Below are 288,358 nucleotides of genomic sequence, written 5' to 3' on the forward strand. Positions count from 1 at the left end.
AATTATAGTTTTGAAAACATAACTGGCTAATTGATACTTTAATGTTTCCTTGGCTCAACCCTCCCTCTTCCCACTTCCAAGTAACATGATCTAAGAAATGTTGAAATATGGTTAAATAGTGACAGTAACAGAAGTTACTGTTAGAAACAGGGGTTTCAGTAACAGTTTATTTGCAGAGAACAGAAACCACTCTAGGCACTTTAGGTGATAATAAAAATTGTGATAATAACAATAATTGCATTTTTTTAATGTGGATGGTCATTTACAACATGACCAGCAAGGTAAGAACTAGAGGGTTAGCAAGTGTACTTCCAGCCCCAGAATCACACATCCCTTCCTGTGATGCAAGCAGCTGCCAGCAGTGCCTCAGGTAAGGGTGGCTGCAAAACCATGCTTCCTCCGTGCTGTCCAAATCAATGCCTTCCACCTTCTCTTTCTCCTTATTTGACTCAATTTCTAATTTAAGGATCATGAGGACATCTGAAAAACAGCATATGAATCACTCCCCACCCCCACCCTGAACACTCACTGCCAGGGGAATGTAATTTTTAGTTTTCCAGACTCTACAGTCCATAAGGCAGACTGGAAGGAAATTAGAAAAAAAAAATGTGTCAAAAAGCTACGCAAAATTATTTTTCCTCCAATGTATTTGTGGAGAAGGAAGCAGTGTAGACATTCTTTACATTCATCTCATAGCCATACAGAGACAACTAGGTTGGGTTAATTTTCTGTTATAGTGAGAATTGATATTATCTCTAATACCATTAGAAGGAACCCAGGAAAGGGTGGCTGAGAAGTTATTGATTTTAACAAGTACGTAGCTCTTTAGTAAGCGACTCCTTAAGGACTGGCATTTATTGTTTAACGACAACGTGACAACTTTTAGGCAGATAATTCCACATGAAATACAAGGTTGTTTTATTTAATTGGTTTTAACAAAATTGAGTATTTTCCATTTGTTGAAGGGGGTCAGCCTTCAGAGAGTCCTATTATTATAATGACAGGACGCTCTTCAATTTCTTGAGTGTTTTATGATTATAGTCAGGCATCTTCTGTGCAATTTCTCATTTAGTTTTAATAGTATAGAAATGTGGGCACCTGGGTGGCTCAGTTGGTTAAGCATCCGACTCTTGATTTCGGCTCAGGTCATGATCTCAGCGCCAAAGATTGGGCCCCACATGGAGCTCTGCACCGGGAGTGGAGCCTGCTTGAGATTCTCTCTCTCTCTCCTCCCCTTTTGCCCTCCCACCCCAGGAAAATCCTTAAAAAAAAAAAAAGTATAGAAATACATTTTTTCAAGTTTTCACCAGCTTTTATTTTCCTATAATGGACATGTGACCTCTCCTTACAATGAGGGACACTTATGAGCCAGTGAGTCATTCATCTCATTCATGCAGACCTTACTGTCTGTCTTTATGACTTTTCATGGGCCACTATTTCTTAACAGTGGTGACTATGGAGAAGTTTTCTCTAATTCACAGGACTAGTTTACACAGTATTTCTAGAGATAATTCAAAAGAAATAGAGAAGTAGCAGAATCCCAAGTTAACCCATTTACAGAGTGAAAACAAAGAAGGAACTGAATAAATGATATTGGTTTAATAAAACAGAACTCATCAGAGGCTTAATTTTAAGGTGCCATTCTATTTGTTCTGTATTTTAATTTTTGTTACTAAAGCTTATATTCGACAATATTGCATATGAGTCTCTCTCTTAGAAGGAGGGCATTGAGGAAAACAGGATACGTTTTAATAGAATTCATGATTTGAACGCTCTCTCTTTCTCATATCTATCGCTCCTGAACTTGGAATACATGGGTGTTTTGTTTATCATTTACTAAATATATTAGCTGATCATAAACCAAAAGTGCAGTAACAGGCAAAACCACTGTTTCACATTTTAAAGTTTAAAAATATTATTACAGTCATTTTGTATGGATATCATTCTTCAACATCATGACAAATTTGAATTTTAGACAAAAACAACATTTTTTTTTCCTAAACAGCCGGAAAATATACTACTCTATGATACACTGTTTGACAGCACGACTGCTATTTGTATCCAATTCTGTTATCTCTTTCTCTAATAGTATCGATGACCTTAGTTGGGTGAATGGCTTTCCAGAATAAATACTACGTTACCAAGTCTCTCTTACAACTAATTTGTGGCCAAGTATCTCATTTCCGGCCAATGAAATCAAATGTAAGGGAACATCCTTTGCTTCTTCATTTTATTTCTCTTTCTAGAAAGCAGAGGTAGGGGTGACCTCTCTTGGATCACACATACGAGTTCAACTCTTTCAGAATATTTGAGCACGAAGACAGAAGAAGCCTGAGTTTCTGGTAACTACACAGACCCCACCGCAATGATATCAACTCAGAAATTTATATAAGAGAAAAAACTTCTATCTTGTTAGGATGCTGTTGTTTAGGAACACATCATCACATCATGCATTTTGGGGAATAAAACAGCATTTCACATCTGATCTCAGCCTTTGGTTATTTTTTAAATCGGACCCATTTAAATGAAATCCAAACAAGTCCTCACATCATGCAGCCATTCAGTCTGAAACTAGCAACGATGTGCAAAATATTCAGTCTAATAAGAGGCCATCATGTGTGTGCACACCAGTCCTCCTGCACTTAATTAAACACTGTGTAACATATACAGGGCATGAGATTCTATACTTTCTCTTGACAACCAACCTTAATATGTCAATGGCAGTAGTATATTGAACACACAAGCATATTAATGTATATTAACAAGTGTGTTGCAGGAAAAAACTGGAATGTTTGCTTGTTTATGTATTTTACCTGACTCTAAAGGCACTCTGATAAAAGACCAAAACAAACAAACAAACAAAACAAAACAAAACAAAAACAACAACCAACCAAACAAACAAACAACAAAAAAAGAAACAAAAACAAAAAACCTAAAAACTTACGGGTGAGCAATCTGGAAATGAGTTTAAGAATTCTAGCTCTATTATCACATACGTTACAATTTTCCAGATTTTCAAGCCCTCATCTGTGAAGTCAAGAGTTTCAAAAAGTCTCTTTCCACTCTATCATTTTGTTGAGCCAAAATATTTGGCATTGTGAAATATAAAAGTAATTAGGAACATGGGTCATATAATAACATTTGGTATGGTAAAACTGTTTTGAAATCTAATTTAACATCTCTCTCCCCCGCCCTCCTCCCCCGTACTGAGTTTCTTTCCTTCCTCATTCTGCCGACTGTAGAAAGGAGCTACTGGTGTTGCAATGATCAACTCTGTACCTAGGAGGTGGCACGACATCTAGAAACAGTAGGAAAGTGGGATTCTAAAGATGCGTAAATACATGTTCTCTGTTGATATAAACATGTTTTTATCAATATGAAATATCAACTCATTGTCATTTTAACCCTATCACTGGTTAGCCCTGTCACCTTAGGCAAGTCATTTAACATTTCTGAGTAGTATTATCCATCCTTAGAAAAGTCATTGCTAGACAAGATCACCTTCATCCTCCCTCCTCCAGGTTTAAAACTATTTTGTAGTATCTTGCTATTTCAGAGCACATATTAAAATTTTAATTACCCTAAAGATAATCCTACACTTAGCCAGAGAAATATAAAGGTGTGCATTATTTTGTGGAGCTATACTGACATCCTTTGGTAAGGTTCTGATCGAATAGAACTCCATGCAGAGATAGATAAATAGAGAGATGGACAGTTAGATGGTTGAGAAAGAAACAGAAGCACCCAGATGGATTTACCTCTGTCCCCACACCCACTGGGCATGAGACTCAAATTTCTGAGAAACAAACCAACCCAAAAAGATAAAAGAAAAAAAAAAAAAAGAAGAAGAAGGAGATGGTGGCCAGTCCGAAGTCTGACTACCTTAACAGCACTAATTAATCGCATAGTTAAATCATGAATAAAATACTCGATCTATAGACTATCAGAAGGCACAGCACGTAAGATTGAGGAGCAAGACTGGCTCAGGGGCATTGCAGAAACCATCCGGAGGGTATGTCCCCGCTAGGGCAAGAAGTCAGAAAACTAAGCTATTCGGACAACCGAAGGAAAAAAGAAAAAAAAAAAAAAAAAAAAGGAAGTTCACGGAAAGCAAAAAATAAATTAAAAAAAAATCATGAACGTCCCAGTGACATCGCTGTGGCAAGGCATCATCAGCTCGGGGTGCAAGGCGACCTGGCCCTGGAGGGGGGGGGAGGGCTTGGGTTCAGCAGCCTGGGGCGGGGGGAGGGGGAGGTAGACGCTGCAGAAAGCTGGACCGTCAGAAGAGGTGCGCATCGGGCAGGAAGGGCCAGCAGCAGGCGGGCGCCGGGCTTGCGTTAGGGACCAGCTGGGCACCTGAGCCCGGGGCACCGAGCCTGCCACCTGGGCCTGGGAGGCCTGGCCGCGGCGCGGGGCTGCGGGGCGACCCCGGGGCTGCAGGGCGACCCCGGGGCTGCAGGGCGCCCCCGCTGCTCCCCGCCCCCGCTGCTCCCCGGCCCCGCCCCCTGCGCCTCGGCCCCGCCCCCCCGCGCTCCGGCCACGCCCCCCGCTGCCCCTGGCCCCGCCCCCTGCGCCCCGACCCCCTGGCCCCGCGGCTTCCACGGCCCCGCCCCCTGCGGCCCGGCCCCGCCCCCGCTGCTCGCCCCGCCCCGCCCCCTGCCCCTGCCCCTCCCCCGCCCCCCGCCCGCGCTCGCCGGGTCTCTAACCTCCCGGGCGAGCGCGGCCGCTCGGCTCCCGCCGCAGAACCTTTCTCTCCGCGGGAGGAAGGGCTCCTTCCCTCCCCTCCCCTCCCCTCCTCTCCTCTCCTCTCCTCTCCTCTCCTCTCCTCTCCTCTCCTCTCCTCTCTCTCTTTTTTTTCCTCCCCTTAATCAGAAAGCACTGAATGAAAGCCAATCAGCGAGAGCTCGCCCCCGTTCTCCGCGGCTCCCTGCCGTCCAGAGTTGAAAGTGATGCTGAGCGAGAGCTGGAGTTAGATTGAAGTAGCCTCGGTGATAGGGAAATAACAGCCGAAAACAAACAAAAAAGGGGGACACGGTGACAATCTCTCCGGGGTGATTTTGGCTGCAGCCAACTTCCGTCATCCAGAAGCTGATAAAAAAGGTAGGAAGACTTCATGCTCTCCTCCTCCTCCTCCTCCTCCTCCTCCTCCTCTTTTTTTTTTTTTTTTTTTCCCCCCCCAAGCCCCCTTAAGGCTTTCATTTTCTTTCCCTGGGGAGATGGGAGGGGAGGGAATGTTTGTTGTTAAGTTGCATTGAGCAATTATTTCCAAATAATTATCTTTAACACCTGAGATTAATAAGCATGAAACTCCGCACATCAGATTCTAGAAACCACCTCTTCGAATTTCTATAGGAGATAATGGAAAACTAGATCAATTATGTATTAGGCTCAACAGCGGGTCATGATAGGAGAGTTTGTGAATCCGTGCGCCCTGGACAAATGCTAAAAATATGTCGTGGAGGGCAGTCTGTCATGCTCCTACTTGTTCGTCTGTGTCTTAAAAATCAGTTGCGGAGATAACCTTGTTGCTGTGAACTCTAACATCATCTAACATTACTTTGCATTCCGTGTGAATGGATTCACTCTGCACTTGTTCACAGTCATAGTTCATTGTCCGTCCAATATAAAGAGAAATGACAAGCAGAAGACAGGTTCCTTGAAACTGTCAATGGTCACTAAGCATCTACATAAATAAAATAGATTGACATTCCTCCGAAATAGAAGAGGCATCGTCCCTGCGTTCACATTTCGTATCTGAGCCAGAAGTGAGGGGAGAGAGGAAGAAGGGAGACTAAATGCATGTAGTCAGCAGTTGCAGCATTTATTGTCTCTGCTGCAATAAAATCCATATTTTATGTGGTGTTAAATTAATGCAGCGCATTGCAAGTCTAAATGCATGCCCCCAACAAGTAACTACTGATAGCACCGTAAGTGTGGGCAAAAGCAGTAGTCCGAAAGTGTTTTTATGTCACCACAATAGAAACCTACCATCTCCTTATCATTAAAAAAAGGGGAGGGGGGTCTACAGGTGCAATCAAAGACAAACATCATTTTAAAACTGCCCTATCATCTTTTGCTTAAAAAAAAGAAAAAAAAAAAAACAAGCACAGAAATCTCTTTCCTATAATATGGTTCTTCATTCCAGCAAAAGCTTCTCTTATCCAAAACTGCACATCCATTACTCTCAGCTCTTCGGAGATGCATGATTTCTCCTTTTCTCTTAAAGGATCTATATTAAAAATCTTCTGTCCCTCCGATGCTGACAACTGTTCTACTTCAATGCATATGTTAGTAGACTTTCTCCCTCCACACCATCCCCCTCCCTCTATCCTTCTTTAAAATGTAGCTACAAGAGCTTCTCTGTGGTGAATAACACTTGGCAAGAGTGTGCTCATTTTTTAGGTCTGGTATGGTGAGGATTTTTAATTAGTAGAACTTTCATGAAAACATTATGTCATTGACAAGAGCTCGAGGTTCAGTTTTAGTTAAAGTGAGGAAGAAGAAAGGCAGAGGCTGTGTCATAGAGAAATAGGGAGATAAGTTGCATAGACCATCTACCTTGTCCCCATTCCCTGCGGTGTAGGGAAGGTGGCACGTATGTGTTCAGTGTGTAATGCATAAGGAAAGAGTAGTTTATGGGGTGTGTGTGTGGGGGTGGGAGTACACAAATATAAGCACAATATATCTGTGTCTTAGGGACCCATCAAATACAAATCCATTCTGACGATAAAAATATAAAGAAATGCTTCTTTCATTTGCCTTCACTTTTTTTCAGCTGCTATGAAAGTAGGAGTCAATGTCTGTTTTCATGAAATCAGATACTTTCTTGGTTTCGGATACTTGCTGCTTAACAAACTGACTTCCCCGGAGAATGCATATACCTTCCCTGACTCCAATCAAATAATAGAATTCCATACACTTATATGGCTTGGGTTGGGGTGGGGGGAGCCAGGGAAATAGGAAAGCAGCGTATAATGTGTGTGGCATCCACATACATATGCATGTATGTGAGGTGAGTGGCTAAATTCCTGGTACCTGTTCAGTGCTTCAGGTGATATTCCTAGATGTTGATAAACACTAGCTATTTGGTGATACCAGCACGAGACAGGTATGCAATTTAACATCACAGTGTCAGATTTTTACTACACTGAGATTTTCTTTAAAAAGGAAAAAAAAAAAAAGAAAAGAGGGGTAGAAAATTGATTTTCTATCTGGGGTGATATACATTTCTGGCACGTTATTAAGAAAGTAGTGTAATCTAAAAGAGGTGTGATTTTATTTTTTTTTCTGGTTGAAAAGAGTATATTTGAAATGAAAAGGTTAATTCCAAAATATGTGAACCCTGTTTCGACTCTAGGATTTAAATCACGATCTTCACTTAATTTCCCATATCAACAACTAACTGAGACACAACACACATTATCTAAGGGATTTCTGGACATATGACTTATTTCCTATGTTTCTTAACCTACTTTGCAGCGAGTGTTAACACTGTGTCCTCCTGGAATATGTCATTTTTATACCAAATCATTCCGCTAGGCTGCAGCACAGCCTAATGTGCTCCAATGCTGCTGATTCAGCAGCAAAGTGAACCATATTTTTGTTAAGTGTTATTATCAGGAAGAGTGTTGCATAGTAAGCAATTAATACAAATCATGGGTATAAACCCAACTGTCTCTGGTCTAGCCCTTGGATTTTAAAAAAGTATTAGCCATAATATATTGTTATTTCTACTATGCAAAATGCATTCTAATGCTGTTGCCACATTAGAAGTGCTTGTAAAATAGTGAAATAAAGTGACAAAATATAAGCAGAGAAATAGAAACATATTTTATGCCAACCCTAAGTAGTTCCATGCAGGTATTTGACTTCCAAATTTCAAGGCTATGCTTGAAAACTCTACTTTTGATTAACCTGAAGGGTCTCAGAAAAGTCACTTTACTAACCATATTATATTTAGCAGTCTTGTTCTCAAATAGGCTGAAGTTAAAAACCAAGTGGCAGGAATGGTGCCCTCATTCTTGTTAGGCTTATACTGAGCAATGGTGAGACCGATGAAGCATTATGCTAAGTATATATGGTCCCTATTATGAATATTTTGAAAAAAAAAAAAAAAAGCAGAGCCCAAGGAATGTCATCATGAACACATATTTGAGGAATGAAAGCAAACATAGGAAAAATATATTTTCCCTTTCTTGCCACTTCATTCAGACCAGTGAGTTCACTGAGAAAATTGTATTTTGTCATAATTAAACTAATTCAGAATATGCAGGTAGAAAGAAATGTCCTAAAAATAAACATTTTAGATTCTGCCGCCTTTTTCTTTTTTTTTTTTTTTCCTAGCTAAAGCATTTGGATTATGTCCACAGAGCCCTAGTATAGCATTCCCTGCTTTTATCTCTAATAAGTTCAACACTCAAAATTACAGATTTTTTTCACGCAGAAGAACGAGAGAAAATTTCAATCAACAAGGAGTGCCTGTTTTCTAAGATAACAATATCAGCTCAGGGTCACCTCTCTTCTTCCTTTCTTGCTCTACAGCAGCCTCACTTCACTTGACATTTTAGTATGAGACTTGGAGCCCTTTCAAACACAGTTGTGTTGTCTTTCGCAAGGAGAGCTAAAACATGAGGCCATTTTTGCCTTTGCTGTATCTCCTTTGTCACTGCTCAGTTCAACTAACTCAAGAGGCAAACGTTGTAAGAAAGCATCCATCCCATTAAAGTTGTAGGTTGCTGGGAATGCATTATCCTTAATGTCATGCTAACATTGATCAGTTAAATAATCTGGCAGTTTCCTAAAAATTGTTTCAACATAACTTTCACTTAACTCTTTATTACCAGTGCAACTTCTTGCCCCCCAAAAAAAGTAACTTGATTTTTTTTTTTTAAGGAATAAAGGGGCTTTGTTTTCACAAATATCTTTACAGTTTTATCCAGATTCTCTCTTTTGCAGTGTATGTGATGGTCTCTCCTCTCTATTATGAAGAGGCATTTGTTAAACATCACGACGCTGGTGGGGGATTTAAAGAAAGGGAAAACTGGAAATTGAATAAGAATGAATACAGTGAAATTTCCTTTTACCTCATTTTAAGAAATCAAATGTAGCATTCCTTGGAAATAATGACTGCCTCTGGGAGTTGAAATGCCTTCATATAACAATCCCTTGTAGTAGAGGGATGTCGTAGAGAGTTTGACAGTGACATTATAAAGCACTTTATCAAACCATGTGATCTCTATATGCTCCCACCTCCTTTTAGAAAGCGGCCTTGATTCTCCATACTCTACACGATGCACAAATAAATAAAGTTAAGTAACACTTTGATTTCAGGACAGAATTAGGCAATAGGCTATAAGGTGGAGCCTTGCTTCACAACAAGGAATTCAGCATTAAATGACATGTCTAAACACTTCAGAGCCCTGCTGATACTCAGAAATTTTGCAGTGCACATTCTCTCTCATCCTCCCTCCTCCCTTTGTTCCCCTCGCTGTCCCTCTCCCCCCTTCCCTCATCCCCTCCTTCATTTATGGCAATTACAAAGGTCCTTGGTTGAGCATTCCATGTGCCTTTTAAAAATACTACTCTAGGTGAAATAATATTTCTGTAAATCCTGTGAATCTTATAGCCAGTGTTCTATCATCTGCCACATTATACATTTGACTTATCACATTATTCTTTGCATCATAGCATAAAGTGTATGACAGTTCAGTTGGCTGGTTCACGTCCTTTAAAATGAAAGCAATTCTTTTAGATAGTGTAACACCTAGGCTTTTAAGGAATTGGAATTGGCACCAATGTAGTTTACTGCACTAGCAAGCAAAGTATGGGAAACGCTGCATTTATTAATGAAATGACTTCTCCAAAGTATCAGAATGTAGAATGCATAGACATGAGTTATTATCCTCAGTACATCGGTTTATTGATTGGGAATCTTTGTTGATTTACTGTAACAGAGGATATTGAAGTAGTTTGACAGTCCTGGTTTTAAAAATAAATTAAACATAAATTGCACTTTCCAGGAAGCAGCCTTTCATTAGACATGTTGATTCTTCTTTGTTGCATGATACAGATATTACCAGTTTCTGAGATAAGAATGCAAACTGACAAATCATGAGCAAATGTCCATCGTAGCCACTGTGAAGAACTATCATTGCTCCTTCTCATTTTCAGTGGAAAATTTGGGAAACATAAACTGTCACCATAATCAAGTTAAGCAGAATGTATGGGAAATTAATCAATAAACTGAATAAAGTAAATGTTTAACTTGGGTTACTCTGATAATTCTCTGCAATGTTCACGCAGGACTTATAAATACAAGAATCAAAGCTGAAAATTGGCATAATTATATGAATAGAGGAAAGGCAATCAATTTATTTGCCTAGGTTATTGAGTACTTTTTTTGCATAATGCTAATATAAATTTTAAAAATGACGGATTTTTCCTTTTGTATGTAACTCTACTCCCAATAAAATCAAGTTAAATCAACTCCACTTGAAAACCATGGCAACTTCTGGGATATCTAAAAGTAATAAATGTTTCCATAATTCTTGAATCAGACTTCAAATTTAGATGAAGCACATAATATTTCTAGATAATTTGACTTACAAGCATTGATTTTAAATAATAGTCTTTTATTTAGGTTGACTTGACAAAATTTGTACTATCTGAGGGGCTGATTTTGGTGTTTAACATGCACATCTTCTAAATGTAGACTCTTATTTTATTTAAAAACTTTGCTTTAAAGAAACTAAACTATTAAAAATTCGCTACCTCGAACTCATTGGTTTAATTCTATTGCTGATAAAATAAATGATATGAATTACATAAACTTTTATCTATACCAACAGCACAGTATTTATCTGCTTTAGCAATTACATAAAGCAAAGAAACCATTGGAGTAAAATGACATAGGTCGACTCCTTTAATCAAATAAGCAAAAACTGGGCACGCAGTGATTACTAATTAGCCTTGTCAAGTATAAAATTTTCTTCTTTTCTTTCTTTCTTTGTTTCTTTTGGGGCTTCTTCCCAAATCATGGTAAGTGCTCAGTCATCCTAAGCAGTCACAAGAGTGACTTTTTGATGGTTAGTCTCTGGAGAGTGAAAACCACCAAGATGCTTTCCACAGCTTTCAGTTACCCAGAGTCAACTGTCATCTGAGGGCAGAAGAACCTGCTTCTGACGTATCCTCACAAGGTCAATAGCAGCCTAATGCTATGTCGCAGTGTCCGCATCCTTCACTTCATTTCATCGCATCCCATAAGCATTTTATCACCTCACAGTATCCTAAGAAGAAGGTATGAGTACAGACATTTCGAGAGTGGGAGAGAGATCACATTCTTGCAGCTTTTATTATAGTCTGTTGTTATAATTGTCCTATTTTATTATTTAGTGTTAATCTCTTGAAGTGCCTATATAAATTGAACTCATCACAAATATGTATGTGTTGGGGAAAAAGCTTAGTGTTATTTCGGGTTTGGTACTGTCTGCAGTTTCAGGCATCCACTAGGGGTCTTAGATAAAGGGGGAGTGCTCCAAAAGCCTTTGCCTATAAGTAAAAACCTATGGAGAAAATCTTTATTTCCTGATCAATTCCTTCACCAAGTTTCAGCTATTCTTTTGGAGATGTGTTCAACATTGCATCCTAAACACAGGCATGCACCTAGAGGCACTCTTCCCTCTTTCTCCTCAACTTTTTCTTCCTGTGTATATGATATATATATATATATATATATATATATATATATATATATATATTCCTGCTGAAGTGAAGAAGTGAAAAGTGGAGATTTTCTATAGAATTTATCTGTGAAACAAAAGTGGATTTTTTTTTTTTAATGATACAGGAAATCTCTATCCACCTTTTTGGATGGATGAAAGTAAGAAAATGAGAATTCTCCACACTAAGAATCTCTTCTGTTCTAGCTATTATGTCTTTTTAAATATATGCCATATATGCCCAAATTTTCCACATTTATCACCTAGGTAATTCTACATTTTGAAAATTAATTTGTAAAACTTCACTATCTTGTGAATAGACACAAATATTCTTTTCAATACAAAAAAATAAATGCTGGAAATGAAGTGGGCCTCAAATCTAAGTTACAATAAATAATTTCTTCATTAAACTCTTTTTTCTTAAAATTGGATTAGTGTCCAACATCATATGACATCTTAACTATGTGGGGCGAAAACATGTTTTCTTTTTTAGGACAAAGCCATGTGATTGTTAGGTGTACAACTTCTACTGGGCATCCAGCCCAGTGGAGATGTGAAGTTAGAGAAATAACAACTATTATCTTGATTTCAGAGCAAAGACTATGCACTTCATCTTATAGGTAAGGTTTGGATCAAACCCATTTTGGGTTAGGCCAAGGTTAAAAAAAAAAAAAAAAAGACAAGAGTGGATGAGAAGAGCCTTGTCCTTTGTAGCAGCAAACTAAGATGTTCCATATAAACCATTGTCCTTAAAAAGTTCTTATGGACATCATCAATTTTTCATAGTGGCATCAGGTTGAGATCTATGATGATGTAAAATTCACAATCATTAATTTAACTGTCTTGGGTTGTGGGCTATCATGTTCTTGGGATGTTATGTTTTTCATTTACTTTATACATTTAAATAATTTCTTGGAATCTAAACAATAAGAATTTTCCCTCAGCTTCTAATTGATTTTATTCATTTTGGAGGAAGTTTCTATGAGCCAATCCCTTAATACCACATTCAGAGAAATAAAGATGAATCAATCCAATGTAAATTTTGGTTTTAATGTAAGATACTCACAATAAATATGTTTGCAGTAAATCTTACGTGAATAATAGAAATATTAGGCAGTTATGTTTTAAATGTTTCAATTTTCATAGAATAGCGGTGAACTAGGTACCAGAATGTCATTTAGACAGCCACCTGTTTCTCCACCTAACACAAAATCTTCAGTTTTGATTTTCTATTTTTTTAAAGGACACAAGAAGCCTCTCAGTATCTTGTTTTAATTCATTCATTCTTTCATTGCCCCATTTGGCGTACATTCTTATGTGCCTACCATACACCAGACAGTGAAAAAGCATACATATATATAACCAAACCTCTGGAACAGTGAGGCATGAAATGGGCATTGACATGATTTATTATTATTCCCCAGTTTTGATAAGAAGGTCGAGTACTGCATACTTGTAAAATGAATGATATGGGGCTCTGATTCACCTCTTTTTTAACAATTGTATTCAAAACCGCATGGCATCTTCCAAGAAAATGTCATAATGCATTAGATTAGTTCCAGATACATTTTTGTGTACCCTCAGGTTCATTCAGTGGACTCCTGCAAGTGGATCCTGAATCAGTGCTTCAATTAGGAGCCACCATCTTAATTGGTTGTCTACATGTCACATTTATAGTAGCCAATTGTCCTCTTGCAGCAAGGATTCAAATTTGAGACTAATATGCCCATTCCAGACAAGAAGCCTAAACAAAATGTATGTTTCTGAAGACTAAGTAGATCCCCAAACTCTATTGCTAAAAATTGCTAACAGAAGCTCTCACATTCCTACAAGTAATTAAAATACTCACTGACATAGAAGCTGTTGAGTTTGAAACTTGGCCACTCTTTGAACAAGTTGATATGATAATGATACCCTTTTTTTATGAGGATACCTGATGAAGGTCGTATTTAATAGGAAGACTACATAGTAATAAGGCTATATGCCAGAAGCACTGAGATTGCCTTTCTTGGAATGGTAAGATTGGCAAGAATGCCTGTCCTAGAATTTCTTTGATGGATAAAAGCATGGACCATGGCACCAAGCTGTCTGGCTTCAAAACCTATGTCACTTACTCTATATTTAATATTTAATATTCCTGATAGTTTTTCATCTGTAGAATGAGATAATTGTCCTTCCACAATAGTAGAATTTTTAATGAGTTTTTAAAATCATAAATGTAAAATACAATACCTGACAATAGGTGTTCTAGTGCTACATATTATTGTTACCTATTTTTTTGGTATTATTATTACTATATATAAATTCATGTGATCTATGCCTTTTTTGAAAAAAATATTTTATTTATTTATTTCTTTGAGAGAGATGAGGGGGAGATAGAGCACAATTTGAGAAGAGGAGGGGCAGAAGGACAGGGAGAAGCAGACACTCCCACTGAGCAGGGAGCCCAACTCAGAGCTCAATCCCAGGACCCTGGGATCATGACCTGAGCTGAAGGCAGACGCTTCTCTACCTGATTGAACCACCCAAGCTCCCCTGATCTATGCGTTTTAAAATTAATATTGAATGTACTTTATTTTAAAGCACTTAGGCTACCACTTTTTCAAAATTTTTGAAAATTTTAACTTCCATAATAATAATTTTGTGCTTGAGTTGAAATGAAAATCCTCGCTGTTTTAAGTCAGATTCTATCACTAATTCTACTGATAGCATCATAATTTCTTTATTCCAAATTTTTGTTTGTTTGTGAAATGGAAATTTAAATCATATAGTTTCCAAAGACACAGTGTACCTATTGTTATAATTAGAAAGGGCTCATGCGATCTACTATGGTAACTGGCAAGGGCTCAGTATATAACTGCTATGTTCATTCCCTAATGATTGTGAAAATGTCCGTTGCCTAAAGAGAGAATGTAGCCTGGAAACTTAAATTGCATTCTCAGAATCACATTTGGTAATTGCATGAACTAGGGAATTAATGGATATGAATTTTGAAAACGATGTAAAGGACCCAGAAAGGGGACAGAGGAGGGAGAAAGCATTAGAAAGATAGAGACTTACAGTTGTGAGTTCCATAAGCCACATAAACTCATTCAGGTGAAACATGAACCATTTCTGAATACACTGCAGTAATGGTTCTTTTCACAGATTCTCCTTCTTGAGGTCAGAGTAATGAGAATTAGAACAAGAATGATGAACAGAGGCAGTGCATTACAGAAATAATCCCATTAAAGTTTGGATACCCATAAATCTCAAGAATAATTCTGCAGTCTATATTACATGCTGAAAGGTCAGTGGACTACTGCTTTCTTAGACTAGTTTCCAGAAACTGTCTGATGAAGACTGATTCTGCTACAAAACGTGAAAATTTTAACAGATTTTATTTAGATAATTCTTTCTTTTCATCCTTCGCATTTAAGGTGATATGAAGATCATTTTAAAATCACTTCTCTTCTTCCTGCCTTGGGGCTCTATATGGTGATTTTAAAAGCATCTGAAATGAATTCCATGGGTGACAAAAACAAATCAGAACATTAGGGTCATAAAATATACATTTTCGTGAGTCCATAAATATCTTTCACTTCAAAATTTTGTTTTTAAAATCCAGAATTATATCACAGTTTTCATTTTCTTTTAGTTTTATTTATAACCTGGGACTAATTAATATACTTATTTTAGAAGTTCACATATTGAAAGAATATACTTAGTACCTTATTATCCATCCACATATGAAGGAGAGGTGAGTCATCATAGAGACTACAAAAACCTAGCTAACAGATGTAATTTTTTGAACATAATAAAGATAATCTTCATTTTTTCTCATAGCTATATGTTTATATTTATTATATATATTTTTATTATTCATTTAATCAAATTCACTGTCTTATGCCCTCTTTATTAAATATTGCAATTATTTTATAACACTCATTTTTTCCCCCTCACTTCATTATAATATTTGGCCAAGTGATTTAATTTTATGGCTGATTGGGATGTCTAATTTAAAGTATGTTAATACTATATATTTTAGTTTACCAGATTTTCTCAAAGTATGTGCTTTTAGAATTAACCCTTCCAAAGATTAAAAATTAGACAAGCTTTCTCTTGAGTTTTAAAGTTCTTTATGCTAGAGAAAAAGTTCATTAAGTTGCAGTTATTTTCATTTTTTTGGTAATCAAGTGAGAATCAAATTGTGCAAAATTAGAAGAGAAATTAATTATAAAAACCTAAACAAAGGAGATGTTGAATAATTAATTATGCAAGCTAAATAATCATTTCCCTTCAAAATCCTTCAAATTCTTCAAAGTTTTCAATCATTTGATATGTTGTCTTGAATAATTGCATTTTAAAAATACTATAAATTACACCTCAAAACTTAATTAGAAGGTTGAAATGACTTTATATTTCTGAAGTATTGTCCCATTTATAGGGTAAATTATAGCTAGTATTTCTGGTAAAAAATCCATTCCCCTCTTAAGAAGTATAATAATATATTTAGGTCTTTGGAGCCACCTTGTGGCCATATCATAGTATATTAGAGAATGTTCTGGTTTCAGATTCTTTCCCAACTAAACCTTGCACTTGGAAGCATTGAAACTAATGTGAACTGAAGGGTTATATAATAGCATTGAACAGGGACCATTTTTAGATTAATTGCGTTTAATTTTTGCATGTCCATGTGAGGTTATAAAATACTGTTTTTCAAGAATCTAAGCAAAATATTTTAAACATCACTTTTGAAGCAAGATACCATTTTTAACCTAAAATATATTTTGTGGTGTAGTTGCAAGTCAACTCGAATTTCTCCTTAAATATTTAACTTTCTCAAGCAAAATTTCTTTCAACATCTTCTGGTGTGCAGCACGAAGAGAGCAGGGGCTGTGTTATGGTAGACGTTAAGTGTAAACACATAGCCTGCCTGAGAAGCACACAAATACTGTTGCTGGATGTGCTTTTCAGTTGAGCTCATTGGAAGTTTAGGAAGATAAATTTGTTTGCTCTCATTTTTCCATAAATACTAGAATAATTTGTACTGTGGGTGGCCTAACATAGCCTCCAAATAGCCACCTTTTTACGGTTTCTCTTTCTAATAACCTAATAAAACACTTGCATGAGAACAGGACCCATAATTACTAACCTTCATATTTACAAGGAAATACTTACACGTGAAAAACAAAACAACAGTTATTTTCCGAGACTGGAAATAAGCACTACTAGATTTTAAACTCTAGAGCAGTCATTGCTTATATGGTCTTACTCTTCATTGTTTATACACTACAGATAAAAATAAATAAATTTGATCAGGTAAGTTTTCTTCACACATTGCCTATAGGAAGCAAAAGATAAGAAAAACTTTTTTCCTGTTTTCCTTTGATTTATTTCTGTATCTAGAGCTATATCTATAGCTATCTCTGTCTATTTGTCTGTCTCTGTGGGCATATTTATGTTACCATCCTAAAGTAACACTGTTGTTGTTGTTGTTGTTGTTGTTGTTGTTGTTGTTGTTGTTCTTCTTCTTCTTCTTCTTCTTCTTCTTCTTCTTCTTCTTCTTCTTCTTCTTCTTCTTCTTTCTTCTTCTTTCTTCTTCTTCTTTCTTCTTCATCACCATCACCATCACCATCACCATCATCACCTAAGATTTCAATTCCAATATTGGACCTAGGATAGCTTAGTCACAAGTACAGCCCACAATGTGAACAGCTCCAGGATCTCTTTGGGTCACTGGGATGCTTAACTTTAATTAAATGAATAGAGCTCAATGGGAATTGAAGACAAACTCATAAAATTACACACAAAGAAAATCTTATGAAGGTTATCTCTGTGTTACGTGTTAAAGCCATAAGGTGTCCATCTTTAAAAGGAAATAATTTTCTGTCTCTATTTTGAACACGCCTTTTAATGTAAAACAAGTGGTCAGAGCATGCATTTCTCATGCACAGCCCAATAGTCTGATTGAAAACAAAGATTACTCTGCTTCCCATTAAGCTATGTTCCCTCTGTCAACAAAAGTGCTTCTATTCTAAGAGATATTACTATTGATTTGTTTTTATTCTCAAAAGACTGCTAGGGTTTTTTTTTTCTTTTTTTCTGTGCAATGCTGCACACTGTATTATTTCAAGTAAACATAAAGTGTTTATTCGAACTCCAAAAGGGAACATAAATTGAAATGTTGCTTTAAGAGTTTAGAAATGTTTGAAACTTAGATGAAATCCTATGATGATGTCATATTCACATTTAGTGCTATTGCTTTGGGCAAAGTTTTTTTGCAGAGTGGCTAGCAAACGAAAATCATAAGTATGGAGAGAAACTTATAAAAAACACCTGTCCTGGTGAGTAGACACCAAAAAACAGCCCAAAACACTTTTAGTTTAAAAGTGCTAGTTTTGGGGCACCTGGGTGGCTCAGCAGTTGAGTGTCTGCCTTTGGCTCAGGTTGTGATCCCGGGGTCCTGAGATCGAGTCCTGTGTCAGGCTCCCTGCGCCTGCTTCTCCCTCTGCCTGTGTCTTTGCCAGTTTCTGTGTGTCTTTCATGAATAAATAAAATCTTTATTTTTTTTTTAATTCTAGTTCCTGGTCAATTTTAGTCTAGATCATAACATACCTACATACTCCCGATAATGTAGCCTCAAGTGATAAGACAGATGGTCCATCATTAACTATCATTCCAAAGACCATTCTTGAACAATTTATCATTTTTACTTAGGACTAAAATACATTGTTTGTCAATCTTAACCCTCCCCCTTATAAGATTATTTGATGAACCATTTTAAACTCTAATTTATAAAAATCATAAAATTAGTTCTTTTTCTGATTCCAACTCAATACCTACAGATCTAGGTTCAGATTACATCTTTCCTTCTCAACCATTTCTTTTTTAGAGTTTTTCATATGTTTTATGGAGTTTGCCAGGAACTTGGGAAAGTTATAATTTCGTCCTTTCCTCAATGAAATGAAAATATAGTAGGAAAAAGCAACTTTTAAAGGTAAATACAGGGGTGCCTGGGTGGCACAGCTGGTTAAACATCTGACTCTTGGTTTCAGCTCAGGTTATAATTTCAGGGTCATGGGATTCAGCTCGGTGTTGGGCTCCTCACTCAGCACAAAGTCGGCTTAAGATTCTCTCTGTCCAGCTCCCTCCCCCCCCCCAAAAATAAATAAATAAATAAATAAATCTTTAAAAAAATTAAGGTAAATACAATTGTAATTATTTAGTAATTTGCTTGTAGGATAAATGAGGTTTTAGGGGAATGAAGATGAGGGGACATGGCAATTTAATCATAGAGGAGATGAAGGGAAATTTGAAAGGTGTTATTTCATTATACTTTTCATTATTTAATTGGTTATTAAAGGTGAAACTAATGAAACAAGAGACATGAGTATGTGCAAATCCGAAGCCTCCTAGGAGATTTCTCGCTCCCTGCTGTAATCATTCCTAAAATATATTTTCCTTAATTCATTTTCATATAATTACTCAGTTACTATTACTTATTTATTTTTCATTATGAACAAGTCAATATATTAACTATCAAAGTATGATGGAAAATAAGCAATATTCAAGCTTTCTAACCTCAAATGCCTTCCGATATTTTCCTGGATGCAATCAAAATAGAAATTACCATATAGTCTGATAATTGCAAGGATCGGTACAAGCACAGGGTACCATGAAGTTAAAGAGGAGGGCATATGCTAATGTAAGATTCTTTTTTTTTTTTTCTTTTTAAAGATTTTATTTATTTACTCTTGAGAGGTACAGAGAGAGAGGCAGAGGGAGAAGCAGGCTCCATGCAGGGAGCCCTATGTGGAACTCGATCCCAGGTCTCCAGGATCATGCCCTGGGCCAAAGGCAGGCACCCACAGCTGAGCCACCCAGGCGTCCCACCAACATGAGATTCTAAGAAAGGCTCCCTTCAGAGATGAGATTAAAGCTAACCCTGTAAATTTGTGTCGCTAATTAGCTCAAAAATTTTCCTGCACGTCCCCTTTTTGACAGATACCCCTACAGAGTGGTAAGTTATTCTCACTCCAGAGTTGAGGGTTCTGACTCCATAGTTTGACCTCTGCCCTCAAGGACCATGGGAATGTTTGCCAAGCTAGCTAGTTATTTATTTATTTATTTATTTATTTATTTATTTATTTATTTATTATAAATTCATTTTTTATTGGTGTTCAATTTGCCAACATATAGAAAAACACCCAATGCTCATCCCATCAAGTGCCCCCCTCAGTGCCCGTCACCCAGTCACCCCCATCCCCCGCCCACCTCCCCTTTCACCACCCCTAGTTCATTTCCCAGAGTTAGGAGTCTCTCATGTTCTGTCTCCCTTTCTGATATTTCTCACTCATTTTTTCTCCTTTCCCCTTTATTCCCTTTCACTATTTTTTATATTTCCCAAAAGAATGAGACCATATAATGTTTGTCCTTCTCCGATTGACTTATTTCACTCAGCATAATACCCTCCAGGTCCCTCCACGTCGAAGCAAATGGTGGGTATTTGTCATTTCTAATGGCTGAGGAATATTCCATTGTATACATAAACCACATCTTCTTTATCCATCATCTTTCGATGGACACCGAGGCTCCTTCCACAGTGTGGCTATTGTGGACATTGCTGCTGTGAACATTGGGGTGCAGGTGTCCCGGCGTTTCACTGCATCTGCATCTTTGGGGTAAATCCCCAGCAGGGCAATTGCTGGGTCGTAGGGCAGGTCTATTTTTACTCTTTGAGGAACCTCCACACAGTTTTCCAGAGTGGCTGCACCAGTTCACATTCCCACCAACAGTGCAGGAGGGTTCCCCTGCCTTTAAGCTCTTTAATCCAGATACAGCTCAGTTTCCTGGTCTGGAAGATGGGGTAATGGTGGCTACTTCTTAGGCCTACTGAAGGGATTACATGACGCTGTACGTATAAAGCACTGAGAGTTTCATTTGACAATTATGAATGTCTAATAAATATTACAGCATTATTAATGCTCACAGGGTAAAATCAAATTTTTTTAACCTAATCTGATCTATTTCTTTCTTCTTCTTTTAAATCTTTGTAGGTCCTTCTGCATGCCCTCACCCTGCCCCCACCTAAAATTTTGTTGCATTAATACAGACAAATCAACCAGCTCTCAGTTCTAGAATTCTCCTTGTCCTGTATGTTATTTAGTTATTATTTTTCATCACTCTAGCTTTGTTTGTATTGGTCACTCTCCCCCAAGATTCTGCTGACTAAAACTCTTACCATTCAGGTAGGCTTCAAATGTTACTTTTTCCTTGAGATGCTCCTTGAGTTCTCCTGCTAGAAAGGCTCTAGCTTTAGAAAAGTTTTAACTCTTCATTTACACTTCTCTTTTACCCATGGGTCATCTGCCTTGAGTTATTTTTTTGTATATTCCTTCTTTCTTTCTTTTTTTTTTTAAATCTAATTACTTTCTTAAAACCAGGATCATTTTGATTTTGACATATAACACCAGCACTTAACTCAATAACTTCCACATAGTAGCAAATGTATGGTAAGGAAATTCATGCATCAGATAAGTAGGACATATAGTATGGATCATAATTTAAACATAAATATGCTACCATAGAGTACCTAAGACACTAACTCATTGAAGACACAAAAGATGTTTTCTTTTCCAGTGGGCAGTATTTATTATATTCACTTTTTAAACCAAAGGCAATTTTCGCTTTTAGAAGCACAAACTATAAAGCAGTTTTCTCAAACTGATTAATTATTCAGTTACTATGCACAATTGACCCCATCCTAGACCTACAGCATCAGATTTTTTGGACTTATGGTATGACCTTTCATATTTTAAAATTCTTACCGGATGATTTGAATGTGCACACCAGATAAATAATTGCAGCTAGAAGATACGGTGATGTTTTTATGTCTGAGCCCATAAGCTGATTACAAAATCAGTTTTAAAATGGAAAGTTTCTTAAATACGTTGAAAATAACACATATTTTTTCTTGAAAGTAACTCCATTGAAGGAGACATTACTCATTTAGAAATATACAAAATTTTATTTGATTCTTTTTTAATTGATTCTTGCTTTATAGCCATTTCTTGTTTTAAGCACCTATTATGTACAGAGCCTTGTGTTTTACACTGAGATAAATATAACAGAAAAAATAAAAAAAAAAAAGAAAAAATAAGAGACATGGTATATTATTAAGAAACAAAGTGGCACGGTCACTTACCACCTGGGTAGCTCCGTTGGTTAGGCCTCTGCCTTTGGCTCAGGTCATGATGTCAGAGTCCTGGGATCAAGTCCCATGTCCCATGTCCCTGAGCAGGGAGCCTGCTTCTCTCTCTTCCTCTGCCCCTCCTCCCTGTTTGTGTTCTCTCTCTCTCTCTTTCTCAAATAAATAAGTAAAATCTATTAAAAAAAATCAAAGTGGCACAGGTAATACTTGGTGGTATATAATTATATATATGCCTTGGTTTTCTCATTTGAAAAATGAAAATAGTATTGTTCACCTCTCTTATACGCTAAAATGACTCTAAACCACGAAGTATTAGGAACATTAGTATAATTTTGAACGATGAAGTAATGAGGGAGATGGACTTGTTATTTGACCTTTGCTTGGAGGATGTATAGAATGTATGCAAAGGGCAGTCATTTCACGGTTTTTATCACTAGGAGCAAAAACAGGAATGAATATGGAAGATTGGTTGGTTGCTAAGGAACAAAGCTGGGTTTATGCTGAGAATACTGTATGTATGAAGAAACTTGCAAACAAGTTCAGAAATGATTTTAAAAGTTCACGAAAGATGCCCTGTTTTCAATCTCTTTTTTTTTTTTAAGGGTGTTATTTTATCCTGAATTATTAAGACAAATAAGGTTAAAAAAATAATCAAGTATTATTCTTGGCTTTTTGAATGCCTCCAGTGGTAGCGTTAATAGAAATCAAGTGCTTCAGAGTCACCCAGAAAGTGTTTCCCTGAGGTAAGCCAACCAGAGAGCACCAATGGGATCACGCTAGTAAAAAGGATGTCTGAATCCACTGCCCATTCTCCACCGTGAGCAGTTTTCTTGCAGGTGCTCCCAAGCACATGCATACCCTGAGTTACCACATGATGTCTGCAACTTTCCTCTACTCCGAACATAGCTCTTATGGCTTGATCACTGTTTAGCATCTTCTATTGCTAATGGAAATCCAAGTTTCTCTAGTCTGAGTTTGCTGATGGGATCTGGAGTTCCAGAGCTATTAAAACCACTGATGGTGATGGTAATGAGTTAACATCTTTGAGGTGTCAGATGGCTTTTTAAAACCCTACTTCAGTTGAGGCCCATTTGTGTGTTACGGGTACATGCTTTTCTTACAAAAACAACTTCTTCTTAATCTCATAGCCAAATACAAAATGGCAAAATACAAATTAGAGTTTATGTCTTAAAAAAATCCCCATCCCTGTGTTCTTTCTGCCATGCTATAAAAGTATATAAGGATTTCCCTCACTATAAAATGGAAATTCAAACACTAAAAATTTCACATGCTTATATTTTTTATGGTTAACTGAGGTAATCCATGTAATATGCTAGAATTACGTGGCACACACTAATATTCTTTATAGAATAATTAAAGTATCATTGTGCTTTCACTAACACTGATTTTTTGTAGTAATGTTTAGTAACATTAGATCTGTTATTAAAAAGTTTTAAAGCGAAGGACTGAATCTGTATAATAATAACTGTCAGTTATTTGAGCATTTTCTAAGTGTCAGACATTGTTCACAGTGATTTACATCTAGGATGTTTCTTAATCATCATTAAAGAGGTGAACAATATTATTTTCATTTTTCAAATGAGAAAACCAAGGCATAGAGAGGTTAGATGACTTTCACAAATCCCAAAGCTAGTATGTGAGAGAGCCAGAATGCAGACTCTAGGATGGTCTTTGGCCCTCTACTCTTACCATCTACCCCATGTTCACATATATGCATTGTTGAAAAGGAAATATATAATCTATTCTTTTCTGCTCCTATCTTCTTTTTTGTAAAATTTCTATTTGTCCATGACTGTTTTTATTTTTTATTTATTTATTTATTTATTTATTTATTTATTTATTTATTTATTTCAGTGAAAGAAAATTGGCCTAAAAATAAGTGGAGTTTGGGATATCTGGGTGGCTCAGTGGTTGGGCATCTGCCTTCGGCTCAGAGCCTGATCCCAGGGTCAGGGAAAGAGTCCCACATCGGGCTCCTTGCAGGGAGCCTGCTTCTCCCTCTGCCTGTGTCTCTGTATCTCTCTCTGTGTCTCTCATGAATAAATAAATAAGATCTTTAAAATATTAAAGAAATAAGTGGGGTTTAGCATGTAAAAGGACAACAAATGTGCCATATTTTCAGCGCTGCTTTATTAGTATATACAATTGAATGATCAAAATTTATAAATGATGAAGAGAAGGAAAAGTAGATAAGGAAAGTTTTGCTAAAACATCTAACCTAAAAGTAGCTATAAATTCCTCATGGATGTCATGTCATTCTCTTAATATACTATCATAGTTTATTGTTTTTAGTGCCTCCAACTGTAGAAATAAGGCATATGCTAATGTTTTTTAACATATGTAGAATATTTTTGAAGTAGACAGAAAAATCGCCACAATGATTACCTCTAGATATGGGGTAAGGGATACATGTGTCGACAGTTAGAGAACCATCTTCATTGTACACTAATTAATACCTGGTACTACATTTTATTAGAAAGTGTTATGAGGGGTGCCTGGGTGGCTCAGCAGTTGAGTGTCTGCCTTGGCTCAAGTCATGATCCTGGGGTCTGGGATCATCAAGTTCCCTGCATGGAGCCTGCTTCTCCCTCTGCCTGTGTCTCCATCTCTCTCTCTGTATCTCTCAGGAATAAATAAATAAAATCTTAAAAAAAAGAAAGTGTTATGAATATAAGTTAATTTTTCAAAACAATATTTAAAAAGCACGTCAATCATCATGAAGCTTTTTGAGTTTAAGTGAATTGAAAGATTCCATCCATACTCTGAAACTCATCTTTATAACATAAATTGACTCACTGTCTCTTTAAATAAAGAAAACAGAACCTAATAAGTGAATGTACATACAAACACTACTTACTGTGCTTTAGTAAACTGAATAGTTGTCACCAGGAAAATACTCAATAACATTGTCTTTTCCCATGTGGCTCTTACCATAAGAGGAATTTTATATTTTTAGAGAAATCAATCATTAAAAAACCATGTTGAGATTGTGACATAAACCAATGTTTGTTTCTCAAGCCTGATTCAGGTTATGTGAATTTTGAAAACTATGATTTTTCATGTGATAATGTGGATATATTTAAGTTAATCATATATTTAAGGTGAATAACTATCTTTTAACAAATTACCCTTAGGTTATTCCAGGACCCACTACTCCACTATGATCATTGTCATTTTCATACTTCTTTTAAGTTTCTCAAAATAAAAAAAAAAGTGGAAATATTATATATATTATGGGTGTCGCCAAGTGAGCTTTATGTGCTATTGTGATGAATAACATGAATTATTTGAAAGTTTTGCGACGCAGAGAAAAGTGAACCAAGAGTTTACTTTGTTCTATATGTATTACTCTCTAAACAATTTCCATTTTAATTCTCAGTGCCATATTCATACTCAACCAATTAGTTTTTGTGAACCGAAATAATTTGTAACATAAAATTAGTATTAATTTGAATGCTATTAATTTTGTCATTTTGGCTTGCAATTGCTGCTTTTTGTGTTGTATTATAAGTACAAGTGTTTGTCATTTCATACACACACAAAAGCTCTTATGCTTAGATTATACATGTTTCAGTAACATTATTCTACAAGTCATTCACATCAATGTAGCAGCAGGAATTATGATAAGAGAACACAGTTCAACATAAAAGCCCATGATAAATCCAGATTTATCTCTCCATATTTAGTAGTTGGAAATCATAATTGCTGAGAGTAATGTATAATGGTGATTTTTTTTTTATTCTGCAGCTAAGATTAACATTTTAAAATGTGATAGACCTCATGACACTAGAGAAATGTATAGATGTCTAACACCAAGGGACTAAGATGTTTCAAAATAGAGCTTCCTGTGTACCAAAATCTAGAGTGCATTTTTGGTAGAAAGATAGTCTTTGATACGTGCTGATGTTTGTGAATTTGTGAATATATGTGTATATATATTCCAGACCAGAGAGATCTTCCTCCCACATGTAGAGATTTAATTCAAACGTTCAGAGAGAATGCACTCTCAGAGAGAGTTCAGGATATCTAATCACGTTTTTATAACGGTCATTTGGAAACTTTATCTTGACTACAGGAAATTAATTCAGTCAACAGTTAGCTATTGAGTAGTTATGTGTAGAGCACTGCACCACACCGACTCTTGCTATCTAGCCCTGGTTACCAAGACACCGGATTCCTTAATTTCAGTGTGAAAATGTTCAAGCTTGATCACTTCCAATATAGCTAAAGAGCAAGAAGAGCCCTGTACTTTGATGGAAATAAAAGCGGTTTTAATGGTATATTGGGCCACTTCCCTTAAATAGTCTACGATTGATTTATTGTATGTTTTTTATCTAAACCTTTTATGAACCTATTATATTTTCAGCCTGTGTTACTTCCATAAGCACTCTATCTAATAAATAAAGTAGTATGGCACTTCCCATTATTTGTCCTAAATTTATCTCTTTTAAACTTCAAAGGATGCCCTTAGACCTTGTATAATTGAAGTTTGTGGATAGCTTGGCTTTCACACTATCAACCTTTTCCATGATTTAATAGATGTCAGAGTATCCAGATTGAAGATTCTAATCTTTAAGCTCTTCCTATACAAAGCTGCTCCGTTTCTTTAACAATAGCTTAGTTGTCTTTCTGTGAGAATCTTCTGGCTTGACTCTATTTCTTGGAGGCAATGCAGTCAGTATTGCGTGAGAATATTCAGGCAAGTGGGCCATAGAAGTTCGTAAAAAAAGACTGAGCATTTCAGAATATGAGTTCCTATCTTGCCCTTTCCACCGATTAAGAGATCTTTAACACATGCCTTTATACCTGTTGGGTTTAGTTTGCTTTCACCCAAAATTGGGCATTGAGAAGAGTTGACCTCTAATTTCTTATCTGAATTTAGAATCTCAGAAATGAAATTACAAAATTAGTTTTAAAAAAGAAAAAAAAATAATCTTGGATGTGGTTAATGAGGCAAGGAATACCAGGAAAGGATTTAGATTTCACCTTTGTGTGATGATTAATATGGAATTAGCCACATCATTGTATATACTTACGTAGAAACTTTCTCATTCCGCCAAAACCACCATTCCTGGTCTCATGTCACCTCGTTATAGCTTTCTTTAAATGTCTCAGAAAGAATGTTTTCCTCCCTCTTCACTTAACATTATTTCCCCACAATTTGAATAAATAATTTTCAGTACTATTTGGTAACTTTGTATTGATTCATTTATATATTGGTTGAAGCAGTGGGACAAAAGTCGACATATACAAATCTGTGACCTCATGGAATTTACATTCCAGGATGGAGATCAAACCTTAAAAACCTAAAAACAAAAAATATAATTAATATGCGACCGTAGTAAGTGTGGAGGAAACTGCGCAGAGGAGGGGGTGTTTTTGGTCTAAAAGTGGTTCCTTCCTCACTACAGGATACTGCTGCTTTGATGGCTGGATTTTTGTCACTACCGTACCTTGGAGCACCTAGCGAGCTCTCTGAAAAACAGTTGCTGTCTGGGTATCTGGCTATGTCCTGTTTTCCTCTTCAACCTGCTGTTACACTGTGATCGTGAAGAAATGTTATAGAACTGTATTTCACAGGGGAAAAAAAAAAAAAAAGAGAACTTTCATTTCTCACTAGATAAGGTACAGTTCCGAAAATGCAAAAAGTAGTTTTGAGTGATACATTTTTCATTTTCATCACTGATATAGTTGACAGTTATGTGAAGGGAAACACACACACACACACACACATACACACACACACATGCTGTGAGACAAATCCCTAAAAACATATTTGCGGTTGTTTAAAAGTACAGCTCACCCTGCAATTGCATTTGGAATTCAGCATTGCCTTCTGCTTGCCTTGTTTTTGATGGCTTTCCTTTTCTGCAAGGTAAGAGATACTCTGGCCGGAGGGTTGTTTGATTTCATAAATATTTTTGTTCACATGATGCTTAAATGCTATTGAAAAACCCCTGCTGGACCTGCAAATCTCTGTTTGGGGTTTTCTTATTTCCCTATTGCTATCTTTGCATCATTTTCCTTTCACGTCGCCTCCAGGTATCTGAAAGGAGAAATTCTCTGATTGTTTAAATTATTTCTGATTTGAAAGAAATACTCTACCATAAGAATGCACACTGCAGTGACATTCTCTTTTAAAATTTGTTATGTGATCTACATGTTGTGGGCTGTCACTGCACGCTTGTTCTCTTATATATTGTTATTACCTTTTATCCTCATCACATGTCACATTTTATATGCAGTCATCAGACACTTTCATGCTCAAGTGGTCATTAGCTGTGTGCTCTCCAGCTGTTCAAGACTGTTAAATAAAACTAGTCCCCCCATCGGGAGGGTGCCTGACTGGCTTCCCTGCATCTGCAGGAACCGCTGGCGTGGCATTGGCTGTGAATGGACACAACGGGGCTGCCCTGATCCAGTGGCTTCATTTCCCCCAATCCTGTATCTTCTTCCTGGGTGACACAAAGGAAAAGTGAAATAGTTCTCGTTTCTGGCAGAGCCATACCGTTTTTCTTCTTTTCCACATACTTGACGTTATAAGTACAGCACTCTTTGAAGCTGCCTCATATTTTTATTTGTCCTAGAAAGTGCCAGAACTAAGGTCAGATACGCAAGTTGCAAAGCTTGATTTGGTCTCCTCAGAGTCCAGAAATGAAAGAATTGAATTAGATAATTTCTATCTTTTTAAATTCTGAGTTTTATAAGATGGAATGATTCTTTTAGAAATATATATTTATTTATTCAAGAGAGACACACAGAGAGGGAGGCAGAGACCTAGGAAGAGGGAGAAGCGGGCTCCCCGTGGGGAGCCTGATGCAGGCCTTAATCCCTGGACTCCGGGGTCATGCCCTGAGCCGAAGGCACTCAACCATTGAATCACCCATGCGTCCCCGAATAGAATGATTCTAAATAAAGATTTATTTTAAAAAATATGTTGATGTGGGTAAAATATAAATGTGACATTAGAAGATTTTCCCCTTCTTGCTGCCTGTATTTTTCCTTGTAATTAAACTACATGAAGTAATGGTTGGTGTCTCATAAATACCGAAACCCGCCACACTACCACCACCCATAAATGCCTCCTCTATCCCAGAAATTGTAAGTACTGGGGACCTGAAGAAGAGTAAGGCACCCTGTGTACCCGAAAGTTTATATTAACAGACCTCAAATGCGTCATGATCATCACTGTCACAACTATTGGGATTAAGAATGGTGATCCATTTTCTCAGTAGAAGTAAGAGTGATTTGGCTAAATCACAGGATCTGATTCTGCACATTGCCTTCCATCCTAATGCATTCCACATTTTGCAGCCTACCAGAACAGATCTTTTCATACCAGCAGAGCTCGTGAACCTGAGAGGGCTGGCTAGGAGAATGCCCCTTCTTCCCCCGTGCTCTCCTCCTCTTCCTCCTTGCAAATTCCCGCAGCTCACATATGAGGAATATATTCTTTCTCCACCGTGTGTATTCTTGCCCACAACATTCAAAAGCTGAAAAAGATTTTGCCACATTAAATGAGTATGTTTTGTCAAGAGTCAGCTGTTTCTTGTGAATTTGTTTATACTGACATTTTTCTGGAATCTTCACTCTAACTGAAGTGAGTAGCCTTCAGAAGGTTCTCCTTGTTTCCAGGCTTGCCCCAACCTATTCTCAGCCCCAGGGGGCGAGTTCATGTCCCTCCTTTGTGCCAATGCCTCATTTGGCCTAAAAGCCAAAGACTTTGTAGGAACTGGAGAGGCACCTCTAATGGTCTAGTTCCCAATCTCTTTCCAAGCACCTCTCCTTCTTCCCCAGGGCCGATCACCACCTCTTCCATTTGGGTTTCTGGCTGAGCATGTAACGTTCTATTATGCCCAGGCTTTGAGTGGAGCTTTCGTATTTTTATGTCCCTTCTGCATGGAAAGATTTTCATATATATATACATATACACACAAAACCTATCTATTTACACGTATATTTTTTACACATTTATATATATTATATGTATGTATGTATGTATCTGTGCATATACCAAGCCAGGCTCACTCACCCTCCTTTCCTTCCTTTGGGTCTTTACTCAAACGTGACCCCTTCGGAAAGGCTTCCCTGATATCCCTAGTTTAAGTAGAAATCCTTCTATGCTGCCTATGCCCTTTATCCAATTTCAGAGTTTCCTAAGCATTTCTTACATCTAGCATCCTATATATTTACTTATTCCGTTTGTTTTTTATTGGTATCCTCCCAATGAAATCAAGCCTCTTTGATGACAGTGAATTCACTTGTTTTGTTTCTGCTGTATTATTTATTGTGGGGTTTGCTTGTTTGTTTGTTTGAATCCTTCCAATAAAAATGTAAGCTCACTGCTGGCTGAGGATGTTGTTTGATTTGTTCAGCTCTGTGTCTTCTCAGTTCACATGCATGGGTGAATGTTGAAATAATGAATGGATCTGGGGAATCTGTAGGGTCTCTGGGTGGTGACTAATCCTGGAGATTGCAAGGATTCTGGATCACTTCTCTGGTTTTCGTTCTCTGTTCTCCGCACTGATGCTGTGACATCCCTCAGGATTGTGGGCAAGGAGTGAGAGGCAAAGGCACTTCTAGGCTCCCCTGACCCCGTAGTCTGCCCTTGGGGAGACAGCTGATGGAGGAGGTTCCTCCTGGATTAAACTGCATCAGAGCTACCAGTACTTGCTCATGTTAGCAGATATATAATGGCTTCAGCTTCAAAATATGAAGTCAGATGCTGATAGGCTCAAATGTCTGGTATATTATGCTGACAGCTAGACCTTGACAATAAGATGAAACTAAAAAGAATTTTCCATAAACCTTCAAAAGTTAAAACAAACTGTCCAGAACTCGTCAGTCAGCTAAATTGATTGCTGTTTTCTGGAATTTGTATATTTTGTCTGCGCCTCTTCTGTCAACATTCTTTATGTCTAATATGAATACTGACTGGTACATGCACCACTTACAAAACTGGCAATGAGAGGGGGGGAAAAAAACCCGCTTTGCCCCGTAACTGTGGCCATATATAACTGGCATATTCAGAGTTGACTGCCTAGGGTAATTCTAAACAATATATAAAGGTCAGAAAAGTACAACTTTGACAGGTATATGTCCTGTCCTCACCACCCGCCTAGAAAAATAGTTGGATTTATATGATTTTAAATCAAATGCAGTATTAATGTGCTGCTTCATTTTTAGAGGCCTTCATTTATTCACAGGCCAGATTCTTGAGAACAAAGAGCACTCAATCACACTGTATATGTCTTATACAAGTTTTTTTTTCTTATCTTAATTGATTCCTGATGAAAGCTTGTTAATTCTACACAAAATGAAGAACTTTGCTTCTAATACTACTCTTTCTCAGTGTATTTGGAGGCCTAAATACGAAGGAAGGTTATGTACATCTTAAAGACAACATGGAATCTTAATGTATATAATTTTGTCAAAATGTAGTGAGTATAAATAAATTGACTATTTTTGAGCTGTCCGACAAAAGGACAATAGGGAAACATCTAAGTTCAGGAATATTTAAAAAACTATTGTTATGGTCACTGTGATAAGAAAAAATTGAATGTGTTAACATCTGTGAGACATTATAGCTTTATGTCTGAGTTCAGTAAGGTAAATTGGAAAAGGAAAGAACTTACAGGTTTTTCAGAGAAGTGTCTAGGCCAATACATACGAATATACCACATTCATTTTAGTTATTTTTGGATACATAAATTTTGGCAAGAGTAGAAAAAATATGCGTCAAAAGATACACGCTAATTTTTATGACAGTGTTACATTTGTAGAGGGAAAAGAGCCAGGATGATACTTATTCTTATTTTATTTTATTTTATTTTATTTTATTTTATTTATTTATTTTTTAAAGATTTTATTTATTTTTTCATGAGAGATACACACAGAGAGAGAGAGAGGCAGAGACACAGGCAGAGGGCGAAGCAGGCTCCATGCAGGGAGGCCGGTGTGACACTCGATCCCGGGAGCCCGGGATCATGACCTGAGCCAAAGGCAGACGTTCAACCAACTGAGCGACCCAGGCCTCTCTTATTTTCATTTTCATTTTTTTTTTAAAGATTTTATTTATTTATTCATGATAGACACAGAGAGAGAGAGGCAGAGACACAGGCAGAGAGAGAAGCAGGCTCCATGCACCGGGAGCCTGACGTGGGATTCGATCCCGGGTCTCCAGGATCACGCCCTGGGTCAAAGGCAGGCGCTAAACCGCTGCGCCACCCAGGGATCCCACTTATTTTCATTTTTAAAAGAGAGACATCTGAAGCATTTGTGATGCTTATTGGCATGTCCAGAATCTGATTTTTGGTTATTTGAATTTCTCTTGCAATAAGTATTATATTTTTACTTATTGCAAATGACATATCAGATAAAGGGCTACTATCCAAGATCTATAAAGAACTTATTAAACTCAACACCAAAGAAACAAACAATCCAATCATGAAATGGGCAAAAGACATGAAGAGAAATCTCACAGAGGAAGACATAGACATGGCCAACATGCATATGAGAAAATGCTCTGCATCACTTGCCATCAGGGAAATACAAATCAAAACCACAATGAGATACCACCTCACACCGGTGAGAATGGGGCAAATTAACAAGGCAGGAAACCACAAATGTTGGAGAGGATGCGGAGAAAAGGGAACCCTCTTACACTGTTGGTGGGAATGTGAACTGGTGCAGCCACTCTGGAAAACTGTGTGGAGGTTCCTCAAAGAGTAAAAATAGACCTGCCCTACGACCCAGCAATTGCACTGCTGGGGATTTACCCCAAAGATGCAGATGCAATGAAACGCCGCGACACCTGCACCCCGATGTTTCTAGCAGCGATGTCCACAATAGCCAAACTGTGGAAGGAGCCTCAGTGTCCATCGGAAGATGAATGGATAAAGAAGCTGTGGTCTATGTATACAATGGAATATTCCTCAGCCATTAGAAATGACAAATACCCACCATTTGCTTCAACGTGGATGGAACTGGAGGGTATTATGCTGAGTGAAGTAAGTCAGTCGGAGAAGGACAAACATTATATGTTCTCATTCATTTGGGGAATATAAATAATAGTGAAAGGGAAAATAAGGGAAGGGAGAAGAAATGGGTGGGAAATATCAGAAAGGGAGACAGAACGTAAAGACTGCTAACTCTGGGAAACGAACTAGGGGTGGTAGAAGGGGAGGAGGGCGGGGGGTGGGAGTGATTGGGTGACGGGCACTGGGGGTTATGCTGTATGTTGGTAAATTGAACACCAATAAAAAAAAAAATATATATATATATATTTTAAATACAGTCATTAATGAAAACATATTAAAATGCATGGAGATATAGTATCAAATTGCATTTGTAGAACTTATTTAAAATTTTTGAACTATTTTCGAACATTTTGGCTTGCACTTAATTTTCTCTTCATGCATACTATTGAGATGAAACAAAATGATAACTTCACCTCTTCCCAAAGTACTTATGGTTCCATATTAAATAAATTATAAAATTTTTTATCAACATGAAACATGATATAATTTTCTTTCTAGATACCAATGCAAATCCCATATTTCAATATACATTTTTATCAGTATGTACATCTATATTCTGAGACTTTATAATAATATCACTTTTTTTCCTATTAAAGACATATAAAGGGAGAAATATTTCCAATTTTTAACGCTCTAGAAAATTTTTGTTTAGGAAGAATTACTGATCCTTAAAAATATCAATCATTTTGGTGAATACATTTTTGGGGGGGTTAAGGGTTAAAATGATTGATAATGGAAGATTATACCCTTTGTATTTAGTGAAATTTAAAATGCTCAGTGTTTTCTCTTTGGATGTGGGAGGAAGGAAAAACATCATTTGCTGTGAGTATGTGTGAAAACTTCTCCAAGATGCTGTATACTACACTCTTTTTTGTTTTTGTTTTCTTCGTTAGTTGTGGTGAGGAGTAGGATGGAGGTGGATAAAAAGATCAATAAGAAACTACAATGAATTTATAAATAAGAGAAATATTTAAAAACATATGCATATAAAATTATCTATAAAAGTGTAATTGATTGGGTACCAAAGTATAACTTAGACCACAGGTAGACTTAGGACTTTTTGAGGAGATGCATTAGGATATGACATTATTTCATCACCATCGATATACCTACAAAACTAATTAGTCATCTTTAGATGGATTTTTGGTCATAGATCTATACAGTTTTAGAATTATAGGGATCTCCTATAGGACACCTGGATGGCTCAGTTGGTTAAGCATCTGCCTTTGGCTCAGGTCATGATCTAGGGTCTTGGGATCTAGCCTTGGTTCTTGCTCCCAGCTCAGTGGGGAGCCTGCTTCTCTCTCTCCCACTCCCCCTGTTTGTGTTCTCTCTCTCTGTCAAGTAAAAAAATAAAATGTTAAGTAAATAAATAAGAGATCTGCTATAGGCTGAGGTTTGTATCCTATCAGAATTTTTGTTGAAACCTAATCCTCAACATGAGGGTATTTGCAGGTGGGCCTTTGAGAGGTGATTAGAAGAGGAAGGCATAGCCCTATGAATGGGATTTGTGACCTTATGAGAGAGACCCCAGAGACCTCCCTTACCCACCCCCACCTCCCGCCATGTGAGAACACAGCAAGAAAATGGTGGCCTATGAAACAGGAAGTGGATTCCAGCAGACATGGAATCTCCCGGCACCTTGGTCTTGGACTTCCCAGTGTCCACAACTATGAAAAATAAATGTTTGTTATTTAAGTCATCAAGTCAATGGTATTTTTATGCCATAGCAGTCCAAAGAGACTAAGACAGGATCTTAGCAATCAATCTGTCTCCAGCCCCATTTTATAATACCATTGTCAAAAATGTTCTGTGCTTCTTCTGTGTCTCCTGCAACTCCTAAAAGTGTAGATTACACCCTCCAATTACCTGGGTCCAACCCCAATGTGTGTTGGTAAGAGGGCATGCCCCTCCTCATCCATTTATATGTAGACCACGAGGTGATTTGTCATCTGTTCATTCAGGAGCCCATCTCAGAGAAAATGAACTCTTAGTAAAAGCATACATTTGGATGATATTGGATTACAATATTTTGACGCGGGCATGATGGCAGTAATCTTTTGGTCTGTGGAAACCACACACTTTGGAATGTTACTGAAGGCTGATTAGTTATGAAGCATAAGTCCAAACCAGTTAAGGAGACAACTGTGGTTGAACATGCAGATTCTGTAAAGTTGGTTACTGGGTGCATTATTACCAATTATGTTGTATGTATTTTCATTTAACATAATATTTACTTAATTTAAATGTCACTATTAAGATTCATACAATTATACTACTTTTATGCACAAACATTAAGTGGGCAAGCATGAAGCCCTTTTTTTCTTTTTTGAACTTTGTATTTTTATTAAAGTTCTAAATTTGAACTAGCTACATCTTTTAAGCTCTGGCCTTCATTTTATTCTGACATAGTGTTTCAAGGAAGTGCTGGTTCTATCTGAGAATCATTTAACTGTTTAAATAGGTGGTCCATTAATTGATGTTGACCACTTTACAGAATGATAGATGGAAAGAAAGTTATATTGTATAATTATCTAAGTGATGATTGAATATTGTAACAGTTTAATCAAATGTTTATTCATGATCATGAAATTCAGTATCTACAGGAACATGTTATTTTCTTTAATTAGACTTCTCTTTCCTTTGTAGAGGTTATTTTATACTGAAATTAAATGTTATATTAAGCATCCAGAGGCGTTGTATAGAGTCGCTAATAAATGTCCTATATTCTTAATCATCCTCAATATGTATTTAAAACTTTTTCTTGATTTTTAAATTTTCAATTATTTGCAAGTTTCAAGAGCCTCTGTCAAAATTTTAACTCTTATGTTTTTCTTTATTGTTTTAGTGTGTTCTGTAGAATTGTTCAGTAATCTACTAAAACAGTCAAGCTTAAAAATAAGTCAAAATATGAGTTTATTTTTGAATCGGTAAGAGTATATATGCAATAGTGATGTGAATCTCCTAATCCTTATATATTTATACAAGTGTCAACTTTTATCTGTAAATTGAGAGGACAAGAACACCGAAAGAATGACGCTAAGTACCCATCTACATGTTTCCAGAAGATGTAAATTAGATTTTTTCCTATAGAATTGAACATAAATGATATGTGGTGAGCATCTCAATTTTAGGAAGAAAATATAGGTAAATTATTTAACTTAAAACACCTGACATGGTATACTAGATTTATGAATTATATTAATGAAGTTATAGGTTTTAAACTATTAACTGGTTAAATTTGTGGTTTAGACTTAAGATTCAAGTATTCAAAGTTTCAAATCCTTACTTATGTCTTTTTAAAAACTATTTTTAAAACCTCATAATAACATAAAATCTATGATACAATATTAATAAGTAAGTTCACTGATAAATTTTAAATCCCTTATGAAATGTCTTAGTGGCTCTAATGACTAAGATGTTACCTGTAACAAAACACACCCTTAGGGAGTCAAAAGGCAGATTCTCAGGAAGTATAAATTCTCCTGAAGTGATCATTAAACGTCTTAACTGGAAATTTATCTAGAAATAGCTCACATTTGCCAAGTGAGTAATGGTATCATGATTTTTTTTTTTTCACATTTAATGTTAACAATGGCTAGAATTCTTCTTGTTCAATAAAAAAATTGCTTTCTCATCAATAAAAATTAAACACCTGGGCTAGAAAAAAATTTCATAAATAGTGTAATTATAATATGTTGTCCTGTATATAGAGTCAAAACAACAAATGCCATTTTATTTCCAGTTATGCATCCACAACTGGTCTCAGGAAGTTAGGATGATTTTGTTTGCAAATTTTAGTGAACTTCCAGTTAGTGAATCTAGTTCCATCTCTAAAATAATTTATTGGTTCAGTTAACTAGAAGGCCACAGATGGATCAACCCTGCAGTTGTCCAATATGGGGAGTCTATGCTGTTTGAGAACCAGGTTTCTTCCAGCTGTATTCTCTTTCATTCACAGTTTTGAATTATTCCAGTGATAAGGCCCCTATGGTTGTAAAAAGCATCCAATGGCAACCTAGGTTACATGCTTTCTTCTTAATGACTAGCAGGCAGGAAAAAGAGAAAGAGAATGAGACAGATCTAGCATAAGAATAACTGAAGAAATCCTCTCAGAATTCTCTCCTTGAAGCAGTCAAGAACAAGGGGCCTGGGATTGCTGGAATTATAAAATTGGATGTGGTTAGATCTTTCCTTTAGGAATATGAGCTGACGAAGTATGAGTAGAGTATAAACATCTGAATATGAAATTAAATATTTAAAAAAGAGGAAAAAGGAATGGATGCTAGTTAGCTATTGGGGATTCTCTTCCAGTTTCTGAGCATGTTCATTTCAAAATATGCCTAGAAGCTGTACATTGCTATTGAATGGGTTTGAGGCTTCACTGAGCTGATCATGAGATGAAACTAGATCTAAAATCCATTTTAACAGTCATTTGTCCTCATTCTGGGTAGTGGATCAGAAAATCTTTTAGGTCCCTAAGTATTTTCATAAGCTTGAGAATTTTATCAAAGTTCTCAAAATGTCTAGCTACTTTTGTGCTCCTAGTTCACAGTTAACCCAGAAAACCTCATCTGGAAAAGCTAGGTAGGTGGTATTCCTGCTGTTATCGTAGTTATTACCCGGGTGGGGTCAAATACTTAATCATTCACTGGTCTCCGAGTCTCTTAAGTGAGGCAGTTCTGGAGTTTGGCTGAAGAGACAAATCTGTTGTAGTTGGAGCATCATTTTTCTACCTGACCAATCTAAAGGATTTTCAGTTATATAATTCTTGCAGACCTTAGAGTGCTATACATCTGTTTAAGTCCTAGAGACTATATCAGTTAGTCACTGAAAAATGCTCTTTTGAACCACTGTTAATTACAGAAATTTCATCTTGCATCTGATGGTCCACTGGTATTGTTTGCTATCAAATACTCTCAAATTTGCTCTCAAATACCAATGGTCAAGGGTTTCATCGTGCCCATGGAAATAGGGAAGCATTTTTGACTGCATAATCTCCTAGCAGCATAGCATCCTAGCTAAAAGGGAAAATCCTATTCAATACTTTTTGAAGATGCTGACATGCCATCATATATGCATTTCTTTTTTAAGATTTTTAAAATTTATTTGATAGAGAAAGTACAAGCAAGGGGAGTGGCAGGCAGAAGGAAAGGGAGAAACAGGCTCCCCGTGAAGCAGGGGGCCTGATGTGGGACTCGACACCAGGACCCTGGGATCAGGACCCCAGCTGAAGGCAGACATTTAACCCACTGAGCCACCCAGGCACCCTATGCATTTCTTAATATACAGCTTATAAGTCATTTTTATCCTCTTTTAAGTTATATAAGGAATAAATTGAGTGAATTACATATGATGAAACTAATCTGCATTCTCATTTCTTTAATTAAATGAATCCTTTTTATACACAAAATAGCAAAGAGTATTGGGCATCTCGGAGTCTTCATTAAGTCCATATTTCAATTAGCTAATAAAGCAACAAAGCAAACCTTATTATCATGTGCTGAGGTTAGCACAATAATTCTAAAGTTTATAGGAAGGATGACCATATTAATACATGCTGCATTATAAAATTATGTTCTGCAATCGTGGATTTATTACTTTCAAAATGTAATACTATATGTATTTTCTAGATTTTTGCTGATACAAATCCAAAACATCTCGCAGTGTTTTTATGCTTAATCATGTCTTCTAGAATCTGAATTTGTAATTGTTTCCCTTGAGCACATTGGTTTCTGATTCTAATTTAGATCAGGAGGTAATTAGAAATGGTGGAAGATGGACATAATAAGAATAGTTTTCCCTTGTCACGTAACTCTCTCAAATGAGATCCTTATGGGATTCTAAGCAAAAGCAAAAAGGGCCTTATTGCACTTGGAAGGAAGGGTTACTTTTGCTAATAGTGAAGAATCAGAGATATTTGGGATTTGGGGGGACACTGAGCCATCTGGTTCCTACCATATTTCCTTACTCCGATATTCAGAATCTTACTTGTTCTAAAATAGCTCACTAGTTTTCATGCTGTGGTAGTAATGAGACTGTGTATGCAACCGACTTAACATTTCATAATTGGCAGGATCAAATTCTTGAGTTTAGTGCTCTTAGGTTTACAGTTGTAGATGATACAAGATTATTTTATTAGTCACAAAATTCCTATGGTTTCTCTCTGTACCCTGAGCCAAGATTTAGGCTTTGAGCTTGTTATTCTTCTTTAAGCTGTCAGTACAATTTGAAACAACCAACTCTTTCACAATTCACACATTCCTCACGCCTTTTACATTGTTCTCTTGGAACAGCCACCTGATTCCTCAAAGCCCTCTGCTCAGTGAGCATTTTACTCTAGGTGACCATAGGTCATAATTTAATTAGCTCTTTTGCTACTGCAGACCATGAGATGATAAAATTTCATTTTTAATTTCAGCTGGATTTTTTTTTTTTGAGCCATCGGCTATACCAGGCCTGATAATAAAGCCAACATGTCTTTTATAGCCCTGAGGTTCTGGGCCTGCAAACACTTTTACCAATTTATGTATCATTCCAATTTGTCATGCATCAAGTTTGTGCAGCCAAATTCTCATGTGATTTTCCTAATTGCAAAGGAGGCTGAGAAATCTATTCTTTGTAATTCTTTCTTGGGATTCAGGAATTAAAAGGCAGGTCTTTTAATCAATACTGAAAAAGTATTTGAAATGGACTTGTCAGCAAAAATAATGACACATATATAGTATAATGATTCTTATGTTTTTTAAGGCATTGCCTATTCATCTTTTTACTCATTTTTTTTATTGTGGTTCTCATTTTTTATTAACTCATTCAAGTACTTTCTACCTTAGAGATATTGAATCTTCTATCATACATGTTGCATATTTTTTCCAATTATGAATGTTGTCCTTAAAAATGCGTACGTTTGTTATTATTACAACTTTTACATTGGCTGTATTTCTACCTTATAGAAAGATATAATGTATTCTATTTTTTTTCCTTAAAAGGTCATGTCTATAATGGTGGTATGATGGTTTTATAATTAACTTCCTATACATTTTGATTTAGATTCCATCAGAATCCTAAGTTGTGGGTTTTTTCCCCTCCAATTGTTTCTCAAAAAGTATTCAAATTATCTTTTTCCTAAGGATATGAAATCAATGCATATTTAGAAATATTGTCAAAGGTTATATTTGTCAGCTATTTCTTTGATGTTCCTGTGTAAACAAAACAAAGTCTTAGTAGTCCTCTTGCTCCTGGGGCTGCTAGTCATTAGCCTAACCAAGTTACATGGCCAACATGAAAGGGAGTGGAGTAGAGCTACAGGGGTCATTCACTCACCAAGGAGACTCTTCTCTTTGGAGATGCGTGGCAAAATGTACGGATATATAAACCTAACAGAAAGAGCAAGTGAAGACTTAGAAGTGGTTGTTTAATAATTCCTTTGCAGCATCTTCTGTTAATTTGTGGCTGGATATTTCTCTAGTCTTCTGCTTTTCCTTCTAAGATCTGAAAAATATTAAATGATAACTTTGCTTTTACATTTCCTCTGTAAGTCATTTGGAATTTATGTTGACATGCCTAGGCTATGAGAATCCAGTTGTATTTCAAATAATCAATACTTTCATCAGTAAATTATGGCTGAATATGTTTTTTCCCCTGAATATGTTTTTTAAGTTAGTGCAACTGTAAACATCTGCCCAATGCTTTACCTCTTTTCAGGACTTTAATCCTGAAGCCTCTAACTTCAGCCCTTAGTCTTCCTTTCTCTCTAAACTTCCCTTCAGTTTCCTTTAATCTTATGCAATTTATTTAGGGTTTGCTAATAATAATAGTGCTTAATTAAGTTATCCATCTAAATGTGAATATTATAGGTGATGTTTCAAATGTGTGGTTCTTAGTTGGGGACAGTTTTGCTTCTACTTCCCCAGAGAACATTTGGGAATACCTGGAAACATTTTTGTCTGTCACAATTGAGCAGGGTGTCACTGCTCCTGGCAGGGGGTGAATAAAGGCCAGGGATGCTGCTAAACACCCTACCTTGCACAAGATACCCTATCGCCACCACAATGAAGACTTTTCTCATCCAAAATATCAATAGTGCCACTGTCAGAAAACTGACATAGATTCACTAGGAATGCAACTTGCTGCATTTGCAAGAGGCTGGATTTGTCATTCCTTTGCAGTGATAACCATGCAAAGATTTTTGAACAAAGGATACATGTGTTAAAATGATGAGATATTAAAACCAATGGAATCAAAATAATGAGAAATTTGTATTTTTCTAAAATAACTATCTTGCTTAGATCTTCTTGAAAAAGAAGAAGACACATTTATAAAATAGGTATTAGAGGAAAAATAACACATGCACTCTGAAGACCAGTGTAATCTATGGTCATGCCACAGAGCGAATTTAGCAGACATGCAAATTGATAAACACAAGACTTCGGCCTTAGTCCAGTGGTTTAAGAGATATGCATTTGATACTCCTGCTTTTCTAGAATCAATGAAAACATCTGAATGCCTACTAAACCACATTGGGGAATAAATGTCATCTTGTTCCTCATCTAAATTTTCTCAAAATGGGAACAATTGATTCCATAATACTTTTTTACATATAGAGAGAATTAGTTATGTTCAGGGTTTCCAAAATAATTGCAATCTAGTAATAGCTCCTACTTTGTACTAACTCGATTCACATTTATCAATGTTATTATTTTTTTACACCTATTTATTTTTTGCTCTCTTCTCTTTTTCTGTCTTTTGGCTTTAAGAAATCCCCAAGTGTAGAATCCTTGTCAATGTTCTTCCCTAAAAATGCAAGAAAACTTGAAAACCGTAATGCTAATTACAATCTGAATTTATTGTTTAAAAAAATTCCTAATTCTCATTAGCTTTCAGAAACGCACACACAAAAATCATTCTCTCTTTATGACTTACGTAGTGAACATTTAAATATCACATGGTTTTTGCAGCTGAAAAACAAACTGAAGTCTGTTGCTGTTGTTTTTTTTAACAAATCTGGATACCTCTAGAAAATTATTACATGTAGGCCCTCTTCTTCTTTTTAACCTGCCTAAAAGAACTAAACCCATGCAATGTGATAAAATATATATATATTTTCTTTCAAAAATGCATAAGATAAAATAATTATAGGTAACATTGCATGCATAGAGTAATTTAAAGTAACAGAAGGCATGCTGGCTTGACAATGTGGAAAGATAAATTACAAATGCCAGAGTCAAAATCATAACCTCTAATTGCCAAGAGATTTGGATAGTGAACATCTGCTATGGCTAATCACAGTAAGGACCACTTCATACCTCAAGGCACAATTTCCAAAAGACATGCCTTGATCACTTTGTGGAATCACATATATGAATTAATTTATGGCATCATCAGTATAATAAAAGCCAGTCTGATGGATAGGCTTGAAGATGAGAACCTAAATTGTACCTGGAAGTAAAGTGAAAGTTAGAGAGGTATGTCTATACTATTTGGAGCTTTATATTCACCAGAAGAAGCACAATCCATCATAGATAATAGGCTTTAGAGAAGTTCCCTAGTCTTAGAAAGGACTTAAGTTATTCATTCTTTGTTTCATTTGATTTGTTACCAACAGAATATTGTTCTACAATGTGCTCAGCACTGTTCTGTGTTTGTGGATGCAACAAAAAATGATAAATATTAGGTCCTTGTATTCATGTAGAATGTATTTTAAGAATAGATGACTGTTAAGCAATAGATTAAAATAGCACTAATTGGGTCGCCTGGGTGGCTCAGTCGGTTGAGCATATGCCTTCGGCTCAGGTTATGATTCCAGGAGTCCCGTGTTCGACTCCCTGCTCAGCAGGGAGCCTGCTTCTCCCTCTGCTGCTCCCCTTGCCTGTGCGCTCTCTCTCTCTCTGTCTCTTAAATAAATAAATAAATATTTAAGAAAAATAGCGCTAATATCACTGTGTGATACAATCTACAAAAGAAATGAATGTGGTGAAGTGAGCAAGAATGTCTTTGAGGCCTATCTTCAAGTAAGATAGTCAGAAATTTCTGAGGAGGTGATATTTGAGTTGAGCCTTGAAAAATATGAACTATGCAAAATGTAAGCAAAGAGCTTTCCACACAGGAGGAGCAGCAGGTGCAAAGATGCTGATGCAGAAATATTCTTGATGTATTGGTGAATATAAATGGAGATAGAAGAAAGCCAACTGAGAGAAAAGATGAGAGATGGCATTAGAAAAGTAGACAGAGACAGGGTATGATGCATTATGAGGAACTTGGGCGATTGAGAAGATGTGGCAAGGAGGGAATGGGGAGTTGGCATTCAATGGATAGGAGGTCGCAGTTACAGGAGATGAATAAGTTCTGCTGTGTGACATGGAGCCTATGGTTAAGAACACCGTGCTGTGCATTTAAAAATTTAAAAGGATAGATCTCATGCTCAGTGTTTTTAACACACACACACACACACACACACACACACAAAGGCAAGGGATGCACAAAACCTTTTGGAGGTGATGGACGTGTTTATTACCTTGTTTGTGTTGTTGATGTCACAGGTGTGTGCATATATCCGAACTCATCAAATTGCATAGATCACATAGGTGAGTTTTGTATATAAAGTATACCTAAATTTAATTTAAAAAGAAGCAAAAGCATAATTAAGAATGTATGTAAATGGCCTGAGGTGGTGGCCACACTCACTGGAGACATCAGAATGTGTGAGCGCCTCCAGGTGCCAAACTCCTGCAGTGGAAGATGGCATTTTGGTTGAAGCCAAAGCCTGCACATCTTCATCACCTACTATTCTAGGCAAAGAAAAGCACCGGGGTGGGGGGGGTGGGGACTATATTTAAAAATAAGTCCTGTTCTCTTGGATGCAGCTGGTAAACAATGAGCAAGCAGGTGGCAAAACGGAGAATGAAAGCCGAGATAAATATGGATCTTGTGCTCTGCCTCAATTTAAAAAGTGCCCGGGTTCATTCTCAAATATCAGTCTGGTTGGCAGAGAGAATTACTGCAGGCCTCAGTAGCCACCTAATTGTGCCTGGACCTCCACTTACCTTATCTGAAAAAACACAACAAAACTGGCTTCAGCAGATGGTGGCCCCAGCAACGAGAAGGTTGTCAAAGGCAATGACAGAAAAAACCTCCTGTGACTGAATCCTCACCCATTTCATCCGCGATGCCATGCTGGCTCCTCTGCCAAATACTTACCAGCCCTCTGTTATTTCAAGTTTTAAAAATTAGTGGGCCCCTCCTTGATTACAGTGAGATCAGCAAATACAGTTCCCCGATTCTTACTCTTTCTGTTCCACATTTATATTGTCTAAGTTCTCTGTCTTCCGATCAGGAGGAAGGGTGGCTGCCGTTGAGAGGGAGCAAGCTTGCATTAATTTCATGGCAGTAAAAGATATTTTTCTATTTCTTTCTGGTTTTGGAAAGGGAATACATTGAATGTTGTGTTGTGCCAGGCCTCAGTATTTGAATGTGCCTTTTCCATACTTTACATTTTCCTACTTCATGAGTTATCAGGGCAATGATATGGTCTATCCTTAGATCTCACAATATTTGCCCCATCAAGAGTGAGTACTTATTTTTTTTCAACACTTTCAGATCCACTGTGTTTGCCATATACTAACATCAGTCATACAAAGAACCAGAAAACACCCTATCAAAATAGTAAGACTATGTTCTTTAGCTGTCTGATCTGACTTTAGTCATACTCTTCTAGAACGCGTTTTGTTTTCTTTTGTTTTTTTCTCTCAAGACTATCTGTTAGTTTTGGTGTTTAGGGATTCCTACAAATAGATAATTCCTCATATTTCAGGTTGCATTTATAATTTTTTCATTAAATACTTCATTCAACATACCTCTACTTACCTAATCGTTGAGTCAAGGTGTTTTCAGTAGGGATGGGAGAGCAGGAGAAGCCCAGCTCAAAAAGGCTTTTCTGTTACAAGTCTTTCTACTCAAACAATAATGAGAAAATTTCATCTGTACTGCGTATTGTATCTTTGCAAGAGACCGGTTCTTTAATGACCAATAAATTATGTGCCCCCAAATTAGTTCATGTATAGCTGGAGACACTTGCCAGAATGTTCTGTGTTGCAACACGGTCCCAATTCCTCCTTACTGAGAATGTCTTCACAAGCTGCCTCATGTACTTCCAAGGACTTCTTTTCATTTTTATAATAAATGAAAGCTATATTTCTTTTTTTTCCAGTAAGAAGAGGCTTGCAAGCCAAAGAATAGGGCAAAGAATGCAATGAAAACAATGAACAAAATTTGAAAACTGCTATACAGGAAAGTAAGAGGATATGTAGAAAATAAAGATGATTTAATCTCTTTTTTGGCTAGGAAGACTATAAAAGTGAATCATACTGCTGTAAAAATGAGTCTTATCAACCAGCCAGTTATTTGTACTTGCTCATAGATATATTTACAGCAGAAAGCATGAATGCATTGTTTTTCCAGAGTTTTTATTTTTAAGGTACTTTTGCTCACCAGAGCTATAGTCATATATGGAATAATAACAGTTCAATGCTGATATCTAGGCCACTTTTCACACGTTGTTTCGATTTTAAGAAGCAGACACCTCCAGTAAAGGTAGAATGAAAACTATTGCATTGCACTCTTTTACTTTTTTTCTATATGAAAGTGTGCAAGGATCATCCTAGATCACAATGCTATTCCTGAAGTTTGTCTCAAAAACAGGAGATGTGACTTATATCTCTGAAGATTGTGTCTTCATGCTATACAAATAAGGTGCTGCACAATCCAGATTCAAAAATTCAGTCATCCTTTTAAAAAAGACTAAAAAATATAATAGTAATAGTCAATCAGAGGCTGTCATAACCACGTACACTTTTGATGAGTTAAAAAAACTACCCTGCATTTCCAAAGTTCAATTAATGTCATACCAATTTCACTATACCAATTAAAAGGAACCACAGCAAAAAATGTAAACAAATGAAAAAAATTACTCTTTAAACTACCATTAGAAATATGTGTATAAATTTGAGGGCTGTGTATTTTTTTAGGTGACCTCTGGATTTCTAGAACCTCGATTTTTATTCCAATATTACAGATCAAACAAACAAAAAAAGAATATCAAAGTTTTATATCATTAACACATTTATAGATTATTTTGGTTTATCAGTTGTATGAGCATTATTGTTTTATGTCGATAAGAGAACAAACTTCTTTCAATTCAACTATGCCACTAATTGAATGATGTTTTCTACGTTCTGCATATGTGGTAAAATATGAAAAAAACAATGTATCTTTGAATTGATGAGTTCAGGTCATAAGAAATGGGGGACATCCAAAACATTTTTTAGCTTTTAAAAATTTTTCTTTTTGATGTACCTTATTGTGGTTGGAATCACATAAAGTGTGGCATTTATTGTAGTTCAAGTAACTGTTCTTAACTTCCAATGGGCCTTTAGGATACTTTGTCCCTTTACTACCTATATTGCATGGTTATAAGCAACTGATACTTTTTTCTAGAATATACGATCCTTTTAAAAAATTAATTTCTTAAAATGTTATCATATTAGTGTTGTATTAGTATGTAACAAATTATCAGAAAACGTAGCTGCTTAAAACAACATACTTATATTCTATTACAGCGGCGGTGGGTCATGAATACGGGCGTAACTTGGCTGGGTCTGCTGCTTTAGGATCTCTTTCACATGTTGTAGTCAAAGGGGCCAAGAGAGGGACTGAATAGATGGTTGTTGGCCAAATTCAGTTCCTCACAGGGTGTTGGACAGAGGGCCTCAGTTCTTTGATGGCTCTTGGCCGCAGGCCAGTCATCCCTTGTCACATGATCCTCTCTAACATGGCAGCTTGTCAGGCAAGCATGAACCAAAGACAACAATAGAGAGAGTCTGCTAGCAAGATTTAAGTCACAATTTTTGGAGTTAATATATCTTCACATTTCCAGAATTCTGTTGGTTAGAAGCAAGTCGCTAGGCCAGCCCAACATTCAAGAGGAAGGCATTACACATGATTGTGAACACCAGGAGGAAGGGATCACTGGGGACCATGTTAGACATATACCTATCAGAATTAATAAAAATCTATGCTGAAAAATAGGAGACAGGAATTTTTAAACATTTTTAGTGGTCCTGTTTATTGCTGTTTTACATGTTATGAATAGTCTATAGGTAGAAGATGATATAATAAAGACAAATGAAAGGGACTGTTGTAAAATCTTAGTTTAGCCACTTACTAGCTATGTTCATGAACCATGTTACATAATTCCTCAGACTTGCATGATTTATCAAGTAAGTGGTATTAATAGTTTCTGTGATCTAGTTGTGGGTATCCTATCAAGGAAAAAATTATATGTTGCTTTCCAGTAATTTATTGAGTGACTATATATACCAGGATCTATACTAGGTCCTAGGGATAAAAAACAAAGTAATAAATAGTCCTATCCCAAGGCACCTGGTGGCTCAGTTGGTCAAGTGACCAACTCTTGATTTCAGCTCAGGTCACGACCTCTGGGTTGTGAGATCAAGCCTCCAGGCTGGGCTCCACACTCAGTGGGGAATCATCTGGAGATTCTCTCCTTCTCCTACTACTCCTCCTCCTGCTCTCACACACACACACACACAAACACAATCTCTCTCTCTCAAATAAATAAATAAAATTTAAAAAATTCTCTCCCAGAGCAGTAAATAATCTAAAAAGGGAAACAGTATTTATACTATATAGAAATATGTTTAACTTATGTTACTGAACCAATGTTAACCCTTCAGAGGCTTTTTGTTCTTTTTTTTTTTAATTGTCTTTTAATAGGTATTGATTGTTGATCCTTCAGGGACAGCCAAGGGGGGAGTTATCCTCTCAAGGGGCTCAGTAAAAGGGACAACATCCCTATTTTGTTCAGCACTTTCACCTGTTTACACTTTTTTACCCCTTTATCATGTCCCATATTTTTTGTGCCCCCAAATGCACATAAGTACAAACACTTAAAATGCTTTGAGAATTTGGACTAAGGAAAATAAAATTAAGGATTAGAATGTGGCTAGAAAGTATTTATTGATGTTAGTATGAAGATTTCACCAGAAATAAATTAAATCAATATAGAATCTCTATATTCAGGGATCATAATTCCATTTGGTAGAGGTATTTAGCATTGCCATTCAGAGAAAATTTAATGTTTTATTCATGAGTGTTTTTTTTAAATGGAGGCCAAACATTCATATTTATAACATGAAAAAATATTAATATTTAAATATCTGTCTTTAAATTTAATCAACTACAATTAGCATAGTGGAAATAAAAAAAATATATATATGACCTTAGTCAATGCAACTTTTAAATGGACTATAAAACTACCGCTATTGAAATTAAGATTAAAGAATTCAATTTATATTTAAGAAGTTATTTAATATGATGTTATTTTCTATATCCCAACACATGCATCTGAAGTATTTTTGCCTTATTTTTCTCAATTATTTAATTAGAAATCCAATTCACAGTATTTTGAGAATTAACAGCATTTGTAAGAGTACTTTGTTCAGTGGTTGGAATATAATAATTGGTCATATATAAAAGATGATTTTCTGGAACTGTTTCAAGCTAGACTTAGACTCTACAAAAAAAAAAAAAAAGGATCAGCTAGCTAAAAATGTCCGGTGTATGTGTACCAATGTGGAATATTTCCAAGTCCAGGACCCCCTTAAAATATGCCAGTAACTTTTAATAGATTTTCGCTTCTGCTCTGCATCACTGTGTCGCCTTACAGTGCTTATCAGGGTTATCGCCTGAATTTTGGACTGGCAGGGGAAGAGATGGACGGACATCTGACAGCTGGCAGCATGATTGGTAACTCTGATGGGTGTCTGATTATGGAGGCAAAGCCAGATGACCAGGGGAATTAGGGGATGGCCAGCAGAGGTGACGATGACTCCAGCCAGGCTGAGAAATGTGTATGTGAGGAGAAGCCTAATAGGGAAGAGCGGAAAGCAGAGCATTGCAGGGAAGCTCTCATAGTCTTGTGCTGGTGGTAGTGCCTGTCTCTTGGATATCTGTTGGTCTCTCTTGCCAAGTAGCTCACCCTTGAAAACTACGCTGTAATCATTTCAGGGGTGATCATTTGGGTAGATAACCCTAGAGTCGTACAGGCCTCTGATGTGGTACGGTTGGCTTCATGTTTTCTGGTAGTGTCCTGTTGTGTGGCCTGAAGTCTGTGATCTCACCTCCTTGTCTATTCCTCTCTCCCTTCTAATGTTGGCTCTGGTTCACGAGTTGATTCTTCAGAACACGAGTGATTGTATGGCCTCTGTCAGGCTGCCCTCCGAATCACCACCTGGACACATTCATCAGCCATTTCTATCTACTCCCCAGGTTGTGCTTCTAACTCTTCCTTCCCCCCCCCACCCCCCCAGCCAAGCCTTGAGGAAGCTGACTGGAGGCCCAGAAGAGGAAGACTTTGTCAGGAGCCAGGAGATTCACCCTCTTTGACCACTTGCCATTCCGTTTGTTTACCTGAAAGCCCTTCTTTCAGAATTGAGAGTTGTTTCCTCCTTTCTGGTGGAATGAGAATTCTTTGTTTTTTTTCCTTAATTTTTTCCATACTGAAGTTTTTTTTTTTTTTCTTTAAAGATTTTATTTATTTATTCATGAGAGACACTGAGAGAGAGGGAGAGAGAGAGAGAGACAGGCAGAGGGAGAAGCAGGCTCCATGCAGGGAGCCCGATGTGGGACTTGATCCCGGGACTCCAGGATCACACCCTGGGCCAAAGGCAGGCGCTAAACCACTGAGCCACCCAGGGATCCCAATACTGAGGTTCTTAGGAAAGCTTTACAAATTCAACAATTACTGCCTTTCTACAGATATACTTAAAGAAAATACAATTTGAAACTCAGTGCTAAATAATCACCATTTCCGTCTATCCAAACCCTTGGAGCCAAACCCCCAAAATCTCCAGCCCGAAGAATGGTGTTAAATTAATCGGGGTGTAGCAATTAGCAACATGTGTCATGAGAAGTTTTTTTAAATGTATAAATCTAATGCTGTACATTCAGTTTATATTGTTAATACCTCTTTTTCCCTGTTGAATACTAACTTTGTTTAAAAGAGTCTTGTACTTTTAAATCTGGTACCTGGTTCATACAAAGTATTGAATAATTGTTCATTGAATGGATTGATCAAGTGACGGGATAATAAAACTTTTAATTTTCTTCATAAATATTGAAACAATGCAATTTGTGTTAATGCTTTATGTTTTGAAAGCTTTTGGTAAAATATTCAGAACACAAGTAAGTCAGACCATTCAAGAATAACACATATTGTGTTGATAGGTAAAGTAAGAGAAGTCAAGAAAAAATGGCTCATTTTGCTAACAGAATCCATTACTATTCCATATCTTTTTTCATCGTTGCTGGTTTAAAATGGGATATTTCTATTTGCAATATCTTTATTTTGTAAGAATATGTCTATGTTATTACTAAAAATACAAAATACTGTGTCACGGGATCCCTGGGTGGCACAGCGGTTTGGCGCCTGCCTTTGGCCCAGGGCACGATCCTGGAGACCCGGGATCGAATCCCATGTCGGGCTCCCTGCATGGAGCCTGCTTCTCCCTCTGCCTGTGTCTCTGCCTCTCTGTCTCTCTCTGTGTGACTATCATGAATAAATAAATAAAATCTTTAAAAAAAAATACTGTGTCACATACACTGTTCAGTGTACTTCTTCCTAATACTAACATTTCTTGTCAAGAATATTTCAGTAGCAAACTAAGGATTCAGTTTGTCAGGCAGCTAAGATGTCCAGGTTGATGTTATCAAATTAAAAAAGCAGAGGGGGGAGGGCTTGCTTATATATAATTACCTTTACAATAACACTGAGTCGATAATTTTTTATCACAAGGTAATCTTTAATACTTAGGCTAGACTAAGAGATAAAATATTTAAAGTATTAAATAAAACACTTTTATGAAAATCATCACAAGATATTTGCTTCTGCTTCAATATTAACAAAACTTCCATTTGTATGATCTCAGATGAAAAATCCTTCCTAGCTCTGTGAACGATACATTATTCAACTCCTTTTGAGAAATCATTAATTTGACTTTTTCAGAAACAATTTGAGAGGTATAGTTAATAGGCATCCCCAGACAGTAAGGTGTAAAATACAACATATAGAATTCTAACTCACGGATCTCCAATTTCTCTGGGATTTACAAAAGATTGTTAGAAATTTTAGCATGTAAGTCATAAAAATATTATTCCTTATTTATAATTCATGTTAGAAATTTGTGTGTGAATAAAGTGGGAATAGGGGAAGCTTGGTGGTGTCTTTCATAACTTTTGTTCTCATTTATAATGCATTTCTGTTGAGTTTGTTTCCGTAGCTGACTTTCCCTAAAGGGTGCCCTTCCCTATTTTTGTTCTGTTCCATCAGATACTTGTAAATCTAAACCCCTTTGGGAATAACTTTCCCACCTTTTGCATCTGATTCCAAGGGAAAATGTAATCTTAACTTCAGTCATCTAATTAGCAGCAGGAGTCTCTGTGCTATAGGCTTGACATCAACACAAGTGTGATGAGCCAGTGCGCTGACATCAGTGAACACTTTATTAAATTACACACTCCCAGAAGCAGGCATGGGCTTTCAGAACCCTGATATTTTATGCACTATTGCACTGACTCCCCTGTTTTCGGAAACTCTGAGTGTCAGGCCAAACTCAGGTTATAAAGTCTTGATGAGATTATGGAGATTTAAAAAAAAAGATAGTTGGCACACTGTTGGGTGTTAGGTTTAGTCTGTTGTTTTGACAACCAATAACTAGCTAGAATGAAAGAATAACAGGAAGCGAGATGGAGCACATAGTTTAGGGCATCTTTTTCTTTGGACCACCAATATCTCAGAGTAGAATAAAGGATCCACTGATCTGAATAAAATTTCAAAATAATGGACCTTTCCTGGATACTGCCTATTTAGATTTATAAACAGTATGTAGTGGTTCATTCTCTGGATGATTTATAGAAGTGCACCTTCTTAAATGCTTTTAAAACTATAGTATTTGATAAAGGTAAGTACAGCGAAGCTATATATCCTTTTTGAAAAAATGGTATTTATCATTATCCTTCTATAGAATAACCATCCTGACAGGTGTGAGGTGAGATTTCACTGTTGTTTTGAAGGTTAGTGATTTTGGGCATCTCTTCATTACCTATTAGCCGTCTGTATGAAGGTTTAATTTACATAGAGTAAATTCATCCTTTTTTAGTGTAAATTTCTATGACTTTTGACAGATGTATACAGTTTCATAACCATCACCACAGAAAAGGTAGAGAGCATTTCCGTGTCCCCCAAAAGTTCCCTCATGTCACTTTGTGGTACTTAGGTGCCTTGCAACTACTCATCTTTTATGGTTTGGTTTATATTTTCTACTTTTTCAAGAATGCATATAAATGGAGTTAAATACACTGTATATGATATTTAAGTCTGGTTTCTTTAATGCCTTTGATATTCATCCGTGTTGCTGTATCAGTAGTTCACATGCTGGTACTGACAGGAACATGTCAGGGTACAGTTGTACCACAGCTCCTGTGCCCATCACCCATTGGAGGACATTCGGGTGGCTTCCAGTTTTTTTTTTTTTTTAATTTTATTTATTTATTCATGAGAGACCACAGACAGAGAGAGAGATTGAGAGAGAGAGGCAGAGACACAGGCAGAGGGAGAAGCAGGCTCCATGCAAGGAGCCCGATGTGGGACTCAATCCTGGGTCTCCAGGATCATGCCCTGGGCCAAAGGCAGGAGCTAAACTGCTGAGCCACCCAGGGGTCCCCAGGCTTCCAGTTTTTGATGGTAATGAAGAGAGAATAATGTGGGTATAATCATTGACATATACTGTGGTTTCATGGGAACAAATGGTTTTATTTTTCCTGAACAAATACCTCGAGTGAGAAAGTTGTAGCCAATGGTAAGTGCATGTGTAACATTTTAAGAAACCTCAATTTGTTTTCTAAAGTAGCTATAATAAAAAAATAAAATAAAAAAATAAAGTAGCTATAATATTTTGCTTTTCCACTTACAAAGTATAGGAGTTTCATTTGCTTTGCATCCTTCTCACACTTGTTAATGTCTTTTTAAATTTTATTTTAGCTATTAAATGTACGGTAGTGGTAAACATTGTGGTTTTACTTTTCAAGTTTTTATGAATGGTGAATGATGTCGAGCATCTCTTTATGAGATTATTTGGCATAGTTTATTACGTATTTTGTTGTTATTGTTGAGATGTCTGTTCAAGCCTGTGCTCATTTTTAATTGGGTTGTTTAATTATTGACTTTGATGTTTTTAATGTAACATGGATAAATGCGTGTTTGCAATTATTTTCCCCAGGTTTATGACTTATTTTTTCATTTTACTATGATTCTTTTTTTTACTATGTTTCTTATAAAAGAAATAATATATGTAATATGCCATTTTCTGTATTAAATATACATATTTATTATATATATACGTATGCCTTTGTCTCCTCGATTTAAGGTTAATTCTTCTCTTAATAGTCTATTTAACAAAGCTTCGATAATTGATTGGACATGTTTCTCTTTACTGAAGTTGGTATTTGATGCTATAAATTTCCCTCTAAGCATCTCTTTAACTATACCCTACAAATTTTGAAATACATCATTTTTAAAAATTTTGTTCAATTTAAAATCAACAACACAGAAAACAACAGTTCTTGGTGAGGATGTGGGTAAAGGGGAACGTTGTTGCACTCTTGGTGGGAATGCAAAGTGGTATAGCCACTCCAGAAAACAGTATGGAGGTTTTATTTTTATTTTTTTTTAATATTTTTTTCTTTGTTTATTTATAATAGTCACAGAGAGAGAGAGAGAGAGAGGCAGAGACACAGGCAGAGGGAGAAGCAGGCTCCGTGCACCGGGAGCCCGACGTGGGACTCGATCCCGGGTCTCCAGGATCGCGCCCTGGGTCAAAGGCAGGCGCCAAACCACTGCGCCACCCAGGGATCCCCAGTATGGAGGTTTTAAAAAAAAAAAATAAAAATAGAACTACTCTATGATTCAGCAATTATACTATTGGTATTTACCAAAAGAATACAAAAATACTAATTCAAAGGGATACATGTACCCCAATATTTATACCACCATTATCTACAATAGCCAACTGATTGATGGAAATAGTCCAAGTGTCCATCAACTGATGAATGGATAAAGAATAATGAAATATACCTCAACTATAAAAAAGAATGAAATCTTGCCATTTGTAATAATGTGGATATACACACTAAAACTACTTTTGATTAGCCCCCAAATTAATTTTTTCCAGTTGCACAATTTCTTTTCAACTGTGATTTTATAAACACACTTTGTGATTGCAAACTTAGGATGCACCTTTCGCACTACACATCAGACATATCCAGTATTCGGGGGGATGGAACCAGAAAGGACCACTACAAGCTTTATGATTTTTTTTAAGCTTTATGATCTTAAATGATATATTGTTTTTTGTGTGTCTTGTCATATCATTTTATTAGCCATTTCCCAATGCTATAGATTCTCATTCTTTAGAGCTTTAAAGTAAATTCAGTGATAGATGTATGCGTCCACTGTTTTGTGTGTGCGTGTGTGTTTGTGTGTGTGTGTGTGTGTGTGTGTGTGTGTCCTGCTTGGTTTGCCTTAGAATCCATAGACCAAGAGTACAAGTTGAACTGAATGGTCTTTATAGCTAAATCTTAGGAGGGCAGAAACTGATCCCACTACTTATGCAAAATTCTATGCTTCCTACCACTGTTCTCTCTTTCTAGTTCCCACAGTGATTGTGACTGAATACGGGTCAAGTGTATAATTGTTTCAGGGACGGGTTGTTTCCTTTAATATATGAAAGCTTATAAATTTCGTTGTCTTCAGAAGTGTAGATTTTTGTTATAGTGACTTTGTATTACACTGCATTTAGGCACTAAATGATGAGTAAAGCCGACTTACAAACTGTAATACTTTTGAATGGTTAAAAATGACAGCCAGGTGATGATTCCCCCCCACCCCCATTGGTCTTTGCCCTGAAAAAAAAAAAAGTCAAATACACATACATGGAAACCAAACTTTTTAGAATAAGTGGTCATACAACATATCACATGAAAAACTGAGAGCTGTATTTCAGGTGGAATTCCAAGAGGCAAAGCTAGGAATTGACTGATGCTGATGAGGCCAGGATCAGGGTTGTAAGGGACAGACACTACTACATGTAGCCATGCTTTTTAAAGAAAAATTTTAATTCTTTTTTTTTTTAGCTAAATTGCGATCTTAATTCCAGCTTTTCTTCTAAAGACACAGTTCTTTGAAAAGAAAGATTGCTACTGAACTGCTGTTCTCAGAGGGACTTGGAATAGCAAATTTATACTTAGAATTCAACATATCAAACATATGCATTTTTTTGTTTGTTTTTTCGATTTTATTTGTTTACCTTGGTGGGGGTGGGTATAAAAAATAAAATAAAAACTAAAACTAATATAATCTGCATAATTACATGTCCAAACACATTTTCATTAACATTTTTAATAGATATTCTTTATCCAGAATCTGACTATATGTGTCCAAATCCTATCAGGGTCTATAGTTCAACACTTCTAGAGGGTCAGATCTCCCACTTCCATGGGTTTATATTTTCTGTGCCCAGCAAACTGGAAGCCAGCCAGGATGTCTTCTCGATAACAGTATTTAAGTGTAAGTTTTAATCATGATCACATCTATTCATTATTAAATTATGTAAGACATTTCAGAACCATACAAGGGAAATCTGGTGACCTGAGTCATATTTCTGGTTATGACACTAACTCTTTGAGACTGAGCACATCATAAAGCATTACTCTTGAAACCATTTCCATATCTGTCAGATTAAATTGGGGTGGATGGAGTTTATTTCTGAAGCTCAGTTCAAAAGTACATGATCATGTATATGTTTGCTGCTAAGATCAGAGCAAATTTCTCCATTAGGCAAAATAGGCACAGAGCTTAGGGCCCCCTGTACTTTTGGGGAGGAAGGGCTATGAAAGTGGTTTTATTTCTTTTAAAATCAGGGGTAAAAATTGAACTTTTAGGTCAAAGATAGTGCTTTAATATGTCATATTAATATATATGTCTTTATATGAATGTAGTTGTAAAATATTTTTCCAAAAATATATTTTTGCTATTATTATCTTACCGAGGAAAGGGCCCACAAAGGTAAACCATGAAGGGTCCATGCAAGACATCATGAAGTGGGAAAGTGAGGTTCTTGACAAGAGAAAGCTCCCCAGAGTGAGAGGGCTCCCTACCAGGTTGCCAACCTGTGTCTCCACCGACAGTCTTTTATTTAAGGGAGCTCATGGTCTCAACAAACTTAGATCATCTTGGTTTGAGTTAAGACTGCTGGTAACATCTTTGATGGCTTGCTTCTTTTTTTGGAGTTGGGCACAAGTGACTTATAACAAGATCCCAGCTCTGACGCCGGGGCAGGGTGGTCTAGTTTGTTCCCTCATCTCTGATTTCCTTATACCTCCACATTTTGGGGATTTCTGGGAACCTGATCCCTTAGACCCTTACCAATCTCTCCCTACCTAGCCCTGGCTATCCCTCACTCAAGGAGACCCTTCAGATATATATCGATGGGTCATACACTTTGGGGGAAGATTGTCAACATGTTTCTTGAGATGAGGAGGTAGAGAGAAAAAAGTTTCCAAAAGAATTTTTACATGTTAAAGTAGACTTACAGGATCCTGGGGGTCGGGCTAAGGTTGACTTCTGCTTTTAGAGAACTGTCAACATCCAGGCAGTTAAGGCCTTAGCGGAATGCCACTCTGCCTACTTCAAGGACTCGTCAGTGGGCTATAGGGTTATAAGGATATTTTATTTTATTTACATTCCCTTCTACCTTTGTTTCCTACATCCCTATGGATGGGTGGGTGATATTAGGGCTCCAGGAAATTGAGTCTGTGGGTCTTTGGAAGTTAGGCTATTGGTAAGATTTTTTTTTTTTTTTTTTTTTTTTTTTTACTTACTTGTAAATCACTGAGACATTTGTAAACTGAGGTAGACTCCTGTCTTGCAGGACTGTGATCTCTGTAAATTAACCATTTGTTTTTCCTTCCCTAAGCTTTAGCTCAGGCAGGAGCGCCTGAGGAATATCACACGTATTCATATTTTACCTGGAATTGGGCGGGGGGTGGGGGGGGTGGGGGTGGGTGTCAGCTTGTGCTTTGTCCTCAGCCTGCCTTCTGCTTCTCCTCAATAACACAGGCCTGACTGAGATAGAGAAAACTGTGGCTGAAGAATCAAATGACTTGGACTCTGCATTATAACAGGCCTCGACCTGAATTGAGGTTTGAGCTTAGGCATCGTAGGAATTGTGTCCTACAATCAAAGTGAAGTGATTCCATTTTGTCAATGCATACCCTCCTTTTTTGCCCTGAGCTTTGCACATCCTTTTCCCTGTTTGTGATCCATTACATATTCATGACTCATTATTCCAATTCACAGAGCACAATGCCATCCCACTGGGTTGCCAGAACTCAGTTTAACTACTACGCTTGTTTGCATACAACAGGCTCACATGTACACTTTCTCTCCTGACACTCTCTCCTCTTCCCTGGGTGTCATTTAGGATATGATCTCCTGCGGAAAGATTTCTCAGACCATCAATGTTTGGATTGGGTGCTCTTTTTCACCCATCAACACTGTGAGTTCTTAGACGGTGAGAATTGTTTTGGCTTTGTTCACAGTTGACAGCTTCCATATAGCAAAATGTGTGGCACCCAGAATATGCTCCATAAACATTGCTGAGAGAACAATTCTGAATGTCAGGGACCCCATCTACATAGAGAAAATTCTGAACACACTCCATTGAGATTGTGAAAAAGAAAAAGAAATGCCACATCCACATACAACTATTGATACAGCTAGTACATTGGGGTGCTCGTGGTAATATAGCCTAATACTTCAAGTATCTACAAAACTCAGACTATGTTTTAAAGTCTAGAGTCTATACTTAAGCATTGATATCTTTAAGACTTAAAAACATGAATGAGTATTAGGAAAGAAATATACAAACCTTGTATTGTCTTTTTTAGTTCAGTTGAAAACCACAATGAAAATGCCATTTAACATTGAGCCACGCATTATGAAAAATAGAAAATAAATTACAATCTAGTGCTTTCTGCCCTCAAGAAGATGAAATTTAACGCAATGCTATTCCAATTTTATATTTCAGCTACAGATGCATTATTTCAGAGTTAATCCTTTTTTATGTAATGGGCCTCCACATAGAGATAAGATAGGCTATCTGCAAATGGGCTTTTTAGTATTGTCCAAATATTTAAGCATAATTAGAATTAAAAATTAGTGCTGATAAAATTGTCTGCTTCTTTTATTTAAGCCTGACCGTCCCATAAATGCATGCCGAAAAGATTTGTCTTATGATTGCTCTGCTTATCCATGTGTAATAACTATATTTATAAGTTAAGTAGAGTTTTTATGACAGATAGTATATCTCCACGCTTGTAGCTTTGACTAACTTCACAAATTAATGTCACGTCTCCTTGCACATTTAGGTTTAACAGCAAGAATGCAGTTTGCTCTATGGTTAATCCCAACTTGGTGCCTATGCTACACATTCACATAGTAGGACACGCTGAAATGTGTAGTGATTGTTTAAATACTAGTTACTAGTACATGCATAGGTCTTCACATAAGTAACTTTAGGAGGAAATTATCTTTAAGGTTTTTTTTTTTTTCTTCTAGCTATGGAAATTTTTTCTTGATGTTCTACTGAGAATGCACAAAATGAGGAATGATATCCTATCTTGGAAAGGAATTCCTAATAAAACTCTCAAGCTTTCTCTCCCTATCTCTTCATTCATTGCTTTTCAGAAGCAGTTCAAGTCCTGAATCAAAGAAAATTGGGTACCAGATGGCTTTTATCCTAACATCTTTAAGTTACCCTGAGAGCATTCTTGCTACCAATTTCCACAAAGTGAAATAAATCCTAGCTACAGTAGAATGAGACTTCCAGGAAGCAGCAGGTGTAATGTCACAGCTGTATTAGCACTGCTAACTTGATCGAGGATCACGTTACATCTGGGACTGTCACTTGCTACTGAAGCTAAAAAGGCTGCTGAGAGCGAAGCAAGAACTCTTGGGTGCTGTTCTTTAGCTTGTTAGTGGGAACCTTCGAGAAAATAGCCACACCAACTTATGTGTCTCACTCACCAATGCTCTCTGTTTACTCCCGCCACATGCTTTAACCACCCACTGCCCCCAATTTATATGTGTTATATCTGGTTTTGCTAATTGTCATTTTAAAATGCTAGCACATAGTGTAGCTGGCGAAGTGCCTTACTGGTTTGTGTGCGGGTCACATTCCTGGAGAATAAAATTAATTTCAAATGGTTTTGCTTGAAGGGGAATTTTAAGCTGAGAAGAATAGCAAGGATCAGAGCTTCTTGGAATTCTGTATGCGTTGGTAACAATCCTTGCGTTGTTTGAGAACTTATCTGATACTAGCAGACCTCTGTGTTACGCATTTCATTCAAAGATAATATACTAAAAAAAAGATAATATACTGATTTCCTATTTGACTAATGTTTTGTATGAGTTCTGTGATGTAATACAGAAATAGGATATGAGCATAAAATGCTATAAATGGCCCTTGACACGTTGTTGTGCTTTGTTTAGAAAAAGTTTCCCTCTCATCGAAACGTTTTTGAAAGAATAATAATATTCAATCCAATTCCAAAACCATGCAATACGTTATGCGATCTCTTTATTTTAACGTTTGATTCAAGATACAAGACCCTGCTTCACATTTACAGTCTAAACAGAGATACATATGCAGATGCATACTTAAGATAGAATGATAAATATTCAACTTAGAATTATATATATCCTATGACATTCAAGCACAGTAGGTAATATGTAATGAACTCTTGGAAAATATGATGAAGCATATGGACTCATATTATTTGAGTCCTTAGTGTAGTGCTTTGATTCAATTATCTCACGTAGTGCTTTATACTAGACGCATAAAATGGTATCAGCTGCATAAAAAGGAAGTATTTAGTATGCGCCGGCTCATTTAAATTGTATAAACACACCTGAAAAATGTTCCTTTATTTCTCAATGTTGAAAATTCATTAGGCTGTATTGGTGCTATGAAACTCTAAAAGGATTAAAATTGTTCATCCATAGAGGCTTGGATTTGGTCTTAATAATCTTTAGGATTTTCTATTGTGATTATAAATGGTAAAATTAAAGAAAGTTTTAAAAGCTGGTACATTAAGATCTTAATCAACATAATCAACTGACTGAAGAATGACTAATTCCTTTTATTAGCCAAGGATGGATTACAGCTTAATTGATCATCTGTGATGTGTGGAGACCTAATTAATAATTGAGATGTGTCAAATGTCTACTACAGTATAGCCTATGACCTGCGATTCTTGGCTTACGTATCTGTAAAAAATTAACATGTTTTAGAGAAAATAATGGTTTTGATAAATATTTCAGAATAATAATGAAAACTCTATGGTTGTAAAAATGAAATAAACTTCAGATAAACATTTGAAAATGTGCATATAAAGGGAAATACAGTTTGTAGTATGAGCAGATGAACTGCTGTAGTGTGCTGACTTGAATCAAACAGGTTCTTCTGATGAAAAAAAAATCTGGAAAAAATGATTATTTGGAAATAATAATGGTCTTCCTGCAGTAGTCACCTTCTATTTTACTTTCCCATCAGTGTAATAGGCCACATACCTAGGCTGTGAATCATTAAACAGGAAAAGAATCATAAACACATTCTGAAGATAATTTAGGTTTAGAGAGGTCTTCGATTTTTCTATTTTCAAAGTGTGTGGTCCAGCTTCATTGGCCTTAAAGGGGAGCTTGTTAGAAATGCAAAATCTTGGACCCCACCCAGACTTGCTGAAGGAGGATACTGACATCTAACAAGAGCCCCAGGAGATATGAATTTACATTAAATTCTGCCAAACGCTGATCTAAAGGAATTATAGGGCTGCAGGATGTTACAGGATGGCTCAATAATATTTAAACTTCATGTGATACTCATATTAAGTTATTTTTGAGATTAGAATAAGGTACTGTGGTTTTCAAAGGATTTCTTGAAAATACATTTATGAACTGGAAATGACATTATAGAATTTCATTAATTTTTAGCATTTTCATATCAGGAAGTAGTTTAATTGTGGTCTCAATCCACTTAATTCCTTCTAATTATAATTCCGTCTGCAACTTCAAACAAGTGTATCTCCCTTATATGATATTTTCATATTCTAAAATTTAGGATTTTTGTCACTGTAAATAATCCAACCTGAATTATTCAAAAGGACTCTTTTATAATATATTTATTACTTAGTTCAAAATATATTTACTTATGCACCTATATATCCATAACAATTCACTAGTGAGGGAGGTTCAATAAAGTGTAAACACCTACACGTGATTTGAAATCATGTATCAGTGAGGGAATGGTTTATATATGTAAAAATTACACTTCAGGCTTGAAATTAAATAATTAAAGAATGGGAAATAATGTAATGTATCTATTTTATTTATTTATTTATTTATTTATTTATTTATGTATTTATTTATTTATTTATTTATTTTTGTATACATTTTTAAAAAGATCACCTGGCTCCAGACATTGCAATGAACTGTAAGGTTCAGTTGTTATCTTCCTGGTAGTCAGATATGTTTAAAATTTTTAATTGATTTGGGTGGTGGTGAAGTGGGTTTCGGAAAATTAATTTAGCTAACACCCTGTAGGATATATTTTAAAGTAAAAAAGATGAAGTTTAAAGAAATCTGTTAATTAGATAGTGGACACTTGTTGCATGAAATGATGATTTAAATAGTATATTGGCAAATAGAATACAGTGAGTGGTGGGGGCGGGAAGTGGGGGGGGCGTGGGCGGGGCTGAGAGCCATGAAGAAAAAAACAAAAGCAAGGGTATATATGGACAGACCATGTTGGAGATGTACTTGATGTAATGGAAGTGTCAAAGATGTTCTGTATTTTGAGTCAGGCTAGTGGAAGAGTGATTATTTGTGGTATTTGTAATAAAGGAGCAATATTTTGGAAAGGCTAATAACTGGGCTTCTCGCTACCTAAAACATACCTCGGGAGCATTAACATAGGGCAAATTAACTGTTGGTTTGTTTCATATACTTTCCTATTTTTTTTTATTTTGAGTGTGTGTTTATGAATTGTTCATTTTTTTTACAGCATCTTTAGGTTTTTAAGAAATTTAAGAGGAAGGTACAGAGTTTTTGCTTATACCCACCACCCCTGTACGTTCATAGTTCTTCCCATTATCAATATCCTTTACCAGAACGGTATATTTTTTACCAAGGAGCGACCTACACTGACAATCATTATTGCTCCATGTCCATGGTTTACCTTAGAGTTCACTCTCAGTGTTACCCACTCTATGGGTTTGGACAAATATGCAAGGATGAATGTGTAAAGTTCATGGGGATTCTCCTGCTATATCCTCTTGATCAGAGATTCTTTTCTTAGCCACGTCCAATCTACTAGTGAGCATATCAAAAGCCTTTTTCATTTATGTTACAGTGTTTTTTTAATCTCTCACATTTCTTTTTAGTTCTTTCTTAGGAGTCCCATCTCTGCTTTGTTGCCCATCTATTCTTGTATGCTACCTACTTTATTTATCAGAACACTTAACATATTAATCAGTTCCTTTAAATTCCAACTCTGATAATTACAACATCCCTGCCATGTCTGAGTCTAATGCTTGCTGTGTCTCTTCAGTTTGTGCTCCTTTGCCTTTTGGTATGCCTTGTAATTTTTTTTTTCTTTTCTTTCTTTTTGTTTTTTTTTCATTTTTTTAAATATCCGTATAAAAACAGAAGGATGAAACTGCTGTAAATCGCCCTATAGTCATATGATGGGTTAAGAGTAGAGCCAGGGGAAGCATTCTATAGCCTATGATGAATACTCTAATTTAGTGAGCCAGTGCCCTTGGATTGTGAACTTCACAAACATTTCTCAGTTTTTGTCCTTCTGTGGGTGGAATATGATGGCTAGATCAAAATGAGTCATATGTTTCCCTTCCCCCAGGCCAATTAGGCTTTGATAAAACTCCAGTAAGTTAGGCTCTGGTTAACTGGTTTCCCCTGAGGGCAGACCTTGTTAGGAACCGAGTGATCTGGGAATTTCAAAATATTTTCTACTCCCCCTGCTGGAAGCAGAGGGGGGTTTTCTTATATTTTACAATAGAAACCTGGTCAAGCTCCAGCAGGTAAATCTCACAATATCAAGGACTCCGTCTCCCCCACCATCATGGGATGCCCCTGGGGTTTTTAATTTTCAGAGTGGTGTGCACTAAGCCTCCAGTAATTTGTCAGTTATGGTTCATAACTGACAAACCATAATAGTGTGGTTTCCTACACACTATTGGTTCCAAAATGGTTTCTGCTTTTGAATCTCTGCTTATAAGTCTGGTTTCCTTCTCTCTGTCCCTCCAATCTCAGGAGCACTAGTTTGCCCAGAATCCTTCTTGTGGAACTTTTGGATCTAGAAGAGTTGCTAATTTTTTCAGTCTGTTCAGCTTTGTGTTGTTAGATTGTAGTGGTAACTTCAAGCTCCTTACTTGTGGAACACACACACACAAAAAGATCATTCTTTTTTATTGCTTAGTAATATTCTGTTGTACAGATATACTATAATTTGTTTCTCCATTTACTAGTAATATTTGGTTTGTTTCCAGGTTTTTTGCTATTATACACAAATTTCTATAAACATTCATATCCAAGATTTTAAAATTTTACTTATGTATTTATTTGGCAGGGAGGGGCAGAGGGAGAGAATCTTCAAGGAGACTCCCCCATGAGTTTGGAGCCCAACCTCGGGAGAGGGAGCCTCAATCTCACAACTCATGAGATCATGACCTGAGCCAAAACCTAAAGTCTGAAACTCAAATGACTTGAGCCCCACCTCCCCCAGGTTTTAGATGAGTATATGCTTTCATTTCTATTTTTTAAATACCTGGGAGCAGGGACACCTGGGTGGCTCAGCGGTTGAGCATCTGCCTTTGGCTCAGGGCTCCCAGGATCCAGTCCCACATTGGGCTCCCTGCATGGATTGCTTCTTCCTCTGCCTATGCCTCTGTGTCTCTCATGAATAAATAAATAAAATTGTAAAAAAAAAAAAATACCTTGGAGCAGAAGACTAGATTATACTGTAGATGTATATTTACTATTTTAAGCATCTGCCAGTCGCTGTGCTGCTTTAATGATTTACCACAAACTGAGTGGCTTAATACAACATAGATTTCTCTATTGGATATCTAGATCTCAAAAGTCTAAAATTAATTTGTCCATGGTGCTGTATTCCATCCAGTGGCTCTAGAGAAGAATCCACTGCTTTCCTTTTTTAGTTTCTAGGCTTCCTGTGTTTCAGCTGCTGCCCTCTTCCTGAGGGCACTTTGACCTTTTCTTTTATCTTATCTTGTACTGTTGACTCCTATCCTCCTGCCTTCCTCTTAAAAGGATCCTTGTGATGACAATGATCCCACCTAAATAATCCAGGGCACTCTCCTGAATCTCTGCAATCTTGCAAATAATAACCTCTGCAAAGTCCCTTTTAGGTTATAAAGTAATATATTCATAGGTTACAGATTCCAGGGATTAGAATCTTTGAGGGGCCATTATATAACCTACCAAGGAAATTATACATGGTCTTCCAAGGAAAGCATATTTTATATTTCCTTCAGTAGTGTAAAATGGTTCTACTTCCTGCACATCTTCACTAACACTTAGTCGTAGTTAATAGTTAATAGACATTTTAATTTACATTTTTCAAATAAAGATAGATGTTGAATGCTTTTATGTACTTTTTTATTTTCTATATTTTTAGGTAAAGTGTCAGTTCAACTGTTTTCCCCATTCATTTGTTGGGCTTTGGGCTTTTTTTATTTTTGGATTTTGAGCATTCTTTGTGTATTCTAGATATATGTCCATTATCAATATGATTTGTAATCTGTTATTAAATATTTCTAGCTTGTCTATTTTTTCTTAAAATATATTTCAAACATATTTTAATGATCTTAAATGAGCACTAAATGATGTATTTTACAATGTTCAAATTCATCAAGTTGTATACGTTAAACATGTACAACTTTTTGTATCTCAATCATACCTGAATAAAGTGGTTTAAAAATGAACATAATATAACAACAGAAAAATGAATGTATTAGGGTTATATTTCACAGAAAGTGAACAATATCTGTATATCAAAGTCTATACAACATTACTGAGATGAACTCATCAACACAGAGATATACAGAGTGTACAGGTCAGAAGAATCAATGTTGCTATGATACCCATTTTCCCCAGTTCTTCTAAAGAATCAATGTAATTGTAATCAAAATCCTCATAGCCTTTTAAACATGAAATTTCAGGGTAATTATAATTTTTTAAAAGATTTTATTTATTTTATTTATTTGAGAGAAATGAGGAGAGGGAGTGAAAAAGAAAGCACAAGTTGGGGCAGTGGCAAAAGGAGAAAGGAGGAGACTCCCAGTGACCAGAGAGCCCTATGCAGGGCTCAATCCTAAGACCTCAAGATCATGACCTGAACCAAAGGCAGGCACTTAACCATCTGAGCCACCCATGCACCCTGAGGTAATTATAATTTTTTAATATATTTAAATATAAAAAATGAAACACCTAAAATAACGCAAAAAAATTAAAAACAAAAAAAAATAAAAGAAGAGCAGAGCTGAAGGACTAACAATACCTGATTTCAAGACATAAGTTTCAGTAATTGGGGTGCCTGTGAGGTCATGATCATGGGGTCCTGGGATCAAGTCCCACATTGAATTCCTTGCTCAATGGGGAACCTGTTTATCCTCTCTCCCTCTCAAATAAGTAAATAAAATCTTTTAAAATATAATAAATAAATCAAGACAATGGGCTTATTGGTAGAAATATGAACAAATAGATGAATGTAATAAACTAAAGATCCTAAAAATAGACCCACACATACGTAGACAAATGGATTTTTGACAAAAGCACAAAGGCGATTCACTAGAAAGAATGAACTTTTCAACAAATGGCATTTGGGCAACTGGATATTCATAAGCAAAAAAAGAACTTCAACTCATATTTCACACCATATACAAAACTTGATTCAAGTTGGATTATAGACCTAAGTGTAACAACTAAGACTATAAAACTTTGAAAAGAAAACATAAAAGAGGAGTATTTTTGACTGTAAGTTAGGGAAAGATTTTTAGGTATGGTACCAAAAGCTCAATCAATAAAGAAAGAAAAAATCATAAATCAAAATAATAAAAATTTAAAACTTTTGCTTTTAAATTTTTACTTAATCTTGTCATTGTTTGAAATGGTTTTATTCAACAAACCATTATTATTATCCAATAATATTTATATAAAATATATTAAATACTGATATTAAATCAGTACTAAGTAATGTATTTTATTATAGACCCTTCAGGAAACTTATTATTAAATAATAGATTTTAGAGTGATTATGGAAAAAAAGATTCCATGCACATGTGAAGCTCCAGTTATTTGCTAACAACTTTTATTGGATGCAATCTTCACCTACTTCTTCCCCAAATATTGATGCTTAGGCTTTTAAAATTATAGATAATGTTATAATTGCATTAAAAATAATCACCAATATATTATATTTCAACAACTGTCGAAATATATTTTTAAAATGAAGAAATAGATGAGAATGACTGTTGTTTCAATAAGTTTTAAAGCTTTTACAGAAAAGAGCAGATACTCTGAATTACACACTTTCCTCTCTTAGAACTGTGTATGTTTATGGAGAATATCATCTATCATGCCCTGTTATGTAAGAAGACAAACATTGTTTTGGTAAATGTTCCTATTACTTAGAATCCAATCAATTTAAGTTTCTGTAAAGTCAGTGCTTTGTAATGTAAAATCATTTTATGTATCAGATAATTTCTCGACTCAAAGTATAGCATTACATGATGTTTTCTTAATACAGTTTACATCTGTCATGTTGAATGCTTCACATGCTGTAGAGAGCTCTACTGTCATTTAATACACTCAAGGGAAATTCTGCTTCACCATTAATCTTATTTGTAAAGCATGTTTGCATTAACCTTTAAATCTTCTTAATAAAATAAAACCAAGAAAAAAAGCAGTAAGCAGACTGCTTACAGATCACTGTAGATGGAAGCACAAATGTCAGTGTCAATGCTGGAGTGCTTCGAATGCATTGCTATCTTAGAGAAGAGGAACTCAATCCTTTTGGTCCCCAAACCAGTTTTTGGATAACAAACATTCTATCCTATTTTGGAATAAAATTCATACCTAGCAGAAAACAAACAGGCAAAAAACAATCTGCAAAGAAGATTTTAAAATAAAAATGATATTGTTAGGATTCACAATAATATAAATGAAGAATAAAATAATTATGATTTCAAAATATGTATTTCCATGCATAATGTTGAGGCATAACTATATAGAAACGGGGAAGGTCCAGATTTTCAAATCAATTTACGGTGTATTCATTTACTCAATTAAAATGTTTATTGATCATTTACTGTGTGTAAGTGTCTGTTGTAGACACTGTGAATACAGCAGCGAAATAATCCATGGAATTATAGCAAGGGGACAGAATATAACCCCCCAATAAATAAATGAAGTACTCGTAGTAATTTGGTGTATATGGAATACGAAGAAAGATTTTAAGACAGACCTGAAGGAGACAGGAAACCGAGAAACACAGTAGGAAAAAAAAACAGATATAAGCACAAGCCCCAGCCCCACCTCTTCCACTCTCTCCCACCACCCCTTATCTGAATAAATTAATTAATTAATAATAAATAAACATTTAAATGTCATTGCTTTGCCAACAGATGTGTTTTCTATAGTGTGTTTGAATCACTATTTTGTTTTCAATGTTTCAATTTATGTTAAATTACTCTGAAAAACTTGACATGCAGAATTAACTACATTTTCATTTTATATAGGGATAATAATTCTTGAAACCTGTTGTAATGACAAAAGAAAAAAATAGATAAAAGCATAATATGCCCCTTCCTTAGAACTATTTGAAAGAAATTATTTCCCATGGTCTTTTCATAAATTTAGACATGTTACTAGACAGGTATGTTTCCCAAGGCTAATCATTATTTTATATAAAAGAGAGAAAGTAAACATTTTAGTTGCTATTAGTTAATTTCTATCACTTTAAGTTTAAAGTGACAGGTAACATTCATAATGTTGTCCACTGACTTTTTTTATTTGTTTGTTTGTTTGAAGTTTTTGGAGACATGTCCAAGGCGTTGATGAGATGTTGGAAACCAGTTGAGACACAGTAAAATTCAACCCAATAAAATAAGACTGCTTTCTCTTCATCCACGTTGGAAATTTTCAAGAAGTGAACTATGACAATATATCAATTTTTGGTACTATTTCTACTCTGGGTATGCCTGCCACATTTCTGTTCTCCAGAGATAATGTTCAGAAGGACTCCTGTGCCCCAGAAGAGAACTTTAGGTACACGTGTACCTAGGAGTGATGGCAAAATTCTGCATCGTCAAAAACGTGGGTGGATGTGGAATCAATTTTTCTTACTGGAGGAATATACAGGATCTGATTATCAATACGTGGGCAAGGTAAGTCTGCACTGAAATGTCAAATATTTACATTCTTTCTTTACATGTCTTAGTAAGGAAAATTTGAAGGTTTCTAATAAATTTGATTCTCTAAATATCCCTAAAGCAATTATTGTTTATGGAATACACATTGTAATTTGAAAAACTATGGAATATGTAAATACAGCATGAATATGTAAATACAGCATGGTAGAAGTTCATTTGCTAGAATTAACTCTGCCCATTTCCTTATGGATTAAATAAGTACTAAAAATTGCACTTTTAGGATTCATAGTGATAGTGAGAAAACTATGTCAAGATAGCTGCTTAAAATGACATATTGCTCTTGAATTCAGTAGGAAGAAAAGACATTTAAAAGTTGTTTAAAAAAATAATAATAAAAGTTGTTTAATATTCTACAGAATGAGAGGGCAAATGTCATTAAAAATATGACCTAAGGACAAAAATCAGCTTTTTGATAAGAAAATGTATTCCAGATATGAGTCTTATTTATTTTCCTTTTATCTCATACTATGGGCACATTTGTATAAAGGAAAAATAAATAGAAGAGAAGCAGGTAGAAGTAGTTTACTTGTGATATGTGCACAGAAACAAGTTTTCATTCTATTCAATAATAAAAGTTAGTGAGGAAAAATAGTTATGGTTGAGAATGAAATGAAAAGTAATGATGAATGTTTTTATATACTACATTGTATTCATTTTCAGTGTTCTTTTTTGGCACTATCTGAATGTGCTAGAAGTTAGATAATGTCTTAAGGAAGTTCATTTTAATAGCCTTGGTTATTTTTATGGACAGCATAAAATATATCAAAGAAAACAGAAATACACTAGTAAAATAAAACCAAATATAATCACATGCTAATCCATCATTTGTTAACACTGTAAAATTAGGTCACATACTCCTATACAAATTATGATACCATGATGGAGAATTTTGTATTAACCTAAACTTTAATAGCTTTGTTCAAATAATTAAAATTGTACTAGAAGTTTTTATCCTCTAAGAAAAACTATTTTTAAACTATTTTTTAAAACTATTTTTGAAAGAATTTTTTCATTGATTTTAAAACACTTGGCTATGTTTGTTCATGTTCCAATTATTTCAGTCCTTTTTAAATGTCTGGCAAAATGACAAAGATGAAATTAAAGGTTAAATGTTGTATTGACTAGAAGAAGGAGGAAAAGTAACAGCAATCAGAGTAATCTTACCAGAAAGCACATAGTAGCAGACATCGCAGGTCGCACCTGATTGGATGCCTAAGATCAGAGGGTTGAGGTAAATGTTATAGTTGTTGTGATAGACAACTTTTAGTTCATGAAAGCAATCACATGAAAATGAAATAAAAGAAATCTAGACCCAAGAAACTATAAAGTAGTTCCCCTTTGGTTCTTCCTAAACATAGCACTTATTTGGTTTATTTGCAAGTGTTTTCCATCATCTAGTACATTTTAATGAGGATTTAATGTGTTGAAAAATTACTATTACATTATATACTCTCTTATGATAGTCCAGTGACTTAAGTACTTTCATTTGTTGTCTCTCAGGAGAATGTCAGCACTTTGAGATCAAGACCTTTACTGTAGAGTTCACTTGGTCTCTATTGCTGAGTAGAGCTTAAGATTTAGTTGATTGAATTAGTTGCAGTGAACTGAATTCCCAGAATCATCTGATACTACTTGGCTCTTTAATGGGGAAAACAAGTCGAGAATTTACATTCCTAAGGGCAATTGAAACTGGCAAATACTTACAATGTACGCATCTTGATATATACAACCCAAATATTTTTTTTTTATTTTTTTATTTTTTTATTGGTGTTCAATTTACTAACATACAGAATAACACCCAGTGCCCGTCACCCATTCACTCCCACCCCCCGCCCTCCTCCCCTTCTACCACCCCTAGTTTGTTTCCCAGAGTTAGCAGTCTTTACGTTCTGTCTCCCTTTCTGATATTTCCCACACATTTCTTCCCCCTTCCCTTCTTTTCCCTTTCACTATTATTTATATTCCCCAAATGAATGAGAACATATAATGTTTGTCCTTCTCCGACTGACTTACTTCACTCAGCATAATACCCTCCAGTTCCATCCACGTTGAAGCAAATGGTGGGTATTTGTCATTTCTAATAGCTGAGTAACAACCCAAATATTATTCTTCCTTTTCTGTGTGATAGAAGCAAATTAGAAACCTTTTTCAGTTGTAAATGTACACATCTGCATATGTCAAAAAGGCAATGTGCAATATAGAATATTTTAATAAACATAAATTAAAATGAAGGTAAAAAATTTCAAATCCCCTAAGTATTCTTTCCGACAGTACTTACGATAAATGTATTATATATTCATCCTTTCTTTCAGAAACTTCACTTCCAGTTTTTACTACCCTTAACATAAGAGTTAATACTGATGCTAAGTGATTCGATGCCTCTAGGTTAGCTTAGAGGTAGTGGTAGTGTTCTACTTATTGACATATGGGAAGATGATAGACACTCCATTGGAATGGGGGAATATTTGGGGAACTGAGAATAAGAACAACGGAGAGAATTATACTGATGGAGTGAGGACAAGCCTGAACCACATATGCAAAGAAGGAAAACATTTTTTTTTTTAAATAACAATCTGCCAACCACATCCTATAAAGAATGGACGGCATGTAATTTCTACATAAAAAACCCATTACTACTTAGGGAGTTAAAACAGGGAAAAACCAATTGCTTCTCATTGGGTAAGAGCTTAGGAAAAGACTGTAACCAACCATCAGTGGAACTAGGATGTAACCTTGTTTCTACCACTATTTTTCTCACAGTTATTAAAAAAAAAAAAAAAAAAAAAAAACAAGCCAACTGAAAATGAACTCAAAGCATTTCTTTGTTCAGCTCTCAATGATCAAAAATTTCCTCTACGTCATGCAATCAAATACATTCTAAACCAAAATGTTTGTTGTAAGTTATTTTTTTTCTTTTCAGTGAGATAATCACAAAATTGACTTTACCTTCCATTCCAAGGGGTGTAAAACTTGAACTCCAAGTGATCCATTTCTGTACTACGCTGCTTTCATATTGCAACCTTCTACAGCTGTATTATAGTTTTCTAATTTGAAAAACATTGTGATTATAAACTACTTTTGTTGATTTAAGCATAACTCTTAATCACAGTTTCTCACTGCCTGATTCAGTTGCCGTGGACAAATAATTTTGAATCTCTAGCTTCCAAATATTCAATAGAATAAATAATGACATTGAACTAGATACTCTTGAATTTACTTTTAGTATAATAGATACAGAGTTCTAAGAGAAATACTCATTTTATTTACTGCAAAAATTTTGTCTGCATTTTATATAATTATTCTCAACTGGAGAAGAGTATGTTAAAATTAGATTTTTAATCAAAACCAGATACTGAGAAGAATCCCCAAACACCAAAAATTTAATAACGTACTTGGGTAACAATACGACTGATTCTGAGTCAGCATAGTAAGACAATTCACCCCAGGCAGTGAAAACACAATAATACTTTAAAAATAATTAGGGTAACTATCTACATTTCTCGATATAATGAAAACAACCAGGTGAGGGGGTTGCTACTGGCGTCTAGTTGCCAGGACCCAAGGATATTGCTAAAAATCCTACAATGCACAGGACAAACCTCCATAGAATTTTCTAGTTCAAAGCATAAGTAGTGCCAAGACAGAGAAACCCTGTCCTAGTTTGCCTGTCGTTTACATTTTCCTAAACAGCTCAATCTTTATTTTAGTTCTTTCTGGGTTCTTACTTCCGAAACTGCTCTCAGTTATAATTTTATTTCTTCCTTCCAGAGTTGCCATGAGTATTTGGTTTTTGAAACCTAGATTTCTTTCAAGGTCTCCTCTCCTTCATGTCCTATCTAATCCTTAGGGCATGCATTTAGCTCCAGCCTCTCGATCATCCTTCTCTGTAGACTTGTGGGCTCCGCAAGCCTACTAGGAATGAAGTATGCATTTATTCTTTCAATAAATATCTACATGTACCAATCAGGTACTACTATTGCATTAAGTGTACAGTGGCAAAAATATAGTTTCTCTGCTCACAAAATATCTGCTTTTAAGAGAAGGAGAAAATAATAAGTAGAGCTAACAGCAGGTTAATCTCTGATGGAGCACAGAACCCAAAAGCCAAGAAGAGAAAAATAAATGCCAAATAATCCCCATGTTCTATCTCTGAAGTACTGTAAATAAAGTGGAAATATTCCTCAGCCATTAGAAATGACAAATACCCACCATTTGCTTCAACATGGATGGAACTGGAGGGTATTATGCTGAGTGAAATGAGTCAATCAGAGGACAAACATTATATGTTCTCATTCATTTCGGGAATATAAATAATAGTGAAAGGGAATATAAGGGAAGGGAGAAGAAATGGGTGGGAAATATCAGAAAGGGAGACAGAACATAAAGACTCCTAACTCTGGGAAATGAACTACGGGTGATGGAAGGGGAGGAGGGCGGGGGGTGGGGGTGAATGGGTGACGGGCACTGAGGGGGCACTTGACGGGATGAGCACTGGGTGTTATTCTGTATGTTGGCAAATTGAACACCAATAAAAAATAAATTTATTATTAAAAAATAAAAAATAAAACGGTTTTGGATTGGCATTGCATAGATCAATAACATTGAAAGTTAGAATGGACAGTCGAGGTATATCTTTTTATTTTTTATTTATCTGTTGATATTTCTTTGGAGGTATTTGGATGTACAAAACTTCATAAAAGGTGATTGTTGAAAATTTCTAGAAGGATTTTCCAAAAATTGAATAAAACATGATCCGTGAAAGAATGACCCAGTTTTAAACAGGATACCATAAATACCAACTGTGTCCATCTTATTAGACCATGTTCCTTTTGCCATTAAAAATATGAGTGCAGGGGCAGCCCGGGTGGCTCAGCGGTTTAGCGCTGCCTTCAGCCCAGGGCCTGATCCTGGAGACCCAGGATCGAGTCCCACGTCGGGCTCCCGGTGCATGGAGCCTGCTTCTCCCTCTGCCTGTGTCTCTGCCTCTCTCTCTCTCTCTCTCTCTCTCTCTCTCTGTCTCTCATGAATAAATAAATAAAATCTTTAAAAAAAAGTGAGTGCAATCCAGTCAAACCTGTTTACAGTGGAGCAGTGGAGAAAGAATAGTTGGAACTTGGATAGAGATAAGAAACTGCCCCAACCTCTCCATTACCGTCTTCCTGGGGTGAACAGATCTGAATCGAATACGTGGAGAAACTTATGCTACATATGAGTTCAGAGAACTGCAAACATTTTAATGGACACTGAATATTCTCTTCAGAGAATTGGATAGTTTAATAACTGTCATGATATTGTTCTCGAAGCTAAAAATCCGGATGACTTTTTTTTTAGTCCAAATATGACCAAAAAGACCTACATTAAAAACCAAGTAATAACAGCAGGAAACTCCTCAACTGCTCAATATATATCAGCCTGATTTTAGTGGTGGGATGGGGCCAGGCAGAGTGTCGGTATTTCTTTTCTATTTGGACCTTATTAATTGCAGCCATTAAAAGAATTGAGGCATGAAACAACACAGTAGGTAATTTTAAATAGAAGAAGTCCTGGGAAAAAAAGTAAATCAGGATGATTTGATAGATGTTGGTAGAAACTCCTTTAGACAGATGGTTATAGACCTTCCTGATGAGGGGACATTTGGACTTTTTGGATGAATAAAGACATTCTTCCCTGATATATAAAGAGCACAAAATAAAGTGAATATGAATTAGAGTTTTTAAGACCTTTTTACACTAATCCTCAAGCAAGAGGAAATTAAAGCATTTTTAAAAAGAGGCATGCCCTGCAGAACATTGATAATGTTTCCAGGCAGACCACCTCTTGGTTTTTAATTCTCAAAGTGCATACAATATTTATATCTCTCAATACAATGATATTTCAGCCTGGCAGTTATATAGGGAAAATATGCTTACATTCTCAAAGCTCACTATAATAATTTAACAAAGCAATCTTTAGAAAGGTATTGAATTGCATTGCAGATACGCTTCCATTGAAAATAAAACTTTAAAACCACACATAGATGGTTTGAAGACAACAAACACTGTCAGAAAGCATGTGAGCAATATTTATAAACACACAGAGAAGCCATGTAAATTCATATTAACCTTCAGGTAACATGGGTTTAGGCATTTTACATATTAACATTATAGCACGTTATTCATAGTATATAGGTTTTACTGTACTTTGGTTGCTTTTGAGGACATTGGTTTTGAGTTTAGGTACAATGTGAGAGCATTATATATTTTTTTTTTCCCATTTAAGATAATAGGAGATAGTCTCCCTTTTAGCCTTTTCAAAAAACAGAAAAATAGCAAACTGTCAAGTGTTGAATGTTAAAAAAAAGTGAATGAGATAAATAGAATTAAGTGTGGGGTGCTCCTATGTGAACAACCACCACAATCATTCTTTTATAAGTCCTTATAAGTAGTAGCGATAACATACGTTTACTGCAGCCTTCCATGAAGTTATTGACATGACATGTTACCAAAATCAAGAGGACTCATGTATACGTGTGATGACTTTATTTTACAAACTTCATGAAACAACACACACAGACACACACAAAACCCAACTAAACGCATTTGTCACACTCCCCTGCCCATTCTGTCCTTCCCGGGATTTATGGGAAGTTTTTTTTCACCCATTCTTTATTTTTCCCCCTTGAGTTCCTAACCCAGAAATGCTACTAATGTGATCGTTTCTTTCCCACGACAGCCTTCCTTCTGCATATTCCTGTCTCATGTTCCCCATTTTACTAACCCCTATCCACAGAAGCTTCTTCTTCTCTTTCCCTGTGTCTTCGGTTAGTCACATAGCATCTTTTAAAATCTACCTCCCTATGTTATAACCCTTGAACTTATTTTTACTAGAACATATTTTAGATAGAATACAATTATGGATTTACTTTCTAAAGAATTTTGCTCTGTGATGTTAGGACAGTGAATTCACAAAGGCTAGTAATAGTTGGAAGTAGATAGAAGAGCTTTCATATAATAATAGACTGATAATACAGGATGACTCAAATTTTTTCTGTGCCAAATACATTTTGAAAAACTTTACCTGGTATGTAAAAATAGTTCAATTTAAATGTATAATTTAACCCATCATTTTTCAAATATAAACTTTTAGGAAACATAATTATTTTATAATGGAGATGATGTGAAAATTAAGTCAATTACCCTTAGCAAAAACTTGAGAGAAATCTCTGTGGATGAAAAATGTATTAAATCTCATGTAAATTTGCTCAGCAGAAAGTGTCTCAAGGTAATTTATCAGTAACAGGTGCATGTGTAATGGTCATGAAGCATGGGAAATTATTATTATGGTATTATGAATTTCTACCAAAGCCTTCTCATTTTCATTTTTGGAGACAATCCATAATTATATATCCAATTAAATTTTGTCCCCATTGTACTAAGAATAATACTCTCTTTAGTAAAGAAAATGAAAAAGTGGGAGGGTATGTTATTGTGTTTGCTCATCAATGTCTCTTACTCTGTATATGTCCATATATTCAAATTCTCAGTTGCTTCTTATGAAAGCATGAAAAGGAGGGAATTCTATAACAAATTCTCTGAAGCGAGCTCTTAAATTTTTACATAATATAGTTAAATTTTTACATTCGCTTTATTAAAGAATATTATTTAACCTTAATATTTTATTTTATTATCATTGCTATTACTATTGTTTTTATGACTATTGTGATGTTGAGTAACTGTTCTATGGCTTCTCATAATTGTAACTAAAAGCTGAAATAAAGAACAGTACGAACGTATAAGTTTCCATGTAGAGGAACTAAATTTAGAAAAGGGAGCAGGGACACCTGGGTGGCTCAGTGGGTAGGGGATTTGACTGGATTTCAACTCAGGTTATGAACTTGAGGTCTTGGGATTGAACGCAGAGATGGGACTCCTGCTCAGCTGGGGTGGCTTCTCTCCCCTGCCCTCTGCACACTCCCCCCGCTCTTCTCTTGCCCTCTCTGACTCTCATAAATAAATCTTAAAAAAAAAAAAAAAGAGCAGTAATTTTGCTGGGATATAATATACACACCTTTGGTTCTCTCCTTAGAACTCTAATCTGCAATAAGCAAAGGGTATTTTATGTAAATTTCAGATTTCCTCTTTAGGTAAAAAATTTTTCACTAACTTCACATTTTAAACCATACTTTATGTGTTTATGGATTATATAAAACTATTAAATTTAGAATTTTAAATTAAGATGCCAACTCTCAGCCCAGTACTAAAATTATTTTACCAAGTAGGAAATTTTACCAAGTAAGAGCATGTACTATTATAGACATTTTTCTAAAGGAACATTTCCTATTTTGGCTGTTGTTTAGCTTAAATTCCATCAGTGAACTTTTCAGTTCTGTGTTGTGTCTTCCAAATATCCCCCCCCCACAAAAAAAACACTCTGAAACCACTGAGTTTTTCAATTTTCCTTGACACCAATTTTGTCACAAACCTGCCTCAAATCTAGCACCAAATTTAGTTTGTACGTATGTGTTTGACTATTCTAAGTCTAGCAGAGCAGACGGAGAGAGTTGTGAATCATGAACGGACCAGGCTTCTGGATCTGTGATGGCTGAGTTTCTGAAGGAAAACAATTACGAGATAAAGCAAAGATCAAGGACATGACTTTGGATTAAAAGTCAAATAACATAGAGGTAGAGGCACAGAAGGAGAAGTGGGGTGGTGGGGAAGAGGGACAAGGCTAGGATTATTATAGAGGTCAAAAGAGAGAGAAAAAAAAAAAGCCCGAAGAATAGGTAACTAAGCTTGGGTAATGCAAACGCAACCCAAAGACAAGTGTAGCCACTTACAAATCAGTGTGGACAAAGGAGAGAGTTACTCTAATAAACTGTGGCGAATGGCAGTCAGACAGCTTTGGTTTAGACAGAAGGCAACACACCAGAAGGTTCTCACAGGCATATTACCAATGAGACAAAATGAGTGAAGAGTGAGAGGTATTTTGAAATGATGAAGAGCTAGACATAGGATAGTATGATGTGGACAGAAAGAGAGGCTGTGCATGTGCACAACAAATTTGTTCACTTTCCTTATTAAAAATTAGAATTGAAAATATCTATTCAACCGACAGCCAACATCACACATGATCATAATCACCAAACAAAAAGAGTATTCTCATTTAAATTACTGACAGAAGTAAAACAATAAAGAAAAAAGGACACCTTTCTTGGCAATACCTATTTAACACACTTCTGGAAACCACCCCCCAAACAATAGTGTAAATATTATTACATACAGTATAATGTGAGAAATAAGATATAATTTATAATAATCTGAAGCATTCTAATATATCCTGATAATGATAACTCTAAAAAGTATTTAATTTATTATTAATATTCCAATAATCACATAAGGTAGTTTTTTTTTAATTATCTCTCATTCACAAGTGAGAAAAATATGTCCTTATTGTCTAAATAAGTTGTCTAAGGCCACCAGTCATGTAACTTGTAGAGCTGGGGTTCTAACCCAGAAAATACGACTCCAGACTATATACTAACCCACAGTACACCTCATTACACCATTTTTAATAATATTCTTATTCTTATTAATATTAGGTGTGTTACTTCACCAAAAATTATATTCTTATGTAAGCAGTACAATGATAAGTCTTGTTAGCCAAGTTTTCTGAACGACATCAACAGAGAACTAAAATTGTATAAGTAACAGATATTTATGCTACATCATGGAGATGTCAAATTTACTTTGTTACGTGTTTATTATTTAATTTATATCTGGGATTGTATAAAATTTGAAGGGCAAAATAGAGTATTCATCTAAAACTAAGATTCCCACCATGATCCTCAGAAATCCATATTCTCTTCCTAGGAAACAATTGCATCTACCAGGTGTTTTGGGGCAGTGAGTATATTTCAAGAGATGGTATAGAACCATGTGAACACACATGTATAATTTGTTTTTACATAACTTGGTATATACTTTATGCAATCTTATATAATCTTATATAATCTTATATAATCTTTTAACTCAAAAATATAATTTAAGAAGTCTCAGTTTCAGTTCATAAATCTATATTTCATTTTTTAAAAAAGTAGTCGTTGCATAGTATTCTTTCCTGTGGATGTATCATAATTTGTTTTATTGTTTTCCATTTGACAAGCATTTGGTTATTTTAAAAAATCATTTAGAAATACTATGAACTGTTATTTCACACATTCCTGGTACATCTCTAGGAATATGACAAGAAGTGGAGACACTAAAGCAAAGTCTTGAGAAATTTTAAACTTTCATAATTATTGCAGAATTACTCTCCAGTGATGTTTCAACTTATCATGCCAAGAGCAATGGATGAAATTAACTATTTCTCCACAATTGTATCAAATCTATTATCATCATTTTGAATTTTTTCCAGTCTTATGAATGAAAACATTTCTCTTTAAATAGGATGAGTATTTCTTCCTGTGTTTAAAGCATTTTCCATTTATTTAAATGAGTGCTTATATCTTTTACCAATTTTTCTACTGACTAGATAGGATTTTTTATCCATAAATTCTTTTTATTAACGGACCTTTTTTTTTTTTATTAACACACTTTTAAAAAAATTCCAATGTAATCCATACAGAGGTTGAATAACACATGTATCTACACTTTAATGAATAAATATAAATCAATGGAAGTGGAAAATTGCTTATGAAACTCTCTCTATGGATCTATTAACAACATCATTTCTCCTTTAAGGAAGTATCAATAAGCTTCATTTTGTGTTAATAATGCCTTGCTTTTCTTTACAATTTGAACTTCTATGTAGCCCTTCCTACACAAAATAACAGAGTTTTAAATATTTCTGAAACTGAGTATAATCATCATTCATATATTCTTCTGTGTCTTTCTTCTTTTTTTTATTTCTTTATGTGTCTTTCTTCTTTTGCTCAAATAGGTTTATGAAATTAACCCATATTTCTATGCAGAGGGTCTCTTTTTATATTTATATCATATTTGGATTTAGTGATACACTATTACTAATGGATCCGGGGATGGCTGAGTGGCTCAGTGGTTGAGCATCTGCCTTGGGCTCAGGGTGTAATCCCGGGATCCTGGGATCAAGTCCCACATGGGACTCCCCTCAGGGAGCCTATTTCTCCCTCTGCCTGTACCTCTGCTTCTATGTGTGTCTTTCATTAATAAATAAATAAAATCCTAAAAACAAAAAATGGATCTATAATGCTGCTCCTCTCCCTAGCTTTGCCTGTTCCTAGCAATGCTGCTTTGAACATCTGAACAAGCATCCTGACATGTATGTATATTGAATAAATTTAGAGTATATAATTAGGAGTAAAACTACTGACCTATATAGTGTGTGTCTAGCTTCAGTTTTTCCAGATGGTGCCATATTAATTTCTTAAATTTTAACCCATGCATATTCCCAGTGGCAGAGTATGAGAGTTTCCGTTACTCTAGACAGACAAGCTTATTTTAAAAATTTCAAGAGCCTCTCAGGAGTCATCCACATATAGGAGATATTTAAAAGCATGGGATGTATGATATCAAGAAATTGAGTGTAATGAGAGAAGAGAACATTGGGCTGTGTTCATGGCAAACCCACATTGAGATACATGTGAGATAGAGGAGGACACGTGGGGAGAGAAGAAAAACCAACAAATGCAATGGACAGTGAACATCCGTTGAACTGCTAGGAACACTAGGAGCCTGGGGTGTCCTAGAATACAGGTGAAGAAAATGTGTGGAGAAGAGAATGTATTAACTATGTCAAAGGCTACTAGAAAGTCAAGTGTGTTGAGAGTTTCGAATTGAACACTAACTCTGGAGATTATAGATGAACTTGTGTTATGGTTTTGATGATATTATCATCCACAATTCTTATCGCAGTGGATTTAAAAAGGAATGAAGAGAGAAAAATTGGAGTAAGTATATGCCAGCATCTTTAGGGAGTCTTGCTACAGAGAGGAGCAGTGTATGCAGCAGGAGCTAGAAAGAGACAATGTTAGTGGGATCAAGAAAAAAACAACTTTTTTTGTTTTTTTTTACTTTCTGCACTGAAGAAAATCCTAATGCAGTACTGAATAAATGATAGGATGGAGGCATCTTCATTTTGTTCATGATTTTATTAAAGTGTTCGGCATTTTACTATTAATTGTGAAGTTTCATGGGGTTGCTTTTAAAAATATGTTTATTATACTAAAGATTGCTTTTGAATCCTAGCATGCTATGTTTTTAAGTCATAAATGAATATGAAATGTTATCAGTTATATTTATGGGTCTATTTAATTGTTTATTTCTCCATTAATAAATTAATCTGAGAGATTAACTTAAATGATTTTTCTTATTTGATCTAGTAGATTTGAAAAAAAATCACATTTGGTAATGATATAATAGCTTTCCATTATTGTATTCCATTTGCTCTTATTTTGTTTAAAATTTGACTGTTATAAAATCATGTATTTTTATACAAGATCTCACCCTGTGAAATTTCTTTAGGTCTATTCCTACCATATTTAGATATCAAAGTTATGATAATCACGTAAAATGAAATAGGAAATGCTACCACTTTTTTTGTTACCTTAAATAATTTGTGTGTGATTGAATTAATGTTTCATGAATGCTAACTAGGACTCACTAAAAATACCCTATGATAAGTATTGTAAAGAAACCCGGACTCTTATTTTCCTTACCCCTCATAGGTTTCTACTCAGTTTCTCTTTCCTTCCCAGTTTCTGTAAATCGCATTTTTGTCATCTGTTAAATGTTTTTTTTTTTTTTAAAGGAACAGAACAATAATGCAAAAAAGAGTCCCAAAAAGACTTTTAAAAATATATTGTTTTATTTAAAAAGTATTTAAGTTTTACAGAAGAGCTGCAAAAGTGTAGAGTTTCTATTAATGCACACACAGATTCCCCTATTATTAAGATTTTATATAGCTGTAGTACATTTGTCACAGGTAAGGAACAATATGTCTACATTATTATTAACGACACTCCGTATTTCACTAGGATTTCATTCTATCTTTCCTGATGACCATTTTCTCTTCCAGAACCCTAATAGGAGACCATATTGCATTTAGCTGTCGTGTATTCTTATGCTCCTCTGGACCGTGGGAGTTTCTCATGTTTCTTTTGCTTTTATGACCTTGACATTTTTGAGGTGTACTAATCAGGTATTTTGTAGAATGTCAATCAGCTGGGTTCTCTTGATATTTTCCTCAAGAGTAGACTGTGGTTATGAGCTTTGGGGATCCTGAAGACCACAGAGGTTAAATGTCATTCAGCATCATATCACGACCTGGGCACATGCTTTTGATATTATTTATCCCTGATCATGTTAATGTTGATTTGACACCTGGCTAAAGTCTCCATTATAACATCACTTCCCATATTGTACTCTGGAAACTGGTCACTAAAGCATAGTCCATAGTCAAGGGGCAGACACTTACCGTTCCAAAGAGTTGAGAAGTAAAATCTACAAAATCATTCTAAATTCATCTGTGTGAGACATGTGCCTCTTCTTTCCTGTTCATTTATTTAATAGTTCATCTATATTCATTCAGACATTTGGGTACTATTTTTGTATGTTGGATTACGAGCTAGTGTCACTTACTTTAATTTGTTGCTCAAACTGATCCACATTTGGCCGTTAGGAGCTCTTTCTGTCTGGCTCCTGTATACCCCATCATTTTGTTTTTTGAACATACCCCATCATTTTGTTTTTTGAGCACTTTTTTATTTTCTAGCACCATAAGATGTCCGAGGTTAATCTGGTATATATATCGGTGCGAAAACAAGATACTGTTCAAAGGGGACTTTTTTTTTTAGTAGAAAACCAATGAAGAGATTTACTCTTCCAGAGCTTGTCACATAATGTCATCATCCTACAAAGTACATGGTTCTGACGACAACAACAACAAATCAATGAATTAAAAGACATGTTCTAAAAGGTGAGAGAAACCTTTCTAAGAAAATTACATGTAATACACATCATTAGCAACTCGGTAATAGAAAAATCATCCTCTCTGTAATTGCTATTGGAGCTCCTGGATAACAATACAGGGACTTTAAATTCAATTACAGCTGATATAATTGAAGACAAAGAAAAGTGCAAACTGTCATTAGAAAGATGAGAGAAATAACATCTTCAAAATAAAGTTGAAACAGTAAGTGCAAATGATGTTGGCAGGTAAATAAGGAACCATAGCTCAGTTATTTGCTTTAAATGATCAGGAGTCAATATTTTAGACAATATGTAAGAAACTATAAGTTTTCATATCTTCAACCCAACAATTCCAGTTTGTACAATTTAGGAAATATTAATTCCAAAAAGAAACAAAAATGTTTACAGAAATACTATTTATAAAACAACAGATGGGAGCCTATCTAAACTACCAACAACAGGATAATGACGAAGCAATTAAGATGTGTTAACACAATGTAAAACTTGCACGAGTCTTAACAAATATACAGACTGTGAAAGCGCATGGAAATGTGGCTGGGAAACAATATTTCCATTATGCGAGATAATGATATGAAATAGAAGGTATGCACTATTTACAATTAAGTGAATATAAGTGTCTGTTGCTCATAACGTTTATTCAGTCATTTAACAAACAGGTATTTTGAGGCACTGGGGGGCTCAGTTGGTTGAGCATCTACCTTTGGCTCAGGTCATGGTTCCAGGGTCCTGGGATCGAGTCCCACGTGGGGCTCCCTGCTCAGTGGGGAGTCTGCTTCTCCCTCTGCTCTCTCTGCATGTGCACTCTCTCTCTCCCAAATAAATAAATACTTAAAACACACACACACACACACACACACATATTTCTTTGAGCACCTACAGCACACTAGAAGCTAAGGATCTAGCATAATCAGATGTAGTTCTGACCTTCCTAAAGTTTACATTTTGACACAACACAAAACATTTTTCCCCCAGCTTTATTGAGGTATAATTAGCATATAACTGAGTTATTTCTTGAAAGTCACATTGCCCCTGAGGGCTATTGCTTTATCTATTTTACATTTAGATTTTTTCTTTTTTTTTTTTTTATTGGAGTTCAATTTATCAACATATAGCATAATACCCAGTGCTCATCCCACCAAGTGCCCCCCTAACACAAAACATTTTAAAAGAATGCAAATAGAGCCAAATGTTTGTCAATTTTTAGACAAACTAAATTAATTCTTAGAAAGATGGAGCATAGACCACTCCAAAATTTCAGACAGAGGATGTGGGATATAGTGAGGGCAAAGTTTACCTTTTTGTCTCAGATCAGTGTGAATAACTATTAGAAGTTTGCTTGAAAACAGTGGTTTTTTTTTTCCAATTCCTCTTCATTCTAATGGAGAGACTTTCCCAGTAAAAGTTAAAAGTGATTAATTTCATTCCTAAGCTATATATTGATGTATTCAGATGATTTACATTGAATATGATTATTGATATATTTAGGTTTGTGCCTTTCATCCTATTTGTTTTCTATTTGTACCATCTGGTTCTGTTACTGTTTTTCTCTTTTTATACGTCTTTTTGAATAAATTGATTTTTTTAATAATCCTGTATTATTACTTTTTGTTGCTCCTTATCAGCTGTAACTCTTCATTTTGTTATCTTAGTATCTTGGTAAGCTAATTAGGCTTGGTGGCCTAATTCCAGATGGTAGTCTTTTAGCTCATGACTTAAGTAAATATAATTTGTACATTTTTTTAAGGTTGGCCCCCCCCCCAAAAAAAAATAGGAAGATTATGGTGTAGAGACTATATGTGGTTTTCTAAGTTGAAAATATTTATTATCTGCTCCTTAGCATGTACACAAAATGTACATTGACCCTGTGTTCACGGTTTGTTTAGGATAATAATACAGGAAGTTATGTTTTTGCATGGTAGTATGGAACCATAAAAACGTCTATGCAAGCCAAAACCATGTAGCATGTTCTTAATATCACTGAGTGAAATTACAATTGTTCTATTACTTTAGAATTGCTTTATTTTTATCAAAACTTTAAAAAAGAAACCCTTCTAATATTTGCTATAAATTTATAGGACGTGAAAAAATATAAAACTAATATTACTAAGTCTGCTATAATTTAAAGATCAGAAATATGAAGAATGAAAGTGTTTTATTTATCTTAAGAAAGCTCGACTAGTTTGAACAGTGCTTACGTTCTTATCATCATATACGTGCTACTGAGCGAGCATCTTTTTATGCGTTGACAAGTTCTCACACTCATTGGGTTTTCTTTGTAAAATATCTTTTAGAGTTTCTTTAATCTGTAAAGTGAGCTAGAGGCTGGATTGCACGAGTATCACAGAATACGCCAGTGCTTCGTCTCCAGCCTGAATTATACTATCATTGTCTTTTATGTTCTTTCTTTGAGTTAGATTTACATATTTGAATTCTCTTCACTGTTTCTTCTTAGAGCTCAGACATTCATTTAGGAATCAGTTGCCCTAATATTTTTTTTCCTAATATTTATTAATACGTATACCGATGACAATATCTTCAGCTCTGTTTATCTGATCACCCTTCTGGCCTTGTGCTAACAAGTTAATTTTTGTGGGTATAGAATTTGGGAATGGCAACCACTTCAGGTGGCATTTTCTGTCTCCTGCATTATTCATGAATTGCTGCTACTGGGAAATCATCCGACAGTCAGCTTCCCCTTTGAAGATAACTAGACTTTTTTTGTGTGACTGCTTTTCAAGATTTTATCTCAGAGTTCTCTGGTTTTACTTGCCCCTCTTTATTTGATTTTTTAAAAAGATTTTATTTATTTATGCATGAGAGACACAGAGAAAGGCATGGACATAAGCAAAAGGAGAAGCAGGCTGCCTATGGGGAGCCTGATGTGGGACTCGATCCCAGGACCCCGGGATCATGACCTAAGCCAAAGGCAGATGCTCAACCACTGGGCCACCCAGATGCCCTTACTTGCCACTTCTTAATCTGGCCCAAGATATTGGTGAGGGCCTGTGGTCAGAGCTTCTTATGGTCAGTTGTTTTTTCTTCACCTTTATTATTTATGCAGGAGCTTCCTTTATTCTTCAATCTTAAGGTAATTTTTTTTCCAGTTCCGTAGCGTGAGCAGCTATTTGTAGCTGTTTAATTTTGCATGTTGAATCGATATTTTTGACCTTGAATGGGGTACCTGCTACCCAAGGGGGCCCACAAAATAGAAATGTGAGTTTTCCTATATAAACATATTCTCACGGAAAATTCAGCTTTGTGATCTGCTGTTCTACTAACTGGTCTAGGTTTTGACTTTCCATTAGGTTTTGTTGCTGCATCTTGTCTTTCCTACTTTTATGGAACTATTGTGTACATTCTCTCTAGGATTTTTTTTAAGATTTTATTTATTTATTCATGAGAGACAGAGAGAGAGAGAGACAGAGACAGAGACATAGGCAGAGGGAGAAGCAGGCTCCATGCAGGGAGCCCGATGTGGGACTCAATACTGGGACTCCAGGATCACATGCTTAGTAGAAGGCAGACACTTAACCACTGAGCCACCCAGGCATCCCCTCTCTCTAGCATTTTAAATTGTTTCCAACATAGGTTTTTGTAACAAAATCTCTACTGTGTTTGAAAACATAAGTCTCTAAGAGTTTTATTATGAGTTTCAAATATATTTTTACCAGTGTATATTGTATTTAGCCATTTGAGTATGTATTCCTACACAGGCAATTTGGTTATTTTTTATGAAGTTATTTATTTGTTTTGTTATCTGGATTTTTCTCCCTGATTCTCTTCTTGGAAACAATTTCTTCTTTCGTTCTTCTTTTTTCTATTCTTTCTTTTTTTACTCTCTCAAAATCTTTCCATTCCACATCCAAAAAGTTTAGCAATTATTTTCTTCAAATAGAGGCATTCTCTTACACAATTTGGGATTAACACTAATGCATTATAAACATCTATTTCAGGCTCATTCAGATTTTGTCAGTTGTCCAAGGAACATCCTTTATAACGAAATGGTGCATCTCGATTATACATTGCATTTAGTTGTCATGTTTCTTTGGTTTCCTTCTGTCTTCTGAGATAGCTCTCAATCTTTCTTGGACCTCATGACCTTGACACCTTTGAAGAATAAAGGCCAATTACTTTGTAAAATGTCCTCCAACGTGGGTTTGCCTGGTATTTTCTCCTGGTTAGATTTAGATTAGGCATCTTTGGCAGGAGATCACAGAAGTGACGCTGCTCTCACTGTATCCTGTCAGGTGGTACAAGATTTCAATTTCAACCAGTCCCATTACTGGTGATAACTGATAACTATGATGATTGGATTTAAAATGCCATCTCCTCTCTGAAGTTATTCTTGTTATTTATTCCCTTACACATTTCAATTTATTTTTTAAGACTTCATTTTTAAGAGCAATTTTAGGTTCACAGCAAAATTGAGAAGTACAGTCATTTCTCATAAACACATGCACATTATCAGGATGGTATGTTTGTTACAATTGATGAACCTATATCAACACATCATAATAATTCAAAGTTCATAGTTTACCCTATAGTTTACTCTTTATATTGTACATTCTGTGGGTTTGAACAATGTATAATGACATGTATTCACCATTATGGAATCATAGGTGCTATGTCACTGCCCTAAAAATCTCTGGTGTTCCAATCTGTTGATCTCTCCCCATCCCCTAACACTAGTAACCAATGATATTTATTTTTTGCCATTATTTTACCTATTCCAAAATGCTATATGGGTGGAATTAAATAATATGTAGTCTTTTCAGATTCACTTCTTTTATTTTGTAATATGCATTTTTTAAGGTTTCACACTGTCTTTTCATACCTTTGTAGTTCATTTCTTTTCAGCACTGAATGCTATGTTATTGTCTGAGTGCACCACAGTTTATTTACCCATTCATCTATGGAAGGGCATCTTGGTTGATTCCAAGCTTTGGCAATTATAAACAACGCTGCTTTAAACATCTGTTTAGTGGGTGGACATAAGTTTTCAACTCCTTTGGGTGAATACCAAAGAACACAATTACTGGATGATCACATTAAGAATCTGTTGTAAAAAAAAACCCACTAGGGGGACTTGGTGGCTCAGTGGTTGTCTGCTTTTGGCTCAGGTTGTGATCCTGGGGTCCTGGGATCGAGTCCTGTATGGGGCTGCCCACAGAGAGCCTCCTTCTCCCTCAGCCTATGTCTCTGTCTCTTTCTGACTGTGTCTCTCATGAATGAATAAATAAATAAAATATGAAAAAAAACCCACAAAACACCAAATTGTCTTCCAAATGGTATAAATTTTGCATTCCCACCAACATGTATGACAGTTCCTGCTGCTTCACATTATCACCAATATTGGATGTTGTCAGGTTCCAATTTTGGTCATTCTAATAGCTGTGTGGTGGTAATTTATTGCTGTTTTAATTTGCACTTCCCTGATGACATATGATGTAGAAAATGCTTTCAAATGCTTCTTTGCCATCTGTATCTTTTAAGGTCTTTGGCATATTTTTTATTTAGGTTGTTTGCTTTCTTATTGTTGAGTGGTCATAGTTCTTTGCGTATTTTGGATATCCCACCTTTATTTGATGAGTTTATCTGATCTTTCTAATTCACTTTGTTTGCTTTTGTCTAGACTTCTCTTTTGTTTACTGTTTATAGGAAGTTCTACTGCCTCTTTTGTTTCCACCGTTGCCTTCCCTTTTTCCATTTATTTTCTCATTTTTTTTCCTAAATTATGTTTATATTTTAAACCTATTCTGTGTTTTTGGAATATCTTCTATCAGCTCTTACGTAAATACTTTGCACTTTTTTATAGAGAAACACATTTTCTCATTACAATTTTTAACAATCCATGCTTGTTATCATGCATGTTGTGTTTATCATCATTATATGGCTTAAAAAAACACACTTACTACGTTAGTACCTGTATGGTATTTTGTAATTCCATATAAGTTGTGTTATACTATAAAAAATCATGCCTGTTTCATCATAGTTTTCTGATGATCTTTTTTTTTCTCCTTTTCTTTTGTCTTATTCTAATATAATTATACAGATTCTGAGTTGATCTTCTTTAACTCATCACTAAATAAATTTTTTTTTCTTGTCTGGTTATTGATATGAAATGAATGAAGCAGAGGCAAGAGTGCAAGGAAATCTCTGATTTTATGGATATGATGGGAGCTAGACATGAATGTGGTGTGAATAAGACACAAGATTTTTGTTAGATTTTACTTCTTTGAAGCCATCAAGTTGGTAGTTCTAGAACTGTTCAAACTACAGATTTCTCTTATCTTTTAGTCTCATACTATCATAACTTCCTGGAAATATGACTCTTCTGTTTGATTCATTTTACCTTGCCATGCATGTGTCAAAACAGAGCATCTTTACTCTTGCCATCAATCCACATAACCATTCCTTTTTTTCTATATAAGAAGATGCTGATTTTTTTTCCTTGTCGTGTAATATCAAATATTTTGTCAAATAGAATTCTACTAATGTTCTTTAGCTCCTCAGCTCCAGTCATCCTCTCTTGATGTTTTTTTCTCCTGCCATTTACAATCCATTGCATTTGACTAGCCTCGGTGTATCACTTAGTTTCTTCAAAGATGGAGCTGGTGTTTTTCCATCTAGATCTCCTAAATTCCTTTAGGTGTTTTGAATAAGAGGAAAAGGAAAATTTTTCTATAAATTGTTATTTTTTAACTGGAGTTGTAAAACAAGTTTCCAGAACTCCATTCTGGATATGCAGAGAAGATGGACTTCATTCCTCTGGCTCCCCCACTTGGGTGCTCTTAAGCTTCAAATTAATTTTAAGTTCTGGCCCAGCCAGGGCTCTGGAATAGTACTGACTCCTCCATAGGGGAGAAACAAGATTTCTTGTTTTTCCTTAAGTCGGGTTTAGTAAAAATATCATGACTTTTGAACCAGAAAAGTTTATATAAATTTGAGTCTACCCTATCCCGGATTTATTATTTGTATTAGTGTCTTTGTTTTTAGATTCTACATAACAGCATGGTGTAATGAGCCAGCTCATGTCATGCCTGCTTGTAAGAGCCCCTTGTTAATTTTTCAGGATGTTTACATGTCAGTTGATACCACGGTGATAGTTTTTTTTTTTAAGATTTTATTAATTTATTTATTCATGAGAGAGAGAGAGAGGCAGAGACAGGCAGAGGGAGAAGCAGGCTCCATGCAGGGAGCTGGATGTGGGATTCGATCCCTGGTCTCCAGGATCAGGCCCTGAGTAGAAGGTGGTGCTAAACCGCTGAGCCACCTGGGCTGCCCAAAATTAAGTATAATGTAGTATTTACACAACAAAAAATGGCAGACACTACCAATCTGGCCTCCTGCCACTGGAGAGCTAGTTTTTAAAGATTTGCCAATTCACCACTATATAGCAGCATTTTTTTTTTCCCCAGGAAGATATCACTAGAACTGAATGTAATAATTTATGGAATAATTAAGTATGTTTTCTAGTATATTGTAAATACTCAGTAGATGTTAGTAATCTCTTTCCCTTCTTGCCTTCCTGCTGCTTTACTCAAACCAGTTATCTTTAGTTCTCATGGATTTCTTAATTCTTTTTTTATTCTTATACTAATCTCAACTCAGAACTGAATGATAATGCTTTCCTGGCCTCTGACTTAAATTAATTTCTTTTCCTGTCACATAATTCCTTACTTATTCCTTTCTCTGAGGCGTTTTCTTTCTGCTGACCCCTGCAGCTTTTAGCATTAATAAATCTTTCTTAGATTGTTTATTCTTTTAGTTGAATTGAAGGTGTTATTATTTCTTACTTCTTGGGTTTTTTTGTTTGTTTGTTTGGTTGGTTTTGGTTTTTTTGTAACTTCTTAACATTTCCCCTTTGTCTCTATAATCTTCAAGGCTCATCATGAATCTCACTATTAAAATGCACCAAAGAATATATATCATTAATACATTTACCCTCTATTTAATATCCACGACTGACTAACTGCCAAAAATGCTGATTTTGGTGGATGCCAATAAAGAGAGAGAGAACTTGTTCTCCCTAAAAACTCTTAAATTGGATTTTTACTGATGCAAAATTCCATTCTGAGTAACACTCAATGACCAAAAGAAGGAATGAATTAATGGACACCTTTTCTTTTCTTTCTTCACATTAAGTTTTGAGAAAAGCCATAAGGAACAAATATTTATTAAAATAGTTAATAAGCCAGCAGCTACTAACACACTCCTCATCTCATGTGGCCATGAGCCTAGCCAGGACACAACTTTGTTTGGAAAAACTAAAATGATCTCAAAGCATTCACAAAAGTAAGCTTGTAAAATTGGTAACAATTTAAATGGTTCAAAGCAAATTAAGTAAAAAAATGTGAAGCATAAATGTAGTATAAGCAGAATGTTCTAGATTTCTTTAAAGACAGTTTTAAATCTTGAGGTCTGATGAGATAGAAATGCAGAGCATTTTCCTACCATAAATCCTTTGAAGGAGCAGATACCAAGCGACCAGCATGATTTGTTTGGTTTGATTTGGTTTTGTTGTTTTGATTCAGGTCAGGATAGCTCTATAGCTTTTGTATGTTTGTTTCAAGTTTTTATTTAAATTCTAGTTAATTAACATATAGTGTAATGTTGGTTTCGGGAAAAGAATTTAGTGATTCTTCATTTACATATAATACCCAGTGCTCATCACAAGTGTCAAGTAGGATGCATTTTGAGTGATGTGTGATGGAGCCTTTCAGAATATGTATTAGCGAGTACCTTGGCTTAACCATCTGTGAAGGGAATGGTTCAGAATTAAAACTGAACAAAGAATTAGTTAGTGATGCAGGCCTTACAGCCTCCGCTCACCTCCTTGGTGTCTGGAGCTTAAATATCCTATCAGAATCTTCTTTCATTGAATGGAAATGATCATATCCTTATATTTTTACCTCTATCAGATTCTGGATGTGGGTTTTCCCTCAGAAATGGGGACCTAGGTTGGGTAACCCCCTGAAGTTGAGACTATCCACGAAGGAGATTCCACACAGCTGAAAGCACATTCTGTCCTTCAAGGCAGAACAGGGCATGGCAACTCCACACGCGGACCACAAAGAAAAGTATTACTCTTACTATTTTCAGTTAAAATAATAATTGAATAGAAATATTTTAGCACTGCTAAAATCATATGTAGAAGTTTCTACACATTAATATCTCTAAGAAAATAGCACTTCCTCATAATAACAGAATATTGGAACATTTTCAGAAAATTTTCTCAGGAAAGCACAAACTTGCTCGTACAAACACACACAGAGATGACATTATTTTCCCAATGCAGGATAAAGATTTGAAAGAAGCAACTATATATATTTGAAATAAATTTGCTAGACCTACCAAAATTTTCTAAAAACACCAAATGGTGTAAACTAGGAGAAAGTATAGAGTCGTTTTAAATATAAATTGTGCACAAATTACTTGAGAAATTACATTAACGGTTCTCAGGAACAACTATTTTTTGACAATGGAAATTATTTTGAATGTTCTGAGTGAGTCTTCAGAGGCATGGATTTATTGCATTTCTTTTAGCATATGTATAAAAATCATTACACATCATGTATATTCAAATTAGTATGCTGATAAATTTCCTAAAATTATTTATATTATACTTTCCCCCCAGCAATGCAAAAATGTTAGTTTTTTCCAGATCTTTGCCAAAACTTTACTTTTATTTCTGTTTTTTAACAGGCATCCTAATGGGATCTCATTGTGGTTTTGATTTGTATGTCTCTCAAGACGAGTGATAGTGAACATCTTTTCTTGGGCTTATTGGCCATCTGTATATCTTTAATGAAGAAATGTCTATCAAGTGCTTTGCTCGTTTATTAATTCGGATGTTTATTTAAAATTCTTTCATTTTAAATGATTTTTAAACTGTGAATTAAGAATACATTCTCTGTACCTGATATTCATTTACAGAGGTAACATGTTGTATACATTAATGTTTTTTCCTTGATTTCTATTCTACATATATTTCTTTTTATAACAAGCTCATACAAAAAAAAATGTTTGAAATTCCTTTTACTTAAATCTAAAACTAAAAATACATAGTTAAGGCAAATATGCTTGTAGATATCTTTCCTGGAGAGTGGATCACAGCCTACGTATTGAATACCATGCTCTGCCTCTAATTCTGTTTATGACTACGGGCAAACATGTACTACTTCGGGTTTCTGATTTGACTATCACTAAAAGAGGAGTATTTGGGTGAGATCGACTTTGAGATACCATCACATTTTATAATTCTATATTAACATAGCTGATAAAATAAAAAGCAAAGAAAAAATACACACATAGTTACAGAATTAGAGAAAGAGGAGATATTATTTGTTGGCATATTTAAACTTTCTCAATAAATCCCTTCAAGAAAAACATTTTTGAATTTTTGTACTTTAATTTACTTGTAGCAAAACATAATGATCTTAGGTAGAGCCTAATGTGTTTTGAAAAAATGCATATGCCTCTGCAATCACATAAAGCATAGAACATTTCCATCACCTTAGAACGTTCCTGTGTCCCTTCTCAGTCAACCCATTATCCCCAACAGCAACCACTGTTCTCATTTCTTCCAACAGCAATTAGTTTCCCCACTTAGAATGTCATACAAATGAACTTATAGCAGCTACTCTTTTGTGTGTGGTTTCTTTTTCTCAGAATATTTTTTTTGAGGATTTTATGTGCTCTTGTATTCATCAGTGGATCATTCTTAGTTATTGGTGAGTGGTGTTTTGTTGGATTAGTATACCACAATCTGTTTATCCAGTTTCCTATTGATGAGTATTTGGGACCTTTTGTGTACATATATTTTTTTCTCTTCTTTCTTTCTTTCTTTCTTTCTTTCTTTCTTTCTTTCTTCTTTCTTCTTTCTTTCTTTCTCTTTCTTCTTCTTTCTTTCTTTTCTTTCTTTCTTTCTTTCTTTCTTTCTTTCTTTCTTTCTTTCTTTCTTTCTTTCTTCTTCTCCTTCCTTCCTTCCTTCCTTCCTTCCTTCCTTCCTTCCTTCCTTCCTTCCTTCCTTTCTTTCTCTTTCTTTCTCTTTCTCTTTCTCTTTCTCTTTCTCTTTCTCTTTCTCTTTCTCTGTAAATGCATAGAAGTGAAATTTCTGGGTCATGAGCTAGGTACATAATTTAATTTAACGAAGAAATTCTACTTTTCTGAAGTAGTTACATATACCGTTTGACACTTAGTACTAATATATGAGAGCTCCTGGTTGGTTGTTCACCATTGTGAATAACATTGGTGACTAGTGTTTTAAAAACTGAGCCATTCTGTAGAGTGCATAGTAGTATCACAATGATTTGTATTTCCCTGATGAATAATGGCATTGAGTATATTTAATATGACTTAAATGACTAATGGCCATTTGTAGATATATCTTATGCAGTGTCTTTTTGAAATTCGCCTAATATTTTATTGGGTTTCAGGGCTTCTATAATTAAGCCATAGGAGTTTTTTTTTATATATATTTTGGATAGAAATTCTTTATCCAGATATATAATTACTGTGAATTATTTTTTCTTCAATCTCTGGTTGACTTATTTATTTTCTTTATGTTGAAGAAAAAGTTTTAATTTTAATAAAGTCATATATATATGGTCTTATTTTTTCCTTTTATAGTGCTTACTAAGTCTTGTCTAACAAATTTTTCTATTTGGATTTGCATACATTTTTGTGTATAGTGTATAGTGTAATATAAGAATAGAGGTTTCATTGTTGTCATTGCTGCTCTTGTTCTTCCATATAGAGAATCAGTTGTTATATTTCAATTTGTGAAAGCATTTTCTTGTTCTCATTGAAATGCTATCATTCCTTAGTCAAACATCAATTGACCCTGTCTGTCATTATAGTCTAATTATGAATGATCAATTTGTTCCATTGATCTTCTTGTATATTATTATGCCATTTTGATGTTATCTTGCTTACTATAGCTTCGAAGTAGGTTTTGAAATCAAGTAAGTGCATCAGCTTTGATTTTATTTCAAGTATTTTTTTTCTGAGTGGGGAGCAGAGGGGGAGAGGGAGGGAGAGAGATTCTCAAGCAGACTCTACACCCAAAAGAGCCAACTCAGGGCTGTATCTCATGACCCTGAAATCATGATTTGAGCCAAAACTAAGAGGAAGAAGCTTAATGGATTGAGCCACCCACACAGTCCTATTTCAAGTATTTTTGATAATTGCATGGCACTTGCATTTTCATAAATACTTTAACTTCACCAAACATATATTTAATATATACTGAGTATTATTTGGATTTGGATTTATAAATCAAGTTGTATAGAATTAACACCTTACATTAATCTACTTGGGCTGCCATAACAAAATAGCATAGATTGTTAGCTTAGACAACAGAAATTTATTTTCTCACCATTCTGGAGGGTAATGGTCCCAAATCAAGGTTCAGCAGATTCGGTTTCTGTTGAAAGCTCTCTCTTCCTGGCTTGCAGGTAAATGCTTTCTCACTATGTCCCCACATGGCCATTTTTCAGGGTGTGTGCTCAAATGGGGCAAAAAGAGAGTTAGTTCTTTATGTCTCTTATAAAGACACTAATTTTATAGGATCAGAGCCTCACACTTATGACTTTATTTAAGCTTAATTACTACTTAGAGGCCCCATTGCCAAGTATAGCTAAACTGGGGAATAAAGCTTCAACATACGAATTTGAGGTAGACATAAATATTCAGTCCATTACACATCTAACATCGAGTCTTCCACTCTATTAGCATGTTAAATTTTTCCATCTATTTAGGGGTTTTAAAATTATATCAGAACTGTTTTACATATTTAAGTGTAGAGATCTTACATATATCTGTTACAGTTTTCTCTAAGTGTTGTATGTTTAAGAACATGCTATTATAAAAGATATTTTAGAGCCAATTTTCCAGGATATATTTTCTTAGTATGTAGAAATACAATATTTTGTATTTGACCCTTTGTACTCTGGCCTTGATTAATCTATTTAACAGATCTGGCATTTTGAAAAATAGATTGCTTAGGATTTCCTACACAGTTAGGTCGTCTGAGTAAAGATCACTTTATACACCCTTACTTTTCTCTTTCTCTTTCCCTTCCCTTCCATTCCCTTTCTGGACAATTTATTTGTATCTGTTTGGGACAGAACAAACTAGACATTCACTTCCAGGACTGAAAAGGCATTAGTTGCACAGAATGAGGTTTCAGAACCAAATCAGGGTAAGCAAGCATTCTTAGAGATGGCAGCCAAAGTAGAGACTGCAAGATAGGGGGACTTGTATAGGGAATTGATCTGATTTTGGCAGTGAGAGTCAGAGAAGGATGAAGTGGGCATATACACATAGAGTGGCCCAAGGTACAAACCAGAGTATAAGCAGAGTGAGGAGGTGTTCTGTGTATAGAAGGGACCAGTATGAGGTATGGGAGCCTGGACAAGGAGATGCGTTCTCCTGAGAGAGGTGATGGTGGCAGATATAGGAGATTTATTATAAATAGGTCTTATAAAATAAGAATAAATATTAAAGATTGCAGTGAGTCTATATATCAAGCTGGGAGGAATTAACATATTAACAATATTAAATTCTCCTGCCTATGAACATGGACAGATCTTACATATTTTATACTAGATTTATGCCTAATTATTATTTTTTGGGAGGTGCCAATGTAAATGGTATTATGTTTTTAATTACTAATTCCACTTATTTATTGTTGTTACATAGGAAAGTGATCAACTTTTATATATTAACCTTATATCCTGTTACTTTACAATTATTAGTTCCAATTTTTTGTTGATTCTTTCAGGTTTTCTATGTAGATAGTCACGTTGTCTGTGAATAAAGACAGTTCTTTCCTTTCTAATCTGTATACCTCTTTATTTCTTTTTCCATTTCTTGTGTATTGATTTAGCTAGAGATTCCAGTATGGTGTTGAAAAGCAATGATGAATGAGGATATCCTTTCTAGTAGGGGAGCTTGGGCAGCCCAGGTGGTTCAGCAGTTTAGCACCGCCTTCAGCCCAGGGCCTGATCCTAGGAACCTGGGATGGAGTCCCACATCAGGCTCCCTGCATAGAGCCTGCTTCTCCCTCCGCCTGTGTCTCTGCCTCTCTGCCTCTCTGTTTCTCATGAGTAAATAAATAAAATCTTAAAAAAAAAAGGGGGGGGGAAAGCTTTGAGTTTCATATGATAAATAAAGTGTGTGATTACCTGTAGTTCTTTGTAGATATTATTTAGTGAGGGGAAAAGATTTCCTCTACTTGTTTATTGAGTTCTTTTTAACAGATGTTGGGTTTGTCAAATGCTTTTTGTCTGTTGATATAATTATGTGACTGTTTTAGCCTGTCGATGAGGTTTATTATTTAATTAAATTTTTGAATGTTGGATCAGCCCTGCAAACCTACATAAATAAATCCCAGTTGGATGTGGTGTCTAATTCTTTTTATTCATTGATTTGGTTCATAATATTTTGTTGAGAGATCTTACATCTATGTTTTTCAGATATTGATTTGCAGTTTTTTATGATGCCTTTGTCTAGTTTGAGTATTAAGGTGATGCTGGCTTCATAAATGAGTTACAGAGTATCCCCTCTTCTTCTATATTCTGAAAGAGATTATAGAGAATTGGTGAAATATCTACTTTAAATGTTTGGTAGAATTTACTGGTGATGGCAACAATGATGCTTTCTGCTTATAAGGTGATTAATTATTCAATTTCAAATGTGTGTGTGTGTGTGTGTGTGTGTGTGTGCATATGCCTGCTGGTATATATATGCCACATATATATGGCTACTGAGATTGTCTTCTGCATGTACAAGATTTGAGAGATAGTGTCTCTCAAGGAATTGATCCATTACATCTAGCTTATCAAACTTTTAAGCATAGAATTATTCACAGTATTCTCTATCACATGGAATCTGTATGATGTCCCCTCTTTTGTTTATGATATTAGTTATATCATTATGATATTAGTAATTTGTGTCCTCTGTTTTTCTCTTCCTTTAGTTAGCCTAACTAGGAGCTTATCAATTTTATTGATTTTTTCCATAAAACCAACTTTTTGCATTTATTTCTCTATTGACTTCCTGTTTTCAATATCCTTGACTTCTGTTCTTTTTACTCTTCTTCTGCTTAAGTCAAAAATAGTTTGCTTGCTCTTCTTTTTTTAAGTTCCTAATGTAGAAAGTTAGACAATTGATTTTATATGTTTTTTTTTTACTATATTTCAATGCTGTAAATTTCTAAACATTACTTTCACTGCATCCCACTCATTTCGATAAATTGTGTTTTCATCTTCATTTAGTTAAAATACTTTTTTAATTTATCATAATATTCTTATATACGTGTGTTATTTAGAAATAGGTTGTTTAAACTCCACTTATTAGGGAATATTCCAGTAACATTTCTGTTATTGTTTGCTAGTTTAAAATCTTAAAAAAATAATTTCAGTGAGTTCTGAGAGCAGACATTGTGATTCTATTCTATTAAAAATGTTAAATGGTTTTTTTTTATGGCCCAGATTGTGGTTTATTTTGATGACTATTCCATGTTAGTCTACGGAGAATGTGTATTCTGCTGTTGTTGGATCAAGTAGTCCATAAATTTCAGTTATATCCAGTGGATTGATTGTGTTGTTGAGTTCACTACATCTTTATTGATTTTTCTGCCTGCTGATCCTGTCTATTTCTGATAGAGGGTTTTGAAGTCTCTCTGACAGTGGATTCATCCATTTCTCCTTGTAACTCTATCAGTTTTTGCCTTTTCTAGGCTGATGCTTAGGTATATTCACATTATGAATTGTTCTGTCCTCGGGGAGAACTACCCCTTTTATCATGTAATGTCCTATTTTATCCCTGATAACTTCTCTTGCTTTGAAGTCCACTTTGTCTGAAATTAATATAGCTATTCCTTTCTAAAAAACTAAAACTATAAAACAAAACTAAACTAAACTAAACTAAAACTTTCATTTGATTACTCTTAGCATAGTATTTTTTTCTACATTTTTACTTGTAATCTATATGTGTCTTTACATTTAAAATAAGTTTCTTGTAGACAACATATACCTAGGTTTTGTTTTTTGATATACTCTGGCAGTCTCTATCTTTTAAGTGGTGTATTTAGACCATTTATGTTCAGAGTGATTATTGATATATATGGATTAATATCTACCATAATAGTTACTGTTTTCTATATGCTGCCATTGTTTTTTGTCCATATTTTATTAATCTTTCACTCTTATTTTGCTTTTTCTGGTTTTAACTGAGCACTTTATATGATTGCATTTCCTCTCTTTTCCTAACATTCTTATCTTTTTTTTAATTTTGATTTTTTTTTCTTAGTGGTTACCCTAAAGTTTGCAATATACATTTACAACTAACCTAAATTAAATTTCAAATTATACTCTATTACTTTCCAAATAGTACGAGAACCTTATAATGACAAAATAATTCTCATTTCTCTCATGCTTCTTTTGTATAATTGCTGTCATCATTTTATTTCTATAGAAGTACACATTAGCATTTATATGATACATGTATAACCATACACAATCAAATATATTGTTGGTATTATTATTTTGGAAAAAAAAAAGGTTATCTATCAGATTAAGAATAATAAAAACAAAAAGTTTTTATTTTACCATCATTTATTCCTTCTCATGCTATTTACTTTATATAGATCTGAGTTTCTCACTTATAGTATTGTCCTTCTTTCTAAAGACAGTCTCTTAAAATTTCTTGCAAGGCAAGTCTACTGATGACCAATTCCCTCAATTTTCATTTGAGAATGTCTTTATTTCTCCTTCACTTTTGAAGGATAATTTCACAGAATACAGAACTAGGTTAGTGGGGTTTTTATTCTGTCAACATATTAAATGTTTCCTTCCACTACCTTCTTCCTTGCATAATTTCTTTCTTTCTTTTTAATTTTTCTTTTCTTTCTTTCTTTTCTTTTTTCTTTTCTTTTCTTTTCTTTTCTTTTCTTTTCTTTTCTTTTCTTTTCTTTTCTTTTCTTTTTTTTTTTTTAAGTAATCTCCATACCCAGCATGGAGTCCAATACAGGGCTCAAAACATGACCCTGAGATCAAGACCTGAGCTGAAATCAAGAGTCAAATGCTTAACTGACTGAGCCACCCAAGCACTCCTTCCTTTCATAGTTTCTGAGGAGAAGCCAATATAAGACTTATCTTTATTCCTCTATAGATCAGACTCTTTTTTTTTTTCAGTTTTCTAATTAAGATATGCTACACATTTTGTAGTTGCCTCACAGTCCTTGAATATTTTATTCTGTTCATTCCAATATTTCTGTCTTTGCTTTCTAGTTTTTGAGGATTCTGTTCATATGTAATCTGGCTCAGAGATTTTCTCCTCAGCCATGTGCAGTCTGCTAATCAGCCTACCAAACATATTCTTCAGTTTTGTGACAATTTTTTGTTGTTCTTATCTCTAATATTTCTTTTTGTTTTTTTTTTCCTTGGGATTTCCATCTGTCTGCTTACATTTCACATCTGTTCTTGCATGCTGTCTACTTTCTCCATCGAAACCCTTAGTATATTAATCATAGTTGTTCTAAATCCCCATTTTAATGAGTCTAACATCTCTTATATGTCTGGTTCTGATGCCTGCTCTGTCTCTTCAAATTGTGGTTTTGTTCATTTTTTTGTTCTTTTATTGTTTGTTTGTTTTTGTTTTTGTTTTTGCCTTTTAGTATGCCTTGTATTTTGTTTTTTTTTTTTCCTTGAAAGCTGGACCTGACTTACTGGATAAAAAATCCTTTGTTAATATGATTATGAGGTGTGAGGAGAAGAGAAGTGTTCTATAAGTGATCCTGTAACTCTGGACTGTGACCCTTACAAATGTTTCTCAATTTTTTCTCCCCCACGTAGTTGAGTCAGAATGACTGGAGGATACTGGAGTTGAGTGATATTAAACTCTGCCAAGTGGAAGGTTAGAGTGGCCTGGAGTCAGGTATTTCCCTTTCCTAAAACAGTTAGGTTCTGTTAATATGCCAGCAGATTAGGCTCTTGTTAACTAGATTCCCCTGAGAGGAGGTCTGGTTAAGAAGAATACAGTTCTCTGACATATTTCAAAATGATTACTTTTCCTCTCCTCTGCTGGGAGCCAGAGGGAATTTTTCTCAGATACTTACTGTGGAATCCTTTTTAAACTCCTAGAGGTAAATCTCACAATAGTGTGAGAAACACTCTATAACTGAGTTCTCTTGGTGTTTTTAACTCAGCAGTTTTCACTGAATTCCATCAATTCATAATAACAGTTTAGGTGTCCCAACCTGGCACAGATTCCTGTGTTGGTTTCAAGTCATGAGTCTGATTTGCTAAGCTGGTACCCTGTGATTGCTTTTCTGCCTCTAATTTTGATGGCAGTAGTTTGCCCTGTGTCTTTCCCTCTCCTAGGCACCCAAGAGCTGTTGATCCTTCAATCTGTACATGTTTTTACTTCTAGTTAAGATGGAGGGAACTTCTAAGATTTTCATAGGCTGAACTGGAAACCAGAGTCTTATTTATTTATTTATTTATTTATGTTAAAAATATTTTTGATTATGAAATAAATGCAAATTTATACCAAACACCTATTTATGAAATAAATAGCAAATAGTATGACATTTATGTTAAACTCCCTGACCTTTTCACTCTCAAATTCATACATATTCTGTTGCATTCATATATTTTACTTTATACAAGTTTATACATTAAATAAAAGTAATGCTAATTACTATGTACTGGCGACATAGTGTGTGCTAGATATTGCTGGGCACTTTAAATGCTATAATTTACACAAAACTTTGCAGCACAAGGAATACTATTTCTACTTTACCAAGCAGAAACTGAAGCTTAGAGAAGGTAAGTATTAAAGCTACTTATTTAGCTAGTAAATTATATAGCAAGGATTCAAATGTAGTACTATATTACCAGGAAATGGATTATTTAACTATAGTGTATTAGCATATTAGTAAATTATGTAAAACATCACAGAAGAAAATTATTTTATTTTTGTGGATAGGGTTTTTATTGAAAATATAAGTTTATAAGCATTAAATTTTCCACTTGAAACTGCTTTACACTGAAAATACTGACATTTATAGACAAAAAACTCTGAGTTTTAACTTCAGTGCACATTAGCCTCCAAGAGTCCCTGAAAACGTGATCTAATCTTTTAGAGTGTAGTTTTCATATTTTTAAAGGAAATAATAACATCTGTTTGTGCAAATTGTAATTTTGAAAATCAAAATTAGATAATGAATATGCAAACTTCTAAAAATCGATCAAGCCCCATCCAAATGTCCAGCATTATTACAATTTAGGGCACACATTACTGAATAAAAACACAAGAGCTTACTTAATCAATGCAAGTTTATATAAATGAAAAGAAGAATCTAAAGGAATATTGAGAAATGGAATGGCAATGTAAGTAAATTACATGTTGGTCATGTGCTATGTTGGTGGCAGGGCTTCTTTCCCAACTGGCCTATTTAATATGCCAGAAACATGTAAGCCAAAGGAACTATGGAGAACGTTACACATAGATACACACACATAAACACACAGAAGTGGAAATGTTTCCAAAGGAAACCTCATTACCTTATCTTAATTTAATCACCAAAGTAAAGAAAATCTTGCTCTTCTTTTATTTTTTTTCGAAGATTTTATTTTTAGGTAATCTCTACACCCAATGTGGGGATCAACCTCACACCAATATCAAGAGTTGCATGCTCCACTGACTGAGCTAGCCAGGCATTCTTCAGAAATCTTGCTTTTAGCTGAGCAGCTGGAATCATGGATTGCTAAAGTAAAATCATCAAAATATGTTAAATTAAAGAAACAAATAGTTAGATGTTCACAATTTGGAGATTTATTAATGAAAACTAGTGAGTCATTTAAGAGCAATCATATGAAAGTAGCAAAATATTTAAAAATCATACTTTATCATGAGACGTATAACCACTCATTTATTCTCTGACCAGAAATAATATTACAACTGAAATCTTGTCTATTAAATAAACAGATTTTTTCCCATTTTAATCAGTTAAATAGTTCTAAAGGAAAATTTTCAATCTTTGTTTGTTGAATAGTGTTGTTAAACTGTATTGCAACATTTTTCTCTTAGGAAATTGGACTTTGTTCGCAAAGGGTCATTTTACAACTAGTATTTTTCTTCTTCTTCAAAACCTATCAATTACTGTTGTAACTTGTTTCATTGTCAGATATCCATTTTTAGTCATATTTTCACCACAGATTTTCCTGCATTAGAACAGACTGTTTTTCTCTACCTTACCCATGATATGTTTTCAGTCGACTAGAAATTTTGAATTTTCTCTTCCAATAAATATATCTCAAGATAGAACACTGCAGTGTAAATCTGTCCAACAGTGAAATGCTTAAAGGAAGTGTTCTTGATTGGATATTGACCTAGGTTCAGTTTATTCATATTGTAACTATGCATTTGTTGGTTAAAAAAATAATTCCTTAAGAATGGCTCTTTTATGTGTCTAGATATACATTTGTATACACATATTCATAGCTAAAAAGTGTCAAACCAAATAACAAATTTCAACAGTGTCTGTTCATTACTAAAATTGGCTCTGAAGTGCGGCTTGGCTAAAATGATTTTGTAGGATGATCTGCTCAAAGAGTAGAGTAACCACAGCCTATTTTCTTTATCTGTTTATTTCTACTAAACAGGGGCTGAATAACTGAATAATTCTTTTGATAGCTATTTCCTAACACTATGTTTATTTGTGTACACTGATAAAACAAAATAAGAAATCAAATGATTGTTTTTATGGGAATAACTCTCCTACAAAAGAGATCAGTTAAAACAAATAATTCAAAAAAATAAAAATAAAAAAAATAAAGTAAATAAAATAAATAATTCATATTATGCAGAACTCCCTTCCCCCCTTGTCCATCCCACTCGGCCACCCTAAGCAAAATGTTTATTTTAGAGGATAAGATACCCACCCCCCAAAATAATAAATAAATAAATAAGATTCCAAAAATCTAAAAATAAATAAATAAATAGATAATAAATAAATAAATAAATAAATAAATAAATAAATAAATAAATAAAAATAAATAAATAAAACCTGGACAGTGAATAAGGTAGGATTAGGTACATGCAAAAGGACACCAGATCTTAAAACACATTAATGTAAAATACTTCAATAACAACTATGATGTATTACATTTCATATACAGGTCACAGCAGGGTAAAAACAGACTTCTCCAATACTGAACCCCAGATTCTAATATAGTGTGCACACTTATAAGTGTATATTGAACCAAACTGACCTAAATTATAATAATCTGGATACCCCTTCTTACAATATTTCTTTGATTTTTTCTTTTCTGTTCCTTTTTCTCTTTATATTTTTATGCTGACATCTTCATTTCTTGACTTCAACTATTTTCTTTGTTAAATCTCAAAAGCACACTTTGAGAAGGGTCATGAATTTTAATATCTCTTAAAATATATACTTACTCCATTTGAGGACTGAATACATTTTCAATATAAAGTGTGGTTATCTAAAATAAAAATGTAGTTTTATAAATTAGTTCTCCAGACTAATTAGGATTTTTAAAATTCATCCCAATAGATTTTATTACTTTACTTATTTTCTTCTTCTTATTTTGTCATAGTGACCTTGCTTGCTAAACATAAGTAATAGTTTGGAGAAATATTTGAAACTATGTACATTTCAGAAAATTCAGAATCCTAATTATAGCTTATAATGAGCGACTAAATAATTATAGTTATCTAAATTCTATATGTAATTTCTGTATAACCAAATGTTCTGAGATGATGAAATATACTACCATTGTATTAAGTAAGCAAATTCAGTTACAGGAAATTTGCCCAAAAGCATAGTAATTCTCAACATTACTTACTGAAAGTCTTAGAGATTTTCAAGATATAAATAATTTTTGTTTTAAAATATCTTTATTTTATTACTATCAATTTAAAGAATACACTTTGCCTTTTTGTCCTATGCTTGTTTAATATTACATAAAGTTATAAAAGGCACAAAAATGTTCTTATACTTTGAATCTTATTTCAAAAAACTTGAATTTGGGGGGTGATAAATATTTTAAGCAAAATATAAAATTTCTGTCATGATTTCTCAAAGGAGTTAAAAACAAATTCAGTTCTTGCGCTTGAGAAAACTGATATGCATCATTAGTTATATCTTCAATCCATTCCATTCACCTTATTTTGTTTCGTGACTATGCCAATTTTGAAGGTATTGTTAGATCCAGGAGACAGTTTTGTTGGAACATCATCAGTTGCTACAGAAGCCAAAGTAGTTATGTTCTTGTGGCCAGAGATACCTATTGGCAACCTCAGGCCTTCTTCGTCTTTTTTTTTTTTGTTTGTTTGTTTGTTTAACTGACTGGAAGTTTATTTCATTTTCTTTGTCCTTGACTAATGACTAAAGGATACAGGGAAATAACTTAGTTTTAAAAAAGGAATTAAGCTATGAAATAATAATAGTGTGTTATCTTTATTTTTATGTGGAGAGGATCACAATTGAAATTAAGCATGAAATTATATGGAATATATTGAACACTATTTTCCAACCAGCAACGGTTCTATTTTACTAAAAAAAGAAGAGCTACAAATAAAACACACACACACAGTGGGGAATAAGAATGATTATCCGAGGGTATTAAAATAGTAGAAAAAGTATCAAGATTTTCAGTTGGCAATAAAATCAAAATATAAGTAATGCAAAAAAAGCAGAAAATCTCAACCTAAAAAAAATTGTCAAGAAGCTATGAGGACTAAATAGAGAGCATCTACACTGAAATGTAGAGAAGTGGTCTAAGCAAAATTGAAAATGAGAATAACTTAATATATAATTTATAGCTTTCATTTATATAAAAAATGAAAAAATTAAGATTAAAACTTAATTTGGTTTTCAGTCATTTCAAATATGTGAGAATATATGTAAAAATATTTTTGTGAACAACTCGAACACAGTGGATGTGTCAAGGTCATCAATGTGTAATAGTAATAAGAATAAATTATGCTTAATTTATTTCCACTATTATAGGCTATCATGTATACATTGGTCTCTATTATAGACCAGTGGGTTGCTTTTTAATAGAGATGCATTAAATATTTTATTAAATTTTATTAATATTTTAAATATTTTTTTAGTTTTCTAGTCATTAAATGTAAAAAGTCATCCAAGAGATTACTATTTAATGGTTAGTTCAATAAAAACTTTTGTGTAAATTATTAGAAATAAAAGAACCTTGAATAGATTTTTCAGTAAGGATACAGTTTAGACATAGTGATTTTTTTTAAATTTTTTTTTTAGACTTAGTGATTTTAATTAAACTTTATGAAGAAGTCCTGCTGAACTAACTAATCCTAGAAAATAACCACATTTTATAGACTTTATTTTTTAAAGTTTTTATTTTAATCTGGTTAGTTAACTTATGGTGTTATATCAGTTTCAAGCATACAATATAGAAATTCAATACTTCCATAATCACCCTGTGCTCATTAAAGTGCACTCCTTAATCCCCATCCGCTATTTAACCCATCCCTACACCCACTTTCCCTCTGGTAATAAGTTTGTTCTCTATAATTAATAATTTATTTCTTGGTTCCCTACTCCTTTACACTACCAGATATTTACCCAAAGAATACAAATACTAAGTTAAAGGGATATATGTACCCCAGTATTTGTAGCAGTGCTATATACAATAGCCAAACTATAGAAACAGCCCAATTGTCCATCAACTGATGAAAAATCAAGAAATGGTATATACACAAGGAACTATAACTCAGGCATGAAAAAGAATGAAATCTTGCCTTTTGCAATAACATAGATAGAGCTAGAGAGTATTATGCTAAGTGAAATAAGTCAAAGAAAGACAAATACTATATGATTTAATTCATATGTGGAATTTAGGAAACAAAACAAATGAGTAAAGGAATACATTTTATAGATTTTAAATATACTAGAAATCTAGATATTCTACAACAAAAAAATAAAATTTAAACAACCTTCACGACCTACTATATTTTATTTATTATATTATATTATATTATATATTGTATTATATTATTTTAATAAATTTATTATATTTTATTGAATAATGCAATTTAACAATACTTATTTATAGAGCAATGAGAGCCTACAGTTTCAATTTGACCCAATACAATTGCACGGTATCTATTTTTTTAATAGTTCAACGTGATATCATTTGGAGAAATAGTTTTTTTTTTGATAGTTCAACATGGTATCATTTAACATTGTAACCTACTCACTCTTGGTTATTTCCTTTCCCGCCTAAAAAAAGAAGAAAATGAAAAGATATGTAGAGATTAGAAACAGAGGGTATAGATGAGACTTTAGGTGAACAAAATCATGAAGACTTTATGGGCAACTTAAAGTACAAAGGGTCACACTGATAGCTACACCAATCACCAGAGCAGAAGTAAATATTTCATGAGAGTGGTAGAAAAATAAGGTGAGATGGAAGTATTATTTTCGACTTTATTTTGGACTCATTGGTTATTTAGTTTGGAGTCATTGGTTATTTAGTTTAATTCCTCAACAGTGATATATACACACACACACACACACACACACACATACACATATATATGTATATATATTTTAAGATTTTATTTATTCATAAGAGACACACAGAGAGAGGCAGAGACATAGGTGGAGAGAGAAGCAGGCTCCCTGCATGAGGAGCCAGATGCAGGACTCAATCCCAGGACCCCAGGATCATGACCTCAGCCAAAGGCAGATGCTCAACCACGGAGCCACCCAGGTGCCCCAATAGTGAGATATATTAATTGGCTTTTACTTCCTACTGCCCCTCCTCCTACTTCTATTAACCTCATAAGCAAAACATTCAATCAGATATCTTCCTAGAAGTGATTATGGCTTTCAAAGTGGGTATTACTAACTTTGAAATGTTCAAAGTGTGCATGGTAGTGGAGGTGGGAGCTTCACTTCATGTTTCCATATGCACAGTTTATTTCAAAGTTCTCATTCCTGATAGACTTATTTTATTGTTGTTGGAAGACAATTTTTTCATAAATCTCTTACATTTCTTCTACTTCTAGGTATTAACAGTCAATTTGTTTAGATTGATTTACATTATAGTACAAATAGAGAAAAATCTCAATCCTCAAGGGTATATCAGAATAGTAGATAAAAAAAAAATATATCTTTCTTTCTTCCCAGTAAAGATTTGCTGGAATATTCCAGAGAAATAATGGGAAAGCTAGGAATTCTTTGGGGATTTCCTGGGCTTGGTGTCTTTCCGCTATGATACAGACCCACTGTGTGATACTGCATCACCCCTTTAGGAATTAAGGAGCAAGGGAAATGAGTACAGACATGAAGTTTAGGCAGCCTGCTCCACTTAGAGTAATAAATTGTCTAAATCTGTTGGGCTCAGTTTGTCTTTTGCAGCAAAATCTGTGGAAGCATGGCAAGCCAACCCAGCAGCTGCTACCAAGCACTGCTTAGGAACTGCTTGGCTGCTTGATGATCTTATTTGGACATCATGTTGTCCTCATGATCATTTAATGGTCAGGCTTGTAAGAAAGGAGAAAAGTCACTTAAGTCTGTAATGAACCTTTGACACAAATGTAAAAGAATAACAAAATGTCACACTTCAGGAAATCCTGTAGCACAAAAAAAGAAGTACCTCATTTAATAAATAGAACATCACTCTCTTGGGAGCAAGAAATAAGTCAGAAAACAGTTAAGAACTTTAGAATACTTAAATTATATTTTCTAAGAGAGTGGAAACAATGTGGGACATTTTAATAAAAATAATCGTTTGAAACTAATTTTATTTCAAATAATAAAGCAAATGTTAAAAGGAGGTGATATGGATAAAACTGTCAAGGATAAATCCAGAAAACCTAATAAGCTATCACAAACCTAGAAAAACAAGAAGAGACAAGGAGAGAAAGAGAGAGAAAAAAAGAAAGAAAAAAAGTGTGAGAGTGAATGAAAATAAAGATGAGAAAATGCAGAGATAATCAAATATTAAACAGCATATTTTTCCCCCAAAGCTGAGGTCAGACATCAATGATTAAATGGAAAGGACTACATAAAGGATTAAAAAATGAAGGTACTTAATTTCCAGAACTATTATTATGAGGCTTTAAAACCATAACGACAAGAACTTTGGATTAAATATACCCAGAATATATTTTTTTTTCTTATTCTAATCAAATAAAAATCAGATTCTGATGATAGACTTTCCAACAGCCAAAATGGGTGTTAGATTAAAATGGCACAATTTCTAAAATTTTCTGAGGAAAAAAATTATTTGGAACATAAAATTATATATCTATCAATCAAGACATTTGAAGAAAGCTGTTCTTATAAATCATAATGAAAAAATACAAAAAGGAACTTGAAGGAATTAGAGAATATGTACAGAAAAACCCATAAAAACAACTTCTATGGGGATATAAGAGTAACACATCTTGATATATAATATACACATCATGCAATGTTAATGCGTATAAATGCATAAGTGTTACACTCAAAAACTGAAAGATTACTGTCTGGTTGCCGCCTACCACCACAAAATGTCATGATGTGTCATAGTAATAATCTTATTTGCCTTGGTTCCCCTCTCTATCCATTCATCTGTCTGTCTGTCTGTGTCTATCCTCCCTGTGGTTTCTCCAGGTGTAGTTGGGATTCCTTAGAGCCTAATAATAGCTTCACAAAGACTGGATTGTTTACACCATGGCTCAAGGCCATAGTCCAAGTGTTGTATCTCAGAGGGCAGTAGGTTTTTTCACATTTTTCCCCCTATGTTTTCTGACCATAGCCTAGAAGATCATGCTCCATTACCTTAGCTACATCTTGTTCATGACAGGAGATTCAAGGGGAAAGGAATTAGACTCTCCCTCCTGGGGGTAGGGGTGGAGGTCCCAAAGAGGAGAATGGAGCTATTGTTCTTGACTAGGCAGGGGCAAGTTATCAGAAGGGGACATAGGGTAGAAATATTGCAACTAGGGGTCGAAAATGTTTTGTGTTACATGTATGTAATTTTTAAAAGTGAATTCATGTAGAAAAAAGTTGTCTTTGGATTATAAAGATATCGTATCAAATATAAAAATCTTGGTAGATGGCGTGGAGAATGACAGTAGGAACATAACCTAGGAAGTGAAGCACAAGACTTTGAGTTGGAAAATCAGAGCTAAGTGACAATAAAATGAAAAGGAAAAACAATGTGGACTGCTATCTGAAGAATGGGAGTTCCAGAACAGGGAAATGGAGGAGGGGAGATATCAGTGGAAAATGAATTAGAATGTCCCAGAACAGAGATACCAGAATGAAAGAATTCAGTGAGAAATCCTACAATTTGGATAGAAATACACAAACACCAAAGAACGGTACCAAACATTTTCAGAAATCTAGACAAACAAAAGATAAGTTTCCAGAGAAAAATAAACCCCTAGGCCTTATACAAAGATCAGTCATCAGGAAGACCAGATTTCTTAACAGCAATACTACCATTACAAAGATGATGGAATTTCGTAGTCTCAAGAAAAATAATCTATAGCTTTGACTTCTCTGCCCAACAAGAAAATACATGTACATCCGGTACTTGTCTGTCATCTCAAAATCAAATAGCAAGAACAACCCAAAAGAGGGAAACATCCTGGAGATTGGAGAGGCAAAGGATTCTGGTGAAGAAAGAGCAGAGGGTAACAGCTGGAAGGAAAGTGAATCTCAAATGGCCCCTTATGGGGCATGGCAGGGGATCTGGGAGATTGTCTTCAGGAAGATGAAAACTGTTCTAGCCTCATAGGCTTGAGAGGAAATTCACACAGTTGGGGAAGAGTGTGGTTGAGTTAAAGGAAAACATACACACACAGAAAACGAAGGATTTAATTGTCTTCTCTATTTGTGAGGAAAGGGAAAGTGTGAGTAGTAACAAACATAATTGTTGGAAAGTAAAATTAATCATCGTGGGGCTGGAGGAAAAGACCCTAAATCAACTCTGTGTTTTAAGAGTTGACCTTAATTATATCAACAAAGAAAGTTTGAAACTAATGCATGAAAAAACACTAACAAGAGAAAAGAATGGTTGGCAAAATGATAATAGACAAAAAGATTTGCTAAAGAGACAGTGAGATGAGCAATCAGATTCTAGGAAAAACAAGAAAATTATGAAATAAGGTTTAGTGGAAAACTTATTGTATTGATTATAGTTGATATTGACCTGTGTATATAATGAATTTCTTCAAATTACTGTAATTCAAAATAATGGTTTTGTACAGAAGAGATCACATGAATTTAAAAAGTACTTGAAATGATCCCACTTGATAGAACAGTCTCTGGAAACCTAGTAAGTCTCATGAATTCAGATCATAAAAATGAAATAAGTGTCAACACAAAATGGAAAATTATACCAAAGGGCATTAAGATATGGAGATAAAAACAATATTTGAGAATAAGAAGTGTTCTTATGTTTAAGATTATATTCTCCCCAATTTAACCTACAAATTGCAATTCCAATAGAATATTTAGCAGTTGGGACTCCTGGGTGACTCAGTGATTGAGCCTCTGCCTTCAGCTCAGGGCCTGATCCTGCAGTCCTGGGATCGAGTCCCACATCGGGCTCCCTATGAGAGCCTGCTTCTCCCTCTGCCTGTGTCTCTGCCTCTCTCTGTGTCTCTCATGAATAAATAAATTCTTTAAAAACTAAACAAAACAAAAACACAAAACTGCTTAATATTCTTTTTGTTATTATTTTTAAAAGATTTTATTTATTTATTCATGAGATACAAAGAGAGAAAGAGGCAGAGACATAGGCAGAGGGAGAAGTAGGCTCATCCCCAAAGCCTGCTGCAGGACTCGATCCCAGGACCCTGGGATCATGACCTGAGCTGAAGGCAGACACTCAACCACAGTGCCACCCAGGTGCCCTTTTGTTTTGTATTTTTAATAGAAAGGAATGTGCTAATGTAAAAAATGTAAAAAAAAAAAAAAATACATGCAGTGAAGACCAAGAATCCCAAGACAATTTTTTTAAAAAGTGGATAATAAAGGGTCCTAATTTAAACAGATTTCAATTATTATAAAGCTTTGGAAATCGAGTGTGTTAAGTACTCATGTCATAGTGGTGCCAAGAAACAAATGGAACAAAATACCTATGATTATCTAGAAATAAGACATCTTTTGAAAAAAAAACATTAGCTTTATTGGTCATTTGTGCTTAGAAAACTGTGGACTTGGAAATCTGAGGAAGGTGCTGAGGCCCTTCCCAGTCACTGCTGGTAGAGGGCCCCAAAGAAGCCAGCCAGCTCTCCTTCATGATGTTCAAGAGCAGGGGTGAGGCGCCAACTAGCAACCACAGTAGGGGACACTCCCCAGCTCTGCCTCTTGGGCCTCACACTATGGTCTAAGAGAAGAGGAAGCCAAGGACTCCATTAGACCCCGCACTGACCAGGGTGGCTTGTGTCCAGCTGGGCCTGTTCAGTGGGATTGTTGAGGTTGTACTTCTCCATAAAGGTGAGCAACAGACTCCTGGCCAGGAGCTGGAGAAGACCGCCCATGGGTGAAGAAGTGGAAGCCGAGACTTTCTGCTGGAAGGCAGTGGCCCTCCCAGCAGCTTGATGTCCACCAAACCCTCGGTGGTGCTCTTTCTTTTTGGAGCAATGCTAAAAATAAATACATAAATAACAAAACATACGTGTTCCGTAGAATGACCTATAGGTGATAGAGTTGAAATGAAAATCAATGGTTTAATGATATCTACCATAAATCCTTATTAGAGAAAAATAGGTCTGTTGCTGACACTTGGCATGTGCACACCCACACCCCCCACACACACACCATCACTACCCCAACTCCACACACACAGCATTCCAATGGTAAAAGTGAGCTAAATGTCTAAAGGAAAGCTTTAAAAATATTAAAAGGGAAGAGACCGTATGAGGCCATATATATGACTTTAGGTTAGGAAAATATTTGGGGGGTAAGATACAAAAAGAAATTACCATAGAAGGAATGACTGAGAAATTTGATTACATTAAAATTATGTGTTTTCCAAGACTAAAGGCCCTATTACCAATGTTAAAAGAAACAGACTAGAAGAAGACATTTGTGATGGCTTAAGAACGAATTACGAATGTTCACCTAAGTAAAGAATTTCATACAAATTGAGAAGAATACGATTCACAGAGCAAGAGACACAAGGAAAAAAAAGAAAGAATGGACAAGAGATAAACTGAATGGCCTATAAAACTTAAGTGATGAAGTGTGTCCCATTCAAAGCAAACAGCAAGTGCAAAGGCCTGTGGTAGAAATAAACTTCACATGTTCAAGAAACAGGAAGGTCCATATGAGTTCAGGTGGTTAAAGGGAAAATAAAAAGAGATGAGATCAACCTGACAGGTGTGGGCATCATTAGGAATCTGTGAATGAGGGTGAGGTGTTTAGAGTCCTAAATGGGGAGGGAAGCCATTGCTGAATTCTGAGTGGAGTAATGTGCACGTCAGTGTGCATTTTCCAATAATCACTGGCTAGTGTGTGGAGAGTGGTAACTCTTCACCAAAGGATGGAACTAGAGGTGGGAGACTGTATGGAAGCATCGTGACAGATTAAGGTGATTTTTTTTTTAATAAAATGGCAGCTGAGAAGTCAGTGAGAAGCAATAGGAGATAGAATTTGAAGTCTAAAGGATTTGCTAATGGAATAAATGAGTAGAGTTGGGCGGAAAATGAAGGACCCCTAGGTTCTCAGTTTGAACAACTGGCTTGATAATTATGCAGTTCAGGAAAATGAGAAGAGTTGATTTGTGGGGAGGTGGAAATGAAGCATTCTGTTTAGGACAAGCGCTATTACTTAAAATGTAAACATAAAATATGGAAGAAAAAGATTTTTCAAGGTGGTGGCATGTGTGAGGATATGAAGAAAGGAGCAAAGGACAGAGAAAGCTTCAATTATTCGAATTACAGTTTAATATAATTTTTTTTTTTGCTTAAAGCAAAAGGAGCTTACATAAATTTGGCAAAATATTGACATTTATGGAATCTTAGCACTCATTTGTTTGGTTTATTAATCTCTATGCTCTTCTTTATATCCCATTATGGTGGCATCCGTTTTCTTTGGGAATTAGAGCCAGATTTGCAAGCGTGGAGTCAATGGTGCATGAAGGGGTCAGATGGAAGGTGGAAAGACATCAAAATAAGCTATGCTAACTTTCTACTGATGTATAATAATCATGCAGAAAAATGTGCATATCAAAGCTCCATAATTTAATATATTGTCACGAACCAGTTTAAATTTAGAATTTCTAAACTTCGACCCCTTCTACTTCATTTCTATTAAGTTATTGTCATGTACTTCATTTATACATCCAAAGACATTACTATTATTACTCTGTAAATTCAATAATCATTATATTTACCACATAATTACAGTTCTGGTGTTTTCATTCCTTTTAGAAATTTTATTTGAGGTCATTTTCTTCCATCTTGAAAACTTTGGTTTCATATTCCTTTCGCTGAATGCCCATAGGGATAAATACCCTTAGTTTTTTTTTTTTTTTATCTGAAAACATACTTATTTTACTTTCCTTTGTGAAGCCTGTTTTTGCACAGTGCAGAATTTTGGGTTGCTAGGTATTTTGTTACTGCTTTAAGATGTCATTCCATTGTGTTTCGGCTTCCATCATTTCTATTGAGAAACCAGCAGTCAGAATTAAAACTTGCTACTTTGAAGTTAATGCATTTTTTTTCCTGAATACTTTTGCAGTTTCTCTATATGTTTTCATTTAAAAATGTGACTCTAATGGGATTAATTTGCTTTTACTTTTATTTGTGTCTTTAGAGTTTCTCAGATCTCATTGTACTTGTTGGTTGATGTCTTATACCAGTTTTAATTTTTTTCCCCATTTTCCCTTCAAATACAATTTGTGCTCCACTCTCTCTCCTCTCTCTCTTTCTGGGAATCCAATTTCATGTGTGTTGCAACTTTTGATTTGTTTTCACAAGCATCCAATGATCTTATCTATTTTTTTCATATATTTTCTCTCTGCAATTCAGTTCCTATATACCGAACTCCAGATTGTCCACCCCATTTTACCCTCTAAAAGACTGATCTTGTGTTCTATGATACCCAATCTGTTGTAAAAAAAAAACCTCTCTATTGGTTTATGAAAACCAGATATTGTATTTTTCCATTTAGAATGCTCTTTTGATTCTTTTTCATTTACATTTTTCACTGGTTTTTCAATCTTTTTCTTTCATTTTCGAATGTACATAATTATCTTTGGCAAAATGAAGGTCCCCAAAGGGCTTCCTATAAGACGTTTGTTGAATTATGAATCAGTAGATGGCTAAAGATCCAGGCTGAAAGCCTCTGAAAGCCAGAATATAATTGTCCACATTCCTAGAGACTTGAGGTTCTTGAATAGGTGAAATTTGAAAGTCTCCCAGGGAATGTCAGATTGAACCCGAGGAAATGCAGGGATTTTTCATTTAGGGGCACACAGTAATTCTCAGTGTCTCTGCGGGCTACAAGTACAGTCTTGATTCCTTGACAAACAGGGAGAAAACAAAGCAGGACGTGTATTGTTTTTCATGCAGAGCTTAAGTGACAAACATAGCTTACTTTCCTGGAGATTTCTGTCAATTGTTGAAGCAGCTTCAAGCAAATGACTAATTTGTCAAGGGTAGAACTGTGGAATTTTGTGGTCGAGGGGGAGATAGGAACCACTCTTACTTGATGGGTTCACTCTCTCAGAAAAGGAATAAATCGTAGAAGTCATAGTCTTACCAAATGGCTCTTCTAGCTTGATTTATTTCACTCCCTGAGTGAATTGTGGTAATGTATTAGTATTAGTTAGGGTTCTCCAAAAAACAGAACCAATAGGTGATGTGTATCTATAAATATCTTTCTTTACATCTGTCTATCCAGGGAGAGAATGATAAGGAATTGGCTCATCAGAATGTCAAAGCTAGAAAGTCTAAAATCGGTAGGGAAGGATAGAAATCTCAAAATTTAGGTAAGAGTTGATGTTCTAATCTTCAGTAGGCTAGAAACTCAGGCAAGTTTTCTATGTTATAGTTTTAAGTTTCTTTTAAAAGTTTCAATTTTCACTTTTAAGGCCTTCAGCTGATTGAATGAGGCCTGCCCGTGTTATGGAGAATAATTTGATTTAATTATAGTTTGTTGATTATAGAGGTTAATCACATAAAAAACTTGCTTTCCTAGAAATGTCTAGACTAATGTTTGACCAAACAACTGAGCCTCATATTTTGGTCAAGTTGATATATAAAATTAGTGATCATAGCTGATAACCAAATAATCCAATACATTTAGAAGATTTTCCAGTGAAAAATAACCCATTCTGGAGGCTTTAAATTCTTTATACATAATATATAATAAGAATAAAAAATTACATGCAAAAAGGCAAGATTATGGGACTTAAGCAAGACCAAAAACAGAATAGGAAGAAACTACAAATAATTAACATATTATATTTAGCAGACAAAATTGAAAGAATAGAAACTTGGTTCTTATCCTCAAAGCAAATATATCTATAGTATATTTAGCTCCATAAAGACTTATAAAAATAATAGTTCAATATTTCTACAGATATTATGAAATTTTACACACACACACATAAAATACACGTATACACACACATATATATGTAATACATATATTTACACATTCATATAAATACACACAAATTATAACTGGAGCACAAAGGAATAAGAGATTAATGTAGCCTTACAAAGGAGTTTGAAATGGCTATGAATTTTCAGGGTGGATAAATCAAAGAAGCAGAGGAGACAAATTTTAGAGGCATGATATTGTCTGGGAACCAGGTTTCCTCATTTGATGAAGATATAATGGTCTCTGCGACAAATGAGCATTCCCCTTTCCTGAAGATAATGTCTATCCTGATTTCTCAATTCCTTTTTCTGTGTGTAGAAAAACATAGAAAGTTGACCTAGATTAGGAATTTTTAACTTAGTGGCCTGTGGGCATATTTCAGAGGATATTTGTACTCTTTGATACCACACATAACATTGTTTTCTATTTTACACACACACACACACACACATTTATGTAATTTCCTTTATAAGAGAGCATTCATAGCCCTTTTTGGATTCCCATTTAAGCTAGTGCTTCAAAAAAATCCAATGCATGTAAAGATCCAAACCCCTTTTCATTTTTCTTGACCGTAGCCCCTAGAGACAGCAGGCAGCTGCCTGGTCCTTCTCCTTTGGGCATCCGATCATGTACTTGTTACTCTATAGCTTTCAAGATGAAAGCACCTTTACAAGTCTTAGAAACCCAACAGCTTCAAATACTGCCTCCGTAGCAAAATCTCCAAAACTTCTAAGTCCTAAAATATCACACTTCGAATTCTCATCACTTCCTTCAATTTACATTAGTTCAATCCAGTTCAAGAAACACTTATTTAAATGTCTTCAATGCATAGCTATCCCGAGCCCTATCCTTCCTTTTACAGCTCCTATTTTCAGCCCTTTGTTGGTGAAAAGAAAGAAGGGTTCTCAGCTGCACGTGGCCCACAGAAAAGAAGTGATTGTCCTTTATTAATTCTTCTCAAATTTCTTTTGACCCTATTGATTGAAAATGAAAATCTCTTAGTGTTAATTATTTTGCACTTCCTTCACAACTATTTAGACATGTATTTACATATATTTCTATATTACAAATCCAAGATGCTTAAGAAGACTTTTCCAAGTTTTGGGGAGAAATGAGGTGTAAAATATTTATGTCATTTTTCACACCACAGGGGATACTTTGCATAATTTAGTGATTTTCAAAATTATAAGAAGGCAGATGCTAAGCTCCTAAAAGAATATGAACCTCCTTTAAAATATTTCCCCCATAACTCTCTTCAGAAAGAATAAACTAATACATCAGAAAGAATGTGACTCCTGTGTATTATATATATCATTTAAAGTCTTGAAGCAGATAATGCCCCGTAAAACTATGTCTATGGAAAACTTAAATAAATCCCTTCAGTGTAATCTTGGTATCTTTGCAGGACTAGCAGAGCGATACATTCAAGTTGAGACACTTCGAGATGTGAGTTAGCAGTTCTCACTGATGTCTTCTTGAATTTTACAACACTCTCTGTAAAGAAACCTGATCTGTTGCAGGGTCTCGAGTAATTTCCAATGGCTTCAAAGAGTGCCCCAACACTCTAGGACCGATCCCAGATTACACTCACCAGTCAGGGTGGTGCATAAACAAAAACAACAAAACAACAACAAAAACAGGCTGTACTCTTGGAAGACCAAATGAAGAAAGAAATCCCTAGTTATTGAAGCTAGACCTCAATGGGGATTTTCCTCTTGGAAGACATTCTCTGGAGAACCCTCTCAAATGTGGAAAATAAACCATTTATATATATATAAATATATAATATATAATATTTACATAATAGAAAATATAATTTATATTTATTATAATATAGATAATTTATAATTATCTTTAAATTATCTATAAATTATAGATTTATATCTATCTATATATTTCTCTTTTTTTAAAGATTTTATTTACTTATTGAGACACACAGAGAGAGAGAGAGAGAGGCAGAGACACAGGCAGAAGGAGAGGCAGGCACCATGCAGAAAGCCTGACGTGGGACTCGATCCAGGGTCTCCAGGATCTCGCCCTGAGCTGCAGGCGGCACTAAACCGCTGTGCCACGCGGGCTGCCCTCTATCTATATATTTCTATATCTATAATAATTATAATAACATATAATTATATTATATATTTATAATAATTATTTAAATTATCTAAAACATAGATTTATATATCTATATAAATTATTATTTAAAATAATCTTAAATTATATTATAAATTTATAATTTATATTTATTATAATATAAAATACAATTTATATTTATTATTTAAAATAATCTTAAATTATATTATAAATTTATAATTTATATTTATTATAATATAAAATACACTTTATATTTATTATAATTTATATATGGTAAATAATAAATGAATGAATAAATAAATAAATATATGTATTTAAAAATATATTTTACCAGACTCTAAGCTAAGCAGATATCATTATCCATCTATCATTTAATCCTCTATTCTTGCCTCTGGTCCCAGAATAAGATTGTACAGAAAAGCATTTACAATCTTTTTTTTTTTTTAACATTTACAACCTAAATCATATATTTGGGGTATTTTTAAGTTATCATAATTGGTTTTACAATCCATTTCATTGATTAGCTTTAATTTCTCCTGTCCATTTCTATTTTTGAAGGAAAAATGTTTTCATTGGGATTCATACAAATTGGCTAGATTTTCCACATCCTTAATATTAAAATAAGGTCCAGTTTTACTTTGTAAGCTTCACATACTCCAATTCAAGATTTGCCACTCCTCTTCCCTTTTCTTACCCATTCTCAACATAATGAGTAACTACGTATTTATTTCTGACCAGACTGTGTTTACTTGTTTTAACATGCTTTCAGCCGCTTTCTGATGCTAGCCCATCTTTACTACTATTTTTTTTTATTGGATGCAAATTTGAAGTATTTGATTCAATGTCTTATTTTCTATTTGATATTATATTACCCACAAGAGCAATTAGAGCAAAATGCTAATGATGACGGTACCAGAATAGCACAGCATATTTGCCACAGTCTGGATCTTTTTAAAACAAATATAGAGTATATTGGCTGTTTGAAAGAGCAACAGGCATTAAGTTATCACTGTACATTAGAAAATCTACTGAGCAATTTCTAATATTTTTACGTTTAATGCACACACATGAAAAGTTATTAAACTCAGCGAATGTTGTAGTATTTGTGATTTAATGTTTATCAAAATTTACCCTTCAAAGAACTAGTCTAAGGGCACCAGTGGGGCTCAGTCGGTTAAGCTTTAGCTCAGGTCATGATCCTGGGGTCCTGGGATGGAGCTGCACTCTGGGCTCCCTGCTCAGCGGGGAGTGTGGGTCTCCCGCTCCCTCTGTCCCTCTCCCTGCTAATGCTCTCTCTCTCTCTCTCTCTCAAATGAATAAATAAAATCTTAAAAAAAAGACCTGGTCTAACTGTTATGAAATAATATATAATATAATATATAATATATAATTTTATAAACATAATTCAAATTTTCTCTGTCTCCTTCCAGTTTTTGGAATGGAACTAAATATGAACAATTACCAATATCCAAAAACGCATCAATATTCTGAAGGAGACAGAATCTCACACAGAAATATAGATTCCTCTGAAGTGATAGTAATCATAGAGTTTTCCTGGCAGTATTGACAGTATGGTTTTTCTCTTCCTAAAACTTGGTCTTCATTTTCTTCCAGCCAAGCATGAAAATATAAGGCAAAATCTCTTATCAATTATTCTTTTGGTAACAAATTATTTAAATTCCCTGTAACTTTATAGATAGATACTTTGATTATTTTTTTGATTATTTTTAATAATATTTCTTTACTTAATGTGAGGAACTGAAAAATAAAAATGAACTGATATATAGAAATAAAGATTTCACCAACATAGCAGCTATCCTGAAGTGTGATTTTGATTTAACTTCTATCATAAAAAAAGAACCCAACAACTGATCACATGTCAGTTTCTTCCTCTTTAAAAAAAAAAAAGGTGGCCTTAAATTAGATAAGCTACAAGACCCCTTTTAACTTACAAACTTTGTTTTAAAAACAAATACCCTAAGATGACACTTACAGACTTTAATTAGATAATTTGTAGTTAAAGTATTTCTTTAAAATCAATGGATTGTTTAGTCTTAATTATTAAGCTACTCAATACAAGCAAATGTGTTATATAATTAACCACATCTAAATAGAAAAGTTAAACAATAGGAAAATGACTTTTAAATGTGCAGCACAGTACCAGTTGTTCTATTTTCATTAATTGTCATGTATCTTGCCATGTCCTTTATCTGCTTGTGAATTTACAAGGAACACAGCAGGTTGTGAATTTTTAATAGGCTTTCCTCAAGGAAAGAAAAGGTCAGTATTAACATAAAATTCTTCTTAAAGATTTGTGGCGCAAATGTTTCACACAGGAGAACAGGTGTTACTGAGGAACTAAAGCCACAATAATCTGACATTTTTTTCTATGTTTAAAGAAAACTTAATGTCTCACATAATAAAATAGCACAAGGTCAAATCAATACAAAAGGTATTTCACAGTGGATGCTTTAAGTTACTTGGCACGTGATCCGTAACGGTACTTTTCAGTAACATAAACTAACTGATTTTGTTCAATTAAATATTTAATAAATCCAAGTATTGATACCTAACATCCTAATAAAAAAGAGAGGAGTAATGAGAAAGCTATCGTTGTAAGGACTAACTAGCCCTGGTCTGATCTTTACTTAGTAAATGAGTTGGAATGTGAATTACATTTTATCACACACATGAGGAATGAGGACCAGAGACATGATATCAGGGTAAGGGTGGGAAAAATATGCAGAAGAAGAGATAATTAAAATAATAGAGAAACTTGAAGAGAGGACAGTTTAGGGGGAGATTATAATTCAAAAATGCTGTCCATTGGTCTCTTTCTGTAACTGTTAAGAAATCCTTAATCTGGGATCCCTGGATGGCTCAGCGGTTCAGTGCCTGCCCAGGGCATCATCCTGGAGACCTGGGATCAAGTCCCACATCAGGCTCCCTGCGTGGAGCCTGCTACTCCCTCTGCCTCTGTCTCTGCCAATCTCTCTCTCTCTCTCTCTCTCTCTCTCTCTCTCTGTGTCTCTTGTGTCTCTTATGAATAAATAAATAAAATCTTAAAAAAAAATCAGTACTCTCAGACCTGCTAGGAATTAGCTCTTGTAAGAGTTTCAACCATGGTTTCAACTCCCCAGGTCTCAAGGAGTCTAGGAATGCATCTGTCTGCCTCATAGTAAATATCTGGTCTAGTTTCCTTACTTGTCCGGTTCCCAAACATGTTTATTTAAATCATAGTTTGATAAACACAGGCCAGTGGTAAGCCCCCAAATGTGGTCATTTGGGCCCTTTATTCTAATATTGGTATTTTGTAAGAAAAGAAGATACTTTTTAAAAAAAATTATGCAAGCTCTAATAGTTTAATAAAAATGTATTATGTCTGGTTTCTTAAGACCAAAACTTATAAATGCATAGATCTAATTTGTTTCTGTTAATTATGAGGAAATAGAAATCTACTCATTTCTGATTCCCCAAATCACAGTCTAGCTTCTCACCCTCATCTCTCTGATTTCATTCTACCGTGTTCAATTTTCTAATCCAACGGAAACTTCCACAGTATGGGGTCCAATTACAAGACGTAATGTTCTCTTTCTGTAGTATAAATGGAGGTAAAAATCCTGCTGCGATTCATATTCCAAAACTGAACTTTATAATAATTAGGATCTTCCCATTCTTGCAATTTTTGTGCATGTCTGATTAAAACAGCAGAACTGGTCTTAATGTTTTCCATCTTGCTGTACCTCCTATCCCCACTCCAAATCTGTATTCTGTTCTGTATTCGTCTAGTGTTCCTTACAATTTGTAAAGTGCAAAAAATTTCCCGAGTTTAAAACTCTACTCATTCTTTATTGGGTAGTTTAAGTGTTATATGCTGTAGGAAAGCCTCACATACTGCTGTGGGCTAGTTTTAGAGATGTCCTGTGAATTTCTATTACACACAGCATTTGAATTTTTCATAGCACTAGAGTGAAATTGTTGATTTACTTTTAGAAGTACTTGATTCTTATGAGAGTCAACACATATTTCTCAATTAAAATTGTTGAATTAATAGACAATAAAAGTCATAACTGTTTACTACCCACCACAGTTATCTGATCAAATGATTGATAATGCCAATAATCTTTTCTTGAATTATTTTGATTCCTAGACAGAATAAGAAATATGCAATACTTATATCTGCCATTTGGAAAATTGCCACTATTTCACATTCATGTAATTGGAAAGTTTCCTGGCAACTATGTGTATTTTCAATTACTAAAAAGCATCAATCTTGTGACTTTTTGAGAGTGGTTCCCTGGACAACACAGTCATATGTTACTTCTGAGAGCTTTTTAGCTAAAAGCAGATAGTTCCCAAGTTTCTCAAACTTACCATGTTGTTTACGAATAGCTAAAAATGCAGTCAAAAGCTGTTTGTTACCTGACTTCTCTTTTTCTTTAAAGTACATATCCATTTGGGTTTTTTTTTTTTTCATTATATCTGTGATAATGAGTTTTGTCCAGAAATCGGAAAAACTGAGTTTGATCCAATTTTGATGGCTTAATGCTAATTACTAAAAACTATTAACTGAAGAGTAGACTGCTTTTATAGATCCAACAATAACCAGTAATCCAATATATTAGCCATATGTGTGTTCTTAATACGTTTATTTTAAACAGTTTCATGTTCATGTAAGTTTGTTTTTGCAGCCAAGTTCACTGACATAAGCTCCAAAACAGAAAAAAAAAAAACCCACAAACTTCCAAATAAAGAAATAAAATTCTACTTTAAATAGAAAGTAATCAGTTTACTATTTCTATATGCAATGAGATGAAAATGTTTGTTGATGTAAATAATCTAAAGTAAAATATCAAACCTTATTTAGATAAATATCCAACTTTCTAAATTTTTGCATAATTGAGGGATATTGTCTCTAATTTTTAACTTTCTGCATTATACATCAGTGTGCCTATTCTGATTTATGACTACATTTTACATGAATTTGTAAATTAAAAAAAACATGTTTGTGAGGATGTCTAAGTTATAATAAATACTTATGGAAGTTTAGAAAATCTACATATTGTGTTCATGATATGATAAAAACAAAATTAAAAATTAAAAAAATAATCTTATTGTAAATAATCAAACTATGATCCCAGCCTAGAAAATGTTTATTGGTTGGGTGGTACAATTAAAGAAAAACTTATAATCCTTGTATTTTACAAAGCCATGCTGTGTCCCTCCTACACCTAAGCCCCACCACTCAGGGTAAGAACTCTATGCAGAGCAGGGGCTATTCATACCTGGAACCTACACATCAATTTCCAGAACATACTCAAGGTACTTGAAACTATTATTCCCTGCCTAAACATCCCTGGGCTTGCTTCTAAGTCCAGGGAGATTCTTTTCTTCAGGTCAACACCCAAAGGCCAGACGTATCCACTGTTATATTTGTCCTTAACTCTGGGGGCAGTCCTAGTGGGCATCTGTTAAAATACAGCATTGATGGAATTTACCCATGAAACCATGGAATCCTGGATAGCATTTGCACTGGGATGCGTGGCACACTGGCCTGAGAAGTCCTCATGAATTCCTGCAAAGCTCTTTGACGTGATTAGTGAATTCTAAAAGATGAGTGTTGTGGGCATAAGCAAAGGGCAAGAAACAGACTTGCTTTGCATTGTCTTTTTCCTGCACAAAACTTGTTTGAGGTTATGAAGAAACTAGATTTGACAAGGTAGGAGCCTACAGAGAAGCATAATTTATTGTAGAATTTATTAACTTGATTTATAATTTTAAAACATAGACATCGATTTGTACTCTTTCCCTGAGTTCCAAACCTACCTGTGGGGCAGTTGTTTGTGTGTGTGTGAACCAAAAAATAATACATAGTGTTTCTAACATAGGAGCTATATCTCATACAACTTAGCCTGTCTTACAGAATATCACTAATTCTCCAATGGAAATGCAATAACAAATAACAAGTTTATAAGCATTTCCTCAATAATATGAGAGTAAAAGAATTCTCCACTCACAGAAAGAGATGAGAGAAGTAATGTTTACACAGCATGTCAAGACTGATGACATATGTCTTTGTCAGGAGTTAATTGCCTATGAAAATGGTTATTTGCCAAGCAAAGCAAAGAGGGGAACTGTGTTTGGTTTATTTTTATTACTTTTATCCACTTAGAGTAAAAATCACACAGATATGTGAAAAGCTAGTCTTATTGTTTAAGATATATAGATGAGTGTGTTCATACTTATTCAACTTTCATTTCAAGAACTAAGATAACTGACCCCATTATTCTGTGTTGGGACGTGAGAGACTTTGAATTCTTTCAGCATTATGTACCTTTAGACATTATCATGGATATGCTCTTTTTTATTTCCCCCAGCTTCATTCAGACCAAGATAAAGGAGATGGATCACTCAAATATATTTTATCTGGAGATGGAGCAGGTACTCTTTTTATTATTGATGAAAAAACAGGTGACATTCATGCCACAAGAAGAATTGATAGGGAAGAAAAGGCCTTTTATACACTGCGTGCACAAGCTATTAACAGAAGAACTTTGAGACCAGTAGAACCAGAGTCTGAGTTTGTGATCAAAATCCATGATATCAATGACAATGAGCCAACGTTCCCAGAAGAAATTTATACAGCTAGTGTTCCAGAAATGTCCGTCGTAGGTAAGTTCATTTATAAGAATTATCATGGTATGCAGAAAGTATAAGAAATTATTATCAAGAAATTTTTAAAATACTGTGATCAGTTAACTGACATCTTCTTTGATTCCCTCCTAAGAGTACTTATTTAATTTCCTCAAGTAGAAAATGAGTGAGAAAAAAAAGATTAATCATTTTTTTACATGCTATGGATTTGTAAATCTTTACAAATAAGGAGATACACCCCTCAAAAACCCAAGAAAATACCACTGAACTTCAGTAGAAAACTATGAAAATATAGCATCTTTGTCACATAGCTTTGTATAATAGCTGTGTAAAATTCTGACCTCAAATATATTATAAGCACGTTCAGAACATTGTAGATGTAGAGTCTTTGCATACATACTCTAGTTATAATTTGTCTAAAGAATTTGTCTGGGTTATCTAGATAATACAAAAGGTGGCATTGATTACATTACCTGATTCATATTATTTCAAAACATCTTTTAATTATAATCATTAAATATAAAACTCTGCTGATATAAATCTGTTATTCAAATAAACCAGTTGAAATTCCATAATCACATACTGATACAGAATTTAAAATTTAGGTTGTAGGATCTATAAGACAGAGGACATGAAAAAGCTATAAGTATAACATTCAAGATAACAGCATTTTCTTTTTCACTGGAAATAAATGAAAATTGTATTTGTAAGCAGAGAAGTCAAGACTTCTTTTTTGTTAAGTGGAGAATGACAAAAATACATATTAGGAAACAATGATAACATTTTTTAGAGATACATGTTTAGACTTAATAGAAAAGATTTATTTCTCAAATGTGAGAGAAGTCATATAAACCGATGAAATAATTCTGATACTTTTAACAGTTATAACAGCACATTTTTAACTCTGCATTTCTCAAAAGCATTGTTCTGGGATTCTTATTTAATATTTACTTCCCTAAATCCCAAGGACTTTGGCAATTGCTTTATTATAAAGCCCCTTTATATTTCTTGAACTTTATTAAATTGCTTTTAATAGTTCATGGAACTTGGGATCATCTTGGATTGTTTCTAAATCTGGAATTTAATCTATTCATAAAATTGTATTCTAGAGCAGATGTTAATTATTTTTATAGTTAATTAGTGGAGAGGAGGAAAGAGAAGAACACCTACTCCTTTGTGATCAGATATGCCCTTTACACGCAACAAATCTATTATGTGAAAATGAATTTAAATATCAAACCTGAGCACTTGTAAAGTAACTGCATTTATTATCATCTGACACATTGTGGTCTTCTCTGTGCATGCATAAAAATATACCTGTTGGCTAAATAAATATACAGCTGAATTCACAATTTTCCTGTAATAACACTGTGTGTATGATTTTCATGTCAGTTATACATGAATATTTCTTTAAGAGGTCATTATAAAAGCCAAAAATCATTCAAGTCTTCCATGAAAACCAGTGCTTTTGCTCCTCCTTCTGGTACTGTGCAGAACTAAGCTGAATTTGGATACTTCAGGTACTTCTGTGGTGCAAGTCACAGCTACAGATGCCGATGACCCTTCCTACGGGAACAGCGCCAGAGTTATTTACAGCATACTCCAAGGGCAGCCATATTTCTCTGTGGAGCCTGAAACAGGTCAGGAATCATGAATCAGTGTTTATTAATTTAAGTCTTTATGGTCTTTAAAGTAGAAAAAAGGTGGGAAACGAAGAACAAAACATTAACAGTCATACTTACACGAGAGTGATGATGCCACACTTGACAATTTAAGAGTTCAAAGTTGAATGATTGAGTGAACTGTTGGAAATAAACCTGTTTTTATGGTTTTTCCCATATGGGTTTGGGTCTCTATATGGCTCATATGGCCTTCTGTAGGTAATAGGAAAACAAACAAATTGTAAAATATTTACATTGATTCACCGTTACAGTTTCTGGACAATAACAATTAATAGCAAAAACATGCTTTGTCTTTCAAAAATCTCTAGATATATCATTTGTGTTCTTAGTTGACTAACAGTGGAGATTTTTAACAAGGGTTAACAAAAGTTTTTATACTTTCTTCAAGGTATCATCAGGACTGCTTTACCAAACATGAACAGAGAAAACAGGGAGCAATATCAAGTGGTAATCCAGGCCAAAGATATGGGCGGCCAGATGGGAGGCTTATCTGGGACCACCACGGTGAACATCACGCTGACAGATGTAAATGACAATCCACCTCGCTTCCCCCAGAGTAAGCTGCCTTTCATGGTCTTCCACAGGGCAAAAGCTTTAAGTAAAGGAAAAAGCAATTGTCAATCGTTTAATTTCAAAAAATATTGAAAATGTGCTGCAAAAGTGAAAACAAGGTGCGGATGCTGATGAACTCACTGTTACTAAAATATAAAAGTTAAATATTTCAGTCATATTTCATGGGGATCTATGATCGCAAAACCTGCATCTACCACTGTAATCCAAGAACTGTTTCTTTTAGTTAGCGAAAGGAAATAATGTTTTATTGGAAAACAAAGTCATACTTCTACAATGAATGTGTTTATTTTCACTTAGAATTTAATAAGGTGGATCCTCACTGGAGGGTAACATTTTTCAATAAAATATCTAATTTGTCGTATTACAAGGACTTAGCCAGAAAGGGCTACACAGGCCAGAAAGAACCTAACAAACTAATCGCACTTTAATATCACTGTGTCAGACTTGTAGGTATTATATCTGTTTAGAATGGTAATCATACTAAAACAGTTTTTTTAAACTAAAACATTTTGTATTCTTGACCTATTTAGTTATAAAACACTAAATCTATTCAGTGTTACTGTTATCTAATTAGATCTGTTATTTTGTTATTAAATTAATCCTTCAAAGTCTCAAAAAAGATGAAGAATAGGTTAAGAATCATTAGCTTCTGATCATATAATACATGATTTATTCCTCCTTTTTTTTAATTTTTTTTAATTTATTTATGATAGTCACACAGAGGGAGAGAGAGAGGCAGAGACATAGGCAGAGGGAGAAGCAGGCTCCATGCACCGGGAGCCCGATGTGGGATTCGATCCCGGGTCTCCAGGATCGCGCCCTGGGCCAAAGGCAGGCGCTAAACCGCTGCGCCACCCAGGGATCCCTATTCCCCCTTTTTATACAAATTTGGAGGACATGCAATTAGAGAGGGTGATGTTAGATCTCAATGGACACTCCTAAGAATCAGACAATTTCCTACTAATCTGAAAGATCCTATGCTTTAAGATGGAATTTTCTGTTATTAGAAATGCAGCCTAATGTACAGGCTATAGTATGATCTATGTCTTTGAATTTTAGCATTTGCGGTGTATTAACTTCTAAATTGATCCCCAATTTTAGTTTGGTTTTTGGCATAAATACTTTTTTGATATTGTACTGAAATGTAGCTTTTTGTGATATTTATATTTTTACATAAAAGACTACAATGCAGAAGGAATCGAGGTCTCAGAATTCCTTGTATTATTGTGACAGTTTAAAAGCATTTTACTTCTTTTCTGTGCTTTATCTAACTTTGATCATTAGTAATAGTGCGTGATTTGAATTATTTAAAATCATATGTGTAGAAAATTATAAAATTCACACAGAATTTTTTTGAGCAGACTAGTCAGTTTCTTATTACTTGTGATGGTTCTTTTGTTAGATACTAAGTTATATGCCCATTAGGTCTGCTATTGTGGTGTTTGGCCAAAACACAGAGAAAAGAGTATTTGTTTATGCTCTTTTCAAATAATCAGATTGCAGCTCCAGATTACCTGTAGCATGGGCAGGAAAAAGAAGACCAGTAATAATCCCTAATAGTTCTTTTAGAATATATATAAAGGCATGCCTCACTGCATTAAAATTTAAATTTCACATTTTGTATGTATTTCTTACTACCTCTTAGCATGAACTTGTTACCAGGAGAATGAACACGTAAATCTAGTAGAATAAACCATAACTGAATTATTTCATTATCCACAATAAGGAAAAGTATTCCTCAAAAAAGTATTTTGTCAATAATAAATGACCATTAGGAAGAATATTATATTTTAAATGCTCAGGAACATATGTACACAAGTGTCAAAATGCAATTCATCTAAAAATGATGCTTCCAATTAAGCAAATTAATATATTCTAATTAAAGGACAAGTATTAAATATTTGAAAAATTATAATGTTCAATGAAATTCACTTTACTATTTTTCATCTACTATAACACCTTTATTAATTCATTCGATAATTTTTACCTTTCCTTTTGTGAAGTCAGAATTTATGATTGGTATTTGATAGGCACATTACACAAGCCCTGACATAATTATAAAAGCCATAGCCCTGGTAATACTACTACTACTACTACTACTACTACTACTACTAAAATATAATAATAATAATAATAGTAATAATAACAATGATGAAAATAAAAAGAAGCAGCAACATACCCTATTTTCCAAACCCTATTTTTTTTTGGGGGGGGGGCCCTGTACCAAGTTATTTATTGGTCTACTCCATTTAGTTGCAATAACTCATTCAGCTCAATGTCATGACCTCCATTTTACAAATGAGAAAAGGAAGATCGTAGATGTTAAGGCCAAACTACAAGTAATGACGGAACAGGGGTGGGTTGAAATCCATGTCCAATGCCTGATGTACAACACAATGGCTTTAGAGGAATTTTTAGAACACCTTGTCTCTTATTTCATTATTTTTTAGTTATAGGTAGAAACATAATTTGTGGATTTTTATTTTCTCAATTATCTTTTCTGCTATGAATATTTGCAACTATATCTTACTATTGGGAACACTCAGTCATGGCAATTAAAATGTTACTTGATCTCCTAAGTCATCTAACACACAGAAAACTAGTTTTTATATCCAATATCATTTCATTAAATAGCCAAGTTTTGGAGAGAGTTCCACAGTTTATGAAGACCATACGCAATATAACATCGAGAATTCAGAACTAACCTATACAGACCCCTTGTTACTATTATTGTAATACCCAGTGTATGGAAACTTACTCAGATATTTTATATTCTGTCCCCATAATTCTTTGAGATAACCACTGGCTTCAAGTATTTTCCAGTTGTCAGGTCTCAATTCAGACTCACCTCATTTCCAGTCAATAGCTGCTTGAAGGTGAGTGGCTTAGCTAGTGGCTGCCACATGGGACGGCTCAGGAGCAGACTGTGGAGTCATTCTGCACGAGTCCCAGTGCTGTCTTCTTCATTTAGTAGCTTTTTAAACTGACCCCTCTGTTTTTCAGTACAATTCAGTAAAACTGGATAGAAGTGCATACTCCATGAAATAATGTGAGACTAAATAATTTGATGTCTCTGAAGCACTTGGCTCAGTGGCTGCCACTATCCTATTTACGTGTTCGGTAATGTTGATTTGTGCAAGTGCTGCTCTATTACTATTATTAGTCAATGTTATAAAACTAGCTGAGGCTAGTTTTAACTTAAACTTCCACGTAGGTTAGCTGATCCAACTTCAACATTTTCCAGTACACTACATCGGTGGATGATAAAAATCTCAATCATTCGGAAGGGACAGGGAGAGGTGAAGACTCAGATGTCCTGCTTCATTTTTTACCTTATTTTATTGTGTGAATCTATAATAGTCATTCTCAGTCAGGGACAGTTTTGCCACCCAGAGAACATTTAACAATGTCTGAGACAGTTTTGTTCTTCCTCAACTGGTAGCTACTTCTGGCATCTACTGAGTAGAAGACAGGAACGCTGTTAAAGATGCCTACAATTCACATGACAAAGAATAACTTGGCCCAAAATGTCAACAGTAACAATGCTGTGGTTAGGAAACTTTGATATGTTATATGAGGATCTGTTCAAGTGAAATCATAAATTCCTTTACCTAAAAATATTATTGAAACCATGATTGGACCAAACACTATTATTATAGAAATGAGATATATGAATTTTGTCCAAAAAAAAAAAAAAAGTCATGGTTTTTGTCACTATGACCTTTCATTACAGTAAAGGAAGCAGGTCAGACATAAGTAAAACCATGATATCCCTCCAGAGTATTGGCTCAGTCGTGGATAAAAGGAGGAATATGTGTGTGCCAAGGGGAAGGTATAAGGGGGAGATTTCATTCAAGAGGTGATATTTTATTCAAACATGGCAAGATGAAATAGACCCACCCATACAGAGAAGTGGGGAAATCCACCAAGCAGAGGTAGTGGCATGTGAGAGGAGGTTGGTGGGAGATTAGATCAAAGTTCTACACTCACAAGAACACGGACCCCCTGCCCCCCCAAAAAGACCACCAAACCCATAATAGTAAATTTTTATTGGTATTAACAAAAATCATGGTCTTGTGCCTTTAGGGGTATGGGTAGGTGAACATTAATATAACATGGGTGCCTACCTCTAGTATGATTCTAAGAGTGAGGCAATGGGTTACAGTGTTACAGGGCACCTGAAAACTGAGTTCCAAAAGTATTTTCTGCTATTTTGCTCTAGATACTAACTTGTATTTTTCATTCTCAAAAAGATACCTCTGCTTTGTTGAAGCTTTTTCATAGTCCTGGGTTAGTTCAAGTGACATAAGTTAATTTTTAGAACAAGTAAGAACAAAAATCTACTGCTTACCTTTCACTGCCAAGGACTGTGTTTGCACCTAAACACATGAAGATTAATGTCTTGATTCCTGATTCCGAGTGGCTTATTGTCTAGCAGATTAGAGAATATTTCAATAGGAAATCATGTGTGATCAAGGAAGTATGCACGGAATGTAACAGGCAACCAGAAAAGCAAATTTATCCAAATAGAGGGCCAAGGATATGAGTATATCACTTAAAGGGGAAGCTTTTGGAAAACTTGTTTATTTTCTTTTTTTAAAGTTTATTTCAGAGAGAGAGAGAGAGAGAGAGAGAGCATGAATGGGGGGAGGGGCAGAGGGAGAGAAAGAACCTCAAGCAGACTCCACACTGAGTGTGGAGCCTGACATGGGGCTTGATCCCAGGATCCCAAGATCATGACCTGAGCCAAAACCAGGAGTGAGAGGCTTAACCAACTGTGCCACATTGGAGCCCTTGGAGAACTTATGTCTTGATCTGAGTTATCTTAACACTACTACTTGACACTACTATATACCATAAAGATAGAAAAAGAAGGGTTCAGCAAGTTGGAAATTGGCAAAGTTTCTAATTTATGCAAACGCATATTCTGTACAGGAAAGATGATAAAGGACATGCTTCAAAGTGGTGGTGAGAATTCTTTGGTGAGGAGATAGTAGATGCTTTTAATATTTGCTTTTCTGTATTTTCTGTTTTTATACATTTCTGTAGCTTGATCATGTTAAACAAAAACACAGAATAATAGAATGGAAAGGACAAAAGTGACAATTGTTTCCAAGAAGTCCAATTAAGTGAGCACTGCATAGCAGCCATTGGAATTTACATAATGGGAGTAATTGTGGACGATCTTTCCCAGTTTTGGTTGCAATCATTTCGGAAGAAGCTAGAGGATGTTAAGTTGAGGAATAAAAGAAAAGCAGGAGGAGGATTAAAGAAATACTGCCTGTATTTTAAGATGCTACGATGAACAAGAAAATAAAACAGAAAAAGAATCTGTGATAGTAGAGAGAAATCTTGAATTAAGGGTGGTTTAGATCATTTCTGAAAGCCTCCTAGAGCGCAGGCACCACATGGGAGTTAGGCTACAGAGACCAACAAAGGATCTGAGCTCCTGGTGGAAGGCGTAGACAATAGAGTGATAACAACATGGACAAGGTGTGATGTCCGGTGGTGTGGTAAGTGCCGTGAGCTCATGAAGCCTGTAGGGCCTAGAGTGCTACCTTAGGGAGAATGAATGGGGGAGGCTTGTCTAAGAAGGCCTGAGGAATTTACGAAACTGAAAATATATAATATTAGGCAATTTAGTCTTCTCTATACCTTCAGTCCTACACACACAATACTGAGCATGTTACAGTTAAGAAATGAGGTCACATGTGTAAAATATCTTCAGTAGTAACTGCAGTATCACGGTAAGTTCTTGATAAAAAAAATGAATTTCCTCTCCGTCCCTTTTCCTTCTCCAGGCGTAAATCTAATGTTTCTGATCTTACTGTTTTCCTGTCTCTGATGCTTGGGCTTCTTTTCTTTTGTGGACCAACCAATGATTAAATAAAAATACTTGAAGCCTGGAGACACTCAACAACCTCAGAGGCCACAACAACATGGATGTGCTTACCTCACGTGAAGGAGGGAATGTTTGCATGAATGAGGATGCAGAGCACATTTCCTTGCTCTCCAACCAGTCAAATATTCAGTGGTCCTTGAATGTTGCGGTTTCATTGTAGTAACACAGAAAATATCACACTTTATCAGAAATCTAAGCACCTGGTGTCTTGTTTGAATATTTTAACCTCTTTCATCCCATTTCCTCTCTCCTTTCCCTAAAATCAGAAAAACAACATAGGCTCCATGGAAGAGGTCTAAAAAAAGATTAAATTACTGAAACTTGATCACTGTAGGGCTTGGCAAACCCAACTGGGGCAAGATGTGTGTCCAATGACTTTTTTTTTTTTTTTTAGATGTATTTATTTATTTGAGATACAGAGAGAGGGAGAGAGAAAGAGCAGGGGGGTGGGGCAGAAGGAGTCAGAGAGGGAATCTCAAGTAGACCCCCCACTGAAAATGGAGCATGACCTGGGGAGAGGAAGGATTTCATGACTCTAAGATCATGACCCCATCATGACCTGAGCCAAAACCAAGGGTTAGACAGTTAACTGACTGAGCCACCCAGGTGCCTGGTGTGTGTGTGTGTGTGTGTGTGTGTGTGTGTGTATTTAAAGCATCTATTAAAAAAATAATAATAATAAATAAATAAATAAATAAATAAATAAATAAATAAATAAAGCATCTATTGGGGCAGCTCAGTGGTTTAACACCGCCTTTGGCCTAGGGTGTGATCCTGAAGACCCGGGATCTAGTCCCATGTTGGGCTCCCTGCATGGAGCCTGCTTCTCCCTCTGTCTGTGTCTCTGCCTCTCTCTCTGTGTGTCTCTCATGAATAAAATAATAATAATAATAATAATAATAATAATAATAATAATAATAATAAAGCATCTATTGGAAATGTTATGATATCTGATTTTCATCCACACCAGAGTAAGTCACTGAGGAATATCTGATCTTCAGAGGCCAGACTAGTCCCACTATCTTTGCCATAATACAGCACAGAACGCTGTATGATAAGACTCTCAAGTCCATTAAAAACAACAAAATAGACATCAAGAAGGAAGGTCCAGGCTTAAAGAAAAAGTATTTATAGAAGCACTAATGCAGATGGTCAGGTCCTAGCCAGCTAGCTGGTGCCTGGGTCTTGACTCTAGTTTTCGGATGGGACAATATTTCACCAGGACTCAAGAAGGAAGAAGGAAACCAAACATCTGAGACCCAGGCAGAAAGTTCCAAACCACGAAGGAGACAACTTGAGGGCATAGTTCAAGACCACAGCTCTTTATTCACATTTAGATGCTTTCCCACACATCCTATCACAGAAACAAAAGACAGAATAGATTGTTTTCACACCATCTTATCTGGGAGTATGTGCTCCTGAGAAAATGAACTCTCATACAGCCATGCCCCTCATCTACTTAGTATTGAGTCCCAGGCATGTTCACACCAAGCTTAGCTGGACACGCCAGAGTCAGGGACCAGTAACTAGTGCATGTATGTAATGTCAGCCAAGCTGGGACTTTATGAAGGTGGAATATTTATTAAATACAAACAAATTGAGTGCTAGTTTTATTTGTATTAATCTATCATTGACTCTCTTAAGATAAATTTTAGGACATTATGTATGTAGGTAATCATCAGATATATGAGAATGTGACATAATGTTTATTATGCAAGTTTCCAGATCTATCCCAAGTAAACTCAAAAGAGTAAATTTATTGCCATCTACAATATTTTTTTGCCATTAATTATTAAGAATAGTAACAAATATCAATTCTTCATTGGGTTGTTCTGAAAATTAACACAATATTTTCCCCCCATAGGGAAGTTTTTATTAAGATAAATTAGAGTTGGGGTTCCTGGGTGGCTCAGTCAGTTAAGCATCTGCCTTCAGCTCAAGTCATAATTCAGGGTCCTGGGATGGAGACCCACATCCTGGCTCCCTGCTCAGCAGGGGATCTGCTTCTCCCTCCCTCTCTCCCTCTGCCTCTGCCCACTGCTCATGTGAGCTCTCTCTCTCTCTCTCTCTCTCAAATAAATAAATAAAATCTTTAAAAAGAAAGATAAATTATAGGTAATGGGACACTTTGGGTGTACAAATAAACTTAATGAGACTCTAATTTTATGAATATTTTAATGCCATCTCTTTATATTCACATTAAAGCATATCTAAAGATTATACAAAGCTAGAGCAAAATCAGAAGCAACAGAAAGCAATTCCAGAACCACTCAGAGTCTAAAAAAATGATTTCACATGTATATTTATGTGTTTTATCTGAACGATCTAGATTGTCCATTGACTTTATTGAGCCCATTAAATTACATAAATATGGGTTATCTGGCTTGCCTAAAATAAAATAAAATAAAATAAAATAAAATAAAATAAAATAAAATAAAATAAAATAAAATAAAGCAGCAGTGTATGGATAATAGTAATAGGCACAGTGTTACAGCATTTACTGAACACTATATACTATCATACAAATATTAACTCATTAAATCTTCACATGCGTATAATTATAATAATATAATACAATACAATTGCTTACTCCTTTTTATTAGTTAAAAAAAAAAAAAACAGAAACATGTAAACTTAAGTTACTTGTTCAAAGTTTTACAACTGGGAAATAAATAAAAGTCAGATTGGGGATCCAGGTTCTGTGGCTCAAAAATCTATGCTTCTAACCACCACACCAAGGAAGAAGTTGGTACATCAAAGACTCTCTTTATCTTCCCTGAAGCATTTCACTTTTCATTAATTCCATGATTCACTATTTGTATATAGATTATACAGACAGCTTTAGACAGGGCTTACTAAATTCTTAAAATATCTATGCATTTTATACAAGCAGGGAAATGAAACCTTTACGGGTTGGTGCTGTTGTAATACCCAGGGACCAGACACGACTGAGTATTTTGGCTAGGGTCCCTCTACTCCTTGGACAGATAAATAATCAAGTTTGCATGAGATAAGGTCTTTCAAGGAAATGTCTATATGATATACGCAGGGATTTAAGCCCCGTACATGCAGTGAGCTGTGAGACTACCATAATCCCTGCCTGGTACAAGAGAGATTTGATTTAATAAGTGCTGATTTTCGCTTTGTAAATAGAGTCAACCTCTCCTCTACTGGGGATTCCAAGGTAATGTAGGCCTCAGGCTGATTTGCATATTTTAAAATTATCAAGCACATTTCAACTAGAGCAACAGTCAGGTATGTCCCAAGGAAGATGCTTTAGCATGAGAAAGAAGGAACAAAATTTAAAATGTCTTTTTTCCTCTTTTTTATTGTCTAGAACAAAATGAATATCTTTATATTAAAAAGCACCCTTCTGTAATTTATATTGGTTAAATATAGCTGTGATGTTTACTGTGACCCCCCCAAAATATTTGTAGGAGTCTTCGCCATGGTCCTACCATCTAAAGTTTATAAGAATTACAAAGAAAATTGGGATGCCTGGGTGACTCTGTGGTTGAGCGTCTGCCTTTGGCTCGGGTCATGACCCCGGGGTCCTGGGATCTAGCCCCACATAGGGCTCCCTGCATGGAGCATGCTTCTCCCGCTGCCTGTGTCTCTGCCTCTCTCTTTGTGTCTCTCATGAATAAATAAATAAAATCTATTAAAAAAGAAAAAGAATTACAAAGAAATGGTATTATAAAAGCATTCCTTGATTTATAAAAACACTGACTGAAGCCCAACAGCGTGGGCAGGAACTGTGCTAGGAAATAATAATAATTAATAAAGAGAGCTACGAGATACAGGATACATCCATAAATGGTTTGTATTTGGAAAGGTTGCACAGACCCAAGTTCTCTCTCTCCCTCTCTGTTCTCTCTCTCTCTCACACACACACACATATACACCCTTGTGTGTTCTATTGTCATTTCTCTCATACCCATTGCCTTCCTCACTTCTTTTCTTGCTTGCTTTTGTCTGTAGACAGAGATTCCACATCTATCCATATGCATACATATCAGTATATACACACATATATGTACACGTACCCACGTCGGTGCTCATAGGGATACATTATATGCAGACGCATAATTGGAGAATGATGCAATAGGACTCATGCTGCAATTGCCAGTTAATGTCTAAAATCATAAAACGATAAACTCTTCCGATACAAGTGGATCAGGAGAGAGAACATTATTTAAGAGTGTTCTAGGCAGGAAAACAAGGGGCATTGAGGGGGGAGCCCAGTTTCCTTAGGAAGGCGCAGGAAGGAAACTGGGTATGAGAAACATGAGGACGATTTGGTGTGGCTGCACCCCAGGGCTGCCAGGGACCATGAGATGAGAAGGGAAATACATAGGCAGTGTCAGCATCAGGAAGAGGGATGGATATAAAAATAAAATGCTATTCGTATTATCTAAAGGAACATTTTTTTTTTTTTTTTAAGAGAGCACCAGGCACAGTTCTTCATTTTGGCTAATTATTCGGGCAGCAATGAAGCACACTGCGTGGATCACAAGGGCAGGAGTTGAGAGTCTGAACCAACGCTGAGCAGAGGAGGGATTTAAGATACATTTAAGTGGGTGATCCACAGGACTTTGTAATTAGGTCGATAAAAGGTTTGAGGGAGAGAGGAGAGCAAGAGAAAAAGCCATTTTCTAGCTTCCTACCAGAAGAACTTGTTTGAAGAGAAAGATGGGGATTTCAGTTTGATTTGAACCTTTTGAATTGAGATGCCTGTGGAAAGACAGTAGGTTTTAAGTATCTGAGAGTAGGTGTGTTGATCTGAAGTAGACACATGACACATAAGTAAAAACAGACAGGTATGACCTCAGCTCTACTAAGTGTTCAGAGTCACGTAGCTGGGGAAATGCACAGTATTGCCAAGTGTGATGAAATATATAAATCCGTCAAAGAAATAACACGCATGGAAATTATACAAAAAGTCCACTTGGAACTCTCCGGTTATTCCATGGAAAGTTGCCTTAAATTAAACCATTAGGTATTTTGCAAAGTGAGATCCAGAGTTCCTCTGAATTCTCCAGAGGAAAGATGAAAAAGACCCCTGGGTAGGTATAGATGTAAACGTACAAACCAGCTGTGCAAATATGTTTAGCTGTGCCCGAGTTTTTTGTATGCCTTCTGGGAAACACACTGCAAACAGAGGGAGTATCTCAGGCGATGTAATCTGTTTCCGAATCACTAATTTAAGATTACCTTAAACTCCCGGAGTCCTATATACATTTTCGTTCTATACATCGCAATTGTGTGCAGCTCTGGGTGCCAATTACCTCTGAGACAAGCTCCAAGATATGTTATTGGGATGGATTTCCTACCCTCTGGGGATCAATGGCAGCTTCTCTAAAAGCTTCGTCCTGTTGCTTTCCTCACTGAACAGAAAACTAAGCCATCACACAGCATCTCCTCTTGCTCTAATTCAACTTCAATGCCCAAAGCTAAGTTGGCAATCACGTCTCCAGTGCTCACAAATTTAGGTTTCCGTCTTTCCTCTGGTGAGAATCTTGAGTTGCAAAGCCTCATTCCTTTGTCAATCTCTGGTGTGACTTTCAGCTCTCCTCTCCTTTCTCCTAAATGCCCATTTAGCATTGCATAATTTCCTTAACTACTGTGCAGTTTCCTCCAAGGAGCTTTAGCTTGTTTTTAATTTCTTCCTGTTCAGCTCATTAAAAAACATCTTTTAAGCATTATACAATGGAGTGGTTTATAAACGTGCATAATTGTGTCGTTTTTCTTAAAGCAAGTATTGTTTGAGATGATTATGCGGCACAGAGATGTTACAATAAGATTACACACAAAGCAAATAAAAAAATTAATGCTAAATTATTTTGTTGATTCATATATGTGGTTTTTTTTTTTTTTTTTTTTTTAACCACAATGCTGGAAATGTAGAGAGTTCTTATGTAAATGTGAAGAGAAACAAGGGCAGGGAACAAAGGAAAAAGACAAATTATATCTCTTTGAACCTTCTTGTTTTTTATCAACAAAACAAAACAGCAGTATTTGTTGCGGGCTCAAAACCTGAGTTTGCCCTTGTTGCCCTCCCAGTTGTTTTCTGGCATCTCCTTTGTGGTTTCAGAGGATGTCACCTTGTCACATCTCTTACTTTGCCTGTCTCATGTCTTTCCTCCAAAGCTTCCTATGTTGAGCCGTCAATTATTTCTAGTTCTAGCACACACAGATCTGTAGTGTTTTTAATATTCAAGTGCAAAGGTCCCATTGATCAAATCTTTGGTAAAATAAGTGACCTGAAATGTTTAGTCTTGAATCCTAGAAAACCAGAAATACATCACGATTGTTTGAAATCTTCACTAATGAAAATTCAGATGTTGCGTGAGGCTGTCCATAATGGTCTCAAGGTGCGCTTACCATATATTTTGCCCAGTTCTTGGGAAGTCTGTGCAGTAATCACCTTTTAGGTTTCTACTTCTAAATACAACTTTCCATATGTGATACAGAAATGGCAATTCCTCCTTGCATTCATGCCTTTGTGCTCAAGTCGATAACCAAACTAAGAACATACTCACCAGGAAGAAACATTTATCTGCTCTAAACATTAAAAGAGAAGCAAATGATTCAATCTGACACCTGGGAATGAGTTTAAAACAACTATAAATTGGAATTGATAGGAAAGCGTAGCACATAATTAAAGCTCCATCAACTGTAAGATAAAAAATAAGGAACATGCAAATAGATGTCTTTAAGGAAAAATGAAGCTTAAGATGGGTGACAGGAGCTACTTTGCTTTTGTCAGCATATGCATAACAATCTGTCTCCTTTCTAATGCCCCTCCTGCTGCTCTTCTCTACATGGTAAACACCCTTGCAGGCTCTTAGTGAAAGTAATTTCTGTTTGTTTGACAAAGCAGGAGACTTGTGTTCAACAGACAACTCTTGGAAATGAATTAGGAAATATGAATGAATAGCCCTTCCATATATTTAAAATGTAGAAATGCAGTCTGGTAACTTTGAAATAAACCAAAAAAATCTCCCTCAATAGGTTGACGAACGTGAACGTAATTCCAGAGAAAACATTATTAAATTATATATGTTGGGCACCGAATAAATCGTCGAACCAATGAATTACTGAAGTTGTCATGTAATTAAAACAATCACGAATGTGTGTGTATTTTAGGTGGGTATGCAGCATACGTATCTGGATAATTTAGCTATCTGAATCACTTAACATAGAATTAAATTTATGCCATCTTGATGAATGGGCTCAATCTTAATCATGGAAAGAGTGAAACTTTTCTGGAAAGTAGGAGACACCTTGAAAATACTCTTATTAATGTCTCAGGGATAAATAAATGTATGTATGCATATGTATGTAGACACATATTCACAGCTCACCTACTATATGTGTGGTGTGTGTGTGTGTGTGTATGTCCCTTCCAACAAATCACTATGGAAGACAACTGAGATACAGATTATCTTAAGTTTAGGCTTATTATAATATGAACCAATGAAACACGTTTACTTTCCTGTTTAAGTCTCAGAAGGTACTGAAAATTAACATATATAATGCCTACTGGCCCCAAAAGGAAAAGAACTTTGCAGTGGAGAAAGAGCCTGCACCAACCAAGAAATAAAATGAAGTGATAAATAATGTTGGATCCTTGACCAGAACTATAATGACAAGTTTAAAGCAGACAGATTTTCAGAAGCTAAGCATGTGCCTAAAAATACAAGTAATCTCAAAAATGTCCAAGCTAAAAATAATAAGTGGGAGAACAAACTCCCAGAGACAATACTCAGTGAAATCTATGTGACAATGAAAAAATGAAACAATAAAATGTTTTGTTCTTTTGTTCTTTCTCGGTCTGTTAAAAGAAGGTCCATGATGTGGTAATCTTTCACCAGAACCTGATAATCTCTAAAAACGTCAGGAGTGTTTTCTAGTGAAATATTTAAAAATATTTTGCATCAAAGTATTAAGTTTATAGATTTTTTTAAAAAGTAAAGAAACAGAAGCCACCTCTTTCATCCTTCCTCACCTGTAGCTCTAATTGTCACTGAAAACAACTTTAAACTGTTATTTTTAGTTCATCTAGGTTAAGCTACAATTCTGTAAGCAATGTCTTCTTATTATTTGTTGAAATATTTTTATATATCACCTTTTGACTTCCTTTCACAATCAATGAAAATAGAGCTCAAGGAACATTCCAACCAGTTATCCCCCAGATGTAATCATATCCGTGTTTTTTCCTATTTCTCTATCGCTTATCTTAGCAAATTTAAAGAATATATGATTATATCTTCTTTTATATCCACCATTCTGTCTCTCTCTTTCTGTCCCAATAGCATTTTCAATAGAAGCACGATATATATATAGATAGATTTTAATTGTTTAAAAAAACCTGCAATTTTCAAAATGAGCTTATCAAAATACTATGCTATTAACTATGTAAAATGTTTATCTTTTGTGCCAAAATATTTAATAGAGAATACTCTGGCTCTCAAGCGACTCGGAGACAAAGCCAGACATTTTATTCCCCATGCAATAATTTCAACTATTGAATATTAGAGATCTTCTTTAGCAAAGTTGTATTTTTTCCAAGATATTACAGCTTTGTGCTTTTAATGTGGGTACAGCTGCTCAGAGTTTGTCAGTGAGCAGCCCTATAGCATTGAGCTTCCTGTTGGCAGCTGTAGGGTTACACACCTAGAGTCCTCAGCATTCCCATTCCAATATAGGCTGGCGATCTTTATAGCTCAGGAAATCCTGCCATCTCAGACTTTCCTTTTTTACTTTCGTAATTTAGATACAAAACTGTCTAGATCTCATGTATTCCCATATCTCGATTTAGCCCCTAATTTTCCTGAATGCATTCTTCATTAGGTTCTTTTAAAAAGCCCAAAGGGAGGGAAGTTTCCTGATTCTAAAACTACCTTTATCTGGTTATCATGCTTGATGAATATGCCGATGAGGTCCACAATAGTTTTATCAACAGATATTGATGACGTTGCTCAGTGTTTCTCTAGCATCAGGGGTTACCTTGAAAGGTCCATTGACATTTTAATCCATGTCGTTTTTTTTTTTTTTTTTTTTTTTTTTTGCAAACTCACAGTTACCTATTAGTTTTCAATGATGTGTACTTCCTTCCATTTATCCTGTAGTTCACAAGTTCCTTCCTTAGATGATCATAATCTTCAGTAAGAAATTTAGAATGTATTTGTTTACTTTATTGAGAGAGGGACAGAGATAGTGAGAGAGAACGCAGGCAGGGAGAAGAGGGAGAAGCAGGCTCCCCACTGAGCAGGAGCCTGGGGTGGGGCTCGATCCCAGGTCACCTGAGCTGAAGACCCACCCTTAACCGACAGAGCCACCCAGGCACTGAAACAAGTTTATTTACCTATTCTCATGCCGTCTGACATTTGAGTTGTCTTATTTTTCTTTTTTTTCTCCCATCTTACAAATAGTAATTCCATATGGCATTTCTGCAACTATTCCCACATGCGTTGCTGGATTTTGTTTATGCTACTATTTAACTTCACATTGTATAGACCCATATTGTTTCCTGTTATGAACGGTTCAATTGTGTCCCTTAAAAAATATACATATTTTTTCTTTTTTTAATAAGATGTATTCATTTATTTTGTAAAGAGAGAGGAAGAGAGAGTGATCACGAGTGGAGGAGAGGCAGAAGGAGAGGGGGCAAGAGACTCTCAAGCAGACTCTACACTGAGTGTGGAGCCTGACACAGGGTAGGATCTTACAACCCTGAGACCATGACCTGAGGTGAAACCAAGAATTGGATGCTCAATCAACTGATCCACCCAGGTGCCCCTAAAAAGTATATATTTTTAATGTGTTACACAGCAGTATGTCAGAATGTGACCCTATATAAAAATGGGGTCTTTCAAGAAGTAATCAATCTAAAAGGAGGTCTTAGGGTTTGGGCTTTAATCCAACATGACCAGAGACCTTATAAAAAGGGGCATTTTGGACATAGAAGCATTCTCGAAGGGAAGGCAACGTGAACACACAGGAAGAAGGTGGCCATGTAACTGGAACGATGTACTTACAAGTCAACAAACACCAAGGATTTTCGGCAACCCCAGAAGCTAGAAGAGAGAGAAGGATTCTCTCTATAGAGAGAGATAGCCATGATGGAAAGCATGGCCCTGGCACATACGCAGATCTCAGACTTCCAGGCTCCAGAACTGAAGACAAATCCCCCTTGTTTTAGGCCACCTAGTTTTCTGCACGTTGTTAAACAGCCCTAGCTAATTAATACATCTCCCAAAGTCATTGTGCCAGATTTAATACCCGTCAGCTCTGCATAATAGTTCTCATTATACCGCATACTTTTAATACTTGGTTTTGTCGCATTTAATTTTTACCAATTTAGTAGGTATAAAATAGTATCACATCATGGCCTTAATTTCCATTCACTTGATTAAAACGCAGTATATTTTTGTTTGTCTTTCTTGTTTCCCCTACTATGAACTGTTCGCTGTTCACTCCTTGACTAATTTTTCTAATGGCTTGTAGGTCTTTTCTATGGATCTTCAGAGATACTATGTTTGTGAATATGTAATTATTTTCTTCTCTTTATTTGTGACATGTTTCACTTTCTCTATATTGTCTTGCATTTATAGAAGTGGTTAATTAGAGCATAGATTGATTTATCAAACTTCTATTTTATGTTTTGTTAATCATTTGTCTCATTTTAGAAATCTTTCCCTTACTAAGGATTCCTAAATTATTGGCCTACTTTTACTTGTAAATTAAAGTTCTAGAAACAATTTGTGTGTGTGTGTGTGTGTGTGTGTGTGTGTGTGTGAGTGAGCTGAGCAAAACCAAAAAGATACTGGCTTAGAATTTTTAACTAAAGTTTTTGCATATGTAAGGAAATTAAAGAGGGACCTTTGCAGAATAAAGCTGGAAATTAACACATCCCTGTGTCATTACCCTCCTGTGGAGGTTAAAGCTGTCTTTAGGGATGTCTGGGTGGCTCAGTGTTGAGTGTCTGCCTTTGGCTCAGGTCACAATCCCAGGGTCCTGGGATTCAGCAGGCAGCCTGTGTCTCCCTCTGCCTATGTCTCTGACACTCTCTGGGTTTCTCATGAATAAATAAATAAAATCTTTTTAAAAAAAAGTTGTCTTTAGCAATAAAATAATTAGATTATTGTACAGATATGACTTACTTAATATTTTGTAGTTTAAGGATTATTCTGAAACACGAGGGAAAAAGAGAGGACACTTATGATGTTAATCCGAAGAAGTGATCTTGTCATAATCAAGGCAAAGAAACCTGTAACCGTCTGGTGGGGCAGCATTAATCTTCATTAGGAAATTTCAAAAGCTTAATTGTAAAGATTGTTGATAAAATATTCCATTAAAATATTAAAGAACCATTTGCGTGCTAAGAATATATATATATATCCATATGTATGTACAAGTTATATATATATATATATACACATTTTTGTGTGTGTATCCATATGTATTTATGTGTGCATGTGTGCGTGCATCACAGCAGGCATTGAAGGCATTTGATATGTTGTTCCAGATCTTATGGCATCTAACTCCATCATTTTCCTTCCTTTGTGTCTTTTTGAGGCAAATATTTACAACTCTATTTTCACGGAACTATAATATTTCTTTTGTCTTAATGTCTCCCTTTTGTAAAAAGCACTTGCAAAAGAAAAGTATGGCAAAGGGCAGTGAAGACAGGTCCTCCCAGGTAGCATAATTTCAGTGGTTTTCTCGTCCCGACACGGATTCTCCCTAAAGTAACTGTGGGCTGCCTTAGTTAGGATCCTGTGTTGATGGATGCCACCTGTGCCGTCTTTCACTCTTAGTGGTTAAAATTCTTATGTCTGTAGAATTATATCTCTTTAGGGTCATTTGAACCTATACCATGGATAAAATGTTATGAAGGGTGGTTTATGTCTAGATCATGCTCCGTGCAAAAGCACTAGTCCTGGTTTATCAAGGAGACTGTGTCGTGAACCAGTTTTTAGATTACTTGGAGGTAGATGTATGGACTCCTTGCTTCAAAAGGGCATAAAAATCATGGTCAATTTTATGGAAATAACAAATATCCTCAGGCCAAAATGTGACTTCAGTTTTCTGTTTACTTCTGTAGGGTCTCATTTTCTGTCAATTCGGGGCTTGTACTTCTTTAATACCTTCAAACGTATATTTCTTAGTATATGATCCACAGTTGTTTTCAGTTGAACTGAATTATCTAGCTGGCAATGCCAGAAGCCTGATTTTTGTTTTTTGTTTTTTTTTTTTAATCAACTAAATTATTATACTATTGATGGTAAAATTTTCAAAATGATGAACAATAGAAAGAAGCTGATTTTTGTGTTTTTCTATGATCCCGTTAATCTGACATTTCAATTTCTGTCTGAAGAAATCCTGATCTTACTTTCTTTTCCATTCCTCCAATTTAGAACAGAAAATCTCCAAGAAAATTTAGTATATGTTATAGAGAACACTGGTGACCAGTGTTTGGGCATTAGGGTTGTGTTTTATGCTAGTGGAATAAAATTTGAGACCTTTCCAGAAACGACAATTAAAATAAAGATGTACAGCTAGTTATAAGAATGAATTTATAACATCAGTTTTAATATTATAATATTTTAAAATATTTTATTCTATTATAGTATAGGATTTTCCCTTATGCTGTAGAATCTTAAACACTAATATTATAAATCAAACACTCTACATTCCTTTTGAAGGATACAGATATTTTATTTTAAAAATCAAGATCAATTAACAAGTTAAATGGCGATCACTTACTGTTATTTCTATTTTTATATCAAAGATATAATTAGATTTCTTATTTCAAATACAAATCGTTACCTTCCTTCTGGCTTTTTGACACATTTGCGCATTATGAAGCAAAAGTTATTCCATTTATTGTAAGTTTTGAATACCACATTGTATTCAAAATTATGGCTCTATCTCCACCAAAAGACACGAGATATAGCGGATTATAGGGCTTGGTCAGAGAAAATATAAGATGAACTCATAACATTTTGTGATGCCAGGTATTAAGGAAGTACTCAAAAATAAAGTGATGGGTCACCTGTCTGACTAAGTTGGTAGAGCATTTGACTCCCGATCTGTGGGTCATGAGTTCCAGCCCCATGCTAAGTGTAGAAACTAATTTTAAAAAATGATGGAAGCATATTGAAAAGACATTATAAACAACCTAAAAGATCACCCACTGATAAACCTATAAGAATTTGCAGAAAATGATATATAGAATATTTTTGGATTAGAATACATAGTATAAAACAAAACATCATTGAGTCCGTACTGATAAAAATACGTGAAAAGAATCAACAAAATAGAAAATCATCATTAAAAAAATCACAGTAGGGGTGCCTGGGTGGCTCAGTGGCTGAATGTGTCTGCCTTCAGCTCAGGTCATGATCCTGGGGTCCTAGGATCGAGTCCCGCATCGGGCTCCCTGCATGGAGCCTGCTTCTCCCTCTGCCTGTGTCTCTGCCTTTTTCTCTGTGTCTCTCATGAATAAATAAATAAATCACAGTATTAATTATTGCAGATTAGATCTCAGATCAATATTAAAATCCATGGGCAGATTTTCGAGGAGAATCAGAATATTTGCATATCTTAAAGTATATCTCCCAAGATATGCATTAATTATTTAAAAAAAATACTTATTAGTCATGGAGGAAACTGACAGAAATACCTTCTTAACCATATGATCAAGACAGATTAACATCTTATGCTCCCCGATATATATATATATATATATATATATATATATATATATATATAATACACTGAGAAAAGATCACTTCTGTGTACTGTCAACAAAAATGCAAAACCTCAATCTAATCATGAGAAGATATAATATAGACCCAGACTGAAAGACATTTTACAGAGGAACTAACTGATCAGTATTCCTTAAAAGTGTCAAGGTCATAGGTGTCAAGGTCATAGAAGACAAGGAAAGACTAAAAAATTCTCACAGATTGGAGAGAGTAAGAAAACATGACAACCAAATGCAAATTAGGATCTCTGCAAAGACTTTAATGAGAAAGCTGGTGAAATCCAAACAGGGTTTAGAACTAGTTAATAGTGAAGTGATTAAAATAGCATTTCCCCAAAACTAAACTTAATGTAAATGATGGTAAATCCAAAATTAAAAATGAACTTGCTGAATGTTATACAATTAGATGTGATGGATCTTGAATTTTAGTGCACACTATATAACCCCTGGGCTCTTGTCTGGTGTTGGTGTCAGGATTATACTGATCTCATGATGAGGTGGGAAAGAAGCCTCATTTACTTTACTCCAGAAGACTTTACATAAGAACAGAAAGCAGGGGGCACCTGGGTGGCTCAGTAGTGGAATGTCTGCCTTGGCCCAGGGTGTCATCCTAGGGTCCTGGGATCGAGTCCCACATTGGGCTCCCTGTAGGGAGCCTGCTTCTCCCTCTGCCTGTGTCTCTGGCTCTCTCTGTGTGTCTCTCATGAATACATGAATACAATTTTTAAAAAAGAAAAAAAACAACAGAAAATAAGGAATCTTCTGTTTTATGAATGTTCCTTAAAAATATTTGAGATGCTAATATTTAGGAGGGTGGATCATTTAAATCATATAATATATTACATATTATATTATGTGTTAAATCATATTTTAAGTCATGCTTTATTTCCTCTTTAGTAGCTTTGATATATTTTTAATTATCTTTAGGAATTTACCACTCTAGCTGACTAGCTAATTTTATTGACTTACTAGTGTTCATAATACGCTCTAATTGCTTGTCACTACATTTTCTCTAGTAGCATTTTTAAAAATAATTCTTAATATTTTTTGCTCTTTCTCTCCTTTTCATGAACCATTTCATCATATCTATTTATTTTGTGAGTCCTTGAAAAAACTAACTTTTGGCATTTTTATTCTCTTGTTCCTATACTTGTTTTCAACTTGATTACTTTCTGTTTTTATCATAATTATTTACGTTTTTTTCTTTTATGGTTATTATGTCTTTCTTTCCTGGTTCTTATGTTTAATGCTTAGCTCATTAATTTCAGCTTGTCTTTTCTTTGTATAAAAACACATAAAGTTATAAATATTCTTCTCTAAGTAGAATTTTTTTTCTATGCCTCATGTTTTAATTTCTTTTCATTGATTTTTCAATTATTTTTAGATCTCTATATTTGTATCTTATTTGAACCATCAGTTACATAGAAATTACTTTTTTTCTTTTAACTTTTCATGGATATGAGTATTTGGGAGTGATCTTTTTCATATTAACCTCTGACTTAATTGTAGCATGATCAGAGAATTTAGTTGATACTGATTTGTTAAAATGTATTGAAACATATCTAATAATTTAATTATTTATCAAATGGGATTCAAAGTTTCATGTCCATTTTAAAAAAAATCTATATTCTCTAGAGGTTTTGTGCAGATTTCATATACATATCAATCAAATAATTCAAATTATTTTTATTTTGTTAAATATTCCATATATTCCATGTTCTTGGGCTGGTTAATCATTACCTGAAAAAAGTATTATTGTGGCTATATTTCACATATACTCTTGATCTGAGAATAGATAATCATGGTTGAAGATTTTAACAGAAAGCAACTTCTAGAGACATTGCAAACTAAATGATGAAATTAAAAATTATCCTAACATCAATAATATGTGGCTTCAGTAGAGCAATGATATTCTTATTATATTTTATAAAGCTACCTCTACTACAGTGTAATAAATCAACTTATCCATTTATTTTGCTGCTATAAAATTTAATTTTTTAAAGAAAGTTCTTGTAGTAAATAGGTTGAGTTGGTGACGTCCTGTGATGGAAGTATAGTGAAATAGTGTTTTCAAAAGGAAGAGTCAGAGGTTGCCAGGCAAAGAGTTATGTGGAAAATCAAAATAAGAAAAACATATTGGAAAAACCTAAACCTAAAAAGAGACAGTATTGTGGAGAATATTAGTTAAGAGAAAGGATAATAAGACAGAGAAGCCAATTTATGGAAGGCCAGCTTATGTATGTTTTATTTTAAGAATAATGGGACCAATCAAAGAAGTTTGAAGCTCTGAATAATATCCATAAGATCAATGTTCTGAAAAGGTAATAAAGAGTATGATGAGTAGCTGTTGTGAGTAATATGTAGAATGAGTAGGAGTGGCTTTTCAATAAGCCTATATTCATCAAGGTTATTGATGAAGCCTCTGAGGCAGTCATGTGAAGGAGGTGAGTGAGAGCCATCTGAATATGCAGGTAGAGAGCCAATAGGACAGTAGCCAAGCAATGAGTTCAGAGTTGCTTTCAATAACGTGTTACCAAAAATAGATGGAGAGGAAAATATGAAAACAAACAAACAAAAAACAGGCTGAAACCAACTGGGGGTTACTGGAAGCCAAGTCTTACTGCTGTCTCCTGATGAAAACGACATCCCAAAGGAAACAGATAGAGGTGCCTGGGTTAGGTGGTTAGGGCTGCCATAACAAGGTACCACGGATTGAGTGGCTAAAACTACAGAAATTTGTTTTCTCACAGATTTTGAAGGTAAAAGTCCAAGATTGAGGCCCAAGATCAGCAGGGTTGGTTTCTTCTGAGGCCTCTGGTTGGCTTCCAAATGGCTGTCTTCTCCCTGTGTCTTCACATGTGCTCTGTGCCTCTGTGCCTGTGTCCAGAACTCCTCTTCTTGTAAGGACACCGATCATATTGGATTAGAGCCCACCCTAATGATCCCCTTTAACCTTAATTATCTCCTTATAGACCCTCTCTCCTAATGCAGCCACATTCTGTGGTACTGAATGGGGGATCGAGCATCAATATGTGCATTTTGAGGAGCACAGCCTCCAAACACTTACCATAATACTGTAACAGCACCATTTTCTCGAATCTGGTAAATTCCATTGTGATTATAAGACGGTAGTGGGAGAAGACTTTTACGTGAGGGAAATACCACATGGAAAACAGAGAGAGATTTAGGAAATTGAGATTTAGACAGGGAAACCTTGAAAAGTCCAGTTTGGTGCAAATCTTTCATAGAAGTGACTAAAGGAAAATACACTGAGAAAGATACACTCAAGAAAGATCGTAACTGGATAAGAGGTCTGGGCTTTCTTGTGTCTATTCAGGAGAATTCTGTAAGGTTTAGGAGCATGCAGGTGCTCCAATCAGAAGTGTGCTTCAGGTCAATTAATCTGTCAGTAATATGTAGTTTATGGTCAGATGCTAGAACATAAATCTCACTAGGAGAAGAGGTTGGTTCCCACTGGAAGCACAAGTAGGTGAGCTGGAGGCTTAGATAAATTTCTGTTTTGCACTGGAATAGAGGGGAGTTTGTCAGAATTGACACTGTGAACGGCCTCTTTGTATTTCTCCCACAGACCATCCTTTGTTTCTCCTGCCACAAAGAGAAAGAGGATTCCTCCCTACTAACAGCTGATTTCACAGAATTTTGTGACATTCGGTCCTTTAGCAGAAATAACCTAACAATAGTCAATTACTAAATACAACAGAGGGAAAAACAATTAAATATAAATATTCACTGTATATTCTGGGATTCATGGTGATTGTATAAACACGGGTACCTCTCTGCAGTCAAAGCTGATCTCTAGTAGTTATTTGTGCAAAAAAAAAAAAAAAAAAAAAAAGACAATGTGCTCATTTTCAAGCCAGAATTGTTAACACTCTTAGAGGCTGGTACTCACTATTTGTAATGTGCACAGGCCCAAGCCCTCAAATTCCATTTTTTACATTTCTAGACCTTAATTTAGTCTTATCTGAATCATGTGTATTCAACTCATTAATCAGTCAGCATTGGTGTAGAGTTCAAGATTTATAATATTTTCTCATACACAATTCACTTTGAATATTCTATTGAGAAATCTCTATCTCTCTCTATCTCTCTTTCTCCCTTTTCTATATTTTTTTGCAGACACCATCCACCTTCGTGTTCTTGAGTCTTCCCCAGTTGGCACAGCCATTGGGAGCGTAAAAGCAACTGACGCTGACACTGGGAAAAATGCAGAAGTTGAATATCGAATTATTGATGGTGATGGGACTGATATGTTTGACATCATAACTGAGAAGGACACACAGGAAGGCATCATAACTGTGAAAAAGGTGCGCGGCATCAGTATAAATTCAGCAAATAAAAATTTCCTTACGTGCTATCCGCTCATGCATTAACCATTGAGAGACATCACTGTCAGTCCAAATGTGACTTATATTGTGCACAAGTATGAGAAACATCAGGCCTAAGATCTCCTCAGACATTTCGACCAAATGCTTTTGTTGATTGAAACATGAAACTCGAGGTCGTAGAAAATTCAAAAGGCGAATTAATATACGTGTGACTCTATTTCTGAACCAGGTTATTAACCTTCCCCCAAAATAACATTGTTTTCTTAAGAAAAAGTAGTTAATAGCTAATAATGGCAATATATCATCACAGTTGGAGGCATAAAAAGTAGCATGCCATCTATCCAGATGTATGAAGCAATAATTAGAGTTGCTAATAAAAAGAGCATATTTTGGAAGATAATTTAATTGTTCACATTTTCCCTTCTGCTACGTAAATTAAACTTTTCTGCTAACATATGCTCAGTGATACAGTTTAAAGGTAACTCATTTTTTTCCCTTATAGTCTGTACCACCATTATAATAAAAAAAAAATCAAGGCCCAATAAAACTTAGATCCTAATGACATGTCCTAAAAACATGAAGTAACCACTGAAGCACTGAGTAATCACAAAACTATCCAGAGATGTTGTTGCAAAGGCCAAGGTACACAAGAAATGTTTTTAAATGGACAGTGACCAGCAAAGGAGGGAGCACCTTCTTTGTTGTTTTTCATGACTGGAAAGTAATAGTAATGCAAATGGAATCTACACCTTATCAGATGAAAATGGAAGGTGGAAGGAATCTGACTCAACAATGTCTTTTTTTCAATGTTAACAAAACATACCTTTTGAGGAGTAAGAAGGGAGGAGCTTGACTTTACACTTGTTGATGATCAAACTGCATCGATGCTTTACGTTCTCCTTTTTTCTTTCATTATGTAACCCAATGAAAAATTTGCTATCAGAGTTTTTCTCTGTGCTCTTTACTCAAAGTCTTTCTTATCTTTTTATTTTTATTTATTTTTATTTTTTATTATTTTTTTAAAGTCTTTCTTGTCTTGCGTTTTTCATACAACTGTCGAAAGTTCTCTTAGTCTTCGAAATGTTGTAAAGTTGAGGTAGTCCCACACCATTAAACTGAATGGACAGGACCACAGCATAAATGTAAAAAGATGACCGGATTTGTGGCTTACCAACATGAAGCAGTTGCCAACACTTCCGCACACACCCAGGCACACATAAGCACACAATCTCTCAGCCCATTTTTTTTAATGAGTCACCACATTATAAGCTAGGTTTTAAGACCCTTTCTAATTTGTCCAAGATGTTAGATTAAAAATCTAATCTTCCTGTGTTCTGAAATATTACACATTGAGAACCTGAAAAGTAAAAATTGAAACCTGATAGGTTAAAGGTTATCTTATTATTTTTGATTCCTTTTAATTGTTTACACTTAATGAACAACTTAATAGAACTCAAAGGGGTTTGAACTTGAAAGGGACTTATAATCCAATTCCCTCACTCTAATTTGATGATTTATTTACTTATACAGCCACTTGACTATGAGAGCCGAAGACTTTATACTCTGAAGGTTGAAGCAGAAAACACCCATGTGGATCCACGGTTTTATTACCTGGGACCATTTAAAGACACGACGATCGTAAAAATCTCTGTAGAAGATGTGGATGAACCACCTGTTTTTAGCAGATCCTCCTACCTGTTTGAAGTTCACGAAGATATTGAAGTGGGCACGATCATTGGTACTGTGATGGCAAGGGACCCAGATTCTACTTCTAGCCCCATTAGGTAATTATGCCTATGTTGGAGATGAAAGGAAGGGAATTAAAATAAATAGAGAGATCATGAACATCTATTTATAGCATTTAATGCATTGAGATGTATGAGTCTCTCTGTAAGGGGTATGTAAATCTGATGAGCGCAAGTGTTTAGATTGTCTCTGAATGTTTGGGGGCCGGGGCCTCTTAGCCTAAAACCTAGCTTGTATCATCTGTCTCTTCACCATATTTGTTGTTCTGACCTGGGTACAGATGAAGGGCACTGTGGCACCTGTGCGACAATGGAACCAAGTCTCGTTATTTGGGCTTTCAGTTGTCAAACACTATGTGAAGTTGAGAGCTGTAATAGAAAGAATATAATTACAACAATGTTACAATGCAGTTATGTCACATTTTGGAAACTCCTTTAGACTACTACCATAGAAGGGGAGGTTTTTTTTTTTTTTTTTTTTTTTTTTTTTTTTTTTTGGCTTTATCCAAAAATACTTTTTTAAAAAACTGAAGCATTGCAGAAAGATCAGAGTAATTTCAATTTCCTTTTTTTTTTTTTTTTTTTTTTTTTTTTTTGCTTCGCTTTGCTCTCTTAGGGCAGCCTAAAAACATAGGAGATGTAATAAATGCATACAAATGAGAAAGATTCAAAAGTTGTTTTTTTCTTCAAAAGTTTTTTATTGGCATTTGTTCTGTCCTTTTTAAAGTAATACAGATATTTATATTATACAGATATATAATATTGATTATCAAACTGACTATTCATTTTAAACCGTTAGTACATCATGAGTTTTGGATTTCATTCGCTTCCCTATTCTCAACAGGTTCATTTTCTCCCCCTTGCTCCCCATGGACAAGTCAAGTAAGCGTTTAAGGGATAGTCAACAATTTCCAAGCACACTCTTCTCTGATTCCGAAGTATACAACAGCGAAATGTCGAGAATCTCTAATTTTATATGCCATGTGACTCTGACTCGTTAAAGTTAAAAATGCTCCAGGATCTGCCACATTTTCAAGTGAAGTCATATTTTATATATGAAAATTAGTATTTGATGTATATAATTTTATCTAAACATTTCTTTTTTGTTTTGTTTTTATGCTTTTTTTTTAAATTCCAGTGTAGTTAGCACACAGTGTTACGTGTTTCAGGTGAACAGAACAGTGATTCGACACGTCCATATATCCCTCAGTGCTCACCAAGACAAGCGTGCTCGTAATCCCCTTCACTTCTTTCACTCATTTCCTGACCACCTCCCCTCTGGGAACCCTCTGTTTTCTGTAGTTTAGAGTCTGTTTTTTTCTTTTTCTTTTTTTCTTTTTTTTTTTTTTTTTTTGGTTTATCTGTCTGTCTCTCTTTATTCTTTTCTTTGTCTATTTATTTTGTTCCTTAAATTTGACATATGAGTGAAATCATATGGTATTTGTCTTTCTCTGACTGGCTTATTTCACTTACCATTATACGCTCTGGGTCCATCTATGTCCTTTCAGATTACCTTTTCTTATTTTCACAGAGAGCATCACAGGTTACATATATGGTAATCATGTGGAGTTCCCAGCTGCCAGCGTGACTTCCCCATAATTGCCTCTTCCTCAGTCCCTTTGTCTTCATTGAAATTGCTGTATTGCTTGGGTATTTTTTTCCTTTCAAGCTTTTATTTTTTTTTATTTTTTATTTTTATTTTTTACTTATAACTACAGAACATTTTAATTCTATTTTCAAGCTTTTATATAACCAATATACATGTTTAATTTTACCTATTCAGTACTTTCCAAGCATTTTCTTGGCATCGCTCTCCTAAGTGACCTCAACAGGCTATGTTCTGTGTTACTGGTTTTAAAGTGGCTTTTTTAAAAATGAAATATAATATTTTTAAAAAAAGTTCCATTTAAATCCAGTGTTTTTTAAAGTGGCAATATAAAGATATTCTCCACACAATGTAATAGATTTTGCATCCTCTTATACACTGACGGTTATTATAGGTCAAAATATGCCTGTAGGATTTTTAAGCAAGAATAAAATATTTAATCAAGCCTAAGGAAAGAATCCATTTATGTATACTATATGGTAACAGAATTAATGATGTTATTGCTTATTAATAACAAAATCTATGCTGTAAGAGTTTCATAGGATTGAATTTACGCTAACTTGATGTAGAAAATGCAATTGAATGTTTTTGGATGTTAATATTGATAGGTCATACAGGTTTTATACATATATGTTTATATATACTTATATATATAAAATCAGAAATAAAATACCTTTACTATTTATGAAAATGATAATACTGGACGTATTATAAATTGTTTAGGTCATATTATGGTTGTTAATGCAATAATCAAAGGGATTTACTTAAATGTTCTGAAAATGATTTTAAAAAGAAGAATGAAAATTAGCAAAAATTATTTGCCAATAGAAAATTGGAAAATATAATTATATAATGTTTGAAAGAGAACCAGGATCTCTCTATCTTTGAGATAATTTTACATAATCCTTTAAATTTTGTCATTAGCTTTTAAACCAAATTATAAGAAATAAAACAAAAGACACATAAAATGATTTGACAAGCCCAATAATGATTTATATTGATTTGCCTATTGCAATTTCATGTCATATTTCTATAAAAATAAGGAAACTTATTTGCCAAAATGCCAAAGAATTTAATTATTCTTTTTTCCATTTAACAAATATTTGTGGATCCCCTATCAGATAGTAATGTATTTCTCAAGGAGTTCTCAGTCTATAAAGGAAGAAGATTCAGTATGAGACAAGTGCCTATCACATTTCAAGAATGATGCTTGGGTCTTTTCGGGTTTGATTTCCTTTTTGAGATGTAACTCACATTTTGATGTTGAAATGAATTCCTAATACAATGTGGTAAATGATACCTTTCAATATTGTAGTTAGTGATGAATGGTACAAGTACCTTAGGATGGAAGGGGATAAATAAGCTTCTACTTTAGGTAATCATGGAACACGCGGGTGGAGGAGGTAAAATTTACATGGAGTCTTTCAGTAGTAAAGGCATTTTGTCAACTTGAGACAGAATTTGTGAATTATTCCAGATACAGAGATTCGATGTTTTGCAAATGTATGTGTGAATGGTAAGATATGTGGTTTGAATGCAAAACTGCATTCATGTTGTGTTAATAGAGAGGGCTAGGGCTTATTAAGGAGATTTGTTAATTTCTGATCCGTTCCATTAACAACTGATTTAAAATAAAAATCTAAAATAAGCAGTCCTCCAAAGTAAAATCGCATTAGCTGTACTGACAGCTTAAGTTGTTCCTTTAATGCAATTTATTCAAAACCCATCATAAGGATTGTTGGTTTCAACTGATTTTTGGAAATATCATACAGATTTGGAACATTAAAAGAGAGAAGAGTTTTAGGGCTCCTTAAAATTTATTTTGTATTATTACTTACAAAGCACAATTTAAAAATAATATTTCATAGAATTTTCCTTAAAAAAATGAAGGTTGTGGCTTAGGAAAAGATAAGCCATTACTGAATGTTACTCCTGGACCTGTCATCTTTGTTTTGCTTTGTTTATTTTTTTCAATATGGAGCATTAAATATAACTTGAGGATTATGCTTGCTTACTCAGGAACTATAAAGCATTTGTAAGCCACTAGGTCTGTGAAATGGCAGGTAGTGATGAGGGGTATAACTATCTTAAACCTTGCCTGACAATTCCCCCAAATAATCCAAATAATGAGATTTATTTCAACTAGAGCAACCTGATGGATCAACCCAGTGTTAGGCTTTAGAGTGATCCCCCAACACAATGCCTTTAATCAATTTGCAGCATAATTTGTTTTCTATACATATGTTAAGACTTTTCTTTTTTCCCCCTGAGACTTTATTTGGTACAAATGTATAAAAACTCCTATCCTAAACTTTTCTGTTTTAAAACATCTCTAGTTAATATGTATACATTTTTTAATGGTACATGTGTTTAACAAACTGAAGCTCCATGGGTATATGCCATGGAGTCACTAAACATCATCATACATTGATCATCTACTACTATGATGAACTAATGTCTCCAATTTCAGCACTAAGAAAACGACTCTGCTTCGGGGAATGCTTTTTTGCATTCAATCCTTACAGTAACTCCTTAACAGTATTTTCAACTACTAGGTCAAGTTGTTGGTAATGTAACCACCTGTAATGCCAACTATTTTGTGGAAAACAAAACCAAAAAAAAAAAAAAAAAAAAAAAAACAAAACAGCTTCCCAGCATCTAGTTGAATATGGCAATAGATAGTGATTTGATAAAATGACTATTTAGAAGGTCAGCATTTTGAATGCTGAACAAAGTGCTAGCTCATGCCTTGGGAAGAGGAGGAAGGTAAAGATGTTGAGGGTGAGGGTTCTGTATGTGTGCATGTGTGTGTGATAAATCAATGAAACAATCCTCATTCTACATCAGTACTATGTGCATTTATGAAATTATTATATGGTTACTGTGCGTGTGTTTGCATTGCACTATTTTCTCCCACAAACCAATAATATTGCCATGTTTTTCTCCTTGCTTTCAATGTTCAGATTTTCCTTGGATCGCCATACCGACCTTGACAGGATCTTTAACATACATTCTGGAAATGGATCCCTTTATACATCAAAGCCACTTGACCGTGAACTATCTCAATGGCACAATCTTACTGTTATAGCTGCTGAAATCAGTAAGATGAATTTCATGTTTATAATACTTAACATATAATTATTATTAAAAATAATTTCTTCTCATTATACACATGAACTGTAATTTTAATTTAAGTTTTTAAAAGGCTTCAGACTAATACTACTCTATATATTAACTAACTAGAATATAAATATGAGGGCGGGGGGTGAGGGTGAATGGGTGACGGGCACTGGGGGGGGCACTTGACAGGATGAGCACTGGGTGTTATTCTGTATGTTGGTAAATTGAACACCAATAAAAAATAAATTTATTTAAATAAATAAAATAAAATAAAATAAAAAATAAAATAAAATCTTGAACAAAAAAAGAATAAAACATTGATTTCAAGCAAAAAAAAAAAGGCTTCTCAACACCTATACTTCAGTAGTTTCTATATATATTGAAGGATAGTTATAGGTATCCCAAATCAATATTTCATATTGACTAATAAAAATCGTCTAGAATTGGGCAGTAAAGATATCCTCTTTGGGGGAAAATACATACACTAGATTGATTACATGGGCACTAAATTAACGTCAATGCTAAATGCTGGGCGTGTACCATTTAACAACAGACATGTAGGTAGTATTATTCCTTTTCGCAGATTAGGAAACCAAGGTATTGGTGACAATAGCTAATATTAAGCGCTCTGTGCCAGGTATTAGTCTAAGAATTTCATATTAATTTTCTTACTAATATTTCTATTGACTTTATTTAACAGAGAAGGAATTAAGTCTCCAAAGGGTTTTGGTAACTTGCCCAAAGTCACAATGCCGGAAGTAGTAAAACTGAGATTTAAAGCTAGTCGTTCTATTTCTAGATCCAGTACTTAATTCAACACTTAATTTATAAAATTCCATCCAAGGAATAACAGGCAGAACCAGGCTTCAAATCAAATCTGTCTCTAATTGCAAAGGTTACTGCCCAATCGCAGGACTTGCCACATAATTTGTGGAGCCCATTATGAAATAGAAATGTCAGACCTCTTGGTAGAAAATGACTCAGACATTTAACATGGCAACCGCAGAGCCTTAAAATAAGCATGAGGCCCTCCTCATGGTGAGGCTTTGTACAATTGCACGTGCCTCTGAAGCCCCTTTGTCCACGCATGCAAACCTGTCCGTGGTTTCTAATTCCTGTTCTGTGATTTACTGGTGTAAAGCAACTCTTGAACTATGTTTTAAAAGAAGCATTAATAGGGACTGAATCATGGTGCAAAACTAAGCCCATACATTCCAGACCTGAGGCGCTAGGCTGAATTGACAAACGCACATCAAGGTCAACTTATTTGAAGCCACCATTCCAGCATTGGGAAAGCAGGACGATGAGGCCAAGTCATCAAAAGTCTCAGAAGGATGGAACTAAGCTGAGCAGATCATTACCAACGAATTCAAAGATTTTGCTTTCTCCTTAAATCTGGCTCTGAAATACAGATTACCTCCACCACCCATATGACCCAGTTTTTTCCGTCGTGAGATATAAATGGCTGTGCCTTTTAAGGCCAACCAAAGAGTTGTGTTTTTTTTTTTTGTTTTTTGTTTTTTGTTTTTTTCGTTTTTCTTTTAAGAAAAGCTTTTATTTCTATTATCTATCTCCATATCACCACAGTTAGATATGCCCGACAGGGTCCAATCTGATCATTCCAGAATCTTGGTTGTTTGTGCTCTCTGCATGATTCAAGATCCTAATTCAAGCCTAATGAGTTAGGAATTGCATTTTCCATTTCAGATACTTTGAGAAATTTAAGTTCTAAAGCTAGTTGAAGTAATTACAATTCTGTAAAAAGCTAAGCCAATTACGTTCTTCTTTTTAAGAACTAAACCTATTTTTTGCCCTTAAGTGAAATCAATTTATGGAGTAACTGCTGGAAATGCCTACCTGCCAAGCCACAAGCAGTCAGAGGCCCATTATGTTGTTCTGGGTATTAAATGGATAAGGGAGAAAGGGAAACAGCATATAGGAAATTGTTTTTACTAGATTTTAAGCACTGGGTTTGTGGTGAGCATGCATTACGCCAAGCCCTAAGCGGGGCAGAAGGATGTTTAAATGTACTTCTTACCAATGCGTTTTCAAGCCCTGCCTCTAACAGTTTAATTCTACATTCCACAGCAGTATATCACATCATACGGCTAGTACCACCTCAGGTAATTATTTAGTGCATTATACCATGAAATAACTTCTCTTTTTCTTCTTCAAAAATATTTTTAAATGCCATTTGAAGAATACAAAATCTAAAATTAAGGTCACAATTGGATTGTAGAAATCCGTTGTAGAAACTAATGAGTTCCTCTCACCACATCTGAAAACTTTACTATGATCATTGCATTACATTCTGGGATACGGAGAGCAAAGTTTATGGCCAAAGAGCTCCATTACCTATACCTAGTTCCTTGATAGTGGAAATTCTTGGCCTTCACAGGTAGAAGAGTTACATCTTTCTAAAAGGCTTGGATTTCTAGATAGTGATTTAAGCTTTCCATTTCTTGGATATGGGAAGGCCTGTGTAGACATAGGAACGCTTTCACACGATAAGATCCCTTATTGCTGATACATTCTTGCTATTAGTAGAGTGTGCTTGGATGGCTCTGAGAGAATCAGGTGGTTAATATGCCGTCTACCATGATGCTTCTTGCAGTGCCTTATGGTTTCACTTGTGCATAAGCTGCAGCATCTACCAGTAAAAAGATTCGTGTAAGCGCTGTTGTTTGAATAGGTGACGCTAGGCCCGGTGTTTTGCAAACCCATTTATCCTTGTGGATTTAGCATTTGATTTGAAGAGGCTTGAGTTATCTGTAAAGAAGCTGAGGAATCTTCCTCTCGTGTCAGGGAAAGGCCTGACTGCAGTTTTTTAGATCCGAAATTGTCCCGCCTCTCCCGGCTTCTGTGGCATAGTTAGAAAGTGAAGTGCTACCAACGAGAGTTATTTTTATGTCCAGACTCTACATTGAGAGAAAATATTTTGCTTAGGCCCACTAACTATATAAGGAGATGCAAAAAGCTGATTCTAGGAAATATGGAAGGATCTTACCGTTCTGGAGAATCTTCCTCTTGTGTCAAGGAAAGGACTGACTGTAGTTTTTTTAAATCTGAAATTGTTCTGCTTCCCTTGGCCTCTGTGGCATACTTAGAAAGTGAAGTGCTACCAACGAGAGTTATTTTTATGTCCAGACTCTACATTGAGAGAAAATATTTTGCTTATGTCTGCTGACTATATAAGGAGATGAAAAGCACATCCTAGGAAATATGCAAGAATCATACCATTCACACCCATAGCAACTGTGCAGCTCTAGGTAGGTTGTGGGTTCATTTGTAGGTGAACCCCATGTAGGTGAACTCTGGCTATTTGTAACTGGTTTTAGGACTAGGGGAGGTAGGAAAAGACTGGGATATAATTTTTTCTTCCTTTTTTTTTTCCTTTCTCCACTTCTCCCCAAATATAGTTCTCTTCAGATCTGTATGAATGGTAGGGAAACTAATTAATGTTATTTTTATTGTGCAGTAAAAGAGCATAAGCTCTCAAGTAATGTAAGAAAATGCAAAAGGTGTCACAGTGACAATAAAGATACCTCAGTAATAATAGGTGACATGTATTACGTGCTAATACACGCTAATAATTTGATAATAGTTTTTGATAGTTTTATACATTAACTTACCTAATTTTTCAAATAACGCCATAGAAGTTCCAGTTTGATTTATATTGAGTAAATTAAGGCATTTGAGAGGTGGAGTAAATTGGCCGATGGGCACACAAGGAGTAAGTGGTGAATCTGGGAATCCAAGCATCTCTGTTCTGCTCCAGGGTCTGAACTCTTCAACCCATATTAAAAAATGAACAATAGGCCACAATCCATTAGCAAATGTGAAATCAGAACCTGGGAAAGGAACGCATATGGTGAAAAAGACTAAGAATGGAAAGGGGTGTTAAATAAAGGGTGTCTTTTAAAGTTTCTCTTGAAAAATGGAAGGCAGAAAGTACACTTCTCATGGATTTAGAATTATGTCTGCCTCCCTTCGTAGGACTTCAACCTTGTAAGCCCATTTATCCTTGTGGATTTAGTTTTTACCCTGATGAGTAATCAGTTCTTACACAGTATTTTTAAAAGTGCTGATTTCATTATTTTAGTAATATTATAATTACATGGAGAGAAAAGAGGAGAAATAATTCTTTTGAATAGTAATATACTCCCTATCTGTGTATAACAATACTTTTTACCCTTGTATTTGAAAATTACATGGGTAAAATTAGAAAGTCGTTAAATTTCACAAGGGTAACTGATACTATCCATAACCCATGTTAGTAAAGGCCATTTAGTAAGATTGCTATTGTCTCTCACCTCATCTGTTATTTTGTTTTGTTCTGTTTCGCTTTGTTTTTAGCTAATTACCTCCTTTCTCCTGTGCTGTTGAACTTCAGTTTGATTTTGCTGAGGTCGACACAAAAATTGAACTATATCCAAAGACTCAGATTTTGATATCACAAAGGCTGATAAATATAACCTGAATTTAAGATGTCAAAACACTCTCAGATATCAATACTAGTGTCTAGAAAATCCCATTGTGGAGATACTGTCATTATGATTAATACAAGTTTGTTACCCAAGACTAAGCTAAATAGACATTTATATTTTAAATTTCCATTTACAAATCAAAACAATTCTTAATGCATATATTATGTGAAAACTTTGATACTCGATTTAAGTATTTGTAGCAAACAAAAAATCCTGATCATTATACTATATGTTGCTATTGAGCTACTTTTGTTATACAAAATTGAGCCTGGATTGTTGACAAGGTACCAATAACAATTACTGAAACATTCAAAGCCTTACATTTTACTGTAAATTTCCACCCAACTTGTAAAATTAGTAGCTATATACTAAAATTTCCATAAAGAGAGTTTAGAGTAGCTGTTGGAATATTTTTCGTGATTAAAGTAGTCAAAAGGCTAAGTTGTAATATAACAACTACCTCTTAGGAGCTAATGACCGTGGGCAAGTTAGTAGTTTATTTAAAATTATTTCTTCATCCACAAACTTAGTAAAAAAAATATAATATTGTACGACAAAGATTTAATAAATATTTGTTCATTTTCCTATGTTTAGACGGTAAGGACACAAATACAATATGAACTCAATTACACTGGATTGTGCTTTTATAAGATTTTCCAAAATAATAGTAGTTCTCTTGAGGCCAATAATAACTGAATTTATGACTACTTAATTAGGCTCTGTAGTAATTTTCTTTATTGTATTTGCTCATTATGTTGGTAGAATGAACACGATGCTTATTTTTATGTGAGCACTTAATATCCACAAAATGCTTACATAAATTAACTCTGGTACACAAATGTGTCTTCCTAAACGAATTTTTCCTTTCCCTTTTCTAGACAATCCCAAAGAGATGACTCGCGTGGCTGTTTTTGTGAGGATTTTGGATGTTAATGACAACGCCCCACAATTTGCTGTGTTCTATGACACTTTTGTATGTGAAAATGCCAGACCAGGGCAGGTGAGCACCCACAGGACTTAAAAGCTTCGGAAGATTGTAAAGGCTTATTCAATGTTTTCTTTTCCCAGGCTTAAGAAGGATGAGTAAACAGAGATAAAAAATACTCCTTTAAGTCCCAGTAATATAATTAAAAAAAAAAAAAAAAAACTGATATTTTTAGGGTTGGAAAATGTTCTAAGTGACACTATAGCAAGTTTCACATTTCTTTTGTGAAGCTCTGAAGAAAATATAAGATGTTATTGTTGCCACCAAAGTTAAGGAGTAAGAAGAAAAAGCTTTCATTGTTTACATTTTCGCAAACAAAAAGAGGGGAAAAAAAAAAACAAACCCTCTGCTGTTTCTTTAGGTAAATATTGAGAACCCCTAGAAGAGATGGGAGATAGAATTTAGGAGAAACACAGACACAGATACATGGGATCAGCGAAACGTGGCATCAATATTCCAATGTATGCAAATGATTTCAAAGCAGGGCGTGCAAGATTCACTCTTAGATTTACACTTATATTTATCATTATAGCAACACTTAGAGTGCTTAATGACTTCGTTTTCGTCCTTTGAAACCTTCCTACATCAGCTTTGTTTATAACTCTTTAAGTCTTTTCCTCAGTGGACTCATTTTGTTGTTTGAAAAGCTCCAGTGTATATGGCTGAAAGAAATGCTCTTAATTGGTTTGAGTGCTATCTTCACAGAAGGAAGCTGCATGTTATAAATAATAATTGGGAATCAAATGTGTTTTATTAAAGAAAGAGGAGCCATCACAAGACTGTATTGTGTTTTGACATCACTTGATGCTCTTTATAAACATCAATGTCATTGTTACATTTTTATGCAAATTACGTTGTGGAATAACACAAATTCTTCCTTCTGAAGATTCTAACAGGAATTCAATAGCCTGTCTATTGTTTGAAATGGTGAAATTGCTGCAATTGGATTCATTTTTTTTTATTTGAAAATGTTATAGAAATGTTTCATTTGGAATATTTAAATGACAAAGCTACTTCCGACCTACTTCTTAATGAAACAGTGTTTGCCCTGAAAATACCATTCCAAATAGTCCTCTGCTTGGCAGGCTCAGCATGATATAAGTTGAAGGCTTTTCTCTAAGAGATAAATTACTCACTTTACAACTGCCGCATGCATTGCGTCCTCTATAGTTATTCTATTTGATTTTCAAGAGATATCTTTTCAAAGCATTTGAGTCATTTTAAATACTGACTTCTGAATGTATTCAAAATATACAAAACAAGGGATTTTTTTCTTATGCCTCGTAAAAAAAAAAAAAAACTAAATCTGGTTCAGTAACTTTATATTTTTTGGACTTAAAAAACCAGTTTTTTGAAGAAAAAAACTGAAGAAAATGACAAATATTGAAGAAAAATGACAAAATCAAAGACAATTCTAATCTAAAAAGTAACCTATTTTGACAAATTGATAGGAATAACATGATTAATAATTTTCACCTAATTGGCTGAATGTGCAATAGTTTCCAATAGAAGTTATTTTTAATAAATCAGTTTGTTCGATGTCATTTGGTCTCAGAGGCCGATAAATGGTTGCTTAAACCAAACTGTTCTGCAGTGGTGGAGTTCTAGGTTACAATAGCCTAGCAGATGGTTATGTGCAAAACCAAGGTGGTTATGTGGAAAAAGTCCTTTCCTTTAACTTCCTTGACATTACTGTTAACTCTTTTCCCCCCCTCCTAAGGCAGTAAGAGCTTGTTAGGACTTCTGGGGGTACTTTGGTTATTTATAGGGTATTTCAACCCACTCAATTGTCCTTTGAATTAAGTACTGTTTAAAAGTAGCACTTTGAACAACAACATAGGAAATAATTCCATTTATTTGGTGTGTGGACAAAATGAGAAGACAGATAAAGTTAATTTCCATCTTCTCTTTCTTTTCTGCCTATTTCGTGCTCTAAGGATAGGAGACTTTCCCCCTTGGAAAAGATGCAACTTAAAATTGATGTAAATTAACAGTCCCCTCTTGTGCCTGAACTAGGCTACTTGACTCTCCATCCTTTCCATCTCTAAAGAGTCCCTTGGGAAAGGAGAGGAGAGAAGACTGGCCGTTACATTTTTCTTTCGTTTTCCCTCATGCATACCACATTCCTTCAGTCAACAAAATATATTTTAATAATTTTTAATCTTTATGGAAGGAAGTAGCATTTCAGTCTCACACATTTCCCAGAGAGTCTCCCCAGGGAGGAGTGCTGCTTGTTATTTGCCCACAGGTAGTATCTAAGCTCTAGGCCTTTGTCAAACCTCAAATATCCTATTACATATTTCCACAGAACACTGTTTAGTTACTTACCTAACTACACTTTTTCCTACTGAAAAAGTGAAAACATTACAACTTAGTGACCGGTGTTCTTATTTAAATATCTTAAAATCCATGTGTCACACATTCCCCACAAAATCCCACATTCTATTATGGCATGATCACTGAAAAAGCCCTCAAGTTGATTTGATGTTATTTTAGAATAGCCTAGTAAAAATACAAACCGATTATATAATCTCTAAGGAGATGAAATATAAATGACTTATCTGTGTCTATTCTTCATATGCTCAAAATGAATACTGCACATTCTTCATATGCTCAAAATGAATATGGGACATCAAAATGAATACTGGACATCAAAAGTGGTTTTTTCCCCATAATTGTGGCAACCTGTTTTATTGGAAATGAGTCAAAATGAACTTGTCTCCAGTAGAAATAAAATAGCTAGTGTTCATATGTAGAGACAGGGGAGATGTTTTTACTTCTTCTTGTTGCCAACTTCTGATTTCTATTTTAACACGTACTTCCATGTATAGGGTACATATACATATGGATATGGATACTTCCATATATGGATATATAAACTGTAATAACTTCTTACAGATATAGGTAATGATGTAGCCATTACGTTCTCTCAAATTGTTCTGGTTTATAAAAATAAACTAAAATTGTAATTTGTAATCACAATTGAAAATGCATATTTATTATGAGATAATTACATTTCCTATTTTATTTTATTTTTATTTTTAAAGATTTTATTTATTTATTTATTTATTTATTTATTTATTTATTTATGAGAGACACACACACAGAGGCAGAGACATAGACAGAGGGAGAAGCAGGCTTCATGCAGGGAGCCCGAGGTGGGACTGGATCCCGGATCCCAGGATCACTCCCTCACCGCTGAGCCACCCAGTCATCCCTCATTTCCTGTTTTCAAAAACCATTACCTCTATGTTTAAATTTCTACAATTTTGTGTCTATATATGTGCTAACATATAAATCTTAATGGTAAAAATATATAAACATAGAAGTCTTATTAAGTCTACTATCTTTCTTGATGTTTCATTTATGTCATTTTTAACTTTCAACTTATAAATCATTATTTAAAAATAAAATCTTTTAGACTGCTCAATAAACAAGTCAGTCGAGAAATGATTTTATAACTTCATTGGTACCTCTTAAGGGTATTAGTTAATACTTTTTATACAATTTTCTATTTTGTATAATTTTTGGTTTTGTATTGGCTAGATAAGCCATTAGCAATAAATCTTTGCTTTCTATATGATCTTAAATTACCACTAAAATTTCATTAGTCACAGTTTAAATAATTTTTTCAGTTGCTTATTCCAAGATGATAAACACTTAACCTTTGTATGATCCAATATTATTTCTTGTATCATTTTGAAATAAGTGGGTAAGGTTATAATTAAATTGGGAGTAGCTAAAATTTGCCACACTCTTATTTTATAAGGTAATTTAAAAGAAAACTAAATATAGAAAAGTTAAAATAATTTCTTAATTTTTTATAATTATATAATATTTTAAATTTGAAATCTCTTTTTATATCAACAAAATATCGAAAAAAAATATTTTCATTGAATATTGACACCAGGGGTGCCTTAGTGGCTCAGTCAGTTAAGTGTCTGCCTTCAGCTCAGGTTATGATCCCAGGGTCCTGGGATGGAGTTCCTGCATTGGGTTTTCTACTCAGTAGGGAGTCTGCTTCTCCCTCTATTCCCTCCCCTCTGCTTGTGATCTCTCTCTTTCTCATGTTCTCTTTCTCTCAAATATAAACAAAATCTTAAAAAAAAAACAAATATTGACACCACGTTAAATAAGCCAATGCAGTTAAGCATATTCCTTTTAGTTAAGCATAAATTTGACCATTTATATAGGTATCAATACATAAATTTAAAAACTTCTGAAGCTCTCTTGCAAAATTAAGATATGCAAAACATTATGTAAAATGTTATACATATAAGTTAAGGATAAAATAGATATATATGCAAATAAGTACACAACTCTATGATACATATAAATTTGTATAATATTAATCATTATGCTCAAAGAAGTGATCTGCTTATAGTATAAGGTGTTACATTTTCTGCTTTGTTACCAGATAACTTCTTATATTGTCTCTTATCCTAAAATAAATCAGAGATGATCTTTATAAAATAACCTTTTCCCATACATATATTGAATTTAAAAACTGTAGTTTTATGGACAATGCAAATAAAGTGAACCATTATTATTAAAGGAGATCATAATGTTTAAGTCTTCCCTTTAAAAAATTGTGCTTATCTATAAAATCTCTCCATTCTTTGATAGTTTTCACTTTTGATAAGAGGAAAGCCATAATCACAGTAGTTTTCTAAATTTTCCCTCCATTAGATAAACTTTTCCAGATCAATGTTTAGATATATATGAAATAATCTAGTCTTTTTAAATGCTATATCTAAATTAATAAAGCTGTAAAAATATAATATTGTTACTATGATGTTGAAGAAATGGATAATATATAGGAGATATTGAGAAGAAAGGAGAGCAAGAAACAGAGACAAAAAACAGAGAGGGAGGGAGAGAGGTAGGGACATTGTTAAAGTCAAAGTATTTAGTTTGTTTATTAAGCAGTCTAAAAGATTTTATTTTTAAATAGTGATTTACAAGTTGAAGGTTAAAAATGACATAAATGAAACATCAAGAAAGATAGTAGACTTAATAAGACTTCTATGTTTATATATTTTTACCATTAAGATTTATATGTTAGCACATATATAGACACAAAATTGTAGAAATTTAAACATAGAGGTAATGGTTTTTGAAAACAGGAAATGAGGGATGACTGGGTGGCTCAGCGGTGAGGGAGTGATCCTGGGATCCGGGATCCAGTCCCAAGTCGGGCTCCCTGCATGAAGCCTGCTTCTCCCTCTGTCTATGTCTCTGCCTCTCTCTCTCTCTCTCTGTGTCTCTCATAAATAAATAAATAAAATCGTTAAAAATAAAGTAAAATAAAATAGGAAATGTAATTATCTCATAATAAATATGCATTTTCAATTGTGATTACAAATTATAATTTCAGTTTATTTTTATAAACCTGAACAATTTCAGAGAATGTAATGGCCATATCATTACCTATATCTGTAAGAAGTTATTACAGCTTATATATCCATATATGGAAGTATCCATATCCATATGTATATGTACCCTATACATGGAAGTACGTGTTAAAATAGAAATCAGAAGTTGGCAACAAGAAGGAGGTAAAAACATCTCCCCTGTCTCTACATATGAACACTAGCTATTTTATTTCTACTGGAGACAAGTTCATTTTGACTCATTTCCAATAAAACAGGTTGCCACAATTATGGAAAAAAAAATGTATCAATTCAGGGACACCTGAGTGGCTTAGTCAATTGGGAGTCTTCCTTGGGCCCAGGTCATGATCCTGGAATCCTGGGATAGAGCCCAGGTCAGGCTCCCTGCTTAGAGGGAAGTCTGCTTCTGCTTTGTCGCCATCCTGCTCCTGCTCTCTCACATTCTCTTTCTCTCTTAAATAAATAAATCTTTTAAAAAATCAAAGTAATAATAAAAGAGGTGGAATAATTCAAAGATAATGCACAAGGAGGAAAATCAACTGCTTTAAATTTAGGCAAAATTGAATCTTAAAAAATTACATATTGTAAAGCAGATTATACTCATGGAAGCCTGATACACACGCTCTTTTCTCTTTTCTGCAGCTAATACAGACTATAAGTGCAGTAGACAAGGATGACCCTTTAGGTGGACAGAAATTTTTCTTCAGTTTAGCTGCTGTCAATCCAAACTTCACAGTCCAGGATAATGAAGGTAAATTTTAGAACATCATCATTATGATTTAAGGTGACGTTAACAAGAGCTTTTCCCCCAAGCAACAATTACCATTTGTATGGTGTATTAATGTATTGATCTGTGTCACAAAATGTTGTTTTCATCAGATATTAATGAGATATTAATTTCTTGCTTGGCAGTGTTCATTCTCTTAAATTTCAAAATAATATATACTTGAGAGAAGTTTCAAATGTGAATACTAATGAAAAGGTTGAATCTTGAGAACATTGGAAAGGCTGGAAATAATCAGACAACAGGGTAGAGAAATGAATAATTCAGTGAGCCCTTGTGCAAATTTCAGTGAGATTTAGCAGCAACAGATTCACCAAAACCAAAAATGCATGAGATATGGGTTAGAAGAAATAGAAGTATTAGCCTGTGACAGGTTTAAGTGCAGAAGCAGTTGCAAGGGCAAGATACACTATCTTCCGGGTAATATGTGAATTTTATAATGTCTTTGTGATAAACAACAACAACAACAACAACATTGTATATTTCTTGCATTCCCAAAAAGGACAAAATATTTAGAGGAAATAATATGAAAACGGTTACTATTCCAAAAAATTTGAACAACTTAATTCTTAAAAAAAATATGGTAATTATTCTAGGCTAAACAAAAGTGTGTAGTTAGAGCTCATTTCCCCTTCATAAATTTATGTTAAATTAATTATATCAGCTGATCTTCCTTAAAAAGGCATACTTGTCTTAGAGTCAGTGTAGATATAGTTATTCTTAAATTTAATAGCTACATTGGCATATTTATAATACTTTCATAACAATGTGTATATGCTGGCAGAGCCAGATCGCTCTATGGCCTCTAAGTCACCTTCAAAATATCAGAAAGAAGGTTCAGATAATGGATAGTTTTACATTAACCCAATTGTTATTTGAAGTATTTGATATCTCAGAAACTGCACAAAACAGTGGAAGAGAAGGCATCCACTGGTAACATCTGTTTACCAAATCGTACTGTCTGAAATGTCTGTTTTCCATCCCTCTGAACATCTAAGATAATCATGATGGGAGAAATTAGCATAGAATTGGCAGATAGGATACAAGATGTCCAGTTTCACAAGAATATCAGCAAAACAACACCCATCATTTTATTTGCTGAATCTGGGATCCTAAATACAGAACTTAGTTTGGACATCCCAAGTTCTGAATGGTCAATATTACACCTCTTTCTAAGTGTATTTTAATTTGTTTTATGTTTCTATTAAACCGAGCTGTGGATCCCAACAAACCGCCTCACAGTTGTAAAAGGTAATAGAGACTTGAAGTAGTCTTATCACAGCATTTCCCATTTAGGTAAACACCTCAAAGCTAATCTTAATTAATTTTTGACAAGTGGTGCCATCTTCCTATATTCAGAAAAGTTCTTGATCTTCTATGAGTTACTCAAAGCAAGAGTTGAAGCCATATGAATATTAATCTGAACATGTCGCCATATAGAATACCATTAAAGTCAGATGGCATATATGACCCACTCCTGTATAAACTCACTATTTTGTTATTGGGTGCATTTGGAAAGAAATCCCAATGATCTAGACATCACCTTATTGCTCTTCTTGAGTAAATACCCTTGTATTTATCTATATCTTCATCTTAGCAAATTTCAATTTTATGATAACAATTTAAAAAAAATTAATTTTCTGTTTCTGTGATACCACACTTGGAGCTTGTAATTCTTAAGATTCCCACACTTTTCCCTAACTTATAGATCAAAAGCGTAATTATACGATGACTTTCTGGAATATTTAATAAAATGATTGGAATTTCTTTCATTCCTGAAGTTTAGGGTAAAACTTCATTTTATTCTTCAATATATTAAAAGTGTTGTAGGCAAAATTAAGACTTAGAACCTTTTGAAAAGTTAAAAAAGAATAAGGCAAGAAGATTCTAAATGAAAAAAAAAAGATTCTAAATATACCCATATGCCAACACCTGTTGTTGATTTTAGTCATTCTGACAGGTGTGAGGTGATATCTCATTTAGATTTATATTTCCCTGATGATCAGTGAGCTTGAGCACCTTTTCACGTGTCTGTTGGCCATCTGTGTTTTTTTTGGAAAAATGTCTATTCTTATTTTCTGCCCATTTTTATCGGATTATTTGCAGTATTGTTTTGTTTTTTGGGGGAGTTATCTGTTTCTTTGGTGTGGAGTTTTATAAGTTCTTTACATATTTTTGATATTAACCCTTTATCAGATAATTCATTCGCAATTATCTTTCCCCATTCCATAGATTGCTTTTTAGTTTTGTTGACTGTTTCCCCTCATTGTACAGAAGCTTTTAACTTTGACAAAGTCCCAGTAGTTTATCTTTGCTTTTGTTTCCCTGGCCTCAGGAGACATATCTAGAAAGAGTTACTATGACCAGTGTCAAAGAGGTTACTATCTGTGTTCACTTCTAGGATTTTGAAGGTTTTTAGGTCTTACATTTAGGTCATTTAGGTCTTAAATCCACTTTGAATTTATTTTTGTGCTTGGTGTAAGAAAGCAGTCCAGTTTTGTTCTTTTGAATGTTGCTGTCCAGTTGTCCCAACACCACTTGTTGACAAGACTTGTCTTTTTCCTGTTGGATACTTTTTACTGCTCTGTTGAACATTTGTCAACCATAGAGTTGTGGGGTTCAATCCTGGGTTCTCTGTTCTGTTCTATTGATCTATGTGTCTATTTTGTGCCAGTACCATACTATTTTGATGAACTACAGTTTTGTAATATAAGTTGAAGTCCAGAATTGTGATGACTCCAGCTTTGCTTTGCTCTTTCAAGGTTGCTTTATCTGTTAGATAAATTTATAAATTTATAATTTATAGAGTCTGTTGTGCTTCCATACCAATCCAATAATTAGGATTGTTCTAGTTGTGGAAAAAAATTTTGATAGGTATTGTTTTAAATGTGCAGATTGTTTTGGGTACTAGATTTAACAACGATGGTTCTTCCAATCCAAGAGCATGGAGTGCCTTTCCATATCTTTGTGTCATCTTCAATTTCTTTCATTCAATGTTTTATACTTTTCAGAGTACAGGTCTTTCATCTCTTCGATTAGGTTTATTCCTAGGTATCTTATGATTTGGGAGGATTGATTCCTTAATTTCTCTTTCATTATTGGTATATAGAAATGCAACAGATGTATGTACACTGATTTTGTGTCCTGCAACTTCACTAAATACCTTTATCAGCTCTACAAGTTTATGGTAGTCTTGAGATTTCCAAAGAGTATCGTGTCATCTGCAAATAGTGAAAATTTTACTTTTTCCTTGCCGATTTAGATGTCTTTTATTTTTTTGTTGTTGTTGTCTGATTACTGTGGCTAAGACTTCTGGTACTATGTTAAATAACAGTGGTGACTGAGGACATCCCTGTCTTGTTCCTGATCATAGAGGAAAAGCTGTCAGTTCTCCCCCATTGAAGATGATATTAGTTGTGGGTTTTTCAGATACGGTCTCTATTAAGTTGAGGTATGTTTCCTCTAAACCTACTTTGTGGAGGGTTTTTATCATGAATGAGTATTGACGAAGATGTGGAGAAATGGGAACTCTCTTGCACTGTTGGTGGGAATGCAAACTGGTGCAGCCACTCTGGAAAACAGTATGAAGGTTCTTCAAAGTGTTAAAGAATAGAAGTATCCTATGATTTAGAAATTGCACTACTAGGTATCTACCCAAAGAATACAGAAATACTAATTCAAAGTGATGCTCCCTGATATTTATAGCAGCATTCTCTACAATAGCCAAATTATGGAAACAGCCCTAGTGTCCATCAACTGATGAATGGATAAAAAAGAAGTGATATATATCTATGCATATCTATCTATATCTATATCATCTATATCTATCTATATCTATATCTATATCTATATCTATATCTATAAAGTGGAATATTACTCAGCTACCAAAAAAGAAATGAAATTTTGCCATTTGCAATGACATGGGTAGAGCTACAGAGTATTATGCTAAGCTAAATAAGTCAGTCAGAGAAAGACAAATACCATGTGATTTCACTCATATGTGAAATTTAAAAAAAACAAAGGAGCAAAGGGAAAAAGAGAGAGAGAGGCAAACCCAGGAATAAACTCTTACCTATAGAGAACAAACTGATGATTATCAGAGGGGAGGTAGATGAGTGGTGGGTGAAATAGGTGATGAGGATTAAGAAAGGTACTTGTGATGCACACCAGGTGTTGTAAGGAAGTGATGAATTACTAAATTCTAGACCTGAAATTAACATTATAGTCTATGCTAATGAACTAAAATTTAAATGAAAATAAAAAAATAAAAAGTATATGCCTATATGCATATAAATATTCATTTTAGTGTAGATTTGAAAATGGAAGAATTATTGTAATACTTTTTGAAAGAGAAGTCAAATCTGCAAAATTATCAGGATTAGTTTATTTTTTAAATTTGCTTATGTACATCCTCTATTTTGCTAATCTTCTTTCCCAGCTTAATTAGGCTAATCCTAGCATAATTAACTGATGTAGCAGAAATAACATCTTACTAATAATTTAGGAAATGACTGCTTTATATTCAACTACTATATCTGTAAGAAATTGTCACCCTTTATTTTCTCCTGCCCCATTTGATGTAGCCATTACCAATTCACTCCCATTCCTACATTAGCATTTTAAATAGGCTTACGGGATTGGCATAAGAAGACTAAGTGCATTGGAAAACAGCTTAGGATTTTATCATCCAAGTGCATATTGATTTTTTAAAAAATATTGATTATAGAGCACTAGATGAAATCTTTTTTTTTTTTTAATTAACTACACAACCTCCATTTAAGGATACTGGGTGAGTTATCAAAGAAAGAAAATATCTATAGTGATATACTAGATAGTAGGATGCTTATGTTTATTAAATCCTTATATCTGTGCATTTATGAGGTACTCTACATCAGTTTATTCTCCTAATACTTTGAGCTATATATTGTATTCATTCTAATGGATGGAAATCAAAATTCAGAAACATTAACTAACTTGCTGGGGGCACCTGGGTGTCTTGTTTTCACATCCCACTTTTGATTTCAGCTCAAAGTCATGATCTCAGAGTCATGGGATCAAGTCCTGCATTGAGCTCTGTGCTCAATGTGGAGTATGCTTGGGATTCTCTCTCTCTCCCTTTCCTGTGCCCCTCCCCCTGCTCACACTCTCTTTGAAATAAATAAATAAATAAAATCTTTTAAATAAAATAAATAATAAATAAATAAATAGATGAATAAATAAATAAATAAATAAATAAATAAATAAATAAATAACTTGTTCACCATTGTTCATATATTGCGATTCTTGATGGGTTTTGAGGGCATTATTGATTTTAAAGGTGAAACTATACATAAAATTTATTCTTTCATATTTTTCTTCATGAATATTGGATTAATGTGTCTTTTATGTGTATGTGGCATGCATAAACATACATGCATATATAAACAAAAACATTTACTAGAATTTTTTTCTTGATATTCATATTTATGGTTTCTGAAAACTCTGAGAATATGCTACTATCCTTGTGGTCTTCAGAAAATGTTCACTTATAAAATCCACCATTTCAAAAACTTTATCTGTGAACAAGTTGGAAATCTAGTAAATAAGCAGTGACAGTCTTAGACTCCTCAAACTATTTCATTTATCTTATTTCAGTGGATTCTTATCTTATTGTGTGCATCCTATAGGAAAATCGGTATTAATTTTGTATTTTACATAAATAATTCTTTACTTGTATGTCAAAGCGTGGAGATCAGGATGAGAGAACTTTCTTGTCCCAAGCCATCGGTAATATTTTAAAATTTATTTTAGATAATACTGCCAGAATTTTAACCAGAAAAAATGGATTCAATAGACATGAAATAAGTACCTATCTCTTGCCTGTGGTGATATCAGACAATGATTACCCAATTCAGAGCAGCACAGGCACACTGACCATCCGAGTGTGTGCTTGTGACAGCCAAGGCAACATGCAGTCCTGCAGCGCGGAAGCCCTGCTGCTCCCTGCTGGCCTCAGCACGGGGGCCCTCATCGCCATTCTCCTCTGCATCATCATTCTGCTAGGTAAGAAACTTTAAGGAAAATGTGATTATTTCCTAGATTCCTTATGTTAGTGTATTTTTAAATAAGAAATTCTATTTTTCAAATACCTTCTCTCAAGTTGACTTCAACATTTAAGATAGACGTGAGTTAATGATGAGATATTGTTTATATTAAAATATTTTATATGATCACACAGTTATTACCTTTTTTTAAATAATAAGACTGAAAGTTAGAGATAGCCAAAATGTTTTCCACAGTTGCACAATTGCTTAGTGGCTCATCCAAGGCAAAGTATTTTGCTATCAGTTATAGTTTTTCAGTAAATCTAAAGTTTATTTCTAGGTTTTTAATCTTATGGTGGCTGGATAAAGCACTCAGTATCTTACCCTCCCAATGAAATAATGTTAAAATGGCCCTTTACCTGGTTTACTTTTCCCTACAACAATAACACTTGATTTTATAACCTAGAGCAAATTGCTTTTTAACTGCTTTTGAATGAAAACTCAGATTAAGTTTACTCCCCTGTTGCATTATCTTAAAACTATTGTGCATATTCCTATGACCCTAATCAAAAAACATTGTATCTGACATTTGAAGAAGCAGTAAAATGAACTTGGATTTTGGAGTCAATCATAGTAGGTTTCATTATCCTCATTATTAGAACATTTTTTACTGGGTAAGAACACTTAGCTGACAATAAACAATCTAAGGTTTAGAATCTTTACATCACAAATTTATGTGTGTGCATGAAAATACGAACTTAAGCAAAATAAAATGTCATATTTTCTCAAAGGCTTTAATAAGCTTTTTTTTTTCCTCTCTTCGTGGTAGCCTATTTCTTTTTTAGCCACTTTGAAGGTCAAGAATACTTACCAATGGATTAAAATCTTATTTTTTTGTTGAATTAAAAAAAGTCTCTTGTTTGCCCTTTTACACAAGGTTGAAGGCAGATAGCCTGACTGTCCTGTTAGTAAAAGGGAAAACAAAAGTTAAGAGCCCTTCACATACTAATATAATTCTCGTAGTTCACGCTGCTGTAACTATGCCATAGACTGGATGGCTTAAGCCACAGAAATGTATTTCTCATAATTTTGGAAGCTGGAAAGTCTAAAATCAAGGCACTGACAGATTCCAAATTTGGTGAGGACGTATTCCTAGTTTCAGGATGGCTGCCTATGTTGTATCCCCACATGGACGACTCCAGTCCTCTTCCTGGTTTCTTTTCATAAAAAACACTAATCCAATTCATGAGGGCTCCACCCTATGACTTAATTATACCCCACTTCCAAATACCATCACTTTGGGGATTTAGGCTTTAACCTGAATTTTAAGAGGACACATTCAGTTCATAATGATAATAAATCGCATACCCTTTAAATGTTTCTTCTAAAAAAAAGCTAAATAAATATAGGCATTTTATCATATATATACCTGCTGTAAAATATTTTCTGTCTCTTTCCTTGTTTAATCAAATGCACATCTGTTTCCCCAAATCATAATTTTCAAGGATCATGTCCAAAATGTTTGGGGATAGTGAATGAGGACTGGGAAACTAATACAGCCAAGGGGGAATTTGATATTAACATTCTCCTATCTTTTATGCTATCACCATCATGATTAGTAAAGTCATTATATTATTATTAATATTGATACCTTCTCAGGGAAGTTGGGAAATGTCCTTTCTGGATGATACACATTTCTATTCGTGGATCTACAGTTGTTTGAGATGGATCGAGCTAAGTTCATTCATTCTTTCTATAGGTAATTCAATGTGGAAATTGAAATTCACACTTTGTCACCATGAGATCCGACAACTTTCTTTTTGGTCTCATTGTGATATATATTTCCATGTAAAACCTCAAAGATTGCTAAACTAAGAGTTTGTAATCAGAAAGTCACCCTCCCCTCCCTTCTTTTAACAATACAAGAAAACAAAAACAACTATGTGAATCCATCAGCGAGGCCATTTAATCCAAACCAACAGTATATCCTGTCAAGAATGCCCTCTTTTAAATAGCGTGTTGAAGATGTGCAAAATACGGGCCTATTTTTGTCCTCCCGAATTGTTTTACTTGAAGCCGAATTCAATTTGCGTCTATTTTCCATGCAACACCTTATGTCCCCCTTCAATGCAAAGTATAAATAATGTCTGCACGACCAGGAGCTAAGTTTAAACAGTTCTTAGAAAAAAAAAAAAAAAAGAAAGAAAAATAGACAAAATGTCTCACTGTATTTGAGAAATACCCCCAGATGGTCATAGACATAAATCAGAAACCCTTGCATTCCTCTCCTGCACTTCCACTCCTCATCTCTCTGGTGTTGTAGGTGCACTGCTAATGAATTTCCTTTTTTTTTTTTCTTTCTTTCTTTCTTTCTTTCTTTCTTTCTTTCTTCTTTCTTTCTTTCTTTTTTCTTTCTTTCCTTTCTTTCTTTCTTTCTTTCTTTCTTTCTTTCTTTCTTTCTTTCTTTCTCTTTTTTCTTTCTTTTTTTATCTTTCTTCTTTTTCTTTTTCTTTTTTCTCTTTCTTTCTTTCTTTCTTTCTTTCTTTCTTTCTTTCTTTCTTTCTTTCTTTTTCTTTCTTTTTTCTTTTTTCTTTTTTTTTTTTTCTTATCTTTTCAAGTTATAGTCGTACTGTTTGCAGCCCTGAAAAGACAGCGGAAGAAAGAGCCGCTGATCTTGTCCAAAGAGGACATCAGGGACAACATCGTGAGCTATAATGACGAGGGCGGCGGGGAGGAGGACACCCAGGCCTTCGACATCGGCACCCTGCGCAACCCCGCGGCTGTGGAGGAGAAGAAGCTCCGGCGGGATATTATTCCCGAGACGTTGTTTATCCCTCGGAGGACTCCCACGGCTCCCGACAACACGGACGTGCGGGATTTCATCCACGAGAGGCTCAAGGAGCACGACCTGGACCCCACGGCGCCGCCCTACGACTCGCTGGCCACCTACGCCTACGAGGGCACCGACTCGCTGGCCGACTCGCTGAGCTCGCTGGAGTCCAGCACCACGGACAGCGACCAGAACTACGACTACCTGCGCGAGTGGGGCCCGCGGTTCCACAAGCTGGCGGAGATGTACGGCGGCGGGGACAGCGACCGGGACTCCTGACCTGGGCGCGGCCGGCCACTAGCTCACAGTCCGCAGAAGCTTCCTGCCACTCAGCACACGATTTTTTTTTTTTTTTTTTGGTCCCATGGACTTCTTCATCTGTTCATTCATGACCTTGATCTTTTTCTTTATTTTTTTCCCCCTCCTTGTAGGATGTCTCCACGGAATTGTCTACGAAATTTTCTTTAATCACTTCCAAGAGCCAAAGCTATGGAAATTCAGTGTTGTCCATCTTAGAAATAAAAGATGATCTCAGAAACACGAACAGGATAGTTTTCCCTTGAGCCACCTCACACACAAGCCGCTTCTGTTTAGATACACATCCTGCCCCCTGCCAATGAAGCTTTTTAAAAAGGTGAAGAAGAAAAAAAAAAAAAAAAAGAATTTTAAGGCATATCCTGTTCTGTACATTAAGTTAAAAAGAAAACAAAAACAAAACGTATATGTGGTGTCAGTAGGTGTGATTTGCAACCTGGTATATACAAACGTTTGTGCAATTTCATTTCATCAAATTCTATCTGCTAATGTTTTATATTTATATTTTTGTATTTATTTTTAAAAAAAATAAACAAGTTTTTACAACTACCTTGTCTCCAGCTTCATTTTTTTTCCCTAGGAAGAAACAGTTTCTCCCTGCACTATCTTGGTACAAAATGATGTTGAATGCAGGTAAGGGTACAAAATCATTATGGTGATTTAGGTAAGAATTTCTTTTTCAGTGAGTTTTTGTTTTCTGATATGTGAAAAACCTGTCATATTAAAAGTAATGGTCATATAGAGACCACTTAAAAATTATCAATTGAGCCAATTTAAAACATGGCCATCCTTATGCTAATTATCCCAACATATCAGCAATACGGTAATTTCGTTTTGTTCATATTCACTTAAGTAGTATCTGAAAGAATATAACATTTTCTTATTTTTGTATGACATTTGTGCTACTGAGGGTTATAGGTAATAATAGTTCAGACAGATTTCAGACTGAAATAATCCTGTAATGGAAAATATACTTACCTCTCATGATGACTTCAAAAATGCCTAGTAATGACAATAATAATGCTGAATATTCCATTAAGGCACAGCATTGTGATTATGTCAAGTTTTCAAAAGTGCATTACATATTTACTTGTAATTAAGTCTGGTTTTCTGTCAATGAATGATTCAGTAGAAAGGGGGAAAAAAAAAAAAAGTACTGGCAGTTAATTATCTGGAGTTCCTGAGATTCACAGAGGCCAACTGCACCAACTGATCTCTTGTTTCTCAAGCTCCAAATATGATTTATTTATAAATGGAATGCTCTGTAGGGCCTACGCTAGGAAGTTGCATTCCCTGCTGAGTATATCATAAACAATACCAAAGATTTATGTGCTTTCAAATTAATGAAAATGCTATGCTTTTGGAGTGAGCGTACAACATTGACATATCTTTAATGCAGATTTATTTATTTCAGTCTTCTTGAATGAATCCCCCCACCTCCAAGTTCCAGGGTGAAAAGGCACACATTTTTCTGACTACAGACATTTTAGTTTGCATGGTAATATAATTATAAAAGAAAAACAACCCATGTGGTCCAGTTAAAATTAGTCACATTAAAAGGCTGACACATGAAATCATAGTAAAACTTAACTTGTTTGACTCATATTCTAGGAACCCATTTGTATAACCAGAAGGTGGACTGTTAAAAGGACAGAGTTAAAGGTGAAAAAAAAAATTGAACTGAAGGAAGAGAAAACCCTCAATAGTCTGAGATTATTCATTCAAATAAAATCAACAAAAAACGGAAAGGTTAAAAGAAGGTGTAGCTTATGAACATTTCACATTAATTATGATTCAAAATATAATATTCATTTGATTGAAAATTAGTTTGAAAATTTCCAGCACTATTTTTATTAATATTGCATATCAGTAATTGGAATTCTTATTTGAATGTTTTTAATTATCCTCAGAGTATTTCAAGCTGATATTAATTTGCTCTGTCACTTATTTTATCACTGGCTTTTAATAAATTTAAGAATTGTAGCAGTCATCTCCAATCATCCAATCAGGTTTCCAAAAAATTATCCTAAAGGAGATTGATTAACAGGTTTCTTCAGCAATAGAGGAACTATGTTGTTCAGAAATCATTTTTTCAGAGTTCTGAAACAGTCCTTAGTTACAGATAACCTATTATTTTTTGATAATGAAAGTGATATGTTAAATTTCTTGGAGATCCTAAAATGACAAAGGGTCCCTCTACTGACCTGCTCAAACTCTCTTAAGAGTCCCGGTATGATGCTTTCCCAAAGAATGCCCAATATACAGATTATTCTATGTCTAATTTTTTTTTATATTGGAAATGAGGAAAATGAGTCTAATTATCCTGTCATTGATGACATCACATAACTATGGGTCTTTCATCTATTCATCCATTTACTCCCTCATTCGTCAGACATTTTGAACACCTATTATAAAATCAAAGGGTGTTCTAGAGATGTAATAATGAATTGTATGTAAGCTTTATATGTTAATAATTCCTCTATGAGTGAAAATGAAAAAAATATAACAGTTATAAGAACACTCCAAATTTGTTACTAAATACTTAGTAGTATTTTACTGTTCATAATTTTTTTAAACACAGAGAAAAATTATTGTCATCCTTTTTCATGTTTTATTTTTTTTTAAGACTTTATTCATTTGACAGACAGAGAGCAGAAGCAGGGGAGCAGGGAGAAACAGGCTCCCCGCTGGGCAAGGAGCCCAACGTGGGGCTGGATCCCAGGGTCCTGGGATCATGGCCTGAGCTGAAGGCAGACACTTACCAGACTGAACCACCCAGGCACCCCACTTTTTCATGTTTTAAATATTCAGATGAGTGAAATAAAATGATTTATAACCTTTGGTCATTAGAAATGGTGATTAAGTTAATCAATTCTCATTGGTTTTAGCCTTAACAAAATATCAGGGAAAAGTTTATGGAGAGATACATTAATGCTCTTAGGCTGAGATATCCCTCTATACATCAAATAGATACTGTCACACAAGTGCAAGAGTTCCAGAGGCTTATTGGTAGACTCAGTAAACATAGGTGCACAATAAACATAGGTGCTCCATAAACATAGAAATTATGAGTAATTAGATGCCTAAAATAGTCTAGAATAAAAATTTTAGAAGCCCCTAACACTTAGGATTGAGAATTAGGAGTATCTGGGTTCAGTGATCAATGCATCCACCTAAGTATCTATATATAATACCCTCATGATGCCTCCCCTCTACTGTCTGTTGCCTGACACCTGCTGACCACAGGCTGCAGCTCCCTAGTCCCCGGAGGCACCCCTGGGCGGCACTGCAGGAATGCCTGGGCAAGCTCCTGGTAGCAGTAAATGAGTCTCCCTGGCTCAGATCTGCTGAAAGTGAAGCCTTGTTCTCCATGGATCATCTGGCCAGCTGCTGGGACTCTTCCATTGCTTTGAAAGAGTTCAGTATTGGCTTATGGAGAGGGGTTCAGGGCGTCCACTTGGTCACCAAGTCATCCTGCAGGTCATAAATAGTGTAAAACAGTGGCATCTGGTCACAAGAGCTGTGTTTTCCCTTTTACTCCAAAGTTATGTCCCAGTTCAAGACTTTATGGTCATTCTGGACCTTATTTTTTTTTTTTAAGATTTTATTTATGTATTCATGAGAGACACAGAGAGAGAGAAAGGTAGAGACACAGGGAGAGGGAGAAGCAGGCTCCCTGCAGGGACCCTGACGCGGGACTCGATCCCAGGACCCTGGGGTCACGACCTGAGCCAAAGGTGGATGCTCGACCTCTGAGCCACCCAGGTGCTGCTGCACCCTACTTTTTCTTGTAAATCCCTCATTCAAGAGGTTGGATTTGTTTTGTTTTTAAAACATGCACTGGATCCCACCGCTTCTCACCATGTCCATTACTCTGCCCTAGATCTCCAACGCCCCCTTTCTCAACTACTAGGGGTAGTTAACTTCCACCTTGGTCTCTCTGTTGTCACCTTCCCCATTACACTCTACTGTCAGCAATGGGATCTAAGAAATATTTTCAAAATGAATTTCCCATTTGGTTGTTCCTTGGTTCTAAACTCTGCTTTTCCCTTATTTTACTCAGAGTTGAAGGCAAAATCATTCGGGTATCCTTAAGGCCTCTGCCAAGCCCTTTCACCTATTCACCCATTTATTTGCTGTGCTCCAACTACTGACAGTTGTTTCTCCTCACCTTCACGAGTTTACACTGACCATTTCTCTTCCCCAGCTTGTATCTCTACCTTGTTCCAGATCTTTATCAAATGCAAAACAAAACAAAACAAAACAACCCTCTATTAAATGTTATTTTTAAATTAAGGTCTTAACCCTGTCCACACGACTTGAAAATTACAGATTTTCCTATTGCTCTTCTACTGCATGTTTTCTCCCCGACACCACTACCCTTTTAGCATGCTATATGACTTACTTGTTTACTCTGATTACTTTCTGTCTCTCTCAAATAGAATGTAAAAATCAGGGGAGCATGGATTTTGTGTTTTCTTCCTTGTGATGCCCAATAAACAGAAGTATGTCTGCTTAGGTGCACAATAAACATTTTTTGGGAGAATTGATAAATATTGGACTATTGGATTTATCACGTATCATATTTAATTTTACATGCATGTGCATAGATATGCATATTATTTGCATATGATATTTCTGCTTCCTTCAGATAACAAATTACCCAAAGTTATGGAAAGAATCTCCGTAACTTTTACAATCATTTACAAGAAAACTTTTTCCTTCCAGACTGCTTCTGTACTGGGCCATCATTTTAAAGATAAATGCTAATTAGCCAATGATTATTTTGGCTAATTGCTTTAGGAAAGCAGAGATAAATCTTAAAGGACACACAAATCTGAGAAAGTCAAAACATTGTTTCCAATGAAGGTACATTGCAAATGTGTTTGGAACATTTGTGAAGTGCCCCAAAATGATGAAAGAGGGAATTGACATAAAATAAAATAAGTGATAGAAACATAGATGACTACTTTTTCGGGTTTGGTTCTGATGTGTTTAGAATCTGGGTCACAATTTGGGGACCTCGATAGTGCTATGGAAAGGTCATTTAAAGGGACTGTTGGTCAGGGAAGGTTTTGAGGAAGATTAAGATGAAAAAGAATGTTGAAGTGGAACCAAAGACCTTATATTTTCTTGATTATTTTTAGGAAATTTCTCTCGTTGCAATTGCCAAAAACATACCAAGTTACCAATGTGCAATGAGGACAGCCTTCAGAGTTACCTAAGTAGGGACTCTAGGACAACCTTGAATCAGGAACCCATGACAAAACCAAGGAAATGAGCCAAGAGAACTGATGTGAATAAGCAAAGATGCTTGGAGCCAAGGTTACACTGCTGGTTAAGGAAGTTTTTTTAAAGTATATATATATATATATATATATATATATATATATATATATATATATATATTTTAATATAATATCCACAACCAAAACCAACAAAACAATGCATGTAATATATAATTGTTATATATATATATATGACATATATATGTATATATAATTTATTTAAGTCCACTCATTTTTTCTTATTTTGTTAAGTCCACTCATTTATTATACATATTATAATTTGCACCCAATCTCTCTGATAATCTAACTATTTCTTTAAGGCTACAAATGTAGTATTTACCTCAATGCTGAACTAGCCATTTCTTTTTCAGACATGGAGATGAACTAAGTCAAAGAAGAGAAAAATAAAAGGCACTTTTCACAATTCTAATTAGCAGGAGCAAAAACAAACCAAAAAAGACAAATAAAGATGATTTGCTCAACCTCATTTTCTTCTATTATTACAAACAGGATTATTTTAAAGTGTGCATGAAGTAGCACAATGAGCAGTCTTTATTAAATTAAGGGATTTATATAAGAAAGGATTAACAATTAATGAGAGCATAACAGAAAACTGGTAGACAGTTTGTGAAAACTCTTTTCCAGCTGTGGAATTATCCTGAAGTTGGAACATGACATTTACAACTCCGCAGGAAGGATCGCACAGCAACTTCATTCCCAAATTTATCTGAATAAACCTCCTACACAACGTGAAATATTTAGAAGCACTCCTAAGACTCTTACCATGATCTTTGCCTCTCTCCTATCACAATCAAGAGGATTTTAAAAGACTTTGTTAAATCAATGTGTAAAATCCATGTCTTTGTGTTACCATTTATATTAATTTAACCCCACTGCTAATATAGCCTAAAAGAAGTCTTTTCTGAATAGTTTTGCTTATGTCAATACATTTTTGTAAAAAAAACAGCCAAACTTGGTGATTGATTCAACTTCTGGCATATTCTGCTTTTCTTTTAGAAGAACAAGACTTTAGTACGGCAAGTCATTTGTTTGAAAGTATTATCTATTTTTTTCCAGCTTTCTTGGAATATAATTGACATACAATATTGTGTAAGTTTAAGGTGTACATTGTACTGATTTGAGTCTATAAATATACACACATACACATCTTAACTGCATAAATTTCATACTTCTAGTTTTTCAAAGAGTGAAATTTTATTATAGGCAGAATTTTATTCTGCATTTGTAATAATTTTGAGCATAGAAAATATTCGTTCAAAAGTGTGTAGGTACTTCAGTAGTTCCAACATATGGAATATTCTCTTGGCACTTATATATAATTTAGATTAAAGCAGTTCCTTTATTTGTAGGTTTTATTTGATTAAAAACCTACACCTGATAAAATGCTAGTCCTGAGCAGTGCCGGGGACACCTAAGCAGGTACTACACAAATACTTGTTGAGTGATTGATTAATCTTGGCATTCTAATACTTTGTTTTCTAATTTTGGCACTATGGAAAATGTCAGGTTCCATGCCTTCCCTACCTTCAACCAAAAAGGCAACATGTTTCATTCATATTTGAAAAAGCATATTCTAGAAATGTCACAGTAACCTTTTCAGATGACAGTCTCTGCCGAGGAATTCTTGACAGCAGCTATGCACAATTATGCCAACTATATATTGAAACGTTCTCACATCATCTTCCCAAAAGTGATAGCTTGAGCAGACAGCATTTAGATAACTCGATGGAAGGAAACCCAAACTCGATGCCCTCTTTTATAAACTTTATTTTTGAGACAGGAATGGAAAAAAGTGGAATTCAATTTTTAGTTTATTTATTGGCAACGTGAATTACTTATCTAGAGATATTCATATTACGCCTCAGTTTCCCTATCTATGAAGCTAAAATCTCAGTGCATTACTAATATGGAATATTGAACACAATTAATTTTGTATCTTGACTCATTCATTAGTATACACTTTAAAATTTTGTTGAAAAGAGGGAAAATAAGGACTAACACCACAGTTGTTCTCCAAATCACTTAAAATGTAATGATGTGGTTTTTTAAATGGTAAATTAAGTACATAAAATGTCAGTGATTAACAATATCTGTAATGTGTGTGCTTGGAAAACTTACACATAGAATCGAACGATGAAGATGACAGAGGATGATTGATGATGATGATGATGATGATGATGATAGTAACTAACATTTATGTGCTTATTAATATGTCAAGAACTATTCAAAGTGTCTAACATATACTAACACATTTAATTGTCACAACGACTCTGTGAGGTAACTACTATCGCAATTTTACATGTCAGAAAAATACAAGTGAGAATTACGTAAAATTGCCCACAGTCCCATTCTTTTTTTACGTAGTGGAGCTGGGGGACACATGTGACTCAATTCTAAGGTAGTCCTCTTAAACCCAAGCCTACTATTGGTGAAGATAAAATAATCAATCCTGATATCTTGGGGGAGTGGTGATAGTGGGATTTCTTTCAGTAGTGTTATGGAGACTGAACTTTAATAAAAAAAAAAAAAATAGTGGTTTTGACCACACATATTTGGCCTGAGCTTCACCACTGATATTGGGCCATTGTCTGGGCCAGTAAAATATGTATAATCATACTCTCTAAGCAATTTGGTAGGGCTTAGTCCCCTTGGGCTCTCTGATATAAGAAAGTCCTATTGTACAATACACTTTTGACTGTGTGGCCAGTGTATGGAAAAATCAAAATGGTGAAGGGAACGTTTATTTGGTGAGTGGCTGCGAATGATGTTCTCTCTAAAGTCCAAAAGTGTTAAGATTCATTGTAAGTACCTACAAGGGAGTCCTTGGAGGAGACTGGTTGTTGGTGTGTGTGTGTGTGTGGGGGGGAGGGTAGAAAATCTGAGGACTAGGAAGTAAGCTTATTAGAGCTTGGGGTAAAATACCTGTCCACTTGGGGGACTACTTATCATCTAAAAGCTTAAGGACCATGTCTTCAGGAACACTGTTATGCCTCTCTGTAAATCCAGCTGCTTGGGGTGAGTAACCTAGATGGAAGTTCCATGAGATTCCATGTTTTGCAGCCCACAACAGAACAGCTTGGGAGGTGAAATGAGAACCTTAAACTGAATCTAGAACACCTGGTGGCTCAAAAGAGATGAGCACATTTCTGATTAAGAAGCAGTTTACATGATGGGAAGCAGGATTCTGGAGGAAGTAGTCCCAGACATCCCATAAAAGTATCAATGAGGGTAACTGTGTACCTACCAGCTCCATCGGAGGATGCAGTGGTCCAATAAAATCAGTTTGCCTTCTCGAATAGGGTCCGTTGCCCAGGAGCACGTGTCTCCATTTGAGAGACTTCTAGAGTTTTATTTGGGCCCCAAAAGGGCAATTATTTACCACTACTTGGGCTAGAGCCAGGGTGGGTGGGTGGGGACATGCACCTGTAAACCCAATCACTGAGGGCTGTTACTCCCACACCGCCTGACACAACGTGGGTCCACTCTGCTAATAGATACATGGCATCTCTAGGGGGAATAGCTGTATCTGGAGTTGTGACTGAGACTCTAGGAGGTGGCTTATGTGGGGCCTTGGAACAGGCATGCAATTTGGATAAGGAGTGTGCAACGTTATTATAGTGTGCTTCTGGCATTTGTCGGCATGTGTGCCCTAACACGACTGATGATAATCAACAGAGCTGAGTGGGCTATCTCTTTGCAAATGGAGGCCCCCCCAGAGACACTTTCCCTGAATCGTGTCATTATTGGTTTGTCATCGTCTGGACCAAACGGTGAGCCCATTGACTACCACCCAGGAATCAGTAAAAAGGCCTGCACGTTGGAGCTTTATTCTTATGGCCTCTTATGGAGCTGAGCACGAAGCCACCAATCCTATCAGATGGACCAAGCCAGGAGAGGCCTCCTCGACTAGCAGGATGAAGAGATACAGCCCTTCCCACAGGGGTGGCGCTGAATCCCTTCCTGTGTCAGGCAGCTGGTCCTCAGGAGTTGTCCTGACTGCCAGTGGGGCCATTAATGGTCACCAGTAGCTGCCCTTCTGGATCCTGCGAATTAAACTTCTTTATTTCACTTTCCCTTGTTTCCCTCTACCATGACTCACCACTGGACACTCCAAGACTTGACATAACAATGCTAGCAGTCACCACAATTGGCTTCACCAATGGAACCGGACAGATTGCACTACACGTAGCTGCAAGTGGCTTTCTGATGGGCTCTCCTGGGTGGGTAATTCTATCTGAGAGGGGCCACTGCTTGCTGGCCTTCAGTTGTGCTATTTTCTCTATTCTGCATTGTACCAGTTGTGTAGGGTTTTGCCTTGGCCTCTCATCCCAAAGTTCAGGCTCTGAAAGAAGGAACCAGAATGCTCCTGAACCTCAGAGTATTGTTCGTTGGAGCTGCTTAGGGGTGCCATGGATGCATTTTCCACTTATTTCCACTTATTACCACCTCATGAGGTAAAATCCCCAAGTGGGTGTTAGGCTCTGGGTATATTTCCTGACCTAAGCACAAACCCAGCTGCTGAGTGTTATGAGATTTGAGTAGATTTTTTGCAGAGTCCTGTTGCATAGTTAATGGCCGGGATGTGAGGATCTGGAGCTGCAGGATCTGAAGTGGGCAAGAGGCTGAGCATGGGGGATGCTCCATTCTCCTGCTATCTAGAAAGGCCTTTGACACCATATTTAGCCCTTTCCTGAGGGTACCCAATCCCCTCGTAACAGTGGGGGGATGGTTGTATAGTATAGTTGTATAGTGTCACTGTCTCTAAAAGGGTCCAGGAGGCTGTCAAACTTCGGTGCTTGACTGGGATGTACCTACCCAGCTGCAGTGTGGGACAGGCATTTGATCCAGAACCCCAAGGACAGTGAGATAAATCATGCTTATCTCCAGAAGATGTCCCCTGTGACTTAGCTCAGACGTCTGAGCCCCAAAGGAAGGGACTGAAGGCAGGGCCTGCTGTATGGCTTGCTGGGCCAGCTGCAAGGCAGTTTGTTGAAGTTGTCTCCGATGGAAAGACACTGATTGGCATGAAAGAGCATAAGGTGACTGAAGTGGAATGGGCAAGTGCGGAATGTGTGGCCTCTGAGAAGCGAAGAGACCCAACACGTGCTGTGCCTACTGCACAGCTTGGTTGGGAGTTGATGTTTTACGGGGAGAGGAATTGTGAGGTCCTCCCCTGAATGACAGTCCCTGGAAGTCAGCTGACCTCAGTGGCCGGTCCTTTGATCTTCTGCAGGGCAATGGCCCACCCTCTCTGCGGTAAATATTGCATTACTGGCCTAAGTCTGGGAGAGCATCCGCAGAGAGCCCACAGAGTGGAATGTCTCAAGAAACTGGTGTGACTCGTACGAGGCTGATTTCCTCTCCAGAGTATCCCAATTGACCTCATGGGGATTGGGGTCCTAGTGCAATGGTGGCAGGATCTTTAGGACTGACCCCTAGACCCCTAGAACCAGGGCTTTGGTACCTTGTCCTACTGTGGCAGTGAGGTGTGCCAGGCCTTCCATGGGCATTTTAGATTTTGTAAGAAGCTTTTGAACTTCCTTGAGAGCTTTAGGGGGAGCTGGGACTAGGTGTTTCAGCCATTTGTATTCAGCCATTAGATCTTGTGACACCATGTGCCAGGGAAGGGGCCTGTGATACCCAAGGGGTCAGGAGATAAGGTATGATAGGAGCAACGTACATACTGATGGAGGGACCACAGCCCCAACTGTTCTCGCCTAGCTAGACCCATGGCTTCCTGAATGAGGATGCCCCACGCGTACTGGTTAGGACGTGGAGTCTGATGCTGCTCCCAAACACAGCAGTCAGGGAAGGAGAATCTCCCTCTCCTCCTTCTAAGGGCACTTCTGAGGATACCTTCGTACAGTAGCCCATATTTGGGCTGGGATTGCCACTCTCACATCCCGGCCATTAACTAATGCAACAGGACTCTGCAAAAAATCTACTCAAATCTCATAACACTCAGCAGCTGGGTTTGTGCTTAGGTCAGGAAATATACCCAAAGCCTGACACCCACTTGGGGATTTTACCTCATGAGGTGGTAATAAGTGGAAATAAGTGGAAAATGCATCCATGGCACCCCTAAGCAGCTCCAGTGAACAATACTCTGAGGTTTAGGAGCAATCTGGTTCCTTCTTTCAGAGCCTGAACTTCGGGATGAGAGGCCGAGGCAAAACCCTACAGTTGGTACAATGCAGAATAGAGAAAATAGCACAACTGAAGGCCAGCAAGCGGTGGCCCCTCTCAGATAGAATTACCCACCCAGGAGAGCCCATCAGAAAGCCACTTGCAGCTACGTGTAGTGCAATCTTACTGGTTCTATTGGTGAAGCCAATTGTGGTGACTGCTAGCATTGTTAAGTCAAGTCTTGGAGTGTCCAGTGGTGAGTCAGGGTAGGGTGAAACAAGGGAAAGTGAAATAAAGAAGTTTAATTCGCAGGATCTGGAGGAGGTACAGAGTATGCTTTTAGGGGCCATGAAAGGTCAAGACAGGTACAGGCAGAAGGAGTGGGGCAGGGTCTGAGACATGTGCTTTTATTAGGGTCCTCATGGGAAGGGCTTGGTGGCTCCTGTTTCAAGGCCAGATTGATTGGTCAAGTCAGATCAAAGGACTCTCAGGTCTTGGTAAGCTTCTTGGGGATCCTATTGGGGGGTCACAGAAGGGGAAGACCCTGGGAGACAGGAAAAGGTGCTATCAGGAGGTACTTAGGGGAGTCCTATGAGGAACTTGCATAGGCTTGTGGCTCATGGGTGGGGCTCCTGTCAGTTCAAGGCTCCTGCAGGCAGCTTCTATGGCGGCCTGTCATGCCAACTGGTCGCCAAGGCAGTGTGTTAGGGAGCAGTTCAGTCAAACCCTCAACAATGGGCAGTCCTTGAGTTTTTGTCTTTTCAAAATGTTGCTTTTGAATCCATTTGGGATGGGCTAGAAAACCTTGGCTTCTGCTTCCTGAGTCTCTTGAAGATCTATTACCCTGTTGCCCAGTTTTTTTTTTTTTTTTTTTTTGCCCAGTTTTAGATGTAGCATTTAAGGACTCTAATGCCAGTGGAATTTTCACTGACTTCTAAGTCGTTTTGTATTTTTGCTTAGAGTTTCTAAGATAGTTTTCCTTTGTCTTAAGGTCTAAAATTTTAACTAAAATATATCTCAGGATTGATTTTTTATAGCCCAATTTTTCCAAGGTCTATGGTGGACAATTTCAATAGATTTATTTAAGGTTTCAAAAATCACTTCCACAATAATGGTTTGCATTTTAGTTTTACATATCCCTTGTTTGTTTTGTTTTCTTTGTCAAGACTATATGGGCTATATGGGTAGTGGACTTTCTTTGTCTGTACTCTGTTTTAATCCCTTTTACTTCGGACACTTCCACTCCTTTATTTCATGTTCATTTCTTTTTGTTTTGTTTCCTTTCATAAATCTGTTTTATTAGACAGTATCCTCATTTATCTTAATTTGACAACTGTGTACTATTTTTTTTTTTTATTTCTGACACACATTTTCCTTTTTCATGACTTATCTGAATCCAATCAATTCTCTTTGCATTTATCCCCCCTTTTGGGTATTCTTGATTTTCGATATCTGATTCTGGGGGATTTTTGTTACTTTTCAAAAACTCAGAATGCTTATTTGGGATATTTATTTGGATGCTTTATTTGGATGTTAGTTTTAATAAAATCTACTTCTCCTGTGTGTATGTGTTGGGTATGTACAGAGTATCCTATAACCTCAAATAATTTCTCATCACCACCGTTTTAGGCACTACACAATCTTTAGCCTGCAATTGTCTGTTGCATTAGACAAGCATTCCAAATATGATGCATACTGGGAGATAGATTTGGAAAAGCAGAAGGAACTCACTGATACCCTTTGCTTTACACATTACTAGTACCTAATTATCCATAGGAGCTCCAGGGCTCTCCCATTCTTACTTTGCTGTATGGCATTGGCTGTACTGGCTCGTCTTAGTGAACCAAGCAAGTACAAGACTTGTCTTAGTACAACCAGCAAGTGTACTTACTTGTCTTAGTAGGACAAGATATTTCTCGGTCAATTTGCAAAGGAACAACAGCACAGGTAATATATCATCCCCAGCCTGTCCTATCCTGTGTGTCTTCTGGTCTCCTCCCACACCAAGGCAGTGGTTTCTCCAATGTTGGGTTTCATTCCTCCAATTCCTCCCACATAGGCTCCTCCTATATTCCCACCAAGTTTTCAGCATTTGGTGTTATTACTAAGGCCAGTTCCATCAATCTCATGCCTTCTCATGGGTTCAAGGTGGAGGCTGGGAGCTAATGAGTGTTTTGCCCTGGGTCAAAAGCTAGGTTGTTGGCTCAAGTCTTTCTTAACATTTTACAACTTTATGTCTTGGCTTATATCCTCTCAATTACTTGAGAAAAGTGGTTTTGAAATTATAGGAAAATAATGGAATTAAAGGAAATATTAGTTAGTACGTTCTTTTTTTGTTTTTTGCCAAAGAAGAGAAAAAAGAAGCAGACTTATATTTACTTACCAAAGTTTTAAGTATGTTTATGATTAAGTCTGTAATTATGAAGAGTATTTTAAGATCATCTCATAAGGAAGGAAAAAAAAAACCTACATTATCCTGTTACAATAAAAAGCGAAAAGATCCCTGCTTTTAAAATAATAATAATAATATGTTAAGTATACAAACAAAATTTATCTCCTTAAAATGATCTATATGAATCACCAACACTAAAAGCTAAAAATAAGCTTTACCTAGGTGCAGAGGAATAATGAATATAATATTTAAATATGTAAACATGATTTTAAGAATGTAGTTATATATACTAATATTCAAATGAACTTTTCAACATGTAGTTGAATAACTGAAGAAGATCAGGCTTAAAAATGTACTTGAATATATATTGAATTTTCTTGTTTATTCTTTACCATCTTCTTAATATTTACTGGCTTAGCCTGGGAGACATATCAAATATGTCACATGCATCCACACCCCCGCATATATGTATACACATTCATACAAATATACATATATATGCATATCCCCTTATAATGCTGTTACATGTATATATATATACAATTTTTCTGACTATTTGTAATGATATATTTATATAGTTATAGAGATATTATTATGTGATTTTATATATAATACCTCCTGGTAGCTGTTTTTCCTTTTTTTAATAGATCAGTAGTTACAGATTAAAACATTTTGCATTCGGGTAAACTGTTGTTTTTTTTTTAATGTGTTTTAACTATGGAATTTGGGGGTTTTGCCAAATATGTGCCATATGTGATCCCCATCCCAAATAACCTTAGAACATTTTCATCACTACTGTGTGTTTCTCAGGTCCTATGTCAGTAAATCCTCACTCCAAGTCCTCCAGTGCAAAGCAAATTTCTGGCTTCTATCACCATTACTTAGTTTTTCCTGTCTAGAAATTAATATAAATGGAGTCGTGCAATATGTGCTATCTCTTGGCTTCTTTCACTTACCACAAGGTTTTAAAATTCATCCATGTCACTGTGTGCATCAATTGTTTGTCCACTTTATTACTGTACATGAATTGTTTGAATGCCTCAATTTCTATATCCATTAATGGATATTAGTGTCATTTTCCCCTTTTGATTACTAGAAGGAAGCTTTTGTGAATATTCTCTTGAGAGTAATTGCTGAGTCATATGGTTAGTGGATTGGAATTCATGGGTCGTATTATAGGTCTTGTTTATAAGAAACTGCCCAACTATCTTCTGAAGCGATTGTAATAACTTACCCACTCAGCAGAAATGGGTACAGGATTCGGTAGCACTTATACTCACTAACGTGATAGCATCAACTTATTGATGTGACATAAATTTTAGTCATTAAAGCTAATATGAAGTACTTTTTAATTTGCATCCCCAATGACTACTGTTTTGAGCAACCTTTCATAGGATTCAAAAGTCTTTTGCACACTTTATACACTGTTGTTCTTATTATTGAATTATAGGTAGGCACACACATGCTAACACAGACATAGATGGAGATAATTCTGGATACGAGTCTTTTGACAGCTTCACATCTATAAGGTGTTTCCTGCTAATTTGTGGATTGCCCTTTCATTTTATCAAGATGTGTTTTGAGGAGTAGAAATGTATAATTTTGACAAAGTGAACCTATGCCCCTTTTTCTTCCATATTTAATGATTTTTGTATTTTTATAAGAAATCTTTACCTACTTAGAGGTTGCAAAGCTATCATCCTAAATTTGCTTCTGAAGTTTTATAATTTGAATTTCTATATTTGGTTCAATTATCCATTTCAATTTAATTTTTATGAATCATTTGAGGTAGGGATATTGATTCATTTTCCCTCATATGTATTTTCAGTTGTTTCAGGACATTTAAAGAGAAAAAGTTTTCCCCAGTTAATTACCATAGTACTTGGATTAAAATTTAATTGATTGTATCTATTTATGTCTATTTCTGGACTCTCTGTTCTGTTCTATTGATCTATTTGCCCACCACTAACTATTTATACTAACTATGGTATTAAAATTAAGTAGTGTAAGTCTTCTCTTTGGTCCTTTGCATTTGTGTGTCCATTTGAGAATCAATATGTCAATTTCTACAAGAAAGTATCTTGAATTTTTCACAGGATGGACCTTAAATTTGCATATTATTTTTGAATAGCATATTTTGCATATTTTGAATATTTTGAGAAGACTTATCTATTAATAGTATTTAAACCCTCTAAATTTCTGACATAAACTATCTCTCCATTTATTTAGATCTTTTTAAATTTCTCTCTGCTTTATGTTATAATTTTCAGTATAGTGGGCTTATCATATTTATTGCAAATACATACGTATATATTTGAATTTACAATTTAAATTAAAGTTAAATTGTTGTGAATGGTGTTGTTTTTATAATTTCCAGTAGTTTACTAGTTTACTAGTTTAGTAGTAGTTTACTACTAAAAATAGTATTTATTTTATTTTATTTTATTTTATTTTATTTTATTTTATTTATTTTTTAGTAGATGGCTGGGCAGTGACCATGTGTGTCTGTAGGTGGGAGTTGAGGGTGTTGCCAACCAGCTTTCCTCTCTGGCTCCCAGCATAGCCTCTACGTGGGGGCCCCTACGGGAGTCATCCAGCTACCACTGTCTAGCTGCTCCCGCTATGGCTCCTGCTATGACTGCATCCTGGCCCGGGACCCCTACTGTGGCTGGGACCCCAGCACCCATGCCTGCACCGTATTCAACAGGTCCCAAGGTAGCAGGTGAGACGTGTGGTAAGGGAGGTGAGGGTCCCCGGTAAGCAGGGGATCAGGGCCTGCCAGCTGTAGGGAAAGCGGGGGCAGCTGTTGGTGACAGCCTCCCAGGCCCTGCCACTAGGGAACACTAAAGCTCAGTCCTCCTGTTCCTGTGTCCAGGACAGCACTGATTCAGGACATGGAGAGAGGAAACTAAAATATACTTCTTTCTTTCATATTGATTTGAAACCTATGATCTTGATAAATTTGTTTATTAGTAATCTTAGTTTTCTTTCCCTCTGATTAACTAGAATTTTATATAAATGCAATCATGTTTTCTTCCAAATACTTTTTTTTTAATTCTTCTGTTCTTATAAGAACAAATTTTTCTTTCCTTTTTTGCATTGGCTAGGAACTCCAGCATAATATTAAACTGAAGTGAACACAGACATTCTTGCGTCCGTTGTTCTCAATCAGCTTAGGGAAGTTTTAGTCTGTTTACTAAGTATTATGCTAGTTATTGAGTTTTCATGGAATATTTTATCATGTTTAATATGTTTTCGTCATAGCTATGTCACTGAGGTGTTTATTATGACTGGGTTTTGAATTTTGTTAAATGCTTTTTCTACATCTGTTAAGATGATCATATTGATTTTATTCTTTATTCTGTGAATGCAGTAAATTACACTGATTAATTTTAAATGTTAAACACATTTACAGGTGTCAACTTATTCAATTCCCATACCATCTCAATGAAAGGGGTACTGTTCATTTACCCAACCAAGGTCACTGAGATAATAATAATTTGACAAAATAAGATTTGACACTAAGTTTAACACCTGAACTTATGATCTTAACCACTACTATATTTAGCCATCTTTTCTAATCCGTCAAATGCAAACCATCATTTATCATTCTCACAGAAAAAAAAATACAATTCAAATCTATATTACAAATATATTTGTTTAAGAATTTTAAAACTTTCAAATGATGCAACAACTTTTTCTTCTAGAGTCTCCTTTAAATTTGAGTATTTGATGAATTAAAGTGTCTAATCTGTATTACCTCCTTGAACAAGAAACAACAAGTGTTTCTTCTTGGCAGATATCCTTGTTTCTGTCAATGTCATTTGGTTTAAGGATGAGAAAAATAATAATATTTAAAGACTCACTGTTGGTTTGGCAAGCATTTAAACATGCGAATACATTTTTAAAACTTTTTGTTGATCATTTGTTTTCAATATGAAAACTTAAACATAACAGGTTAGCCCTCCTGAGGACTTGCATTGAATCTTTTAGTTCCTGGGGCCAGTTAGCTACTGAATTATGTGAACTCATTTTTTTCTTTGATAATATTAATGTCAAAAATGCCAGAAGATTATAAAAAATACAAAACTGAAACAATTATATTCTTATTTTCATACTAAATGAAGTAATCTTTGAAACTTTTTCCTATGTTAATCTTACTCATTAAAGGATATTAACTGCAGTCATTTTAATTGTTTTTATTTATTTATTTTTTATTTTTTAATTTTTATTTATTTATGATAGTCACACAGAGAGAGAGAGAGGCAGAGACACAGGCAGAGGGAGAAGCAGGCTCCATGCACCGGGAGCCCAACGTGGGATTCGATCCCGGGTCTCCAGGATCGCGCTCTGGGCCAAAGGCAGGCGCCGAACCGCTGCGCCACCCAGGGATCCCAATTTTAATTGTTTTTAAAGCACAATTAAAATAAATTTCTTTCTCTTTTTTAAAAAAGATTTTATCAAAAAAAAAAGATTTTATCCATTTATTAATTTAAGAGAGAGCGAGAGTGAGAGAAACAGGGGGAGTAGCAGGGGGAGAGGGAGAAGCAGGCTCCCAACCAACCAGGGAGCCAGACTTGGGGATCTGTCCCAGGACCCCCAGAATCATGACCTGGACTGAAGCAGACACTTAACTGACTGAGCCACTCAGGTGCTCCCAAATATATTTACTTTTATAATAAATAATGCTTTACCTTGTATAGAATGTTATTTCGAAGTACAATGATAAACATTATTTTATTTGATTTCTAATCATTTCTATACCTAGTATATTCTGTTTCATACTTATTTTATTAGCCATATTTTAAAGGCACCTGCCTTCTGCTGATTTTGAGGTTTTATTCCCCTACTGATACCCTTTCTTGAGTAATTTTTATCAATCCTTAACCCTTAAGGGTGAGTTACAAATCAACCGGTGTCTGGACATCACTAAGTGCTGGTTTCGATTTCTTTAAGAACTGTACTTAAAGGTCATGATTTCAAAGACAGAATAAAACTGTGACCAGGCCATCCTTTTTCCAGTCAAGTTCCCCTGCCAAATTCTGGCATCCTGCAGCTGTTCCCAATAGAAAACACCCTGTGTGAGGGCACTGTAGCTGCTCCCAACCTGCCAAGCACTACTTCAATGTTAGGATAGAAAGTCTCTCTTCCTGTGTGATGCTCAGACAGGAACTTCATGCCAAAACAGATCAGGGCTCTTGCATGAGAAGCTGCAAGCAACCTGTAATTTAATTCATTTTATTTTTCCCCCGTAAACATATCTTCTTCAGTTACTCAGATCTGATATCTGACATAACTTCCCATCTTATATCATAACCTTTTTCAAGTGAGGTAACCCTTCCAAAGACACTTGTTCTCCTTTCCTAGATTTGGCTTCATTCTGGGTCTAATTAACACATGTTTTTTAAAAAGTTAAGATTTCTGGTGGAATAGAGAACAAAATGCCCAGTTTTACCTGGAGATTGTGAGAGTTTCACTTAAAAAAAATGAGAACTGGGATCCCCATAAATAGTATATGAGAGTCCTCTTAGCTAACAAAAGTGGTAAAGCCTGATGAGAATTCAAAATGGCATCACTACTTTAGAAGACAGTTTGGTCTTTTCTTATAAAACTAAATATACTCTTAGCATCCTGCAATCATGCCCTTGGTATTTATCCAAGCAAGCTGAAACACATGTCCATACAAAAACCTGCACATGGATGTTTATTGAAGCTTTATTCAAAATTGCCAAAACTTGTGAACAACTAAGATGTCTTTTCAGTAGATGAATGTATAAATAATTGTGGTTCAGCACTAAAAAGAAATGAGTCATGAAAAACATAGACATGTTTTAAATGGATCCTACTAAGTGAAAGAAGCCAATCTGAAAAAGCTGCATACTGTATGATTCCAACCATATGATATTCTGGAAAAAGCAAGACCATGGGGATGTAAAAAGATCCGTGGATGCCAAGAATTAGGATAAGGAAGGGAAGGACCAATAGGTGGAGCATAGAGGACATTTTGGGTGGTGAAACTACTCTGTGTGACACTATAATGGTGAACACATGCCATTATGCATTTGTCATAACCCATAGAATATACAAGACCAACTTAACGTGAACTAAGGATGTGGGGCAAATATGATGTGCCAGTGTAGCATTACTGATTGCATTAAATGTCCCACTAGTTAGAGGATATTGATGGTGGAGGAGGCTGTCCTGTGTGGGACAGAGGGGTAATGGAAACCCTGTACTTTCCGTTCAGTTTCGTTGTGAACTTAAAACTGCTCTAAAAAATAAAGTCTATTTTTTTTAAAGATTTTACTTATCCATGAGAGACACAGAGGGAGAAGCAGAGACACAGGCAGAGGGAGAAGCAGGTTCCATGTAGGGAGCCTGACGTGGGATTCAATCCCGGGACCCCAGGATCATGTCCTGAGCCAAAGGCAGATGCTCAACCACTGAGCCACCCAGGCCTCCAAAGAAAAGTCTATTTTTAAGAAACTCCTAGAATAATTTCAGCCAGAGAGAATATCTTACTTGAATTAAATACACATTAAGAGGTATGTGAAGTGTCTGATAGACCAAACTCTGGGCAGTACCATATCATCACTGAAAATGTAACAAGGCAGAGACAATAACTTTTACTAGTATTTTGTAGGATGTAATACTGTACATACTAAGTTAAATCACATAACATTGGCAAAATCTGACATTTTTGACCAAGAAAAGATGGTTAATTTTATATGGCTCAATCTGATATTGGAAGGTCAACTAATATTTGTGTTTTCTATAGGAGGGTGAGGCGCCGATGTAATTTCTTAGGTTTGGGATCAATATAATGAGTCAAGAAATGGTAAGTCCAGTGGATTATTCATGCTTTTCTGAGAGAGTTTTTGTTGTTGTTTTTCTTGTCTTTTCTTTTCTTTGGTTACTGAGAAGTGTACGGGAAACTGAAGCCAGAGGTGAAATACTTAGAGAATAAGAGAGGGAGACTTTTAATCATGGTACCAAGAATCCATCTGCTCAAATTCTAGTATCTGTAATCAATAGGTATTCAAGAAATATTAAGAGACTATTTTATCTGAAAAGGTATCCATTTGTACTCTGGTGTGACTGGGTGTCTCACTTGGGATCTATGCACAATCAAGGATACTAGAAAGAGCCTGGGGAATCAGAGAAAAGAACTTCCACTTTAATGGATGCCAGGAATCAGTCAGAGAGATATGAGCTGAAAATCATGAAGGATTTTGTGCTCCATTTAGGATGATAGGTCATTCTCCAGAGGCATTGGAGATTCATGGGGAAATGAGATCTGATTTACACCTTGGGAATAATTTGATCTGCTGTGAAATAAATCAATTAGTTGGGCACACTGAAGAAGGCAATGACCACTGAGGTGAATCAATAGGCCAGTCAAGAAAAAGCAGATGTGGAACCAAACGGTGGTAGTGAAAAATGGACAGTGGAGGAAGCTTTGAAAGCATTTAATATAAAGTATTTGAGGAAAAAGAAAAAAAAAAAACAGTTACAACTAACATTAAGAAAACCTCACTGGATAGTTTAAATGGAGGCGATAGGATTAAAAAGGAAATAAGACTTTAAAGTTTTGTGGAGGGAGTGAGGGGATATGTTGTCATTCCCTGAGGAAAGGAAACAAAGAATCAAAGAAAGAAGCCCATTTTCAAATGACAACCTCTTTATTAAAGCGACAAATTGTGTGACAAAGTACAGTGTTCAGGGTATTGAAAGATAAATGTGAATTTGCAACATGGAACAAAATAATGAGGTAAGAAATATATACACTCTCTCACTCAAGATTCTGTGAAATGAACCAAAGAAGCATTTCACAAATAAGAGTAAACACATAGATGTCTAAGAAAACAAAAAAAAGTGATGTCACTTTACAGAAATACTGAGGGGAACCGTAACATGTAGAAAGTAGACATGTTCACATCTCAAACCTAAAGAAACCCCCTCCCAGAACAAGCAGAGCAGGTAACTACTGCAAAAGTAAGAGCAGCCCCAGAGATGCCAGAGTGACTCCATGCATGCAGGATGCACCAACGAACTTAGAAACATCTGTTCTCAAGGTGAATAGTGGGAGAAATAGATTTGGAATGGGTAGACCATTTGAGTTCTCCCCATTTTGCTCAGAACTCACAGTGGTCGCACTTGATCTTGAGCTGGAACAGTGAGAATGAGAGAATGAAGAGATAGAGAAATGTTCTTGGAAGCTAATTATACCCCAAAGAGAGGTAACAGCACATATTCGGAGGAAATGACCCTGGCACACACCTCTCTTAGGAGCCATACATTCCGTCCATCTTCTGCAACATCTAGGAAAGGCCACAGCAAATTAAAACTGGAATAGAATTTCCAAATAATAATAATAATATTATAATTATATAACATGAAAAGCATATAATATGAGATATTAATAATTATATTATTATTAAATAAATAAGAGTTGGCCCATTTTAGGAAAAAAAAAAACTTTTACAATGAGACTAAAGCAATGGATTAAAACAGTAGAATTAAACATTAACATAGAAAACAGAAGATTTTAGAATAGTTATAATAAAAACTTCAGATAGGTCTTTGGATATTGCATATATATTAAAAAAAAATCAACTGAGGTGTCTAGGTAGCTCAGATGGTTGAGACTCCAGGTCTTGATTTCGCTCAGGTCATGATCTCAGGGTGATGAGAGGGAGCCCCAGAGATGGCATCTAGCTCAGTGAGGAGTCTGCTTGGGATTCTGACTCTCCCCCCACCCTTTCCCTCCCCTTTCATCTGTGTGCGGCAAGTGTGCTCTCTCCTAATAAACAGATAAATGTTAAAAAACAAAAAACAGAAAACAAAAACAAAAACAAAACATCAAGAATCAACCAATGAACTTGTAGATTATATCTGTATTTCAAAATAATGTAAATCACCATTATGTATAGTCTATTGCACCAGTTTAAAAAAACTATCTTAATATAGAGATTTGTGAATTCCTTTATAAACTGGAATCCTTTATTTTATGGTTTCTTGAGGTCTCTTTTCAGTTAGGAGCAAGCCTAAGTATTTTCGAAATAATGTTCATTGCATAAGAAAAAGAAAGGGTCTCCTTTGCAATACGATAGTATCAAGACATGCAATGAGTTTTTTTTTTTTTTGAATTTGAAATTTTCTTTTAAGACTGTATATCTCTAGTTAAAATTAACAAAGTTTTATATACAGTTCATGCCATAGATTTTTTTAGTGTGAAAATCACCCAGAGGTATAAGAATGGAATTAAGTTTTAAATTAGCACCTAAATTCCATGTTGATTGAGCATGTAAAGTTCACATTCCGACTGACATTTCTGAATATGATTATATTAATTTCTCTCTTGCAAAGTGTAAGTTTCTTGAGAATAGGCATCATTTTTTATTTATGTTTTCTTCACAGAAATTGCGAAATAGGATAGACATTCCAACAATGTTTTGTGAATAAATGAAAAAAATATATTATTTACAAACTTCTGTAAAATGTTTTCTGTATGGAGACGCCTGGGTGGCACAGTGGTTGAGCGTCTGCCTTTGGCTCAGGGTGTGATCCCAGGGTCCTGGGATTGAGTTCTGCATCAGGTTCCCTGCAGGGAGCCTGCTTGTCCTCCTGCCTATGTCCTTCCTCTCCCTCTGTGTCTTTCATGGGTAAATAAATAAAATCTTAAAAATATATATATGTACAATTTTTTTCAATATGAACAATGTTCCATGACAAATGAGTCTTTAGGACAGTAATTACGTTATTGTGCTAATTTGCTACACAAAATCATTTTTAAAAGAAATAGTGTTATAATCCAGTCAATTATAAAACCAGCTCCAGTTGGAAAATGTTCAGGAAGCAGGCTACTTCAGCATTTTCAAAGAGAAAATAGCAAAAAATTACTTCTTTCTCACACTGTGCTTTCTTTGTCTCATTCTTTCTGCATATGTGAAGATATCAAGAAAGTTTTCTTTCTTTCATTCTTTTTTTTTTTTTTTTTTTTTTTTAATTACTAGGAGATTGTCTGACACCTAGTGGGCACTCACTAAATGTTTGTTGAATTATTACAAGAAATAAACTTGGAAATACAAGAGAGAAAGAAAGAGGGCAATGTCATTATGTAAGGCATCTTAAATGCCTTAAACCACAGGTGAGATAGGGAGATGGGGTTGGCATCCTAGAAGCTTCCTGGGGGCATTCTTTGAGAATGTTCTAGAGGCTAATACAATTCTCCTGAATTTTTGAAGCTAAGATGAGATTCAGAAGAAGACATTGCTAATCCAAATATGCACATTCATTTTAAGAATAGGATATATGCATAGAAGAAACATGTATTTAGGATTGAGTAAAATAACTTAATTACAATTTGTAATTTAGCCACATAATTTAACGATTTAAAGGTTTTAATGGTTTAATAAAGGAAATGTAAAGTTTTTATCTAAATAGAATATAGTTTGTATTTCACAGACTATTGTTGAGTACGCAACTCTATGTTTATTTAGAGGCTTAAAATTAAGAATACTCAACACTACACAAGCAGTTAAAGAAGAGGACAAGAGAGAAATAAGCATTTCTCCTAGAACAGACGAGGTTAGGTGTAACTAGGTCAATGAATGTTCTAACATTCAGAATATGCTGCATACTAAAAGCATCCTTTTATCTAAAAAAGTATATTTTCTATGCTTCTTTAAAGTTGACGGCTATAAATAAACTTCTTTGTGGATCTCCATTATTTACAATGGAATTTTTCTTTAATGAAAGTTAGTGAGCGTTCCGTTTCTCTTTCTGGAATTTTATATATCAGTATTATTCAAATTTAAGGCTTTTATAGAAGATAATCCCATTTATTTACCCAATGTGCTGCTCAAAGTCGCTGCTAATCCGTTCATTTTTGGCCTAAAACCATATACAGATGCAGAAGTGAATCAGAAAGTGGCTCCAACTGAGAGGGGAGATCTCGTGTTCAGTTATTGATGTGTGCACCCGGTACGCAAGCTGCCAAGCACAATTCCACTGGACACCTACGTGCCCCTGAAAGGCTCTGACCCGCTTGTGATGTGCTCCGATGCTGCAAAGACAGACAGAATTTCAGGACCTTGGAAGTGAATATATAAATCAGAATATAAATCAGAATACGAACCACAATGGATAAATCCACACTTGCTCTTCCTTCCCAATTAATTAATTAATATGCATTATGGTTTGGGCAGAATATGTACTTCTTTTTTTATTTTTTTTTTAGAATATGTACTTCTAAATTAGATGTTATTGACTAAATTTTAGTCATTGGAATTGGAATCAATTATTTGATTATACAATCCTAAGTTGTAGTACAATGTCATGTAACTATATCAAAATATTAGAGAGCCACCTTATTTTCCTGAATGAAAAAAAATAAAACAAAGAATACCTGGGTTAGATGCCAAAAAAAGGGAAAACACAAAATACTATTTTTCCCCATTTCATTATGAAAGGAAACAAAACCTTTTTAAGGCTGAATTTATTCAGTAACACAATATATACTAATTCCTTCCCCCCCTTTAATTATTTGTTTTTAGATTCAGTTCAAGTTACACAATAATAAGCAGTGACATGTGTCAACGGTATTTTTTCTAGCACACCTAATCACATGAATATATAAGCATAAGAATGATACATAATTTGCAGTCCACATTGAGACAAACCAAACTCAGAGGGATATGAATGAGTTCAGGGACAACATTTTACTTTATGGTTATAGTTCCACTTTATAGGGCAGTCAACCTATTATTTCATACTTAAGCCAGATATTTAAAAGGATCCATAAATCTGTCATCATATTTTATAATCCTGACCAACCATATGCATACTTATATTAATAAAATGAGGAGATTAATCTTTATTCGTTCAGGAGTGGCTTGGTGCCCAGTGGTGGGGGGCCAAGCGCTCTGTGAGCCGCTGAGTCTACAAAGCTGGGTCAGACGTGGGTCCTGACCTGAGGGAGGTGGCTGTGGGGTGCGAGCATTGACAAAGCTGTGCCTTTGGAAAGATGACTAAGTGCCTGGAAACTCACAGAAGACTTCACAAGGAAGACACTAATCTATCTAAAACTTGAAGGAGGAGTTGGGTGCTGTGTGTGGATAAATGTGGAAAGACATTTCACGCAGCAGGAATGATATTTGGAAAGGAAGGAGGCAAGGAACAATGATTTTTTTTTTTAATCCAAGTTATTTATTTATTTATTTTTACTCAGGGAGGTAACAGGTTGGTCTTTGCAGGACTCAAACTTACGTGATTCAAGACACACCAGCTCTTCATCCTCCACAATCGCCCCTTTTCAGAATCTTTCTACCAGTCACCTAAATCATTAAAAATAAGCTATACGGAATGATTTTATGCTCCCTCTGCTCTCCCATTTCCCTCGTAGAAGCATAGCTGTCACGTGGCTCCCCTCTTCTCCCAATCTACCTGTAGATGGGGTGGCAGATGGGACACAGTCTGAGTATGAGGGCAGGTAGCCCGGGGCTCTGAGACCAGCTCCACCTTCCACCACCTCCCAGACATCTCACATGTCATCAGTAAGACCTACTAAACCTTGTTTCATCAGCCCAATTTTGTTGGTAAATCTTACAGGTCAACTTGGCTGGACTATGGTGCCCAGTTGTTTGGTCAAACACCAACCTAGATGCTGTGGAGAAGTTATAGGCGCATTTCTTGGATGTGATTAACATTTACAATCAGGAGACTTGAGTAAAGCAGATTATCCTCCCCGATGGGAAGGCCAACCAGTTAAGGCTGCAAGAGAAATCACTGAGGTTTCTGAAAGGAGAAGAAATTCTGCCAAAGACTGTAACATAGAAATTCTGTCTGCATTTCTAGCCTGCCACCTACCCTGCAGATCTGAGTTTCTAGCCCCCACAGTCAGGGGAGCCAATTCCTTAAAATAAATCTCTCTCTACCTCTTTGCCTCCCTGTCTCTGCTTCTGTCTTCTGTTCGTCTCTTCTCATCTATCTGTCTTTCTGTAACTGTGTGTGTGTGTGTGTAAAATATTGGTTCTGGGGCCTCTGGGTGGCTCAGCAGTTGAGCGTCACCTTGGGCCCAGGGCGTGACCCAGGGTCCCGGGATCGAGTCCCACATCAGGCTCCCTGCATAGAGCCTGCTTCTCCCTCTGCCTGTGTCTCTGCCTCTCTCTCTGTGTCTCTCATGAATAAATAAATGAAATCTTAAAAAAATAAAAATTGGTTCTGTTTCTCTGGTACAAGGTGCTAAGTGATTTTACATAATGTTTTTGTTGTTACTATCGATATTATTATTCTGCTTTGTTCTGTAGACAGGTGTGTTGTAACACTCTGTAAAGAGATTCCCTAGCCTGCAGTGTTTTCCTCTACCCATGGGTCCTCCATGCAGCTGCTGGAATGACCTTCCTATAGAATAAAGCCCTAATAATAGTAGGAGCAGTAAGAATAGGAACCACATTGATGAAATCTGAATAGAGGGGATCCCTGGGTGATCCAGCGGTTTAGCACCGCCTGTAGCCCAGGGCCTGATCCTGGAGACCCGGGATCGAGTCCCACGTCGGGCTCCCGGTGCATGGAGCCTGCTTCTCCCTCTGCCTGTGTCTCTACCTCTCTCTCTCTCTGTGTGTCTCTCATGAATAAATAAATAAAATCTTAAAAAAAAAAAAAGAGAGAGTCCAGCACTATGTTCACCACATAAATTTTATTATTTTATTTAAATCCCCCAAACCCACAAATAGTACATATGCATGTGTATATATCTATATCTATCTATCTATCTATCTACCCATCCATATATTTCAAATATCAAAACTTCACATAGCTGTCAAGTAATTTGTCCCTTGACAAATGTAGATGATGTAGAAGGAGGACCTGAGCCACGTTCTTCCCACAATTCAACCATACTTCAATGTCCCTTTCAAACTTAACATTTAAAAGTTATTTTCCAACTAAGCCATTTGCCCCATGCCCTTCATCTTCCTTTTCCTCAAAGAATGTTTTGCTCATTCTGCTTGAAAAATCCATGCAGTTTAAGATTCCTGTTTTTTTTTTCACGCATGTGCCGTTCTCTACATCCTTCCCAGTGTACCTGGCAAACTGTTCCAAACACTGCATGATTCTGATTAAAAGCCAGCCTTCTCTGGGGAAGCTCCCTGACAACCAATCTACCTGAAGACGAAGTGTGTCTTCCTCTTCCTCTGAGTTACCAAAGTAACACATACACACCTCTGTTACCGTATTTATTACATTCTACTTTGGCTATTTTTGCCTACTCCTTTAGAATATGTCATTTATAAAGTCTAATCAAGAACATGACCTATTTATTTTTCTATTCAATTACCTACCTGAGTATCTGACACTTAGAATGCATAGTTGATAAGTGAATGCACAAATGAAATGAGTTTGGGAACAAAATGGTGGCAAAAAAAAAAAAAAAAAGTCTTGCTTTTTTAAATACCTGCAATGTAGTGATTTAAAAAAATTTTATTTATTTTTTAGGATATAGGCTAAGAATGTTGATAATAAAAACTAGGCGAGGCAAAGTGAAATAAAATGTGATTTCTCAATTATATCTGAAGGGCTTTATATTGTCCTGAACTCAGATTAAAAAAAAAAAAAAAAGAAAAAGAAAAAAGAAAAGAAAAAGAGAGAGAGAGAGAGAGAGAGAAACTATTTAATCACTTAAATTGGTTAGGCATTCTAGAACTTTTGAAATCCACAGGATAATTATACAAATTTCTACTTAGCTTTAAATCTCTGACCCAAGAGTCAAAAAGGAAGAAAAATGAAAATTTCTAACTTCAGGCAAAAATAAGCATCCTACTAATTACTGTGAGTCAGTTATATTATATAAGCACTAAGTTCTGATAGTAATGAACTACATTATGTATGCCTAATGATTCCAAAAATGGAGATGGATTTGCGCAAATACAAGGACTCCACAGCAGTTATAAAAGAAAGTGCAAAAGGAGGTTGTTATCAAACCGAACATCAGCATGTGAAGTCTGACAACTTCAGTTCCTTCTTCATGTGATAGGAATTAAAGACCTCTTGAATGCGAAGAAACACAAGGAATTTTTAGTGTGAATGTACGTAGTGATTTGAGATCATTCAGGCAAATAAAGTTCTAATTTCCTTTTAACTCCAAATGATTAGTCAAAACATAGATGCATGGAACAACTTGTAATAAAGGAAAACTCTGTGAGGTGGTGTCAAGAGTATGCTTTTTAATTTTCTTTTAAGTTTTAATCTAAACAAAAAAATCTCAGTTTCAGTCTCTGACCTTTACCTTTTGTATTGCTCGGCTTACGCATGCACCATGTCCTTAATATGCCTCAGTTTCTTCTTCTGTAATATAAAGACAAGAATTATTTTCAGATCTCACAGAGCTGACATAAAAGTCAATGTATTGATTCTCATGAAAGTATTTTGACAATAGTATAACATTCAAATTGTCATTATCAATGCTATTCCTGTTTCTATGATTTTTGACCAAAAGAAATGTGATTTGATGATCCCAGAGCATAAAGCAAAGTATAAGGGATAAGAAAATCAGGGTAAAAAGAACATTTCATGAATGTTCCCGGAGCATATGTTTTTAAACTTAGACTTAGAAGTATAATCCACGCTAAGTTTTTATCTTTTTAAACATTATTTATTCATGAGAGACACACAGAGAGAGGCAGAGACACAGGCAGAGGGGGAAGCAGGCTCCATGCAGGGAGGGCGATATGGGACTCGATCCCAGGACTCTGGATTCACACCCTGAGCCAAAGTCAGACGCTCAGCTGCTGAACCACCCGGCGCCCCCATGCTAAATATTTAGAATGGTATTGTGAAAAGCATAGAGGAAAAAAATTTATGAAAGGAGAAGAAGTCATAAATTTCTCAGATTGGCTAATGTCATCACTAAATGACTCTGCAGAAAGTTGAAGCTGAAGCGGTGGGTACATTTCCAAGGCATCTGATGAGGGAGTAAGACTTAGAGATGGAGGGCAAACTATTTGTGTTAGAGAAAGTCTAGATCTGAATTGAAGCCTTCTTACTGACTTCAGGGACAAGAGATGAGATGGATGGAGTTCTGTGTCCCAGAAGATTCTCGAATACAGCTGAAGAATGAAGGCATTACAAAACAGCTTTCCCTGACATTTTCATTCAGGCTCTTAAGGGACAGACCTGTTTATTGAAGGTGAAGAAATAAAGAAAGAAGTATCTCCTTCAAGTAATCTGTCCAATTCCCCACCCTTTTCCGTAAGCAAGTGATTCTTAAAAATAATCTGGTGACCTTTGGGATACATGTGATTGGTAGTATGTGTTGGCAGTGGCTTCTCCTGTACCATGTATGGCTGCCATTGTGCCACGTGCCCCGGGCATCTGGGAGGGGAAGACTTGACTTTCAGCTGGATGATCTGAAGCAGGATTCTATGGACTAAGTGGTGTCCCCCAACCCAAGTGCATACCTACGGTAAAGTCCGAACCCCGCAGTGTGATGGTATTTGGAGTTGGGCCCTTTGGGAGGTAATCAGGTTTAGGTGAGGTCATGAGGGTCAAGAGTCCTCATGATGGGATTAGTGTCCTTAAAGAAGAGACCAGAGAGCTTGTTCTCCTGATCTTTCAGCCAGGTGCGTGCACAGCAAGAAGGTGGGCATCTGTAAGTCCAGAAGAGGGCTGTCCCCTTGGTCTTGTCATCACTGATCTCTTTTCCTTAAGGTCATTGTAGGTGGCAGTGTTGCTCTTAATTGGCTTATTCAACTACAAGTCTTCCTCATTACAAACAAGATTCTTTGTATTGGTTTAAATATTTGGTTACATCAGCAAAACAGGAACAAAAGTAGAATGTTTAAAATGGATGCTTGGGTGAAGCATAAGAATCACATTTTTGGGGAGATCCCTAGGTGGCTCAGCAGTTTAGCACCTGCCTTTGGCCCAGGGAGTGATCCTGGAGTCCCAGGATCTAGTCCCACGTCAGGATCCCTGCATGGAACCTGCTTCTCCCTCTGCCTCTCTCTCTCTCTCTCTTTCTCATGAATAAATAAATAAAATCTTTTGTAAAAAAAGAATCACATTTTTGCCTTTATTTCATTCAGAAGTTTGTGGAATATATTATAATGCACTGAAAGAAAGGTTCAGGTAAAGATATATTCATTGTGGTAATATTTCTAAAAGAGAACATTATAAAGAATAATATATGGATAAAATAAAATTGCTAGATTTATAAAAAAAATTCAAGTGCTATATTATACAACTATTCAGTTGTATTAGGGAAAACTGCACGAGAAGAGGACACTTAAATGTATGGACACACACACACGTGGACAAATATGCATTATACATAAAGGACAACTGTAAAATATCAAGCTGTTGTCTCTAGATATTTTTGGGAGGATAATTTTGTGTGACTTTTTAAAGAATTCCCTCTGAGGCAGCCCGGGGGGCTCAGTGGTTTAGCCCCTGCCTTCCGCCCAGGGTATGATCCTGGAGTCCCGGGATCGAGTTCTATGTGAGGCTCCCTGCAGGGAGCCTGCTTCTCCCTCTGCCTCTGTCTCTGCCTCTGTCTCCCTGTCTCTCTCTCGCTCTCTCTTTCCCCTCTCTGTGTCTCTCATGAATAAATAAATAAAATCTTAAAAAATAATTATTTTTATAAATAGTTATGTGTGGAGAAGCATTCCATGAGTATGACATAAATCAAAAGAAAGCCAGTTTCATTTGATGTTTATGGAAAATATTCCCATAGTATGTAAATATTGGAACACTATACATCACTTGTAGTTACATACCATTAGGATACATGTAACTAAATGTTTGCTGTGTCCTCCTTAACAAATGCTATGATAGGGATCCCTGGGTGGCGCAGCGGTTTAGCGCCTGCCTTTGGCCCAGGGCGCGATCCTGGAGACCCGGGATCGAATCCCACATCGGGCTCCCGGTGCATGGAGCCTGCTTCTCCCTCTGCCTATGTCTCTGCCTCTCTCTCTCTCTCTCTCTCTCTCTCTCTGTGACTATCATAAATAAATAAAAATTTAAAAAAAAAAAAAAAAAAAAACAAATGCTATGATAGAGAAATTTAGATATTTTTTAATCTATTACTATCATAAAACTAATGAGAATTTAAGAATTGCCAGAGCGCCTGGCTGTCTCAGTCAGTTAAGAGTCTGACTTTGGCTCAGATTGTGATGTCAGGGTCCTGGGAGCAAGCCCCATGGCAGGCTTTCTACTCAATGGGGATCTGTTCGTCCCTCTGCCCTTCCTCCTTCTTATACCCTCACACACTTTCAAACAATAAAATCTAATTAAAAAAAGAAAGAGGAAGAAACAATAAAGAATTTAAGAAATGTCTAATTTTTCTTAGTTCAGTGATTATAAAACAGGACAGGAATAGATATATTTAAGCAAAATTTAAAATAATGGTAAGCTCTCAATTGCACTTTAGAGACCCAAATGTGCACATCACATTAATGACAGTAAATATTAAGAGAATTATGTGGTGATTGAGAAGAGAGAGGGGATGAGGGAGAAAGTGATTTTTCCAAGCTCAGGACAGCCTAGACGCCCTTCCCTAATCTTCTACAAACAGGTACATGCTCGTATAGGACCCCAGCACATCTCATTGCATTTAATTGTTTTATTATTGCCTGTTTCTCTATAATAGTGTGAGCTTTAAAAAGAAAAGGTTCTTGTCTAGATTGTATGCTCACTATGTAGCACATTGTCTGACACATTGGAAGTAACGAATCAATGTTTGGAAGTTAATTACTAAGAAAAAATAAAGTTAAGTAGAAATTAAGGGAAATAGGAATAAGAAAAGGAATATGGAAAAGGAATATGAAAAGAAACCCACCCAAGACTGTTGACATTAATTATAAATTGAATTATTGAGTAATGACTTTGGTTGCTTTATTTCTCCATTTTGTCTTGACTTACATAAAGCAGTGTCTTTGTTTCCTGTAGATGTAGATATTTGAGATAGCTAAAAAAAGTTTTGGGGGTGGTTACCAAAATCTCTCAAAATCATGTTGAAAGAGCAGAAAGCAAAAGACAATCTAATATTTTGTAAATTCACTATTGAGCAATATAGAAGTCAATCCACCCAAAATTATATTAATGTTCATTTTCAGAAATACACATAATACGATTGTATTCAACTCTCTTGATAAGAGTCAAGACAGCAAAGAGCAATGCAACATAGGGGTGAATTGACTACTGATGATAGAAAAAAACAAGCACACTCAGAGTAACAAGAGTGGTGAATGGGACTTAACAGGATAGATAACTTTTTAAGAGCAAAAATGGGATTATTCTTTTTTTGAGTGTTGGGTTTTATAAGTACTTTATATATTTCGGATCCTCATCCTTAATCAGATATGTCATGTGCAAATACCTTCTCCTATTCCGTAGGATGCCTTTTAGTTTTGTTGAAGTTGCCTTTGATGTGCAGAAACTTTTTATTTTGATGAAGTCCCAATAGTTTATCTTTATTTTTTGTCCCTTGCCTCGGAAAACATATGTAGTAAGAAGTTGCTATGTTATTGCCTGCACTCTCCTCTAGGAATTTATAGTTTCCTGTCTCACACTTAGATCTTTCATCCATTTTTAATTTATTGTTGTGTATGGTGTCAGAAAGTGGTCCAGTCTCATTCTTTTGCATGTGGCTGCCCTGTTTTCCCAATACCATTTATTGAAGAGACTGTCTTTATCCTATTTGGATATTCTTTCCTGTTTTGGAGATTAAGTGCCTATAGAGTTGTGGGTTCTTTTCTGGGTTTTCTATTCTGTTCTATTGGTCTATGTGTCTATTTTTGTGCCAGTACCATACTGTTTTGATCACAGCTTTGTAATAAAAAATGAAATCCAGAATTGTGATGCTACAGCTTTGTTTTTTCATTTTCTTTTAAAAATTTTTATTTATTCTTGAGAGACACAGAGAAAAGCAGAGACATAGAGGGAGAAGCAGGTTCCTCGCAGGGAGCCCCATGTGGGACTCCATCCCTGGACCAGGATCACGCCCTGAGTCAAAGGCAGACACTCAACCGCTGAGCCACCCAGCTGTCCCTGCTTTTCATTTTCAAGTTTGCTTTGGCTATTTGGGATCTTTTTGGTCCCATAGAAATTTTAGGATTGTTTTTTCTAGCTCTGTGAAAAATGCTTGTGGCATTTTGATAGGGGTTGTATAAAATGTATAGATTGTTTTGGGTAGTAGAGACATTTTACCATATTTGTTCTTCCAATCCACGAGTAAGGAATGTTTCCATTTCTTTGTGTCCTCCTTAATTTCTTTCATCGGTGTTTCACAGTTTTCAGAGTACAGGTCTTTCAACTCTTTGGTTAGGTTTATTCCTAGGTATCTTACTATTTTTGGTGTAATTGTTACTGAGATTGATTCCTCAACTTATCTTTTTGCTGCTTCATTACCTGTGTATAAAAATGCAACAGGTCTCTACATTGATTATGTGTTCTGCAACTTTACTGGATTTGTTTATCAGTTCTAGCAGTGTTTTGGTGGAGAGTCTTTTGGATTTCCTATACAGAGTGTCCTGTCATCTGCAAAGAGTGAAAGTTGGACTTCTTCCTTGCTGATTTGGATGCCTTTTATTTATTTTTTTGTGCTGTGTGATTGACAGTACTATATTAAATAATAGTGGTGAGAGTGGACACCCCTGTCTTGACCACCTTAAAGGAAAAGCTCTCAGTTTTTTCCCATTGAGGATGATATTAGCTGTGGGTCTATCTTGTATGGCCTCTGTGATGCTGAGGGATGTTTCCTCTAACCCTATTTTTTTGAGTGTACTTATCAAGAATATATTTTTTAAAAAGTGGATACTGTGGTTTGTCCAATGCTTTTTCTGCATCAATTAAGAGAATCATATGGTTCTTATCCTTTCTTTTATTAATGTGGTGTATCAGGTTGATTGAATTGCAAATATTGAACCATTCTTACAACCCAGCAATAAATACTATTTGATCTTGGTGAATGATTCTCTTAATGTATTTTTGGATTCTATTTGCTAGTATTTTACTAAGAATTTTGCATCTATATTGATCAAGCTTAGTGTCCTATAGTTATCTTTTTTAGTGGAGTCTTTATCTAGTTTTGATATCAGGGTAATAGTGGCCTCATGGAATGAATTTGGAATTTTTCCTTCTTTTGCAATTTTTTGGAAGAGTTTGAGAAAAGTAAGTATTAGTTTTTCTTTAAATGTTTGGTAGAATTTGCCTTGAAGCTATCTGGCCCTGGACTTTTGTTGGTTGGGAGTTTTTTTGTTTTTTTGTTTTTTTTTTAATATTGATTCAATTTATTTTCTGGTTATTGGTCTGTTAAAGTTTTTTTATTTCTTCTTATTTCAGTTTTGGTAGTTGATATGTTTCTAAGAATTTATCCATTTCTTCCAAGTCATCCAAATTGTTGGCATATAGTTTTTCATAATATTCTCTTATAATTGTCTTCTGTGGTCTTGGTTGTTATTCTCCTCTCATTTGTGACTTTATTTATTTGAGACCTTTCTCCTTTTCTTCTTCTTCTTCTTCTTCTTCTTCTTCTTCTTCTTCTTCTTCTTCTTCTTCTTCTTCTTCTTCTTCTTTTTTTTTTGGATAAGTCTGGTTAGATGTTTATTAATTTAAAAATGGACAGAAGATATGAATAGACATTTTACCAAAGAAATGCATATGGCCAATAGACACATGAGAAGATCCTCAACCTCACTTATGATCAGAGAAATACAAGTCAAAACTACCACGATATATCTCACTCCTGTCAAAATGGCTAAAACCAACAACACAACAAAAAAGCATTGCCAAGCATGTAAAGGAATGGGAACCATCCTGCACTGTTGGTGGGAATGCATCCACCAATAGATTGGTGGTGCATCCACTCTGGAATACAGTATGGATGTTCCTCAAAAAGTTAAAAATAGAAATACCCTATGATCCAACAATTACACTGTTAGGTATTTGTCCAAAGATTACAAAACTAATAAGTCAAAGGGATAGATGTACTCCAATGTTTATAGCAGTATTTATTTACAATAGCTAAATTATGGAAACAACCCAAATATCCATAGACCAATGAATGGATAAAGAAAAAGCGATATGTGTATACAAATGAATATAGGGAACAAAAAGAGAGAGAGGCCAACCAGGAAATGAATTCTGAAGTATAGAAAACAAACTCATGGTTACCAAAGGGGAGGTGGGCGGGGTGATGGGTGAAATAGGTGATGGAGATTAAGCAGTGCATTTGTGATGAGCACCGGGTATTGTATGGAAGCATTGAATCACTAAATTATACACCTGAAACTAATGTTACACTGTATATCAACTAATTGGAATTTAAACAAATATTTTAAAAGTAAGGTAAAAAAAAATACGTGTACTAAATGTTAAAATAAATGAGGACTATAAGTTGTTCATAAGAACCTATTAAGAAATACAAAGCAAATATTTTCTTTTTCTAATTGTATAGTCAATTAAAAAAAAAAAAAAAACAAGTGAGTAGAACATCATTAACGAAATGTTACCCATGGTGCTACGAAACTTGAAATCAGAGGAACTTTCATTTCAATTAGTCATGAGCTGCCTGAGAAGTCTTGCTTTATTGGTACAATGGATTTGTCTCACTTTAGGTCTGTACTGTTAGGTAATAGGAATTACTGTTTGAGATATTGTACACTGTGCCAATTCCAATACACCAAGAGCAGAGTGGCTGTAAATTTCAGGAAATCTATTCTCTGGCACCACGGGGAAAAGTTATAATAAGGCTGATGAAGGTTAAACAGACCATATATTTTAGTTGAGGCTACAAATCTATTGTAAGCTCCATCCAATAAAAACAGGTAATGTCTCGAGTTGAAAAGAAAAAAAAAAAATACAAAAGCCTGGTTAGTGTTATTGTAAAAGATAAAATCTTTTTTTTTTAAAGTGATGAAATCTTGACATAATAAGAACTTATTTTCTTTTGTGTTTATTCTATTTGAGTCCTTTTTATTCTGTGTAAATTCTTTAATGTTTATCTTATCTACCTGTAACTGTGTTTTATTATTTTAAGAAAAATAAAGACCCTTTGAAAAATGACTCAGTTTAGTGTTTCCTTGGTTTATAACATCAATCTATGCCAGTAATTTGCATGTAGTGGTCACAAAATATCTCAATGGTGATAAGTGGCATTGACTGAAAAAATATGATTATTAAATTAAATTAAAGGTCAACAGTGCAGTTGAAGCCTCCATTGAATATCCCAGCAATGTAGAAGAAGCAAGAGCACTTATAATAAAATAAAGGCATATGATAGAAAGAAATCACAAAGGAGATACTGCTTATCATTGTTAATTAATTTCTGCATGTGATGTTAAAGAGGGATTAACCTTCTTATTCTATTTGATTCATATTTTTATTCAGGATGTCACTTCAACTTCTGCTTTCTTTTAGTTGATTCTCAAATATTTTGATTTATGTTTGTTTTTGAAGGTCATCTTCCAAGGTATTTTTACATGTTTTGTGATCGCTTTTGAGGTCAACCCTAGTTTCAAGGATATTTGTGTTAGCAAAAACCCTTGGATAATAAAAGCCATGTCTCCCTTTGAGGGCAGAAGGCAGTACATTTCCTGATGAGTCTGACAAAAATGATGTCTCCATCTGGGAAAAAGTTTGGTCAGGTTTGCTAACAACCCCTTCATAAGACAGGGGTTTTCATAAGCTTGGGGTTCCTCAGCTGTTGCAAAAATGCACTACATGTTCTTTGTACAATTGGGCCCATTTCCGGATTATCTCAGTGGGTCCTTGAGGGGGCAAGTGGAATCTCACACAAATATAAAATCATGCTGCCTAATGTTCAATGAATAACACAGTACTTTATTTGTGGCCCAAGAGTCTTATGTCCTCTTCCAGAACCTGTGGAACTGTGGGAGATTAACTTCCTACTTCTCTACACTTGTAATGGTATATTCCCCTTGTGAGGAATGGAAAGAGAGCACATACACAGTGTATTTATGACCTGCAAGCCCAATGATAGAAAGCAGAAGTAATATCTTCTAGAATGTGACAGAAAAAATATGTTTACTTCAAATACTTCAAAAATCCATGAGTAAGAAGAATTGTTCTTAAATACGTAGTTATTTTGGGTAAAATTGCTAATCAGAATATCTACTCTTGATGAGACAATGTTTGTCAATGGCCAAAGACAAAAGACCTTGACTTTTGTGATAAGGTAAGTAATATTCTTTATGATAGTAGATCTACACTGAAAGTAAATTGTGATCATTTGCAAAGATTGCTCCAAACCCTTGATGTTTCAGATAACATCTTAAAAATCAAACTTACCCACTTATTTGCCCTTTTTAAGCCACTGGGGAAAAGTTCCCAGCGTTCGTCAAAACTCCTATTGAGTATGAGTCATTAACGTCTCCTCTGTGCTTAGCCACATTCATCGTGAAGGTGAATGTCCAGATCATAAAAGCCTTTTGCTTTTAGTTGGATGTTCGTTCATTTAGTCGGATGTTAGCTTTAATTCCTTCTTTAGGTGCTGTGCACAGTAAACAATTCCAGCCCCTTTAGTTTTTTCAGAACCTGGTATTGACTGATCATCTCTATTGGCATGTGTTGGGCATTGGGGAAAGTTCCTCAAGATGATTCTGTATCTAATAAGACAAACTACAATATTGCATTAATGTTTATGACTCTTTTTTTCTGTTTCTTTGGCCTCCTTTTTTTCTGATTTATCTATTAAAAAATGCTGGGGACACTTTATACTGAAAGTGTCGTATGTATAATTAAAAATATAGAAATTCTCTTTCAAAGTCTAAATTCACAGTAGTTTACAATGAACAGCAGCTTATGTTTTGTTGCATATTGTAGTCTGTAGGACTCAGTGATTTTAATTCTTTTTACGTGTCACCTTGTCCTGTCTACTCAATGTGTAGTGTGATTTATATTGAATGGACCTAGAACACTATGTATATTTCCCTATGATAATGGTTTCCCTTCTTGATTGTCTCTAATTAAACAATAAAATGATTGCCCAATAACTTACCTTCACACATTAATCTCATTTCAACCCACAATCGAAGAAGTCTTCTATTTACCTAAATGCGAATATATGAGGCAGTCGACAACTCATTTTTATACAGTGAAGCTAAGTAAAGATTCTGTGACAGAATTTCTAACTTTTTTTTAACTCATCTTGAGTATTTAAATTTGTTTCTCAACCTTAAATATATTTCTTTCCTCTCCAACCAAAATGAGATAAATGTCAGACTTTGGATTTGATTTAAATTTACACCAACCTCTTTCATCTCAAATGCACACACACACATCTCATCTGTGACTGCTTATCATTGAGATGACTGGAAGCAATTGCTTTAAGTGCCTAACTCAATATATCTACATCCATCTGTAGAACTTCGGTGCCACACTCACATATATCACCATGCTCCATGCTTCTGTGATTCTCTCTATGGAGAGTATAAGTCTCGTGAGACGTGCACTTGGCACTTGTCTTGAATCATTATATTAACCTAACCCCACTGCTTTTCCCTTACAAGACTGCATGAAGACATTATAGTCAAATGCCAAAATTCAAGACTTAGGAAAAGCATAATAAAATATTGACTATTTGTTATAGGAATGAAAGCTAATATGCACTTTCAAAGAAAAAGTGACATTTGAGCAGTTTATTCCCTTAACTATTAAAATATTTTTTTTCTTGTCCACTAATCACCTTTCTTGTTCTTCAACTACAGGAGGCCCAGTATAATTTACACACTTGATTTTTATCTATGAAAACACGAGAATTTACAAAATAAGTAATGACCCAAATCGTCTTGGTATAACATCAGTTTATTTTTTTATTTTTTTATTTTTTTATTTTTTTATATAACATCAGTTTTAATAGGTCAACTTGTGTATGAATGTCAAAAATAGTTTTCATCTTAACAATATTATGAATTAGCGTTGCCACAGTAACCTGAGAGTGTTTTTGTCTAATGTAACCATATCAAATTTAACCTTGTCAAATGTTTCCTGATACTCAGAAATTTCATAATACTTTGAGTGACCTGCAAGAAAATTGTAGACTTTGATTCGAACTAAAAATAAACAAAATGTGTTTTTTAAAAATTTGTTTACTCTTTACCGCCATGAATTCCAGGACTCCTCTATGAAAAGATTGCCTAATAGCCTACAAGGACTACACAAAATAATGTTGTACTTACAGAATTATTTTTTGTTTTAACAAGAATGTATTAGCTTGCTATCCATCACAGCAAACCAAATACCAGTTAATTTCAAAGTCAGAGTGTTCTCTCATAAGTGTCATTCTTTGAAATTATTTTTGTATGACTGAGTTGAGTGTGAACGTATGTCACTAAATCTTCCAAGTAAGGTCCATTTACTGTTATGTCGAACAATTTCCAAACATCATCTATTACCAAACTGTCATTAAGCCATATCCTGGTGCATGTCTTAGTTAAATATAACAATATCATCTACCCTTGAGGTGGTAGGTCTGGGACACACTGGCAGTGGCATGAGGGAAGGAGGGAAATCTAGTGACTCTATGCCTGTGCAAGCCTAGGAGCAGTTCTGTCTTGTGCTCTCTGGGAGGGTTGAGAACCCCCCACCACCACAGCCCCCCAACATCCCACTCATTGAGGTCAGACAAGCCAATGCACAAGCCTTGATAGTCCTAAATTGGGGATTAGGGCAGATTTGCAAGGGCCCGCTAGAGTTGGTTAGGGAGCTTCATTCAATTCGCAAGCAGTGAACTCACTTCTCTACTCCTTTCTTCACAGCCATGGATTGTTTTCATCAGTAAAATTCACAGAGGTTATTCTCAGGTCACCTGTTCTATTAAGACTCTGCTTCTTAATCTTCAATTTAGTTGACCTGCACCAGCCCTAAAGGAAATGGAAATTCATTTTCCTTGTTACTTGGTAGATGTTCAGTCATTTATAAAGTATTTCACTTTTAAGTGCCTTTATGCATGGCATATTCTGGGAGGTGGTGCTATAAAAGTTACCTATTTTTGTAAAATGTCATATGATATATGACATCCATTACATTATATAGAATAGTATATTTTATATGCACACATACATATATACACATTCCCTTAAGAAAGAAAATACTATTAAGAGTGAAAGGCAGGCACGAATAACCATAATACAAAGCAATGTGCAATCAAAATTGTTAGTTACAAAGGAGATGCAAATAAAAGTTTCAGGTATCCTTCGAGCATTTAACAAGGACGGGATTTTGACCTGGGATAGGGTCAAGCTGGCATTCTAAGGAGAGGAAACAGTAAAAACAAATACTTGGGCAGGAAAACATATAGGGCCTTATAGTATTAAAAAGAAATCTGGTTTTAATGGAGCACAACTTAAATGTATAATAGCTCCCAAAAGTGGAAGCTCTTGAATGTCCTTGCATGGAAATCAAGATGTCATCCTATGGGAGGAAGAGGACCATTGATGAGATTCTGTGCAGAATCATGATTTAAACAGAACTATACCTTAGGGAGTAGCATTTGTGATGGACTAAAGGCAATAAGAAAGACTAGAGGAGTAAGAGTCCAGGCGAGGAGGGAAGAGGCATCTGAACACAAAGTCAATAGAAAATGGATAAACTGTAGTATATTTATATTATTGAAAATCTTCCACAAATGAGAATAAATAACCTATAACTATGCACAACAAATTGGATAGATTTCACTGATATTGTTGAGCAAACAACCCAACACAAAGGTATGCATTATGTGTTATTTATTCATCTGAAGTTGAAATGCTATTCAAAACTAAACTTTATTGTTTCAGGACAAATAGTGGTAAACATCATTGGGTTAGAGATTGACCCTGAGGAGGAAGTAAAAAGGGGAATCTTTAGAAGACTGGTAATGTTTTTATGTCTGAGTGCTGGTTATGATGGTAGGTTCCCTTTGTGAAACTTAGACAAAAATAACATGTCCACTTTTCCATAGACATTTTATAAATTAATACATTTACTGAAAAATATAAATTAATCACATTTAGTGTAGTATTTGTATATGCACTCCAATGTGGGCCTTACAGCATTCATATTCGGTTCAAACCCATAGTATTAAATTTTCTGAATATATTTGTTTATTTCTCTTTTGAAGCTGGAGATATTGCCTCCAGAATAAAAGGAAGCACACTTAAAAGTGGCATAATATGAAGATCCTACTGTGATAAGCATAACACTTTTGTGCTAAAACAAACCCAAGTATGGGGACACTTTTGTGGCTCAGTGGTTGGGCGTCTGCCTTTGGTTCAGGTCGTGATCCCGGGACCCTGGGATGGAGTCCTGCATCCAGCTCCTTGTGGGGAGTCTGCTTCTCCCTCTGCCTGTGTCTCTGTCTCTCTCTCTCTGTGCCTCTCATGAATAAATAAATAAAATCTTTAAAAAACAAACAAACAAAGCCAAGTATGAAAGCTAATTTGGTGTAAATAAAATATTGGGCAAAAAAAAATTAGAGAAAAGACTAACGCTTTTAAAATGGTTTACTTCAAAAAGGCAGCACTTTTATGTTTGAAATCTTTATTCATCTCATACTGCTGAAATGGACATGTACCTTCAAATAATGTTTATTAAATAATTTTAGCACTGCTGGATTTAACATGCTAAAATTAATTTAGTAAAATATTATTTGAGGATATATATTTATGCCATCACTGTGAGATAAATGCAAACTCCAAAAATAAAAATGGTACTTCTTTAAAACAAGAGAGGCCAACACATGGCCTTGGGCATGGAACTATTCCTTACAAGTCCAACCAGCCAGAAAAAAAAAAAAAAAAAAAGCCCACAGAATCATGAAATTGCTACTCCCTGAACTTGTATGGAGAAGTAAGCAGTATGGACAGTGGAAGCCATGCAAATGTGTTGTTCAACTGTCATGGTAGAGGATCCTCAGTGACTGCTGACCCTCTGTTTCCACGACTGTGTTTGAGCCTTGGCCACATTTCCTATAGATCATCATGGCCAAGAATGGCAAGAGGATGAAGGTCAGTCCATTAGAAAGAGAAGCAGGGTGATTTTAATGGGCAACCTTGGCACTAGGCTAATGGCCCATCTGTGTTTGCCAATCAGTCTTACCCAAAAGAAAAGTAAACTTTTTCCAAACTTTATGACAGTAGATACTTTTACAAGTTGAAGCAAGGTGTCTATGGAGGTTAGGCTTCTATTCTCCTTCAGACTGAGAGGGGCAGCATCTTCCTTCATGATTACATTTCAAAGTGAGGGCCCCCAGGTCCTTGAGAAAGACACGGCTAGGGTGGTAAAACAGGCAAGAGGCTATTAAAAAGATTTGCATCTCCAATTTTAGTATATGTGCTGCCGAAGTGAGCACAAAAAGATTACATCTCAAATGAGCAAACAAAGAAATTACAAAGACATGTTTTCTAAATTGAGTGCTCTAAGGAAAGGGAGGGAAGGGACTTCTGATTTTAGGCCATTTGGGTTCTGTAAGAGGGCCGTGGCAGTCTACAGGAAAGGGAGCCATGACTGGGACATAATGATGACACCGGGGCGGGGGGGGTGGAACACGTATGTCTAGGGCACCTTGCTTACCTCCCAGGACTCCTCTCCATCCCTCCTGCCCCTCCCATTATTTGTGTATGTACATCCAATCTTGAATTCTTCTTGTCAGTGGACCCAAACCAACATGGCACTGTGTCCCATGCATCTCTGTCTTAAAATAAACTATGTAGCTTACCTAAAATAATACCTGCTATGTGCATGCAATATGAGAGTATCAGAGAGCTTGCTGACACACAATAGCTCGTTTGAATAAAAAAAAAACAAAAACAAAAAACAAAAACAAAACAAAACAAAAAAACAATGTGCTCTAGACTGACACAGCTAAAACTCCAAGGCTTAAGCTCTTTGAACACAGGGCATTAGATTTCAATTCTCCTATAGGGTCCCCTGAGCACGAAACCCGTGGTTAGAACAAAAGTCATTAGCTTTGGCTACTAGGGTTTACCTGTGTTGCCACTGGTCCACACCACTACCTTATCTCATCAATTGCAAGGGTCTTCTTATCTTTTGACTTCATTCTTCTTATCTTCTCAATACACATGCACTTACACAAACACACACACACACACACACACACACACACACACACTTCGCATGGGCACAAACATCCTCTCTTTTAAAAAGGCCCTGCAGAGATGCCTGGGTGACCAAGGTGGTTAGGGATCTGCCTTCCGCTCCAATCATGATCCCAGGGTCCTGGGATCCAGCCCTGCTCTCCCTCAACCTCTACCTGCTGCTCCCCCTGTTTGTTCTCTCTCTCTCTGTCTCTCTCTTTCTCTCTCTCTCAAATAAATAAATAAAATCTTAAAAAAAAAAGTCACTGTATGTGCTCCCTTAAAGTTTTGTTGGGATTTAAACTAAGGTGATTCTAAAGATAAGTATTATATTTATCACAAAGGGTAGATGTTACACAATACTGGATCCAACTTTATCGACTATATATTACCACATGAGTCATATAGGCATGAAAAATTATAACTTGTCTCAATATTTGTAACATTGTGTAGATTTTATTTTTAAGAACTTCATTTAACTGCTCTGATATTAATAATGACTTAACCGCTAAGCCTTGAGTTAATCACTGGTGTGCTTTCAATTATTTGAATGTATTGGGCATGAATAATTACTTTTTTCTGTTCCCATCTTAATGTTTTTCATTATTGAACCTGCAGAAGGTTCCCACCATCACCTACAATGCACCATATACACACCCACACAAACACACACACACACACACACACACACACACACACACAGGAGTAAAGCCATTTCTCCCCCACTTTCTTTCCCCTCTCATTGTTTTTTGTAGTATTGGGGGAAACTTGAAGGAACTCATTTTCTTTGGGACCTAGGAGATGCCAGTAACTAGCCTAGAAACCTCACAGATGTCATCTCATATTACGTACATCTTCTCAGTTATTTTTTCTAATGATATCAACACCTACTGTGTGGTTGGCATTAGCATTCCTACTTGTAAAGACATTAACAGCTAAATCTGGGAAGAAAGAACTTGCTCAGGTTTTCCATTTGAAAATTATAGAGCCAGGAACTGAGTTGAGGCCCGTCTGACTGCAAAGGGCCTGGCTTTCCGCTCTATGACCCAGCTCCTTTTTCATTATGGTATTAAAGTCTCCAACCAATGAACACATATAAACTTAGCAGTATATAGTAGAGTGACATGTTTATATATTTTATTAGCATTAAAATAAGCTAATGGGTATTGCCATATTACGGAGATATATGCTGCACAGTCTTAATGGTTATTGCAATATTAATAAGATATGAAAGGGAATTTTTGTAGTGGTGATTGCAATTTTAAGAAGATATATGAGGAAGTTTATAGGCTACCAAAAAAATAAATATGCTGAAGGAAAACACTGTCATAATGCATATTCCAAGAGCGGCACTGCTTGAATGGTTATGGATTACGAAAGTAATTTCACGGGAAAGTTTGAATGTCTGCTAAACGTGAGGTTAAAATGATACAGAGGCGATACGCACAAGTGATCCTCCCGTCTCCAATCTCTCCCTGCTTGAGTCCATCTACCCGAGTTGGCCTTCTTCCTGAGAAGTAGGTTTGATTTTATTAAATCAGTTTTCCGAGTTATATCAGCTTCATGGTCATCAGCAGTGACAGGAGAATAAAGCCACTTCCGTAAGCGGAGATAGTAAGCTGTTCATGACCTGACTCCCCTAAATTTCTCCTGCTCAACCTTTCTCTTTTTCTTTCTTCCTTTCTTTCTTTTCTTTCTTTCTTCTTTCTTGTCGTAGGGCTTTTTCTTTCTTCTTGAGTTCTTTCTTCTTTCTTCTGTCTTCTTATTCTTCTTGCGGTTCGTTCTTCTTGTTTTTCTTCTTTTCTTTCTTTCTTTCTTTCTTTCTTCTTTTCTTTTCTTTTCTTTTTTTCTTTCTTCTTTTCATTCTTCTTTCTCTCTTTTCTTTTTCTTTCTTTTTTCTTTCTCTCAAGATTTTATTTATTTGTTTATTTATTTATTTATTTAGAGAGTGAAAGAGAGAGTACAAGCATGAGAGAAAGCATGAATGGGAGGAGAAGCAGAGGGAGAAGGAGACTCTTTGCTGAGCAGGGAACCCCACGTGGGGCTCAACCTCAGCACCCTGGGATCATGACCTGAGCTGAAGGCAGACGCGTCACCAACTGAGCCCCCCAGGAACCCCACATTGTTTCTTTCTTGAACAAATTTTATTCACTCACCATGCCTAAACCCTCCTTACATAGCTCCTCTTCCAAGCTGTCCATGGTAAAGTCCTTCTATGTGCTTTTAACCTGTTCAAATTGTATGACTTGTTAATATCCTATTCCTGGCTTATCTGTCCGGCAAGTGTACATTAGGAATATTTTCCAAGTATTGTTTGAAGTAGTATTTTTCCCAGTACAGGTTATAATTGTGTATTTCTTGGGTATAGAAACAATTGATTTTTCTACAATAATTATACATGGAAGTCTTTCATTCTATCTTATGGTTTGCAGATTGTGTCCAACGTACTGATGACATAATCTGTCAAGAAGTCAGCTTTGCCCATTTCTTTCTAATCCTCAGGTGCATCATTAGGGAACACAGGCAGACCTCACTGTATTGTGCTTTGAGATATCGCATTCTTTACAAATTGAAGGTGTGTGGCTACTCTGCACAGCAGGTCTACGGCACTCCACGTCTCTGTGTCACATTTTGGTAACTCTTGGAACCATCCAAGCTTTTTCATTTTATTTAATTGGTTATGGTGGTCTGGGTTCAGTGACAGCCAGTCCTTGAAAGCTCAGATGATGGTTAGCAATTTTTTAGCAATGAAGTATTTTTAAATTAAGGTCTGGGCATTTTTCTTTTTTAAGACACAGTGCTGTTGTACTCTTAGCAGATTACAGGGTAGTGTAAATGTAACTTTTCCATCCACTGGGAAACCAAAACAACAACAACAACAACAAAATCATCTGACTCACTTTATTGTGATCTTCACACTACTTGCTGCAGGGATCTGGAACCGAGCCACCTTATTTCTTATGTCCATGAACATGGGTGGCAGGGCTTCTAAGAGACGCTGCCCAGGTGACGGCGGGGGGCTACCTGTCTGCACCCCCTGGATGCTCGGCCCACTGGCAAACAGAAGCGATGAGACAGGGCCCCTGAACATGGTGTGCATCACTTGAAAAAGTGAAACACAAACATTCACCATTAACTGTGGCTGCTGCAAGGTGGTATATTCTCCTTATTAAGGTAATTAATTTCCCTCCTTTTCCTAGTTAATAAGATATTTTCATTTAAATCCTGATTGACTATCTTTAATGACATCTCTGCATATTTTGAAATTATCTCATTTTTTCGGGTGTCTGTTACTGTGGCACTTGGCATTACTAGCTTGTTGAGTGTCGAACTGTTCCTGCATTCAGCAAACACATGCAGTAAGATCATGTTTGCTTTTTAACTATTGCTAATTTACTTAAGACTTCTGTATCAAAATTCATAAGTGAGAGTAAATCATTATTTCTCTTTCCCATTCCTGTTCTAGCCCAGTTTATCGATGGAATAATAATACTTTCGATGCCTAATAAGGCATTTAAGGGAATTAAACTAGAAGACCGTTAGACTGAAGAGACTCTGAAGCCTTGCTTGCTTGCATAAGCAAATGAAACCTAAGCCAGAGTCAATACAGTCAAATATGAGAAAACAAAACTCAAGAACAACTAATCACAGGGGTGGCTGGGTGCTCAGTTGCTTAAGCTCAGGTCATGATCTCAGGGTCCTGGGATCGAGTCCCACATGGAGCCTCCAGGGCAGCACTGGGCTCAGTAGGGAGTCTGCTGCTCCCTCTCCCTCTGCCTCTACCCATCCTCCTTCTTGTGCTCTCTCTCTCAAATAAATAAAAGCTTTAATAAAAAAATAAATAAAAAAGAACAACTAATCGTAAACAGCCAAAAGGCTTTCCCAAATAAGGCAGTTGCTTAAGGAATAGACTAGCAAATCGTATATACATGTAATTATATGTAGCATATATTATATACATTATAAATTATATATATATTATAAATTACATACATAATTACATAAACATATAACAAAAACATAAATGATATATAATTATATACACATCTATATACATACAATTATTTGCTTCCTTCCACGTCATCTCCATCAAAGCGTTTCTACTACCTTCTATCCGTCGACTGCTCCTAACTAATTTTGGTTTGGTCAGTCACATTGAAATTGATGTTTGTTCAAATAAATTCTTGTAAATGCCTCAGTTTATGCCTTAACAGACTTTTGCTTAAAATTATTCTTTTCAAATGATATTATAACAATGCTAATTTTCCTTTATTTAGAATTTTCCTGCTATCATATTTTTAAGACACATCTACCTTGTATGTGGCAATTTAGGCCATTTTCTCGATTGTAATTTTCAATATATGAAGACTCATTTCCACCATTATAATTTGTGTGTTCCTTTTTATGCTTTTTTTTTTTCCCCATAACTTTGGGTTTTGGATGTTTATTTTCTCACCTCTGTATACTGAATAAAAATTTATACTATACATTGTTATTATTTTCCTCAAAAGGATACTTTTGAAATTTTTATCACGTATCGTAGAGTTAACAAATTTTTTTTTTTTTTTTCAGACTTAACAAGTTTTAAAAATAAGTATGATCTTAAAATAACCTGCTCTGGAGACCTGGATGTGATACAATTGGTGACTAATTTCTTTCCTCAGCAATCCCTTAGATAATGTATTAATGTTTCAATAACTTACTCTGCATATTGATACACCAGAATCTAATTGTGTTAAAAACTTCTCATCACATTTAGTTCTCTGAAGTTTTGCTGAGATATGCTGACATGCAGATTCTTCTTACTTAAAACTGCCTTTGAATCTGAGTCTTTTCACTCATAAAATTAGTCCTTTGCCTTCTCTCCATTCCATCTATTTCCTCCCGGGATAATTCCTACGAGGCATGCTAACCAGCCTCCTGGTTCATTATACTCCCTTTTATATTTTTCCTTCTTTCTGTCTATACTATAACGTGGATCACAATTTCAGGTCTTTCTATTTTTACAGATGAGTTGAATCTGCTGGTTAAAATTCAGTAAGTTTCTGTGATTCAAACTCAATAACACTCTTAGAGATCCCATTTAAATAATTTTAAAATTATCTTGTCTCTTTGGATTTTTATATGTTTGAGTTTCCCATATGTTTCATTATTTTCTTTATTTTAAATCAATTAAGTGTTCTTACTTAAGTCTATTAAATATTTCTATAATCTTTAGTTCTTGGGAGTTTAATTTTTTTACTAATGCATTACTCATGATATATTTTCTTTTTTCCCTTGGCCTAGATATTAATACTTTGTCAATATTATATATGGTACAAATTATTTCTTTAAAAATGTTATTTTTAAATAATTATCTATGCAAGTTCTTTGTTTTATACTATTATTTTTAATATAGATATAGTCAACTTTTGGATGTTCTTTATAAAAGATCTCAGTTATAAACACATTTTTCTGATATTTTTGAGTTTTTCTATTGGTGATTAGTTCTTTAATTTCCATTAATTTTTGTGTATGCAGACTATAAACCTAAATTTAATTTCCTATATGCAGAAGCCATTACCCAACATCAAGTTTTGAATACCTAATATTTACCTCACAGATTTGAAATGTCACTTATAGGATATAATACATTTCCTTATGGGGAAAAAAAGGGATAGCTAGCATAAGCAGCTGGCTTTCTCCCAAAAATAGGGATGCTTCTTCAGAAGTGATAGGAAAGAAAGTATGTGTATTTGGAAAACTGACATAAAAATCTGTGTGAAAATCCTTTAGAAATAGAAGACATTTAAGAAAAAATGTCATCAGGATACAGTATGTGTCTTTGGGGGATTATCAGAAAAGGATAATAGTCAATGGAAAATCTTTCTACACACTGCAATGCTTTGTTTAAATCTTGGGCTGTTTTATTGCCACTGTCTTATTTATAATCTACTTTGAATTTTGTTATATTAAAGAAATTATATTATTACATTATTATATATATTTTATATAATACTTTATATTATTACATTATTTTACTGTGATAATATCAATAGATTCAGAAAAATATTTTGATAAATGCAGTTTACATATGTGATTTTAAAAAATACATACTCTATATGAAGGGATAAAAGGGAACGTTTTGACCTGATGATGCCTATATTATGTGCACTTAACACAATCATTAAAATATGTGGAATAACTAAAATGCATTTCTTTTAAACTTGGAGAAAGAATTTGTAAAAGCAAGTCTGCTATTACTGCTATTGTTCAGGTTGAACCTTGCAAAACTTTTTATTTTTATTTTTTTATTTATTTATGATAGTCACAGAGAGAGAGAGAGAGAGAGAGAGAGAGAGAGAGGCAGAGACACAGGCAGAGGGAGAAGCAGGCTCCATGCACCGGGACCCAGACGTGGGATTGGATCCCGGGTCTCCAGGATCACGCCCTCGGCCAAAGGCAGGCGCTAAACCGCTGCGCCACCCAGGGATCCCTTGCAAAACTTTTTAAACGAGAAAAAATGCTGTGAAAAAAATTTATGGTATCTGTTAAGGTGAGAAAAGATTAATTTTTAATTATTTGTAGATTTTATCAGGCACATTAAAAAATCATCATCCCCACTAAGCTATTTTATGGATATTGACAAACTAATTCTACAGTTTATATGAAAAAGCGAAAGGCCCGGAATAACCAATATAATGTTGAAGGAGAAGAACAAAATAGGAGGACAGATGCTACTCAACTTTAAGACTTACTATAAAGTTATAATAATCAAGACAATGTTGCATGGGTGAAAGAATAGACAAATAGATCAATGTTAGGGAGTCCAGAGTTCAGAAATAGACCTCTACAAATACAGTCAATTGATTTTTTGACAATGTAGCCAAAGCAATACAATAGAACAAAGATATTTTCTTAAATAAATGGTGCTAGAATGCATCTACATGCAAAGAAATGCATCTAGACAGAGCTTACATCCTCCACAAATTAACTCAAAATGGATCACAGGTCTAAATGTAAACACAAATCTATAAAACCATTAGGAGATAATAACATAGTAGAAAACCAGTATAACTTCGATATGATGGCTTTTCAGACAAAACATCAAAGGCATCATCCATGAAAGAAATGACTGATAAGGTGGACTTTATTCAAATTGAAAACTTCTGCTCTATGAAAGACAGAATCAAGAAAGGAAGAAGACAAGTCACAGAGTGAGAGAAATTATTTGCAAAAGACGCATCCGATAAAGGATTGTAATCTGAAATATACAAAGAATTCCTTAAAATCAACAATATGAAAAAACCAAGTCGTTCAAAAATAGGCTAAAGATTTCAACAGACATCTCATCAAAAACATACAGGTGGCAAGTAACTACAGGCAAAGGTACTCCACATTATATATCAACAGGGAAATGCAAACTAAAACAATAAGAAGTCACTGCACACCTATTAGTCTAAATACAGAGCACGGACAACACCAAAACTGGTGAAGACGGAAGCAACGGGAACTCTCATGTTTTGCTGATGGGAATGCAACGTGGCACAGCCACTTTGGAAGACAGTTTGGTGGCTCCTTGCAAAATTAAACAAGCTTGTCGTAGAGTTGAGCATTCATGCTCCTTGATATGTCACCCAAAGGAAGTGAAAATTTATGTGCATACAAAACCCTACACATGGATGTTATAGCACCTTTATTCATAATTGTCCAAACTCAGAAGCAACCAATATGTCCTTCAGTAGGTGGATGAAGATGTAAATTGTAGTACATCCAGACAGTGGATCATTATTTAGCACAAAAAAGAAATGGACTATCAAGACATGGAAAGATGAGGAGGGACTTTATGTATATTACTAAGTGAAAGAAGTCAATCTGAAAAGCCTATATATATTTATTGTACGCCTCCAACTGTAAGACATTCTGGGAAAGGCAAAACTATGAAGATAATAAAATAATCGCTCGTTGCCAGAGTTGGAGGCAAGGAGGAATGTTTAAGCAGAACACAGGGGACATTTAGGGCAGTGAAAATACTCTGCATGGTTTTATAATAATGGGTAAGTGCCTTTATACATTTATGTAAGCCCATAGAATGTACGACACCAGCATTGAACCCTAATGTTCTTTGGGTGATGATGACGTATCAGTGCAGGTTTATTGGATCATTGAGTAGTTTCATTTTCAACTTTTTGAGGAAACTCCGTATTGTTTTTCTCACTGGCTGAACCAGTTTGCATTCCCATCAACAGATTCTCTACAGTCTTGCCAACACTTGTTGTTTCTTTTGTTTTTGGTGTTAGCCATTCTGACAGGTGTGATGTGATATCTCCTTCTAGTTCTGATTTGCATTTCCCTGATGATAAGTGATGATGAGCATCTTTTCATGTGTCTGTTGACCATCTGTCTGTCTTCTTTGGAGAAATGTCTGTTTATGTCTTCTGTGCACTTTTTAATTGTATTATTAGTGGTATTTTTTGTTGTTGTTGAGTTGTGTCAGTTTTTTACATATTTTGGATACTAACCCTTTCTCGAGTATGTTATTTGAAAATATATTTTCCCATTTAGTTGGATGCCTTTTAGATTTGTTGGCTGCTTTGCTGTGCAGAGGCTTTTCATTTTTGATGTAGTCCCAATAGTTTATTTTTGCTTTTATTTCCCTTGCCTCAGGAAAATAGAACAGGTAGCAGGACAGTAGGATCCTAGTACAGATTGAGTAGTTTCCTCTCATCCAGGGTGCAAAGTAATTTTATAATTTTAAGAGTGTAAAAGTACATTGTTAATTAATTTCTTAAGAGCAAAAAAGTAGAAATTGACATAGCAGGTGTAAAACTATATTACAAACCATATTTTTAAAACATTTTGTTCTGCCAAAAAATCAGAAAAATAAAAAGACTAATGAAACATACTAGAAGGCACAGACATACAGTGCATTGGTAGATATACAATGATGGTAACTCACATACATAGGAAGGGGTGGGATATTTAGTAGTTGCTTTAAAGCAATTTGACACACGACGTGCAAAAAAAAAATAAATGGCCTACACGGTTAGTCACTATAGTGTATTTTGGGGTATGAAAGAGAATTTGGAAACGATGTAAGTTTTTACTACAGGCAATATCAGACAAACACTATGGAATATAGTGAACAAAACACTAAATGTCTACTCAGCAGTGTAATTTTTTTTTAAAGATTTTATTTATTTATTCATGAGACACAGAGAGAGAGGCAGAAACACAGGCAGAGGGAGAAGCAGGCTCAATGCAGGGAGCCCAACGCGGGACTCGATCCTGGGACTCAAGGATCATGTCCTGAGTCAGAGGCAGGCACTCAACGGCTGAGCCACCCAGGGATCCCAGCAATGTAGATTGAACTAATGCACGTGATGCATGAGAAAGATCAAGAAGTTAAAAATGTATATGACAAAATATTCAAGTAAATTAAGCACTACTTCCCCAGGATAAAAACCACAGCTAAAGGTATGTGCTCAAACACATTTAACATTTTTTTTTTTTTTTTTTTTTTTTTTTATAAATTTTTATTTATTTATGATAGTCTCACAGAGAGAGAGAGAGGCAGAGACACAGGCAGAGGGAGAAGCAGGCTCCATGCACCGGGAGCCCGACGTGGGATTCGATCCCGGGTCTTCCAGGATCGCGCCCTGGGCCAAAGGCAGGCGCCAAACCGCTGCGCCACCCAGGGATCCCCACATTTAACATTTTTGAGTAGAACGTGTACTGGAGTTAGGGAAATAACAGAGGGAATTAAGAATAAAATAGAAAAAAGAAATAAGTTGTCCATTTTGGACTCACTGATAAAAATATGCTATGAACGAGGACACAGATCTGGCATTTTATGTTGGTTTGGGGTTCTAGATTCTGTTTCATCTATGTTTGGTTTATTTCTACATTAATAGCATATTCTTGAACTACCTTTATTCATTTTAAATGTTACCTTCCAGAGTTCTTACTTCCTCAGCTTATTCATCATTTTCAAATCTTCTTGTTGGAAGAGGTCATCAAGAGGAAGTGGGGCACCTGGGTGGCTCAGTGCTTGAGCATCTGCCTTTGGTTCAGGGTGTGATTCTGGGATCTGGGATCAAGTCCCACGTCAGGTTCGCTTCATGGAACCTGCTTCTCCCTCTGCCTGTGTCTCTGCTTCTCTCTGTGTGTGTGTCTCACGAATAAAACAACTAAAATCTAAAAAAAAAAAAAAAAAAAAAAAAAAAAACAATTAAAGAGGAAGTTAATGCCTTAGCTCAGGTATGAGCCCTAACAACTGACCCCTTAGTAAATATAGCAGATTGGGTGCATAGAAAAAGTGGTCACCGCGGTGCTTGTGTGGGTTGAGTATTGCCAAGGATGCCAGGTTATGCTTGAAATACAGTGACTTGCTACTGAGGATTTACCTCAAAGATACAGATGCAGTGAAAATCTGAGACACCTGCACCCCAGTGTTTCTAGCAGCAATGTCCACAATAGCCAAACTGTGGAAGGAGCCTCGGTGTCCACTGAAAGATGATGGATAAAGAAGCTGTGGTCTATGTGTACAATGGAATATTCCTCAGCCATTAGAAATAACAAATACCCACCTTTTGCTTCAACGTGGATGGAACTGGAGGGTATGATGCTGACTAAAGTAAGTCAATCAGAGAAGGACTAACATTATATGGTTTCACTTATACGGGGAATATAAAAAATAGTGAAAGGGTTTATAGGGGAAAGGAGGAGAAATGAGTGGGAAATATCAGAGACGGAGACAGCACATGAGAGACTCCTAACTCTGGGAAGTGAACAAGGTGTAGTAGAAGGGGAGGTGGGCGGGGGGTTGGGGTGACTGGGTGATGGGAACTGAGGGGAACACTTGACAGGATGAGGACTGGGTGTTATACTATATGTTGGCAAATTGAACTCCAATTAAAAAAAAAAAATATATATATATATATATATATATATAAAGGAAGAAATATAGCGACTTGTTAATACTGTAACAGCATTTCTTGGATGTTGTAAACAATGTACAAGGCAATTGCCAAAGAAGCCTTGGGTCAGCCACTGGAGTTCACAAATGGTGAGGAATTATCAAATTGGTTACATGGGCCCCTCACTCCAAATGAAGTTTCTAAATACAATTTCCTTTGTGTAGACACTGACCTCCTCTAACCCAAGTTAACCCTGTTGCTGCCCAAACCAGGCTGCCACCATTAGGAGATTAGAAAACTGTGCATCATGTACAGATAGATACCCTCATTGAATAGACAGTGACTGGGCATCATGTTTCAAAGGTCGTGATGTACTAGTTTGGGCAAAAGATTACAACACTGAATAGATCTCTCATATAATCCACAAGCAGAAAGGTTGGCAGAAATAAAGGATGGAGTATTTAGGTGGCAGATTGAATTACTAACAATAAAACCACATTGGCTGTGTGGACTAAAGTGCTATACCATGCTTTAATAAGTTTGAATAATCAACCAGCGGGGTCTGTTGCTTTATATGTCAGACTGTAGAACCCTCCTGAAACACCTGGGGAGTACGATAGTCTCAGGAAACAGCCATTGCCCCAACTCTCACTGTGGATCAATGCACTCTGTTGTTGGAAACACCAAGTTCCACAACACTTAGAAGAGACATGATCTTGGAGGGCTTGGGTGGTTCAGTCAGTTAAGCATATGACTCTTGATGTTGGCTCAGGTCATGATCTCAGGGATCTCAGTGCAAAGTCTACATGAAATTCTCTCTTCCTCTCCCTCTGCCCATCCCCCGCTCACGTTCTCTCTCTCTCTCTCTCTCTCTCTCTCTCTCTCTCTGAAAAAAAATAAATAAAATCGTTTAAAAAATAGCAAAGGAAAAAAAGAGGAAAAAATAGAAAAGGCAAAAAAAAAATAGAAAAAATTGAAAAGGCATTATCCAGATTAGAAGGGACTCATGCACTCCAATGTTTATAGCAGCATTGCCAACAATTGCCAAATTATAGAAAGAGCCCCAGAGTCCATCGACTGATGAATGGAAAAAGAAGATGTGGTATATAGTTAATGGAATGTTACTCAATCATAGAAAAATGATGAAATCTTGCCATTATCAATGACATGAAAAGAGCTAGAGAGTATTGTACTAAGCTAAATAAGTTAGTGTGAGTAAAACAAATACCATATGCACTCACTCATATGTAGAATTCAAGAAACAAAACAAATGAACATAGGGGAAAAAAGGAGAGGTAAACCATAATACTGACTATTAGTTATAGAAAACAAACTGAGGGGTGCTGGAGGGGACATGGGTGGGGAAATAGGTTAAACAAGTGAGGGCTGCTAAGGAGGATACTTGTTGGGATGAGCACTGGGTGTTGGATGTAAGTGTTGAATTACTAAATTCTATACCCGGAACTAATATTACACTGTATGTTAACTAACTGGAACTTAAATAAAAATATGAAACTACAAAAAAGAAAAAAAAAAGTAATGACAAGAAAAGAAAACAGAAAAAAAGAAGAGAAAGAAAAGGAAGAGAAAAGACAAGAAAAGAAAAAAAAGAAAGAAAAAAGAAAAAGAAGGGAAAAGAAAGAGAAAGGAAAAAGAAAGAAAAAAAAAGAAAGAAGAAAAACGAGAAAAAAAAGTACACCTAACAACAAACGAAGCGGAGTAGAAGACCACCAATCTCTCGATACCATCCCCATCCCTCCTTTCACAAACTCCCCCAAATTCCAATTATGTGCCCTACCTAAACGACTTTCACTTCTCCACACCGCAAGATGCTCTCTACCTGCTATTACACCCGCAGTTAGATGACCTCCGCATCCATGCCGCACTGCTCCCGGCCCCCGCGCCTCACCCCCGGAACTGGACAACCCCCATCCCTCCCAAGGCCACAAGGAAGAAACAGACATAAGAAAAGCTACCTAGATAACACCCCACCTCGACCCCTCTAATTGCTAAACATATCCCCGCACACTCCCACCAACGACCACTAGAACACCAAACAACAGATAACTCCCCTTATCCCTCTCCCCTCCCATACACCTCACTGAAACCCATAGTCTCCTCAACCCATCACCCCTCACTAACGACGCAAAACGCCAGTAGCCGTCATCTCCCCCCCCCCCCCATTCCACCCCTCCCCTCCGACTGAGTATCTGCTCACCCCATCACTTTGCCACCACACACTCCTCTGACCGCGACGTCTCATACCGGAGCCGACTTCTCCCCCAACTCCCCCCACTCGACGACCCACCCATTTGAAACTAACCCCCCGGCCCAGACGAACGGAAGAAAATAGTTCGAAAGCCAACCAACCCCAGCACCCTATAATCCTGCTGACAAAAACGGCACACAAACGCCGGATTACGCACTCCCCCAATTAGCGTCATGCCCCCAACAAAACCTGAGCCCCCACCTCTAACCCCCCTACATATCGAACACTAGCCCCCACCACCACCCCATTTCCCCCCCCCTCCCCTTCCACCCTTCTCCACTACCCCCCCTGCTCCCCATCCTGCTGTCTTATACTCCCTCCCCCACCCTTTCAACCTCCCCCCCCCCACCCTTCCCCCGCCTTGCCCCCGATACAAACGACCAACCTACTCTCATACAGTCTCAGAAACACTTCCAGCCTTGGAAAACCCGAAGGGCTAATACCTCCCATTTAGAAACCCCATTGCACCGCCTTTTTTGCTGACCGCCAACCTCTATGCCTCGAACTCTACGAACACCCCATCTCCAATACCGACACTATTCACCCTCCAGACTACCACCCCCATCGTCCCGACCCCCCTACCCCAAAGGCCAGCGACCTTGGACCTAACCCCCCTCCCATCCTACTCTCTGGATGACTGACCAAGCAAACGAAATAGTCGATCAACCTCCCCTCCCATCATACGATCCATTCCCCGCCCACGTACAATCGGACGCTAAACCTTCAACACCAACCCTCCCAAAATAACTAAATGTATTACTCACCCCACCTTACCCAAGACCACACCACCGACCCGTCCGATGCCACACCCAGATTCTCACCACAAAACCCAAAGAAATAAACGATCACCTCCCGTCCCTCCGCCATTATAATGCCGCATCCCTTCGTCTACCCCGACTCACCGCACCCTCTGACGCCTGCGCCCCCGACCGCAGGCCCCCCCATTCTCTCTTGCTCATCCCTCTTCTTAACCTCACCTCCCCCCCACCCCCCACCCCCCCCCTGAAGCCCCCTCCGATCACACCCAAACCCTAACCCCCCTAATCAACCCCAATACACCAGTAGACCTTTATCACCCCCAAACCCCATCCACCAGAACCTCAACACTCAAATTTTTTCAATACAGCAAAAACGCAAGAAACGACAATAAACCCACATTATTCCCTAAGACAACAATACAAACAAAAAAACCCAAAACAAAAAAACAAAAAATCACTCTAAAATATTAACAACCAAAAAAACCAAGAATAAACAACCAGACAAACAAATATAACAAAAACACAATAAAAAAACACCCAAAAAACCGTTTCTACCCTCCCCTCCCGCCCCGTCCCCCCCCGACACTCAATAGCTACTTATCCCCCATACACTCCCCAACACACCCTGATCATTAAAATCATCATAAGCCCCCCGACCCCTACCCATGACCACCCACTCCAACCTATAACACCAAAATAACAACCACACCGAACCATACCACAAGCACTCACCACCCACCAATCGAAAATAAAATTCTACCCACAAACCCTCCCTAAAAAACCAAAAAAACACCAACAAATATCTACACAACACAAACAAAAAGACCCCACCATAACCAATACATCCTTTCAATACCCCCCATATCCCTACTTTACCATCCTCCCCCCCCCCCTACCAACACCCATCCCCCAACAAAAAATCTAGCTCCAGAGGCGCAGCATTCACCCCACCAACAAAAACTGTCTTTACAAAACACCCCAATATTATACCCGCAATACCGGACCCTCTTCCCAACCTCTCTCCACAAACTTTACCAGAAAAGGCAATAAGCACCACGCTGTCATCTTAAACTACACGCCAACCAAACGACACCCCATACAAGAACCCCACGCAAATAACCCCCCACAAAAACCACCCCCCTGCCTAACCCTTCACACCCCTCCTTCATGGGACATTTTTTCTTAAACTATTCCATACTCTTCCCACACTACCAGACTCCACACCCCCCCCCCTCCGACAATGACACTACAGACACCCAACATCAACACTAAAGACAAATCAAAACACCTCAACATACCTGTAACCGACCTCCATTTCTGACCGGCCAACCCCACCCACGCTAACCATCATGCCGATTTCCCATAAAAACGAACCAAAAATCCAGCACCCCCCTCCTTTGCAAACCAACGGTAAACCAAGCCCACCCCAACAACCCGACCTTCACCCCTACCACGAACAAACCCAAACCACTCCCCACCATGCCCCCCCGACTACGGCCTAACAGAAAACCAGAAACAGTAACACCCCCCACAAAAACCCTGACGACAAACCGCTCGCTGAAACCGACTCAATAGAAAAGGATACGCAACTAAGCACTACCGCCCGCACTAGATATTCCCGCCCAACCCCTATCCCAGAACCCCACCCCAGAAGCCCCCCTCTCCGCCAGTTACTTCTATTCCCCCAAAGAAAAACCTAGCTGCTAACACCCACCAGCTCCCTCCTCGCCCTTATCACCCCTCCCCCACGTTTTCAATCCCCCGACAAGAAATAAGTTCGCCACACCCCCGCAAACAGAAAATACCACCTCCCCGCGCACCCAAGTTTCCCACTTCTGACAAACCTCACTGGCGGCGCATCCACTCCATTAGGACAAAAAAAGTCACTTTTGACCTAGAAATCCCCACAACTCAACATCTCACTCACAAACCGACCCCTTTCAAAGAGTCCAGCCCTCCAAACCTAAGCATCACATTCACAAGCCAACGCAAAACAGCACCCATAAAAACCAATACCCCCAACCCCACCTATCTTAACGATCCACTCCACCCCCCCCCGAGCCATACCCCCACACTCACCCCCGTCCCACCCCGCAAACGATCATAACGCCCCCCCCCTCCACCGTCCTTCCCCAGCCTCAACTAGCAGCCAAAACTAAGCCTCCACCAGACCACCCCCCCCACGCAATCACCTGTTCCTGCCACCCGAACCTCCTCTTGTCCATACGACCCACCGTCAGTACCAACATGATCAAACCAACAAGGCCGCAGTTGTCCACAAAGAATTAAACATAAACCACTGCACATAAGAAACAACACGCCCAACATACGCGAACACACTACCAACCCCACCACCACCCATCACAACCCCCCAAAAACACCCCTTCACATAGCAAAACCCGAAACTAACTACCCACCCCCCCATAACCACGCACGCATAGAACCCAATGACAAATCTCTACCCAGAACAGACAAACGAACAACATACAAAAACCCAGATACCCAGCAAACACCCCATATGCCGAAACACGCAAGAAACTAACAAGAACCAATAACAAAGCTACACCCACTGACACAACTCCCAAAGACATACGAAGTGAACAGAGAATCCACTTCACCACACGTCTCCACCCATTTAAGTAACCAAATTCAACTACCTTAACTCCTCTCAAACACCTACAAGATCCTAACTTAAATTAACCTCCTATACCACACAAAAATCCAATCCAACCCCATCCCACCACACCTACACTATCCCCCCCGAACCACAACACCATTCAAAAATACCTTAATACAGAAGCAAAACTACCAACCAAAACCCACTCAAACCACTTAAATCACCCCAAAAAAAAAAACCAAAACAAACAAACATAAACCCCCAAAAAGAAAAAGTTAAAAAACAAAAAAAAAGAAAAGAAAAAGAAAAAGAAAAGAAAAGAAAAGAAAAAAAGAAAAGAAAAGAAAAGAAAAGAAAAGAAAAGAAAAAAAAAAAAAAAAGAAAAGAAAAGAAAAAAAAAGAAAAGAAAAGATAAAAAGAGAAAAGGCGTCATCTCCTGGACTCTCCCACCAGGATATTTGCACCCTGGAGGAGGGGAGACAACTCAATCTCCACTAAGGTCCTGTTGTCCTGCCACAAGCCAGGCTGTGGAAATATGCTATGGTTGAAATGAAACATCCCTTCAAAGAAGGAAGGAAAGGAGGGGCCTGGTCCAGCATGTCTTGCTCCCAGTCCTCATCCCTGACAGTACCCCCATTCCTGCCCCCATTGACAGCCAACCTGTATGGGATGTACAACCTGGTCAAGTTCTAAAGCTGTGGGACACCTGAGTGGCTCAGAAGTTGAGCATCTGTCTTTGGCTCAGGGCATGATCCTGGGGTCCTGGGATAGAGTCCCACATTGGGCTCCCTGCGTGGAGCCTGCTTCTCCCTCTGCCTGTGTCTCTGCGCCCCCCCCATGTGTCTCTCATGAATAAATAAATAAAATATTTTTAAAAAAGTTCTAAAGCTGTCAATCTCCTCAAGACCCAGGGGCCTGTTCTGTTTTCCATCGGTGTGATCATTTGATTGCCATCTTCTCCAGTCCATTTGTCTGGAGGCCATTGTAGGACACAGAACAGCCCTCACCAAACTCACCCAATAAGCCTTAAGTGATGTTCAACAGTGCTTCTCCTTAGCAACCACTGAAATATATCTAATGAAAAATAAAATAAAATAAAATAAAAGCTGTCCTCAACAGCAGGAATGCCCTGGACATCAGCTCTGCCTTACGAGGGGGCACCTCTGCCCTTATCCAAACATGGAAGAGTTGTCTGATTGTTGTACCATCTGTAGTAAATCACAGTTCATGTCATTGAACTCTGAGTGATTCAACCCCCAGTCTAAGGGCTTGATTGAATTCAGTCTTTCTGATCCTAGGGCTCTTGGTAGGAAAAAAAAAAAAAAAAAAAAAAAAAAATATATATATATATATATATATATATATATATATATATATAAAATTTATCATGGGGATCATTATCTTGACCTGTGTTTTCTCTTGCAGGCACCTGTTGTCGCTGAGGTAGCTGCCTCCACAGCAGCCAGACAGCTGGGAAATGAGCCATCCCTGAGCTAACGAGACCACCTGTGACCACTCAGGGGACACCGCAAAAGAAGGGGACTTACAAGATCGTGGAAGCAGGTCATGGGAAGGAGAATTTCAGACGAGGTAACCACAGGAGGATGTGACCACCAGCGCACCCGATGGCTGGACCCAAGCCCAAGCTCCCCACCCTTTCCCGTCCTTGCAAGGTACACTTCATCTGACCCTCCTAAACTGAGAGCCCATCATGGTTTTGGTCTTGAGAGAGAGAGTAAAGTGTTGTTAAGTCCAACAGCACCAACATTTCTAGGATAACACATTTTAGACTATGCATGTCGAGATTCATTCAAATATAATTGGCCTGTGATTGATATTACGTTGCATTTATAGGTCCCTGTGGAGATTGGTGGATTTGCGTGGTCACATACCCCTATGCATGAATAGCCTATATTACAGTTACGGAGGGTTTTTCTTTTTTCACAGAAAGAGCCTATAAAGGTCTTGCATGGTTTGTTGTTAGTCCTATGTAATATTTGCTGCTGTCTTGCTCCAGCCATCATTGAAATATTTCCTGGTACATTTTCCAATTTGTCCCCAGAGTTGTGTAAGAAAACTGTTCTGTATGGTGATCTTTTTGCTGACAAACTTGCTGACATTTCTTGCTGGTTTTAATAATTTTCCAGGTAATCTCCTCATACTGTTTTTGGTATTATTTAAGGGAAACTATATTATTCAATGAAAAATTGTCTTTTTTCCTGTTCTTTTCCAAAATTGACATTTTTTTCCTAATAGGCTGTCGGATTTCTGTCTTTTTAAGAAACAGAATCTGTTGATCAATCGTCTTGCTGTTGCTGTCGTCTAATGGTTTGATGTATTTGATGTATATTTTCTGCTGCTCTCCACACTTCGTCGTCAGGAAGTAATCTCTATTGGATCATTTCAAGTACCAACTCGGTTTATCCTATTTATAAATCGAGTTGTCTCCTTTTTAATTATTTTGAGCTGTCATTTTCCGCATTTCACGTAAGAGTTTCATAAAATAAAATATTTCAAAAAGTTGTTAATTTTGTTTATCGAAGAAATGATAAAATTAGTTTCTAATAATCTACCCTGGCCAGATTCCTTAGCGTGGAGTCATCTTTGTCTAGTTTTACATTTATTTTACGTTTTTTTTGTGATTCATATATTTTGCATTTCTGAAAGAAATGTAGCAACTAATTTTTTGGGGGGATTGTTATGCCTCATTTTAATATTTGCAGGCAGGGACGCCTGGGCTCCCCACAGGGAGCCTGCTTCTCCCTCTGCCTGTGTCTCTGCCTCTCTCTGTGTTTCTCATGAATAAATAAATAACATCTTTAAAAAAATATTTGCTGGTAGAAGTATATTATTATTAAGCTAGTTATAGTCTTGTATGCCTGTTTTTATTTATTTTATTAAATTTTGCTTATTTATTTGGATATATTCTTTTTATAAAAATGTGTCAGTGCTTTCACTTTCATCTTATTATCATAAGAAGATATATTTATACCTTAAAATTATTTTTGATATCCTCTGTTGACGTCTGATGTTATTGCCTGGTCTTTGGGGAGAACGGTCTCCAAGAAAGTGGATTTTGAAATTTGTTGGCTTTCCTTTGTGATCTAGGGCACTGTCAATTTTTCTGTGTGGTTTCTGTATCTTGAAGAGAAAATCAGGTACAGGTTTGTTGAGTACAAATTTATTTATATGAGTATTATACTAAGTTTACTCAAACCCTTTACATTCTGCTTATTTTGACTCTGTGGTCTCTTGGTTTCAAAACCCAACCTTTCTGTGACACCTGTATTATATTTTCTCAGATGCATCTCACATAGAGAATTTTTGACATTTTAAGACTTCATATAAAGGCTTTAACTTTTTAGAAAATATATTTTATTTATTTATTCATGAGAGACACAGGCAGAGGGAGAAGCAAGATCCATGCAGGCAGCCCGACGGGAGACTCGATCCCAGGATCCAGGATCACATCCAGAGCTGAAAGGCAAAAGCTCAACTGCTGACCCACCCATGTGTCCCGAGGCTTTCACTTTTAAAAGTGATTTGATTAATTCATAATAATGATAAATTGATAAATATTCTATTTGGATTTGCCCTGGAATCTTTTTTTTTATTTTAATCTTGCTTTTCATGTATTCACCTGCTTTTACTTTTTAAAGTTTAAATTTTTGATATCTTGAAAATGTATTTTGATGAATGCTTATGTTCATATTCAGACTATTTTTTCTTTAAATTGTTGGCCATGTGATTAAAACTTTTTCTGCATTGCTTTTAAGTTTGTTCTTTTTTTATATACTAAATTTCCATCATATTTGTATCTAATACTCTCCATTTGATTTTATTAACCTGCATTATTCATAGATGAGTATCAAACATTTCTAATTATTATCCTTTTAATCATCTTGTTGTTTATTTTTTCAGAATTCCCTCAAACATCCAATTATATTCATTATTTGTATAATAGTTATAATTTTTCTAATTCAATTATCACTCTATAGATGCTTTAGTTGAGCTTAAATTTATAGATACATTTCTTTATTTATGATATCTAAGACATTGAGTATTTCTAGCCAAGAAAAAAATGTTTTTGCATTCTTTAAGTTGTTTTAAAATTCAGTTTATTTTTATTATTTAACATAAATCTAGTACATCCCTAGCTTGTCACTTCCTTTATTATTGTTGTTATGAATGTAATTTTTTTCTACATTACATTCTTTGCAAAAAAGTTGGTATTGAGTGCTGTTTAGAGTATTTTTTAAAATTACTATATTCCTTCAGTTTAGTTGTGTAAGTTATTGTGGAAACTTCATAAAGTTTATGTGTAAGCTTGGATTATAAAAAGATCCAAGGCTGCTGATTTGTCAAACAAGTATGTTAGAGAAGAAAAAGCAGTAGAGAATATTCAAAAGAGGCACCTGGATGGCACAGTTGGTTAAATGTCAGACTGTTGATTTTGGGTCAGGTCGTGATCTCAGGGTTATGAGACTGAGAAGCATGGGGGGCTCAGTGCTCAGCATGGAATCTACTTCGGATTCTCCTTCCCTCTCCCTCTGTCTCTTCTGCTCATGCAGTCTTTCTATCTCTAAAATATAAGTAAATCTTTAAGAAAATATTAAAAAGTGATAGGTTTTATTGTGAACAACAAGATTAAGTTTATACAGAGATGGAGGAAGCCAGAGCATGAAGGTGGATTGGGGATCAAAAGAGACAAAAAACATTTCTGTGAATATACTTGACCTTGAATAAAAAGAGGGAGTTAACAACTTTCTGGGGAGAGTTTGGAGTATAAGATTAGGAGAGGGTAAGAAGGTTGAATGAAGTTCAGTAATCAGATTGGGATATTGGTTGGAGAGTGTGATTGATTCATCTCTGTGGACAATAAAGTTACCAAGCCTGATAGGAAGAGTTTGGGGGAAAGAAGTCGATCTCATGAAGTTTCTACTTGTTTTGCTGTATTATTTTCATGGGTTCTACTGACATTAAATGTAATCTTGTGGAAAAAAAAATCATGGTTTTTGCATCTTCTCATTTACATTACTTGTATATTTCTCTGGACTAATTTTTAAAAATCATCATCATCATCATCATCATCATCTTCATTTTATCCTTGATATTCTTAATAGAAACAGTTCTACTCTAATGTTATCATAAGGTTTGAGTACTTCAATTCCATTTCATTATGTCCTTTTATTATTTTTAATGAGGAGAAAGATTTATATAGACTTATCTATATAGATTTGTTTCATAATATGTTATGATGTCTAGGAAATGAATATTTAGTAAAGACTTATAATGGAATAATTAAGGACTTAATTTTTTTAAATAATGCTAATATATATAAAAGTTCTTCACATAAAATTACATATATAAATTTTTAAATTTATATACACTTGTATATGTGACCTATGCATTACGTCTTCCTCCTCTACCCAAAGTTGTCAACTATGTGCGACAATTATATTTCTATATGTGAAACAATAGCATAGATATACATGTGCATATATATATATATATACACATAGAGACTTGTAAATGGACATAAACATGCATATGTGTGTATATATGCATCATTAATATAAAACCCACATTTTTTACTCTGTTTTGGCAACCGATGTTAATCCTCAAGATACGTAAAATGGCAGGTTGACTATGAAACAGTCTAACATAGGAACATGATTCACCAAATTGATTGCTGGTCAATTAAAAAAGCCATCACTTTAAGTAGTTTGTTTCACTAAATTATCACTAAATTGCCCAATGTGTTTATTTCAATTTGTTCATTTGAACATCATTAAGTAGATGTTTTCTAAGATTCAGGAAAATTGGAAACCAAGGTCTAAATTAACATTGTGACAAAATAAAAAACATTAGTTTTATAATTAACAAAACATTTTTTGCACTATACTAAAACAAAGCTCCATGTTACAGACTGTGAATTATGCCATTTACAAAACTACTGAAAAATAAAACAAACATCAATAAGCCATATGCAAGAATGCAAAATCATAACAAGCAAGTATTGTATACATGTAAGTGAAATATTTTAGAGTGATGGTAGTATTTTTAATTTCAAATGTTTCTGGTTCAGCTACATAATAATGAAAGTTAAAATATCTCCAGTATCTAAATATAGAGTGTATCTTTGATAATTCACACGGAAATTTTTTCCATATATTTCCTTTAAAAGAATAACGAACTGAAGATAAAGCATCATTGAGAACTGACTGAGGATGCACAACATTTTCCTTCTCCCCTACACTGCATCTGTGTATCCCACACCACTCTCAAATAAGAGATTCAGAAATTCAAGAACTGTCCCCTGATTTTGGCTCAGAAACAGGCTGTCAGGATGAAAGAGGATTCAGGTTTTAGCAAAACAGGCACTGTACTTGAAGATTAGCCATTAGCTTCAGATACATGCCAACAGTAGCAGCTGGCCTTTTAAAGTCTCACATGCTCATTTCATTTCTGTTCATTGATTTATCTAAAAGGAGAGAGGAAGAATAAATGATAAGGAAAGGAGTTCACAAGTATCTTTATGTTGTTTTCACCGAATTGGATTCAACACTTGTAATTGTTTTTGTTATTCCAGGATCGGTAAATCTAAATATGATAGTGAACGTTTTGGACCACATCCCAGCACTGTTGTCAGGCAACAAACTGCATAGATCACATACTACATGAGTGTATGTATGCTTGCGTGTATTTTTGTGTGTGAGTATGTATATGCATATATGTGTACATACGAACTAGGGGTGGTGGAAGGGGAGGAGGGCGGGGGGTGGGGGTGAATGCGTGACGGACACTGAGGGGGGGGCACTTTTATAAAATTGAGAGTTCACCCAATTTCTTTTAATGAGCACTGGGTGTTATTCCGTATGTTGGCAAACTGAACACCAATAAAAAATAAATTTATTATTAAAAAAAGTGAACATCATAAGGAGTTACAGGGATTTGGAGAAGTAGGGATAATGTATTAAATGCATAATTTACCATTCCTCTTCAATATACATCAAGACTATATATAGCTTAATTATATGCACAGATACTGATGAGCAATTATAATTGGCTGTTATATATATATTATATATATATTTATACATATATAATATAATGTATATTTAAATATATTTAAATATATTTGTAGTTATATAAATATATATAGCAATGTATATATTATATGTAAATATAACAAATATAAAATAGTATATATATATATACACACATATATATTTTTAAAGCACTGAGAAATCAGATACATCCGCTAAGGTTATCTTTCCATACCCCTTATGCCTTATTCATCATAAAATTCTTCATCATTCACTCAGATGGCGAGCAGTAATGGTTTATAGTGGGTAAAGATCCATTTATTTTATGAAATATGATAGTCAATATATTAAAATAAAAATGATGTGTCTTAGAGTACCATTGGGATGTTAAAGACATTAAAAATATTGAAGATATTTTTAAAATTCTCTTTTTTTTAGGAGTGGCAAAATGATTAGAAATTTCTAGTGTGAGAAGTAATACTTATGTTCATATTGTAATGGACTGGGAGGTGAAGCAGGGTTTGCTTTGAGGTTTATCGCCCAAGGATTCAATACTTTGTTATAAAAAATGGGAGTTTGGAAGAAGCTTTTGACACACTATTAAGAAAAGTCATTCTAGCAAAGATAACTATCCGAAGTAGATAGAAGTGCTTGGGATGTAGAGCTTGACTGGTCTTAAAGAATATGGCTGAGGATGGTGCTGGAGCTTCAAGGGGCACCCAAGTAGTTTAAGGTGTGTCGAGGACAGCTTTAAAAATACATAGCATGTCATTGCTAAAGATGAGAAGATTTATAAAATTGAGAGTTCACCCAATTTCTTTTAATTATCCAAACTCATTTTTTTCCATCTCCCTTTTACTTAGTGATGTTTGATATTATACTTCCAAATGATATAGTTTAATTTGCCATAAAAATGACTTCAAATGGTAATATGTTGTCTTAAGAAGCAGAAGATATGGAAATTCAAGAAGATATCTGCAGTGTTTTTAACAAATCTGTGAGTTGAATAAATTTTGAAATCATTAAAAATAAAGTGAGAAAAATTCCTCCTCTCACAGGATTTATCATTATGGGAACATCTGGCATTTGGAATACAGATATTAAAATAAAATTCTTGAAATTGTACAATATTATTCACAATGTATAATTGATCTTTTTAGCAGACTTTTCAAATTAGCCATTCTCATTTTGTTCTCCAAACATGTATTTTATATGACCAAAACATTTTATACTACATTAAAAATACACTAATAAGTGAATTCTATTATATACTTTTAAGGAAAACTAAAAGTAGCTTCATGGCATAAGGAAATTATTTGGGGAAATCCAAAATATGCATCGTATTCAAAGGAGCAAATTTAATAAAATTCAAATTATGTATCATATTCTAAGGAGAGAAATACAATATACAAAATATCTCCACCCGATAAAACCTTAATTCTTCTTTCTGGGATCAGCAGCTGCATGGTTGTCATATACCTGTGCTGTTTAAAAAACAGAATGCATAGTTAGTGGTCATTAGGACACTAAGGTTATTTTCTGCACATGCCAGTCTTCTCCATGCCTCATGCAAGGGAATTCTTGACAAATAGCAAGAACAGAAATGTTATATTTTGAGGGCCATGAAAGACTACGTCCAATCATAATTTAGAGTCGACTTAACTTCAAAGAGCTTAATTACAGGTCACTTCCAAGGCGTGACAGATGGTGGAACGGTAAAGTGGGTAACATGACACAAAGACAGGTGGCAGAGATGCTGAGGGAATTTCTTCTAAGATAATGTCAGTCTGGGCATTTTGGTGACATTGAGACTCCAGGGGCAAGATCATGGGCGGAGTCAGTGCTAATCTTAAACCATTTAAGAATTGATAATTGCCTTAAGTGCTACAACCAACTCTGTTACTTTTCACCTTGAATGAACATGCTGAAAGGGCATTGAGCTGTCTTTTGAAAACAAAAGAATCCTCCTCGTGGCCTTTACACGTTTATTTAGGAATGAACCATTCAAATTACGTCTGGTGAACCAAAAACTAACACATAAAAAATATTTGGGGAAATCAATTTGTATTGGGCAGGGGTTTTTTAAACACATCGACAAACACCAACATATTGTTAAAATTTATGTAGAAAAATACTTTGTGATTTTTTTTAAATCCACCTCTGTGGGTAGGACTATCCTTGGAGATGAAAGAAGGAGGATGCAGGCTAGATGTCCTGCTAACCTTGCACAGAAAGACTCAGCTCCCCTCTGTGACTGGCTGCAGTGCATTTTAAAGGACAAGTACTGGGTGAAAAGCTTCCTGGAAAAAAAAAAAAAAAAAAAAACAGCAACAAGTGCAAAAACACAACAAAACACTCCTGTTGGGGTTATTCAATAAATATTTATTCTATTATATATGTAGAATATAAATATTCCATAATATCTAGAATAATAAATATCATTCTACAACAATATTCTAGAAATATTTATGTAAATCTCACAAGTTTTCTTACCTGCTGCAGTGAATTAAATAGGGTGACATGTGCTAATCATGTCTAAGACTTTGAAAACAAACCATTGCCTGGTATGATTCAGGAATTTTGTAATGCTCCAAATTCCACTAAACACTTCAGCGCAGCAGTACTGCATAAATGCAAACTTAGACAATATATAGTGATTTTGTGTTTTAGAAATAAGGATCTACAGCTCAGTTGGTTGTGTGTCTGCCTTTGGTTCAGGTCATGGTCATCTGGAGTCCTGGGATCCAGCCCCATGTTTGGCTCCCTCCTTGGAGGGGAGCCTGCTTCTCCCTCTCCCACTCCCCCTGCTTGTGATCTCTCTCTACCAAACAAATAAATAAAATATTAAAAAAAAAAAAAAGAAAAGAAAAAAAGGATCTAGATTCATTGACATTTCCACTTTTATTTAAAACTGTGATTCTCCTTTCAAAGCAAGGGGTAATATTACTTTTTAACAATAACAACAATAACAAAATGTGTTTGTAGGTTCATAATAAAAACACTCAAGAATTATTTAGTTATTATATGATGAAAGGTGATGTGGTTAGGCACAGAGAGGCAAGCAAATTAGATGCGTCGAATAACTTTACAAGGACATGAAAAAATCCCCATTTTCTACTCTAGACACACATTAAATTAATTTTGAAACAAACAATGGCATTTTCATTTTTGAGTAATAATCCCTTAAGAAAAACACTGATAACAGGATGGGAAAAACCTTTTACTTTATTTATTTGGGAAGAAATGCTGTCTATCCTTTGTAGTTTATTACTAACACCTTCTATGCAGAATACTTGAAGGACTTAGTAAGGACCAATCACAGGAAAAGAAAAAAAAAAACTACCTTGGCAAACTACCATGCAATTGATATCTTAAAATAAAATATAATAATTATTTCTTTAACATTCAAATTTAAAATAATGTCATTGCATGTGTTAGAATATGGCTAACTTGAAACAGTATCCTAACATTATTTGATTGGAAAAGCTCAAGAAAGAGATTCATATATTGATTTTGCATGTATCTCACACTTTTCTGTTTTATTAAGACATTACAAAACTTCTAATAAATTAGAAGTATTCATATAAATGCATGACTTTTGAAAGAGAATCACTAATCACTTCTCAAAATTAAAATTTTAAAAGATCATATTTTTTTATTGGTTTATTAATCTCCCTAGAAAATCTCTGTTACAGAAAAATGTCATGTAAAGCCATACAAGTAATAATCCAAATATAGTTGTTATCGTAGCCTTCAGGAGACATTCAACTGGTCTGAAATGATTAAGACATATTGTTTACTTCAGGGTCCTGTCAATTCTGATTGGCCTGTGCTTCTTGGTTGGTTGATAAATATTATGAATATCTCTGCTGGATTTGGATTTTACCATGAAATGGTACAGAGGTTTCCATCTGTATTTTATGTTGAATTCCAATGTGTGAGTTTCCATCTCCTGTTAGTACAAGAAGATAGTTACTAGGACTGTGAATGGCCCCTAACTGTGATTATCTAAGGGCACAATTCTCCTTCTCACTTAAGATGAATGTGAGAATATACTTAAGCTAAGACAAATTTATTCATAAAGGCATTCCATGCTTTTTGTGATAGAAACCACTGACTTATCCCAGGTCTGTTAGAAGGCATGAGTAAGAATATTATATTTTGAAGCTAGAACAGGAAAGCAGCACTTTCTTCTACTTGGAGAGTTTTCTCTCCTCTCCCCAGAGTAAAGGTCCAGGGCCGATAAAGCTCAACTAGGGTTTTCTCCAAGAAGTAGCTTGCACATCCTCCAAAACCCGGGGAAATACTTGGTTGAGATATTGTGAAGGTAAGTCATCACCTATGGCCAGACAATTTAATTTGCATAATTTTCAGAGTTTTCATCCTCTTTACCCTTATGACAATTCAATAATATCCCTGCGTGGCACACATGGCTGGTTGATTTCCCAGCAAAAATGTTTGCAGGGAAATATATCCACATTTTTTTGATAAATTGAGTTAGTTTATGTTGACTTTTTAAATAATAAAGACTATCAGGTATTATAGGCTTAAGTGTATTCCCTTCCAAAAGATGTTGAAGTCCTAATCCAAGTTCCTTTCAATACGTGATTTTATTTTGACATATGGTCAAGGCAGGCGTAGTTAGCTAAAATGAGGTTATACTGGAATAAGATTGGCCCTAAATCCAATGTGGTTAGTGTCTTATAAGAAGAAGGCCATGTGAAGACAGAGAAACACTGGGAATATGTCCTGTGATGACAAATTCAGAGATGAAGTTATGCAACTACAAAGTCAAGGAATAACAAAGATTGCTGGCAAAGTACCAGAAGCTAGAAGAGTCAAAGAGTGAGTCCCTGCAGATTTCGGAGGGAGTATAGCCCTTCCAATACCATAGTTTCAGGCTTCTAGCCTCCAAAACTGTGAGATCAGACATTTATGTTTTTAAAGCCACTTTAGTTTGTGTTACATTGTTATAGCAGCCCTAGGAAACTAATATTTCTAAAAAAAAATGTTCACTTAATTAAAACCAATGCTAAGGTATTATATTTTATGCTACTTATATTAGGAAAATTGCTTTCTGTATTGATCCCTTTTCCATAATAATAAAAGCATGTAAGTGGAATACAGGACACATGTCTTCCTTTTCCTATGATGTTTGTATGCTATTCTTTAAAACGCCTACATTCATGTTCTTACATGCAAAGATTTTAGAATGAAAAATAAAACACCCCCTTCATTAAAATGCTTCAAATTGTGACATGCTTTGTCAAGCAGCCATGTCTCTAATTCCTAGATTGATGTGAAGAGCAGATTAATTAAACTGTTATATCTGAAGTGGTCTGCTTAAAATGTATTTCTGTTAACAAAAACCAATAATAGTTCAATGCAGTTTATTCCTGGATTTTTCTATAAAATTGCCTATTTCATATTAGGCCCTTATTAAATGTTTGTTGAATATATAATTGAACTAAAATATGACTGCAAGTAAAACAAGGAATAACAAGTACTAATGGAATTGTGTTCAATATCTGCTTGCTTTTATAAAATACAGAAAGAAAATATTCAGATGGAGGCATTATCTGTTTTTTAGGTAATAGAATAGAGCTTGAAATGTAAGGGAGACCTTACTCTATTAATTCTGTTTTTCCTCTAATTTTATCATTGTAGTTACAGGCTTGAGAAGGAAACCTTTATCATCTTCAAATTACTTTAGGAACGCCTGGTGGCTTAGTTGGTAGAACATGCAACTCTTGATCTTAGTGTTGTAAGTTCAAGGTCCACGTTGGGTGTAGAGATTATTTAAAAGTAAAATTGGGGATCCCTGGGTGGCTCAGCGGTTTAGCACCTGCCTTTGGCCCAGGGTGTGATCCTGGAGACCCGGGATCGAGTCCCACATCGGGCTCCCTGCATGGAGCCTGCTTCTCCCTCTGCCTGTTTCTCTGCCTCTCTCTCTGTGTCTCTCGTGAATAAATAAATAAAATCTATAAAAAAGTAAAATCATAAAAAAATAAAAACAAACAAACAAAAATCTCTAAACACAAATTGTTCTGGTATCCTTACATTAAGAATGCTCACGGTTAGAAGATAGCAAATACTAAGTCATTAATAGCATCATCTTTTCTTTGGAAATAAAGGAAATTAACCTCTAGGTTTGACTCACAAGTCTGATCACAAAATAATTCTTCCAGGAAGTATGAAAGAAGTGCTTCATAGTGGAAGGATTCTGTTAATTTGGGTTCTATATGAACGGAGCTCTGCAAAATCTATGTGACTTTTAGGTTCTTCTGCTGACATATCAGTTGTTGGGTGTATAGACTCCATAGACACTGAAAGATTTCCAGTTTAAAGTTAGGCAACTAAAATGATTTCAGGCAAGTCTGGAGGGAACTACGATGGCTAGAACTCATTGATGTCTATTTCACTAGGAAGTTCATCCAAAACTTTGAAAAACAAGCTTGCCTATTTTATGAGCATTTTCGGAGATCATTTCTCTGGCATTCAAGGAAATTGATATGATTTATCTCTTTTACTTCAGCCAACACCATTTTTAGACCTACTAGGAGAGAAAAGAACCTAAAAGACTGGAGAAGAAATATATGTGTACAGTAACTGAAACTTTTAGTAATTGTTTACTACGATAGGCCAAGAAACAATTTTTATCATACCTTTAAGTCCAGGAAATCCAATAAAATGAAAAGATATAGATATTTATTATTATTTTTTAATTTCAGTTACACTAACCTGTCACCCTTGATGGAATGCTGTCACTGAGGTAGGTGAATCTCTTCCATTGCCTGGCAAAGAGTGTGAGGAGACTAAGACACACTCTTGCATGTCTCTCAAACTACAGTTTTGATCTTTATTCTGTCTCTTATGATATTTAAACTTTAAGATATTTTTTCATAGTTTCTAACCTACCAAATTTTCTTTCTTACTTTTGAGTGTAAGTATATATTTTACACATTTATTATTTCTTAATATCATTTCGTAAGTGCATTGGGTTTGATGCACAATGAAGAGATGATATGTACTCAGCTCACTATTTGACACCAGTAATCTTTTCAAAGGTTTAATCTAGCATTTGATAAATGCCAGAAACTTTGACTGCCTGGACTGGAATCAATACGTGTGTATTAAAACCAATTTTAAGCTACTCCCTGACCCTATCATTCCAGAGGCATCATGTCTCTAGCTCCGTCTCTTGGCATTTCAAAACACACTCCAAGTTGACCCAGCAGAGGTGGTTTCGAAGTACAAAATGATGTGCTTGAATTTCATTTAGCACTTCACGTCCATAGATTTAATTTGGGGCCACAAGAGAGAAGTTACAGATTATGAAGAGTTTATTCTTTTCATAGCGAATTGACTTAATTATTGACATAAATCCTTTTCGGAGAATCATGACCTTTTATGCTCAATTGAAAGCAAATATATTTTGTACTTTTGAACCAACAGGACAAAGTAATTTCTGCAGCTAAAGAAATAAGATCATTGCCCTAATATACACCTAAGGCAGAGGATGTGCAACTGACCGAGTTTTAAGAAGGTGATTTGCTATCATGTCAGAATACATTTGTAGGTCAACTTGAACAATAACTTATCCCCTCGGGTTACTAGAATCTTATATTTTTACTCGTGAAAGCTCTTGACAAATTGGGAAGCAGAGAAGCACCTTGTGCTTAAAACACTTTTCACATCTATTATCTTTCCTTCTGTGTGAGACTAGTCAAGTTGTCAGGCACAGATATAAACAGACTTTCTTTTATATAATGATTTCTATGGTCCTAAAAATAGCAAACCTCCCTGCTTGCCAGTACACGAGGAGGCAACTACAGTTTTCTTTTAGAATCACGGTGTCAAAGTTAATGTTAACTGGACTTTAGTTTCTTTTAAAGACGCCCAACAAGGAGCCACTGATAGGTTTTGGGGAAATTGAGACAAACATTCTGGATGTGTAATTTATAAATCAGAAACTAAGCTGCTTCAAAAGGTTTCCAGATCTGAATTGATATTGAGCTTTGTAGAGCATCATGATGCACTTGGGTCGTTAGTAAGTAGTGTGGTCATGCAATTTGTCATCTAAACCTGTGCATTGCGGAATGACTGGGGACATTATTAAGTGTGCCAGAAAACAAGCATAACAAGGTACAATGTATGGAAAATTTTTGACTTCCTGAATGCTGCCAGTAGCAAGAGGGCTCTGATGAGTTTTGTGTTCCAACACACAGAGCCATAGAATCTTGAAATACACGTCAGCTCAAGAGTTTCAGGTCAAAGTTATTTTTCACAATTTGATCTTCTACATGTACAGTTGCAGAAGCTTTTCAATACAGATGAATTTGGACAACGTTGGCTTCAGAATACGCATGACCAAATGCTACTCCTGAATTTCTTGTTGGATCTATTTGATTTGATCCAATAGTATAAAAAATGTGTGTGTGTGTGTGTGTGTGCATGTTCCCACACATGTATGTCAGTTAGTAGATACACAGATAATAATCCACAGAAATTATCTTGTTTTGAAGCTACTTGACTAATAAGAAAATAAAACCCAAACCCTGGCTCTTGCTAACTCTATGGTCCACTAACTTAAGTAATGGACCTATATGGTAAACACACTTAAAAATTATTCATAGATACTTTGTTATGGTGCCATTATATTTGGGATGTTTTGATATAAACTTAATATTGAAAAAAACCTTAATATTGTTATAAATATGTTATTATATGACAGAACAATGACTATAAATTTGCTAAATTTGATTATATCATACTATTTATATTTAAGCAAGTGACAAAAATATATGATGATTATTCTTCCCAGATGTTACACATACGTATGGATTCTAGTACATACTAAACATAAATTATAGATGAAACTATCTTTTATCATCTATTGCAAAAACTTTTTTTTTAAGTATCACCTGAGAAGTTGGTTAAAATTCTATGACATTTTATATAGACTACTCCTGAATTATGAGGCCAGGAGGCTCACTCTTAGAGATAAAATTGAAATTTAACATTGCTTTTAGTCCAAAGCAATTATAATTTAATAGGCTGGCTGCCTGGAAAAGAACTCACTAAACTATCTTCACCTCCTTTTTTAGTGCAATAATTATAATTTCTGTTCAGAACATTTTAAATAATTATTTAACAAATAATAATTAAATAATATTATTTAATAAATAATAATTAATAATAGTAATGTGCCAATCTAACAGTTGCAGATTATTTCATGACTGTATGTGTGCATAACAATACATAATAATACATGTGATATTATACATATGCTATCCATATTATGTATATTATAAGTTTAAAAACTATATGTGGAACATATTTGTATTTTATAGCCAGCAGAGTTCATAGTTTTCTCAGTTTTCTCAATCTGTAACTGTGTAACAAAAATGCTTGAGATGAAATTGATTATTATCAGATGCAGATCAATCAACCCTCAAAGTAAAATGTATTTACTTTGCAAATTAAATGGGGGAATTTTGATGTGCAAATTGACATTAAAGTTACTTAACCAAATTTTTAATTTTTTATCTTCATTATTTTAACAAGAAGCTCAGCTTATGTATAATGCCTTAACAGTTTAGATATTTTAACATTTAATTATGTATTTTCCCTTTTTACAACCTGTATTATGGTCTAATTAAGTTTGTTTAGAAAGCTATAATCATTTAATAAATGCCAATGTTTTTTTTTTTTGCATACGTAGGTTAATTAATGAAATGATCATTTTTTTTCTTTTTGTTTTCTTTTCTACAATGTGAAAAATGCATCCTGATACAAGGTGCAAAATTAGAATAAGATAGATTACAGGCTGAAATGGATTGTAAATCAACTTCTGTACTGTGAATATTTTATAGCAGACATTTGCAAACTAAAAAATCTGACATTTATATAGCAATGCATGCATAATTTTCCTCTTATATGTCATTTCCCTGAGATGAAAGTAATTTTAAAATGCAAGGTCAAAGAAATGATTACCCCTAACAAATAATAATAGAAGTTAAGGACAAATATCAGGAAGCAATTTGGTATTTTCCTATGCTATGGAGCATTTAATATCTAATGTACACTTTCAGATAAGAGTAGGAATAGTGAGGTAGGAAATCCTTGCTGTAATATGGAGATAACTTCAAAGTAGATAAATAGTTCCATTGATTTAATGGTTGTTATTGTTCCCTGGCCAAAACACAGTTGGAGCTGTTCTTGTGGGACCAGAGTATCTCCTATATCTGATAAATGGTATGACCAGGACAACCTCAGTCTCAGCAGGAAAGACGCTGAACAAATTGTCAGCATGATTTACATACAAGTTGTCAACAGCATCTGGGTTGCTCTGTGAAAGAATGATGGGTAACAGATGTTCTGGGAAATGCTACCATCTGCCCTTTCTCAAAATACATCCCCTGTGAAACAATGCGTTTGAATGGATGCCACAGAGATACCTTTTCTTTTGAAGAACTTAACCATCCTCAATATTTCAATGTTACTTGTGGCCGTCACAAAAGCAAATGGTCTTAAGAGTGTAAATGCAATCAGGGTAAGTAGGCAGACAGGTCCTTGAAAAGGTCTTTAAGTTTAGTCACATAGTTTGGAAAAATAAGGGTCATTGACTGTCTAGTGAATGTACCAGAAAATTTCCATCAAGAGGTCAGGAGCTCTTTTTGTGCATATCTATTAAGTGGTCACGGTAACAAATTATTTAGTTAGTAGTTTGTTTAAATTCTGCAGTAATTTCATAATATTTTCAAATGATTTGTTCTATAATTATGAGAATATAAATATAAAAACAGAAATATATAATTCAATAATTTAATGCCTGCACTTGCCTATTCTAGAGATAGAAATACACTCAGCAATGTATCAATCGATGTGCTGAATCAGGGTTAGGTGTGCAATGGTTGATCAGTATTAGCAATAGTAACAGGTCAAAGCTCTCAAGAGTGAAAAATATTTAGCCACTTTATTTTTGCTTTTCTCCCCAGTATGAATTATTTATTTAAGCAAAGAGTTCCTTCCCTCTGTTGAGCTGGTGATAAGATTTGTGCTTGCTGGAGCTGGAATCTTATATACAGTGAAAAACTCATAATTTAACCATATTTAAAAGATCTACCAAACAATTTTATGTACTGAATTATTAATACAATGTTATTCTTAAGCATACAATTATTTCAAAAAAAAGCATTCATAAAATTTTCTTCCCTTTGTGGATTTAATCCATATTTCAAATTTTAATGTATAAATGCCTTATTCATGTGATGAGAATACATTTCTTAGAGATAAGATAATAGAGATTAATCTTAACAGGCATTTAACAACATATATGACTATAGTGATATAGACTTTGCTTACTTTATTATACCTAATTAATGTAGAATTTTTAAAATGATAATCTTGAGGAATTTTAAGAACCAAATACCTTTCAAATGAAAACTGATAATTTATGTGTGTTGTACATTTTATCACATTTAAATATATCAAATTTCTCCTATAAGTTTGTTAAAGATGACAATTTTATGGTAACCAGAACATAAAATTAATGGAAGTGATTTAATCTTAATAGTCATTCAGAATAAGAATGAATATTAGGTATTTTGGGGTTGAATATGATTTGTGAGAAGGCTTGGGCTAGACTAAGAATGAAATCATCTACCCTCAGACTATACAGGACCTTCACATAGCAGTCAAAGTTTTGATTTTAAAAGGAATTAAACAAACACACACACACATCCACACACTCTCAGAAGAGCAATAGCCAGCCTGTTTGTGGGAACATATGTTTAAACCCCTGAAATCTAGCCCTAGCTAATTCCCTTTCATGTTGGAAATCCAAAAAGAATATTTTCTTTTCTTAGTGTTTATCTTTTAATCTCCCTGTATCTTCTTGTTGCAGTCACCTTTGACAAAATCAGAGAAGGAATTACCAAATTTGAATCATGGCAGATTAAAAGGAAGGGGTGACGTATGTGGTCCTCTTCCTTTAGCTAAGACTTTGGAAAAATATAAAGCACCACAGAATCACTGATTAACCTAAGTTGTAATTTCATCCAATTCAGTTCAGCAACCACTTAGTGAGGAAGTATAAGTAGTGTTGTGTGTTGTGCAGGACACAAGTACGAAGATGCAATTGTTCACAGTTGGTGGGGTAGTAAGACAAATGTTATACAGAAATCCATTGTGGGAGCCCTAAAAATTAGAGATCAGGTCATGACCTCTGGGTCCTGGGATCCAGCCCCATGTCTGGCTCTTGGCTCAGCAGGGAGTCCGCTTCTCCCTCTCCCTCTACCTGTCCCCACTATTCATGCTCCCTCTCTCTCTCTCTTTGTCTTAAATGAATAAATAAAATACTTTTTAAAAAGAATCATTATACATAGAATAAGTTCATAAATAAAAGGACCAGATTCCATTATAACTCGTGTTTTAATGATCCTTAAAAATTGATCAACAACAGCTTCTGTGGTGTTAATAGCTTTTCTAGTGGGCTTGATTACACAGACTAACCATATAAATGATATAAATGATTCTTCATGGTGCACAATTATAGCCTATAGTAGAGGTCAAGGATGGATGCTTTTTTATTAGAGATAACACACAGGTATAGGAGATTGGCTGCACTAATGGCCCCCAGCCTCCATCCTTTCCCCTTAGATCCATGTTTTTTGCCATATGGATTCACAATTCCTCTTGCTAAAGAAGTTGAATCTGTTTCCCTAGTTCCGAATTCTCAGTTCACTTATATATCTCACTCAGGCCAATGGGGCATTAGGATATGTGATCCATGCAGAGGCTTGGAAAAGTGTGTGTTTCCATTTTCTCTCTTATTTCCTTGGAATGACATAAGGATATACTCACATTTGTCTACTTGAAACCAGGCTATTTTAGATCATCTGAAACCTAGCTAATCCACAGGCATGTGAGTAAGCTCTAGAAGAGTAGACCAAAGATGTATGAGCCAGCCTAATTGAGATCAATGGAATACCCTAGATGTGAGAGTTAAAAACTAAACGTTTGACAATACAGGTCATGAAGGTTTTGTGATTGCTTTTTACACAGCATGACTGTGGTAGTAAATAAGTGATATGTATGTGCATAGGTTATTTTTGTTTGTTTTGCTTTTGACCAGCATAATTTTTAAAAATGTGATTTGAAGGGATGTCCTTAGAAAGGCATGCGATTTTCAATTAACTGAAGACTCAATCATATACTATTCTTGTGAACCTGGCACAAATCACACATTCATGTTGTTGGCTCGAATTTTGTGAGGTTTTACTTTTTAAATAGCTCTTGATCTTTGAGGGTATTTATAAAACGTTTATTCCTTTGAAATAGCAAAGCACTGACACAGACTTTGATTTTACAAACGTATTTATCTATTGAGCTAAAAAGTCTCTGGGTTTTCTGCCAAATAAAATATTTCAAGAAGAGGTATTCAAATGTGGTTCAGCCTGTAGAGATGGACATTGTTGACCTTTTTTGTAGGATCTCCTAATTGTCAGGACCAATGTTGTAGAGAAAACTCAGAGAAAGCACGATGTAGCATTTTAAATGGTGAAGAAAAAAAGGAAACAAAAGCAAAGAATACCTGCATCTGGTTGTAAGAGCATTGAACCACGTTTTATAACTAGATTTTGTTTTCAGTAATCAAAAATCTCGTTCTGAAATTAATGTATTATAATTTACAAATAATAATGAAAGAGTTAAGGTAATTTTATTGATTTGTATTTAGAGGTAGTTAAAATCTTTTCCTTTCCCATCATTCATATTTTGAATAGTTTCTTCTTCTAAAATATTATTTAAATGAAAATATACCATACTAACAGATAGCCATAAACATGCCATACAGTGTAATTACTTCCGTATTATGAAGCATACTACAAATAGTTCCTTTTCTAAGAGTCTCTTTCTGAATGACTCTCAGCTTCATTGGGTTTTCTTCTTCTTTTTTTTCTTCTTCTTTTTCTTCCCCCTATCCATTCATTTGGAATATGTATCTGAGTATATGCTTGGGCTTTACAATACCAAGTTTTATATGTTCTCTGCCCACAGAGAGGTGATTGTCTTTTTAGGGGGTGGACTTTTAAACAAATTAACTCCTATAAGTCTTATCTAAGTCACTCATTTTATATTAAGACTGAACAATCTTGCATTGCTATTATTGATTATAAATTCATTGACGTTAGTGACTGGTCTTTAGGTGCCTGTAGTTTTATATGCTGCAATTGAGTTGTTCAATTAATTCCAAAGTCCTAGGTCTGTACATGACCTGCAGTAGCTCCCTTGCACACAGGTCTGGGGAGTCCCGAGTGTGCAATGGCCCAGCCCTCTGGCTTCCCCTGCAGTTGTGCTGTATGCCAGTCTGTCTGCTGTCTGGCCTGGGGTCTTCTCCAAACCAGCAGGAACTCATTCAGCCTGGAAATATGTCCTCTGGATTATGCAAGAGTTAGTGTCTAAGGGGACAACTCTAAAATAGTTGGGAAAGGGAGCTGTTGGATAAATGTGACAGGTAAGCAACCCCGGAGGCATTCTGCATGCTTCTCAGAAAGCCCGGAGGACCCAAAAGTGTGCTTCCAACAGCAAGGACCCAGTGAACACTCTGCAAGGCTGCCTTCCCCCCCCGTCCCTCCCCACTCTCCAGGGCTGGTCACTCCAGATTGCTGGGCCCACCTCTACCTCCTTATGCCCCATTTATCTCTATTCCCAGGGGAAATCAACTATGACATACCTTAATAAATACTCATTGATAAATATATGGGTTAAATATATTTATCATTTAATATCATTTAATATTTATATATTAAATAAAAATATAAATGTTCCCATTGCTTAGGAACATATTTTACAAAGAAGCTAATGAAAGTTCTCAAATAATAGTGATGCTTGTCATATTTGAAAACTGGATTCCAGAAGTCCACGATGGGTGACTTAAGTTGATAGGTGATGAATTTAATACGAAGCATGAAACTGGGTGGACTCCATCGTCTTTGATTGTTGAACTATTATGAATTCCATTTTCTTATGATGTAAAGTAAACATTTTTAGGTATTGCCAGATAATTAACAAAAACTGTGTGCGGAACCGAGTTGAGGAGCTGAAATGGAAAAATACATTTCACATCAAAGACTTAACAATTAAAAAAAAAAAAAAAAAAGACTTAACAATTAATGACTCCTAATCCTTGCCAGGTGAGAAATAGCTTGGTGGGCCTACTTCTTTTTCTTATTATGAATTTCTAGAGTAATTTTTTTTCAAATGCTGTAACAGTAAAGAGAATAAATTATATATAGTTCCTTAAAATTCAAGCGACTGTACTGACAACATGCTGAGTTATGATATGTTGCTATTTACAGGAAATATGGCTTTGGGTAAAAGTTACCTTCATTTATCTCTTGCTGAGTAATGAGAGTTACTGCCTTTATTACTTAAAAACGATGAAAATAACTTCAATGGATATTTCTAATAATTGTCTTAAAATAAGTTATAAAAAAATCTAGTTATATGTGATTTTTTTAAGTTAGTTTCAGTGTATATTTTTGCATTTCCTCTTTCCCCATGTCACTATAGATACAATCTTCTATTTTGCAGAAAATGTATTTTTAAAGACTTTCACTTTTATAGTATTTGAGAGTTTTCATCAATGTCTGTTTCTTTGCATGAAGTATAATTAAATGCAATATCCACATAAATTATTTTTAAGTATTCCCCTTTATAAAACTCATATATATAAATATATATTAACTGTGTTAATATTTATTTTCATTTTTTAAAAACTATTATATTCACTTCTTAATGTGCTTTCATCACTGGTATATTTCTGGAGGTTCACAGTATTTTTACTAATATTTTTTCTTAACATCCTTGTTCTTTGCTTATATATAAATTGTATACAGTGCTTATTACAATGTTTGAATGTCATTATTTTTAGGTATAAATTCATAAAAATATTACTCTTTAAGTTATCAGAGAAACTATGACAATTTATAAATATCATCATGATGTAGATGAGTATTTTATTTACACTAAAAAGTAGTGTGAGATGGGAAGCCGACTTGGCTTCAGCTCAGGTCATGATCTCAGGGTGAGATTTAGCCCTGCATTGGGCTTCACACTGAGTGTGGAGTCAGCTTGAGATTCTCTCTCTCCCCCTCCCTCTGCCCCTACACGCATTCATGCTCACCATCTCTTTCTCTCTTTTCCTCTCAAATAAAATAAATAAATAAAATCTTTAAAAAAATACTGTGATATTTCTTAAGGCAAACAAAAGTTGTCAAAACTTTATTTCATGTTTAAATAATATAAAACAATTTTTACACTATCAAAAGATACCATTTTATATTTTGTATTCTTATAACATACATTTTTCTCATACCTCTAAAGTACATTTATTATTGCCATTTGACATGACTATATATCATTACTTTCAGTTGAGGCATTAAAATATAACCAGCTACATATTTTGAATATTCAGGCCTATTTAAAATTTTTGTTAGTATCTAGTATTATGTGTATTTTTCATCTGTGAAATAAATTAACAAAGATGCATATATAAAAATAAGCTTAATATGTAGTATGTATTTTCATGACACATTGGTGACCAAAGTATTGTGGAAGTTAAAAATCTCATCAGTCTATGAATTTATTAGTTTTACTATGAATGCTCCAATATGTGTTTTACATCTTTTTTTTTCTAAATATTGTCTTCTCTAATTTTATCATCTCAAGTTTGTTTAATTTACTACAAGGTTGAAATATTGTTTATAACTTTAAATTAATAGTAAGCCTTTAATGTCTCCTTTTTCAAATTGAAGTGTAATTTATACACAATGTTACATTAGTTTCAGCTGCACAAAACTGGTAATTTGAAACTCTATACATTATACTATGCCCACCACAAGTTAGCTACTGTCTGTGACCATACAATGGTGTTATAATATCATTGACTATATGCCCTCTGCTGTACCTTTGCTCCCTGGAACTTACTCATTCCAGAACCAGAATCTTGTATCTCTCACTCTCCTGCACCCATTTTGCCCATCCCTCCATTTTCCACCCCTCTGGCAACCAACAGTTTGTTCTCCTACCATGGGTCTATTTCTGCTTTTTGCTAATTTCTTGTGTTTTTCAGATTTTACATAGAAATGAAATCATGTGGTATTTGTCGTCCTCTACTTGTCTCATTTCACGGAGCATAATACTCTCTGGATCCATCCATGTTGTCTCAGATGGCAAGAGCTCATCCTTTTTTATGGCCGAGTTACATTCCATTATATGTATATATGCCATTTCTTATCCATTCATCTATCAAAGGATCATTGGGTTACTTCCATATCTAAGCTATTGTAAATGATGCTGCAATAAATATAGGGGTGCATATATCTTTTCAAGTTAGTGTTTTCATTTTCATTGGGTAAATATCCGATAATGAAATTACTGGATCATATGATATTTCTATTTTTACTTTTTTTTGATTAACCACCATACTGTTTTCCACAGTGGCTGGACCAGTTTACATTCCCACCAACAGTGCATGAAGATGAATTTTCAATTTCTTAAATAATCCATCTGTGTCTTTGAACACTAATACATATTTGTGTTATAACCTAACATTTAACCAATTATAACATTTTATACCATCCACAGCATAAACACTATGCATTCTTTCCTTGAAATCGAGTATGTTTATGTCATACATAGAAGTCTAGTTTTGGAAAGGTAGTTGAAAAGTTATGATGAACATTTTACTTTGGGAAATATAGATTTGAAAAGTAAGATTTCCAAAGAATTAAACAATGTTTAATATTTAATAGACAACACAATTTAGTATTATAACAAAGTGAAAATTTGTAATGATGCCTCTTCATTTATAGTGTTAAAGTAGTGTGTAATTGGAATAAAGATGGTAAATTTTTATGAATGTGTCTTATAAGAAACCAATCGCAAAAAATGGTAGATCAATTGTAAGGTAAGCCATATAGGAAGTAAAATTCTTAAAGGATAAAGCTATCCAATCTCACTTTGAGACAGAAAAGTAACATGGGCATAGCAGACAGTTTTCTTTATTCTTGACATTTATTCACTTATATAAAAATATTTGTCTGTTCTCTGTTTAAAAAAAAATGTTTTCTCGGGATGCCTGGGTGGCTCAGTCTGTTAAATACTTTGACTCCTGATTTTAGGTCAGGTCATGATCTCAGATTCAGGAGATCAAGCCCCACCCTGGGCTGCTTAAGATTCTCTTCCTCACCCTCTGCCCCTGCCCACCATGCTCTCCCTCTCTCTCTATCTCTAAAAAAAGAAAAAAAAGAAAAGAAAAAGGTTTTCTCTGCTACTTTTTATAGAAAGGACATTTATTCTACTATTGTTAAGATTTTAAAATACATGTTTTCCCATTTTACAAATGCCAAGAAAATAATCATAGCTTTATTTTAACCCCATTCCCCCACTTCATAAAATGTAGAATTTTAGAAATAGACTAATTAATATCTGCAATATATATATATTTCAGTACTTTTATATTGCTATGGATGTACTTATAAATACTTTAAATTTTAGCTTCTATTTTAAATAGATTTTTAATTTATTTTGGTTCCTGCCAATTCGCTGAAAGGGGAGTGCATTTCTTAGTCAGTATTTCATACAGTGTACATATATGGAATAGTTTTTATGCTCTCCAACCTCTGAAAATTTAATTTCTCTTTTTTTTGTTGATATGAAAATATTTAGTAGAGTCATGTGGTTGTTTTGATTTTATATAAATGCAGTATCTCTACAAACACTTTTCCTTTTTTTTAAAGAGATTTTATTTATTTATTTATGAGAGACACACAGAGAGAGAGGCAGAGACACAGGGAGAGGGAGAAGCAGGATCCCGGCAGGGAGCTGGATGCTGGGCTGGATCCCAGGACCCTGGGATCACAACCTGAGCCGAAGGCAGATGTTCAACCACTGAGCCACCCAGGCTTCCCTCCAAACACTTTTTCAATTCATTTTTTCGTCTTAAAGACATTCTATGTCAGTACTGATAAGTCTAAATACTGGTATCCCCCTCAAATGATACATTGAAGCTTAATCCCTGTTGTGATGGTATTTGGAAGAAAGATTTTGGGAGGTGCTGACCTCATGCACACAGAGCTCTCATGAATGACATTAGTGTCTCATAAAAGGGGGCCCAGAGAACCCCTGTGCCACATGAGAACATATTGAAAATACTGGACTATCAACCAGGAGGTCAGTCTTCACTGGACACTGAATATATCAGCAATACCTTGATTTTGAACTTTCCAGTCTCTAGAACTGTCTGAAATAAATCTTGTTGTTTATAAGCCAGCCTGTCTATGTGTTTTATTACAGCACCTCAGACAGACTCAGACAAAGTAGATTTAAGTTTTCTTTTTACTTCTGTATAATATTTACAAATATATATATTATATATATTTATATTTACCAATATAAATTGATCTAAGTTTAGTTAGTACTTCTTCATTGAGGTACACTTAAGAATATTTTTACTCTAATTGTAATAATTATTATAAAAAATTCACTGATTTATACTTTTGAACATTCTTAGTTCTGGTCCTAGTGGCTTTTTTTTTTTTGAGATTAGTGTAAAATTGCCTTCAAATTAGCCACAGCATTGTACTCCTATCAGCAGTAAATGATTGCTTGTTTTCTAATTCTTTGGACGAATGAACTGCTAAAAATGTTAAAATGTTGACCATTTAATGGTTGGTAAAATTATTTATTTTTTAAAATTGTTATTCATGTATTATTTTCATGAAAAATAGAATTTTTCATGTTCATTAATAACTTGTGCTCTTTTTTCCTATTGTGAATGACTTTCAGCTTTTTAAAAATTGTTTAAGTTTTTTTTTTAATATTTTATTTATTTATTCATGAGAGACACAGAGAGAGAGGCAGACACAGGCACAGGGAGAAGCAGGCTCCATGCAGGGAGCCTGATGTGGGACTTGATCCCGGGACTCCAGGATCACACCCTGGGCCGAAGGCAGGTGCTAAACTGCTGAGCCACCCAGGCTGCCCAACTTTCAGCTTTTATCCTTAGTTTTGATCCAGATAAATATACCATATTTTTCTTTGTATATTTTTCACCTTGGGAGACGCTCACTTTCCTTTGAACTTAGATATAAACATATTATTCTTATTGTTCATTTTACTTAGGGTATGTTTAGCTTTAACTAGTTTTTATTTATAAAATATTTGTTTTTGAGTAATACTCATTTTTCACAGAATTTAATCTACCTCACTTAAAATTTCAAGATTATTGTAGTAACAACTCTATTGCACTCGTTTTAAAATTATTCTTTGTACATATCATCTTCTGGATTGTCTGTGCCTTCTCTAATTTTTGTTATTTTTAAAAAATATTTTTGTGTGTGTGCTTTAGTGTGATTAATTCCTTAAGATGAATTACTTGAGGCAGCTACTATTGAGTTTAGATGGTATGTATATTACAAATGTTGACACATCACAGATAGTGGCTGTTTTCAGAATTATCTGTCTAGTACAATCGGAAATAGGTAGGACTTATTCGTTCATAAAAGCTTTAATTCCCTGTGATAGATAAGACATTTGGGCCCACGTGAAAGTCATGCAATTTTAAGTCATGCACTCCGGCTGCGCTGGGCAAAGCAAGACAGGTATGGAGCTGAGATAAACAAGTGTTAATCTCAGCAAACGTCTGCAGGGTCTGACAGAGAAGGAATCGAGTCACATTCCATCACATAATAGTTGTGTGATCTTAAGAAAGTCCTTACTGCCTATGACCATCAGCTTCCTCATAGCTCTATGGGAATGTGGAGAGTTAACAAACCTTTTTTTTTCCTAGTTTGAGTTTCTCTCCCTGTTGCTCCTATAGACGTGGGATGCCAGCCGTGTAACTGTGCAGCATTGCCTACAGCAAATATGACCTCAAATAGGCAAATGACATCTGGACAGAAGATCGATGGATAAACTATAAATATTTAGTGAGAAGTAATGGCTTCGAGGCTGACTTGAGAGCAGTGAGTCTTAGAACTGGGCATTGCCCTGCTGAGATCCTGGAAGCCTTGCCTCTGGGACTGTCACAAGAGGATTTTTTGCCTCCTACTTGAAACTTGGGCCTCTAAGCCAGGGAAGCACCACCCTCTGTGTCTCCTTGTCTTGCATCTGGGCTATCCCTTGGGCATGCCAGAGGCTGCTCGGCCGCCTGCTCTATTTCCTGTCCCGGGTCCTTGGTAAAGCCAGTGTCACAGACTGCCTATGAGAGTCTTGTAAGTTTAATTGATAGGTTGAACCTAAGAAAACCCAGACAGGGAGTAGGAGAAAATAATAATAACCACCTCACAGAGTTGTGAAGAATAAATGAAATAATGTGAATAGGGATCTGGCAAAGGGTCAAATGCCTTCTTTGTATTTGGGAAAGAACACCTGTGATTGAGTGTTTTTGTCACTTCTTTTCCTTGGATAAAGCCTGCCTGTGAGCTTCCAGTGTGAATAGTCAAGCCATGTATTTTTTCTTCTTTGCTTGCCCCCCTCCCCATTTCTTTCTCCCTTGTAGAGGTTCCCTAGGGGTACTTCAGCCACCTTCTGCTTGTGATGAGGACTTTGGTCAAAGATACCATTTCCTGTCAGAGCAGTGTCCTGGACCCTATAATGGACATTTCAACTCTGCTGGTCTGTAGTAACTGCTTCTCATACATGACACTTCACTAGGAATTTGAAGACTGTTCCTTGAAATAAAGCCCCAAATATAAATGAAAGCAGAAGTCCAATCTAAAGTGCTCTATGCCAAACATTTATTTGCACACAATATAGAGTTTTATTTAAATGAAAGGGAGATCCAGTGAACACTTGGGTGAATATAGTTACATCAAGCTATTGTTACTTTCTAAAAAGGTTAAGATTTGGGCGTTCCAGAGAGATTCAGCGGAATTTTTCTGTATGAACCCCACCATTAGATTGATCCTCTAGAAAGGAATTAAAATGTTTCTCAGTTCGGTAAGCAAAATTCTGCACAGTCACTGATGTTCAGCTTTACCAGCACAGAAAGTAGATGGTTCCAGCTTTAGCATCCAATCTTACACTATCCAAAGTCATACATAGATATATAGATAAATGGAAGTTAAGAATGGATGGGGGAAAACAACAACAACAAAAAAGCATGGATGGGTGAGGGGATCCTGGGTGGTTCAGTGGTTTGGCACCTGCCTTTGCCCCAGGGCGTGATCCTGGAGATCCGGGATCGAGTCCCATATCAGGCTTCCTGCATGGAGCCTGCTTCTCCCTCTGCCTGTGTCTCTGCCCCCCCTCCCCTCAATCTCTCTCTCTCTGTCTCTCATGAATAAATAAATAAAATCTTAAAAAAAAAAAAAAAAAGAATGGATGGGTGGAAGGGGATCCTTGGGTGGCTCACAGGTTTAGTGCCTGCCTTCAGCCCAGGGCGTGATCCTGGAGACCTGGAATCGAGTCCCACATCGGGATCCCTTCATGGAGCTTACTTATTCCTCTCCCTCTCCCTCTGCTTGTGTCTCTGTCTCTGTCTCTCTCTGTCTCTCTGTCTGTCTTTCTCTCTCTCTCTCCTCTTTGTGTCTCTCATTATTAAATAATTAAAATCTTTAAAAAAGAATGGATGGGTGGAAAGAGAATGATCTACTATGATAGATGCAGTGAGGATGGACAGATTGATGTAAGATACAGATAGAAACGAGAAAGATGAATGGATAAATAAGATGTGGTTTATGTATACAATGGAATATTCCTCAGCTATTAGAAATGTCAAATACCCACCATTTGCTTCAACGTGGATGGAACTGGAGGGTATTATGCTGAGTGAAGTAAGTCAGTCGGAGAAGGACAAACATTATATGTTCTCATTCATTTGGGGAATATAAATAATAGTGAAAGGGAATATAAGGGAAGGGAGAAGAAATGTGTGGGAAATATGAGAAAGGGAGACAGAACGTAAAGACTGCTAACTCTGGGAAACGAACTAGGGGTGGTGGAAGGGGAGAAGGGCGGGGGGTGGGAGTGAATGGGTGACGGGCACTGGGGGTTATTCTGTATGTTAGTAAATTGAACACCAATAAAAAATAAATTAAAAAAAATAGTGAAATATCTCTGAAAGGAAAAAAAAAAAAAGAAATGAGAGCAGATAGATGATGGTGGGGTCAACTGACCTATTTAAAAGCATGAGCTGTTTATTTGTTAACAATGATGATGTGACTGCCAAACAGTTCACATGTTTTCTTTAGCCACTTAGTGCCTTTGCTTCCTTAAGTTAGGTTACACTGGAAGCCAAACTCAATTTACAAAGACTTTTTGTGAATATTGGAGTCATGGGAGGAGAGACTATGCTCATTCACATCTTCATAGATAAGTGTTCGGTGTAATCACACTGATGGTTAAGCACATCCATTGGGTTTGGGGTTTCCTATTTGACTCCCAGACGGCAACCTAATTCCAATGCTGATAGGAGATGAGTTTCTTTGGCAGCCCTTTGTAATAATAGCACTAGGAGGTTGGGTGCATTATTTACTAAATTTATCAGACACTCAATGCAAAAACTAAAGATTACCTTGATCCAATCAGGTTTCTATTTTAAGGGAAACATGCATGTTTTCATCATCATTGTAAAAGAACTGTGATAATGTTACCATGAAGTGATTTAAGACCAATTAAGACTTAATTTCACTTTTTACATGAGTATTGTGCTTTTGCATAGTTTTATCTCTCTTCTTTCACATCTGTTAGCACTTAAATGACAAGAGCATTTAGCTAAATTGAAATGTTTTTGTAAATTTTCTTTAATGCTTTAATGTCTAAAAACTTGGAAGCTCAATGTTTATTTTCCTACAAGATTAGGTTATTTTTTGTTTTTCTCTATCTATCTATCTAATCTATCTTTTAGAGATATTTGTTCTGTAGCCTTCTGTATCATTATGAGATAATTTCCCTAATGGCAAAATTACCCATAGTATTTAATTTTCAATATAAACTAAATAGAAAAATTGTTAATTCTCCTATCTTTCTATTTCTTGATTTCCTTATATATAATTTGTTTTTTAATTTATATTTTCCTCATGTAAAATTGCTGAGCTAGATCATATTCAAGAACAGTATTCAATTTTCTCTGTAAAATGTCAGTATAACAAAGTCATAATATGCAAAATAATAGCAGTAACTATATCTTAAGTTTTTTTAAGGTTTTGTTTATTTGTTCATAAGAGACACAGAGAGAGAGGTAGAGACACAGGCAGAGGAAGAAGCAGGCTCCATGCAGGAAGCCCGATGTGGGACTTGATCCTGGGATCAGGACCTGAGCCAAAGGCAGACGCCCAAACACGGAGCCACTCAGGTACCCCAGTATTTATATTTTTAATGTTAGATTTCTGGCATTGTGCTAAATTATCTCTCTATATAAATATACTATTAGTATATGATTCATATAAATATTATATATTTTATATATTTAATATTTATAAAAAGCAGTGAGATAGATGAGATTATAACCAATTTATGAAATGGAAATCCAGAGTAGGAAAGAGTAAGTACTTGTCTCAAATTACAAAACCAATCTATTGTAGAAATTGGTCTCGGTGACATGTAGACAGAATTCTTAATCATTATGGTATTAGCATGAATTCCATTCAATTCCATTCATAATATCTTAGTGACTGCAGTGAATAGTCTTCTTCAAAAATGCATTGATATAAGAATATATAGATAGTAACTTGAAATCATTTATTTGGAAACAATAAAAAGAGCTAATTTTATTTTGGCATCATATAAACCAATGTTATGTTGCTGAATATGCTTCTCTATCCAAAAGAAATATTCTTTTAACTTTCCACTATTTTTCATCATTTTATTCTTTTTTCTATGTTAGGACAAAAAAAGGAAGGGCAAACTTATTTTTTGGTGACATGAATAGAATCATATATCAATTTTTCACATTTGTGGTGCACAGAGAACAAAAGATAATGAGTTTTATTTAGAATGTAAGCCATCAGAGAGACACAGAATTGATAGCTGGCCTTCTGAGTATGCATATCAACTATGCCAAGTAGACCTGCTATTTAAAACTTTCTGAGGAATTTGCAGACAAAGGAAACTACTCTGAATGCTCTTTCTTTTTTAAAATTTTATTTATTTTAGATTGAGGGAGAGACAGCATGGGCATGCATGTGCACATGTGGGGAGGAGGAGAGACAGAGGGAGAGAGACCCTCAAGCAGACTCCCCGCTGAGCAGGGAGCCCAAAGTGGCTTGAACTTGACGCTGAGAACAACATGACCTGAGCCAAAATCAAGAGTCAACTCCAGTCATCATCGACCTTAACCACCTACCCACCCAGGCACCCCTTACTCTGAATATTCTGAAAGTGAACTCAGATCATCTAGAAATAGATGTTACTTTATGGCAACAGTAGAGTGAGTTAATATTGTGTAGCCTTTAGAAATATACACCGGGAGATCTCAATAGCTTGTCTTATTTGTAGAAATAATTACCAAATGCATGGTGATATATTTAGTCTCTTTCTGTTGCATTTCACTCCCTGTTTTCTAATTGGAAAAGTAAGAAATCTTCACTAGTGACTGGAGTTATGGAAGCTATAGGAGGGAAAAAAAATGAACACAGGAAATGGAGGAAAGGGCAAGTTCTGGGGAAAAAAAAAAACAGAAAATAAATGAATATAAAAAGCATAGAGGAATGTACACATAGGAATATTATGTTAGACATCACATGTGTCAGTGCTGTCATTCTTATTGCTACTCATTTTTTAAAGAGATATCTGTCTCAATATATTGTATGTATTCATACTAATGATATACTAATGTTATATATATATGTAGTATTTAGCATGATGCCAGAAACTGTTAACATTAAAAATGTAGGTATTGCTCTTAATATTATTTTTCATATTATGGCTTTGCTAAACTGATATTTTATAGAATAAATTAAATACTATTGTTGAGTATGGCCTAACTTACCAATTTTACATGAACAGAATGTAAATTAAAAAGAAAAATTTTAGGGCAGCCCCGGTGGCTCAGCGGTTTAGCATCGCCTTCAGCCCAGGGCGTGATCCTGGAGGCCCGGGATCGAGTCCCACGTCAGGCCCCCTGCATGGAGCCGGCTTCTCCCTCTGCCTGTGTCTCTGCCTCTCTCTCTCTCTCTATCTCTCTCTCTCTGTGTCTCTCATGAATAAATAAATAAAATCTTAAAAAAAATAAAAGAAAAATTTTATATGAGGAAGTCAAGAAATAGGAAGATATGAGAATTAAGGATTTTTCTAAGATCTCTGGAGTATATAGAAATACATTTACTAAATCCTTTCCAGGAGAGCAACCTTCCAAATGAAGAGGGTTTGACAATTCTTAAATTAGTTTATGAGATAGCCCAACACAGTCAATAATATCACGTTCTCAGAAGGACTCCTTTCCTCTTGGAGCCTCTTCCGGGAGAGATAGCCTTCTAAAATTACTTTCCTGTAAGTCTAAGGAAGTCTTTGGAGATCATCATTTGTTTTTGTTTGTTTTTGTTTCATTTCTTTGTTCAGTTACATCACTAACACATTTTAAGAATTCCTTAACAATTCCTTCTCCAAAATATTGGGCCACAAATGTTTCAGAATACAGATTGTTTTTGGATTTTAACATAATAATAAGTGGCATAAATATCATAAGCACATCATGATCCAAGGCTACACTCTATAATCAAATATTCTTTTATTGTTGATAACATATGAATAATCACTGAATGCGCGCTAAATAATTACTATAAATAGCTTCATGCCGATGCAAGGCTAGTTTTGCTGCCAATGAACTGGTACAAAACCTCTGCAACAATAACAGCAACAAGAACAAAACCCTTTCAGTTTTCAAAGCTTTTAGGGTCTTGGAATTGCTAACGGGCATTGAGAAAAGTATTATTAAAAAGGAGATTTAAACTTTATTAAATTCCTTCTTTTCTGCTTATTAAAAATGGTGTTTGATCATTCAAACTTAAAGTAAACATTTTCTGTAATCCAAATATATAGGCAATTTAAATTCCTTTATGACTTGTACTTTACACATTTTTAATTTTTTTTTTAATTTGGAATCTAGACAAAGGTGTCAGGTTATTTTTCTCATCTGCACTGAATGTAATGGTTCAAAGTTTACTGCTGTTTATTGTTTCCCACCCCACCCCCCTAGGGTAGTGATTCTGAAATAGTTTTTTTATTAAATTTTATGTAGAGGAATTCAAGTCAACAAGACCATTTGAGTATTCTGTGATACGCTGAATTATAATCTGCTTGTTTTTTTAAAAACATAGATTCAACAAATAAGTGCATTGCCGAGAATAAAGGTGATATTGAACTGAGGAACCAATATTTTGGCAAAGCATCATTACCCATAGGAGTCTCATTAATGCTTTGGCACAAAAAATTGGGTAAACAACATGTGGTTTAGTAAATCTATTTAGCCCCTGGGGAGGACTTTAGCATGGGGAGAACAATATGGAACATCAGTTTTTACTGAGTTTCCCAAATGGTCATTGCTATTTTATGGAGATGAGGACACAGGTAGGATTACAAAGTTTCCCAAGTAATAGAATCTCAACTGTGCAGGTTGTTGATATTGGACACTTTGTTATCACTGCCATTAATGACCCCATTTCCACACCTCTCCCCGATAGGAGCACACCCATGCAAAATAGTACATTATAATGAATTTTTCACATTTAAAAATGTTTTTATATTTTCTTTTCACAAATTTACTCTAAAATACAACTTCCTACTTAAGATGTATGGGGGTTTTGTCTTTTCGTTTTGTTTTGTTTTGTTTTCTGATGGCGTTGCAGTGGGCTAATGTGCAGAGACACTGCTAGCATAAACTTGGGTAAAGGCCGCGCCCTAGATGGCTGAAATCAAAGGAGACCATGCCAGAGCACAAAAAATGTTTTAAGCCATCACTTGCTGCCTTGGCTAAAGAATGCTGTGGATGCAGATGCAAAAGAGATTCTTCTAAGGTAAAATAAATAACTAAATAAGCACTCAGGTATCGTGTGTACAAATAATGCATGAGTCAATGGAGGCAACCTTGTTCATGATGATTTCTCAAACCACTAACTCCACATTGTTTTAAAGTAGGTTGAAAATGTCATCACTGCAGTGCTTTGTTATGTTTCTTTTAATCTATAGTTTTTGTCTTTTTCCCCTACACCCGCACACCTTAATGCTGAAATAAGTGGAGACTACCCTAATGAGAGCAAATAGAGGCAATTTACTGAGGACTTGCTATAGGAAAGGTCAGCCGCCATCACTGTGTTTGGTAGACATTCAAAGGCAGGCAGGGGAATGGGAAAGCTTTAAAGAGAGAGAGAAAGAGAGAGAAAAAAGAGTTCAATTGTCCTCTGAGTAAAAGATATTGTCACAAGGAAGTTTAAGAGGGTTCAATAGAAGTGGGGTTACCTCTGTGTCAGGTTTGGGAGGCATATTTGACTTTCTTTTATTGGCTCTGAGTTGAAAGTGGGATAAACATGAATAGGCAGGGAGGGGAGCTGTCACTGAGCAGGGCCTGACAACTGTGGAATTCTGGACAGACTGCATCAATGTAGTTTGGCTTCCTGGGCTGGGCCCTGCAGAGGTTGTGGGTCAGATCTCTATTGTCATATATGGTCTGGTCATCGTCCACTTGTATATTCATTCTCCCATTAGGTATTTAATACACAACAGTGGCTGCCTATAGCAAAAATTCTCAAAGGAGTATAATGTTAGGAGTACAGCCTCCCTTCTGAAGAAGACATACACATGGCCAACAAGCATGTGAAAAAATGTTCCACATCATTCGGTATCAGGGAACTACAAACCGAAACCACAATGAGATCCCACCTCACACCGGTGAGAATGGCCAAAATTAACAAAACAGGAAGCAACCAATGTTGGCGAGGATGTGGAGAAAGGGGAACCCTCTTGCACTGTTGGTGGGAATGTGAACTGGTGCAGCCACTCTGGAAAACCGTGTGGAGGCTCCTCAAAGAGTTAAAAATAGATCTGCCCAAGACCCAGCAAATGCACTGCTGGGGATTTACCCCAAAGATACTGATGTAGGGAAACACTGGGACACCTACACCGCAATGTCCTTGATGTCTTGTTGAAGGAGCTTCGATGTCCTTCAACAGATGAATAGGTAAAGAAGACGTGGTCTATATACACAATGGAATACGAGTCAGCCATGAGAAATGATGAACACCCACCATTTGCTCTGACATGGATGGAACTGGAGGGTATGATGCTGAGTGAAGTAAGTCAATCGGAAAAGGACAATCATCATATGGTTTCACTCATATATGGAATATGTGAGTAACAGTGAAAGGGACCATAGGGAAAGGAGGGAAATTGAGTGGGGAAAAATTAGAGAGGAAGACAAATCCTGAGAGACTCCTAACTCTGGTAAACAAACAGAGAGTTGTGTAAGGGGAGGAGGGTGGAGGGATGGGGTAACTGGGTGACGGGCATTAAGGAGGGCACGTGATGGGATGAGCCCTGGATGTTATACTATATGGTGGCAAATTGAATTTAAATAAAATAAAACTTTAAGAAAAGGAGTACAGCCTCTCATCCTCCCATCTTCATCCCAACCAGTTTAGAAAATCACTTTCAATTTTTTTGCCTGTTTTAAATCCTAGGAAAGAATAGATTGATTTTTTTTTTTAACTGTTTGATGTAGAAAGCTTTTAGTATTCTAGATTAGGGTGTTTTTCTCTAAGATCCCAGGGATGACGCTAGGCCTTTTCTCTAATTCTCAATGTGTTTTGAAAAGAGATAACTTTATCTAAGCAGAGGGACTCTACTGCTTGAACTAAAAAGTTTAAAACTCCACTGAAAAATCCACTCATCTGCAAGTTTTTCTCCATTGAAATGATCATTTTATAGACCAAGAATCTAAAGAGGAGAGAATGTATGTAGTTTGCCTAAAGCCACACAATTTGAAATTTGAAAATTTAACTATTTCGAAATCTTTAACAATGTATCATTCAATCGGTTATGCCATAGCTATGGTAGGTACCCACAGCAAGAAGAGATGCAGAAATCCTTGAGGATTATACACACAAACCCATGTTAGCTAAAGCATTACAGTGTTACGCTGTCACCAGCAATGACATTTGTATTTTTTTATTTGTAATTTCTCTTAGATGTTACTTGCTTAATGAAATATATTGAACAATACCGTAAATGAAGCTTTATGAAATTCAGGATGGGCCTGTACCTTTTCTATTCATTTACCACATAGAATATTTTGCATTGTAAATACTCAATAAATACACGATGAAGGAGTGAATATTTGAAAAATATTATTTCATTGACATTCAACAATTCTTAATTAACACCTCCTTACTCGCAGCATAAATTGTCCATGATTTGATTTTGATAAGAGAAAGCACATAGGTTCTGGGTTAAAAAAAAATACTGATTTTGGGGGAAATTTTAATTATCTTGCTTTTCTGGATTTCATTCCTTCAGAAAATTTTACACTTTTTGAATTTTATTTTTCTTGGTTATTTGTTGTCTCTATTTAAGCTTCAAGGTAATAAATCCTTAATGTGTTCAGTTTATCATTTCTGTATCAGAGTTTTGTTTCATTTTTTGTGTTTTTTTTCCTCTAATTTTGTGTTCTCCTTTTCATTCAACATTTCAGCAGCATATCATGAATCAGACCAAATGTTAGGTGATAGAAGTACAAAGAATGACTGCAGTCCTTCACCTCATGGATAGCTTCCATTTCTATACTACAATTTCCATTTAAAACAATTTAAAAGGGCAGCCCTAGTGGCTCAACGGTTTAGCACCGTCTTCAGGCCAGGGCCTGGTCCTGGGGTCCCAGGATCGAGTCCCACGTCGGGCTCCCTGCATGGAGCCTGCTTCTCCCTCTGCCTGTGTCTCTGCCTCCCTCTCTCTGCGTCTCTCATGAATAGATAAATGGTGTCTTTAAAAAAATAAAATAAATAAAATAAAACAATTTTAAAAATACTTCTCATATACCCACAGAATTCCATGTTTCCTCATGTGCTTTTGGAGTAAACTGTGTCCTAATTGGAGCACTTATACTTGTGATTCTTCTAGTTATCATTATTATTTTTGTCTATTTATTAGCATTACAAACTTGAAGGTACAAAAGTATCTTCAACAATTACAATCATCACTTGCCTTCAGAAATTTTGGGCTACCAGGAGTTCAGCCACTCATATATTTTGAGATGAAGAGTACCTATAGTACAAATAAAGAATCTTCTAAAATATCTTATCGAAATACTTTTTTAAATTATTGTGGTGGTTTTAACACATACTCACAAATCTTTGCAATTCTTCACCCACAGGAGGGCTTTTAATTTTCCTTCTCTTTGAGAGTAGGTTGGACTTAATAAATCTCCTTTAATAAACAGTATAAGCATAAGGATAAAATGATAATTTTATTGTAGAAAAACCTAGCAGACATCCTAACTAAGAGATCAAAGTTATTATCACAGGTAATGAATAATCAGTTATTGTTCAAAGTAAATATTATCTGCCTCCTAATAGGATGCAATGAGAAGTGCACTTCACTTCTCTGGCATTGTCTCCAGTATTCATAACATCATCTAATCATGAGAAAATATAAGATCTACCCAAATTGAAAGACATTATGGAACACAGCTCAGTAATACCTTCAAAAGTTTAAAAGCGTGAAAAACAAAGATACACTGAAATGTCACAGATATGAGGTTTCTAAGGAGATATAATGACTAAATACAACATGATATTCTGGAATACATCCTTGCACAGAATTAAAAAAAGGAATATTAGTGTAAAAAATGGTGAAATATGAATAACATCCATTAGTTAATCCTATTGTATCAAAGTTAATTCCTTAGTTCCTGCCAATGCCCCATGGTGAGTCAAGATGTTAACTCTGGGGAAAGCAGAGTGAGGGATGCATGGAAATTCTGCAAATTTTTTATAACTCTTCCATGAATCTAAATTTATTTCAAAATAAGAGGGTTAATATAAAGTCTCTATCACTTAACTGAATACTGACCAATTCTGCACAGGTCTTTTTTTCTTTTAAGTCAACTTGTCTTCAACTGCCTTTTGCTCCTATGCCAATGCTAAGTTGTGGTTTTAAATTCTTTTATTTCTGTTTTAGTTGAGATATGAACATTAGGGGATATACAGAGCACTCTACCATCTGACAAAAGCAAGGATCTCTGGAGTTTGTGATGGGCTCATATTTTCTGTCTTGACATCCTATGGATGAAAGTGCACCTGTATGTCTGAAGATTGATTGGGAGTGTGGACCCAGGTAGATGACTAATAAGCAAGTGATGATATAACAATTTAACTTTTAAAAATTCTAATTCCTTATCTGATAACGGAGTAATGCTTATTTAAATTTAAGAGATACCAATTCTGCCAAAAAAACAATTTTAGAAATTAACTATATCACTAAACAAAATTGAATTAGTAAGAATTTATCAAGGATGCTGAATATAAATGAATATTGAAATCAGATTACATATATATATATACAGCAGCATAAAAGAATTAGAAAATACAATTTTATAAATTATTTAAAATAGCAACAAGAAGGAGAGCATAGAAGCAAAAATAAAATTTCCAAGAATGGGATGCTAAATGTCACACAAAGCCTCAAACATTCAATCAATCAATCAAACAAACAGCATTTTTCTTGGAACTTGACAATCTGATTCTAAAAGTCACATAAAGAGAAAGAGCAAAGACTTCCTCAAAGGTTTGGGAGTAATAACAATTAGTTGAGTGAACTTTCTCTACTAGGTATCCAGAATTATTATATAATTATAGTAATTAAGAAGTTTGGGTAACAGAGGAAATAATAAGTAAACCAAGTGTACAGTGTAAAGACCTGAGAAAGATATCTCTTTTTATAAAAACACATTGACATATGATAGATATTGCATTTAGGATAAATATGGAATGGTGAATTCTATAGTAATAAGAAAAAAAACTGATTATCAATGTATAAAAATATAATTGATAACCACACATCATGGACAAAGTTTAAATAAAAAAATAAAGACATAATATGAAGCACAAAACATTAAAAACTTAGAAGAACATATAGGACAATATTTTCATGACTTGAATAAGTAAGTATTTTTGAACATTAAGATAAAAAAGCACTAAACATACTGGAAAATGCTAAAATAGTCAAACATTCTGTATTTAAGATTTTTTTTAACCAAAAATACAATAAATGAAAAAAACATATGCACAAAATAGAAGACACTTGCTGAACATGTAGTTGAGAAAGGACTGGCATTAAAATATAGGAATATCACAAATCAGTAAGAAAAATAAATCCGATAGAAAAATGAGCAAATTACCTGAGTATTTCACAGAAGTTTCATATTTGTCCAATTAAAAATTTGTTTGGACATATGAAAACATGCTCGACCTCAATGAAGAAGAAAACAAAAACTAAAAGCATAACAGGGTAGTATTTTACATCCACTTCATGAAAACATCTAGCGACCTCATTACTGGTGAGTATTCGGAACAGAGGGAGTTATGCACAAATGGTGTGGAGATGAATTACTTTAATCCTTTTAGGAAAACTTCCCGGTACTATATTGTAGTGTTGAACATTTCATACCCTACCGTCCAACTCATCATTCCCAGATGTACATGAGCACCAGCAGATATGATAAAACTATTTACACCAGCATTGTTCAAGATAACAGTGTAATGTCATGCAGGGAAAAGAATGAAATTTTAGCTAAACGTCCCTGTAGATGGATAGTAGAAACTAATGCCGAAGAGAAAAAAAAAATAGATCACAGAAAATCACATTTAGCATAATACTTACACAACTGAGGAGAAGCCATGGCAATGAATTTACCCTGAAATAACAATCAAGTAACAAAACAAAGCTTTATTTGTGCACAAAGTCTTATGTGAGTCCAGCGATGCAAACAGATCATCTCTTCTCCTTGTAAGGACTCAGAAATCCTAGCTGTTTCCAATGTATGAATTTACCACTCAAAATGCAGTCTTCGTTATTAGCAAAAAGGGGTAAATACACACAGATAACTTATGCTCTGGTATGGAAGGGACGCATATCCTTCGAGCCACTAATCAGAAATAGTCAGGAGGGATGGATAAATGAGCCTGTTCTGGAAATAATAAATGAGCCTATCTCAACAATGTTTTAACAAGATCATCATCAACAATAATCTATTGTTTAGGGATAACTAAATAAGTGATACAATTTTAAAAATCAAAGAAAGTGTAAAAACAAGAACAGTGTGTGTAATAGGCGAGAAAGAGAACAGTGGGGATCAGGAAAGAAAAGTAGAGAGGTTCAATAATGTTTCATATTAGAATTCATGTTATTGGGTCAGGATATTTATTTTGCTATAAATAATTCTAATATAATTTACATTTAGATTTCACAGTTTCTCTTTTATGGATAAAAAGTCTTATAATAAAAATAAGGAATAGCCATAATGTGGATAATTTTAATTTTTTGAGAAATGGACTTTTCTTCATTAGAAGAAATATACAAGGACGGCACTTATGCCACATTAAGGCATGAAATGACTCTTTAGTGGAAACCTATAAATTTCTTCTGTGTTGTAAATTTTTAATATCTTTTTCTTGACTCTGTCTCTCCCTTCTTCTCCTGAGTTATTAAACATATTAAATAGCATAAAATTAAACTTTATGTTACCCCTAAGTAATGGTGAATCAGTTCTAAGATTGATTTTGATAATCTACAAAAGTTGAGATTTGAAATATTTTATTCATGCCCTAAAAATTAGCTGGACTAAAGCTACATACATAAAAATGTCCAGAAATTCAAAGCTGCAGCCATATCTGGCCTTCGGGAGAATCCAAAGAAAATTGCATTCTCAGAGTTTTGCCCATCTAAACCTTTATTTCAGAGCCCTTGAGCACAAAACCTGGCCTCATGACTTATCAATAACTTTTTTTCTAAGCAATTTACTTCCTTTCTTCTTATCCTGTAAGCTATTTACAGCTAATACTTTGGTGTAGTCAATCCCTCGTGACCTCCCGTCCCTCAGGGGAGACAGGCATTAGTCTGCTGTGGTATACTAAAGTCAGATTTTGCACAAGTATAATCTTAGGGTTTTTCCTGAGGTTTTGGAATTCACTAGAAGCTGACTTTCATAATAACTAGCCTGCAAAATGGAGGGAGTGACAAGAATGTACTTCATATTGAAGACTCTTGTCAGAACCAAAAGCATAGGACATGAGCAGAGAGGAGGTTTTTGTAAGGTTGCAATCTGACATAGAGTTTTCTTAGTCTTTGACACTAACCCTGTGGTCCCAAGTGACACCACCTGTGTGAAGGATGGAGATACTTGTTTCAGGGAAAGCAGAGATGTGCCTCTGAAAGGAAATTATTTTCTGTCCTATGAAACTCAGGATCTGCAGTGTTTTGAATAGGTCAAATAGAAATTCCTACAGTTGAATGGGGCATCATCCTTCTTGGTATCTAAGAAACATTTTGCCACAACAAAAACCAAAGAATTAATTCTGGATATTAATTCTGGATATATATATATATATATATATATATATATATATACAAATTATTGGGGAATATATATATTATATATTTAGATTTGGACTAAAATATATATATATGTGTATATATATATATATACATATATATATATATGGGAATTAGTTTTAAGAAAGACATAATCATTAAAAAAAAGTATCCCTGAGACTAATTAAATACCCTTACATTATCCAGTTTCGTACAGATAAGCATGTCAAATGAATATAGCCTTTGATGACATTAAAAAAGTGACTATGCAGGCATTTGTTAAAACTACAATGGTTTAGGAATGCCTGACTGGCTCAGTTGGTTAAGCGTCTGATGCTTGTTTTCAGTTCGAGTCTTGACCTGAGGGCCATGACTTCAAGACGTGTGTTGGGACCCCTCCTGTGTGGAGCCTACTCAAAAACTAACTAACTAACTAACTAACTAACTAACTAACTAATAAATAGTTTAAAAATCATTAAAACATATAGATAGATAAAATAGAAAATATTCTGTTTCCAGTGAAAAGGTATGTTTCACTAAGAAATTAATAGAACCCTCAAAATTAATAGAAAAACTTCTGGTTTTGAGCAAGTCACATTTTTCTTGGAGTATTACCACAAATTCATTTATTTGTTGTTGGTGCATCTGACATATTTTAAGGCCTCTGGCTATTGGACTTCCAATCAACACTTCTTTAATGCAGTAAGTACTAAAAAAAAAAAAAAAAAAAAATCATCGATCCATTTGTAAATAAAAAAAAGAGTCCATGTCAGAAGAAAAGAATTAACTAGAGATAAGAAATTCAATGCCCCAATTAGATTTTATTTTGTTATATGTTATTATATTTTTCTTCATTTTTAGGAAAGAAGAATTTAAAAAAATATATTTATTTATTTATTCATGAGAGACACAGACTGAGAGAGAGAGAGAGAGGCAGAGACATTGGCCGAAGGAGAAGCAGGCTCCTCACAGGCAGCCCGATGCCGGACTCGATCCCAGATCCCAGGATCATGATCTGAGACAGAGGCAGGTGTGCAACCGCTGAGCTACCAGACATCCCTAGGAAAGAAGAAATATGAATAAAGTTTTATTCTACTTTTAATAATAAAATACAGAAAGGGAGTACATTTTGAAATGACATAATTATAGTTCATCTTTTTTGTTAATAAGAATTGTATGAAATAATTTTATTTCTTTTTTTTCTAACCAATTTTATGTATTTATTTGAGAGACAAAGAACATGAGTGGGCAAAGGGGTAGAGGAAGAGGGACAAGCAGACTCCCCACTGAGCAGGGAGCCAGACATGGGGCTCCATACCAGGACCCCAAGATCATTACCTGAGCCAAAACCAAGAGTCTGACACTTAACCAACTGAGCCACCCAAGTGCCCCTGAAATAAATTTATTTCTATTACACAATCATTGCTTACTTTTGACAAACTAACCATATATTGTTTATTATTTCTAGTATCCATTCATTAACTTTATTATCCAGAGAGTATCCATAATATTAAGAATAAGTATTAATGATACATACGTATACTTGAGTTCAAGAAAAAAATTAATAAGAAACTAGAAGTAATTTCTAACTTCTGTACCCATAAATACTTGATTTTGACTTGAAATTACAAACAATAAAATCTATCTCAAATGGCATAATGCCAGGTTGTTAGTCAATATACTGGGTTTGAGTAAAACAGCACATTCTCAAGAATAATTAGAGTTCTAACACTGGAGGCCTTCCATTAGTGATTTTTGTTCTCCAGCAGCATCACAATATGTACACAAAACCACACAAACACATATAATTCTGAAAGTATATCTTCACAGGAGTTACTGTACAGGAGCCTGACTACTTTCTGATCATGTGATAAATGCCTCTGGGAAGACACTGATTTATACTAATTATAAATTTAATCATTGATTTGGGCTTGTTAGTTGGAATGCTTCCAAAAGTCATGTTTGATTTTTTTTAATCCAATTTATAACTCTTGTTCATGATTACCATTATTAAACTACACATTCATTATCAAATTTAGAATTTATTTTTCCTTTAAATCACAAAATAATTAACATGTCTATAATTTTATTAGATTCAAACTACATATTATTTTAGTCTTTGGATTTTGGTAACTGTATCATATTGAACTAAAGCTATAGGGCACTCTGTTCAATGATATTTCACAGGAGTGGATCTGGAAATTTTCTGTAAGGAATCAGTCACGCTTTTATTCTTTGAAGTCCACATGTAGTCTCTGTAGCAACTACTTAACTGCCCTTCTGGACAAAGGCAGCCATAGATAATATGCAAATGATGAGGGCTAACTGGCTGTCTTAGACAGTACAGCGTGCAACTCTGCATTTCAGGGTCCGAGGATCTTGAATTCAAGCTGCACATTGGGGGTAGAGTTTACTCTAATACTATATATGCAAAGGTGAGCATAACTGTATTCCAATAAACATTTATTTATAAAAATAAGTAGTTTGCTAGGTTTGGCCCAGAGGCTATAATTTCCTAACGTCACTAAAATTCCACAGAGATAAAGATCTTGATGTTTCATTATGCTTTAAAAAACGACCTTTGAAGTAAATATTTGCTTACAATCACTGTTATATCTTCCTCATGCATTTAATACTACTGTATTTTTAATTTAGTCCCTCAGTTATAATTTTTCTCTTGTCATACAAAAATCGAGAAGATAGTGATACCTTCATTCTGATGTATTATGAACAAGTTTTGTTTTGGGCATCCATAATTTGGCCACTCAAGAAAATTATTATTGATGTTGTATTTTAACTATCTTGAAGTAACAGATTGATAAGGAACATATAATACGATGAAATACGTACCAGAATTATCTTGATTATTTAATATCATTGGTGCATGGAAGAGGCAACTACCTACTCCATACTTTGGGAAAAGACTGGAATCTCATTCTCTGTTGGGTGAAGAGATCCATGAGCTAAAATATTGGAAGCAGAGGAATTAGATGTCTTTTGCAAACTAGATGCTGAGTCCAATCATTTGATGATTTTTAGAAAATTCTGCTTTAAAAATTTTAGGGTCACCTGAGTAGCCCAGCAGGTTGAGCCTGGGAGACCTGAGATCGATTCCTGCATCGGGCTCCCTGCATGGAGCCTGCTTCTCCCTCTGCCTGTGTCTCTGCCTCTCTCTCTCTCTATGTCTCTCATGAATAAATAAATAAAATCTTAAAAAAAACAAAAATAAAAATAAATAAAAAATTTAACCAAGAAGAGAATGAACACAAAAATCATGCCTTTAAGCATTTTCTAATTAATGGTCTCATACAGATTCTCCTCTACTATGAAATTCAAAATCAACAAGTCACATCGATGTACTGAAAGTTTTTGAACAAAATTTCATCTCTATAGAGATTAAATAGGAAAATGAAACCAATGATAAGCTGAAATTTTAGGAAAGAATAAATGTAAATGAAATGTAAACAGAGAAAAAATCTGGGAAATAGCAAAGTCAATACAAAATGAAAAAAATTAGGAATAATAATATCTTATCTATGCAAAAGTATATAACCATTGACCCCTCACACCCCAATGTAGCTCTTTCTGCCCAACAAGTCCTGTCTCTGTGCTTTAATAAAACCACCTTTTTTGCACCAAAAATGTCTCAAGAATTCTTTCTTGACTGATCACACTCAGACCCCCATCACAACAGTAATGCAGGAAAGGAAAATAAATTTGAGGAAAGAAAAGCAAAAATAAAAGTAGATGGAGAATAACAAATAACATTCAAGAAAATTAGAATTCTTGCACAAAATTTCAAACATTTGAGAAATTAAGATTCCAGAAATAAAACAGAAAATGTTGCAAAAAGAAATTTTTGATGGAAACCAAACAATAAATAAGACATGGTTTTCATGCTTAATGAAAACTTAATTGATGAAATTAAGACAAATGAATGAGGTTAATGAGTAAACTTACAAAACAAAGGCCAGCAGAGTCATGTGCACAGTCCTCTCCGTTCTCTTATACAAAAAAAAAAAAAAAGAATATAAAGAAATTTAAAAAGAAGAAAGAAGAGAAAAGAAAACAAGAAAGCAAAAGAAAAAGATCAGGCCCGGGGTATCCAAAAATAACATAGTATATTTGTGTTAAAGATACGGTCACTATTCCTGTATTGCTTTTTAAGTGTTTTTTTTTTTTTAATCAAAGTCATATTATTTTGAAATTTTACAACTCTGTGGACAAGGAGAAAACTCTACAAGTTTCTAGATCAGTTGGACCATATTGAAAGGATTAAAGATCAAGAATTAGGGTTGCTCCAGACTTTTTATGATAACATTAAAATCTAGAAGTCAGTTCAACAATGCCTTTAATATCATGAAAATTCTTTTCAATCTCTTATTCCATATCCAGTCAAACCATCTAGCAAGTGTTAGGGCAGAAAAAAGACATTTTTCCCCCCAGTGCAGAAGGTCGGAAAACCCACTCACTAAAAATGATGAAATTAGAAATTTGAGGCAGGACATAGAACATCCATAAGAGAAGACAAGAAAAGGAATCTCGGGATTATAAGGAAGGGATATCTCATTCTTAGCGATGTGCCAGTCCACACTGAACAAAAATTAATGGAATATCAGTAGTTTTTAAATGTCTTGAGAGAATAAATGGACATGTGTGGCATCTGTGAGGTTGGAAGAGTGCTAAATACTGAGAAAGCTAAGTAAACAAATATAGGGAAAACAACACTATGTACAGAAGGGAAAATAAATTATGAAAAAAACCAAAAAAATAAATTATGAATAAAAACATGATAGAATTACACTTAGTCATAAAATTATACTTAGTCACAAAATATTAAACAAAGAACATTGATTTAAAATGATAAAAATATTGAGAGCATGAAAGAATGCCAAGAGTTGACATATGTGCTGTATGAAAAGAAAAGGGAGCCCAATATTTATTTCCATATTGGGACGTCAATACATAATGCCTCAATTTGAAAAATGCGAAGGTTGTTATTTGGAGTTGGTACTCAGAGATGTGTTGATAAATATGCAATGATTAGATGAATGTGTTTGAAATAGTTATCACTCTATAGGAGTAGGTATGGGATTGCAAAGAAAAGTAATTTTTTCCTTAAAACAATTTGATTAAACATATAAAGCAATTTATAAAGTTATAAGAAGGAAATGGTGATGGACAGATAAATAGGAAATTCACGTTAACGAGCCTTTCATTGGATTTTTAGTCTAAGGGAATATGGAATAAATCTTCAGGTGGGAGAGCGGAGATAATTTTTTGAGTTAATTTTTCTCAGATTGTCATTAAAAATACCAAAGAAAAAATCCCAATCTTTTTCTGACTTTTATATTATGTCATGCTTCTGTTTACATTACATTAAAAGTTCTTGAATTTGGAGTGCCTGGATAGTGCAGTTGGTTAGTGGCCAACTCTTGATTTCAGCTCAGGTCAGGATCTCGGGTTTGTAAAACCAAGTTCCTTGGGCTCTGTGTTGGGCATGCAGCCTGCTTAAGAATCTCTTTATCCTTATCCCTCTGCCCTCCCCCATCCCCTCCACCATATGCATGTGTGCTCTCTCTCTCTTTCTCAAATAAATAAATATTTTTGAAAAGGTTCTTGATTTTCATGCATCCTTTTGTTAAACTATAGACATATATTTGTCTGTGCTTACATTTCACAAAAAGAGAACAGAAAAGCTGGCGTATATAAATTTAGTATAAATACAATTGTGTAGATGAGTAGTTCCTACAGTTTTTGGCTTCATAACTTCACATTCTTAAAAGTTATTGAAGAACTAAAAGGTTCTTTAAGGTAGTAAAGTCTATCAATATTTACCATTTAGAAATTGAACCTGAGCAACTGCTAGAATATTTATACCACAGTTTGAGAAAACAATAATAAATCATTACATGTTAACATACGTATTTTATGAAACTATTTTTAACAAAATGTAAAGCTACTGTTGAAAAGTGGCTTTATTTTACATTTTTGCAAATCTCTTTAATACCTGGTTTATTAGAAGATAGCTGCATTACTATATTTGTCTCTGCTTTTAAGCTCTTGCAGTATGTGTTGTTATATATGAGAAAGCTGGGCCTCATACAGATGTATTTGTATAAGGGAATGGGATTTTAAAATGAAAGAGCATTTTAATAGTCTTCTCAGGTAACTATGAATATCCATTTTTGATATTACACCAATACTTGGCCAGGTAGTTTCTTAAGATTAATTGTAGTGTAGAATCTAAAAGCAAATCAAACAATTTTTTATTACTTGGTTACATAAAATCCAGTGGTCTATCTTGTACTTTCAAATCATCTTTTATTCATGCAGATTGTGTAATAGCATGTATTGTTCATTTGGACAATATTTGTTACCACATTGTGCAGATTTTTCAAGACTTGACACATTATGTGTATCTGAAATCATATTTTTAATTTCTCTGATGATTTTATCAGAAAGCCTGTGTCGGAAAACTGTCAAATTCACAGAGACAGATACAAGTTTTCCAAATTTACAACTTTGTCTTGAGAGATTGAATCACATGATTGGCATCAAACACTGTGAGTAGACTTTTTCTGAGTGACAGCCTTATTTCATGCATTTTTTAGAAAACTTCCAAATAAACAAAACTATAAAACCACACACTTTTTATTAGATATCCTTTCAATTAAAA

At 35.4% G+C, this 288,358-nt stretch overlaps 1 protein-coding gene across 4 annotated transcripts; it reads left to right on the plus strand.

The window, feature by feature from the left end:
• Positions 1–4,806: 4,806 nt before the first annotated feature.
• On the plus strand, positions 4,807–178,985 carry CDH10 (cadherin 10). Of its 4 annotated transcripts, none has more exons than XM_038535414.1 (12): positions 4,807–5,100; positions 68,284–68,639; positions 124,736–125,030; positions 126,533–126,652; positions 127,083–127,250; positions 151,087–151,274; positions 152,826–153,079; positions 157,610–157,746; positions 163,132–163,253; positions 169,274–169,382; positions 175,206–175,457; positions 178,063–178,547. In XM_038535414.1, exons 2-12 carry the CDS (start codon positions 68,409–68,411, stop codon positions 178,545–178,547), a joined length of 2,361 nt encoding a protein of 786 aa, XP_038391342.1. In that variant the 5' UTR covers positions 4,807–5,100; positions 68,284–68,408. The 4 variants fall into 4 exon arrangements, with proteins under 4 accessions (XP_038391342.1, XP_038391340.1, XP_038391341.1 ...); XM_038535412.1 differs by having other exon boundaries at positions 4,809–5,100; positions 178,057–178,985; XM_038535413.1 differs by lacking the exon at positions 4,807–5,100 and adding an exon at positions 11,167–11,296 and having other exon boundaries at positions 178,057–178,547.
• The last annotated feature ends 109,373 nt before the right edge of the window (positions 178,986–288,358 follow it).

Source organism: Canis lupus, chromosome 4 (genome assembly GCF_011100685.1).
Source record: "Canis lupus familiaris isolate Mischka breed German Shepherd chromosome 4, alternate assembly UU_Cfam_GSD_1.0, whole genome shotgun sequence".
NCBI lineage: Eukaryota > Metazoa > Chordata > Mammalia > Carnivora > Canidae > Canis > Canis lupus.

Coding starts and splice junctions, on each gene's coding strand:
- CDH10 (XM_038535412.1), top strand. CDS start 68,409: ATGACAATATATCAATTTTTGGTACTATTTCTACTCTGGGTATGCCTG. Junction 151,275..152,825: donor GCATCATAACTGTGAAAAAG/GTGCGCGGCATC, acceptor TTACTTATACAG/CCACTTGACTATGAGAGCCG. Junction 169,383..175,205: donor CACAGTCCAGGATAATGAAG/GTAAATTTTAGA, acceptor AATTTATTTTAG/ATAATACTGCCAGAATTTTA.